Source organism: Eublepharis macularius, chromosome 9, assembly GCF_028583425.1.
Source record: "Eublepharis macularius isolate TG4126 chromosome 9, MPM_Emac_v1.0, whole genome shotgun sequence".
Lineage (NCBI taxonomy): Eukaryota > Metazoa > Chordata > Lepidosauria > Squamata > Eublepharidae > Eublepharis > Eublepharis macularius.
In genome coordinates this window covers 26036786-26280578 of record NC_072798.1, presented here as the reverse complement: position 1 = coordinate 26280578, position 243793 = coordinate 26036786, and the positions used below count along the sequence as shown (strand labels likewise).

The 243793-nt window shown below is 43.5% G+C and overlaps 2 protein-coding genes across 3 annotated transcripts; one reads left to right on the top strand and one right to left on the bottom strand.

Annotated features, from left to right (window-relative positions):
• Nucleotides 1-4692: 4692 nt before the first annotated feature.
• On the top strand, nucleotides 4693-132622 carry PTN (pleiotrophin). 2 transcript variants are annotated; one of them, XM_054988919.1, is made up of 5 exons: nucleotides 4693-5015; nucleotides 95159-95268; nucleotides 99753-99926; nucleotides 104964-105122; nucleotides 131980-132622. In XM_054988919.1, exons 2-5 carry the CDS (start codon nucleotides 95160-95162, stop codon nucleotides 132030-132032), a joined length of 495 nt encoding a protein of 164 aa, XP_054844894.1. In that variant the 5' UTR covers nucleotides 4693-5015; nucleotide 95159; the 3' UTR covers nucleotides 132033-132622. The 2 variants fall into 2 exon arrangements, with proteins under 2 accessions (XP_054844894.1, XP_054844893.1); XM_054988918.1 differs by having other exon boundaries at nucleotides 104961-105122.
• A 92920-nt stretch (nucleotides 132623-225542) lies between these two features.
• On the bottom strand, nucleotides 225543-226964 carry CHRM2 (cholinergic receptor muscarinic 2). The gene has a single exon (XM_054989031.1). It carries the CDS (start codon nucleotides 226947-226949, stop codon nucleotides 225543-225545), a length of 1407 nt encoding a protein of 468 aa, XP_054845006.1. The 5' UTR covers nucleotides 226950-226964.
• Between the last annotated feature and the right edge of the window lie 16829 nt (nucleotides 226965-243793).

Here is a 243793-nt window from a genome sequence, read left to right as displayed (position 1 = left end):
TGGATTGACGCCTCCAAACCCAAATAACAGCACAGAAATATAATTAGGTCTATTAGAAGAGTGCAAGAAATTACAAACAGAAGTTGTGCAAGAAAGGAAAGAAAATAACAGAAATACTCTGTTCCTCTGACACAGGACTAGAAGCACAAAAGTCCAAGTAGAACTCCAAAGTCCAAAACTCAAAGGCAAGAGTCCTAGACTGACACCTATCCTGGTAGTCCAGCTCACGAACACCCTTGCTTTATGCTAGGCCGTATATATCATGGCCTGATCCTGCTTGACCAATCAAGGTGTGTTACTAGGACATGAGGCCATGCAATTGGAGCATATTCACAATCAGAGTAACTTACTCAGGGTTCCTTGTGCTAATGCGAAGGAAGGAGAGTGTAAAACTCCCTACCGGGCCTTGAAGGTCTCTTATCCTATAATCTCATCCACACTTGTGCCTCAGTTCCATCCCATCCCTTTCTCTTTCTGGGAGCTACAAAGTCACAGTGACTGTACATTTCCAGAGATGGGCCTTCTGTAGCTTATTAGGCCTAGAAACCTGAACCAAAGATTTGGAAAGCCAAGAAACAGACTAGGAAAGGCCAGTTTCTTGACACTGCCAAGTGCAGTTTCTCTGGCTGTAGTAACTAAGGATGCATGAACACCCCCCGGCCATGAACAGGGAACGGATTTTTCACTGATGGTTCAGCTATTTGCAAGCAGTCTGATAACTGTCTGGGTTACTTTGTATATTCAAACTCCACAGTGCCGCTAGCACTCATACAAGTTCCCACACAGTCTGATCAGACATCTAGTTGCCCCATAGACCTGCTGTCACTGCACGCCACTTGGCAGTCAATCACAGAAATAAACAGTGAGCCAGTCTATTACCTAGCCCAACCATCCGTGACCCTGGAGGAGAATTAATTTCATCTACTGCACGGATGCAGAAGCAAGGCAAGTCCACCACCTAAGTTACTGCACAGCTGCGAAGCTGTCCCAAGGGAAAATACAGCACTGAGATGATTGGCACGAAATGACTTTAACTAATTTGACAAATCTACGATGGAGGGAGGAAGGGAAAGCAAGGCCTGGGTTTCTCTAGCAAGGGTCCCTTGATGACAGAAAATAGAAGCTCCCCATTGTGAAGCACATTCTTGTCAATGGAGACAACAGATTGAGAAAGAGACTAGGGGTGTGCATAATAGGAAAAAAAATAGCCAAACTACATAGAGAATGCACTGGTTTGGCTTGGTAAAGCAGCTTCTGGAATGCTGAACCAAATCCAGGAAATGAGGGTATAATGACTCCCCTCGCCCTTCTGAAAAGTTTGTGTGTTTCATTTCAGTACTTATCACGCAGTACTGCAGAGGCAGAGCGGGCAGGGCAGGCAACCAGAGGCCATCTGACAGCATCCTGTTTTCTTTAACAGCAAGTCTGCCGGCACATGCAACCAATTGGCTCCAAAGGGGAGAGACCAAGCCCTTAGCATTGACTCTGTTGGCAGGAAGGGGGTGTGCATGGTGCGCATGAGAGCATTTTTCTTCCTGGGCAATCAGTGCTTCCTGGGCAATGGGCTTATGGCGCTGGCATTGAGTGGCTCATTGGGATCAAAGGGAGGGGAACAGCAGGCGTCATGGTGCCGTCAGCGCCAGCATTGCCATCGCCAACCCTTTCTGTGCACTTTTATGCACAATACAAGGAAAGGCTGGCCTGGCTCATCCACACAGGCAGGCACACGTGGCTTTGAGGAGGGAGGGGCGTCTTGCAGCCTGCTCAGCTGGAAATATGAGAGTTCACAATTAGTGCTGAAGATCAGTATCCTTGTGCTGCTGCCAGGGCCCTGAAGGAGCCACTGCTGACTTTCCAAATGGTGGCAAAGATGGGGAGACTGGGCTCTGTTCTCTTTTCCACCCCTGCCAGGTAGCACATGGAGGCACAGTAGACTACATACCAAAGGGGGGGGAGCAATCACACTGTTGCTCCTATTACTTCCTTGAGGTAATGGATGGTAAGCACTGGTTGTAGCTGTTTCCAGCTGTGATTGCCACTCCCAGTGAAGGAACAAGCAGTGGGAATGGTTTGCAGGTGCCTTGCTTGCTTACTTGCCTATCTGCAGGCAGCATCCAGAGGAAGGGGCAGAGCAGGACTCTATGACCTTTTAAACCCTATTAATACTGACAGCACTAAAAGGAGCAAAAAAAAAATAAGCCAATGGAGGATCATCTGCAGGTCTTGATGACATCACGAAGGCCTGTGGAGAGATCTCCCATTTTCTGAATTAGGTACGTTGCGGAGGCTGTGGCTCAGGGGCAGAACATCTGCTTGGCATGTAGAAGGTCTCAGGTTCGATCCCTGGCATGTCCACCTATAAGAACCAGGTGATGTGAAAAAACTGTGACCTGAGATCCTGGAGGGCCATTGCCAGTGTGAATAGACAAAACTGACAGTGATGAACCAATGGTCTGATTCAATATAGGACAGCTTTGGGTGTCCAGGTGCACTTGAGAAAGCTGCAGAGTGTAGCTTCAGCTTATGTAGATAAAAAGGAGCAAATGTGTGCATTTGTGAGTGCATGCCTGCCTGCACATGTGAGCTGCCTCGGGAGGTCATTTTGCCCTGGACTCTCCAAAGCTGGAGCTGGGTAGACACCACTTTCCCATGTTAAAGGTGAAGCATCCTAAGAACCAATTTGCCTGAACACATGAAGAGCTTGCCAAGTGTTTATTTTTCCAAGGCTTACCTGTACAGATAAACCAGCACATGCAAGTGGTCAACTTGCACATGCAAGTGGTAGCATAATGCCAGAGAAGCTGCTTGTGTGAGATCACAGAGACTATTTTTTAAAAATCTGCTACGTGCAGTCATAGTGCATGTAGCACTATGACTACCACAACATATCAGCGGCCACCTTGGAATGGGAAAGCATTACATATGGCCATGTAATGCTGAAACTGTAAACTGATGTGAGATCACAATTTTGTTTTTTAAAGTTATTTTTCTTGCCAATAAAAAGAAGCCTGCCATCTCATGTGGATCAGGGATATAATGCCTGTTGTGTAAACATTTTTGCCAGTGCAGTATAGCTGCTGGCATATTATTAGAACCAAAGCTTTTATTAACAGAAGTAGCCACCAGCATCTCCTGAGAGTGGATCCTCTGAGGTTACATTGAATTTCCTTATAAAGACGTTTTGGAAACCTTGGTGTCTGGCTTCACCATGTGAGAAGAGATAGCAAATGGTCCCTACTTAATTTATTTTTATATTTTTGCCAGTGGGTTCATAGCTTTATTTTTACCTTTGTATCCTATTGGTTTGTATTGCATATGTGTGTGTGTTATGTGTTCTCAAGTCACCTCCGACTTACGGCGACCCTATGAATGAAAGACCTCCAAAACGTCCTATCGTTAACAGACTTGCTCAGATCCTGCAAACTGGAGGACGTGGCTTCTTTTATTGAATCAGGCCATCTCATTTTAGGTCTTCCTCTTTTCCTACTGCCTTCCACTTTTCCTAGCATTATTAACTTTTCCAGAGAATCATGTTTTCTCATGATGTGACCAAAGTACAATAGCCTCAGTTTTGTCACTTTAGCTTCTAAGGAGAATTCAGGCTTGATTTGATCGAGAACCCTCTTATTTGTCTTTCTGGCAGTTTGTGGTATCCACAAAACTCTTCTCCAGTACCACATTTCAAATGAATCAATTTTCTTCCTGTCAGCTTTCTTAACTGTCCAGCTTTAGAGTTTTCATATAATGGATGCATCTGACGAAGAGAACTGTGGTTCTCGAAAGCTTATGCTACAGTAAAGTTGGTTAGTCTCAGGGCTTTTTTTCTGGGAAAAGAGGTGGTGGAACTCAATGGGTTGCCCTCGGGGAAAAATGGTCACATGGCTGGTGGCCCCGCCCCCTGATCTCCAGACAGAGGGGAGTTGAGATTGCCCTCCACACCCTCTGTCTCCCCTCCAGACAGAGGGGAGTTTAGATTGCCCTCCACACCACAATCTAAACTCCCCTCTGTCTGGAGATCAGGGGGCGGGACCACCAGCCATGTGACCATTTTCAAGAGGTTCCGGAACTCTGTTCCACTGCGTTCCAGCTGAAAAAAAGTCCTGGTTAGTCTTAAAGATATTACTGGACTCTTTACTATTTTGCTACTACAGACTAACATGGCTAACTCCTCTGGATCATATAATAGTATTTATACATAGCAGGGCACGTACACACACACACTATTGATTTATTGAGGCAGAAATAAAGCAGAAAATGCATATATTTTACAGGGGAGATTCGGGGCAAGCAACCAGAAAACGATATGAAAAAAATGTCACAGGTCTAATAAAAAGTAAAATGGAAATAGGTATTCAGGTCAAAAAGAGCAAGGATGAGAACGTCACCACCATCCCTAAACGTGAGTTTCCCAAGTCGGGCTGATGCGCCCTACGAAGCAAAGCGGACTAGCTGGTGGGAAGGTTGCAGCCGGTGAAGTTTTCAGAAGTCCAAAGCTCTCCTTCAGTTACTTTGCCTGAGCACTGCCTGAACCCCCCTGAATGCTGCGTCCTCCCAGGGAGTTCTCCGTCCCCCCCTTCCGCCTGGGTGGGAGCGACTGCCCCTCCAGTGACCTCCTTTTAAGAAGCTTCCCCGCCAGATCACATGAGTGAACCGTGCGCTCCCGCTCCCCCGGCCCTCCCTCCCTCTCTTCTCTCCTTGCTCGCTCCCAGTCCGCTCTCTCTAGTCCAAGCGAGGCTCAGGTTGCCTGCGCGGGTATAAAATCTTCCGCGAGGAAATCCAAAGAGAAGGCAAACTGAGCGGACCAGGAGCAGAGGATCGGCGGGAAAGGCCAGGAAGGCGAAAGGCGCCCAAAGCCCTTCAGCGAAAGAAGAAAAGCAAGAAAGACGCCCCTGCCCCCCTCCGTAGAAACGGAACAGCCGAGCCAGGGGGAGACCGAAGGGGTGGGAAGCCCAGAGCGCATCGCCGAGAGCGCGTCGCGGAAACCACTTCGAAGGGAGACTGGAGCGCAAGTGCAAGTACGTCTGCTCGGGAGACTCGACTGCGACGGCCGGTCGTATCGGGACGGGCGAGGGGGGAGGGTTCGCTCGCCACGGGCTAGTTCTGGGGGCGCCCTCTTCTTCTCCGTGCCAAAGTTGGCGAGACGCGCAAAGTACGCTCTGCGCTCCCGAGCGCGCTGGGTGGGGCGGGAGGAGAAGGACCCCCCGAGTGGCTCCGGGCGGGTGCTTTGGACTTGGCATGGAGTAGCACGAACGCTCGGATCCTGCCTCGGGCGAGGAGCGCTCGGCGGGCCGGAGAGATTACCAAGGCGTCACGTAAGACTAAGAGGAGAGCATCGTGCCGCCAAGGGACGCAGGGCATGGGCGGGTAGCGCCTCCCCGGAGCGCCAGCTGGTGCCAGCTCGCCCGGAAGGGAGGAAGGAGGGGGGTGCGGGCTTCGCTTTGGCGCTCCCCTCGGGTCGTGTTTGCGTTTTTACGCTTCCAGAGAGGGCTCAAGGGCGGGCCATTTCCTCTCGGGTTCCCCCGTTGTTGGAGCGCCGGTGCTACTCGGGTGGAGTGACGCGCTGAATGACGGGTTGTTCCCCTCTCCTTTGACCAATGCTGGGCTTGTGCCCAGCCCCTCCGAGCAGAGGGTGGGGCCAGTCACCCCCCCCCCGCCCCAGTACCAGCCCGTGTTGGGCACTTTAGCTTCTGACCCACTAAGGGAACCACACTGAAGCACTGTCGAGCCGAGCCTGCAGTTGATTGGTCGCTCCCCGGCTTTGACCTGTCTAAGCCTTGTATTTGAATGGCGGGAAGCGCAGGATCCACTTTTGCCCGCTTCGGAACCATTTGCTTGACTTTCAGGAGTCACTTATTGAATCGAGATTGCGCGTTTGTGCAACATCATTGAACTGTGCAGGAAGCATGCATTTAGAGAGAGGGATTTGTGGTTACTTTTTTTAAAGTAAAGATTTACTTCTCATATTCGAATGCCTTCAGAGAACTTAGGACAGCCTAACTATAAAGCCGGTCAAGACGGTAGCGTGTTAGTCTGTCTGTGTGTAGCGGTAGAGTTAGCTGCGTCTCAAGGAAGTTCATGCCCTACAATAAATTTTGTTAGTCTTGTAGGTGCTACTGGTGTCTTGCTCTTTTCTATCGTATAAAGTTGGTAGCTTGCAACTTAGAGAAATTGGCTTTTGTTTTACTATTAACAAGAGGGTGTGGGGTTGTGGGACTCATCAGCCTTTTACATATTCCTTTGCTGTGTGGTTTAGCAAATGGGACTTGCATATTGACCTGCTTCAGGTGTGTGTATGTGTGGTGTCGGATTACCGACTGGAGGAACGGAGGTGCAGTAACACACAATCTCCTGCAGCCTTATTGATACTAAAGGTAAAGTCCAGTTCAAATGCGACAGCCCTCAATAAGAAGGATTGGGCTGAGAGAGACTTCAAAGGTGCATTAACCTATAACTGGATATTTCAGGGGTATTGTGCCTTAGCCAGCGTGGTGTAGTGGTTAAGGTACTGGAATAAGACTTTGGACACCCTGGTTCAAATCTCCGCTTTGCCACGAAGGTTGTTGTGTGACTTTGGGCCAGTCTCTCTCTTTCAATGTAACGTACCTCACAGGGATGTTGTGAGCATAAGGAGGAGGATGGGAGAATACTGTATTCTGCTGTACTGTAGAGCCAAGCACTCTACATTACTCAGGTTGTCGGTGATCCCAGGCTGCATGGGAATTATGTTACACAGGGTTAATGCCTGGTGAATTCAGAAAACTACAAGCAGATTGCAGTCAGTCAACTGGTTGTGCTGTTGGATTCACATGTTTCCGACTTACACCAAATAACATCTTTGAGGACTTTGGTTTCAGTGAGAAATGGAAACAGTTGAATGACTAGCTCTCTCTGTAGCGCTCATGGTAATTAAAATGAATTGGTTTCCAGAGGGTCAGATATCAGAAGTTTGAATAATGGATGAAGAAGCAACAACAGTCCAAGCAGGGCTGACAGCTAATCTAGCAGCCAAAAACCCAGCCTGGGCGCACGAGCTGTGGAGGGGGACTTAGGGCAAAGGCTTTATGGGAAAGGAAGGTTTCAAGCAGAGGCAAAAATGCCACCAAGAGGGAATTCAGCAAACTTATTCTCCTCCATTCATACATCTCACTTTAGTTTTCTTGCACTGCTTCCACATGCTGGACAACGCATTTTCAGTGCACATTCTGTGCACTTTCAGCGCACTTTAGCAATTGTTTGCAGTTGCAAATGATAGTTGAAGTGTATTGAAAGTGCACTGAAGTGCATTATCCAGTATAGGTGAAAGCCAGTGGATGACAGGCAGGTCAGATCTGTCACCTACAAAGACAGGAGGCTTCAGGCCTCCAGGATCCTCCTCTGGATGGCACAGCAGAAATGAGCCCCCGGAGGACTGTGGGGAGGGTCTGGAGGTGCACAGGGACAGCTGTGGCAATACTGGCTGTTCCCGAGAGATTTGAGCTGCAATCCCAATGCTTTCCTGAGAATAAGCTCAATTGAATAAAATGGGACTTGCCATTGAGTAGACCTGTTGAGGGTTACATTCTCCGCTTATGATGCTGAGGTCTGAACTTCAGATCTTATGTGTGAACAGAATGGGCTCTGCTGCTTAGCTTCCACCTCTCCCATCTTTGCTTTCTAAGTTTGTGTAGATGTATTAGCCCTTTTCAGACATTCTAAGGATGGAGAATAAATGTGAATTGAGGGCATTGTAATGGTCAGCTCCACCCCTCTCCCCGGAGCCTAAATTTGCTTACTGGAATGTGTGCCTTCACCCCTGGCACCCCCTCTGGCACCTCAGCTCTGGAGGTGGTTGTCAGACCTGCCTCAATGGAGTCGCCAGCCCTGACTTAGGGATTTCTGTCTGATTGGGAGACCTGGGGAAAGTACGATTCCTTCTGACCATGCTGACAAGGCTATAGACACATAGGATCTATTTACTCATTTCAGTAAATTTGTATAGGTTCTGGGTGGACCTTCTGCTGCAGCCTCCATACACGTTCATTTTCTGACTGTAGGCTTTCTGAAAAGGGCTTTATATCGGTGGTCAAACTGTGGGACTCTTGGGGCAAAGGGGGGGGGGTTGTCCTAAGGATAATATTTCCTCACTTGTCCATCTGTTTGTACGTGAAGGAAGATTCTACTCCTGGACACTACTCAATACTTTTAAGTGCCCCCTAATTCTTTGTAGCACTTCTGTGATTTTTTAAACATAAAATGGAAGGGATCTTTCCATGAATATTTTTACCACTGCTTTCACACCCTTGTTTGCACAGGGATAGGCGTTGAGGTAACAAGGAATCTCTGTTTCAAAGACTAATGGACCAGTCTTCTGCCCAATCGAGTCATCTTGAATTGACCTATTGGGGTAGAGGTAGAATGTGGACACAGTAAGTGAGCATCCAGATTGTACATCCCAATGAAAACAATGCAGTAGACATGGATAACATGCATTTGCTTGCACATCTGGCTGCCATTCATTTGCACTGCATTCTTTCCAGTGAGGTGTGTGCTGGAACATGCAACTGTACCCACATCCTGTCCCACCTACTCATGTGCAACTATGACTTGAAATCTTGCACTGCCAGGTAGCAAAAGTACCAGCACAACATGCAAGCATTGGCTTGGTTGCCTGGGTGTGTGTGTTCCCTTTCCTGGAAAAGAAGACTACAGGAATGATGGCTATGAGTGGTCGTGGAAAAATACATGGAAGAGTGTAAGTCACTTTTATTTTCCCTGAATATTTTCAAGTCCCCCCAAATGGTGACTTTTGTGGCAAAGGCTTTTTAAAATACATCACCCTAGGAGACTAGTTAGAGTGGGAAATACCAATATGGTGTTCTTCTGATGTGGTGATGTCACATAGCCAGAAGTGACATCACTGCACCACGGGGCAATCTAGGATTCATCTGAAACTCTGCATCAGAAGATTGCCATTTTGCACCCCATTTTTCTACCACCACCCTACTGAGTGTTCATGGGGGAGTACTGGTGGAGGTTCCTCCACTGGGGGCAGGCAAATGGCAACCCTAGACATCACACTTAAAACATCAGGTTTGTATCTAATACAAAAGTATCCTATACTTTCCCCAAACAGTTCAGAATGGTTTCACATCTAGTTCAATATGAACACATGAAGCTGCCTACTACTGAGTCAAACCATTGGTTTATCAAGCTCGGCATTTTTATTCTGCTTGACAGTGGCTCCCGAAGGTCTCTGGCAGAAGTCTTTCACATCACCGCCTACTGATTCTTCTAACAGGAGATGACGGGGATTAACTTGGGACTTTCTGCGCACAAAACAGACGCTCTGCCACTGAGCCCAACCAAAAAACGGAGAGCTAGCATATACAAAGGCTTGTTTTCCTCCTTTGCTTCAATAAAACTGGTTTCAGAGAAGCTCATCTTTACTTTGAGAGTGTATGGGGAAAATGCCCTCTGCACCTTCATTTGCTGGCTGCTGATTCTGCAGCCTAGTTTCTCCTCTGCTGTCAAGATTAGCATTGCAAGGCACAGTGAGATCATAGTGTTTCTAACCATTTCTAGAGCGGACTGATGTCACTTCCAGTTTTCCCTGGAAGTGCTTGTACACCATTGCTCAACATTTTTTTTTAGGTTCTTCCCCCCACCCCGCCCCCAGCCACGAGTGGGGGTGGGAAACGAGAGCCAGTGGGTGGGAGATTCCCCACCCCTAGCAGGAAACCAGCAACCCTAGTCAAGATACAGAAGGAGTGAAGAGGAGGTAGTGGGTCTCCAGGGGATTACTTCAGAAGGCTAATAGGATAATGGAGCAAGTTCCATGATCTCAGCTAAGTGTGGATTTGATGAAACAGCAGAGAGCCCCACTTAGTCATTTGGTAATAACATCCACGTTGAAATTATAGTAGATCAATATGGATAAATATTAAAAAGCCTTGCGGTTGCAGGGAAAATGGAGAGGAAAGTATTGAGTTTCTGTCTGGATTTTCCTGTGGGCAGAGAATGTGTTCAAGGAAGACACAAGGCCAGCACTTAGATTTCAGAATGGCACAGCTCAGACACAGCCATGGAGTTGGAAAACGTGCTGACCGCAGTCCTAAGTAATTAGGGTCAAACGCTGCTCTCTGATAAAGTTAACTCTCAGACTTCTTTCCTTCATATACTATAGGACCCCCCACACAAAAAGTATGCTATTCATACATTTTGTATTTGTTTAGTTATACATTTCTTAAAAAGAGTTTTAAGGAGACTTGGGTGATGTGAGGAAAAATTACATTCTTAGGGCACAAAGAGAAATGACAAAGATTATGGATTCCCATCAGTCTGTTAAAAGGAAATTTTATTTGGGTCCAGTGTGGGAAGGGAAGAGGGGAGTTAACCCTTCAAGCCCAATTCAGTTTTGCTCTGTTGTTAATGTTTGAAGACTGCTTGGGGGGAAAATCATAAATTGTATTCTGGGGTATATTCATACCTCAAGTGATAATGTGTCACCAAAACAAAAATACACCTTTTATTTGGTAGCACGACGCATAGTGTTTCGCAATACCTAAACTCACAACCTGAATTAAATGTTATCCAGGTTATCTGGAAGGTTCATCAAATTGTCAGGAGGAGCTGTATCTTTCCAGTGCACTGTAAAAGGCTTCCCTGGACTAGTGTTTTCTGGGGGAAAATTTCAGAGGTTATTGTTGTAACCTGGTGGATTTTCTGTGCACGCTCCCCTGCGGTGCTATGCGCTTCCATGTGCAGCAGCTGCCTGGATCAGGGCTAATGCGGAGCATGGGAGCACTCCTGCACTCCGCAGCAGCCCAAAATGGGACTGTTTCGGCCCAAATTGTGCTTGTTTCAGGCCCGATTTGGTGTGGATGGGGCCGGGTTTGGCCGCTGCGGCGTGCAGGAGCGCTCCCACACTCCGCAGTGGCCCCGATCCGCACAGTTTAAAGGGCCCTGCCACTTGCAAGCAGCAGGTCCCTTTAAACTATCAGCTGGCCAGCGGCGAGGGGGGGATTCCCCCTTCCTGCTTGCCAGCTGATAGTTTAAAGGGACCTGCCACTTGCAAGGCAGAAATGGGCCCTTTAAACTGTCAAATGTCCGTTTTCCTGCTGCTGCTAAGCGGCCGGAAATGGGCATTTAAACCCCACAAACCACGAACTGGTTCGTAACTGGCTCCAGTTCCGTGCCAGTTCGTAGTTCTTGGTTCGTGAAAAGCCACGAACCACGAACCTCATGTGTTGTTGTATTTTTGGTTTGTGTTCATGTCTAATTACGAACAAGGACCACCAACCCAATGTGGAGGTTATCAGGCAGGCATTTGCCAACGCGTGTTTGTAACTGGACTACAAGTACAGCTTCTGGCTTCTCATGCGGTGTGTCTGTGAATGGTCATTACTTGGAATCAAAATGGGAACAGTTGTTGATGTCATCCACTTCCAAGCATTCCACAACATTGTTTTTGTTTAAACAAAATTGTTTAAATATTTATATCCCACTTTCCACTTGACTCAAGGAAGTTTACAGACTTAAACTGAAAACCAAAAAAACAGCAGTAAAAGAAGCCTTTTACTGAAAGCCACCAAGGAAGAATATCTGCAACATTCCTAGGCAGTTTGGGAGCAAAAGAGCATGGCACCCGTACATAATTGTGCCTCTTTAGAATGCAGGTGAGTATTGCACAACTGTATAGTGTCTCTGAAAAGCTGTCAGGAAGAAGGGTAGGATTTCCATCCAGTGGCACTTCAGAGACCAGCAAGATTTTCAGGGTATAAGCTTTCGAGAAGACACGGGTGTCTGAAGAAGGGAGCTCTGATTTTTGAAAGCGTATGCTCTGAAAATCTTGTTGGTCTCTAAGGTGCAACTGGACAAAAATCCTGCTGTTCTACTGCTGACCAAAATGGCTACCTACCTAAACGATCCTTAAGGAAGAAGGATGTTATAGCCTTCTTATAGATATGCTGGGGCTTTTTTTTACATGTGGGATTTTTTAAAAGAGCATTCATAAATGTTACCTCCCATCATTTTGAAGTAATACAGCTCAAAGGACAAATGTGCTATATCATTTGTCCTAATTTTTAGATTAGCTCCATTGCTTAACTCTTGTTGCATTCATAGTGCTTTCTTGATTCTTGGCCTAAATCTGTTTTGTTACTTAATATAAAAAGGACTGTGAAACATGCCATTTTGGTGAAGCCGTGTCCCCTCTTTATATTGTGGTGCAGTGGTTAGAGTCATTGAAACTCAGCAGACCTGGATTCAAATGCCCATCACATAGGGTTGCTAGGACCTCCAGCGTCCAAACTAGAGGGGTAGGGTGGTGGTAGAACAGGGAACAGTGGGGTACTCAGGGAACAGTGGGGTACACAGGCACAAAGGGCACACATGCTTCCATGCTCCCCTGTGGCACTGGAAAATGACATCATTCATTAAAAATCACTCTCAAACATTAACTTTGGGGGCCTTTTTTAATGAATTGCCCCCCAGTGTGACCATAGCTTCCTTGTCGTGCCAGAAAATGATGTCATTTTCATATTCACTCAGCCCATGCGATTGTTTCGAAGACAAAATGGGGAAAGGGAGAACCATTGCCCTGAGCTCCTTGGTGGAACAGTGTATCCGTATATGCATTTTATAAGGGGATAATTATTTTTTATAGGAGAATATGATTAAACATCAGCCTGTGGCTGTATTACTTGTTGCTAATCAGCACAGAAATAAAATCAATGTTATAGATATGATTAATTTCTGAGCATAGTTTGCTTTTCAAGAAAAGATGGTAGCAGAGAACTTTTATTTTTAACATGGAGTGAGAGAAAATTTGAAAATACTAATATATGTTGTGGAAAAAATTGGAAGCTTCCTTTTAGTTTACATAGTTTTTCTTATATTTTCTCTTATTTTTGTTATTTTTGTTTGTTAGTCGTTGCGTAATTGTATCTTTATGCTTTTTTCTTTTTATTATATAAAACTTGTAAATACATTTTTTAAAAAGAAAGAAAATACAATAGTTTGCAACTGATCCAGCAAAAAATTGGGTCACTGTAACAAACACAACTCACAATGAGACTCCATTGTGTGTGCTTGCTACCTGGGTATGCTTGACCCATATCATTTGTGAAGCTGTCTTTGATTTATCTTCTTTGGACCAGATTGCTCACGGAGAACATTTGCTCTGAAAACATCTCTTGTGGCCATTTACCTTTCTGTGCATCTCCCAGACAGTTGCCAGCTTAAGTACCGGTATATTTTGCCTTTTTGAATGTTTAAGTCAACTGACCTTGCTGTTATGTAGCTGAAGTTCCACTGAGTTCTCAAGCCCTTTTGGAGAGCTTCTTTTTGGATAGCCCTGTATTAATGTACATTCAGAAAGCAGTCAGAGCTGTTGAGAGACTTCTTAGTAATTTTACAGTGCATTTCAAAGGGTTTAGAAGGATATATCTCTGCTTAGAATCGTCATCATCCTAATAGGCTAATAAAGTCCAATAATTAGTTAATGGTGAAAGTGAACATCATGCATAGTTCAATGAATTTAACTTTTGTGAGAGGGAAAAAAGTTGGGGGAGTTTTTAATGTTGCTTATAGAGTTTTGCTTATAAAGGGGAGATATGAGTGTGACAGATAGTTTGTTCGTCCAGTAAGGTTGCCAGTCTAAGCCTGAGGTTGGGGAGGCATGAGGGGTGTCATGGTACAACCCAGAAGTGAGAGGGGGTAACTCTAGGAACCACTGGAAACTTTGTGAGTTTTGTTATTATTTCTCTCTCTCTCTGCCATTTGGAGCAGCAGCAGGCAACAGCAGCCATCATTGGGAGGTCTTCTACCATAGCATGAGGCATGACAACTTTATTTAACAGGCAGGGATTGCATAAGTGTCATCAGGGAATGAAAGTACTGAGGTAAAATTTTGATGGTAGTACAGAATATACTTTAAGTAACAGGCAAAATAGTTTCCTTGAAACTTAAGTTTCTTATATTCTTGGTTCTTAGCAATGAGAGGTGTTTTACTTAATACTTTAGTTACAGCAACAGTGTTTCTTCACAGAGTTTTCTATAACAGCTCAGGTTTCCTGGAGTCAGTTTAAAACTATTTTTCCCTTCACAGCAGACCTGGGCCCTCCTCAGAGCCAAACCCCCTTTAGAAACTGGGCATAATTCTTCTTCTAAAAAGATACATCCGTTCTTCTTTTGGCTTGAAACGGAGTCTCCTCATACTGCCCAATCGTTATTCCAATTCTCTGGTGTCTGTATCAAGCAGGCTTCAGCTTATGCTGGCACTTATACTAAGAATTCTTAAATTCTTATACTAAGAATTCTTCAGGACAGTGACGTAAAATACTTCCCTCACTCCAGAGGGGAACCTGTCTGACGTTCCCTGTCAGACTTCTCTCACAAACTCTCTCTCTGAACAATCCTGACAGAAACCAACTGTTAGCTCTTTGGCTGGGTTCTAACTGTCCAGTCAAAGAGGAGGGAACAGCCTGCTACCCTAGCAATCCTACTGATGGTATCAGTAGGCAAATGGCTTGGTTGAAGATGATGGCAGAAGGTAGGTTGGGGCGAGGAGAGATAAAGAGGCTTTGGGCCTAATTGTTCTTTCCTCCTAGAAGTGCCCTGTATGCCTCGTACCTTTGGGGAAAGAGGACAATAGCTTGGTTATTTTTTCTGCAGGGGCAGCTCAAAGAGTGCATAGTTGTTGTTGTGCTCTATAAAGCCCCTAGTGGACTGGGACCAGCATACCTGCGGGACTGCCTCTTGCTGGAGAGTGCTTAGATCAGCTGACAAACATCTACTGGTGGTCCCTGGCTCCAGGGAGGCTTGACTGGCCTCGACCAGAGCCAGGGATTTTTCAGTCTTGGCTCCAACCTGGTGGAACTCTCTGTCTGCAGATGCCCGGATCCACCAAGATCTTTTATCCTTTCGGTGGGCCTGTAAGACAGAGATGTCCCACCAGGCATATGGTTGAGTCCAGTCTTAAATCCATCGAGTGAGCCCCTCCTGTCAGCGGGGCATGTGTGTGTCTATAGTCATCTTGGCCCCCCCACATGAATCATAGCCTGATCAAGACGGCTGTTCTTCCTTCTTTACTTCCCCCTTTGCATCATTGCAGGTTGATATGGGCTGCTCTCAAGAACTGTATTTTATTGTGATATATGATTGTGCTGATGATGTGGTTTTATTCTGGTTTTAAATGTAATTTATATCTTGTTGTAACCTGCCGCAGGCCCGCTTGTGTGGAGGGCAGGCTAGAAATTGAATAAATAAATAAATAAATAAATAAATAAATAAATAAATAAATAATATGCTATTCCCCCCCCTAAATTAGGCTTGCTAGTCCCCCCATGGGGGCGATGATTCCCCAATCCCAACTTGCATCCCCACTGCCTCTCACCTAGCCAGAGTGGGGGGGGGATGTGTGGAAAGGTGGTGGTGGTGGTGGGTGAACTGTGCTCCTACATGCTCCGGAGCACTCCCTCATTGTACCAAGAATGACATAATTACTGGCGCAACGCAGAAGTGATGGGCTGGGTGCCATGTGAGTGAAAATCAGCCCCCAATTTAGTGTTTGAGGTTGATTTTAACTCAGTTGGTCCTGGCATGACCCATTACTTCTGTGTAATGCCAGAAATGACAGAGGGCACTCCAGAGCATGCACGCGCTTTGCACACACATGAAGTAAGTAACCCCTGTGCACAGCTCCCCCTCTGTCCCCCATCCCCCTGTTTTGAGCCCCTCCCTGATGCTGGCAATCCTAACCTAGGCAGTTCTATGTACTTTGCAAGAATGGAGCTTGCACACTCCAACACACACGCACAGGCAGGGTGAGAGGAATTTGTAATGTAGGGATGGATATGGTTTGTAGTTTTTGCTTTAGAAAAATGGAACATGCAAGTGAAGGAAAATAATGTCCATGCCTTATCTAATTGAGGTAAAAGTTAATTTTCTGCAAGAAAGCCTGCCAACTCTTTGAAAGACGCTGGAATGAGTGCATCTAGTGCAGAGTATATGGGGGGCAGGGTTTAGCTCCTTTCCTGTTCTGCTATATGTGCTGGAAAATGGCAATGGTTCTTTTAGGATTTGGAATCAATAAGTGCACAAAATGGGGGGGGGTTGCAACCAAAAAGGAGTTTTATTAAGTATAAGCAAAAAGAAAACAACACTAGTACACCAGCAAATTAATATAAACAAAAGACCATGCTTACACTCATCAGCTCAGTAAACAAACACACAAGTATTTCAGTATAACAAAGGAATACAACCTGTCAAGAACCCAGTGATGGCAAGGAGCCTTTCCCTGGACCGGGTCAATGTGGCGCTCTCAAATCCTGCTTAACTTCTGGCTCTCCTTCTCCCCTTTTCTCTAGCTCTCCCAGACAGGAGGAGTTCTTAATCAGCCATTGCTATCCTGGGGTAGGGTAGAGATAACCTATCCTAGACCCTCTCAAAGTTGGCTGATTAGCTTTTGGTTGCCTGCTAAAGGCATATACTTCCAGTTTACAGTAAGAGAAAACAAAGTAGCTCCTCTCGGCACTTGGGTGGGAAGCAATGGAAAAGAATTGTGGCATACCACCTAACTCCTTGAAACAATCTTCTGCATTTCCATTACTCCCTTACAGTTCATGTTTAAAAAATAGGGCTTTGCCTACATTAGGATCTCAGCAGTGTGAAAAAATGTTTGGGGAAAAATCCTCATCTCTGTGCCTCCGTATGTAATTTGAATGGCCTGTTAAACAGGCAGTTTCACCTTCACTATTTGTGTCAGGGAGGATCCCTGAGAATTTCATTCCAATTGCGTGTGTGTGTGTGTCCTTTTAATTTTTTTTATTGTACTGATGTATGCATTATATCCACATACAATCTATACTTCATGTACATATACATATAGAATAAATTTAACTATCCATACATCTCATACAGACTTGTTTTCCCCATGAGTGTGTGTGTGTGTGTGTGTGAGTGAGATGCCTTTCATAGCCTCTGGAAATACAAAGATATCTCCTATATGGCTGGAATTTGGAAGGGAGGTCTAGGGGGTATGATTCATGAGATTTCATCCCCATTGAGATGGCAGGAGTTCCATGCAGGCATGCTTCCCATTTAAAACAATGGAAATGGCCACTGAATTGATACATTACCTTGAACACATAACACGATGGCATTACAGAATTAAAAAAGGCTTAGCAAACAAAATGAGCTGAACCTGGATATAATTTTGTACCTATTCCTGATTTCAAGTGTGATAAGTGTGTGCGCGCAGTAATAATATGCTATTCTTTGCAAGAATAAAAGAGTCTCCAGAATGACCGATTATACATGCAATGTACTTAGAGTCATTGCTTGTGAAATTTGATTCCATTTTATGAACATAAATCTTTGCAACTGCTTTTGCTTCTTGGTGTGATTTAAATTTTTATGTGCAATGTTTCTTCTGTGTGCTTGATTTGCCAATCAGCACATAGACTTGTTGCTGCTTCTTAGAGGCTTCCTTTTAGTTTGCTTTGTTCACCATTGTTCCTTTTTAAAGCCCCATTTTCTGTGATGAGATAGGTTCCCTTCAGATGTAGATACCAAAACAGCAAGAGACAGATGTGGGACATTCAGACGTCCTCCCACGCTTATCCACAGTTCATTCCACAACAAAATGAACTCTAGAAGTGTGGGAAATGGTACATAGGAAGTACCTTTTTTTACAAAAGCCCCAACTGTGTTTCTGTTCCATGAAGACATGCCAGTCCATGCTGCTACCCCCTGCAGAATGGGTGGGCATGGATTGGTGGAAGGTCAGTATGAAATGAAGTCCAGGTGTACACCTGTCCTTTCCTCTAACTCTAGCACGGGTGTGCCTTTGCCTAAAAAAGATTATCTTCAGCACATCATTGCCTATTAGGAATATGCAGTCGGAAATGTATTAACCAAGATCCAATTACACCTATTGCAACTGATCCTAAATCCAAACAGATTTTTACAATTGAGAAACATTTGGAAAACTTCCAACCCAGTGGTAATTTTGACACTTCTTGGCATTTCATGTTCTCAGAAAGCGGGATGATAGTTGTATGCCAGATGTATGCACTGAGTAGCAGCAAAAACAAAATGGGGGAGATTGCCATCAGAGCAGTACCATGGCATCGCTTCCAGTCATGTAACTGGAAGGGACAGCACAGGTTGCAGTGACAGTCTGGCAGTCCCCCAAATCGATGCATATAATCTTACCGCTGGAATACTTGAATGGTTTCTAGTACCTTCCGAATAAATGAATTGGCTCCAGGAACCATAGAGATTTGGGATATTGCTAGAGCATTGTGGTGGTACCTGATGTCACTTCCACTTATGCGGCCAGAAGGGATGCTGCATAATGCCTAGCCCCAGTCCCCAAAGCTCCCAGAGGTTGCTAGCCCTTGGCTGGCAACGGTAGTGCTTGCGAAGGGCAGAGTTTGGGAGGAAGCTCAGCAGGGATGTGATGCTGTGCACTCCTCCCTCCAAAACAGCCATTTCCTCTATAGGAACTAAATTTCCCAGTCCCCCAGTGGAGGCAGGGGATTCTCTGCTCCCAGCCTCTGCCCCCCACTGCCTCTTACCTGGCCGGTGGGGGGGGGACTGGGGAACAGGCCCAGGAGTTCTGGAGGGTACTCCTACGTGCTCCAGAGCCTTTGTTGTCATGCTGAGAATGACACACACACTTCTCACATGTGCAAAGTAAGTTCCCCTGCAACATACACCCCTCATGAACCCCCACCCCCCGGTTTGGACCAAGGGGACCTGGGAACTCTAAGAGGAACTGATCCCTGTAGTCTGGAAATCAGCTGTAATTCCATAAGGATTTCAGGTCCCTCCTGGACGTTGGTTAGGGTTACCAGGTTCCCTGACTTCCCTGGTGGGAGATTAGGAGCCTGGCACTTACCTTGCTCTGTTTGTGTGTATGTTTTTTGTGTGTGCTCCCAGCTTGCATGATGACGTCTCTTCTAGGAAGTGACATCATCACACGGGTCAAAAGGTGGCCTGGGAGCACTCCCGCGCTCACCAAGGGGCTGATTCTGCCCGCTGTAGGGCACGATTCAGCCTGAAACGGGTCTGCTGGGGCACAATTTGGCCTGAATCAGGCCACTGTGGGTGCAGGAGTGCACTGTGTTGCCCGGGGACATGCTACCTGGGGGAGGCACCCTGGGAAGCTCCCCGCCTGCTGGCCAAGTAAGTGGGGGGCAGGGGAGAGTGGAAGCAGGGGATCCCTCACCCCGGGCAGGGGAATGGCACCCCTAAGGTTGATATCCCTGTGTGTATGTGATCCCTAAAATGAGGTTGGGATTTCCAAACCTGAGGATTCCGTTCCCCACCTCCAAAATTTGTGGCATTACTTCATGCAAGTAGGAAAAGTAGGAAAAGATCCTTTTCTGACATTTAACTATAGTTTGAAGAGAAAAAGTCATGATAAATGAAGGTCTAACCTTCATGTCCAATACTGCATATCCGTACAATAGTAACGGTGATTGTTGGGTGGTAATAGTAGGGTGATTGTTGTGGGGTAATAATAACACTTTGTAAACCGCTCTGAGTGGGCATTAAGTTGTCCTGAAGGGCGGTATATAAATCGAATGTTATTATTATTATAACTCAGACGTAATTCCCTGAGTTCATGGGGTATTGTATGCAGCCATCCTCGTAGAGCCCCAGATTGGATGCAGATGTTTGCAAAAGTGACAAGTTTGCTGATTGGAATCTAGAAAGCACTGACAAACGCAACCCTTTCATCTTATCTCAGCTACACGGTATATATCTCAGCTGTAGAGTGGCTGTTTAGTGTGAGGCAGATTGAGCAAACAGTATCTCTTGGGGTCAGGATGGAGTCTGTGTCTACAGTAAATAGGGATTTTGGTGGAAATCAGGTCAATAGCTTTTTCAGATTGATTCTGAGAACATTTAGATCTTCCATTAAACTCGGGGAGGACCTCTAATCAGTTACAACAAAATATGCACATCACTGACCTCTCAATATCCTTATTTTGATGATTACTTAATAGGTTAAGAGCTGGCAATCTGTAAGGCACTCATCAACTGCTTACGACTTTGCTTGGTGTCACCTTCGTCTGTACCGTTCTTTCAGCCTTTTCAGATTGTGGTGGCTTCAAAAGCACTTTTCAGACTTCTATAGGCTGTGAACAGCCTTTTCATTTCTTTGGGAGGAAGGGCACGTTGCCTTGTTACAAAGCTGTGTTGAAGAGCCGTTACTTTGAAGTCCCAACGTAAAGATCATTTGCGGTATTGGAGTGTTAACGTTTGCTTACCTTTTGGCAATGAACATATCTGCCCTTGGAGATCTTCACTCAAGTGAGGACTGCGTTCACTAACTCTAAGGCATGCATTTGTATTTTGTGCATTTTGCAATCTGTGTCCTAGAAGCTGCAACCTGATGCCATTGCTTTTGTATTGTCAGGAGAGGGGGGAAAATTTCCCCGTCTTTAGTGCTAAGAGCCCTTGCTGTTACTGGGGGAAGGCCTGAGAGATGCCCTGATTGTCTCCCAGTGGCCCATGTCACCTGACTGAGCTGTTTGTTTGGATTGCTGTGTTCCCGGAGGTCACAATAGTGTTTTTGTTTGTGTGAGAGTCTCTCTGACTTCCATTAACAGCTTGCCTGGGTGCAGCTGAGCCTACAATGGGGACCAAGACAGGGTAAAAAAAAAATCCTGCTACTGTTTCCCTCCTAAAACAATGCATGTAAATGTTTAGCCAGTGTTCATGTGTTTTCTTCATTGCATTTCCCTCTGCCTCATTTGGAATTTCCCTTTCTGGAGAGTCAGTTCTTCAGAATACGTTATTGAAACCTTTGGAGGATTCCTGATGATTTGGTTATACAAGACCAGGTACTTCATCTGAGGAGAAATATGAAACATCCTTAGTGAGGGGAGAGCATTTTTTTTATTCTTTGTATTCTTTTGTCTGTTGTGTGACTTAAAAAATCGGGTTGTACCTACTTCTTGTGGACTGGATTCTGTCCTGCTTAGGATCATATTGCAGACACTGCCTACTTTTACATCATTGGCACATGCAACAGTGAGGTGGATCAGCCCAGGTGGCAACAAAAGATGTGTGATATTGGGTAAGAATAGTTATTACAACTTACAGGGTTATATCCAGACTAAATTTTCCAGTAGCGGAGTGGAACTTTCCTACCTCCCCTTTCTCACTGCATCCCATTGATCTCCGCGAAATGCTGCTCCTTTGGGATGGAGGACCCCAAGGAGTGACATGAAAGGGCTTTGCAGCAGGAAAGGGAATCAGCAGAAATTGTTAATTTGTTCTGGATCGAAGCCTAGGGATGTACTGCATGGATGAACTGCCATGGTCTGCAGCCTAGACTGGGCATTTATCAGCTAAACAGCTCTCTGGGGAGATAAAGATGTATATGAAAAATGCACAGAATTGGAGAAATATGTGGAAGCCACGAGTGTTAATCTGTGGAGTGTTGATGTTATCACTGGGGATTCAATCCCACTAGCGAAACTGATGCAACAATTCAAGTAACATCAGATATTTGATAAAATGTATTTATTTATTTATTTTATTCCATTTATATCCTGCCCTGCCCATTAGCAGGCTCAAGGTGGGTCACAACAAAAATAAATCATACACAGGAAAGAGAAAGACACTGAAATGTAAAACAACTGGGAACGTATGTGGAGACCTTGGTCCAGAAACTTAACAAACGACACACTCCCGAGGTGCATTAAGTGCTTGGTAGTGGAAGAGGGAATATCTGGGGGAGATAATATCACAAACCCTTATTCACGGCTGTGCTCCAGGGAATGGAGTTCCATGAGAATCACTGTATTTTTATTAGGCATTAAGTGGTATAAAGCTGAGCTGAAGAGGTGGGTGGTGAAGGGACCTGATAAGACTAAGTTACGTAATTCAGCCCAAACTGGTAGGAAATAGGTCAGCAATTGCTTTATGAGAAACATCATAGCTCACTATTGGGAGTGGGTGGGTTTAGAATTGCATATGTTGCTGTGAGAATGTGTCTGCGTGAAATGCTGATGTGCTGTACTACACTGTTAGGAAAGAACAGGGTAAAACAATCTGCCACATGGACTCAAGGATGAACAGACAGCCCCCAAATGGCTCCCTGTTCATAACTGGTGGGTAGGACGCAAGCTGAAGCAGCAGCAAGTATTCCAGCAACCCTTCTTGAAATTGGCACAGTCTACCTTACGCTTAGGGAAGGTGGCATGGTATAGCCTGATCTCATCAGATCTCAGAAGCTGAACAGGGTCAGCACTTGGATGAGCAACCACCAAGGAAGACTCTGCAGAGGAAGGCAATGGCAAACCAGCTCTGCTTCTTAATTGCCTTGAAAGCCCCTTGCTGAAGTCGCCATAAGTCAATTGTGCAGTTACGTATGTACATCCAGTTCGTTGCTTCCTGAAAAATGTTCCTATTTGAAAAGAAAAATTCTCTTTTCTCCTTGTAACAAGATCTCCATACTCAGTGAAAAAGTCCCCTAGTCAAAATATACAGAAATTTTGTTTTACTATGAATAACATTCACGGATGATGACTTCTTTCTTCTTTCTTACATGCAAAGCATATGAGGTAACACCTGGAAATATCTTAGAGGTCAAAGAGGTTCTGCTAAGATTTCTGGTGGCTCCAGGGACAGCTTTTTTTGCCTTACATTAACTTCTTACTCCTTGTTACCCACTACAACAATTACTGTGCCCCCCACCCCCTGTCCCGTACACTACATTGAATGTTTTAATGGAGAAAAATGGGATAAAAGGCTTTTAAAATAAATAGACCAGAATAAATTATGCAAAGCAAGTTACACACATTTACTCAATTTCCTTAAATTATTGAGGACAGAATTTCAGCTGCTCGGGCACTTATATTAGGTTTTTTTCATTTTGTTTTTAGCTCAGAAAAATATAAAGATTATTAGTCTGAAGAGGACTGGGAGCCAGTGTATCCGTGAAACACCACAGGCATTTGAGTCAAGTATAATGATCCCGTGATGGTTCCACTGGTTGATTAATTCCTGTAATTTAAGGTTGCTGTTTCTGCAAATGGGGAAAAAATAACTATGGAGTAGGTGTTTGCAGAACTAGCTCCACATGTTCAGCTGTTAGGTAAAACCAGTCTCAGTGGAGTAAATTCAAAAGCATTCAATATACAATGACTTTTTTTTTAAAAAAATGCCTGTTTCGGTTTCCTTTGCATGGCAATTGCCAGTGGTGGTACTTCATTGTTTATTCCCTTAATAATTCTGTACCCTGTTCTAGGCCAGTGGTTTCCAACCTTCCTGATACGGTGAAATTCCAGGAGATTTTAGGGTGCAGCCTAGAAAACGACGGATTTGGGGAGGGATGGACCTCAGCAGGGTTTATTGCCATAGAGCCCATCCTTCAAAGCAGCCATGTGCTCCAGGGGCACTGATCTTTGTAGTTTGAAGATCAGTTGTAATTCCAGGAGATCTCCAGGCCCCACCTGGAGGCTGGCAAAGGTACCCACATGTCCACATTCAGTTCAGCATGGGACCCAAAAACAGATCATTCACATATCAATACAACTGCAGAAGCCTACAAACCCTTTTCACAGACTGCGCAACCCACATTTGGGTTGGAACCTACAGGTTGGGAAATGCTGCTGCAGGCCACCTTAATCAGTTTGCATTTTCTCTACATGTTTTTTGCTGATAGTATATTTGATTGAAATTAGGCCTTGGTCATGTGGCAATTCAGTACCTAAGACATTTGCCTGTTTGGCCAAATGATCAACTTCTGCAGCAACTCCCAAGTGGGTACCCGTGGGCACCATGACACCTGCCAATGTCTTTTCTAGTGCTTGCTTGCTTCTTGGGGATAAAATCCAAAGGGTCATGAATGGAACCAAACACCAGGAGTTTCTGGACACTGCCTACCAGCAGACTGTCTGGCAAAGCACTGAGCTCCTCACAGGCAGGTGCATCACATTCATGTATTTTCAGTTTGGCTTTCTTATTTTGGGGGGGTTACTACGACCTTCTCAGTCACTGTGCAGGGAGCAACTACTGATCTTCGTTTGGAAATGGAAAATGAAGAGAGCCTCTTTCTCAAAGCAAAGAGTTGATCCTGCCCGCCACCCCCATGGCAGCCATGTTTTGTGGGGATGATGCCTGCGAGGTTTTCTGAAAATTCCACAAGAACCCCAGGATCAGGCTGAGCTCTAGGTACGCCAGCCCCTGGTGGAGGCAGAGTATCCCCAGCCCTGCCTATTGCCCTCTAGACCTGCTCACCTGGCTGAAGGCAGGGGGAAGGCAGCTGGGAACCAGTGGAGCATGCCATAAAATAGTGTACACATGCACTCCAGAGGCCCTGATGGTGCACTTCTGGTAGAAAACGGGGGTCTCAGTGGGCACAATTTGGCTCCAAATACAGTGAAAATCCTATGTTTGGGGCAGATTTTGGCCCCACAGAGACCCTGTAGCTTTTGGTTTACACCTGGAAGTTGTAGGGCCTCCATGGAGCATGCACACACGAGGAACCTGGATTGGGGTCTCCTGCCTGCCTTGCAACTCCTGTCACCCTTTGGAGCTAAGGGGGCTGGTAACCCTAGGGGCCCTGAGCTAATCCACTATATGGACATGTTTGCTTATTGGGATTGGTGATGGAGTTAATTGATTTTTCCTATAAAAAGCTGGCAACATAAGTCAGATGGCTTCTTGGCTGTTCTGCAAGTGGTAACTTGTGCTGACTTATTGCATGGCCAGAGATGTCAGTGGGCACAAGCCATCTTTTTAGTGGCTAGGCGGGCAGAATGTTTGCATGTGGCTCTATGTATGCAACCCCCTGCTCAGTGTGTATCAGGATCTGTTGAAAGGCAAATGAATCCAGCATCGGCATCAGATGAAAACTACAACCGGATGTCTTGGGCCCTCTTCTGGAATCAGCTAGAGGCAAGCAAGGGAGAAGCAGAATTGACCGTGTGTTCCTTGTTTCTCTGGTTTCAGGGTAAACACTGTAACTTTGGTAGGCAAATCCCAGCTTTTTAGAAGAAAGTGCCATGACAAAAAGCTATACCACTGGGGGAGATCAGGCTCCTTTAATTACAACTGACCACTTCTCCTCAGGTAAAATATATGGTAGCGTGTATAAAATAGACAATTTGCTGCTGTGAGGTAAGTTATTGTGTGATAGGTCTCTGAGGCAAAAGTTAAAAGAGCAACAAATATGGTTTATTTGTTTTGCAGAAGTTTAAAAGAACATAGCATAGTGGCTAAGTGGTTGGGTTGCAAATGGTTTGCTGGTTTGAATCCCGCTACTGTCATCATGAGCTCCACAGATAGCCTAGGGTAAACCCCTTCCTTCTCCCACAGCTGTAATGTTTTAGTAATCCCTACTCTTTTCACAGATTCCACTACAGTAAAGGGGGAAATGGTTTCCCTGGCAAGCATGCATTTCCAAACTTATATTTGCTGAGATAATACAACTGCCAAATGAAGGGGCTGGTTTCCAGGGAAAATTGGCAAGTGAGAGGGAGGGATGCTTGACTACCATTGTTCCCTACAAATGGCTCCTCTAGTTTCCACCCCCCCCTTCAGGGCTTGCTTCCAGTTTCAGAGTCTGGCTGCAGAAAAAAAAATTAATTAGGATGGAGGTTGGGATTTGAGAGGTAAATGGGCAGGAGAAAGTAACGTTAAGCAAATTTGCCACCCCTCTTGGAAGGAGTTCCCTTGCTTTGCCTTTGTGCTACAAGGGAAAAGAGTTGAGAATCCTGTGGCTTTCCTTGTGACCTCCAGATCCACTGAAACGGCTTCTTGATTTGCCATCTAGACTCTGTCTCAGGTTTTGTGATTATTGTGTAGCTACCGTCTCAAGAACTTTCATCAGGATAAAAAAAAAATTGGGAATGAAAATTTTTGGGTTGATTTACAATGAAAGCCCAAGTTACACTTTTCTAATCCCACTAACTTTAATAGATTTAGAAAGTTACAAGTGACTGTTTTTAGGATTGCATTGTTAATTACCTTCTGATTAAGCTTACACTTCAAGAAAACCTTTGGTATTTTTATTCCTTTACAGTAAATCATCACAACCAAGCCTGTTCTTCCCACAATTACCATTTGCATTTACAAATTAAAATTGGCTCTCACCAACTAAATAATTGAGGCTTTCACAGATGTGCTGATTGAACAGGTCATAAAAGTTGCCGCCCTTCCCCCCACCCATCTATTCCTCCCTATTTAATTTGTACGTATTTTGCATATTTTCTGCTCTGCTGCAATTCAATGTTTTCAGTTTTTTTCCCTGTAACCGTCCTTGTAATCACTCCCTGTCATGGCCTCTTGCACTTTCCTAACTGTGTATCATTGGAGGTCACGAGTTTCTTCTTCCTGTGCTACAGAGAAGGCCGGAGCAATAAAACCAGTTAGCTTCTGGACGATCTTTATCCTCTCTGATTGCCCCCCTTCAAAGCACAAGAGTCTAGCAGGCCCACCGATTCTCTTACAAGGCAACTTATTTCTGATGTACTTAAAGAAATCCTTATGACTTGTCATGCTGCATTTGTCTCCTCGTTCTTCAGATTTGCTCCAAGGCCTTTCTTAAATCTCCAATTTACATCTCACCTGCCAAAGTTGCTCCTTTCCATTAGCACCGCTTCGGCTGGATTTCCAATTTCTTTTTATAAGGAGAGATTCCCCCCCCCCCCCCGGACCTGCATAAGTTCTGTTACTTTGCTGTTTAATCATACTGGAAGTTAGTTCTCCAGCCCTTTCCTGCTTGTTAGGACATATGTGCAGGCTTCACAACTGAATTATTATATTTTTCGAAAACTGTCATGCTCAGTCTTTTTTAAAAAAAATATCTCGTAACATTTGCTCTACAACATTTGCTAAAAGGTTCATTGTTTCAGAGCTCTCTCTCCCAAACTACTGAGTGGTGAAGTTTTAGAATGAAGGGAATTAGTTATCCCACAAGCTTGGCATCCGCAAGAGTAGATTTCCCAAACACAGCCGGGTCATAGCTGGTAGAGCATCAGTTAGCATGCAGAAGTTCCTGGGTTCAATCCCCATCATCTCCAGTTGAAAGGATCAGGTGATAGACCTCTACCTGAGACCCTGCTGCCGATCAGAGTATACATAGACAATGATGTCTTGGAGAGACCAATAGCTTGACTCAGTGTAAGGCAACTTCATGTACATTCATAATTTGCCCACATGGTAGCAAATTGAAGAAAAATGCAGCTTTCAAATAGCTATGCAGTTATTGTGGGAAGTGCTCAAGGGAGCCAGATGGCCAAATAGCACTGGAATTACATCACCTTATTATCCTTGGGCCAAGTTTTTAAGCCTTCCTCTGCAAGCATTTAAACCCTGTGAACAGGTCATTTGCACTCTTTCAGCAACACGTCAGAAATAGAGCTGCTGTAGTGTAGTGGTTAAGTGGTTGGGCGCAGTTATTATTCACATATGACATTGTGCCAATGATGTAGGACAGATTGGTGGCATCTTGTCGAAGTTCTGATGGGTATCTCATTCAAACGATAATGGAATCAGGAGGCCGTCTCCTAACAATAAACTCCTGCTGAGGGAAATACCTTCAGTCTTAATAAGACATTAATATTTTTTTTCAAGAGTCATATCAGGTGTCATTTTGAGAAAACAGACCCATGTTCAGTTCATTAGCAACCAATAATATATTTTCCCTTTCATATTTTGAAGTGTAAATAAAAAAAATACAAACACATGAACAATCCAGATCTGAATTTCAGATAAGTGCTATGACAAAAGTATAACATGGCTATCAAACATAGTTTATGCTAATCGCATGCTAATTAAAACATGGAAGCTAATTGTGGTTCTCTGCTTCATATTATATTTGTGATATGGCCCTCCTCAGGAAAGAACTAATTGCAAAGGCCCCCCTGCCCCCCCCCCCAGTCTAGAAGATGCGTTGCTAGAGGAACTTGAGTTGTTGCTTCTACTTTGACAGTTTTCGTACAGAAAAAGCTTTATGGACTTCCTTTTTAAAAAATTGCATGATGATGATAGGCAGCACTAATCCAGTGTCCATTTGCAGCATTCTCCGTAAAAGCTGCTTAAGATAGTCTACCAGGTACATTGGGGAAAAAAGCCGCCTGTTAAATCTGTCACAATCCAATTATCTGGCTTATAAGGAAACTCTAAAAGGGGGACTTAAAAGAAGAACTTGTGAAATCAAACCAGGAGCAAAATCTTCATCAGGGGTAGAGGAAGAGGGAAGATTTTCAGATATATATATATATATATATATATATATATTCCCAGTTGGAGCTTAATCCATGTTTACAGTCAGTGGGAGGGAGGCACCAATCTGTGCAGCTAACAGTGCCTCCAGGGACCACAAAACTTGGAATGTGAGAAAGAACTTTTAGTAGAATCTAAGGGGGGGGGGCTGACTTCCTTGTGCATGCATGTTCATATATTTGTGCACATTGATTGTGTTATTGATAATTAACAGTTGATAGTGAATATCAGTAATAAATACAGAATGTATACTCTCCTACACAAAAGCCTAACAGTTGAAGTTTTCAGGTCCCCTAGTGAGGGCGAGGGATCCCCAACTCCCAGCGTCTGCCCCCCAGTTGCCACTCACAATGACATCACTTCAGAAAGTGACATCATCATGCCCGGCAGTGGGAGCACACCTGCTGTGTGCTGGCCTGGGATGTTTTTTGCCTCCTGGGCCTTCCCCCCTGCTGGCCAGGTGAGTGGTGGTGGGAAACAGAAGCTGGAGCGGGGGATCCCCCGCCCCCACCGGGGGACTGGCAGCCCTAGCAGGATCTGAAAGCTTCAGCTGTTAGGCCTATGTGTAGCACAGTATACAGTCCATACTTATTACTGGTATTCACAATCAACTGTTAATTAATCAATAGCACAATCAATGTGCACAAACATATGAAGATGTGCAGCTGGTATACAGAGTTAAACCATCTTGCTTAGTAATGTCTGCTGTGGCTGGTATGATCTCTCCTGGATTTCAGACAGAGAAGTGTTCCCCCACATGTGTTTGAGATCTTTTGATTGAAGATGCCAGAAGAGATCAAACCTGGCAATTCCTGCATGTAAGGCTTGTTCTCTGTCACTGAGTCACAGCTTTGTATGATGATATAGAGAGGACAAAGCCCCAGCAAGGAGCTTACAATTTGACATAAGAGGAACAAGAATGGGAGGGAAAGAAAGTACATTCATTCCAATGCCCTGTTTGGGGGCTTAATTTCAGTAGGGATGGGGTCTTTGAAGAAGAACTGTGAAAACACACCTTAAATCATTGCCAAGCTTTATTTTTAAACTAGTGGAATTCAGTTCACCCATGGAGTAGGTTCTAAGTCCTGATGCCATCAGAGAATGTACTGTGTTATCAAAGCCTTTTAATCCAACAAGTGATGGACGGATCAGCCATTCACTGTGTCAGTGGGACAAAATGAGGACAAGGTTAAGAGACTTCTATGGCCAAGTGTAATTGTAGGTATCAAGTAACAGTGTTTGGTTTTAATGATGGGGCTTGACCCAACCAGCTCTTCTGCTGGTGAAAAAGGGAAACCGTGTCTGGGATGATGGAAACTGCATTGTCTCCCTATGCTCTGTAAAGTGTCACGCATACAAGTGCCCTTTGTAAAGAATTGCACAAGTGATCTGTTTGAGGAAACTCTCAGTATACTTTCTCCCCATACATTCCATTGCAGTGGTGGAGTCTACTCCATGGATGCCCATGAATACTCCTGCAGAATGTCCATAGATGCACATGAATACTCCTGCAGAATTGCCATTCTGCATTAATCTGATTACTTACACCTGCAAAATATCATGGAACCAGAATGGTGTTAAAGTGAATTCAGAACTCAGTTTAAACCCCTAGAAGCATTATAGTAAAAAACATGAGGGCCCTGCTGTGATTCCCAAGCTGCATTCACGCATCTCAAGAGTAACTCAATGGAAAGTTCAAGGGAATGCGTTGGAATCAAAATAGACTAAAGGGGATGACTGGAATAGAAATTTCACACTCAGTCCTTTTGCAGCCTTGCTTGCATGTAGAGCAGATGAGCAGACTATAGAAATCAGAGACAAAGCTACACTTGAGAGAACTTTCTGGTGTTTGTGGGCTGGAAGGGAAGAGCTGGCCAGTAGCAGAAATATTTAGAGTATAGCTTTCTCATGTAATTTCTATACAAAATATCCATCTTCTCTAGTAATGGCTCCAAAGCTCATAAATCATCTCGTTTGTAATATCAATTTTGCGTGAGGCTACAAGGGGGCATATGGGGCAACCCCCCCTCAGAAATATGCCATACCGGCTCCCTGAATTTCCGTGTGTGTGTGTGTGTGTGTTGTGGAGATACAACAGCAACAACAACAGCATTCAATTTATACATCGCCCTTCGGGACAACTTAACACCCACTCAGAGTGGTTTAAAAGTATGTTATTATTATCTCCACAAAAATCACCCTGTGAGGCGGTGGGGCCGAGAAAGCTCTGGAAGAGCTGTGACTGATCCAAGGTCATGTAGCTGGCTTCAAGCAGAGGAGTGGGGAAGAAAATATGCAAACATTTTTTGTCCAGAGCACATGGGAATCTTTCTCTCTACCCCCTTGAATTCTTTCAACCAGGCTGCAGGTTGTGAATGGAAGAATAGTATTTGTTCATTCAGAGGCATGCTGCAGACTTTGATGTGAACACGATTGCCTGGCGAACATATGTTGCTTGACTGCTTCAGTCACATATAAAGCATGCAGTGTCCCCTCTGACCAGTAATGAATTCTACCTGGGGCTCTGCAATATGGCCTTAATGGGATTTAAGATGTCAAGGATGTGGTTGCATCCCTGCGGCTACACGTGAATAGGAGATAGCAAGTCTCTGTACTGCTGTAGGACTGTAGGCATTCCTGGGACAAGACAGAATCAGTGGCTGTTTCCAGATGGCTTACCTGAAGCCGCTCCATGGCGCAGTGTTGTGGATCGTGCCGGGGAAAACGTGAAATATCACGTTTTCTCGCGCGGGTTTTGCGCGATGTCGCGTTTTCCACAGCACGATCCACAACATTGTGGCATGGAGCGGCTTCAGGTAAGCCATCTGGAAACGGCCAGTGGTTGACAGTGAGGTACAATAACTTCTCTGTTCAAATTGTTAATTGTTTGCAGATTGTGAGCAGCACGTTAAAAATGATCAGCGAGTGTTCGAAATTGTTTTACATTGGATCTCTGTCTGTCTGTCTATCCTTTTTATCGTCTGCCTTTCTCACTATGATCCAAGCTGGATTACACAATTCAAGTGAAATACAATACAGTCAACATGTAAGACAATAATGAACAGCACGGACAATAATGAACAACAGTTAGAACATTCAGTGAAACAGATACAGTGGGGAATAGTAGCAGAAAATTTGAAAATAAGCATAAAGTTGAGTGTAGATGAAATCTTTCTTGTGCTGCAGCTTGTAAACTATGATTTGTCAGAGTTCCAGATGAAAACAAAGTTGCATGATGTCCATACTGCTCCTATGCAAGAATATTTCTGAATTGCATGAACGTACGATTTCAGTTTGAAACCCTAATTTCTGACATGGGTTCTTCCATTCACAATGAAATTCAGTTGTCTGTTTTGGACAATATTGATGAATGTAGTTATTAATGTAAATGAATGGCTTTTTTGGTGCCTGTTGCCAATAAATGGCATAAGACTGAGTGAAATGCAACGTACTATATTGCAAAATTGTAATTGTAATATTGAAGAAGGGGGGAAATGACATACAAGAAAGAAAGGAATGGGGAAGATCAACAATAAAAATTGTGTGATAAAAGGAAAACAAAATTAAACCAACACACACATGTTCTATTATTTTTGGGGGGCGGCTTACAACATCTTTGCTGAAACTCTCATTTTGGAAACTGGACTATGTCCCACCTTATCGTCTGTGTTTTTCTTTCCAAATCACACAACTTCCTGGATGAGGTAACCATTTATCTCTCCCCAGTTCTCTCCCCTCTGCCTCTTTCTGTCTTGCTCACTCACACTCTGTTGTGGCTTGCTTTTCCAACAGTATTTTTCTCTGGGTCTCTCACTCTGTGATGAATGAGTTTCATTCATCTTTCTCTCTAGGTTTTTGTGAAAAGCTTTAGACTTCACTTGCTCCCATTTTCTTAGCTCTGCTAATCATTTCCATGGTGATGGAGAAAGAAGGGGGTGGCAGAGTGGGTGGCAGAGTGGTCAGAGGTCAAGAGTGGCCACTTTCTGAATTAAAGCTTTGAATTCCATTAGGAGATGACACAATGCAACTGAGAGTAACTCTCCAAGAAATTGGCTGTCAATGGAATCAAAGCAAAGAGGATGGGAGGAGAAGAAGAGGGAAAAGATCAGGGAGAGGGAACGTAAGCCCTTTACCATCATTGTCGGGATTACACTTGGCGACTTAATAGAGCAGTGATTAATTTGTGTAACCGTGCGCTATGTTTTAGCAAAGTCTCAGTCTCAAGTCACCAAGTGAGCGAGGGAGAGTTCTTCCTCGATGTGTCCTCTAGGAATAATTCAGCAAAAATGTTAGGTGATAGTAGGCTCCAGAGCAAAGAATATCAATTCAAAGTAGAATATCCAGATCAAAATCTCCAAAATAAAGGATAGGATTTGGTTGCATGGCCTGCTCTGGAGCCACAGAAGTAATAGAAACAAATAGAATTGAACAGGCAGGAAGGGTGATCTCAGCTAGAGTTGCCAGGTCCACACTAGGAAACTCCTGGAGATTTTGTGGGTGGGGGGCAGAGAGGGTGGAGACTGGCAACCCTATCTCACCCCCACTTTGTTGCACAGGGCTGGTCTGACCACTTTTTAAACCTTGGTGATCGCCTAGGGAACCAGATTTTGAGAGGACCCTCCTCTGCTGGATAGAAGGGAAGCTGGTTATTAACTCATTTCTAGAATCTCCACATATGTTGACTTTAGTCTATGGTGGCCAACCTTCAGGTGGTGGCTGGAGATCTCCTGGAATTATAACTGATCTCCAGGCCGCAGAGATCTGTTCCCCTGGAGAAAATGGCAGCTTTTGATGGTAGACTGTATGGCATTATATGCCACTGGGGTTTCTCCCCAAACCCCACCCTTTCCAGGTTCCACCTCTATATCTCCAAGTCATCTATAGCTGCCATGATGGAACATGGAGGGTTGTTGATGAACTTATCTATTTTTGGTCTTATATCAGTCATTTCAAAAGCTCAGTGAATAAAACATTCATTTTATACTTCTTACTTTTCTTGCTATTGAATAGGGGGTGTGGTTACCAGCTTCTAGGCAGGGCCTGGAGATCTCCAGGAATTACAACTGATCTCCAGGCTATAGAGAGTGGTTTCCCTGGAGAAAATGGTGGCTTTGGTTGGTGGACCTTATGGCATTATATCCTAATGCGGTCCCTCCCCTCCCCAAACCCCACCCTCTCCAGGCTTCAACCCCCAAATCTCCAGGAATTTCCCAACCTGGATCTGGCAACCCTATAGACTCCGGTCAATATTTATTTGTTTGTTTGTTTGTTTGTTTGTTTGTTTGTTTGTTTATATCCCACCCTCCCAGCAAGCAGGCTCAGGGCAGGTCACAATAATAATAAGTGTGTGTGTGTGTGTGTGTGTTATCTGCCGTCAAGTCGCCTCTGATCTTTGGCAACCCTATGAATGAAAGACCTCCAAAATGTCCTATCATTAACAGACTTGATCAGATCCTGCAAACTGGAGGACGTGGCTTCTTTTATTGAGTCAAGCCATCTCATTTTAGGTCTTCCTCTTTTCCTACTGCCTTCCACTTTTCCTAGCATTATTGACTTTTCCAGAGAATCTTGTCTTCTCATAATACGACCAAAGTACGATAGCCTCAGTTTTGTCATTTTAGCTTCTAGAGAGAATTCAGGCTTGATTTGACCTAGTACCCAGTTATTTGTCTTTTTGGCTGTCCATGATATCCGCAAAACTCTCCTCCAGCACCACATTTCAAATGAATCCATTTTCTTCCTCTCAGCTTTCTTCATTGTCCAACTTTCACATCCATACATAGCAATGAGGAATATCAAGGAACATATTGCGAGAGGTGGTCCCGCAAGTATGTTGGTCCCAGTCCATTAAGGGCCTTAATTATCAAGACCAAAACCTTTAACTGGATCTGGAACTCAAATGGAAGCCAGTGCAGCTGACTCAGCATTGTATGGATATGTGCCCTCTATGGTGTCCCTGTGAGGACACAAGCCGCCACATTCTGGACCAGCTGCAATTTTCAGATCAGGCTCAATGACAGCCCTGTGTAGAGTGAGTTACAGCCTGGAGGTAACCGTTGCATGGATCACCAGAGCCAGGTCCTGGGAAAAGAGATAGGCTGCAAGCTGCCTGACCTGCTCAAGGTGAAAGAAGGCAGACCTGGCAACAGCCATGACCTGAGGTTCCGTTGAAAGTGTGGCATCCAGGATCACACCCAGGCTTGTCACCATCAGCAAAGGCATTAACTGCACTACATCAAGGGTTGGGAGCCGGATTCCTAAATCCATCGTCCCACAGGATCTCCGTCTTCAGAGGATTCACCTTCAAGTGACTCTACTCAACCATGTTGCCGCAGTGTCCAAACCCTTGGCCGAGGTATCCAATGCGATGTCTGGATGGCTGTCCAACAACAGATATAGCTGGGTATCATCAGCATATTGGTGACAACCCAGCCCAAAACTGCAGATCTCCTGGGCGAGGGGTGCATATAGATGTTAAACAGCACCAGGGAGAGAATTGCGACATCTGCTTCCTAAGCACCACCCTTTGTCCCCGACCATGGAGAAAGGAGCCCAGCCACTGTAAGGCTGTCCCACATACCCCCATGGTGGTGGTGAGGTGGTGGATTAAAAGATCATGGCTGACCATGTCAAATGCAGCTGTAAGATCTAGTAGCAATAGCAACACTGCCCCACCCTGATCCAGGTGCCAACAAAGAGCATTTGTGAGGGCAACCAGTGCTGTCTCCATCCCATGGCCAGGGGTGGAAACCAGACTGAAACGGGTCCAGAATAGAGGAATCATCCAAGAATACCTGGAGTTGCTCAGCCACTGCCCTCTCAATTACCTTACCCAGAAGCAGAAGATTCAAGACTGGATAGTAATTGGCTAGATCCAAAGATGTTTTCTTTAATAAGAGCTGTACCACTGCCTCTTTCAGTAATCCTGGAAAAATCCCAGAAATCAAGGACAAGTTAATGATGTCACCCAAGGAGGCTCATATCCTGGCACCGCTGGTCTTCACCATCCATGACAGGCATGGGACCAGTGGACACATGGTAGGCTTTACAACATGCAGGATCCTGTCCACCTCATCCTGGGAGAGTTGTCTGAATTGATCGAATATCAGCTCTGAAGTCAACCAAGGGGCCTCTAGTTCACATACTGTATCAACCGTGGTTGGCAAATCCTGGCAGTGACCAGATTTTATCTGCAAAATAGCTACCAAAATCCTCACAGCGAATCATCGAATTAATATTTTTCTTCGTCCCTTGCGAAAGGGGCATAAATGATCTCAGTATTCTAGACAGTTGAGCTGGGTGAGAGCTTGTGGTTGAGAGCCATATAATTTTCCCTCTTCGTAGTTTTCAATGCTACCTTTCATAAACGTCCTATGAGATGTTCTTGTCACTTTGTCTTGTCTCCAGCTAAAAAGTACGAGGAATCAGATGATGTGAAAAATCTCTACCTGATACCCTTGTGATCCACTGCCCGTCAGAGTAGACAATATTGACCTTGCTAGGCCAATGACCTGACTCCAGAGAGCTTTGATGTTTTTACATTTCTTTTAAAACCATGTTAATTTAAAAGGAGAAACTCTTTGCTGAAATGTTTAGAATCCAAATAAAATTCAACAGGATCTGATTTTTGTTAAAAATGTTTAAATATCACCAATTTTTATCTCCCTTGTGGTCAGGAGACATTGCTGGAAATTCCCTTCTTTAATATCCTCCTGCCTATTTGAGCTTTTATTTTCCCAAGTTATTTCTGGAACTGTAAATAGGGGGGGGGGTATAAGCCTTGAGCCTTGGAAAGTAGTTAGCTTAATCATCAGAGCTTGTTTTGGCAGAAAGCTGCTTACGAGCCCAGATTGTGATGGGGAGAAGAATCCATAAATAGTTGGGGGAGGGAAATGATAGGATGGTCTGCATCGCAGATCTGGAAGCAGGTGGCAGAAATCCCACTTCTTTGACGCAGAATGTGTACCCTTAAGATCTGCAGTGACCTTTAAATCAACAGGAATGTTCATTTGCCACAAAATTAAACTAAATCAAATTGTTGCTCTTTGCCCTCTCCCATCTCCTTGGCAAAATTTTTTTCTCTCCTTGAGACTACATCTAGGAAATAATGGACTTGCAAAGGAACATTGTTGAGAGTATTTATTTGAAAACATTGACACCTTGGCTTTCCTTAGTAGGTCAAGGCATCTCTCAGGATAAATGCAAAAGCAACTTATTCAAACTATAGCTTGGGCTATACAAATTTCACAACTCCTCAAATGAATTTACAGGGCAAAGCCTGGAAGAAAACCCGAACACAGCAAACTCCTTTGCACCCCCTTAAGAGAACCATGGAAAAATCAAAATCCTTTTGACTCTCCTTCTGCAAGCTGTGATGAGGAGATCATGCACACATCAACTGATAGCCCATTCCAGAATGCAGTGGCCTGGCCAAGAAAGCTCCGTGTGAAAAGCCGCCTGGTGTGCCACTCTTAACTAGGGCTGCCAGCTCCAGGTTGGGGAAATTCTTAGAGATTTGGAGAGTGGAGCCTGGGGACGGTGGGGTTTGGAGAGGGGAGGGACCTCAGCTGGGTATAATGCCTCGGAGCCCACCTTCCAAGGCAGCCATTTGCTTCAGGGGAACTGATCTCTGTTGCTCGGAGATCAGTTGTAATTCCAGGAGATCTCAAGCCAACTCCTAGAGGTTGGCATCCATACTCTTAACTGATGGCACAATAAGTAGGTTCTGATGGGTCAAGTTTAACAATATCAAAAGAGGAGTAATTTACATGTTCATGACTAGGGGTGTGCACGGGCGTAAAAATTCGGTTTTCCCACTTCGGTTTACCCAAAGCAGGGAAATGATCCATAAAACCCCAAAAGCTGAAGTGGCAAGCTGCTTCAGCTTTGGGAATTTAAATCACTTCAGTATGCTCTGTAAATATTCGGAGCATGCCGAAGTGGGGGGAAAGCTGTCTCCCAGGCCACCCCCACCGCCACTTAGCCCCCTCGTCCCCCCACCCCCACCTCCACCCCCACTTACCTGTCCAGAAGCAACACCAGCTGGACGGTGGGGAAGGCTGGAGCTGGCACCTCTGCTGCCCATGCTGCCACCTCCACCGCAGCAGTGCCACAGCAGAAGTGGGATGATAGGTGGGTGGGACGGAGCTAATTAAAGCTTAAAGGCCCCAAAGCTTCCCGAAGTGATACGAAGCTCTTTGGGAACCTTTGAATCTTTACGGATTGGGTCCAATTTGGGCATTTATCCCGAATCAGATACCCGAAGCGCACACGCCTATTCATGACCTTTTAGCATACAAAGTAACTCACACTGTAAAGTTTGTAGAAGGAGCTGCTGAACAGATGCAAAACTTCTTGACATAGCATTCAGTTGTTTTTATTTTTTTATTTATGTTCCTCCATGGGTCAGTAATGACTCGGTGCTTGCACGGGGGGACTACCTTTACCTTTACTTCATTTATATCCCGCCTTCCTCCTCAATGGGGACTTAAGGTGGCTTATAAAATTTTCATTTCTTTCATTTTAGCCGCACAACAACAACCTGTGAGGTAGGTCAGGCTGAGACAGAGTGACTGGCCCTAGGTCACCCAGCAAAGCTTCCATGGCAGAGCGGGAATTCAAACTTGGGTCTCCCAAATCCTAGCTGGACTTTCTAACCACTATACCATAGCAGCTTTCTTTTTAGGAATGTAATTTTTAAAAATTCTTTTTTATGTCAATCACCGTGGAAGTTTTCTTTTGAATTGAAAGGAAGAATATACACATTATAACTTTAAATAAAGATGAATAACAGTGCAATCCTCAACATAGTTACCTCTTTCTAAGCCCATTGCTTTTAAAGGGCTTAGAAGGGTGTGACTTTGCTTAGGCTTGTGGTGTAAATAAAATGAAATATATAAAGGAAATCATTTCTGGCCCTAGGTATCCTTGCTCCACGTTCAGGTTATTGTTGAAGTCAAAGCCATTACACATTTTTTTAAAACCCTGCAGACACGAAGGAAAGCATACCAGACTTCATGATTCTCCTTCGATTGTGCTGAGTTTGAATGGCAAGAAGGCTTTGCAGTTGCAGTTTGGAGTTCAAATCTTTGCTTTGACTTTTCGCACCCTTGAGCCTGTGGTAAGGAGATAGAATATGCCCTCCATTCATTCCAGAGATTAGATGTTGTCAGGCTGGATCTACAGCCAGCTTTTGAATTCCTGTGGGACCCCCGCGCTGATCTGCTTCCCTTGCTCTGATTCACAGATCAGAGACTCACAGTAACCAGCTCTGCTGCTGTGGGACTCCCGGGGAAAGCATCAGACTAACTGCTTGGCTGAAGTTTTAATTTGCTCATCATCTTTGGCTGATGTGATTAGCAGCCAGGGCTAATTACCTGCAGGAAGGCTCCCTCGCTCTTCTTCTAGCACACACTCCTGAGAAGCAGCTTTGTGCCTCTTGTGAAAGGGAAGCATCTCAAAATAACAGAGAGGGCTGAGGGCTGAGCTGAAAGAAAGAGTGCTTCTGCCCACACCACTTCGGATTTCTTGATTGCTGCTTGCTGAAACAAACTCTTGAAGTGCATTTTAAAATTTGCCAGGGCGGAATTTTGATGCTGAAAGATTGCTTGTTTGGATTCCCAACATCAAAAAAAAAAAAGCAGACCTCTTAAAAAGAGTTTGATTTGTTGCCATCACTGCTGCCAATACCCATCAGGGGATTATTGGCATGGCATAATTTCCATGCAGTCAATGGCAAACATGGGATTCCCAGTACTGAGTCTGTTTCCAGGGTGCAGCATGGTGGGGGAGATGACGCAGGCAGAATTACTCTTCCTTTCTTGTTACTTGCCCGTATCCCTGTAGCCATTTTCTGAAATGCATTTTTACTTAATTAGTAATTTGTAGACTGCCTTTTTAGTTAGTTAATTTTAGTTAGTTAATTTGTAGACCACCTTTCTGTTATTAAAAAGTTCCTGAGATAGTTTATAGCATGATAACATACAATGACAATACAATAAAAATCAAATGCCATAAAATCAGTGCATGGGCAGAAACAGGGTTGCATCATGGGAGACGGGTTGAAAATACCTCCCCTGAAAATATCTCTTCTCCGTATGTTTCCTGTTTGGCATGTAATTGGCAAAGATAGAGTACGGAATCGTATGTTAGCCCCTCAACATGAAGCTCTGCTCTTAGAAAAAATGCGATCATGGTGGCAGTCTATCATACTTTTATACTGCCATCCTTCCATGGAGTTCCGGATGGGTCTTGTTGGTAGATCTCAAGGACTGGGAGAACTCATGTTGGAAACTGGCCTTTCCTAAGGTCCAAAATCAATTAGAACTTTTCAGGGTAAAAACCAGCAGTGTGAATTGTGCCTTGAAAATACATAGGTACTGAAGCAGTTACTTTAATTGCTTTCTTCTGTTTAAACCCAGCAACAAATGGGCAGCAATATGTTGGCCCATTTTAGGGTTTTTCTGACAGGCTTATGCGGGAACCTCCAGTAGAATGCTCTGATATAGTCTACTCTAGAAGGCACTAAAGAATGAATGACGGCAATATATTTTTCTTTTAGTAGTGGCCACAGCTGATGAAAGAGACCTTTAGTGATGACCATTATCTGGGTCTCCTGAAACAAAGATGGATGAAGAACTCGTACACTGCAGAATTATTCCAGCCTAATAAAGCAATCCTAAACAGAGTTAGACCAGTCTAAGCCCATTGAAATCAATAGTCTTAGACTGGAGTAACTCTTCTTAGGATTGCACTGTACATCCATTGAAGACAATGGGCTTAGACTGGAGTAACAATAGGATCACACTACTAGTTGACAAACCAAAATGTAAAACTGATAGAAAATGTTCAATTTCCCAATAATAACTGAATTATTTAATTTTTGGTACCTGAGCGGTGGTCACTGTCTGGCAAAGATTTTTGTCAGCCCAGTTACCTAAGATCATAACTGGAAATGGGAGGGTATGAATAGGACAACTTATCTGAGCAGACAATATACCTTATTACTGATTTGGTCATTGCATGTGGTGGGGTGGTCTCATGAACAGAGAAGAGGGAGAATTCTGCGGGTTTTCCATGATACATTTGTGCTTATAGGGGAGAATTGGTTGCAGTGAGGGTAAAGGGTGGGGGAAGTATCAACATATTCAGGCATTTGCCACCTTGAGGGGGGGGGATTCCTATTCCCGTCTTTGATTTTCCAATCTCTCACATAGTAAAAAAGAAAAAAAAACCCTTTTTGTTCTTCTCTTCTGGAACAGCTTTCTCTGGAAGTGAGAGAGAAAGCCAACGTTTTTCTAATCTCCCGCTCTGGCTTTTTAGAGTTTTTACTCTTTTCCTTCTCTACATGGTCAACAGGATCTGCTGTGCATCTACATGGGACATTGGAACTCTGCAATAGGTTTATTTGGTGGGGAAGTAATTCTGCCTTTGGCTGTTCTTCATCTTCTGTCTCAATTTCCCTTCTTTTCACCTTTGTTACATCTTTCTTCCTAGTACAAGGAACATGTATGTACAAATTAGCTCTATTTGTTGTTGCTTTTTATTATTTGCAGTGAAGTGGCTCATGCAACATACTTCATGTATGACTCGAGGAGTTCCGAACAGAGAAATCAAATAGAATATTGTTTTAGGTTTGTGATTGTCGTGCATATTTCAGAGTTTTCCAGTCATACTCCAGATACGAGGATATTTGTAGCAGACCCCTGTAGATCGTCTCAAATTCAGCACCCTTCAAGTATTAGAATTTCACTTCTCACAGTTGGACTCTCTCCAGCCTTCCAGCTTGATCGAACTTTTTGAAGATAAATCGTCAGAAACTCCATCTGTCCAATAATATCTTCAGGGGTTTTAGGTGCATCTTCTAAAATTCTTCCATCTTTCCCCAACCAATTAAGACCAAAGAGTGGTGGTGGAAGGCAGTCACTGGAAGGGAAAATTATTGCAGACTTCCCTTATTCTTCTATCCTCCTTCTTATTCTTTCAGTACCTGAGATAGGCACCTTGACCTGAAAGAGACTAGAGAACATGATATTTAGAACAAAGGTTTCCCCATAAAGGAGAAATATTTTAGAAATGGAGTAAATAATAATTCCTTGGTTGGAACTTAGCTGTTCTTATGGTGACAGATGTGGGTGGGTGGGAGGGAGGAATGCATATATAGGAAAGCACAGCAGTCTAAAAACTAAAGTGATTAAAGTTTCATTTTGTAGCCTAGAGGCTTTAATGAAAACTAATGGGAATGGATAAGGGAGTGGACAGTGATGAAACCAAAAAGTCCTATCCCGGCAGAAAATTTAAAATTGAAATCTGAGTTTCCATCCCTGTTCAGTAATGAAAGTCAGTAAGTAGGGTTGCCAACCTACAGGTGGAGCTTGGAGATCTCCTGGAATTACTCAATAGTGGAGTATAACGTCATAGAGTCCACCCAGGTTGTAATGGGTCCAATGAATGAAACGGGCATATACTGAATCTTCTTTTCTGTAGTGAGTAGGCACCTGGTGATCTAATGGCTGGGGGCTGGGCATCTGGCCCTTGTCATGGTCAATTGAATCTTTGTTGAAGATTCAGTTGCGCTTGCTATTTTCCTTTCACAGATGAGGTAGATATTAGAATATTCTTTCTTTTGAGAGGAATGGATCCAAATAGATTCTAGAATGTGAAAGTCTTTGTGGTAGCGCTGTTGGATCCTGAGTGTCTGCCTTGAAGTGATAGACAATCTGGGGTGTTATGGCGGGTCACTCCTTGCTGTCTTCTTCCATCCTCAAATTAGGGTTCTCAAGACTGCCTCAGCAAATGCTGGGAGATTTGGGAGGGGTAGTGGCTGGGGAAGATGGGGTTTGAGGAGGATGTGATGTCACTTCAGGGTGATTACTCTGGGATCTTTACCACAGAAACTAGGGGAAATTCCTAGAGTGTCACTATGTGGAGGCCATTTTTTCACCCTAAAATTCCTGTGCCTGGGGGCTGGTAATTCCTTGCCTTGGGTAGGTAAATGAGTAATTGAAAAGAATGGAGAGTTGCTGGAATTGTCATTAGTGAAAACTCAGGGTGAATCAGATAGAAAGCACCATGCAGCGTATTTGCTGACCTATAAGGAAGTGATTGTAGCAGTGAACAAGGGTTTTTCCCCCTCCACTTCTGTTGCATTATCTAAATATTGCCCAGCTCTGTTTATTTATTTAAAAACCAGCTTGATGTCCATGCTTTGCTACAGTATTTAACTACTTTAAATCCAGTTATAATACTTATGGGTATGTAACATTTTTTGGTTTGTGTTTTTTTTTAGTTGGTTTTGTATGGTAGCATAATACCCAAGCTTCACAAAGGTGTTTGAATAAAGCGAAGCATGTTGATTCCAAAAACAGATAAAGTCAATTTCAAAATGTAACTTTCCCCCTTCATCATTAAACACTGCTTAACTCCTTTGAAGGGGCAGCAAAGGGTCAGATTTCTGGCACTTGGCCACTGCTGCTTGGTGCACCGCAAGAGTATGATATACATATTTCTTAGCTGCATCTATAAGTTGCTTCCTCCTTTTAGCATTGATGTATCTTGCATGACATCTGCCAGGAGGCTTCTTGGGAGTAGGAAGAGGTGATGGCTGCAAGAGGTGTGAGGTGGAGTTGGACTGAGGTGTGTGTGTGTGGTAGGGTTGCCAGCTCCAAGTTGGGAAATTCCTGGAGATTTGGGGGGTGAAACCTGGAGAAACCTGGAAAAAGTGGGGTTTGGGGAGGGAAAGGACCTTGGCATGGCATAATTCCAGAGAGTCCACCTCCCAAAGTAGCCATTTTTTCCAGGTGAACTGATCTCTGTGGCCTGGAGACAAGTTGCAATTCCGGGAGATCTCCAGCCACTACCTGGAGGCTGGCAACCCTCGTGTGTGGTGGGTACTTTGGCACGTTCATGTGAGAGGTTCACATTGAAATGGCCCCTAGAAAGGTCATGCACCATCTCCCCATAAACGCTGAAAAACTCAGTTGCCATACTGACTTTTATATAAAATCCCTATTCAGGAGTCTTGTACCATCTTTCTTCAACAGCCTGCAGTTTCCTTTACCTGATTTTTACCTCAAAACACAGAGTTCCACAGCTGATCAAGCAGAGAGAAGGGGGCCCAAGCAGGCAAGAGCCTGCCAGCCACACAGGAAAGCCAGGCCCCACAAGGAGATTGACATCCCTAGTAACCTTTGAGGGGAAGACTGGGAGGTGCATTTTACCTCAGGACACATTCAATGACTCCCAATAGCAACTGTGGATTGTTTAGAATGTGGGGGGTGAAGACCAATCAGGCCACATACGCAAATGACCTCTGTGTTCCAACTGTCTCAGTGGTGGGTTGGGATATGAGGTGTGGAATGTTGTGAACCCCAATCAGCCTGCATATGCAAATGACCTTGAAAGGCTGGCCCAATCAGGGTAAATTGGCCGAGTTGGCAGTGAGCGGGAAGGCAGGCAGGCAGCAGCCTGCCAGCCACACAGGGAAGCTGTATCCCTTTGGGAAAACACATTTGACCCCTTTTTACCCCCTTAGGGGGCAAATTTCTTAAAGTCCCTTCTTAGTGGTGTTTACATCATGAAAGGAATGTTCTTCCCAAATTTCATGTTTCTAGGTACAGGGGTTTGGGCTGGGTGTTGATGAATCAGTCTCAGGACACTTCTCTTGATAGATAGATAGATAGATAGATAGATAGATAGATAGATAGATAGATAGATAGATAGATAGATAGATAGATTATATCCTACCTTTCCCTTGTGGCTCAAGGCAGCTTACAATTTGTGAGTTGCCCGGAACACTTCAAATGGAGAGGTGGCCTATAAATGGCTTAAATAAATAAATGCCATAGAATATACATGGATGAACGCAGTGCATGCTGTATAAGAGCTGCTGATTTTTAAAGAAGCCTGATCTGCCTGTGATGAATAACCTGAACCAGGCAGCAAATAGGGAGTGTACAGCATCTGCAGGTATCTGCTATGCTTAATACTAACATCTGCTCAGATGCAAAACACTTTGCGAACAAATCATCAATGCAATTATATGGGGTGCTGGAATCAAAGCAAAATGGGCATTGTTAGCAAGAACATTTTTTAAGTGTGTGTGTGTGTGTGTGTGTGTGTGTGTGTAAAACTCAAGTCATAACTTGACTGCAGACTTCCTGGTAAGTTATTTAAGACAAACCCCTCTCCCCCTTCATGCTGTCATCCCCCCACCTCTAGGACATTCATACTCTAGTCTACATGAATTTGCTTTTGTATCTACTTCAGCATCACAGCTAATAACAAGATGATAAAATTCTTCTGGGTAGGAAGAGGAGGAGGGGGAAGAAGTGGTTAAGTCTGACCTTTCCAGGAAAGATAACAATAAGTTAATGCAAAAAATTAGAAAGGGTTCTTGTAGCAATTAAGGCTTGTGGTCTCTCTGGGTTTCTGTATCAGGGATGAATTACCAAATATTCTGATTCTTTTACTCTCATCCCGTTCTGCCCAAAGCCACAGTGTTTGAAACGCCTGGTTGTCTCTTATTCTGCCCAATTAGCAGTAGTAACATTAGCAGGGAACTCAGCCTGTGTTCTGATAATGGTTTGACTGTAGGTAGAAATCCTAAAGGTAAAGAAAAAAAAATTGGGATCTGGTGTCAGCGAAGCAGCAAAGGAGGATAAAAACATAGTAAAGCCATAAAGTCAAGCAATGGATTCAGGCTCAGCACACACCTGCGTTCTAGTTCAGCCAGCCTCCTTTAACTTGAAAGTGAGGGGGGGGTGGGGTGGCAGGTAGGGGTGGCCCTTTGTGCTTGCACATTCTAGAGGTAGGGATGCCATCTTCCAGGTGGTGGCTGGAGATCTCCCAAAATTATAACTGATCTCCAGACCATAGAGATCAGTTCACCTGGAGAAAAAGGCTGTTCTGGAAGGTGGACTGTATGGCATTATACCCTGCTGAGGTCCCTCCTCTCCCCAAACCACAACCTCCTTAGGCTCCCCCCTCCCAAATCTCCAGAATTTGGGGGTTGTAGTGCTGTTGGAAGTCAATAGAGGAAAGGAGGAGGGGAGGGGGGTGGGGAGCATACACTATATCTATAGGGGATAATTAGTAAATAAGATGTATTAACAGTATATATGTTATGTTAACCATCCAATAAAAATTTTAAAAAACCAAATATCCAGGAATTTCCCAACCTGGAGCTGGCAACCCTATCTGGAGGGCTTGCACATTCTGGAGGCCCACAGGTGATGACACTTCCAGTATAAAACCAAAGCTGACGGCATCTCTTTGGGGCCAAATTGTGTTTTTGCTATGTTTGGGGCCCATTTGGCCCCACTGGAACCCTGTAGCTTCCGGTTTTACTCCAGAATTAGTGTTACTGGGGCCTCTGGAGCACACACATGCCATTTTGCCACGTGCTCTGGGGCTCCTGGCTTGCCTCCCCCTCCTTTCCCCCTTGCTGTCCAGATGAACAGCACTAGGTGTGAAAGGTGGGGGACAGGGATCCCCAGGGGCTGGCATCCCTAATGTGTTTTCCTCCATTATGTTGGGAAGATTCCCCATGTTCTGTTATTGTTTGGGGGCTTTCTGTGCTCAATGTTATAACTTGTAACATTTTAAAAAGGCATTTTGGAATTGGTACATGTACAGATTGCTGCCATTTTCACTATTTGTCTTTGTTTCTTATGGGTTACGCTTGCATACTAACATATATGTTAGGGAGGCCCTCCTGCCCTAGGCCTCCATTCCCCACTGCCACTCAGCAGGCCAGCAAGGGAAATTTAGGAGACAATTCCGTGGTGTACCAATGTACAATATCACTTCTAGCATGAAACTAGAAGAAACATCATTGTGTCAAGACCATACGCTAAGATTCATACCAAATCCTCTGGTTTAAGTCTTGTTAACAACAACAGCACAAATGTGTCAATTCTTAGGTGCCCACCAGTGGTGGGCAAACTCCCAGGGATTTTCCCCTTTGTCCGCCGGTCGCCCAGTGATCGGCAGGAGGTGTCAAGCGTCTGGAGGTTGCCCACCACCAGCAGGCACCTCAGGAACTTGCACCACATGTGAGCTCACAACAGGCATGGCGATGTAACTTCTGGAACTGATGTTGTTGCACCAGCCATGGGAGCGTTCTCATGCTTCGTTTGGAGCCAATTTGGCATGTTTGGGGCCCAAGTCGGCCCCATGCAAAGTGTGGAAGTGCTTGCGTGGCCGGCACAGTGATGTCACTTCCAGAAGTGACATCATCGTGTCAGTCCCGGGTAGAGGTGGGCACGAATCCAATTACAACCCCCCAAAACGCATGAACCAGGCCAGTTCATGGTTCGTGAACCACGGATCGAGGAAGCTCCTTTCTATGAACTTCCACAATCTGGTTACTGGTTCGGGTTCGTTTGGGTTGTATTGGGAAAGGGACAGTTTAAATGGCCATTTTCCCGAGGAAATGGCCATTTAAACTTTTCCTGCAGCTTGCAAGCGGCAGGTCCCTTTAAACTATCAGCTGGCAGGTGGCAGGGGGGATCCCCCCTGTTCCCGCCTGCCAGCTGATAGTTTAAAGGGACCTGCTGCTTGCAAGCTGCAGGAAAGGTCCCTTTAAACTGTTAAATGCCCCTTTCCCTGCCGCTGCTAAGTGGCCGGAAAGGGGTATTTAAACCCCACGAAACACGAACTGGTTCATAACTTGCCCCAGTTCCGTGCCAGTTCATGGTTTTTGGTTTGTCAAAATCCACGAACCACAAATCTCGTGATTTGTTTTTTGGATTTGTGCCCATGTCTAGTCCCAGGGCACGTGTGTGCTTTGTGTGCATGCAAAGAAGGACCTCGTGCCCAGTACAAGGTAAGGAGGGTAGAGGACCTGGCAACCCCAGTTCCTGTGATATTGTGCATTAGCAGGATGCTTAAGAAGTTCTCTCTTCCCCCACAATTCTCCCACCAGGGTGCCAGCTAATTAACCTTAATTAAACCACAGTGTAAAGGGCACCTTAATGTGATTGTGCACCAAGATTGTGCACCATGACTTAATCAATGCAATATGTGCTTGTGCAGTGCACATGTGTGTACTGAATAATGTATGGCACAAAAAACAACCTTGATGAGATTGTGTGATCACATTAAGTTTTCTTTTGGGGGAGGGGCAGTCAGGTGGTTTAATCAGTGAGCAGGTGTTCACATGTGTTTGAGTGAGCAGTAAAGGAAAATATATGCAAATAGAACTGGCGAACCTGACATGCTCAGCAGTGTGAGCATTACGGGCAGTTCAAAAGCAGAAGAACAGTGAATGGTGAACACATTCTGCTCCAAAAATATGACCGGGTAATTCAGAACCCAGATATCTGGGGATAAATGTGAGTAGGGAGAATGTCATAATTGTATGAATGTTATACTCATCAGTAGTGACTAGGGGCATGCACAAAAAAAACTGGATTTCTGGATATTGGGGCCCCAAAACACCAATTCTAGTATTTGGATCCGGGTTTTATTTGGCGACCTGAATACATTCAAGTTCATTATTCCCTATGGGGAAACCTATCAGGGGGGTTGGAGTTGGGTTCAAGCAAACTCCACCAGGGAACCCAGCCCTTCCTAACCCAGTCCTCCCCCCACCCAAGTTTCAAGATTGGACCCAGGGTCCAATTCCATGTGCCCCTGTGCCCCTGAACATTGTTCCCTATTTTGTTATCCAGCAAAAAAAAAAAAAGTGACCAAACACACGGGGCAAGGGAACTGCTGGCCAAAGGCCTGGTTCCAATGCAAGGTGAATGATGAAAGCTCAACAGCACCAGTGCCAAACCAGAGAAGCCCAACAGAACCAGTGCCAAACCAGAGAAGCCCAACAGAACCAGTGTCAAACCAAAGAATCTCAGGAGGACAAAAGTGAAGCAAGGGACATTGGTGCAAACCCAACAGAACCAGTGTTACTCACAGAGAATACCCAGAGCCAATGTGGTAACACCACAGAACAGAACTACGTACCAACATCAACCATCCAGCAAAACCATCAATCTGGCAAGCACTGGCAATGGGAAGCAAGCACACACACAGTAGTAACTTAGTATAAGATCCCTCTTCCAAAGAAGGCCTCAGAAATCAGAATTCTTGATTGGCCAGACAAGTAGAGCTCCTTCACCCCTTGGTCGTACTCACTCACTCCCCCTCCCTCTTGCCTCCCTCCCCCTCCCTTCTGGTTGCCTGGAGAAAAAAGCCTGGGACAGAATAGAAGGGAAAAGCCAGCCAGCTTTAAAATGGCCGGTGTGGTGATTACTGGATAAACCCAAGTAATTTGGGTTTATTCAGGAATGCAGTATTCAGTATTCTCAAATATATCCTGTGAACTGCAAATATATCCTCTGAATTGCAAGTTGGGCTGCCTGCTTCCAGGTGGAACCTGGAGACTGCCCTACAGCTGATCTCCATTCTACAAAGATGAATCCTCCTGGAGAAAATGGCTGCTCTGGAGGGTGGACTCTATGGCATTATACCTTACAGAGGTCTATCCCCTCTCCAGGCTCAACCGCCCAAATCTCCAGGAATTTCCCAACCTGGAGTTGGCAACCCTTGCTGCAAACTAGAGGTGTTTGCCATTGAAGCTAAAAAAAAAAAAGTAGCCACCACCAGTCTTTGCTTTGTCATAGGAAGGATGCGGTAAGAAAAATGTACTCAGTTAAATGCCAGTTGTGCATGATTGTTCATAAGCTACCACTTTGGATTTCTCTGCTGTTCAAAGTAAAGTGTAGCAATGGGAAGAGTTTCATTTCAACATTTTCAGTCTTTAAGAAGTAGTTTTGTTTGTATTTCTGTATGATATATGGTATACCCAGTGCTACTTTTGGGAAGATTTTTAGAACTGTTTGTACTGCGTTTCATTTTCCAGCACAAGCTCTTTGCAAAGCTTTCTTTAGCTGTATGATTCTCAGGAGTATTTCACGCATGGGGTTGCCAACCTCCAGGTGGGGCCTGAAGATCTTCTGGAATTACAACTGACCTCCAGACTACAGAGATTAGTTCCTCTGCCCTGGAGAAAGTGTCTGCTTTGGAGAGTGGACTCTATTACATCATGTCCCCTCTAAGCTCCCTCCCCTCTCTAAACACCATCCCTCCCAAGCTCCACCCCAGATCTCCAAGAATTTTCCAACCTAGAATTGGCAACCCTACAACACACACACGACTGCTCCTATGAGAGTGTGGGAAATGGTGGGAGTGATGTCAGCATAGAACAGTGTCTACATACCATGTCCCTATACCCCTTGTTGCTGACCCTTCCCCTGTCCCCCTTTCCCTCCATTATGTCAGCACAGAAGCACAGGTGCAGTGTCAGCCCTCCTTTCCCTCTTCCCAGCTGAGCTACAGTGTAAAACTACTCTATGGCTCAATTGTGAAACTATAAAAGGCTGTTTCCCATCCAAAAAAGAGGGAGGCGATGTGGACCTTAGTTCTAGACCTTCTGGTAAGCCTGCACTTTGCCCACTGCCACCTAAAATCCAGGCCAGAGGAAATGGGAATGGGTGGGAATGCTGATGCATGCTGGAGCACTGATGTCACTTCCTGAAAAACTTGAAAGTGGCATTATGGACATTCTAGAATTAGGTTTTAGGATGATGGTTCAAGGATTATGGTTTTACCATACCGTTTTGAATAATCCTAGCATGGCAAGTGACATCACTTCTGGTTTTACTGGAAGTGACGTCAGCACACTATGCCAGTACACCAGATCCCATGCCTTTTTTGTTTTGGTAAGTTTTCAGATGTGACCTTGCAATCCTACTTAGCATGACCATTTTGAAGGTAGAGCTCAGCTCAGCCTCCTCTTGTACTGGCTGCAGGCACAGTATTCACATAAATATCCCACCTACAATCACCCTCACTTCCTCCAATGAAGTGTATGAAAGGAGGTTTTCCTGTGATCCAGCTGAAAGGCAGATGTCCCTGGAGACTCATGAGCTGTGCTCAGAACTGGCATGTCATTAATAGGACATGCCCGAAACAGCAGAAACATCCTGCTGTCCTCATGGGAGGGATCCCCGTTTGAAAGGAAGCGAAATATGTCAAAATAGACATTTGTGTGTTCATTTCAGTGTATACACGGGGTGCCTGCCATTTCCTCGACTGCAGTTAGTTAACAACCCAAGTAAAAAAGCTGAGAGTGAATTATTATTGTGCCTGACTGAGTAAATGAACATGTGAGACAATATCTGGGTGACAGAGCAAGATTTGAGTCCAGTATCATTGAGGACCAATAAGATTCCCAGGGTATAAGCTTATACCCTCAAAATCTTGTTGGTCTTTATGGTGCTACTGGACTCAAATTTTGTTCTGCAGAGCCAGAGATGGCTACTCACCTGAAAATATCTAGGTTTTTGACAGAGTTGTCAGGTCCCCCGGTAACTGATGGTGGACAGGAGGGGCATCGGGTCACAGAGGGACTCAGCTCGCCTCTAAGTGGGCATTAATCTGTCTAGAAGAGCACGCTTATGAGGCTTTGCCCTGCTCTGGCCCCTCCCTAGCGGGTTCAGCTGTAACCCTGTTGAGTGAGCAGGTACCGGCTGGGTGAACCAGGTCTCAGAAAGAGAGCGTGGGGAGGGCTAATGCTGCCCAGTGTCCTTCACTGCTCTCTTGGCTGTGCTTTGAACTTGCTCTGCAATCTCATCCAAGCACTCCTCCAAACTCCTTCCTCTCCACCCTTGCTTGTGAGTGGACTTCCCTTTTATCCCTTCACCATTCCCAGGCTCCACCTCCCCAACAACCTAGCTGCTGCCCCATCCCCAACAACCTAGGTCCCATCCCCAACAACCTAGCTGCTGCCCTGGCTGCCTGTGGCTGCTATGTTGCCAGCCTCCCCTTGCTATTTCCAACCCTCTCTAGCCTGCCTGCTGGTTTGCTGTGCTGCCACTCTTCCTCTGCCTGCCTCTGTGCTGGGGTGTGGCCTAGCCCTGCTTTCACCACCATTGAGCTGCTGCTTGCAGTGGTGCTGGCCGGTTGCACTGTCTCCCTCTGGCTGGGCTATTGAGCTTCCCACTGGCTGAGGAAAGGGGTTGCTCTGGAGCTGTGGCTGGGAAGCCAGCAGTAGCTAGGACTCAGGAGCTGCTGCCTACCCTGCCTCCTGTTGAAGAGGTGTTGCCTGCACCTGGGGCTTCGTTAGTGCCTTCATTGCCTGTTCCCTCCTTGCTGGGTGAGTGCTAAGGGTGGGAGGGCAGGATGGTGGGGCTGTAAGCCTTTGTTTTGGGGTGTGTGGTCTGGAAGGATTACCAAGTCCCGCATGCACACTCCGGCGGGTGTGTGTGTGTGATGTGATGACGTCACTTCTGTTAGTGACATCATTGTGCTGGCCACGTGAGTGCTCCCGCGCTCAGCATGGGGCCGATTTGGCCTGTTTGGGGCCCAAATCAGCCCCAAACAAAGTGTGGGAATGCTCCCCTGCTGTGCCGGTTGGGAGCGTCTGTGCAGAGCGCATGTTCTTGAGGTGCCTGCTGATGGCAGGCAACCTCTGGGAGCTTGCCCCTTCCCACTGATTGCTGGGCGATTGGTGGATGAGGGGGCAAATCCCCCAGAGTTTGCCTGCTACCGACGGGCACCTAGGAAACCTTCAAGTCCAGCCTGGGAGCCAGACAATGCTGTTGTTGTTATTATGTTATTATGCTCTAGCATATTGGGGGAAAATGTATGGCTTTGTCAGTGCCAGATGCACGTAAGTGATGTCGGTGCATCAGGACACTGATGATGTCCTCCTATTCCCACTATCCCACCCCGGCCAGCCAGCTATGTGGTGCAAAGGAAGCCCTTGCCCCGACTGGGTGAATGCAAAGCCTAGTTGGTTTCTGAGGCCTCAACAGTGTTGTTCTAAAAAATGTTCATGTAAAGGCTGCATATAATGCTGTTAGTTGTGTGTCCACAACCTCAAAGTGCTTTTGCGTTTCAAATGACAGGTGTCAGGGCCCTGATCCACATTAGGACTGTGGCAAGGCAGGAATGGTGTTTAGGTCTACCCCCACTTGCTCTTTTTATGATCTGAAATGGCCCAATGAAGTGTTGGGTCTTTTCTGCTTGGGTGATTTACTCCTCTCTTTCTGAGTATTCGCTCCTCAAGGATTGGATTCTTTTTGGCCACCTGGCTTTCTGCTTGCCACTTTTTAACCCTGGTGTGGGTGCTGTCTTTTTTTGTCTGCATTTCCAAGAAATAAAGAGGATTATGTGTTGAGGCATGGATGTGATTGTTAGCATCGTTGGGCCAGATTCAGTCCAAATTAGGCCCAAATCAGGCCACTACAGAGTGCGGATGCACTGCCGAGGTGGCGGGACACACCCTGGGGTGCTCCTGTGCTCTGCAGCAGCCCGAATTGGGCTGGTTTCGGGCCAAATTGGGCCAGATTCAGGCCAAAATCTATATCCTGCTGCTTGCGGGAGCGCACCGTGCTGCCCAGGAGTGTGGCCCAGGAGGCGCGTTCCCCCACCTTTTCCCCAACTGGCCAGGTAAGTGGGGGTGGGGGGGTGGAGGGTGGGAGTGGGGGATCCCCCGCCTCCAGTGGGGGACTGGCAACTCTAGGGGAGAGAAACAAAAGCAAAAGGAAACCCAACATGGTGCGTGTGCTGTGTTGATGTAGAATAACCCCAAAGACAGAACTTTTAAACCCATAAGCATAGATAGCTAATCTTTGAAAACCTCAAAGAGATCCATGTAACTACCCTAAGTAACCCTGTCATTATATTTGTATAATGTTATGACGCCATTATGCTCATTTTTTTAAATCCCCTGTACACAACAGCCATGTTCCAAGTAGTTATTTTTGTATATGATGTGTGACTTCCTTCCCCTTACGGTCCAAACTGGAGAGCTCTGCCCAGGTTGACCCAGGGCTAGGCCAGCTCTGGTGGGACAATGTAATAACATCATTAAGTTTCTGCAGTTTGTATCATGTCTGATATGGTTATTCAGATTTCTATAATCCTAGTCCTAATATATTGCTTATTAGATTTAATATTTATTTTATTTCTTAGCTTTATCCCACCTTACTGCCCTCACAGAGCCACCAAGGTAGCTAATGAATTACAGCACACAAATAAAAGACGTCTCATCATATTGATTGTATTGACTTAGTGTAATCTACTTTGAGTCTCACTGAGAAAGGTGGACTTTAAGTAAGTAAGTAAGTAAACTCATTATGACTCATGGTTCAGTTTGAAGCAGAGCACATGCGATTTTAGCCCTTTTGAGCAGTTGCATTGGTAAAATGCTCCCATGGACCACAGTAGATGATAGAGAACAAAGTATCTTTGAGAAAGTTCAAAGGTGGCTTTTTTTTTTTTAACCAATATACAACCACTATGTCAGCTGTACTTCTTGGGGAGCTAGAAGGACTAGGGATCACAGGTCCTCTGGTGGGGGCAGGGAATCCCTCACTCCCACCCTCCACCCCACGACTCTACTCACCTGGCTGGCAGGGGGGAAAGGCAAGGGAATAGGCCTTCTGGGTGCGCTCCCAAGGCAGCATGATTACATCTTCATTGTGCTGCCCTGGGAGTGCTTCCCAGCAGGCTGATTTGGGCTCAAATGGGCCCATTTGTGACCCAAATCAACCCTCTGTGAAGTACAGGAGCGCTCCTGGCCTGTGCATGATGAGGTCACTTCCTGGAAGTGATCTCATCACTCCATGCCAGGAGTGCACATGCACTTTGCTCACACACGAAGACACCCACAAAAATGAGTGCCAGCCCCCCCTTCTGCCAGGAGGGTAAGGGGGCCTGGCAACCCTAAGAAGGACTCACATGTTTTAACCTAAGAAGACTGTTGTGTCAACATTTGTTTGTTTGTTTGTTTGTTTGTTTATACATACCCCATCTCAGAGGGATTATTAATAATAGAGCCTTTGTGGAGACTAAGAGGAAATTAACAAACCCTCTGAGAGGCGATCTTTACTGGCTCTGTAGAGAGAGCTACAATTCAAACTACGCTTCTTGGCTAACATTGCGTCTCCCTTCACTTGAGCGTCCTCGTGTAATTCGTCTCGTGATTTAGCTCTAAAAGTTACTGCTATCCTCTTCATTGGTTTTTCTGGGTCTTATTTTCCTAGATGCCCTGTCCTCAGACATAGACATCCTGAATTTCAGGATGTGCTTCACAATAATATGCACCAAAAGAAGCTATGCTGACTTTTCTTGCATTACAGATGCTAATTTTTTGCACTTTGCACCAAGGCTCTGACAAGCTAACTGCAACATGTATTGTAGCTAGCTGCCAGACACTGTGATGGACAATACCCTTCCCACGCTCTGCGTGGATTGTAAGGACCCCTTCCTTTCCCCCGCTTGTATCTGATGAAGGGAGCCTTTTGACTCTGAAAAGTTCATACCCTGGAAATCTAGTTGGTCTTTAAGGTGCTACAGGTCCCAAATTTTGCTCTTCTACTGCAGACTAACATGGCTGCTCACCCGAAACTATGCTAACTTTGTTATCTCTCCTAACACTTTAAAAAACACTCCTGCATTTATAAGATCTATCATGTTCCAGTAGAGGGCTGTGATGCTTTGTGTTGGCATAGACAGATCACTTCCAGAACAAATCATGAGGACTCCCAAAAAGAAGCAGTGACTGCTAACACACAACAGCATACTTAATTTATGATGAAACACATTCACTTTTTTTGATTTGTAACCTGGGAGCTGGGATTGTTCTGTCAATGCTGTCTACGATACACAGCAAAAACAAACCCGTAGCGACTTTTTAACCTGATTTGTCAAGAAGGCAAAACATTTTCCATCTGCCTTCTTCAACAACACAGTTTTGCGAGATTCCTTTGGGGTATTGTGGGCCGCATATGCCGAACTGAAGCACACAAATTGGCGACAAACTCGTTCGGTGTTCTCTGGGCCTAGGAGACTTACAAGCAGTAATCGGCAGCCTTTGAGTAGCTTTGCCATAAAACCATTTCACGCCATTTGGACATGTCTAAGGTTTTGCCCCTCTGACAAAACACAGAGGAATCCCCTACTAAGACAGCCCATCTGCTCCCAGCAGGGGCTGCTAACACCACTCATTAAACCTGAGAACAAAAGATTTTTTAGAGATCATGGTACTAAGTGGCTCGAACACCTGTTGAATAGGTTTGGATCTTTTCAGATCTGTGCATGCATGAAAAGGCTACTGATCCAAACAGATGGGCAGCTATTTGGGGACACTTAGATGAACACTGAACTGTAAGATCTTTTAAAAATTTATTTATGAATTATTTATATGATTGCTGGATGGGTTTAACTGTCTGTTTAAACCATTCCCTGCCAAGCAGAACAGCCATGCAATTGTGTGTGTGTGTGTGGGGGGGGGGGGTAGAAATCTTGCACTGTGTGAGAATGTGCATGTGAAAAAAGCTGACTACATCGCGCAGCACTGTTAGGAAGGAATATAGGGAAACAATCTGCTGAACAGCTATGAGCAAGTTGATGAACAGTTTGCCACAAAAATGTTTCCCTGTTGGCAAATGGCAACTGTTGGGTGATCAAGCAGCCCAAATCATTATTGTACACTCAAATGATGCAGAGGAACAGTAGAGCAGGTCTCTGAACAGGTGGCATATAAATGGATGGTTAGGTCTCCATCTATACCTCTATATTCTAATGTCATGTTCTGGTGGAATTGGTGAGGAGGACAATGAAAGGCCAGTCTTACATGAGAATGATAAATGCTCTGTGCATAGGCATAGCATTGGTAGTGCAGTGTGCATCACCAGAGAGGACCCTACTTGCCATATGGTGCCACTCTTCCCTCCTTTTCACTGGGAGCACAACCAGCTCTGCCCAGCAGGAAGATCAAGAAGCAATCAATGAGTTTCCCAAATCAAACTGAAAACCAAGGGAGGTGTGCTACTGAAGACTTTCTCTATGCTCATTATCACAAGCTGCATCCAACCCCTCCCTCTCCCCAGGCCTCAAAGCTAGTTCATACTCATGGAAGCCAAGTCGCTATGGATGGACACTGGCATCTTCTTCAAAACTACACATCCATTTATTTGGTTTTGTTTATGAGCCACAATATAACGTTTTCTGGTGCATGGGCTTTTCAAGGCAAGAGATGAACAGAGGTGGTTTGCCATTCTCTTCTGCTGCATAGTGACCCTAGTCGTCTTTGATGGTTTCCCATACAAGTACTGACTATGGCTGACCCTGCTTAGCTTCCAAGTTTTGATGGGAGTGGGCTAGGCTGGGCTATTTGGGCTGCAACTGTCTATCCTTAGGCATATGTGGACTCTTTAACTTGGGTTTAACTTACTCGTCCAGACCCACACATTTGTGAAAATTTAAGCTATAATGTCAGAGGGAAAGCTTTTCCTGCTTCCACAGCCTGGCTAGTATGGAAAACTGACACACTTGCCAACAGGAGGAGTGGAATGTGTGGTTTAAGAAGCTTTGTCTGGGTAGTGGGCAAGCAATCTCAATATAACCAAAGAACAGTCAGATCTTTTCCAAAACACAGTTTAGATTTTATTTAGGGAAATATAGAGGTACAGTCAGGGCTTTTTTTCTGGGGAAAGAGGTGGTGGAACTCAGTGGGTTGCCCTCAGAGAAAATGGCCACATGGCTGGTGGCCCCACCCCCTGATCTCCAGACAGAGGGGAGTTTAGATTGCCCATCTAAACTCCCCTCTGTCTGGAGATCAGGGGGCGGGGCCACCAGCCATGTGACCATTTTCAAGAGGTTCCAGAACTCTGTTCCACCGTGTTCCAGCTGAAAAAAAGCCCTGGGTACAGTAACTGAAAGGTGCTTAGGCATAAAAATGAAATGGTTGTGTCCAAAAGGATGTGCATAGGAAGAGCTAAAGGAGAGAAGTGAAAGCTGAGCAGGCAGCTGTGCAAGGTTTCTGTGCTGAAAATGGCCACAAGGAGGAGGGAGAAAGTGGGAGAGTTTAAAGAAGGGGAGAGGAGAGAGAGTTTTAAGAGAAAAGAAATGAAAAGTCCAAACCAGCGAAAGAGAACAAGTTTACCTATTCTCAGTCTGCCGAGCTGGGTCCTTTTAACTGAAGGATAATGATCCAGAAATTGAGCCTGAATGAGCTCTAATCATAGCCAAGAAGGCTGTCATGGTAGTGAGCCACTAGAGGGCAGAGTTTACACTTGGGGGGAAATGGGAGGGGACTTAGGCAGAACTCCCAAAGGTCTACAGAAGGTAATGAAAGGTGAAGCAGTGGAGGGATGCTCCTTCATGGCAAGGAAACGCCTTGAATGTCCAAAAGAAAAATGGAGATGGCAGCCTCTGAGGTTCAAACCACATGAGATGAAATACACTTCAATTACACTCGAAATACACTCAAATTACAAAATACACTTGAATTACCAGTGTAATTCAAGTGTATTTTGTCTCATGTGGTGAGACTCTGAGAGAGTGGAGGGGTGTGTGTGTAGTGATAATTGTTATAGGAGCTAGAACAAAAAGGAATATCAAATATTGGGAAAATAAAGAAATTCAGAGTGAGCCAAGAGTGAACATCTATCTTTGACTGGACGGGGGCGGAGGGAGTCCCAGAAGTGATTGCACTCAGGTCAGGGAATATCCTGAGTGGACAGAAGGGCCTGGTGGGGTGGAGGCTTCACCCATGCCTCAGGCAGGCTTGTAGGAGATATTCAGGCAAGGTTAATAAGAGTTCTCAAGCCCACCCAGCAGCTTGACAGTAATCTCATTTTGCAACCAGGAGGACTTGCATTTGCTGTCGAAATCTCATTGATAGATGGAGGTGGGCCCCGGCTTTGCAAGCCCACACAGTGATGGGTAGCACGGGGCACCATCAGTGAGAAAGTCTCCCGCCCAAGGTGTTGAAATCAATGGACTTTGACTGGAATAACTCTTCGTAGAGTTAGTAGCAGAAAGGTGGGGATCAGCATATGGAGAGCCATGACTGCACCTTCTCAAATGTGAGGCATTACTAACTCCTAAAATGGTGGCCAAGATGCAATTTAAGCCAAGATGGAATTGAGGTCAACAGCACACATATAGGAAGGGGGTTCTTGGAAGCGAATGTTTGTGAGCAAGTGCAACACAGGGGTCAGGATAATTTCACCTCTGACATAGGTGGCCTTAGGATACCTCTTAGCCCCCAGTCTGTCACGCGGGGATAAAAATAATATGATAACATGATAATGTATATGAAGTATTGTGAACTCTGAAATTACTATATACATGCTAATATGAAAGCAAGATACTGTTGCGAAATCCAGATTGGGAAATTTCCTGGAGATTTCTGCAACCTAAAATGGTGCATGAAAACAGTGGTGACAATAAAAACTGTAAGGAGAAGGGGAATTGCAGAGGGGAGGAGAGCTGGAACTAGCTGCTGTTAAGGAGGAAGGAGCCAGGACATTTACATTACAAATGTAGAATGTCTGTGAATACAACATGGGGCATGAACAAACAAACCCACCCATATCAGTTACTTAGTAATGATTCTATTCTTGTATCTTTTATGGATGGCAAAAGGAGTTAAATATTAAACTGGCTTTCATTGCTATTAGCTCTGGGGAAAATCATCCACCTTTTCTTTGAGACTATTTGATTTTTGAGACTATTTGAAAGAGCACCACAGGCTACCGGTAGTCTGTGGGCCACTAAGAATCAGCAGGCTATATTTTTGTATTCTTATTGGAGCTCAAGATATTAATATTTCCCCCTTAAAGCATTTTCATTGAATTTATGAAAATTCTCAGGACATCTAACTGTTGGGAGCCTGTGCTCTTAATAATAGGAGGGGGCCTTTGGAAGGAAATCCCTGACAAATCTTGATCTGGAGTTGGCCTGAAAAGACTGACTGAAAGAATGGAAGGTCTGTGCAAGCTAGCAAATGATGGTTTGTTGACATGGCCCTATGGAGAGCCTCTGCCAACAGAATACTTCCTTTCCTTGCCAGCTATTTCTGATTGAAATAAAGTACGGAATTTTTGCACGTAATTATGTACTGGCAGCTGAGGGGCACGAGAGATGGCAGCTCTCATTGTATCACTGTTCTAGTAAAGAGGGAGAGAACTAAGATTTTAAAAGGATAGCCCAGCCCTAAAAAAGGGCTCCTGCAAAGCTAAATATTTCCCACAACACCAGTACTGGAATAACTGGTGAGATCAGATTCATCTTTAATTTGAATGGGGGAAAGTGTCCACTGATCTGACAGTCTGCCGCATTTTCATCCCACCGTGGAGCTCAGGGTAGCATATGTAGTCCCCCTCTCCCCCATTTTATCCTTTCAGTAATGCTGTGAGGTAGAATAGCAGGATTTGAGTCCAGTGGCACCTTGGAGATCAACAATTTTTCAGGATGTAAATTTCGGACTCTCGTAAGCTTACACCTTGAAAATCTTGTTGGTCTCTGAGGTGCCACTGGACTCAAATCCTGCTGTTCTACTGTGGAATAGCATGGCCACCCACCTAAAAATATCCCGTGAGGTAGATTTGGCTCAGAGAGAGAGAGAGAGAGGGACAGTGGGCCAGGATCACCCAATGAGCTGCCATGACAGTTCGGTGATTTGAATTAGGTTTCCCAGATCTTAGTCCCACACTCTAACTACTGTACCACACTGGCTTTGTAGCTAGTAGTATCAACATTATTTACTAAGTTCATAAAAAGCATTGAATATTTCATATAAAATCCCAGCATGCTTGTATGCATTAAAAATTCTCTACCATGGTCTTCAGCACCAGATGCCAAGTTGCCTAGACTCAGAACCACTCAAGGGGCTCACTGGGTGGTGGTTGTGAGGAAAAAATAGAGAGGAGATATGACTTCGTAAGCCACTTTGGGTTCCTACTGGGGAGAAAAGTGCAGTATAAATATATCAATAAATGAACAGATAAGTAAACACACCTAAAGGAGTGGGAAAAAACATACAAGATTGCATTTGGACTTCAAGTCACCAAGAATTCAAGGTGCCAAACGTATATTGCCTCAGTTCTGTTTATTACAATCAGACTTCACCTTGCATGATTCCAGAATTTCATATCTACTTAGATTGCTGAATATTTAATGCAAGTATTGGGAGACAACATTAACAAGCACCAGAACTTCCCCCCATCCGGAGAAGATAACATAAGCCTGTATCTCCTTTGAAGACACCTGGTTCCCTTAGGGCTATGATAGCTTCTTCATGTTCTTTGCCAAGCTCCAACTGTGTAGGTATATAAATAAATAAAGGTTGTTTAAGCATCAGGAGAGAACTCCTGGCCTGAAGCCGGCAAAAGATACTGATTGACTCATTAACAATTTCATCAAAAATAATGTCTATTTATACCAAGAGCCAGGTGAGGAAAGAGGGAGGGAAATCATCAGGGATTAGACAAGGTGACACTCAGAAGGATAATTGGAAGGGGAAGATGTTCACATCAAGCGGATGAAATTTAAAATATACATTACAGCCATGTGATTTATGTTGCCTTACGTTCCACATGAGTTTTTTAAAAAATATATATTATTTCCTGCATTAACTTCTCAGCAGTCTTAGGAGTTAGCTTTTCATCCTTCTTGATGGTAAGGATCTGCCAAGTAACTCTCAAAAGGACTTGTGAGCTATAAGAATATCTTTATGGATAAGCTGCTAGTATCGTGATCTTACTCCATCGTTGCCAGGAATAACTGTTCCATGTAAACATAGAGCAGATCTACGTTCCAAAAGTGCGGGTGACTTCTAAGCTCCCCCTGCAGTCTAATGTCATCTAGCATCAGTGAGAAAGAAGCTAAGTGGGAAAACAGCAGGCAGGACGGATGGGGGTGTTCAAGGTTGTGCCAGTGTCTCTTCCCAGACTAAGGAGAACAGCTTCTGGTGTAATTCAAAGGAGTTTACAGATAACAGTGAGACCAAACACTTCCCCTGCATAGATCCAGAGGAGTTAGCTGTGTTAGTCTTTAGTAGCAAAACAGAAAAGAGTCCAGAAGCACCTTTAAGGCTAACCAACTTTACTGTAGCATAAGCTACAGTAAAGCTACATTCCCCTGCAGTTTTCCATCATGAGTCCGAGAAGCAAGGCTAGCAACATCTGCAGTTCAAGCCAAGTACACCTTCGGCATTTAACCATAATATAAAGCATAAGCAGTATCAGACCACCATCACAACAGCAGTACTGAGTAGGAGCATGACAGGTGATTACAAGCACCTGACATTGACGGACACCTGAGGCTGTCCATGGTCACTAGGCCCTGCATTCATATATCAACTTAGACATGCAGCTCGGTGGATGACGTTGGGCCAGTCATTCTTCTCAGCCTAACCTCCCTCAGAAGACTTTGTGAGACTAAACTGTTTGCTGGCCTGAGCTTGGTGGTGGAAGAATGGTGTAAAAATGAAACAGGCCATCTGCTCCGTTCACAAGTTTGAATGTTCATCCATAAAAGGCAGAGTAAAATTGCATTTGTGAGTCAATTTGGTGTGCTGATTGGAGTTTGTTTGTTTGTATTTATTTAAAACATTTATTAGCTGCCTTTCTACCTCACAGGAACTCAAAGTGACTTACAATATAAATAAAATAATAAAATGAATAAAACTAAGTTGAAAAACACAGTTTAGGGCTTCCAATAAACATAGACACAAAGTTAATTAAAAACAGTCCTAAATATGTCCATGTTGAGCTGCCTAGTCAAGATCAGCAGTGAGGGGGGCCTGGTGGAGCTCCCTGGGGAGGTTGTTCCATAATCATGGGACAGCCATGGAAAAGACCCTCTCTTGTGTAACTTCCAGGTGGGCTTCTCTAGCTGATGGGACAGTCAGGAGGGCCTCTCCCTGTGATCTTAATTCCTGGGCAGGAACATATGGGAGAACACAATCCTTCAGATATCCAAGCCATGTAGGGCCTTAAATGCAAAAAAACACCTTGAATTGTGTTTGTGAGCAGATTGGTAGCCAGATAATTACTATCCTGTTGGTGTCACATGCTCCCAATAGCTGCCCCCAACCAGCAGCCTACCCATAGCATTTTGTGCTAACTGTGGCTTCTGAACACTCTTCAAGACTAGCTCCAAGTAGAGCACATTATAGTCGTCCAATCTAGATGTAACTAAGGCATGGATCACTGTGGCTAGATGTGACTGACAATGCTGGAAAAGCAATGGTCACACCAGTAGGCAGAAGAAGAAACAACCAGTGCAAGGTGGAAGAGTTTATTAAGGTTTTTTGATCCCTACATGTTTCATCTTGAGGTTCTTCAGGGGTTCTCCTATGCAGTACTTCACATTTCTACTTGAGCATGTGAAGTACTGCCTAGGAGATCCCCTGAAAAAGCTCATGACGAAACGTGCAGAGATTAAAAAAACCTTAATAAACACTTCCACCTGGTTGTTTCTTCTTCTATGACTGAGCCAGGAACAGGTGCAGCTGAGGCATCAACTGGAGCTAGGCAAAAGCCTTCCAATCCAACTTGGCTTTCAAAGATGTGAGCCTGGCTTTTCAAGGGAAGTGTAACCCAATCTAAGTCAGGTGAGATCTCAAGTTCCTCATCTGCCTTTCTACTAACCCAAAGAACCACCGTCTTAATAAGGATTCAGTTTCACCCTGAGATTCAGAACATCAGCAGCGTCCTTGGAATTATGTGGAAATTAAAGGTAGAACTGGATATCCTCTGCATTATTAGCCCACAGCCCAAACTTCCTGATGACCTCTCCCAGTGGCTTCATACCCAGTGGTTTTGGGAGTCAGGCAGAGGTCTTTCATTTCATCTACTCTCTTGTTATTGTGCAGATAAACTAAAGAGGGGGAAACTATGTATACTGCTTGGTAGAAGCTAGGGTTGCCAGCTCCAAGTTGGGAAATTCCTGGAGATTTGGTGAGTGAAACCTGGAGAAAGTAGAGGTTGGGGATGAAAAGGACCTCAGCATGGTATAATTCCATACAGTCCACCCTCCAAAGCAGCCATTTTCTCCAGGTGAACTGATCTCTGTGGCCTGGAGATCAGTTGTAATTTCAGGAGATCTCCAGATACCACCAGGAGGCTGGCAACCCTAGTAGAAGCTCAGGATAAAAAAGTTACAGGTAGATAGATGCATACATATATATGCACATTCATGCAGAGATAATATGGTCTAGAATCGTGGTGGTCAACATTTTCAGCAAGTCCAAAGAATGGCAGCCCCTGTCTGTCCTGAACCTGTCTTAACTCTGGGGAGCAGGCAGAAAGAGACAGTGTTGATGAGGCTTTCACAGCCACAGTCAGGTCCAAGTCCATAGGCTCCGAGTTTCACAAATGTCCTCTGCCTGTGCCATAGGTGGTACCCATGCTGTAGCTTAGTCACCAATGGTCAGGTACAGGGGAAGACAATCCTTAGCATGCATGTGTCTCAGTGGCTCAGCAGCCCTTTTTGACTGGTGCCCAAGTCTCCATCCAAACAACCAAATGACTGGCAGCACTGGGTAGCATTGCTAAGTCTGGATTAGGAAATTCCTGGAGGTTTGGGGCAGTGTAACCTGGGGAGAATAGGTTTGGGGGAGGGGAGAGACCTCAGCGGGGTGTAATGCCATAGAATCCCTCCTCCAAAGCATCTGTTTTCTCTAGGGGAATTGATCTCTGACATCTGGAGATTAGTTGTAATTCTGGGAGATCTCCAGGTCCTACGTGGAGGTTGGCCACTCTACCGCTGGGGCCAGTAATGCAGGGGAAGACAACATGGACCATTTTCATACATCTTATCTGCCGTGCAAAATTGCACAAAACTCACGGAACGATGGCATCTTCATGGCACAATTTCCCATCTTGACTCCATTTCCTGGTGCAGTGACATCAGAAATTACACCATGAAACAGAGTCATGATGGGAAATTGCGCCGTAGTTCTGTGAGTTTTGCACAGTTTTGCACGGTTGTTAAGACATGTGAAAACGGCCACAGAGGACTTGTCTGTCATCACCTCCCAGACTTGTGCAGTGACCAGCTGAGTCCAAGGTGGATTAAGAGATGCTGGCAGTGCAAGCTTGGTCCAAGGATATCTGGCCAAGTACAGCTGCCTCCTCCACAACTGCCTAGGGTTGCCAGCCTCCAGGTAGTGGTTGGAGATCTCCTGGAACTAGAACTGGTCTCCAGGCCACAGAGATCAGTTCACCTGGAGAAAATGGCTACTTTTGAAAGTTGACTCTATTGAATTATGCCATGCCAAGATCCTTTCCCTCTCCAAACCCCACTTTCTCCAGGTTTCTCCGGTTTTCACCCCCTAGATCTCCAGGAATTTCCCAACTTGGAGGTGGCAACCCTACAGTTTTCCAGCAATGTGTTCATAGATAGACTTTCTATTTTTTTCCAGCATTTGGACCAAAAAAGATTGCCTACTGCTGATCTACCATTTTCATGCCCAGCACTGGGAACTTGGAGAAGTTTTATATGGCCAGCATTACTGATGCACAGCATAGAACATATTTTTGCAATTGCTTCCGGCTTGTTACGTGCTGCAATAGAGGCTATTTTGCAGATGTCCAGTTCTTTGAAAAATAATTACTTACCCAGAAAGAGATCTAAAAGCCACTTCTGTGCCTCTGTTATTACAATCACATGGTGGATGAAAAAAACAAAAGTAATTTGCAACAACACGTTTGTTTGGGATGAATTAATTTTCTCTTTCATTTCTTTACAGTTCCCTTCTGGTGCTCTGCTCTTCTTTGTGCGTCCCCCCAGCTATTTTTCCTTCCCATTTGAGTCTGAAGGGGATGCAATTTCCAGGATAAATTGTGAGAGTTTGCATGCCTGTGGAAAGATTAATAGAGGGCGGGGTGAAAGGTTATAAGCTTTTAGTTTAAATAGCTTTCCAATAACATTGTGTTTTCAGGAGAGCCAAGACAGTGGGCCACAGGGGTAGGGAAGCATAATGAACAAATCAAATCAAGAATGGGGTTCAATTCCTCTTGGTGAACCAGAGAGGTCCCAGAGTTCATACAACAGAAAACAACCAAATAGACCATACTGACCATCAGTGCTGAGTTAGGGGTAAATTCTTCTTGCATGTGAACTCTGGCATCCTTACTGTGCACATCTGTCGGTTCCACTGGAACTGTGACAAAAGGGGCTTTTTTTTGAAGATAGAGCAAAAAAGTGGGAGAATTATTTTTAATTCACTCTGACATCCTTATGCATTTTACATATGGTTCATCAGGGTAGGCTCGATATGTCTTGATTGCTATTGTTGTCTTAGTTGTTAATGGTATCAAGCATTGGGTTGCCAACCTTCAGGTGGGGGCTGGAGATCTCCTGGAATTTCATCTCATCTCCAGGTAACAGAGATCAGTTCCCTGGAGAAAATGGCTGCTTTAGAAGTTGGACTCCAGGGTATTATATCCTGCTAGGGCATTATATCCCTTCTCTCCCCAAACCTAACCCTCTCCAGGCTCTGCATCCCAAATCTTCAGGAATTTCCCATCCTGGAGCTGGCAACCCTAGTCTGCAGAGGCAGTGTATCCATTTTTGAAATTAAAAAAATATATTCCCTTTTGAGTGTGTTGAACAGATGGGGAGTGGGCATAGGAAAGCAGTATGAAGAGTGGCATGGACAAAATAGTTGCAGTCAGGGCTTTTTTCCAGGGGAAACGCAGTGGAACGGACTTCCGGCACCTCTTGAAAATACTCAGCAATAGTGCTTGAAAATAATATTATTTCAAAGAATCCCATGTGTTTCTCATTTCCCTCTTGAGAATTCCACCATCTCTTTTCTCAGAAAAAAACCCCTGGTTGCAGTACAGTTTCGCTTTGAGAACTCAATAAAAATGAGCATTTTTAAAATGTGTTTGGGGATACTCCTGCAATCAAATAATGATTTCTGTAGCTGAGGCAAAGGGCATTTGTAGGGTTGCCAGGTCCCCTTACCTTCCTGTGCGGGGGGGGGGGGGGGAGGGAGGGACCGGCACTCACTTTCTGTTCACATGCATGCAAAATACGCACGTTCCCGGTCCAGCACGATGATGTCACTTCCCATTTGAAGCCCAAATTGACTCCCTATGAAGCACAGGGAGTGTTCCCAATACAGTGCGATGACATCACTCCCAGAAGTAATGTTGCCGCACCATCCTGGGAGTGCTCCCTGGTGTCCTGTTCCCCCACCTTTCTCCCCTGCCCTCCAGATGAGTAGGGAGGGGGAAGTGGGGGATCCCTGCCCCCACTGGGGGAATGGCAACTCTAGCAATATTGCTTACGGGATATTTTTGAAGTTGGAAAGGGGCCGAGAGGCGCACAGGTCCACTTGCCCCATGTGACCCTCCTCTTCCCACATTCTTTTTATTTTCCAATGCTATTCAAACAGTATGGGAATTAGATATGAGAAAGCAAATCCCACAGTGCTGCTGTGGAGTGGAACCCCCCCCCCCCCCAAGTTATTAGAGGCTAGGGGACTTTCAGTCCTATTCAAAAGTAAGAGGAGCAGCATTTTTCTTTACTTGCCTGGGGGCAATTTGTGGCTTGAACTCCTGGTAGATGCCTTTGCTCATTCCACAGTATCTGAATCAGGAGGCTGGGTCAGCATCTGGCCTGTGGTGCATTTCTGCAGGCAAATCGCCTCCCCCTTACAACTTTGCAACTCCCTTTTTCTAGTCCATTACCTGCAAACTAAGCAAAATGTGAAACCACGCTAAGACAGTGCCCAGCTGTATATATTGAAGACTTCATACCCATCAACGGGAGTTTCTCACCAACTTTGTATTGTTCATCTTGTATCTGCTGACCTGAATATAATTCATCTGTGTAGTTGATGCTGAATTCCCAGTGACTGGAATGGACTCAATGGCTTCATGAACTCTGTTCAGAGAAGTGGGAGGAGGGTTCCCCCCCCATTATGATGTAAATTGTGGATTCATCAGTTTGAAACTGTGAACTGAATGTTCATTGAGTACGTAATTGTAAAGACAATGCCTCAAATGATAGATTATGCAAACATAGATTTAACTAATAACAACAAAAAAGGAATACTCAGAACTGTGGCTTTGAAAATCCTGGTGGAGACTCAGATCTGAACTGATGAGAATGTTGTGGATTTGAGTCACAGAAACGAGATGTCAAATCATGATTAGGGTCAAATGGATTTCCTGTTGTGTGGGTTTGCTCTGCTCTATAGTCTGCTTCTGCTGAATTCTAGGGGTGTGTACAAAATTTGATGTGGTTTGGTCTTTAAAATGATTATTTGCTTGCTTGATTCCTTATCCATTTCCAATAATATTTGGGCTCTACCTATTTGTTTCCCACCATCAGGGATTCTACCACTCACTTTTGTTTGCCAAATTTTAGGTAAGTAGAAGAGAACAGTCTCAAAAGCCTAGGCAGTGAAAACCGCAGCATATTTCTATCCCCCCCCTCCCCAACTGGCATGAAATTCTCAGGAACTGTACCTATGAACCAAGGTATCCCCTTTTCCGAATTTCAGGCAGACAGTAGAATGCAATCCCATTTTATAAGTAGTCGGAACTCTCACTTGCACACGAAAGTGTGTAGCAACCCAAGAGAGCAAGCAGAAGACCAGAATATGCATGAAAGGATGTTTAGAAAACTTCTAAGGCAGGAAGAATGATAAAAGGAAGTATTCAGTGCCCCAAGGAAGAAAACACGAGTGTTTGGTGCCTTGAGTAAGGCAAGTGAAAGTAGCATAGCCAAGCATTTGCCACCCCAAGAAGGTAGCTTGTATAGCAAAGTAGTAGCAGTGGTACTAGCACTTGGGATGCATAAGACAGCCGCTCTCTTACACATAACTCGTTCACAAGAAGCAAGCAACTGCAAGTTACAGAAGAACCAATACAATCTCTCTCTCTCTCTCTCTCTCTCTCTCTCTCTCTCTCTCTCTCTCTCTCTCTGACAGTACTTGGCAGAGGCAGAGAAATAGCAGCAATGATCATGCAAAAAGTCCATTTCACTGAGATAGTGCAACAATCGGAGGAAAAGCTGTGCCAGAAACCTATCAGCCCAATCTGCTTTGGTGGCAAGATCAATATGCTCTGCTGGGTTGACAACATCCCTGCCACTTACTCTGTCTGCTGACACTCACCTACCTTTCCTCCTCCTTCCATTCTACCTGCCCTCATTGAACTGAAACAGTATCAAGAAGGCCCCAGAATATTGAGGGTTGCCTTTTTAAAACTGGCTTTATTATGACAAGCAAATGTTCTCTTCATCAGAACTGTGGTTCTTGAAAGCTTATGCTACAATAAAGTTGGTTAGTCTTAAAGGTGCTACTGGACTCTTTACTGTTTTGCGACTACAGACTAACATGGCTAACTCCTCTGGATCTATGAGCCTGTAGGTTGATGGCTGGCGGCGGCACACCTGCCGGGTTCTGAGGTGCCACTTTTGCCACTTTTTAACAGACTCTGCTGCTAGTGTGCATCTTGGCCAGTTCTGAAAGATCCACAGAGACAAAGGCACCACATCTTTGGCCTCTCTTTGTGTGCATGCAGACAGAAACAACAGGCCAATGAGGCAAGATCACTCAGCTGTGGAGAGGATTCCTCTTCAGCACAGGCATGGTGGCCAGAGACTCTGGCTCCTCCTCTTCCTTTCATGTGACTCAGAGCCATGTGCTTGTGGCTAAGTATGTCAAACACTGCCCCTTGTGGTTAAAGGTGAGTCTGAGGTCTGGAAAGGGTAAGACCACTGCCCGAATCTCTTTTGCTTTGTGCCTCATTGGTCTTTATCTTTTCTGGCTGAATCTGTGTGCTAGATTGTGGGGGATTTTCACTTTTCTTATATTTAAGCACATTAATTCAGTGCTGTTTTCTGGTTGTGCCAGTAGATCTAGTCACATTATCATATTATTGTGAGGCTGAAAGAGAAGGTGGTGGTCAGGGGTCAATTTTTTCGCTCAGAGGCAAACAGCAAGAATGTAAACCTGACATGTCATATATTTTGAGACAACTCCTGCTCTCCTGGCGTTCCACAAACTATGTAAAACCAAATTATTCAAGAAGTCTTTTTTACTAGGGTTGTCATGAGAAACTCTCTTTTCTTCTGTACCCACTTTCTCTCTAAAATCCAACAATCCTTTTCTTCTTTTTAGGGATTTGGATTCAGTTTCTAATGAATGCCTTTTTAATAAAACAGAAATTTGAAAAGGGACAGGAAGAGATGTTCTGCAAAATTTCATAACAAATAACGTAATAATAAATAAATAAAATAAACTTCCCATCATGTTTGCAGGCATGCTTAGTAGGTGGTACACATGGTGGTAGTGGCGGAAAGTGCCATCAAATCATAGCTCACTTATGGCAATCCCTGCTGGGGTTTTCAACCCAAGAGACTAACAAAGATGGCTTGCCATTTTCTGCCTCTGCAACTCTGGTCTTCCTTGGATGTCTTCCATCCTTGGATGTCTTCCATTCCTGGTTAGCTTCTGAGACCTGATGAGATCTGGCTTGCCTGGGCTAACCAGGTTAGGTCTACATGTAACAACAACAACAACAACATGTAACCTCTGCTTATTGTTGATTGTGTTTTGGATAATTTGAATAACAACAACAGCAACTGCCCTTATATACTGCTCATCTAGACAGATTAGTGTCCCACTCAGAGTGGTGAACAAGTTAGTGTTATTATTATCCCCAAAATATAGCTGGAGAGCTGGGGCTGAGAGGAGTGGCTTATCCAAGGCCACCTGCTAAGCTCACGGCAGTAGTGGGATTCGAACCAGTAGAGTGCTGATTCACAGCCAAACCACCTAGCCACTGTGCTACAGCAGCTCTCAGTGTAGACATGTAGACATACACATTGAATTACTGAAGCAGACAATCTTGGCTCATGCTGGGAATGCGGTCTGAAAAAAATGCTGCAAAAAGTATTGTTTAAGAAAACCACATACCCCCACTTGCCACTTGAGGATCACTGGGAGAGAGGACAACACTCACCCACGCAGATTCATGCCTCCTTGTGCCCAGTGTGCAAGTGATAAGGTTAATCTTTTACAGAAAAGCGACCCGTTCACATACCTGTGTGAAATTTGGGAGAAACCCCATTGGTTGAGAAGTACAGACCCTGAGAATTGTACCCCAACTGGGTGGAGGATGGAGTTTGAATAAATACATTTCCTATTGAAAACAATGGAAACAATTGGATCGAGTTTGGAGAGACTGAAGATCGTTAAGCAATTTGCCACTGTTAAAAGTTCTATTTAAATTACTAACAATAACAACAGTGTTTTTCATGGTAAATTTGTACTTCTGTGGGTGTTACTTTACTGCAGGTTATATTTGTATTTAATTTTTTAAGATGTGGTAACAGAAAATGTAATAGAACAATATTTATTATTTACTTGTTTACCATTGTTATTCCCAGAGGGGTTCCGGGAGCTGCGGGGAGGAGGAGATTAGTGAAAACAGTGTAGGAAGAGGTGACTCAAAACAGAAAATTAAACAAAGAACCCCGAGGCACATACGTCAGAATGGAAATGTCAGCCCAATTCTTTTATAGAGTGCTACAAACAGTGGCCGATTCTTTAAGGTGCTTGCAATTACCACCAGAGAGTCTCAGTGTGGTGCATTTTTTCTCAGGTGTATTGTTTCTGTGACTCCTGATGAAGGTTCTACGAAACAAGTCACTTTCTGGCTCCTTGTCGAGTCATGGGGTCCTTGCACCCCTATATTTACAGCACATGTAGAAAGGAAAAAGAAAAATAGACTATCATTGTTTGTTTGAAGTATTATATACTTACCTGGTATGATGAGACATTGTTGCTCTGTCTTCTTCCCCTGTTCTACTCAGCACCTCTACTAGTACTTAGACTATTAGTTACTAGAGAAATTGTGTGACAGCCGCTGACCTATTTTACTATGTACTTTTTGGACTAATGCTTTCACTATATCTACTCTTTTTATCGCTATGTAGTATATGCACTTTACTATTCTTGGAATATATTTTTAATATATATATATATATGTATTCATTGTTATTGCCCTCTGCGTTTTGCTTGTTGACGTGTTCTCTCTGAGGGCGACTCTTTTGTTTTGCATTCTCTGAACCATTAACAGTGCAATCCTATGCTGAGTGGCACCCTTCTGAATCAATGGGTTTAGAAGGGTGTCAAGGCACAGGATTGCCCTGCAAGGATGGCATACCACTAGGGATCCCAGGTCTACCAGTGGGGGTGAAGGATCCCCCCACTCCCACGCTCTGTCCTCCTGCCACCACTTACCTGGCCGGGGGGAGGGCAGGGGAACAAGCCTTCCGGGTGCACCCCCAAGGTAGCGCAATGATGACACTCCTGGGAGTGAAAGCATCGTGCCACCCCAAGAGCACTCCTGCACTTTGCAGCGGGCTGATTTTAGCCCCAAATCAGCCTGCTGAGAAGTGCACATGCAAGGAGTATGCAAGGAGCGAAGGGAAGGTGAGCGCCGAGTCCTCCCCTTCTGCTGGGACGGTATGGGGACCTGATACAACAATATATATATATACCACCCACAACTCCTCCTGGTAGACAGTAACAGATTCGTATCCAACCTGGCTGTGCAGGATTTTTTTCAGAGGGAAATAACTGAAGATCACTGGCCTTTTTACCACCAGAAAAAAGATCCTAAAAGCAAGTGACAGAAACTGTGGCTTTCACGTAGAGCCTTGGGTCTATACCAATAGCATTTTGTATATAATAGACACAGCAATGAGAAGTGACACTACTTTTAAATGCACAGCGCCACCTGGTATCTAAATCATTCATACTATGTTGGCAACTTTGGACATGTATTCTCAATTGTTAGGCAATCTGTCTGCGTTGTTACTGATGTGCATGTGACAGGCGGACAAGGAAAATTGACAGGTGATAACAAAAGTAGGCATGCTGAGAATTTCATACGAACAGCTTGTTTGACTGCCTAGGCCTACTCGTAAGGCAGGACTCCAACTGGTTTGTCTCCCTCTCACTGTTTGCCTCCTGATTTGAGCATTGAGCTGGGCACCATTAGAGCTGAACAGAAGCTATGGTAGATTTATTTATTTTTATTTATATTTTTTATTTATATTCCGCCCTCCCCATACAAGTAGGCTCAAGGTGGATTACAGTATGATAAAAATTATTTACAATATAAATTATATTAAAACAGTTTAAATAATATAAAAGTGTAGTATAAAATAGATAGCAGCACTCAGTAACAGGCTTTACCACCTAAACTACCATTTAAAAGTGTAAAAAGCTAGATGGTGGATGCATCTGAACGGGAAGGGATCTGATCTCCTCTATTTGGCCAGTGAAGGCCAAGCCCAGCCTCAACCATATGTCTGATGGAACATCTCTGTCTTATAGGCCCAGCAAAAGGATAACAAATCTTGCCAGGCCCTGGTCTCATCTGACAGAGAGTTCCACCAGGTTGGAGCCAGGACCAAAAAGGTCCTGGCTCTGGTTGAGGCTAGGCAGCCATCCCTGGGGTCAGGGACCACCAACAGTTGCTTATTTCCTGATTGTAATGCCCTCTGGGGCACTTACAAGGAGAGATGGTCCCACAGATAAGCTGGTCCCAGTCCACATAGGGCTTTATAGGTTAACACCAAAACCTTGAATCTGATTTGGTACTCCACTGGTAACCAATGCAGCTGGTGCAATACCGGTGTTATGTATGCACCATTTGGCACTCCAGTGATGACACATGCCACTGCATTTTGAACCAGTCATAATCGCAGGATCAGACCCAAAGGAAGCCCCATGTAAAGTGTGTTACAGTAATCCAGCCTAGAGGTGACCGTTGCTTGAATCACTGTAGTTAAATCACGGGTCAAGAGATACGGGGCAAGCTGCCTGGTCTGTGGCCGATGGAAAAAAGAGGACCTGGCAACCGCTGTGACCTGAGCCTCCATTTTCAGGGAGGCATCTAAGATCACCCCCAAGCTCCTGACCCTCAGAATGGGTGTGAGTAATGCCCCATCAAGGGCTGGAAGCTGGGGTACCGAATCCACACACCTGCGTCTCAAGTACAGGACCTCAGTCTTCATGGGGTTTAATTTCAGCTGACTGCTTCAACCATCTAGTCACAGTTTCAAAAGCATGCTCCAGAACATCTGGGGCTGAGTCAGGCCATCTGTCCATCAACAGATATAATTGGATGTCATAAGCATATGGATGACCCCCAAGTCTGAAACTTCGCACCAGCTGGGCAAGGGGGACACATATAGATATTAAACAATAATGGGGAGAGTATTGCCCCCTGAGGCACACCACACACCAGTGGGTGGCGAAATGACAACTTCTCCCCCAGCACCACACTCTGTCCCTGATTGTGGAGGAAAGAGACAAGCCATTGTAGGGCAGTCCCTCAAATCCCCACATTGGTGAGGCGGTGGGTCAAAGTTTCATACCTTTCTGTCTTGTAGTTGGTTTTGCTCCTGGGCTCCTCAGGCTCCACACTGGCTCCTGGTTGGGTCAGGCCATGACAGGGGCCTGCACAGATCATTCCCCACCCCATGTTATTTTTATAATGGGGTAAACTACAACTCCGATGAGGCTGTGCAAGAATGTGCATGCATGTATTGCTCTGGATCCAGACAATTTAGTAGTTATTTACATTTAAGCTGTTAGACGGACTCAGGCAAACTCCAGCAAGTAAGAAAACATCCCTTCCCCCCCGAAATAATTTATTTCTATGCAATCTTAATCTTTTCTTTAAACGGTTTGTGGTGTCTTGCTTTGGTGGATGATGGCACTCAGTGTGTGGGTGCACATGGCTATGGCAGCAATGAGATGGGGAGGTGAATGCAGTTAATGCTTTCTTTTTGTCCCTACACCCTGCATGCCCATTTATAAAACAATACATGAGAGCATCTTGATATAGTTGTACATATGATAAAACCAGCTATCCCAATTGTGGTGCTCACTTTTTCTTGGTGCCCACTTGCTTTTTAAATCTTGGAGGAGGGGAGGAATCCAAAGGATTTGAAATGGAAAAGAAAAGATGGGAGCTTAGAGTCATGCCTTACCAGCTGATTTGCTAGCAAGCACCGAATGTAAGAAAAGCCCTGCTGGATCAGACCAGTGATCCATCTAGTTCAGCATCCTCTTTCACACGGCAGGTGGCCAATTGCCAATGAAGATTCCCCCACTTTGGCCGCTACACTCGCCTTGGACAGCCATGCCACAGTTTCTGCTTGGCCATAAACTCTGACTATCTTATGTCTGTGTGCTTGGCTACCTTTTCCTGTGGCTGAGCAGGAAACAAATCCTTCGCTTTCTTTGGATACCTCAACTAAATAGAAAAGCAAAGAGCAGCCATTCTGTGATGGCTCTGTCCCCATAGCAGGCATTTTAAACTTTCCCTGCCCCAAAGCAGATATTTTGGGGTATCCCCATGACTCTTTTTCAAATATCCAGAGGAGTTAGCCGTGTTAGTCTGTAGTAGCAAAATCAAAAAGGTGCTACTGGACTCTTTTTGATTTCAAATATCCAGCAACACTCACAAGCCCAACCAGGCTGGGGATCCAGGATTACACCAAGGTGCTTTTTTTGTGCTCGTTGGTAGAACATTGAATTTAAAAAGTCTTGACACAATCATATTTACACACTGGTGTCAAAATAGCAGTTGTTTTATTGACAGAAACACAGCTAACATACCAGATAGAAGGAATCACAAAATGAAATAATAAAGGTATGGCAAACTGCACAAGTCCCAACTCCAGAAATAAATAAATATATATATATATATATATATATATATATATATATTATATATATATATATTATATATATATATATATATATATATATATATATATATATATATTAGTTAAGCTAAAAGAGAAGCAGAGATAATTGCAGAATGAGCTTCTGGAAGCAAAAAGGGGAAACCCCGCTCATCTCTCTATAGTATAGTAACCACCCCTCTCTCTGCATGTGCAATGCTGGCAAATGCAAGGAGATTTGGATGAGGCTCTTGGAAATGAGCATCCTGTGGACATCTCTAAGACGACACTGATTATGCTGTGTGCAGTCTTCTGCATTTAAGCAGCTCTATGTAGCCCCAATCAGTCTAATGTATTTTCAGTTAAAAGAAAATACTTCCAAATTAGAGTGCTCAATTTCCAGACTTGCATGAACCCCAGAGCCTCTTGCTTCATAAATATATTTGAATCACTGTGTATTTTGCAAGTGTTTCTCACAGCAATATAAATTAGTCTTCACCCATGAGTGATAAACACAAGACCTCACTTCCTTTAAAACATGTTCAGACAGAGTTTTCTGAAAATCTCATCTATTCTTGAGAGAGATGCAGAATTATGAGCTTTTCTCCCCCCCCCCCAAAAAAAGTTGGGTCTACATGCCTTCCCCCAAGTTTGTGGCTTAAGAGAGAAGGAACATAGTTTTTATTTGCATAATAAAGATGCAGAAGGAAAGGAACATAGAGATTTGGAAATTCCTCTGTAGGCGTCCCCATTTGTTCAGGACCACGGACAGTTCTGCACAAGTATTGTAGCACTGCCCAAAATTACAATGAGTACTATGTTCTTTGCTTCTTGATAGCTCCAAGAGAGCAATGGGAACATCCATGGAACTTTGGAGTATATTTTTAAAGTGGAAAATTGTCCTTCAAAATGCTGGTGTCTAAATGTGAGTGATGAAAGAGATTTTAACCTGTTAGGACTGCTTTCGTTTGCACTTGGGAAAAAGTTAATCAAAGTGCCAAAGGAAGAGATTTCTTTCACTAGGCATCAAAGGCTAAACAAATGTTAAAAAATGGGGAAAGATAACCTTAAACTGAAAACCAAATGATACAAGTGTGTAATGCTTTGCTTCATTAGCTTTATGATTCAGTAGGAGTTCTGATATGGGATAAATGTACCCAGTTAAAATGCTTATGGCAAGAGAATGGCAATTTCATGGGAGGTCAGTTCTAAGAGTTACAAATGGATGCAACAATGGTTGCAGAATCTCTTTCTTGTAGCCACATTTTTCACATGAGAGTCACAAATGGCCTATCATAGCCTGATCTTCCGGTTCTGCTTCCAAGATGATCTTTCAAGCAGTGGGCATGATCCGGCTGATCAGACCCATTCACATAAGCACGGTTGCACACAGGGAAAGGAATATACACACAGTTACCTGAGTTAAAGCCGTTTGTGCAGGCAGGCAGACCTATAGTGAAATGAATTGCCTCTCCGACCCAGTGACCTCTTTCTCAAAAGCTGCTGTAATGGATGGTGTGTTGGACTGGAGGAGGAGATCCAAATCCTTTCTCAGCCATAAAGCTCACTGGGTCACTTTAGGTCACTCACTATCTCTCATTCCAATCTAAAGTGGGGATTAAAACTGGATAACCTAGCATACCCTGACGGTTTTGGAGAAAGAGCTAGATGCAAGCACAAGGATAAAAGAAGAAGTGCTTCTCTGGTCGAAACTTTATAAAGTTTTTTTTAATCTCCAGTCAGCTTCTAAACTTGGCCAGCTCAAAAGGCTTCTGCTGATTACCTCATACTTATTTTCCCTTCATTTTATTTCCTTGTCCTCACCAGGGATCGATGGTGAAATGAAGCATTACCTCTCAGTAATGCTTGTCCCTCATGCTCCTCTGGAGAAGAAACTTGCTACAGCGTACTTCTCTGAGGCAGACTCTTTTTTTTTCTCATTATCTGTCTCACACTTTCATAGCTCCAACAGTTGAACCCTTATTAACTGGCGGTTCTTTCATTTTATTTCCACCTTCCTCTCCTTTAACAGTCCTGTGAGCTCCACTCACCCCTTTAAACTGTTCTGAATCCTTCCTCCTTTTATCTGGATCTTTTGTGTACATTCACTGAAGTCCTATTCCCCTTGTTCAAAGACAGCCCTGCTGCATATGCTATGAACATATGACTCTTCCTTAACAGGCCCAGCCAGATCAGATCTAGCACAATTTATTTTTCATTTTCAGTTCGTTTTATTCTTTTAAAAACTGTGTTCATTTTCATTATTTACACCACCCCCTTCTCTCCTCCTGCAGCCCCATTTATTATATGGGCTGAGTATTTGCCAGAGCTGGATCCTCAACTGCTGTCATAGGTTGTGAATCTCTGTTCTCCCCCTACCTATGCTCTTGGGTACTCTTTTTGATGCCTTCAGGATGCTGGAGAAAAGGGTGGAAATATTTTTGGCCTGTGTTCTTTCTCTGCTTGGACTGGTAGGCCACGCCAGTCCAGCAGCATCAACTCGTACAAGAAGGAGGGGACCTGCTGGATTGTAATGGCCTAGCTGATTTCCCCAGTAACAACAACAACAACAATAATAATAACATTCAATTTATACACTACTCTTCAGGACAACTTAATGCCCACTCAGAGCAGTGTACAAAGTATGTTATTATTATCCCCACAACAATCACCCTGTGAGGTGGGTGGAGTTAAGAGAGCTCTGAGAGAGCTGTGACTGACGCAGGGTCACCTAGCCAGTTTCAAGCGGAGGAATGAGGAATCAAGTCCAGATCTCCAGATTAGAGACCCGCCACTCTTAACCACTACACCAAACTGTACGTGTAGCAGCTTAGTGCTTATTATTTATTTGTTAGATTTTTATCCCACCCTTCCTCCAAGGAGATCAGGATGGTGTATGTGTTCCCCTTTCCCATTTTATCCGTATGGAAATAAACTTATAATGAAAATTGTTTCGCTTTTTTCATTTACTTTGTCATTTTTCTATCCCGCTCTTTTTCAAAAAGCTACGGGAGCATACATTGTTTCACAACGCTTCTGTGAGGTAGGTTTAGGCTGAGGGTGTCATTATCCCACAGTCACCCGGTGAGCTTCACGACAGTATAGGGGTTTGAATCTGGATCTCCCCTCTGCTAATCTGGCAGTCTAACCATTAAGCTGCACTGGCTGTGGTATCAGCCCTGCCTGACAGAATCGACACGGCAATCCTAAACAGAGTTATTCCTTTCTAAGTCAACTGACTTCAATGCACTTGAGAGGGTGCCATTCTGCTCAGCAGGGAGGAGGAATGCTTACATATTAGTTATATTATCACCCCTTCCACGTCCTCTACCCCTATGAATTCTGCAACAGACTGGCGCCAAAAAATGAGGAAAGCTGAATATTAACCAGTTCTACTGATGGCTTTTATTTGTATTTTCATTCAGGTCTGTTACCTTGACTTTCTTAATGAAAATTAATTTTTCAGTTAATATTTTGTTTAGATTATGTCTGGATGAATATCTTCAGTATTTTTTCATTGGACCAGCTCAGCTTTGTGATATGCTTTTATGAGATGCTAGGACTGCAACTCCTTCTCCTTCTCAGTTCTTCCTTTGATATTTAAAGATGCTATCAGTAGAAAAAATAATACTGAGTTTGGAGATCTGATTGAATTTTTGTCACTTGGGATATATATGTGTGTGGGGAGCATTTTCTTGCTTTTTAGCCCTTAGTATTTTCTCATCTCTGTTACTTAACCACTGATTATATATTTAAACGACAATTGATCAGTGACACTTAGAAAACGCTTTGGCTTTAGTCTCCAGCTGTACCATTCATTCAGTCTTGCATTACCACGGAATCCATCCACTGCAGAGCAGGCACAGAGAAAAATGGGAATTTAACAGGGGTCATGAAATGTTTGATTAGCTGTGCAAACTAATTAGGCTAAACGGGGATGAAGGAAGAGAGTGTGTCATTGTTGGGTTTATTTGTTCTACATAGATAAACCTTTCTGTTCTTGGTGAGTCATCCTTTCTCAGAGCTAAGAACAGATTTGCTTGATAGGGGGTAGGCATGGGAGATTCAGGTACCCACTACCATGGCTCAGGACAACGGCCAAGGTTTGGTTTCCCAACCTATGCTTTGAAATTAAGTGGCCAAAGGCATGAATCTTCTTGTCATTAAAGTGGTAGTAGAGAGTGCCATCAAGTCATGGCTGACTTATGGCGACCCCTGCTGGGGTTTTCAAGACAAGAGACTAACAGAGGTGGTTTGCCATTGCCTGCCTCTGCAACCCTGGTCTTTGTTGGAGGTCTCCCATCCAATTACTAACCAAGGCCAACTCTGCTTAGCTTTTGAGATCTGACAAGTAGTTAGATTGTAATATGAGAGTCACTTCCAAAGATTCTAGGACCATTTTTGCAAAACATGCATTATCATACCTGTGACTCTTTGCATGTGCCTTCAGAAAGAGGGGGTGTAATGTCTCTCCTCTCAAGAGGCTATAGTTTATTTGAAAAACATCTGTTTGCATGCAGAAGATTTCAGGTTCGGTCCCAAGCATCTCCAGTTAAAAGGATCAGGGAGTAGGTGAAATGAAAGACCTCTACCCGAGACCCTGGAGACCTGTTGCCAGTCAGAATAGACAATACTAACCTTGATAGAGCAGTGCTTTGACTCAGTAGAAAGCAGCTTCATGTTCCATGAGAAATTCCAACTGTTCTATCAAAACTCTTTTGTATGCCATTGCATGTCTTCCAATATTTTACATCGAGGAGCTGAGGAACAGCCTGTCTCTCTTTCCAATGTCCCTTATTTGCATTTATGACCAAGCCATGACATGCTAGAGGTGTGATCCACTTAAAGAAATCAAGAGAGCCAGCAGGTTGTGTAGTGGTTAGAGAGTCAAACCTATTTTTGAAGCCTCACTCTACCCTGGCATCTTGCTGGGTGACCTTGCGCTGATCACACCCTCTCAGACTATCCCACAGGGTTTACAGGGTTGTTGTGAGGATAAAAGGAGGGAGAGGAGAATGATGTAAGCAGCTTTGTGTCCCCATTGGGGAGAAAGGAAGGTTATAAATGAAGCAAGCAAGCAAACTAACAAAAACCAATGTATAATTTGGCATATTTTAAAAAACGAGTCAGGTTTCTCCGTATCAGAATTATTAGGAAATCAGTCTGATAGAATGTATTTGTTTCAGTACAAAGCATGTTCTGTGTGCATCTTCCCCCCACATCCTCCCTGGATGAAATGTGAAGGAATTGTACTCCTTAGTCAAGGGGCCCTTCCCTTAAAATTTCAGAAAAAGAGACGGGATTCCATGTTCTATAGGTGCTTTAAATTCTCACTAGCAAACACTCATGGAGAGGCGTGAGAGTGAGATTTTCTCTTCTTTTTGGAATCCTCAAGCATCAGGTAAGAGGATGTTAACCGCCCCCCCCCCTCCGTGCCTTACTGCACTCCATTTCTTTCTGTCTCTTGCTCTGCACCTTGCTGACTTCCTGTATCAAAACCTGCCTGGGAGATAATATGTCTCAAGCATCAGAATAAGATGTAGGATTAACGGAGCCCATGTCCCTTAACTCATGTCCTCTTGTTTCATTTAAAAACAGAACCCCATTGTTTTTTTAAAAAACATGTTAATGGTAGGGATTGCCCATCTTTTTCGCTATCTGGGCTAACAATGTCTGGGGAAGGGATCGTGTTGAGGGAAAGGTGTGCCCGCTTTTGCATGAAATTCAAACATTGAGTAACCTCAAATCCTGAGTCAGTGATTTTCTCTCATAGAGAGATGATCTGATTCTCTATCATCTTTGATTTCTCTCATTATGACTGCTTTTGTGTGTGCACATGCATTTCGTGTTGATGGAATATATATGAAATGGTCTTTGTCCTTGCAGAGTCCAAGATGTTTATAACATGCATTTTTCCCCTAGGGATTGATCCTTCTAACATAGTTACTGATGCAAAATCCATACCTGTCCAGTCCTTGCCTCCCATGGCACTGCATATTAGTTTATGCACCCAATGTGTAACATTCCCATGTTTCCTTTTCCCTGCATTTCCACATTGATCTCGCAGCACATGTAGAGAAAGAAGTTTCGTACCTGATGATCATTTTTAGATTTAAGTGGGTTCTTCAAATTATGCTTTCCTTTCTTCAATGGACTTCTGGTTCAATTATACTTGCTTTGGTTCAGTGGACTGAAAAGAGAACTTGGGATAATAAGAAATCTAGTTTCAGAGACCATTCACACATGTTTGACCCATTATAGAGCAATCCACCCATTATTCTTACCATATGCTGCATGAATGCACACATAGACTGGAACCAAGAAGTTAGGACAAAGGGACCAGTTCAATGACATGTAGTCAAATTAAGTGAGATTGTCCCTCTGCTAAATAGCAAATGCAGTTGTAGCTGTAATAGTAATTTCTTCCACTGGTTGTCAGGCTGGTCCTGGCAAATCTAGAGAAAGGTATGAATTAAAGAGATCCTGAAATTCTTTAGTAAAGAATTTACTAAAGACACTCAAATATTAGGACTCAGGACTGTAGTTTGGGAAGGGTAGCCAACCCCTTGCTGAAGGCAGGGGATCCTTATTATTAGCATAATAGTTAAATCCAACCCTGTAGCAGTAAGCAGTTGTGTTGTCTCTTCCTCTTCTTTCCCACTCAAGAGTCAATTCGTTACTTCCTGTTCTGCATAATCCATAGTTTGCCATTACATTTGAATGGTTTGCACTTGCCTCCTAAACCAGGATTAAAAGCTGCGGTTTGATGCTTGTATCCAACCCTGGTGTAGCACGTGAACACGGGTCATAGTTTGCTGCTTCAGATGCAAAACGGGACCCGTGAGCTGAGTGAAACGGGGAGAGAGATCTGTGCCAGGGGTGAGGGTATCTCTGCTTGAAAACTCTCTGCCTTGCTCGCAGTAACTGACTTCTCCTTGAGCTGTGGTCTTTTCAAAATAAGACTGACAGTGATGAATACAGATTTGTTGCGCTGTACTTAACAATTCTCCATCATGGATTAGTCGTGCGGCCTTGGGCCACTCAGCGCCCGTCCTCCACGCAGCTTATCAGCACAGTAAGACTGCCTCGCCTTGAATTTGACTCTGAAGCCTGATTTCATAGCTCCAGAACTCCTTGGCAGTGATGAAAGTGGAACCAATGTCTTGCAGGAACTGTTTTATTCAGTGTATTCAGTGTTTGTTTGGGTTTTTAAAAAAGCAATGCCCGTGATATTTGTGAGAGCCTTTATGTTAATGTGAAGGCTGGTGGAGAAAATGCCTATTTGAAAAAAAATAATGAAGCTGACTATTTACCAAACTTTAGACTGGGTACTATAAAATATCTAGGCTTGTTTGCATTAGGTTGGATGGACTTCGTGTTCACCATAATTGGACATAGTTGGAAGAATGACCAAAATTACTTTCGTAATGGGAGGGGGAGAGGGAGGAGATAGAGCATAAGTACACATTAAATTTTGACATGCTTTGTAACAGGGCTCATTTCGAGGGGGAACATGTCAGAACACAGTTCCGGCAGTTCCCCAAAGACGTCACATGTCAGGTGGCCCCGCCCACTTGACTCTCAGCCATTTTGGACCTGTTTCAGCCTGGATTGGGGTCAAAACAGCCCGGATCGGGCCTCTGACTGGTGGTGAATCACTCTCCCACTCAGCAGCGGCCCGATCCTGACCATTTTGGGCCCCTTTTTGCCATTTTGGGCTCAATTTCGGCCCTGAATGGCCAGGATTGGGTCCAAAACAGCCAGGATAGGTGATGTCAGGGGGTGTGGCATATGCAAATCAGTTATGCTAATGACAAACTTCTGGTGATTTCAAGGGGCGTGGCATATGCTAATGATTATGCTAATGAGTTATGCTAATGAGTTCTCCAGCTCTTTTTCTACAAAATGACCCCTGCTTTGTAATGACAACTGTGACTGATTTAGCAAAACAAAGTTCATTAAAGCAGCTTCATATATATGCTCACATTGAAATTCAAATTCAAATCCTTTCACAACCTAGAACCTACATATCTGGTATGAACCTGCATGCCCTCTTCAGATTAAAATTCGCCAACAAGGTTTCCTCGAGGGAATCTCATGGTCTTTCTATATTCCTTCAATGAGAATGCAAGAACAGTAGCCTAATGCTATGTGCCTGCTTGGTGTGGCCCTCTTGTTTTTCTCCCCCACTTAATGTGGCCTGCCTGGCATCCGCCATACCCAGTTCCTTTTCCATCATAGCTACCAGTTTGCGCAATGGACTCCCTGAGGAGGTGAGGTGAGAGCCATCATTAGAGATCTTCAGGAGGCTCTGGAAGGATATTTTCTTTTCCAGGGTTTTTAATGGGGTATAAGCTGCAGATCCCCTGGGTTTTTATTCTATTAGTTTTAGTTGTAATGATTCATTAACTGGAAGTCACCTTTTGTCTCTGCTCTGGAGTTCCTGCATTTTTGTTGTAAAATATTGGAAGGCGTAGCCACAAAAGACCTTGTGCAAAAAATGCCTCATTTATACAATTAACTGAGTTGCACACATGACCCAAAATACTCAGAATAGACTGGTCTAGTCCTTATAGATAATTTACAGACACAATACCAACACAAAGAGGTGTTTCCCTTCCAAAAGAAGTCTGTGCAGTTTGTCAAAACCAGTTTGTCTCATTCCCTCTACTGGGTCCTGCGCAGTCCCCTGTAACCGCTAGGCTCATTCAAGAAACCGGTTTCATTTCACAGGTTTCTGTTACAGGCTAACAGTTTGTTACCAGCACAAAAAGGACGGAATTGCACAATATGGACAGCCTCCATTTCTGAGTTTGTTCTTTGCTGCATATTGCAAGAGAAAGTAGAATAGGTCCTTAGAACAGGCTGTTGGGATACTGATGGCTCCGAGCCTTACATAAAAAGCTTTTGCCAATAGTCCTTTGAGCTACCGACTATTGATTTTGAGTGTTTTTTTTTCTTACCACATATAATTCTTCTAAATTAAACTTGGGGAATCTGTTCTTGCCTAAGGACTATCAATTAATATAACTATCCCTGGTGTCTCTGCATAACATAAACAACAGTGCAATCCTAAGTAGAGTAATACCCTTCTAAGGCCATGGAAGTCAATGGGCATAAAAGGGTGAACCTGTTCTTAGGACTTTATGGTGCTGCAAATCCTGTTCTTCAACTGGAGAGCAATACTTTTTATCCGATATATTAAATCTTTGTCATATCTCTTGCTCTTTTTAACACCTCTTTTTTTAAAAAAAAGTCTACTGCTTTTTGAGCCTGAGGGCACATTTGGAATTCTGACCCAGTGTGATGGGCACTGCAAAAAAATGGATGCCAGCAAATGGCTGATGTAGGAGCTGGAGCCAGCCACAAAATGGCTGCTACAGCTTACCTTCAGTCCCACAGTGAAGATCCTTTTTAGTTTTGAAAAATTTATTGATTGATTGACACAGCCAATCAATACTCCAATGGCTAGTCAGAAGCTATGCTTTGCAAAAGCCCCACCCAGCCCCATCCATTTTTGTGTCCATGGGCACCACGTTGGGGACCCCTGACTTACAGCACAGGCCTCAGCAGTGTGTGTGTGGGGGGGGGGGAATCCTGCTAACCTTCCAAAGTAGTCATTTTCTCCAGTGGAACTGGTTTCTGTTGCCTGGAGATCAGTTGTAGTTCTGGGAGATCTCTAGCCACCACCTTGAGGCTGGCAACTCTAGCAGATCCCTAGCAGATGGCTACCATGAGGGAGCACCCCCCCAAGATAATTGGTTCCATTGCCAAGCCACCATTACTATTAAGAAGCATCTCCTATCCACCCTTCTATAAATTAAGCCCATTAAATCTAGTTTTGCCTTCTAGGGTGGCAGGGTGCAAGTCTTTGCCCACTTCCATGTGACAGACCTTCAGGTTTTTGAAGAGTGCAGTCATAGCTTCCTCTCCTTTTCTCCAGGCCAAACGTATCCAGTTTGTTCATACTTTCCTTGCAGGACTTATTTCCCAGACCCCTGACCATCCTCCTCTGAACCCATTCCAATCTCTCTACATCATTCCTTGTTGAAGTGTAACATCCAGAACTGGACACAAAACTCCTGATGAAGTCTGCAGGACCAAGAGCTGTCCAGGTTTTAGGGTCGGGCCTTAGTTGTTAACTGTATTGCAATAAAACAGAAGGATATGAATCCAACACGATTTTCAGAGTGTAAGCATTCAAGAGTCAGAGCTCCTTTCATCAGACATGTATTGCAACAAAGGTCTTAGTTGTTAAGCGTTAATCCCCCCCCCCCCGCCCAATAGTGAAAGTACCATTCCAGTCAGCAATTTATTCTCTCCAGTACATGGCTTCCTTTCCCAGTTGGGCACATCAGTAGCAATTACGCGGTTTTTCAGTAGGACAGTTGCCAGCAGGAGATACTTAAAAGTGCCAAATGACAATTTCAAACACATTTCACTCCTTTCATGGTGAGAATTGCTTCTTCCCTTGATGTGTTATGGACACAGTCCTCCTGCTTTCTTCTCAATCTGCACGTGCCATCGGATGACCGATGGATTGTCCTATATGGAAATGAGTGCCATGTAGGAAACTTTGTGAAAGCCATGTGCAGAGCATTATGTGCTGTGCGAGATGTGATAGGATACATACTAGGAAAACAGCTTTGGAGACATTTTTTTCTTTCTTATTCTATTTACTTCATTTATATCCCATCCTTCTCTCCAGGGGGGACCCAAAATGGCTTAATTTTAACATATATGCAAGCAGCTATAGACACGTGTAACTATTATGTTCTTCTGCCTCCCCCCCCCCACATTTCCCCCTACAAATAAGCATTTTCATTGGAGGTAAAACAAGAAAAGTCCCTCTCTGAGGCCTGCTTCTCCACAGGCTTCTCCACAGTGCCTAGCCCCGGTATTGGGGATACGGTCATTCCTCTCTTCCCAAGCGACATCCCACCCGGTAGCTTCCCTAGGGCAGCAGTATCCCATGCTGCTGTGTCGGCTGTGTATGTATCATTGGGTGTCTACAGAATCCAGCCTAGCAGGGCATGAGGAGGAGTGGCCACAATGCTTAGGAAGGACAACTAATTGCTACGGTATGAATTTCTTGAATAATAGACAATAGCAATCTCTTTCTTAGAGCAATAATTTTTGTGTGGACTGTATCCTACAGCAGCCTCCCCCCTTCCCCTGGCACGCAGCCTACTCTTGGTAACACCTAGTGGCATTGTGGGCTCTTGCTAACTGTGAGAAGAGTCATAAGTCCCTCTGGCAGCCTGGTGTGAGCATCAATTTACATGCTAGCCTCTTCAACGATTGCTTCTAGCTTCCCCTTTCCTCGCTCATTCCACTGACGATTGACTTTTAGAGTCATAATCGTGAGGTTCCCCCAAAATAAAGGGTTAGAGGCAGTGGTTCCATTGTGATGCTGGTAAGGCATTCTCTGGTACACGGTGCCTTGTTCCAGCAGAAGAGAGATGCTCTGCTGCTAGAAGGCTCCTTGCTCAAGGAGAATGTTCAGAAGATGGCTCTACCGTTAGTACAACAGAAGCTTTGGATTCAGCACACAAGGCAGAGACAGAACATTGCTTGTGCTGGCATCTGCATTGGACAGTACTTTTGCAAGACCTCTTTACTCCAGGAAGAATCAGAATGGGGGTCCCCAGTGATGGAGTCTCGATGGCTTGAATGCTGTGACAAAAGTGCAGAGTTAGTGGGAAAGTTCATGGCGATCTGAGCAAGAAGAAAAAAAATGTGTAAGGGAGACTTCAGTGTCCGGGAAACGTTGGGTTTTGAGATGGTGATTTAATCTATCAGAGAGCCAAATTACAAGTGACGCCTTACACAGGTTGGACACTTGTCAGCTTCCCTCAAGTTTTGATGGGAAATGTAGGCGTCCTGGTTTTACAGCTTGGCTCTCCATTACAGCTGCAAGACCAGGACGCCTACATTTCCCATCAAAACTTGAGGGAAGCCGACTAGTGTCCAACCTGTGTAAGACGTCACTTGTAGTTTGGCTCAGAGACTCCCAATTTAAGAACAGGACTCAGAAATCAGGTCTCTTGTAAGCTTGTCTCTCACATTCCCCCAAGTTTCAGGTGACCTTTCCATCTCTAAACAAGACACTACTTACAACAGCAACAACATTCAATTTATATACTGCCCTTCAGGACAACTTAATGGCCACTCAGAGTGGTTTACAAAGTATGTCATTATTATCCCCACATCAAAACACCCTGTGAGGTGGGTGGGGCTGAGAGCTCCAGAGAACTGGCTTCAAGTGGAGGAGTGGGGAATCAAACCCGGCTCTTCAGATTAGAGTCCCACGCTCTTAACCACTACACCAAACTTGCATAAATATCTCTATGTGCCAGTAGCAGTAGTAATTTCTGAGAGCTGCTGCAGGCATCCACAATTGAGGAGGCTCCTTGCAGTTCTCCTTGCTCTGTAGAAAAACTAAGAAGAACTTCTACTATTGCTGACTCATCCTTCTGGCAGAGCCTCACTTTCCTCCTTCCTATCTGCTTAGATTCTGTAATAATGGTGCCTAATAGCATCAGCAGGGGTTTATTCCCCTGCTCATCTTCCATCATGATATATGTCACCACCTGCTCACAATGTGCTTCTGCTGTCTGAACAGCTCATATAGGTCACTTGCTATGGAAATGAATACATGGACACAAAGCTGAAACAGCAACATTTAGAAACCTGTGGGAGAACCTTTCAACCACCAGGGCAGTTGTGAGCATCACCATCCGTCAATAAAAAGTCTCCGAAAGCATGTTGGTATAAATTGCTGAACTAGAATTTATCAGCAAATTTTGTTCCCATTTATTTAGATCTCATTCAGGAGGACCCTGCTTCTTTCCCGCTCAATAGTGGTAAATTAGCTTAGCATAGCTCTCTAGCTATCACACTTCTATCCTTTCTCCATTGAGCTCAGGGCAGGATACATGGATTTCCTCCTTTTCCCATTTTAGTTCCCAAGTACCCTTCTAAGCTAAGAGAAGGGTAACTGACCCAAGATCACTGAGTGAGCTTCATGGCTGAGTGGGGATTTGAATCCGTTTTACCCATTAAGAGTCTGACACACTGAACACTAACTAAGTTGTTTTTGCAGATAGAAGCAACAAGTATTGCTGCTGTGAATGGGTCATTTCTAGTATAGATTTGAGCTTTGAGAGTATATCACAGACATATCCGAGCCCTTAAATTTTTTGACCTTTTGGCCCTTTTTTTCTCCTCTGTAGCACTGTATATAGGTGTAGCACAGTGGCTCAGAGGATGTTATGACTCTCACCTCTGTCACGAACTCACTGGATGGCCTTAAGCCTTGAATATCACTTGCAGGGTATTTCCACATCCCAGCTGTTCTTTATGGACAGAATGCAGACAAAAGTGGCCTTTGGGGACACTGTCACCTGTACAGTGGTGAGCAGTGCCTCCGAAGTACAGCCAATTAGGACTTAAGGCTTTCTTTCTGGAAACCAAAAAAGCACCCAGGGAAAAAACAACCACAGAAATCTATGCATTTTGCCATTGGGGTGATTACATAAAATGGCCTTACACTGAATGGGACTAGCAGCCCATCAAGATTGGTTTCGTTTACTCAGGCTGGCAGCAGTTCTCCCGGGTCTCAGGCAGAGGTTTTTGACATCACCTACTGCCCGTTTTTTTTTTTTAACTAGAGGTGCTGAAAATTGAAGCTAGGCGCTTCTGCGTGCAAAGCAGATACTCTGGCACTGAGATATGACCCCCGTCCCCAGTCCATGGAATATATAGCGGTATGAAAGCTCCCCAGGAGAAGACTGATCCAGGGCATCATTTTAAGTGCTCTGGAGCAATAGAGCCCTTCCGGACAACCTTAAGACCTTTCCCGACAAACTTGGAGAATATTTACCTCACCAGAGAGCAATATGTTTGTTGGTTAGGAAAAATACCTCGTATCAAAAACATAAATAATCATCCATTTTAGATGCTTTTTTCTCTCAGTGTTTTCTTTTAAAATTCATGAAGGTTTATGTTAGTCGCACCGTGTCTTGGATTCACACCCTAGCTTTTGAGATTCCAAATGGGAAAAAAAATCCCTTTGTCAAGGAACCGTACTGATATGAGCTATTCAACGTGCAAATGGGGGAAAGGTGACTGCATGTAAAAGGAATATTCTTCCTTGCTTCAAAGTGTGTTCTCAAGCTCTGGATGTTTTAGTACTGTGAGCCACAATGATTTATATATCCACAAGTTCACATTTGTGGGACTTTGGATATCCCAGGATACATTGGAATTTGGCTTGGGATAGCAATTATATCCCAAATGCCGTTTAGTAGTGGGGAGTGCCATCAAATCATACCTGACTTACGGTGACCCCTGCTGAAGTTTTTAAGGCAAGAGACTAACAATAGGTGGTTTACCATTGCCTGCCTCTGTGTAGTAACGCTGGTCATCCTTGGAGAGTTCCCATCCAATTACTAACCAAGGCCCATCCTGCTTAGCTTCTGAGATCTAATAAGATCAGACTTGCCTGGGTTATAGGGTTGCCAGCCTCCAGGTAGTGGCTGGAGATCTCCCGGAATTACAACTGGTCTCCAGGCCACAGAGATCAGTTCACCTGGAGAAAATGGCTACTTTGGGGGGGTGGACTCTATGGAATTATGCCATGCCAAGGTCCTTTCCCTCCTCAAACCCCACTCTCTCCAGGTTTCACCCCCCCCCCCCGCCCCAGATCTCCAGGAATTTCCCAACTTGGAGCTGGCAACCCTACTGGGTTATCCAGGTGAGACCTCCAAATGCAATGTGTGCATATGTGCTGTCAAGTTACAAGCAACTTCTGGTGACCCCAGCAAGGAGCTTTCAGGGCAAGTAAGAAGAAGAGGTGGTTTGCCGTTGCCTTCTTCTGCAGTCTTTCTTGGTGGATCCCCATCCAAGTACCAGCCCTGGTTAGCTTCTAAGATCTGAGAAGATAGAGCTATACCATGCCACCTTCCCTCCCCCTAAATACAATAGGTGTAAGTTATTTTACAATGTTGTTTGAGGGTTAAACAAACCTCTTATTTACGATCTGATGAGTAAAATACTGGGATTCCTTACTGGCTGCTTATATGATCAAAACAAATTAATATCTACAAAAGCAGTGCTGAAATGCTAAGAAGATAACAATGATTGTCTAATAATGTTTGTGGGCTGAGGGTTGAACTTCATGCAGCTGACAAGTGGGCTGTCATACATGAAGTCTTATATGACAATAACAATGCTGTCCTAAACAGAGCTACACCCCTCAAAGCCCATTGACTTCAATACACTCTACTGTCATTACTTCTTCTGGGCAGCCCAAGAGGATGACAGAATTTGATACTACCAGTTTGTTTAGGTGGCAAACCTCCACTCCCATAGTGGTACCTGGACTAAATACTTGGGGGGGGAGGGAGACACCCACTACGGTGATCAAACCATGCCTTTCCTTTTTCTCTTTGGCTGCACTGTTGGTTAGAGATGGGCACGAACAGAAAAAAAATGAACATGATGTTCATTGTTCGTTGCCATTCACAAACAGGGACTCACGAACAACCACTAACATGGCCATGTTCACGAACATGTTCGTGGGGGCCAGCAGGCTCTCCTCCAGCCATCATCCAAGTCAAGGTCCCCACTGCACCACTCGCAGAAACCTGACCTGAGCAGGCACCAGGAAATGTACCAATAATAAATAATAGCTTGGCCCCAGAGCCTGGCAGCAGCCCTGGAACCTGAAGGGGTAGATCCCTACCGCACCACTCCCAGAAACCTTATCTGAGCAGGCAGCAGGAAAAGTACCAATAATAAATAATAGCTTAGCCCAGAGCCTGGCAGCAGCCCTGGAACTTGAAGGGGTAGATCCCTATCCCACCCCACACAAAGAAAATGCAAAATCAAAAAGAGTCCAGTAGCACCTTTAAGACTAACCAACTTTATTGTAGCATAAGCTTTCGAGAATCACAGTTCTCTTCGTCAGATGCAAATGCAAGCTCCAATGCACTCTATCAAAATGCCAACAGTAACTGTCTCTCCCTCTCCACTGTCTGCAAAGTCAGAGCTGAGAGCCCTCCTCCCCCCTGTTTGTTGCTCCCTCGTTGTAACAAATTTGGAGCTCCACACTTGAAGACCTGCCTATCAAGCTAAATTGGGCTTTGGGGTTTCCAGGGCAACAGCAGGAGTTCAAACAGAGTTCAGACAATCCCTGCCTCTGGTTGCCAAGGGAATTGATTGTAGGTGTCAGGCTGTCTGGCTTGACGAACAGCAACGAACAAGGCTTGCAACAACCACCTGTTCATTTAGAATGGGGCCTCATGAACAGCTTGTTCGCGAACAGCAGATTGGGCTGTTTATGGCTTTTTTTTTGTTCGTATTGCTGTTCGTGCCCATCTCTACTGTTGATACCATGCTGCAGTTGCAATATAGCAATCCAATTGCAAATGCTCACTGTTATGCCACACAGAATGCAATATCCAAAAACTTGTAGATGTAACTCTTGATTCAGTTGCTTTTTTTGTTAGCTGAGCGTTCCCTTGCTAATGTCCTTTGCCAGTGTTGCTCGTTTACAAAAGTTGCAAAGTGAAACGGCAACATAAGCATATGGCCAGCAGGAATCAATGCCTTCAGAATTATTAACTGAGTCCCTAGCTGCTTTTACTCCCAGTGCTACACAGTGTCTTTAATCCAGAGCTGCAGAGAACCACCATGGTGTCTCAGAAGAACATTCCTTCAGCTCCCTCTCACACCACTCAAAGAAGGGCTACCATTCCCCAGTCAGGGTGGGGAATCCCCTTTCTCAAGCTCCTGTTGTCTGCTGCTGCTTGAGCTTGAGATCCAGGTTCAAATCCCCGCTGTGCCACGGAAGCTCATTTGAGACCTTAGGCCAGTCACTGTCTCGGTCCAGCCTAGCTCACGAGATTGTTGAGAGGATAAAATGGAGGGAAGGATAAACAAAGTACCCTGCCTTGAGCTCCTTGGAGGAAAGACGGGACAAAACTGTACTAAATAAAGATATTGCCACACACCCCTATTTTATCTTCACAACAACCCTTTGATGTAGCTCAGATGGGTAGACAATGACGGGCCCAAGTTCCCATGTCCCCTTCTCTTCTCATTTATAAATGGGCTGCCAAATGAATAGCAGTAAACCAGGGGTACCTTGCCAGCCCCCCCGGGCTCTTAGAGTGGCCAGGACCCCAGAATGTTCCCTCTGGGCACTCCTTTCGGCGGCCCTACATTGAGCCTCTCTTGCTGTCTTTGAACTCCTATCTGCCTGTTAATGCAAAGCAAAATATGAAAGAACCATATTTAAATGGAAGTTACATTTATAACCAATTTAGGTTTAACATTTAAATTACAGAGGTGCTTTTGATACTATTTGTGATCATCTACAGTCATTTTTTTATGTTGTTGTTAGGTTATTATTACTAGTTTCGTAAGCTGCTCTGTATTACTGGAAGCCTTTCCCCATAATGTTTGCTTTCTGACATTTTTGCTTAGAACTCAGCTAAAGAAACAACAAAATAGCTATTGTGAATATGTTCAATGTGGGTTTGATCGAGTTATAACTATAATAAAATGTTATACCGACACTATGGCTGTGCTGAATGTGTGCCAATGAAGAAATCAGCACATTTTATGCAACAGAACTGATTGCCAAAAAAGAGAAGACACCTTACTGAATATTCCGATTGCATTAATGCTGTTTGAGTCCCAAGTCTCCCCTTGGTAGTTTTTGCTTCTTGACAATTGTGATGATCCAAAGGGTTTGTGTGCATGTGGTGTGTGCACACATGTACAACCTGAGCTGAGTTTAGCTATGGCCAGGGCTTTTTTCAGCTGGAATGCAGTGGAATGGAGTTCCGGCACCTCTTGCAAATGGTCACATGGCCGGTGCCCCAGCCCCCTGATCTCCAGACAGAGAGGAGTTTAGATTGCCCTCCACGCCTCGTGGGGCAATCTAAACTCCCTTCTGTCTGGAGATCAGGGGGCGGGGCCACCAGCCATGTGACCATTTTCATCGCAGGTGATTTAAACTTAAAAAACTCCCCCCTTGTTCCAGCTGACCCTAAGTGATGTCATTGTGTGGTCCTGAGTTCCACCACCTCTTTCCCCAGAAAAAAAGCCTTGGCTATGGCAATAAAATCATCTGGATCACAGAAGCTCATGCTGGAAGAAATGCTATTAGTCGTTAAGGTGCTCCTGGACTTCTGCTTTCAATCAAACCATAGGGCAGGGGTGGGCAAACTGCGGCCCACGGGCCACATGCGGCCCGCTACAGAGTTTTTTGTGGCCCACCAAGACAGTCAGAAAAATCCGCCTTGAACCGAGATTTCCTTCTAAAATTAAATGTGCTTGCAGCTATAGATGATATGAAATTAGCACAATAAATAAATTGAATAAAACGACCACTATTTAATTTAATTTATATTTATTGATTTTTATGATACAGTTTATACCTTTTCTGAAATGCAAAGTTAACTAATGAATGCAATCATTTTAAAAGGTGCGGCCCTCTGCTAACCTCCGCTCCCACAAAGTGGCCCCCGAGCCAAAACAATTGCCCACCCCTGCCATAGGGAGATGTGACCTGGGAGCTCATCAAGGTGTTAGAAATTAGCCAGAGCCTTAGAATAGATATCATGATAAATTTGATTAGTTCATCAAGGAATAGTTTATAATGCCCCGTCCCTTACAGCTGAGGGATTCTGTTAGAATTTTCAATGCTGCTGTAACAAATTCTGGGAGATTTGGGGGGCAGTGCCTGGGGAGGGTAGAGTTTGGTGAAAATGTGATGTCCCTTCTGGGTGATTCAGTAGGCTGTGTCCCCAAGTCTCTATGGTCTTTACCGTAGGGACTAGGAGAATTTCTTAGAGCATCACTTTGTGGAAGCCATATTTAATCTTGCTCCCTAGTTCCTCAGGGGTGGGAAATTGGGGCTTGGGCTAGGTAAATGGGAGGCATAGAGTCAGGTGGTAACATTACCTGCTTGAAACCAATAGGAACTTAAATCATGGAAAAGAAAACCTAACATAAGTTATAGTACATGACATATTGATGTAAGTCCTATGCTGTACTAAGCAGAATTGCACCCTTAGTCTGCTGAAGACAATGGACAGCGCTGTTAGTCTTAAAATTTAAAAACATTTAAAATAAAAAGTCCAAGGTTATCCTTCATTTTGCTAAAGGGCAGCCCAGCCCAACCATGTTCTGAGCCTTAGATCCTGCTGGAATGAAAAAGAGTGGAACAACAGAGATGGGGTTAAAGTTATGAACACACCTAGTTGTGGTAGTGAGACTTGGGTGAAACCCAGCATTCAGTTCTCTGGGTTTGGGAGACCAAATTCTGGGTTTGGGGCAGTGTTACTCTTTCCCCTTCCCTAGGGTTGCCAGGTGCCCAGTGGTGGTGGGCAAACTCCTGGCAGCTTGCCCCTCTTCCCACCAATTGCTGGCTATTGGCAGGAGACGGCAGGCCACCTGGTGATTGCCCACCAGCAGCAGGCAGCCTGGGCAAATAGGCATGCATGTACCCCCAGTCCCACACATGATGATTTCTCTTCCGGAAGTGACATCATCACGTGGGGGCGTTCTGGAAGCAACGGGTCCAAAAGTGTGAGGCGTGGGGCTGAAAGTGATACCGTTGCTTGCAGGTCTGGGAGTACCATGCTCCTCTGTCCTCCTGCTGATCACCAGGGAGATCTGGAAACCCTGCTTTTACCCCATGACTTGGGAGGGGGACAGTGTTTACCCCTGATCACCACAATACCACTTTTCTTCTTATTCCCATCCTGCCTTTTATTGATGGCAGATAATTTGTTGATGACATCAGAGTACTAAGTCTGGCAAGATGACAAAAGGGGTACCCATCTGGATAAGCATAGCCATCCAGAGGACAAAAGGCCAAGGACAGTGGGGGCAAAGTGGGGGCAAAGTTGTGGTGAAATTAAGAGGCAACCAGAAGAACAAAGGGATTCCAAATAGCATTGAAACATTATGAATATTCAATGAGATGTACCTTTTGTTGGCAGTTAGTTTTGCTGCATTGCTGCAAATGTCAGATATTATTTGCTGCACCTTTGGATTCTGATGATATTTCTTAGTGGACCATCTTGAAACTTTATGCAAAATGGAAAAAAATGGTATATACAAAAATGTTAAAAGTATGGCTATACCACCTTTCCACAGTATATAAGCTGTCCAGGGTGGGGTAGATAAAATTTCCGATGCCTTTTTGTGGTATATCAATAATCTCAATTTCTTGATGACATGCCTGTTCCCTTTGTTCATTCATATCCTTAAACATAGGTCTATCTGCAGTGCAATAGGGATACTGCTTGGGAGTTTTGCCTGTGCATTGATGTCTGATTGTGCCTCCTTTTCCTTTATTAATCCACAGAATGCAAAAACAGCAAGGACAGTGTCAGATATTTACAGTCGTTCTCTTCACATTTATTGTCCTGCTAGCAGCCGTGAGCACTACTGAGGCTGGCAAAAAAGAAAAAACAGGTAAGGTGTATTGATTACATTACATGTATATATAAATTTCAATTCAGTTATTTCAATTCTCCCTCCATACCAGTTATCTAAAGCACCTTAAGGTGACTCAGAGGGTCACAAAGATGGAAATATTAAAAAGGTCATCAAGTTTAATGTCCTTTCATAAGGAAAAACTGTGGCCAGTAGCCTAGAGATAAACCTACACAACTTACAGTACATTTTGTCAGAAAAAAGAGTATTCCAAAATATCTGCCAGCAAAGTTCTAAGGTTGCAATTCTATGCATGTTGGTATGGGAGAGCTTCCTATTGAATTCACTTCCAGCTAGACACGCATAGGATCAGAATGTAAAACATATCTTCTAGCCATTGCACTGTACTGGAGACGTCATTGTCAGATCTCAGTATCAGGAAAGACCCAGCATTAAGGAGATTCTAGGGAGAACATGTGTATTGATGATGATGCCCAAATATTCCACACGTCCCGGCATAGTGCTAAGCTTACGGAACGAGAGCGTCTTCCTGGCGCGATTTCTGATGTCATTGCGCCATGATTCCGTTCTCGTGGCGCGATGATAACAGAAATCATGACAGGAAGACGCCCTCATTCCATGAGTTTAGCACTATGCTGGGATGTGTGGAAACGGCCTAGGTGGATTTTGGAAATGAACTCCTCTGGTTTGGAAATCTTGAGCCCCTTATGAAATGGGCCTAGTGTTGCTAGGTTCCTACTTTGGATGGGGTATCTCCCATCCCTGGCAGGAAAAAAAAGACTGTTTTGGTACTTGAGAAAGGTTGGGAGATGAAGCAAGATTGCATGGTTCCCCCCCCCCCTCCCCATGCTGTGGACCTAATCAGGATTGGCCCTTGCAGCATTTTTTTAAATGGCCAAATTCTTCTGTAAAATGGCATTGGCTGCCTTCGGCACCATTTTACCCAACTCAGAAATGGCCTCAGGGAGCCATTATTTGCCCAATGGCAAAACTTACATGTTCTGACACACAAGTTTTTTCGTTGCAGCTCCACAAGACTGTCTCAGATGAAGAAAATGAGGTGGGGTGAGCCTAGGGTTGCCCGGTCCCCTCACCCTCCAGACAGGAGGTGAAAGACCTGGCTCTTACCACAGTTCTCACCTCACACACACGAAGTGTGCAAGCATGCTCCCATCCTGCGCGATGATGTCGCTTTGTGCAGGCCATGTGCCGACTCTGGGAGTGCTCCTGCATTCCACAATGGTCTGGATCGGGTTGCTGCAAAGCACGAGAGCACTGCTGGGGAAGCATGATGGGCCCTGGAGTGCTTCTGTGCTCTACAGTGGCCTGATTTGGACTGAATCTGGGCTGATTCATGATGAATTGGGCTGCTGCAGTGTGCAGGAGTGCACCACGCTGCTGGGGAACACGCCCTGGGAGGCACATTCCCCTGGCTTTTCCCCTGCCAGCCAGGTAAGCGGGGGTGGGGGGTGGAGGGTGGGAATGGAGGATCCCCTATCCACAGCAGGGGACTGGCAACCCTAGGTGAGCCTTATGCACCTTGTCCATGTGCACCATGCTCCCAATCTGGGTGGACTCTTGTGCGCCTGGGGGGCCCAGAACCCCAGAATATGTCCTTGTACCATGTGACTTAGTCAACATTCTAAGGATGGTAAAACCACGGGAGGTATATTGAAGTATTTTAGTATGGGGCAATTTGCTTTGCGCCTTGATCAAAGCGTTTCTGATGGCCGAGTTGAACTTCATTCACAATCTCTTCTCCTGGGGCATATTTGACACATGTAAGATTGTCAGATGCTTTGTGTTTTGTAAGGAAATACAGAGAAAACATTAACTTTTTTTGACAAAGTGACTGGGGACTTGCTGAACTGACAAGATGCTGAAGCTACGTTTCATTGCGAATGGCAAGACAGAAATTAAGTGTAGTGGAAGCTGACAGTCTTGGAGTATACAGGTTATAGCAAGAAAGAAATACAACCTTGAACCTACTAAATTACCTGACTCAGTAAGGTTTGGGTAGGGCCACATCCTCAAATTGGGTCATAAGAGAGAGTATCAGGTAGATAACCAAGTTAGTTTGTAGCACAAAACTGGTTTCTAGTAGCACCTCCAAGACCAACACAGTTTTTCAGGCAGATATACAACCACAAACCAAAATCTTTCACAATATACAGGAAATATTCTTCCCACAATCTCAGTCTTCCATAGTTCTGTTAATGAACACACGACCTACACACATCCGGTTGTAGCATGCGTTTCAATGCCTTCCTAAGAGTCGAGTTTCACAAGTTGCCTGTGCACAGCAAACATACAATTTATAAGCCTCCTTGTGAATTGAGTTAAAGCATTCAATCTCTCCTTTAATGCGTTACTGACTGAGCCGCTGGCAGACCATGCCCACTGTAAAGTGGCCTGGGAGGTTTTTTCCTCCCAGGCCCACTCCCTGGACCTTTTCCTCCTGCCATCCAGGTGAGTGTTGTCTGGGGCATCGGCTGGGAGCGAGGATCCCCCACCCCCACTGGGGTACCTAGCAGCCCTACCCATTTACTTCATGGGGCTTACTCACAAGAAAATGTTTTTAGAATTGCAGCCCTGGGGTTAAACACTTAAATTATCTCCCATCAAAAGAAGTGTTGGAGGCGGGCATGAACTGAAATATGAACCAAAGTTCGTCATGAACCAAGCCGGTTCGTGGTTTGCAAACTGGCAGTTCATGGGAGCTCATTTCTCACAAACTGTGACAAATTTTAGTCTGGTTCATTTGGTTCTTATTTTGTTTTGTCACTGCAGACAGCCTGGCACTGATCAATCAGTTTCCTAGGCAACCAAGGGGGGAGTTGGGCTCTCTGCAGACCTTCTGCTGACCCAGAAGTGACATTTTCATGAACTGAACTGGGACAAGTTCATGAAAGTTTATGGTTCGTGAAATGTGACGAACCATGAACTGCATGGGTTCGGAATTTTCCCGGGTTTGTGCCCATCTCTAGTTGGGATACTTTTCAGTTTATTCATTCTGAGGATGTGGACAGAATCCTTGGAGGTTTGAGGCCTACCAGCTACTTGTTTGACCCCCTGCCCTTCCTGACTAATTAAATCTGCAGGGATGGGGGTGGCTGACTGTATTCAAGAGGTAATTCTCCCTCCTTGAGGGAGGGGGTGGTTGCTCCAGCCTTGAGAGTGCTGTGTCTTACTATTATATTTAAAAAGTAATTTAGTATTAACAGTAAAGATGATTTAAAATTCTTCTTGTTGCTGATTTGACCACAGTAGTTACATTTGCTGGTTTGTTGTGTGAATTGAATCCCTGGTTGTTTATTTTTGCATCATTCTATTTCATTAAATGAATTTTCTTCTAAAGAGTTTTTCAATGTTATCTGTACATCACTAAATCAGAACAATACATTGTAAGTATAGTACAGTGTTTTTTGAAAGTGGGTGTCATCAAGTGGGGCTTTTGCCAAGCAGGGCTTCTCATTGGCTGTGCAGATTTTTTAAAAGATGCCTTAGCAGCCCTGCTACCACAGCACAAGGGCTTTCACTGCATGACTAGAAGTCAACTGTGAGTATGCAAGATAATAGTTTAAAGCAGTATGTTCCTTTTAAAAGACATTGTGTTAAACAGAACTGCTGCCTGAAATGCTGGAGTTACTACTAGAGTTAGACATGACTTCACTCCCTGACATTTTGTGGTTGGCACCACTTCCTGTGGCAACCATTTTGTGCTTGTCTCTGCCTCTTATGGGAAACATTTTGTGGTTGCGCCCACCACCCTGTGTCAGAATCCCAAAGGTACCCACAGGCTCAAAAATGTTGGGGGTCCTTGATATAGTATGTTTATATATGATGTACATTGTATATGTAAATACTATATAAACTGTACATGAATATTCTACAACACATGTACTCAATACAAAAACAACCACAAAAAACAGAGAACTAAAACAGTTGAGGTATCAAGAAATACAAAAAAGAAAGAAATGAAATAGGGGAATATTTATTCCTCCCTCACTATGGGTTGGATCCAGTCTATGGGCCAAGATAGAAGTGGCGAATTACACTTGAATGGCAAGTGAACAGACTCACGCCGTGATCGAGTGGAGTGCAAGTGAACAGGGAGGAATACACGTGAGTCTGTTCACTTGCCATTCAAGTATAATTCGTCACTTCTAGCTTGGCTCTGTGTTTTTCACTAATGGAAATAGAACTGAAATTTCTGCCAATTGCCCCTTCCTACTTCAGATCCCCAATTCCATTTCATGCCTTTCTTGAGGGTTCACCATCTCCCAGGAGTAGCATTTTGAGGAGATCAGTGGACTGCTGTGGGAGGCAGGAGGGTTCTGTTCTGCTGGCAGTAACACCTTCCATTTGCAAAAACTTAATGGTCTGGAGTGGACCCAACTCTATGTATCTTCGTATTCGAAACACTGGTCAAGATGATCTTCTTATTGTAAGTATGCCCTGACCTTTCTTTCCTTGTTTGGTCCTTGTGTGGGTCTTTCCAGAGAAGAAGGTGAAGAAGTCTGACTGTGGGGAATGGCAGTGGAGTGTGTGCGTTCCTACTAGCGGAGATTGTGGGCTAGGGACCCGCGAGGGAACTCGCAGTGGAACAGACTGCAAACAAACTATGAAGACCCAAAGGTGTAAGATCCCCTGCAACTGGAAGAAGCAGTTTGGAGGTAATGTGCATTGGGACTGGAATAACCACTATGTTAAGGATTATATGAAATCGAGCCCCATTTCTTTGGGTCTTGGCTGTGGCAAAGTTAAGTTTGGCTTGGCCAAAGACTTTATCTGTACTTTTTGGGGGGGGGGGGGGGGAGAAGAAGACTCCCCTTCCATGTTTCCTTTTGACACTGACAGTGCAACCCTAAACACAGTTACATCCTTGTGTGTGTGGTGCCGTCAAGTCAGAGTTGACTTATGGCAACCCCTGGTGGGGTTTTCATGGCAAGAAACTTACCAGAAATGGTTTGCCATTGCCTGCCTCTGCAACCCTGGCCTTCATTGGAGGTCTCCCATCCAATTACTAACCAAGGCTGACCCTGCTTAGCTTCTGCAATCTGACCAGATCAGGTTCACCTGGGTTATCCAGGTTAGGGCAGTTATTCCTTATATACCCATTAATGCCAATGGGCTTAGAAAGGTGTAACTGCTGAGAATTGCACTGTTGAAGTATCATTGGTTGCATTCAGACATCATGATAAACCATAGTTTGTTTAAACTGGTTTGTGAAAGAAATTCCAATTAGTCTACTTGTCAGGAATCTATTGAAGGAATTACAGTTTAGAGGCACTCTCTTATATTTTACAGTGTGAAGGAACCGGCAGTTTTGGGGTTTGCTTTATGATTAGAACAGGGCTTAGGGACTCCTGTACACAAGGGTGGCATGTCTTCTGGACCCTAGATGGTTATCTGGGGCACCAGTGATGGAGGGTCGACATCCAGCCCTGTTGCCTGCACGCAGCTGCCTCCACTGGGCTTCCCCCCCTTGCTGCAGCATTGTGGTCTGCCCTGGAGGCACCTGTGGTCTAGTGGGCAGTTGATGGGGAGCCTATTCCCTCCTTCTCTCCCTCTAATGGCAGAGCAGAATGGACCCGGCTCTCTCACTCCTTCCTGCCTCACCCGACCATGGGGGCAGGACAATGAGGTGGCTGGTGACTTCCTGCAGTGATGGGTAGAGAGAAGAGGGTGGACACCATCTTGCCATGCCTTGGCTTCTTGCTGTGGTGTAGAGGGAGGGCGGGTGCTACCCTGACCCATCTTGCTGCTAGAGTATGAGGAGGGCAGGCAGTAGATTCTTGTTGTGGTGTCAGGAGGGAGGAGGGCTGGTCCAATCTTCCCACTTCCCTATATGGGGGGAGGACAAAAAAGGCAGTCACTATCCTCCCACCTCCCTGCAGTACAGGGAGTATGGGACTTGGGCACCTTAGCCTAGGGCACCCAAAATGCTTGGGCTGGCCCTGGCTGTACAAAGTATGTTAGTTGCTCTTCTCATTAACACTGTGGCAAACCTTTCCTCATTTGTCTGAGGACCCAAAAATATTATGAATAACACATTCTATTTTCTGAGTAAAGCTTCATGCTTGTCCTCTGACTCCTGGCAAGGGGACATCTTCCTGTACTACAGTCTCTGTGGCCAAACAACTTTGAGGGATAGTGCTACTCAATGACTGCGAGTTTTAAATTCAGCTGTCACATTACCTACAATTAATGCAAACTAACTGTTTGAAATCCCAGTCTGGTGCAAATGAACAAACTGGTTTGTGAGCCCACCTGTATTTACATGTCACGACTAACCAGAGTTTGGTCAACCTATGGTTTCTAAACCATAGTTTATCACGATGTTTGAATGTAGCCATACTAGCAAAGAGATAGTAAATACATTTTGGAGTCATATTTGTGGTAGCATTGGAAAAAACAAATGCACGTTTAAACTCCATTAATCTCTCCAGAAGTTGAAAAATGATCAGAGCAAATACATTTTTAAAGGTGGCCATATTAGACTGACTGGGTTAATTAGCTCATCAAAGTCATAAGGACAAAGGGGAATCTCAAGCAACAGTGAGTGAATCTGATGAGATAGTTAAAAGATAAAATAAGTTTGAAACATAAATGAGAAGCAGCAGTCTGTTGCCTGCATTTGCAGCAATTTAGACAGCACAGTCTTATTAAATTAGACCTTTTATCCTTATGGAACTTCATGAAGCTGATGCATTTTCTTTTTTACAGGAAACACAGTGGAGGGGGGGAGCTTGGTGAAAACAGTATTAACAATATATAGTTCTCTAGCAAAATACAGGTATATGCAGAGAGGTGGGTAGGCTGATAATTCAGTTTCATGTTCAGAATTAATCATTAACATTCCGTTTTTCAGCACAGTGTTTTTTAAGGTCCTCACAGCTGATTCAAATATTGAGAAAAATAATACAGTATACTTGGTAGGGCAGGAGAAAGATGTCTAGCAAAGTTCTACTCTCCGTTACATTCTGAGGTTAAATTGCAGAACAGCAGTGTGTTCCATGAGCATTTACTAGATTTATTTCGCATATATTATAATTAACAATGATACATTTCCATATGAGGAAGAGTCAAATCTGGGACTCCTAACCGGAGACAATTGGCCTCTGTCTCTCCAAATATCCCCTTGATTATGGGGAGATAAACTGACGCGGTTGTGCGAGCTAAGAAAAACTGGGAAACTTAGATGTGCCATTTGTTGTTTGGCTGTGGGACATCACAATGGCCGCTATTGCCTAGAGTTCCCGTTGAATTTCACCTAAAATGAAATTCAACTTGAATTGGAAAGATCTTGTTCAGGAACAAATCTATAGAATTTAGGGAGGAATTTAAGAGAATGTCATGACATTTGAGGAATCTCTTGGGGAAGGGAGGGGGGAACGTGCATCTCAGTATGATCTTGGGATCAAGTGATTTTTCTAGTCTCCAGTATTCTTCTCTCTGTGTTTTTTATCTCTTCTAATTCAATTAAATGATGTGACATCATTGTAGGGGAGAGTTGCCAGGTCTTAGGACCCTGGGAGTTATGGGAAGGAGCCTGGAAGATAAGCGCTGGGGTGATAGTTTCTTTACTTGGCGTAGTAATGATAGGACCTAAAGATTCCTAGTGAAGGAAAGAGATAGCAGATGGCAAGTTGGGGATGGCTGTGCACTGTGACCTAGGACTGTAACTTGATGGGCATGGGAGAAAAGCTAATAACAGAGTTCTCATAAAGCTAAGCAGAAAATGTTCTGCATTTTGGTTCCAGCTCCTCGTCCTTAGATTTCCTTCTTTTTCTGACAAATCAAAAGGAGGCAAACAGTACCACTGTAAACAGAGTTACGCCATTCTAAGTCCATTTAAGCCAATTGGCACGGAAAGGAGTAACTCAGCTTAGGATGGCTGTCTCTGCAAAACACTGAAACTTCAGATTAGAGCCCAAGAATTGTCAGTCCTATTCTGGAAACTGTGAATTCTGCAATTTGCTCTGGTTTCCTTAGCAATTCTGAGATACAAGCATCTATTCAGCAAAAGCTGTTTGTATAAGCTTGTGGTGCTCCTCGAATAGGTGCTGATGCAACCCCATCTAGAGAACTGTACATGGCTGAGTGCTGTATTTCAAGAAAGACACTGAGGATAGAAGGTTCAAAAGAGGCCATAAAGATATATTGCGTAAGTGAAGGTTGAAGGAATTGGGCATATTTAAGACCAGGGGAAAGAAGATTTGCACAGCAATCCAATTGACTCAGACTGGAGTAGCTCTGCTTAGGATTGCACTAAGTGAACTAATCGAATATTGAAAAGGCTGCCTTGAAGAGGAAAAACACCAGCTGCTTACTCCTGTTCCTGCGAGAATGGCAGAGATAATGAGTTCAACTTATGGTAGCACAAGCTTATGCTAAGCAACCACATAACAGAGCACTGGGATGACTTGCCATGGGAAGTGGAGGAAATGCAACACAACTTGGAAAGTTTTATTTTAAAAGAAGTGAGAGAAGACCTGTAAGGTATGGGCTGGATCCAAACTAACGTTTCTATGGGTGGAAGGATTTCCACCCATGGAATATGATTTTCCTGTTTCCTTCCTCCTGCGGAAGCCCAAAATGCCTCTGAAATTCTGTTCCTGGAGGTGCCTTCTCTCCAAAGGACAGAATTTGGGACTGTCACAGAAGGAAATAGGTGGGAAAATTGCCGGATATGGGTGGAAATCCTTGCACCTGCAGAAATGCTTTAAGAAAAGGTCTGCCTACTGCTATATGACTCCTGCTCTGTATTGTCATGTTAATGGAGGAAGAGGAAATGAAAAGTTTCTGCAATCTCACTGCCAAGTGGGATGCCTTCTTCCATGTGGACCTACCCAAAGTTTGAGCTCCTCAGAGACTCTGTTGTTAGTTCTTGTGCCATTTCTAGTACAGTAAGTGACTACAGGTAACCTGGCCTGTGGAACTCCCTCTTCAGGAAATCTGTTTGTCTCTTAGGGGAGGGGCCATGTGGCTCAGTGATAAGACGTTGGTTTGGCATGCAGAAGGTCTCAGGTTTAATCCCCGGCATCTCCAGTTAAAAGTATCCGATAGTAGATAATGTGAAAAGAGGACAGGGAACACTACTGAGTTTTGTGGCAAGACTGGTTGTGTGCACCAAAAAGTATCTTGTATGATTTCTCCACATTCTCGATAAAATTGCAGTTCTCCATTTCCCCAACAATATTAATGAAATTTGATAGAAATGCTGCTGTTAAAACTGGTGCCTGTTTTTGTGGCAGTTATATATAAGTCTGTTAAAGATGGCATCTAACATTAAAATGGCATAAAATTGGCATTAAAATGGGATAAACAAACAAAAATGAGGAATTTGCCCAGGGTTGAGGCTGGATGTATATGGTCTTTGCAAACATGCGCAAAACTTTAAAGTATTGTAAACTTGCATACTCAGAAGTCCCTCAAGAGGCTGCATCTCACTTAAACACCTCTGCCATCAGAGTTTTTTCATTTCAACTTCCTTTGCTTTCCTTTGCCTATTTGCAGTTAGCATCTTAATTAAACTGTTATGTTAAATCATGTTAGCATTGTAATTATCTGCCCGAGAAAGCGAGATGAACAATGTGTCCTTTTCAGGTTTGTGAGATCCTATGTGAAAGTCATTTAAGGAACTACGTTGCTTTTGCCTTGCTCACATGTTGACAAAATTTCGTATGTTCCTTTGTGTATTGCAGCAGAGTGTAAATACCAGTTCCAGGCATGGGGAGAGTGTGACCTAAACACTGCCTTGAAGACTCGAACTGGGAACCTAAAGCGAGCTTTACATAATGCAGACTGCCAGAAAACTGTCACCATCTCCAAGCCCTGTGGGAAACTTACCAAACCCAAACCTCAAGGTAACATTTATTTGGAAACTAGCATCATGGGACCTCTTCAGCAATTAGTTTTAGCTATAGTGGGGTTATCCAACTATCCATGGACTTTAAAGAGTGTGGCTTTCCTGCTTCCCCTTTCTTCTGAAGTCCACTGAGCACCCCAGTTTTGTTCCTGGGAATTACCTAAGAGCCAAGCTACAAGTGACGCCTGACACAGGTTGGACACTTGTCAGCTTCCCTCAAGTTTTGATGGGAAATGTAGGCATCCTGGTCTTGCAGCTGTAATGGAGAGCCAAGCTGTAAAACCAGGACGCCTACATTTCCCATCAAAACTTGAGGGAAGCTGACAAGTATCCAACCTGTGTACGGCGTCACTTGTAGCTTGGCTCTAAGTCTTTGGACTTCCATGGTTGGATACGTGCTGGTATTTTCAAACCTATGCTATGCCTGCCTATGGAGAAAGACTTAGTCTTAGGGCTATCAACTGATTGCCTTAACAGTTTGACTTTTAAACAGTTAATTAATAAATTGAGCAAATTTAAATTTTCTTGTGTATCTCAGGGTATGCTTTGAAGGTACATGATGCAGCAACTTTACTGTAGCTAAAGCAAGTTTGGACCAAGTAAGCATAGGGGAAAAACCAATACAATAAATGCAATACAATAAACAAAAAGGACCATAGGGGAAAAACCAATACAATAAATACAATAAAAACTGAGAACTTGTACTTTGTATGCACATATATATATGACTATACAACAACGCAACAGTATACATAGAATCTTATTTATGACAATGAATGAGATGAAGGGAGATAATGTTCAGAATTCCACAGAGGACTTTAGCTGCAATCTGATTGGAAATATTGGGCTTCGACTTCAACTTTGAAAGGTTCAGCTTCCATTCAGACTCTCCCCGCAAGATGAATCTCAGCTGGAATCATATTGAAAAAGTTGAGTAATGTCTTCAGACTACAACTTCAACAGGGCACCATTCTATTTACATTTCAGCATAAGCCTTAATCATGAAGTAAAGGAGAAATGGCTACAGAAAAACACAATACAGTCATGTCTGATCAATTATTTTCCACAATGTTCAGCAATAAACTCATTATTAATACATGAAAAAGGAATTTCATGCTTTAACAAATTCATATGTAGGGAGTATACATAGACAAAGAGTGAATATTGATGTTGCAATTATTTGTATCCTGCCTTTTTTCCACCATGGAACTCAAGGTGGAGTAGATAAGTTTCTGTGTGATCTCCCATCCTGGCACTTAAGAACAACAACACAGATTCTAGACAGATTAGTGCTCCATTCAGAGCAGTGAACAATGTCAGTATTATTATTATCCCCACAATACAGCCGGGGAGCTGGGCTGAGAGGAGTCGCTTACCCAAGGCCTCCTGCAGAGCTCATGGCAGTAGTTGGATTTGAACCTGTAGAGAGCTGATTCACATCCCAACCACTTAACTACTAAGCTATGCTTAGATTCAACAAGGTAGCTGCATGATGTGTCTTCAATTCAGACCATTCCTTGAGTCATTGTCTCCTTTTCTCATGGTCTAATGCAAGGTATAAAACATTCCTCCAGTGAGGGTGCGGATGGCCTTGGATCCAACCTATAAGAGTGCCTAGCATTTGCAGTTGCTTTGTTAATCGTCGGATGATAGTAATGGTGGTAACATGTCTAGAAATTCTTTGAAACAGCAGTTTGGGAAAATGTGAACTAATTCAAAGCACAGCATCACCTTTGAAAAGATGAGCAAAGGACCCAACAGCGAAAACAGCCTGAACTCTTAGGCTCTTTTCATACATTACTCAGTTGAAAAACTGGCTTTGCCAGTAAAAGCGCATCCAACAGAGCCACAGCAGCCTTGGCTACCTAATGATTAGATGTGTATAGCCCATGTTATTCAGTGTGGGTAGAGTGAATATGCCTGGTAGGGGAATTTGGGGTTGCAGTGGCATGTTCTACCCTGACCTCTGTACATTATTTGAATGTACATATAGCAAAGTGTGTGCTGCTAGGGATTGCTTTATAGCCTTCTCCAGACATTCAAAGGGATTAGAATGATCATGCAAAGTCATGATCCTGCCCTCCTACGTGCATTCGCTCTGCCCCCTTTGAACATCGGAAGAGGGCACGTGCGGGTAGGATCATGGTTAACAGCAGGATTCCTGACTCTATGGAGACAGCTGTATGAGCTTGGGGTTAGATCCAGCAATCTGTCAACAGAAGGCAAAGCTTAATATAGATGTTTGCTGCACTCTCCTCCTCTAACAGACCTTTCAGACCCCATAAAGTGCATTCAGAGCCTCAAGGGACCCATGTAATGGTCATGCAACCTAGGTGAGTGCAGTGAGGAGGAGGAAGCATCCATATCATTCCTTTTCTCTTTTCTGTCAGCATTGCTGGGAAGAAGGACCTACACGGCATGTCCTACAACTCTAGAAGTCACCTTTCCAGAGATCAGTATGGACTGCTGGGGAGAGGGGAAACCAGCACAGATCCATGCTGATGGATCTCTGCAATCTCTATCCAGATCCATGCTGATGGATCCACAGTCTCTATCCAATGAAAAGCACATTGCTCAAGGCAGAGCTTGCAGCTTAAATCCTTTACACATGTTCATTTGACCCACAGGGAATGTCTGAAACGAGCTGGGGATGCTCATATTTGTAAAAGTAACTTGGTCTCTAGGCCTGTGGTTTACCTGTTTTCCCATTGAACTTACCTTTTAAAAAGACATTTGCACTTGAATTAACTTTTATTCTTCCTAACATGAAGTGTATCCCAAATTAAAGTAAGCCATAAGTGAGTGCTCATCAAATGATCCAGCATGATTCTGTAAGTGGCAAGAGAACAGAAAATAAGACGATGTGCAGTCAGCACATGTATGTGTTTCTTTTAGCGGAATGATTTGCGATGTAAGTGCCATACACAGAGCCGCATGCTCCATCATAGGCATACCTGTGCCATTCCCAGATAAATTTGTTTTCCTTGTAACTAATTGAGTCTTTTAATGAACTCTACAGCTGCAGCAGGTGCTGTGTGTGCTGGAAAATTGATAGTGGGAGCTGAGGCTGTGTGGGGTGCCAGTGTGCCTAAGACAAGGGATCGGCCTCTCTCATAAAAGGTGCACTGCATGACTGGTTGTTTACCGGTTCAAATTTGCTGCTGTTAACTCAAAGAGCAGCAGAGTCTAATCAAAATACTAGGGTCTCTTGTTGTGGATAATGAAAAGAGCACTAGATGGCAATAAAAGGGGCAGAAACTCTTTAAATCAGTATTTTTTAACAATATCTACCTTCAGGGAAACCATTTCTTGTCCACTTTTTTACTAAGGAAACCCAGTTTCTACTACCTTGTAGCAGAAACTCCCCTTGGGTTCTAATGCTGCCAACAGGCCCAGGTAGAGCCTGGAGTTCTCCTAGAGTTACCACCAAAAGGTTGGGAGATTGCTGGAGATCTGGAGGGTAGAGCCTGGGGAGGGTCAGATTTGGGAGGGGAGGGATCTCAGCAGTGTATAATGCCATAGACTCCAGCTTTGACAGCAGCCATTTTCTCCAGGGGAACTGATTTCTATGGACTGGAGATGGGTTGTAATTCTCGGAGATCTCCAGCCACCATCTGGAATTTGGCAACTCTACTTGGCGGGCACTAGGATAATTTCTGGCAAGTGCCATGGCTAGGGTTGCCAACCTTCAGATGGTGCTAGAGATCCCCCAGGGTTGCAACTAATCTCCAGACTACAGAGATTAGTTCCCCTGGAGAAAACAGCAGCTCCGAAGGGTGGACTCTATGGCATTATACTCCACTGAGGTCACTCTCCTCCCCAAACGCCATCCTCCTCGGGCTCCACCCTCAAATCTCCAGAAATTTCCCAACCTGCAATGGTGCCCTTCGGTGTCACATTGGGGACTCATGGACTCTATGGTATCGCATCTTTGCTGCATTCCCTTTCTTCCCTAAACTCTGTCCTCCCCAGGCACTGCCCCCAAAGAGTTTCCCAAGACAGAGATGACAAAACTAATTTTCTCACTAGGGTTGCCAGGTCCTTTAACCTCCCAGCGGAAGGGGGAGACCTGACACTTACCCAGGTGATCTTCTTGTATGTGTACAAAATGCACACATGCTCCCTCTGGGCATGACAACAACACTTCTGGAAGTGACATCATCACAACCGGTGGGACTGTGCCCACTGTGTGCTAGGCCAGAAGATTTTTTGGCCCCTGAGCCTCCCCCCCCCCCCGGGCTAGGTGAGTGGTAGCAGGAGGCAGAAGCTTGGGGGCTTTCCAGTGTATTGCACTGAGTGTCACATGTATGACTATCTGCCTTCTGGTCAGAAGTCCTGGATGTGTGCTCGCTGCAAGGAGCTCCTGGTTCTCAGGGAACGAGTACGTACCCTTGAGGCCAAGGTGGCTGACCTGGAGAAGCGGAGACAGTTAGATAGGCACGAGGACAAGATTCTCAGGGACAGGATAGATGTGTCCCACTCTAAAAATGGCAGCGTTCTTGTTGTCAAGGAGAATGAGGATCTTGTGGAATCAGGGCACTGTACTGAGGATAAGGGGAACATGCCCTCAGAAGGGACCTCTTCTTCAGTTGGTGAGCAGGTTTCCTTTCGCATCAAGGAACCATCCCTGGGTGGGGCGGGAGGGAGGCTCTTGGTAGTTGGTGATTCGATCCTTAGACAAGTAGATAGCTGGGTGGCACAACCGCGTTCTGACCGTATGGTGACTTGCCTGCCTGGTGCGAAGGTAGCGGACATTACGCGTGTTATAGATAGGCTGGTAGATAGTGCTGGGGAAGAGTCAGCGGTCGTGGTCCATGTTGGAACCAACGATGTTGGGAAATGCAGTCGTGAGGTCTTGGAACAAAAATTTAGGCTGTTAGGCAGGAGACTCAAGGCCAGGACCTCCAAGGTAGCCTTCTCAGAAGTGCTACCTGTTCCACGCGCAGGGCCAGAGAGACAAACGCAGATCAGGAGTCTCAATGCGTGGATGAGACGATGGTGTAGGGAGGAAGGGTTCAAGTTTGTTAGGCACTGGGATTCTTTTTGGGACAAGCGGGAGCTGTACAAGAGAGACGGTCTCCACTTGTCCCGAGAAGGAACCCGGCTGCTGGCACTTAAAATCAAAAAGGTGGCAGAGCAGTTTTTAAACTAAATGCTAGGGGAAAGCCGACAAGAGATAAAGTGTCTCTGGTTCAGGATGGTTCATCTCAGAGAGATGAAGGGCTAGGTATAACACTTCTACAGGGAGATAGATTAGAGTTGTCAACTGAGATGGAGACAAACAGTGCAGATGACCTAACTACGTCTCGAGGCAAAGTGTGCCGGGGAAGTTACAGGTGTTTATATACAAATGCTAGAAGTGTCCGAGGTAAAATTGGGGAGCTGGAATGTTTAGTGTTGGGCGAATCCATAGACATTGTGGGCATATCAGAAACTTGGTGGGATGAGGAAAATCAGTGGGACACGGTGATTCCTGGATATAAATTATATCGGAAGGATAGGGAGGGAAGGGTTGGTGGTGGGGTGGCTCTATATGTCAGAGAAGGTATACATTCCAGTAAGATTGAGAAGGTAACTGAATTAGATTCGCTTCTGGAAATGCTATGGGTTGAAATTACGGGCCCAAATGGAAACTTAACTGTGGGAGTTTGTTATCGCCCTCCAGATCAGAAAATAGAGGAGGATTATAAAATGATGACAGGATTAAAGATGACTGCTAAACAAAAAAACTGTGTTGTAATGGGTGATTTTAACTACCCACACATTGACTGGGCCAATGGGTGTTCGAATCGGGGGAGAGAAAGTGAGTTTCTAGACTGTCTCAATGACTGTGCTATGGAACAGATGGTTACAGAACCTACTAGGGGAGAGGTGATCCTGGATTTGGTCCTCGGTAATGCTGAAGACCTGGTGAGAGATGTAAATGTGATTGCACCACTTGGGAACAGTGACCATAATGTTATTGAGTACAACATATGTATAAATAGGAAATTGCCAAATAAGACCAACACAGCCATGTTTAACTTCAAAAGGGGTAACTTTTCTGAGATGAGGGGGTACGTGAAGAAGAAACTGAAAGGGAAAGTAAAAAAGGTCAAAACACTTGGGGAATCTTGGAGACTATTTAAAACTACAATCCTGGAAGCTCAAATTAAATATATACCGCTGGTTAGGAAAGGCACAAATAGGTTTAGGAAAAGGCCAGCATGGTTAACAAGCAATGTAATAGAAGCTGTAAAAGGTAAAAAGGATTCTTTTAGGCAGTGGAAAACTAGTCGGAGTGAGGTTGATGAAAAGGAGCATAAGCTGTGGCAAAAAAAGTGCAAGTCTGTGATCAGACAGGCAAAAAGGGAATATGAGGAGCATATTGCAAAGAACATAAAGAAAAACAATAAACAATTCTTTAAATATATTAGAAGTAGGAAACCAGCTAGGGAGGCAGTGGGGCCCTTGGATGACCAAGGCGTAAAAGGATTACTAAAGGGTGATAGGGAAATGGCCGAGAAGCTGAATGCGTTCTTTGCTTCTGTCTTCACTGTGGAAGATAAGAAGTGCATGCCCACTCCGGAAGCACTGACTTTGGGAGGGGTTTTGAAAGACCTGAGTCACATTGAGGTGACGAGAGAGGAGGTTATGCGACTGCTAGATAATTTAAAAACTGATAAATCACCGGGCCCAGATGGCATACATCCAAGAGTTCTGAAAGAACTCAAGTGTGAACTTGTAGATCTCCTCACAAAAATATGTAATCTGTCATTAAACTCTGCATCTGTTCCTGAGGACTGGAAGGTAGCTAATGTTGTCCCCATCTTTAAAAAAGGTTCCAGGGGAGATCCGGGAAATTACAGGCCAGTCAGCCTGACGTCAATACCGGGTAAGTTGGTGGAAACTATTATCAAAAATAAAATTAGTGGGCACATTGATGACCAAAAGCTGATGAGGAAAACTCAGCATGGGTTCTGTAAGGGAAGATCTTGTCTCACCAATCTGTTAGAGTTCTTTGAGGGAGTGAACAAACAAGTGGACAAGGGAGACCCGATAGATATTGTTTATCTTGACTTCCAGAAAGCTTTTGACAAAGTTCCTCATCAAAGGCTCCTAAGTAAGCTCAGTAGCTATGGGATAAAGGGCCAAGTCCTCTTGTGGATCGAAAACTGGCTAATTAATAGGAAACAGAGAGTGAGTATAAACGGGCACTTCTCACAGTGGAGGGTGGTGAGCAGTGGGGTGCCACAGGGGTCGGTATTGGGTCCAATGCTTTTTAACTTGTTTATTAATGATTTGGAATTGGGATTAAGCAGTGAAGTGGCTAAATTTGCAGATGACACGAAATTGTTCAGGGTGGTGAAAGCCAGAGAGGATTGTGAGGCACTCCAAAGGGATCTGTCGAGGCTAGAAGAGTGGGCATCCATGTGGCAAATGAGGTTCAATGTAGCCAAGTGCAAAGTAATGCACATTGGAACCAAAAATCCAAAATATAAATACAAGTTGATGGGGTCTGAACTGGCGGAGACTGACCAAGAGAGAGATCTTGGAGTCATGATAGATAACTCACTAAAAACGTCAGCACAGTGTGCGACTGCCATAAAAAAAGCTAATGCTATGCTAGGGGTTATTAGGAAAGGGATTGAAAACAAATCAGCCGGTATCATAATGCCTCTGTATAAATCGATGGTGAGGCCTCATTTGGAGTACTGTGTACAGTTCTGGTCGCCACACCTTAAAAAAGATATCATAGCACTGGAAAAAGTACAGAGAAGGGCAACTAAAATGATTAAAGGGTTGGAACACTTTCCCTATGAGGAAAGATTGAGGCGCTTGGGGCTCTTTAGCCTGGAGAAAAGACGACTGAGGGGAGACATGATAGAGGTTTACAAGATAATGCACGGGTTAGAGAAGGTAGAGAAAGATGTGTTTTTCTCCCTTTCTCACAATACAAGAACTCGTGGGCACTCTATGAAATTATTGAGCAGTCGGGTTAGAACAGATAGAAGAAAATACTACTTTACACAAAGGGTGATAAACACATGGAATTCGTTGCCACAGGAGGTGGTGGCAGCTACAAGCATTGCCAGCTTCAAGAGGGGACTGGACAAATATATGGAGCAGAGGTCCATCAGTGGCTATTAGCCACAGGAGATAGATGGTATTCTCTTTGTGGGGAGGTGGTGCTCTGTTGTCTTGGTGCTGGAAGGAAGGCAGTGGGAGGGCTTCTGGTGTCCTGGCCTCACTGACAGTCCTTTAGATGGCACTGGATTTCTAGCCACTGTGTGTGACAGAATGTTGGACTGGATGGGCCACTGGCCTGATCCAACATGGCTTTGCTTATGTTCTTATGTTCTTAAGCTGGGAATGGGGTGTCTCCTGCCTCCACCAAGGGACTGCCAGCTTTATGGCTCACCTCTTTCTTAAAGGTAAATTTGTTTGGAAGGCGGAGAGTACTAGCAAGTATGTTTAGCCGGTGCTGACAAACCATATCTAGGCCCAAATTTGGAAAGTTTGGACCAAGCTTATACTGAGGAATGGATTTCTGAACTAGTGTAGCTTATATACTAAATTTCCAAGTTCTAGAATTCCCTATTCTCTGGTTCCAGTGGCAATTGCCATGGCCCCATGTGATCTAAGAGTGCACCTACCACTGTGTGTTGCAGGAAAGGATCAATAATGATGCCGAATGTGTCTTTTAAGGAAACTTCTCTAACATTACTGATTTCTGTATTGATGGAGCCTTGATAAGCTCCTGAATAATTCCAGGTTTCTTTGGGAGCAGTTTTGGAAACTACTGTTCCTGATCAGTGCACCGCAGTTATGTCAGTACTAATGAAATGAATGAGGAATGACTTGGAAGTATATTAACAAAGAGTGTAATAAGGACAACTTGACATGGGCAATTAGTGTCACTATGATGTCCAGTGTCAGTGAGGAGGAGTCAATGGAGGATGTCCTTTGTGTAAGCTTTTCTGGCAGCTCCTTGAGGTTAACAACCCCTCTGATCTGTAACTGGATGCATAATCACGGAATCTGTTCTCCAGTACCGAATATGACATTACGAACAGTATGAAAAACAACAGGTGCATAGCCGTGTCTGGTGTTGTCCTCCAACAAAGGGAAAAGTTGTATAGAAGTGGCAGCACTGGTATAGAAAGCAAAACAGGTTTAGAGTATGGATGAAAGATAATATGAATGTTTCAGGCCTGTTTGTGTAAGAGACTGCATTCCAGAAAATCAGCAAGGGGAGGAGGGATGTGCTTAATCTCTGATTAGGTTCCTCGAATCTTCTCGAGGAACTGGTGTTGGGAAAGATCTTTCTTGACCTGAGAACTTGGAGAGTTGCTGCCAGTTGAACTGGACTGATGATTGGACTATTCTGTGCTTGCTCTATCTGCATGGTCCCCTGGGATGGAAGTGCAGGATTTGAATCCAGTGGCGCCTCAGAGACCCACAAGATTTTCAGAGGGTAAGCTTTTGACGGTTAGAGCTCGCTTCTTCAGACACCTGGAGCTCTGACTCTTGAAGGCTTGCTCTCTGAAAATCTGGTTCATCTCTAAGGTGCCTCTGGACCCAAACTCTGCTGTTCTACTGCAGACCAACATGGCTACGCACCTAAACTATGGGATGGATGTGGCTTTTATGTAAATCGTTGGGGAGAAGGCAGGTGTCTTATGAACCTCTATTTATTTTCTATCACCTTGTATCTTAGAATGACTAACAGTGCAATCCAAAGCAGAGTTACTCCAGTCTAAGCCCACTGAAATCAGTGGGCTTCAACTGCAGTAACTGCTTAGGATTGCACTATAAGTCAATCACTAGGCATCCCTTTTTGTAGTTTCCTGCTCTCTTGATATAGCAAAATGGATAGTATGGTTGACAGTGCTGTGTTCTGTCACCAGGTGTCACTGTTTTCTATCAGATGCGAGGGGTGGGGCTGCGGCTTAGTGGCACAACATCTGCTTGTATGCAAAAGGTCGTAGGTTTTATCTCTGGCAATGTTCTTTTACTTATAAGGTATGATGCAATGTTCTGTAATGTAAGATCCCAACCAAAACTGGCAGTAAAAAACCAAATGTGCATTTAGTCACAGATGCAAGTTTTAAAATAGAACTAAAAATATAAATGTTCCAAAAAAATCTAGGTAATCACAGAGAAATAAGTATCTTGATCACTCCCAGAGTCTGTTGGGATTTAACAGGGGCTGGCAACCTGCCAACACTTGAAGCGCCTTTGGTGCATGGTAATTGTATTCTAAAAGGAAGATAGTAGAGTCCAGTAGCACCTTTAAGACTAACCAACTTTATTGTAGCATAAGCTTTCGAGAACTACAGCTCTCTTCATCAGATGCAACATGCATCTGATGAAGAGAGCTGTGGTTCTCGAAAGCTTATGCTACAATAAAGTTGGTTAGTCTTAAAGGTGCTACTGGACTCTTTACTCTTTTGCAACTACAGACTAACATGGATAACCCTGCTGCATTCTAAAAGGAAGAGTGTTTCTATTCCTTTTGTGCATAGCAGCTGAATAATCAAATATGTGAGAAAAGCTATCTAATGAGCTTAAACATTCTGAACAGGTGCAAATGGGCCTTTCTACGAATGCACAGCAACCTTTTGCAGCCAGATAAAGATGAACAAAGGAACCTCGTTCTGCTCTGAAAATCTTTGCTGGAAGTGGGGGTGCTTTCAGATTTCTCATCCTTCCCGTGTCGACTCAGAAATCCCCATTTGAATTTTGTTTCTGTTTTGTGCAGTCTTTATTTTCATACTTTTCATATTTTTTCTCAAAATATGTATGCTTTCTTCCCAACATAATTTGCATATATCAAACGAGTATTACACGTTGTGTACTTTGTGCATATATACATTGTTCATATAGACGCGACATAAATTGCTTCTAAATGCCCACATAACATGCAAAGTCATACAAATGAATCCATACCCGCAACAGCAAAATGCAGAGAACCAAAAATACTGTCACATATCTAAATGAAATATAAACATCTGCTCAGGAGGAGACCGGGAACCTAACCTGGCTCTGGAACAGGCCAAGCAGAGCGGGCCCTGCAGTGCTTCAAGCCAGCCTTGCGGGGGCTATTCTGTTAGCCCTCAATGCCCATTAGCTCATCCAGCAATTCAGGAGGAGACAACTGGAGAGTTGACAGTGCTTCCCACTGCTGAGGAAGTGTCTGAACCACGTGGTCCTGAGTCATTGGCAGAGTTGCTGGGAGTTGACTCTGCTTGAACCCGGCCGACAGTGTTCCTCTAGGGCAGTGGCCAACCAGGAAATTCCCCTGTAAGTTAAATGCCCTGTTCATCGTGCATTTGTTCAGCCCTAGATGAAGATTTGCCAGTATTCCAGAGTGGAATCACTATCAGGGATAATTGTGCAGTGCATCCTCAGCGTGTACAAAAAGGCAAATCAGCATCTTGACACATGCCTGGGTTGAAGTGTGTGAGTCTGCTTCCCTGAGTGGCCTGAGGGCCCCCCAAAGCTTTTCAAGGTGGCCATCTTACGTGCTTGAAGGTTTCATGTGGGCAGCAGGTGGTTTCGATCATCTGCTGTCCAACTTGGATACTATTGGGACTTTTATAGATATATTTCAAACATAGTTCTCCCTTTGTTGCACCTAGGAGTGGCATCCATTGTTACCCTTTCCCCATTTCATCCTCACAGCAGCCCTGCAAGGTAGCTGAGGTGGAGTGTGTGTGACTAGCCAAAGGTCAGCCAGCAAGCTTCGTGGCCAGGATCTCCCATCCCCCAGTCTGACACTCTAACCACTACACCATACTGGTTCTCAGGGATATCCCTAGATGCTTCCAGGAGGCCAGCTCACATGTCCCAAGCCTCTGGCACATCCAGTCAGTCATTCTCAAAATGGACCTTTCCCAATCAAAATTGAGCATTTTAAATGGATCACAGTTCGGTATAACGCAGCAGAGGCCAGTCCGTTTCTGAAAACTCTTCTCCCAGCTAGCACCCAAGATACCACCCAGCTTCTGTGAGGGTGGAATGTGGAAGAATCCATACAACCACGCCTGTGCATGCTAGTTGTCTTCAAGGGTCTGTTCCTAGCAAATGTGAAGGAATCGGGCACTTCCGGGAAGCAGTGGCTCAGATGGCCAACTTGTTCCATTGACAGGTGGTTCTTTTTCCCCTTCGGGCTGCAGGCAGCTTGCTACTGCAAACAGGAATGTCGCTTTGTCAAGGTTCATGCCCCCTCCCACTTTACAGCAGTACATGAATGCCGGAGGGTGAAATAAGCAGAAAAATAATTCCAGGGGATGGGCAGCACTGCACTGATATGAGAAGTAAGCTAGTTGGCCGCCAGGCTCATGTAATTCTTTTCTGCAGACATTATTGGAGTGAGATGGTAATGAATGGCTCCCATCCCATTTGTCCCCATCTCCAGCTTAAAACACGTTTTGGGTGTGTGACAGAGCAGCTGCATCAGGAAGAGCCAGACTTTCTAGTGCTGACCTGGGTGATTTCCAGAAGCCATTGCCTGTCTCATTTGTGTGCTGCTGGACAAAGCTCCTACTAGAAAGAGATTCCAGTTTCCAAAATGCATCTGTAGCTAATCTGTTATAACCACTTGGCTTGCCCACCTGCAAGAAGAATGCTCTAAGGAGGTGTTGCCAGAACAGACCGGCTCCTATTGGCAGTCAAATCCATGACTCTGTCTGAATGATTCAGTTGCCTGGCTTACAGCTAGCAATTGTGCCAACAGTGTAGCAGCCATGTGACAGAAACAGCTGATTCTGGGGTGGGTTAGGCTGGCTTCCATTTTGTGTACATAGAGTGTTGGTTCTGTAGCATTCTTCCTACTTTTCTTTCCTATAAAGAATGACTAAATCCTTAAATTTTAGAATGGGAAATTAAACTTTTTATTTAAAAGAATTAAAACCATAGGCTAATTGATTTGATTGGTTGATTCATCTGAGGACAATTTTTAACCGATGATTAATTAACAGGTCTCAAAGAGATGCTTCACTGAAGAGATAGGGACTAGAGATGGGCACAAACCGGGAAAATTCCGAACTGTGCGGTTCATAGTTCGTTGCATTTCATGAACCACGAACTACAAACGTTCACAAACTTGCCCCAGTTCGTGAACTGGTTCATTCAGTTCGTGAAAACGTCATTTCCAGGTCAGCAGAAGGTCTGCAGAGAGCCCGTTCTCCCCCCCCCCCCAGTTGCCTAAGAAACTGATTGATCAGCTCCAGGCTGTCTGCAGTGACGAACCGATATACGAACCAAATGAACTGGGCTAAAATTCATCACGGTTCGTGAGAAATGAGCTCCCACGAACTGCTGGTTCATGAACCACGAACCGACCCAGTTCGTAACGAGCTTCAGTTTGTGTTTCGGTTCATGCCCGCCTCTAAGAGAGACCATAGGCCTCACTAGTATGTGCTACTATGTAGTATCTGTTACCTTATGTCCTGTCTGTTACTTTAGGTATGATCCTACTGGGTAGTTCTCTGTTTAACGTTAGAGTTGCTTATGCTCTGTTTCAGTATTTTTTCTACTCCATATTGGATTTTTGCTGACATTATGTCTTGCAAATTTGCATTTATATACCCTATAACATTGTTTATTGAAATGTCCTTCTGTTCTCATCTCACTCTATGTAATCCACCTTGAGTCTCAGTAAGAAAGACGGACTATAAATAACATATGTAAAATAAATAAATAAGATAAATAAATTATTTGACACAAGGAAATGGAAAAAGAGACTGTGGTAGAGTTAAGGGTGGCCTCTGAGGCAATATCTAGGCAGTGATTAAGGACCTGGACTTGAGAGTCTCAGAAAATTTACTTCACCACTGGCCTTGTAAAGCAGAGGAAGGATGTAGAGGGCAACCCAATCTTTAGTTAATTAATCCCTGACTTGAAGAAGTGTGGGGAACTGCCATCCAATGTCTCTATAAGACTATGGGTATGAGCTTTCATGAGTCACAGCTCACTTCTAGCTGTATCTGAAGAAGTGAGCTGTGACGCGTGAAACCTCGTACCCTACCACTAATTTGTTAATCTTATAGGCACTACTGGACTTTTACTCTTCTGAATTGTTGGGTGATGATCTTCCCTACTGTTGTTGCTTCCTGGTTCCAGGAAAAAGATGGAGGAAAAGGAAGGAGAGCAAGCGTAAATCTGCTGTGAGTGAGCTGATACACTCCTTTCCCTCACACCAGCCATTTCTGTGATCTTTTAAAGAGACTCAGTAAAGGGACAGAGCTTGCTTACGGGTGTGAAAAATAAAAGAGGATGAGTGTCTGCTTTGAATGCAGAGAGTCCCTAGTTCAGTTCTTATTGTCTCCAGTTAAAAACTAGCTGATAATATGAAAGTCCTCTACCTGAGACCGTGGAACTGCTGCCAGTTAAAGTAGATAATATTGACCTTGACAGGCCAATGGTCTGACCCAGAATAAGGCAGCTCCATGTGTTCATGGATTCAAAGACGAATGAGTTTAATTTACATACTCATCTCAGGGAGTTTAAGTTCGTTTCAGATCACTGTTGAGTATAGATTCAGTAGTACAGATGCTTCGGAATTCTTACTGGACAGGAATTTCCCCTGGTCTATGCCTTGCCAAACTGGATTACCCAACTGATGAAACAGAACTGCATTCATATTATTTTCACCCATGTTCTATTAATCTGTTCTAGAGTTTTGGAGAGAGGGGGAATGTATAGAATACACATTTGGACATGTATAGATATGGAAGTGCAGATTGTAACATGTGTTGGATTATACATCCAGGACAAAATACAGGCTCGGTGCCAGGTTTTCTGGTTCCTGAGGCTGGGGGCAGCTTCAGCGCTGTTGCTGCCCCCACCTTCGCGCACACCTGGACTGCATGATGACATCACGCAGCAGGCAGCTGGGACAGCGTGCGTGCGTCCTCCCAGTTGTCCCGCTCAGTTGCTCTGCACGCCATCCCGGCTGCCTGCTGTGCCTGGTCTGCAGCTGCTGCGCCCGGCCGGGCGTGCATGCTGGTGGTAGCAATGGTGGCAGCACAGGGCAGCTGAACAGGAGGGCTGGGGGGCTGCAGCAGCTGCGGGCCAGGCATGGCAGGTGGCCGGGGCGGTGCACGGGTGGCTTCCCAGCCCTCCAGCGCTGCAACCGCCAGCTCCGCGGCATGCACCCCTGCCCCTGATGCTCCCTCTGGCGCCTCAGCGCTTGAGGCAGCTGCCGGACCTGCCTCTATGGATGCGCCAGCCCTGACAACATATATATCCAAATGTATGTAGATTACAGAAACTTGCAGTGGATACTGGAAGATGTTGAATGGAACAGGTACAAATACAGAACAAGTATACAATGGAATGAGGAACTTTTGTCCAGCTTTGTTAAATAGCAAACCTGGTTCTTCCTCTGTAGAGTAAACTAAAGAACTTATTTTTATTACAGCTGATTGGGCAGGTTGTTTTTAATGGATTAGAGTCTTGGCTGTTCACTTGGTGATTGGTCACGCATCTATTTTTTTATTTAAAATATTTATATACTCGCATTTTCCTCAGGATCCAAAGAGAGAAACAGCAATGCAAAAACAATATAAAACAATGTTATAAAACACATGTTAAAAAAAAAAACTTTTAAAAAAAAACTTAGGTCCCAAGTAGGGGTATTCCTCCTTTGGTCAGGCTGCCAAAACCCACACCCAAACAGCTGTTTTGCAGCTTTGCTGGAAAGCCAGGAGACTAGGAGCCCCTTTGGGAGGTTGTTCTAGGGGTATGAAGCAGCCACTGAAAAAGCCTGAGCCCATACTGTGGCAGAACATGCCTTAGAAAACAGGGGCGCTGACAATAGACCTTGCTGGGGAAAACAAAGCTGCCACATGGGAACATTCAGGAAGAGTTACTCCTTCAATATATGGGCTCTGGGTCATGTAGGGCTTTAAACATGAACACTAATACATTGAATTGGACATGGAAACTAGTAGTATGCCAGTGCAGAATCCTCAGAATAGGAGTTGCACACGTATTCCAATCAGCTAGCCTCAGGTAACAGAAGAATTACTGCATTTTGTACCAGCTACATCTTCCAAATTGTTTTCAAAGGCAGCCTCAAGTACAGCATTTTACAGTAATCTAGCCTACAGGCTACTGAAGCATCTCAGCATGGTCAGGTCAAGCATTGTGCAAATAGGGAGGCAGATTCCCAACTAGATGACAGCATTTTTGCTGTCATGAATACCTGTTTCTTCAACAGGAGATCAGAATCCAGCAAGACCCCCAAGCTCTTAACAAAGACTTTCACTGAAAGCTGCACACCATCGATCGTAGGAAGCACAATCCCATTTGAAGCCATGGCCCTTCTAGCCAGCATATATTATCTAGATGCAGTTTCAGGTTCTCCCTCAGCCATTTGACCACCACATTCAGGCACCAAGTTAGAACAAAAATAGCTGGTGGCTTATTTAGATACAGTTCATAGATGCCCACCAATTGTGGACAATCTCTTGGAGAATCCTGCCTGCTGATCGGAAGTGATCAACAGGAGGAGGCAGGCTGCTAGAGATTGCCGGCCATCAGCAAGTAGCCTGGGATAATGGGCATGAACATGTCAGCATCCTGGCTGATGATGTCACTTCCAGTATGACTTGAAAGTGACAGCATCGCCCTGACAATGATTCTTTAGGAATTGACCTGGGCTCAATGTGGTCACTTCTAGGTCATGATGGAAATGATGCTCTGCTCAGAGAACTGTGGGCAATATCTTTCTTTTTGCACCTTGATCTTCCATAGCACTGCTGTATTCTCTTTGGAAGCCCTTATGACTCTGGACTGAAAATCCAGTCAGGAATATTCTGTATTTCAGATGATCACAATGAAGAAAATATTAAAGATAGCATATCATTCTATCAATGAGGACTTTAAAAAAATTTATTCAATTGTAAGTTATCTCACACTGAAGGGGAAATGACTCCCCCTTTTCAATATCCTTAGAAAGCACCCAAATGGATGCTCTGGTAATATGCCAATGTTTTGAGAAGTAATAAACAATTTCTTGAAAACCAGCTGACCAATTAAATTGCTTTCATCAATCCTATTAGCAACACCACCATAAACAAAAAAATGTGCAAACATTTTTAAGGTGTTAAATTTCTCTCCATTTGGGCATACCCCTGGTTTCCTCTCCTCTGTGACCTGTGAGCCCTTCAGTCTTTGATGTAATTCATTATATGGATTCCCAGGCAGGTAGCATACTAATTATCATTACAGAAAGCAAAAGTGTGCAATGGAGCTCAGAGTAATTAGACAGGAGAAACAATGAAGGATTCTCTCACATTAGGTAGGCAAACAGCTGCAAAAAAAGAGTTAGCAAAAGTGACGGGGGCGGCGGAATGCAAATTCTTAGGGTTGCCAACTCTGGGTTGCAGAATTCCTGATTAGGTCTCAGTGAGAAAGGTGAACTATAAATAATCATAAATAAAATAAAAACTAAAATTTGGAGGTGGAACCTGGGGAGGGTGGGATATAGGGAAGCGAGGCACTTCAACAGGGCATAATAATACCACACAGTCCATTTTCAAAGCAGCCATTTTCTCTGGAGGGACTGATCTCTGTAGCCTGGAGATAGTTGTAATTCCAGGAGTTCTCCAGGCTCCACCTGGAGATTGGCAAGCCTACAATGCTCTCTCAAGGGCAGCTATAATTGTTTGGGCTTCACTCTGCTGATTGGAAAGTTTGTGTGTTTGGATAAGACAGCTGTTTTTTCTCACATCAGTAAGAATCAGGGACATAGTCCCCACCGCCCCCACCGCCCCCATGGCAGTCTGAAGTGGTACAATCCAAAAAACTGTTGGCTTACCTTCTCTGAGGTAATGTCTGATGGCTCTTCAAAGCAGTTGGTTGGCCACTGTGGGAAAACAGGATGCTAGAATAGCCGAGCCACAGTCTGATCCCACAGGGCTCTTCTTATTTACTGTTTGTGTGAACTAGGCCTTCCACAATGCAGACAAATAGCTTAATGTTTTTATACGTGTATTGTTTCAGTGGCCTGTTTTGGCATTCAGCAGCGACTGTCAGCTGTGAAACCGCCTGAAGCGATTATGCTCATTGTGGTAAAAGATACAGCATAAGCTAATGTTTGTTCTCATTAAATTCCAAGTGGGTAAATTTTTCCCTCTCTCACTGGCCCCTTTCTTTCCCCTTTTCTTTCTTTGCTTTCCCCTCTCTTTCTATATTTCATTTCCTCCCTATTGTCTCCTTCACTCCATCCACAGCATGTCAACATTAACTTTAAGAGGCAACGCTTTCACCTGTGCAATGATGAAAGTGGAGCTGCATCAGTAGTTGAAAAACACAGATATGATCTGGGCAGATGCAAGAAGCGTGACAGAAAAACGCATTCTGCTCTTTCATAAGAGAGAGCGAGAGAGATTTCAGTAAATCACTAACAATTCATTTCAAAGAAGCCCTTCGCTAACCTTGGAAAACAGATACTTATACCCTATCTTTTGCATTGCCGGTTCAGCTTCCTGTAATGAATCTTTGCAACATTATTTTTTTTACTGTTCTTGTACATAAGGAATACATACAACTATGACTGTAGTAAGTGAACAAAAATAATTATATTCTCAAATAATCAGGCCTATAAATTAAGCACATTAATAAATGTATATATATATATATATATATATATATATATATATATATATATATATATATATATATATATATATATATATATATTAGTAACAAAGCCTGTTGTGGGGAAAAATACAACAGGCTCTAGAAAGGGGAGGGCGGGGAGGCAGGCATTGTCTCCTCTGTGACTGATCCTGGCCGGGTGAAGGTGGGGGGCAGACAATGCCACCTGCTCCGCACCTGATTGTGGCTAGGTGAAAGGGGGGCAGGCATTGCAACCTGCTCCAGGCCTGATTTCAGCAGGGTGAAGGGGGGCGGGCATTGCCAGCTTGCTCTGCTCCTGATCCTAGGCAAGTGAAGGGAGGGTGAGCATTGCTGCCTGCTCCACACCTGATCTTGACCAGGTGAAGGAGGGACGGGCATTGCCTCCTGCTCTGCACCACATCCCGGCCAGGTGAAGGCAGGAGTGTGAGCATTTCCATCTGCTCCGGTCCTGATCCCAGCCAGGTGAAGAGGGGTTGGACATGGCCTCCTGCTCTGTGCCTAATCCCAGCTGGGTGAAAGGGGAGCAGGCATTGCCACCTGATCTGCTCCTTATCCCAGCCAGGTGAAGGGGGATGGTCATTGTCTCCTACTCTGTGCCTTCACCGTCTGGGTGAAGGGAGGGGTGGGCATTGCTGCCTGCTCCACACCTGATTCCAGCGAGCTGAAGGGGGAGTGGGCATTGCCACTTGCTCCACTCCTGTTCCTGGATGGGTTAAGGAGGGAGCAGGCATTGCCTCCTGCTCCATGCCTGATCCTGGCTGGGGCAGGCATTGCCCCCTGCTCTGCTCCTAATCCCAGCTGGGCGAAGGCTGGGGGCAGGCACTGCCACCTGCTCCTCTTCTGATCCCAGCTGGGTGAACTGGTGGTGGGCATTGCCACCTGCTGCATTCTTGATCCCAGCTGGGTGAAGGTGAGGGGTGGGCATTGCCAACTGCTTTGCTCCTGATCCAAGCTGGGTGAAGAGAGGCAGGCATTAACACCTGCTCCGCTCCTGATCCCACCTGGGTGAAGGCAAGGGCTGGGCATAGCCACCTGCTCCATGCCTGATCCCAGTTGGGTGAAAGCAGGGGGTGGGCATTGACACCTGCTCCTCTCCTGATCCCAGCTGGGTGAAGGTGGGAGGTGGGCATTGCCACCTGCTCCATGCCTGATCTCAGTTGGGTGAAGGGTGAGCATTGCCACCTGCTCCTCTCTTGATTTCAGCTGGGTGATGGTGGGGGGGGGGGCGGGCATTGCCACTTGCTCTGGTGCTGATCCCAGCTGGGTGAAGGAGGACAGGCATTGCCACCTGCTCTGTGTCTCATTCCAGCTGGGTTGTTGGGGATGGGTGGGCATTGCCACCTGCTCTGCTTCTAATCCCAGCTGGGTGAAGGCGGGGGTGGGCCTTGCCACCTGTTCTGCTCCTGATTAGAGATGGGCACGAACCACAAAAAAAACCGAACCATGAGGCTCGTGGTTTGTGGGTTTTCACAAACCAGGAACCATGAACTGGCACAAACTGGGTCCACTTAGCAGAGGCAGGGAAAGGAGCATTTGACAATTTAAAGGGCCCTTTCCTGCCTTGCAAGCAGCAGGTCCCTTTAAACTATCAGCTGGCAGGCAGTAGGGGGGATCCCCCCCTCACTGCCTGCCAACTGATAGTTTAAAGGGACCTGCCACTTGCAAGCCACAGGAAAAGTTTATATGGCCATTTCCCTGGGGTCCTCTAGAGGGAGGAGTAACAGATGGCAAGCAATGTCTGAGTGACTGATAGGCAGTGTTGGCTATAAAGCTATGCCTGGCAACCAGTGGAAATTTTAGAGTTAGGGACAGGGAGGCATGAAGTCCTGTGTGCCACTTCATTACTTCCAGGGACTGATGTAAGGTAGCTCTAGGAATCACCAGAAACTCAATGATAACCATAGATTTTCCTGCAATTCCTAGAGCTATACTGCATCACTTTTAGATTTCTCCAGAAGTGACGTAGTGGCTCACAGATACTGACTTCTAATATTTTTTCAGCTGCCACTTGGAGAGGCAGATGGATGCTGGTGGGAGGCCTTCCTCCATAGTGGGAGGTCTGGCATCCCTTCTTAGCCAAGAGTAGTTGTCAGTTTATTGCTTAACTGTAGCTTTCTCCTCTGATTGCTGATGGTGCTTGGAGGAGGAGCAGAACAATTGCACTCCTTCATGCTCTGTCAAACCCTACTAGCAGTGCTAAAACAAGAATCACACTTGGCACTCCCAAGTACCCCTCCTAGCAAGAAATAGGAGGTTGCTCCAGTGACTGCAGGGGCCTCTGGAACAATCTCCCATTTCCTGTGTGAAGGAAGACTGGATGCAGTAGCATGTGGCTTTTTCACACTCCTTTTAGATCCACTTGGCACAAAGGAGTCACGCTCTAATCTTCCCTCTGCAGGGAGGAGTGCACATACAAGCAAGCTGAGGCACTGGAAATCATTTTGCCCAGACACCCTCAAAACCCTGTTCTACGTTTTCTGTGTGCAGGGAGTTTTTCGTTTTTATAGAGGAGAAAGGAGAATCCAATAATGTGAAGCCGATTTAAAATCTAAAGTGGTGCAACTCAATAATTCAGTTCCAAGAGACCTTGGCCCATACTAAGAATGATAATGGGGCACACTGCATTGCCACTTTCCTTGAGTGCCTGATTTTTCTTGATCCGTGTGTGGGACAATCTAATTGTCATTCACTTAACTTTTGGAATGATGTTGTTCAGGCATAGGCAATGCTGTTCAGATTAGAACTGCAAGGGCTGCTTCATTTATATAAGAACGTATGCAGCTCTAACTTCTGAATAGGAGGTTAAAAAAACCCCCACATATGTCCAAGAATCAAATGTTATGTGGAGCCTTCATTCTGAATTCTTTTATGGGTGCTCTCAATTTTACATACATACCATTGGATCAGCATATTTAGAGCTGTGAGTCAACATGGATTTCTACAATTCGCATTGCTTTATGGGATGCAATTTACAATGGTTAGAATTAAAACTGTGCCAGCCCTTCCTTGCAGTGTAGAAAAATAAATAGCCACGTAGTTTGGTTTTGACTTCCATTTAAAAGGTAATTATTCTATTCGATTTCCCTTTTGTGGCTTTAAATTGCTTCAGTCCTCAGGCACCAGCTCTTCAGATAATTGCTTTCCCCCTGCTGCTTCCATAGTAAAGGGTTGTGTACAAAAAAGTAAAGGTGAATATTTAAGAAAAGGCAGCCTGCAGCTACTCACTACTGGATTGCATTGCTACCAAATTACTAAACTACGGTGCTAAGCAGTCATACCTGAGTGCAAGCTCAGTCTAAATCAGCGGGATATATTTCTCAGTAACTGTTTTGTTTCATCAGACAGCAGTTCCTCTAGACTCGAGATTTCTGGTTTACCTGGTTCGTGAATTGATCATAGTATTAAAGTTTGAATTCTTGCCAACCATAACTGATTGTCCCGTGGACTGGGGCACTTAACAGCTCTTAATAACTTCCATATTTACTTTCAGAAATGTTTTTGCACTGGAAATGACACCAGCTTAGATAAGCCAAGTTAGGGCTTTTGGCTTGCCTGAAGGAATATTGGGAACTGTAGTTTTATGGATGTGATGAAGATTCCCTAAAGGAGCTTCCTTTGCAAACAACAATATCTGGGTAGGCAAAGAAACCTGTCTAGTTCCATGGAATCAAAAAATGAGATTTTCCCATCGGGCTTCTGAGCCTTTAACAGCGACATGACAAGGAGAAGTTTAGCAGGTGGCGCTTCTCCCCACATGCTCACATAAGGATGGCAAAGGTACAGGAGCCCTACTAGGGAAAGGGTGGTGATCCTCCATTGCATGAACACAGTACACAGAGATACTCAGGGGGGTAAAATACTTTTCATAACCATGTTACACCTCCAAACTTGCTCCTGTGTGCACAACATTGGGATGCACCTTTACATTTACATTAGCGCATACCCTCACCCTGCAAGTTACGTAATACATTTCACATTGTGGTGATGACAGATGGCAGTAATTGCCACCTTGTTGAACTGAAGTAATCAGTCCGTCAATACGCTGCAATATGTATTGCTGCAGCAAAGGTGAGGGATAGTTCTTGCCAGGCAATAGAGGTGCCGGCCTCTATCGGTGTCTGCTCCCTTATTGCCCAGCAAGCACTGCCCCTCACCTCAATTGCTGTCGGGCATCCTGTCTCTCTCTCTCTCTCACACACACAATACCATTTCCAAACCTCAGATGAGCAAAGACTGCCTAGGTCTCTACCCAGCTGGGGCAATGTCAAGTAGGCTTGCAGGATTGGACTCTGCAGTACCTTTTAAATAAGAAAATCCCTGGCATACAATGGTGGTGTTGCCTTTGTGTCCACCACAGGAACACTATCCTGTTTAGCTGAGCGTAGAGTGCTGTCTCAAAACAAGCTAAACTTGCCTTTATGAATCCATAATGCTGTTATCATGCTGTTGTTCCATCTAGCTGTATATTGTCCACTCTGACTGTCAGTGACTCTCCAGAATATGGTTGCCAACCTCTGGGGATGGGGGGGGTTGGAGTTTTCCTGAAATCACAACTCATCTCCAGACCACAGAGATCAGTTCCCCTGAAGGAAATGGCCGCTCCAGAGGGTGGACTATATGACATCTCTCCTGATCCAGCCCATGGGAATGCCCCCAGACGCCCTTTGACCCTGCACAATGACATCACTTCCTGGAAGTGATATCATCACGGAAGCCAGGAGCACATGCGTACTGCATGCACGCACGAAGCCGGGACCTGGGGGCGCAGCAAGGTTAGTGCCAGGCTTCCAGTCTCCCACTGGGGGAGTCACGGGACCTGACAACCTTACTCTCAGCCCCCTTGTCGCTTACTGAGCACCAGTGGGGATTGGGAGGCTGTGGGCAAAAGGTGGCAACCTTATTTAGTACACTCAGACACCATTCACAACAGTACTGATGTTAACATGAAGGGAAACACTGGAAGAATCTTAGGAGTGGAGGAAGAGGAGAGAAAGCTTTCTCTCTCTCCCCCAATCACTTTTCTCTCTGAAAAAAAAAATCAAAGATTCCAGAATGAATAAAAAAGGAAAGGTTGGAAGGGTCTCTGAGTGTTTATCGATGTCTGTATGAAATCTTTTTCCAGCTTGCCACTGAGCCATGACCTTGTTTCTTCTGGAGCTGCCTGCTATTTTCATGTTTTCAAACCAAGCCTCTGAGACAATAGCTTGCATGCCAAATAGGGCTGGTTGGCAGAGCTAGGAAAAGCTCTGCCTGAACTCCAGTTCAGGTCCCCCCCACCCTTCCCAGCTTTCAAGACACGTTCATTTTATTATAAAAGTATCACCCACAAACCAATTGCCTGTGAATGGGGTTACATGTTTGGGAGCAGAGGGAGAGAATTTGTCCTTTCTTGCTTTAGTTAACTTATTCTCAATTTAGGTGCTGTGAGTTTTTATCTTTACAGCCCTAAATGTCTTGGATCCAGGGTACATGAAGGACTGTGTCCAGTCATACTATCCATTTTGCCAGTTAAGATAAGTCTCTCTTTCTCTGCCTCTGCCTTCAGAGGTGAGGCATATGGTTAATAGAGACGGGGACATTTTCTGTGGTAGCACTAGAGTTGCCAAGCTTGGTGGGAGGATTGGGGGGTGGAGATGTGAGGGGGTATATGACATCAGTGGTACAATCTGAAAGTGACAACGGGTAGCTCCAGAATCACCATAGTTCGATGGTACCATACCACAGAGTTTCCAACGATTCCTAGAGCTACCCATTGTCACATTTATTTAAAACATTTATTAGCCACTTTTGTACCATGCAGAAATTCAAGGCAACTTACAAGATAAGTAAATTAACAATAATAAAAATTCCCTCCCCCTCAAATTTAAAAACACAGTTTAAGACTGCCAGTTACCAAAGAAAAGTAATTTAAAAGCAGTACCCAATTGTACCCTGAAGGATTTTTAAAAATTATTTTTCTCCCACCTCCGAGTGGTGTCAGACAATGGAACAGATCACTGGGAGATTGCTCATCATAAGCCTAAACCTAAAGAACACCTTGCCTCTGGAACACCTCCCTCCCTCCCTGAGGCTCACCCGGTGCCTACTTTACTTGATTTTATTTTGAATCATTCAGTTTTGCATTGTTTGAGGAAGGCCAGGTGAGTGGGGGCTCTCCTAACTTCCTGAGGCAGGCAGTTCCATAGCGTTTGCATGTGTACAGGCAGCTGTTGATTTCACCCACGTGCAACTGGAGTCTCCTAGTTAACTTAGAGCCTTGCTACAAGTGACATTTTACACGTGAAGGATAAAGGATCATTTTCGCAAGTCTTTCTGGGAACTGAAGTTCCTCTCCCCCACTGCTTTTCCTTCTGTTCCTTCCCCTCGCTGCCTGAAGAGACAGAGAGAGCCTACGGCAACATCAGCTTTTGCAAATCGTCTTGCTGGGGGTGGGGGTGGGGAATGCTCCGGAGAAAGCTGAGAAAGTTGCAGCTGCCTGCCCCAAAGATCACTGAGAGCAGGCTTGTGACTGGAGGAACAATTTGCAAAAGTTGCTGTTGCCGCAGGCTTTCTCTGTCTCTTCAGGCAGCGAGGGGAAGGAACAAAAGGAAAAGGGGTGGGGGAGAGGAACTTCAGTTCCCAGAAAGACTTGCGAAAATGATCCTTTATCCTTCACGTGTAAAATGTCACTTGTAGCAAGGCTCTCAGACAGAGGACCTGTGTATAGGGCATTACAATAAGTCTTGATGTTACTATGGCAGGGATCCAGGTGGCCAGATTGGCCACGTTGAGATAGGAATACATTTCTTTACCCCAGGTTTGAATTAGAGTTTTTATCTTACCAGCTTTTTGAATGGTCTGCTTCTGTTTCATGGACAGTTTGTACCCTGTGTTAAGTCCAATGGCTTGTTTTTATAATGTTGTGTTGTTTAATTGTACTCTACCTCAAGCAGGCTTCTGAAAATTCTAAAAACAAACAAACAAACAAACAAACAAACAAACAAACGAGGACTGCCTCCCCCCATACTGACAAGCCTGCCAGCTAAAATCTTCCTCATAAGCTTTATTCTCTGTAACCCCATTTTCAACAGTAAGGCAGGTGGTGAACAGAGACAGGGCCTTTTCAACAGTGACACCTTGTTTATGAAACTCCTCCCCCCTTGAAGTTTGCCTGGCATCCATTATACTCTCTTTTAAGTGACTGGCCAAAATGTTTCTTTTTATCGAGGCTTTCAATTAACGGATCAATCTTTATGCTTTGTTTTTTAATCTGCTTCTAGCCAGATAACTATCGAATGAGACTCAGTGTTTTAACTTTTTTGGTATGTGTGCTGGCTCCGTTTTTCACTTTTTACGGTGTTTTATTTTTTTATTGTGCTTTACTTTGTAAGCCTCCTTGAGCAAGTTCTCTGGAGATCATCACAGACATTTACTAATTAAATAACTGACTTTTAACCCAGGGCCTCCATCCACGGCAAAGGCTGCCTGCTGCATCTGGGCACTGCTCTGCCCTGTGCATCAAACTGCACCCACACACAGGCTTTCCCTCTTTCTCATCAGCCTCTGCAGAAGAAATGGCCTGTGCACAACAGGGACTTTCCACTCTTTTTTCCAGTATTTTTCTTGGGGAAGGCTTCTTTGCAGTTACCTCTGATATCAAGGCACCACCAAGTTCCTCCCTGCTTGGTTGCCTGTTGCATCTCTGAAAGAGTCCCTATTGTACACATGCTTTCTTCCAATCAGGAGACATGCCTCCAACATGAAGAAAAGAGACAGGTTTCTCCTCTGGAGACAGGTCATCCTTATCCTTTCAGATGCTGGAAGTTTTTGGTGGTATAGGAGTGAACTAATGTGACCAATTTTTATTTTAATCCTGCCTCCCAGGTTTGCCATCCTCTAGGTGGGGCCTGGAGTTCAGCTGGAATTACCTGATCTCCAGACTACAGAGATGAGTTCCCCTGGAGGAAATGGCAGCTTTAGCTGTTGGACTCTATGGTACACCATAAAGTCTAGGAAAAATGTAATTCCTAGAGTGACATCACATCCTGCTGAGCTCCCACCCCAAACTTCACCTTTCCCAGGCTCCTTCCCCTAATCTCAAGAAATTTCCAAGTCTTTAGTTGGCAACCTTATCCCACAAAAAGCATGCCTTGCCTACCAGATAAAGCACCATTTCACTCATTCTCCTGAAATTTATTTTAGAGGCAGTTTTTAAATTGTTATTGTTATTGTCTCCTCAGAGCCCAAGAAAAAGAAAAAAGAAGGCAAGAAACAAGAGAAGACACTGGACTAGGGAAGCTGTACCATGCTGCATGGGAAACGGACTTCCTCGAATGTAATCGGTTAACAAGTTTCATTGACACCTAGGCAATTTATGCAGACATTATTTATAGCTTAATTGTACAATAGGAAGAAATAAACATGCAAATGTATCCTCTTTTTTATTTTGACACTAGTATTTTAAAGGTATCATCTTCTTAACTGCATTTGTAGAAATCTACAATAAAGGGCAGTAATGTCATTTAGTAAATGATGATGACTGTTGTATATTGAAAAGCGTAGATTCATTGTGAATTTCCCCTTTCCCTCTCTATGAGTTCAAGCTGAAAGTCTGTCTCCTCACATTAAGGGCAGGATTTATGACCCTCGAGGGCCTCCCCAGACCTGCACTATAAAGGTTCTATGATGTCATAATGGGCTGTCAAAGTGATGTGGGACTAGCCACTTTGTGTAAAACCAATTCTTTTTTTTTCACTGTAGGGGAGGGGAACTGTTTAAGTTTTATAATAGCAAGAGTGGGTCTCTATCCCCAGATTGTTCCTGCACTGAAATAACTAACTTGGTTGTAATTTACACCTTTTAATAAAACAATTTAAGGATTTACTTTGCAAAGCTTTTTATGTATATCCAGATAATGTTAACCCTTGCTATTGTGGCTTATCAGTGTTCTCGCTGTAAGTGTATTTGCATTCAAAGTTTCTCATTCTATTCCTGTGAATTGTAGAATCAAGCCTATGATACAAAAACTGACAACTTCCGTAAGGATGTGACATCAAACACAGAGTGGACCATCCTGATATCATCATGGATCAGCGCCCCTCCTTGAAAGTTGGCTGCGAGGTCTGATGTACATGGCCAGGGCTGGCTATTCTTATAGAGGATTCCATGAAGACCTGACAGGGGTTTCAACCAGTGCAGACATAGAGAGAAACTACATGAGACACCCAGGCACGTGTTGGGTCCCGTACAGTTCCCTGAGTAGTGTAATCTTACAAAAAACTACTCAATGTGATTCTCCACTGGGGGAATAACAATGGGAGGGATTCTCCTTTTCAAAAAGACTTGGCTCAGGTTTTTCTCTGGGAGCTGGGGGCGGGGAGGGGGAGAGGGAAATGGGATGTAACAGGAGGCAGGAAATCCAGGATGGCCTTTTGCAAGAGATGGAATCTGCAATGCAATTCTCTCTTTCTTGCAAAAAGCTGCCCTGGATTTCCTGCCATCGAGTGGCTCTTCTTTGTAAGACTACACTACCCAGGGAACCTTGCAGGACCCGACACATGTAGAACATATGTCTGGCATCTCGTGTAATTTGGCTCATAGCCTAAGAACTAAAAATGTCTTTCCTATGTGGAAATCAGTCTCTGTAGGACATTTATAACAAATGTAGACGTGGATCCTGACATTCACTTAAGTCACTATTTTTATTATTAGTAGTATTCTAATATAAAAACTATAATGCCAAATATTGGAGGCATAAGGTTAGATCTTACCAGCTTTTCCATTGGTGATAAAAGAAAGAAGGAATTCACATTTGACCACTAAAAGGGCTATACTGGGGATCATAGGACCTGCATGGCCCAAACCTGTGCAATACTGGGCCTACAGTATGATGGGGAATTCAGCAAGATTGAGCAAAAAAACCCTGGTAGACTCCAACCCATAAAAATATATTTGAAGACTGATGTTCTAAATCCCAGCATTAAACCCAATGTCTCAAAATTTAAGATTTCTGCACCAAAGAGGAAAAAAATGACAATATACAACCCTTCAATGCAAGAAATGAAGAGAACAGTACACTGAATTTGGGATGCATTTATCTGATCAGTGCAAAAAAGGCAGTAAGTATGCAAATGGTATCTTTGTGCATTCAGTAATCAGTATATTTATTACGGTCAGAGACCAAAAGTAATAACAGACAACCTACAATCAAGGTAAGTCATATTATTTACAGAGCTGTCCAATAAAATCTCAGAGTTCAGATTCTTAAATATTTAAAACCTTAAGACCTGAGTTCCCTAAAACCAAATAGCTAAATACTTAAATCCCTGAAGTTATAAAATAATTAAATATTTCCCCCTATAAAATACTTCCTGATCTGTATGGCCTACACAGCGAATTTTGCCATCTTTAGAATAATTTCTTGATCCTTGTCGGCTAAAAGATTTTCTAGATAAAATCTATCATTTCTTCCCGGGAACTGATTGCAGATTGGAGTTATGAAGATTGCTCTAATATTTTGATAAAGTTCACACTCAAAAAGTACGTATCCCCTTATTTCTATCTTCCTGGCCCCACATACGCATACTCTTTTCTCGAGTGGTTTTTTTTGTATTTACCGTCTGTGACCGCTGACGGTAACATATCCATTCTAAGGAGGGTAACTGCTCTCCTATAGTCAGCTTTATCCAAATTTTGTAAGTAAGGCATCATTATCACTTGGTTTAAATTTCCTATTCCCGGGAGATAACCTTTAATTTGACTCAAGTCATACTGCCTTTCAATATCCAGAATTCTTTGTTTCGTGAAGGGTTTGACCGAGCCATATTCATCAGGAACTGTAGAGAAACCATAATAACCCAGTTTGCGCTCCATTTCTTTAGTCCAGTGTGGTATGCAAATGATATAGTATCACAGGCCAGAGACAAATCTTCTGTAGCCATTTGGCAGTTTTCATGTCAACAAATATGGGTTGAGTTGGTTGCAGATGAATATCAATTGAACATACAAATGCTGACTTCTTAAAAAGAAACATGGCCAAAAAAGTTGTCATTTCAAATTGACATTTTGAAGTGACAATGTCATTTTTCTGCTTGGTGTAAAATGTCACTGTGATTTCCTGATTCATTATCTGATTGGAACAACTCAAATAAGCAAATCCTTGGCAGATGCAAATGAAGCCCCGGTAGATACAAACCATGGACATTTCCCTTTGTGTTCCCAGAAGATGAAGACAACATGAACACACATGATAGTGAATCAGTATACTGAATCAGATCATCAGTCCATTAAGGTTAGTATTATCTACTCAGACTGGCTGCTGTTTTCCAAGATCTTGGGCTTTCAGGGTCTTTAACATCACCTGTTACCTGGTCCCTTTTAAAAGGAGATGCTGGGGTCTGAACCTGGGACCTTCTGTATGCAAAGCAGATAGTCTTACCACTGTGCCACAACTCCTCCCCCAATTACTGCTCAATTAGTTAGTGATAGAGAGTGCCTTCAAGTCATAGCTGACTTATGGTGCCCCCTGGTTGGGTTTTCATGGCAAGAGAGAGAGGTGGTTTGCCGTTGCCTATCTCTGCAACCCAGGTCTTCATTGGAGGTCTCCCATCCAATTACTAACCAATGCTGACTCTGCTTATCTTCTGAGATCTGACAAGATCATGCTCACCTGGGCTATCCTGGACAGGGTGTTCACTTAGTTACACATGTATTTTTTTTTCTGAAGATAATCTTATAAGCAGGATAAAAGATCTCTTAGGTCACATGGATTTGTTTCCAGAAATGTTACCTACATGTTCAATACTGAGGCAGCTTTTCCAGATGTACATATGCTACTGCTGCAAATGTTCTCAATGTTCTGCTATTTATTATCTTGTACAACACTTTTAGTCTGTAATATGCTTATTTTATAAGTACTTTCACATCAACCCTGTGAAGTTCATCAGTATTATTTCTAGTTTACTCAGAGGGCTGAAATATGGAGAGAGGGAATTGCCAAAGTCCATTGAGTTAAGCCTAATATAAATGTAACATGGTCAAGGCGAAGGAACTCACGTATACAGCTTAATACTTAACACTTGTTTAAACATGGCTGCTAACCATGCAAAGCAGATACACTTCAAATGCACTACACCTGTCCAAGTGTTGATGTTCTGGCATAATATGAAGACAGTTTTGTAGCTTCTTTGCACAGGTAGGAGCTCTGTTTAAACAAGATACGGTATGAGTGTAAAGCCCCACAGGTGAGTGCTTTGGCCTCACCTGTGTCAAGCCCAAGCCTAAGTATGTGGCAGATACGGATCTTGAATTCAAACCTTCCAGCTTTCAATCCATCAGATGAATCAAATTCTCTGTTTATTCCCTTAACCACCATGGCAACAGTCAGCCTGTTGTATATACCTCTCTCTATGCCAAACTGACTCAAGAACCTACGGAGATCGAGACAGTCTTAGGGGTGAAACTCCATCTAGCCAAGCATATTGTCTCCAACAGTGATCAGCTAAATATGCCTGGGAACCACAAAAGGACGGCACAATGCAGGTGCCCCCTTGTTACTTCCTTTCTATTGACATCACATGGTTGCTATCTCCTAAAATACAACATTGACAGAACTGTGTTGCGCTGTATTGACTTGCGTATACCCGTCAGATTTCTTCTTTTGAAATATTGATGAGAGCTGGTATTTCAAAATGAAACAGAGTTCCGTATATGGCAGAGCTATCTCACATGAAAGAAGGCAGAAGGGCTGTTCAGCTCTGCTACAGGATTCTTCAGTTAATGTTTCTGTAAATATGTTGGTGTGTTCCAAGGTGGCCTATCAAAGGATGTTCTCCCATCCAGTGTTCTTGGAAAACATCCCTTGGATCTTGAAAAGCATGCCAAAGATACCCTGTTAGAAATGTTAGGAATTTGGGTCAAATTAATGACCCTTCTCAGTTAAAATGAAGAGCAATGTAATACTATTTATTAGGACCAACCTAAGTGACACAAAAGTGTGTGCAAGGCTTTGAGTTTGGCTGAACTCTTCATCAGACCGGATGTTAAGGAGGAGCACATTTTTCAAGCCATGGTATTAAGGTCTCAGATAGGGGTGTGCAAAGGCACAGTGGTTTGGCTTTCCCGATTCGGGTATACCCAAATCGAGAAGCCGATTTGGGAATCGCTGTCCCCGAATTGGCAAGCCGATTCGGGAATGGCGATTCGGGGCGATTCGGGAAAGCTTTTTCAATGGGAAAAAGCCTCCCCAGGCTTCTCTGAAGCCTGGGGGAGGCATTTTCCCACCAAATCAAGCCAAAATTGGTGGGGGCCTTCCTATAACTCCCCTCTAACAACCCCCCAAGTTTCAGACCGATTGGACTTTGGGGGGCCATGTTATGGCCCCCCAAACCAGGTCCCCCTATCCTCGCCTATAAAAGGGCATAGCTTTAGGTTGCTGCTGCTAATCTCCTATTTTGTGCTTGCTGCTGCTGATCTCCATTATTTCCTATGGGGAAAAAATGAAGAGGCAGGCTTCCTTTGCCAGGGGTGGCATTTTGCATGCAAAATGCCCCCCAACCCTCAGGGGCCCTTCTCCCACCTTTCCTCTCACCCCCACCAAGGCTCAGTCTGCTCCCACTTGGGGGGCATTTCATTGCCTCCCCAAGTAGGTGACCTTTTCTCTACAACCTACAGCTGGGGGAGTAACATCATGTGTTACTACTACTTATTCAGTAATATGGAATATTTTAATGCTGTGCAATTCTCCCAACAACTAATTTCCTCCCTAGGGAATGATGTACTTTTAAGCGCAAATCACAGTTTACACTCTGGGTACCTGTGCTGTCAAGATGCACTGTTTCTGTTAACCAACAGTGGGTGATGCAGCAACAATAGTACAAGAGTACAGAGGTAATACAAGCCATACAACAACTTTTTAGTTAGTCCGCCTTTTTAGTGGATGGGGTACGTGTGCAAAAAAAGGCCTCTAAGTCCAGTGATGCAATATGAGAATGCATATGTGCAATCTGGACAGTTTGCTTGCCATTGCTATGAATGAACATGAACTCTGGGAGACATCACACATCTGTAAGTCACTAACTGTGAGATGTTAAAATTATCTGGACTTGATCTCGGATGGGGAGGCAGTATTTGCAGGGGGAGGAAGCAGTGGGAAAGGGTTGTGTATTGGGCTGAGTTAGGCCAGACAAGGCCTCCACTGTATCGTATTAAATGTTATGCACTGCGTTGAGTTTTATGACATGTCAAGGTTCCTAATACACTTCATTCTCATTGGTTACATTTGCCTGCACTTCATTCTCATTGGTTACATTCATCTGCATATCCATCGGTTACTTTCAGGGGGCAGCAGCCAATCGGTCCTCTCAAATAAAGACCAATCAGTGGCCTGCCTGTATAATACATTATATATAGTTCATGCTGATGATGACATTCTAAAGTACATGTTCCTATTGGTCACTGGCTATTCTTGGGGCGGGGTTTATGTGTATATATTGAGGGCTTCTGTTCTGTAGTGGGTCTGTGTAGTGTCATCTAGTGAGTAGTGTCTGCTGTCGTCTGTCTGTTCTGGTTGGCAATAAAGAACCTTGTTTTGGCTGAAATCACTCTGGGCTGCAATCATTCTGAGCTCCAGGCTCAGTACACAAAAGAAAGCAACATGAGAATGCATGCATTTTCAACAGAGCTCAGGCAAACCATTTGTTGAACATCCAACCACACTCTTCAGAACATTTGGACAGATTATGAACTGACCTGGTAAGCAATTGAGCATCTTTGATTTAGAATACTGGGTTAACAGTGTGATACCATTTGGAATAAATTTAAGTTTGGGGGGGAAAGGGGGAGAGCAGGGACATCTGTGGGAAAGCAACGTGAGAATGTACATGTACAAAACATTGCAATACACTTAGCGAACTTTGAGGTGTTCAGTAAAAGGGGAAACGACTTTTTGACTTCTTGCACTGGGTTTTTTGCAATTTGCGATGAAAATATAGTTCAAAAAGAGCAGCGGTTTCTCCATCACTAGATCCCTGCATAGGAAGTAAACTGAGGCTGGCTAAAGTTATTTGAATTGCAAAGGTTCTAGAGAGACTAGCCAGACTTTTGCACCTGTGCCTTTTTGAAACTATATGGAATGTAGTCAGCAAAAAGGCAATGGAATTATGCCTTAGAAGTCCCTCTTTCCCACCACAGGCTAACTATGCTATTTCCCAACCTCATCTCTGATTTTCTGGTAGTTCGTTTTGCTCTTCCCCTGCTATTTTCAGCAGGGTTTCCTGCTGCCAGTGCTGATGTATCGCAGCCTTTGGGCCTGGAGAGGTGCAGAGAAAGCACACCGGTTCCTTTTTCACAGTAGACAGTTTAGTGTGTGCCTTAGGCATCACCAATTCTATTCTCAAGCTTATCATTGCAGCATACTAAATAAGCAAGTGCTTTGGCTTATTGGCAATGGAATAAAAAGGCCAGCCAATTTTGTTCCGGACTAGATTGTTGTGTGGCCATTAAAATATATTGTTCTGCAATGTGGGAGCGAGATCAAAGTTGTTACAGGACAATTAGGGTGCACTAGTAACCAGAGATCCCAGGACATGTTGCATTGCATGCTTTTCATTCATTCATTTCTGGCTTTTCTATGCTTACAATATACAATTACACAGTGTGTCAGTCCTAGGGTTGCCATCCCTCACTGGGAGCAAGGGATCTCCCACCCCATCTCTTGCCCCCTGCCTCCACTCATCTGGCCAGTAAGGGTGAAAGGCAATAGGGGGGAGGCATGTGGGCAAAGCGCATATGTGCTTCCAACTTCCTCATTGCACTGAGAAATGACATCATTTTCTGGTGTAATGCAGAAGCTAACTTAGAGTTTAGAGGCAATTTTTAGTGAATCACTCCCCCCTACCAGCACTACCTGATGTCATTTTCCAGCATGACAGGTGGGCACGGGAACACATGTGCACTTTATGTGCATGCAAGGGGTAAGTTCCTGCTGCCCCTCCACCTATCCTGTTTGTCCCCTGAGGGACCTGGCACTCCTAGTCAGACCCAGCTAACATTTTCATTCAATATCACTCAATTCCCGTATGTACTACAGCCTCCATCTCACATGGCTTTTGTTCATCCAGGCCCCATAATCTCCAGCATGGCCTTTGGGGGTAATCAAAAGGGCCCCCTACTTCCTTTTTCACTAGCTGTAAAGCTGGTTGGAGCTAACTCCGTATTTGCCAAAACAATAAACAGAGATATAAAATAAACCCATAAAAACAGAATAAAAGAATTACAAGAAACAAGTCATGACTCACTGAAATCTTGAGGGATCAAAAAGACTTTCACTGATGTGTCAATGGCAAAACTTCACTGATTACAGAAATGACATTATCTACATTTTTGTTGACTAGAAACCATTTACAGACTTTTTAAATTATATAGATAACAATGATTTGATGATATATGGATTTATGGATTAAGAATCATGATGATCAACAGAAAAAAGAGGGCTCTTATTTTTAAGATGGAATAAGTGAGACTTTGAAAACAATATATATTTGTTGTGGAGAAAATCAGATAAACTACCCAACTAGTAGTTTATTTTTTTCCCCTCTTTCTATTTTGAATCTTCTTATTAGCTGCTTTCCCTGTTTGTGTGTTCATGTTTATATGTACTGTTCGTTTGGCTCTTAGATTGTTGTGTCTTTTCTCATCTTTTATGTTTACTGTTTATTGTTTAAATAAATAAATTTACAAAAAAAGACTTTTGCTGAAATCTAAAAGAGAATGGGGCAACGGGGCCGGTGACACTCCCTAGGAAGGAAATTACAAGGACTGAGAAGCACTGAGAAGATCCTAGAAAATGTCTCACTCATGCACCTTTCATATTGGAGAGGCATGGAACTGGGTGTCCCTGAATGAGGAGACTGTAAGTGCAAGAGTTTATGAAAGACAATGGTGGAAGGTCCTCCTGGGGGTGGAGAAGGTACATGGAAGACATCTCAGGAAGGGACGTATGAATGTTTCCATCCTTCGTTCATTTTATATTTATTCATATTTTTACCAACGGTTTTGATTCTCCACTTTTCACTGTAGGTTTGGTAAACACATTTGTATTGTTTAAATTTATGAGGTATTTATACATATATATCATCATAAGGTTTAACACTCTCTGCATAAGGAAAACGTATCTAGTGCCTGTTGTATCCCCGTTCTTCCACCTTTTTACTTTACCTCAGAGCCCCTATAGATTCCAGGGTCTTATGATGCCACAGGACACGGGAAAGCAAGAAAGGACACTCCCGCTCCCCCACTCCTGCCACGCCTGACCCAGATCCCAAGCAGTCAATAATACCAGAGGGAGAATCCATCTTAAATAAAACCAAAATTCACACAAGGGGATAAAATGCCTTTGCCATGCAAGGCAATTAGGTGCCTCTGTAGGACTACACGAATGGCTCCCTGAATCCTTACAAGACCCCTGTAAAGGCAGGAAATAGGGGTAAAAGATCTAAGATCAAGCCACAAATCAGCTGAGGTTTCGCCTGCAGACCTCTTCTCCACTGCTGAGATGGCCCACTACACACAGACCAGGATAGGCAAAGAATGCCCTAAAGTCTCTCCTCACCCTCAACCCTGTTCTTCTCTCAGCCTCCTGGAGGTCTACTTCCAAGAATCTCTGATCTCTTTCCTGGATATCTAGAGGTCTCAGCCTCAAACTGTCTCTCCAATCATACCCTGCTGAACCTCTGCCTATTATCATCAGCTGCCCTGGCTAGAGCTAAACTTTTAGATCTCCCTTAAGTCCTCCCATCCTACCTCCTTGAAACAAAATGTACCGGGCTTCACTCAGGTGTCTCTTTCTCTCCCTTTCCCTTTCAGCTTCCCCTTCATATTTTGTCCCTGCTAGGGACTTTCTCCTTCCTCAGATGGGATCCTAAGGAGACTAGATGAGGGTGGAACACTCTAGCTAACTTAAAGAATCAAAGGATTGGTTGTACAATGAACTGTTTTATTGATTACATATGGATTAAACACACACCTCTATGTTTCTACCTTTCTCTACCCATTTCTTAGCCAATAAAGTTACTTTTTGGTCATTAGAGATGTCTAGATCTTTCTCCTTCCAATGGGGAAATGGAATATCACTGCTAAACAATGTATACACAGATGCATAGTCCCTAAGACCCAAGCCAGGGTGTGCGTGTGCAAGGATACCTACATGTCTCTAACCCAGTTCTTGGGTGATATTACCCTTACAACGACCATGTGAGGTATGTTAAACTAAGAAGGCATAATTTGCCTAAGGTCACCTGGTGAATTCTACATTCACTGTGTAATACCTGATTACTTGGGATCATTCCAGAAAAGACAAATCCTGATCGGGAACACAATGGAACTGAAGCTTCAAAAGAAAGAAGAAACAAGGGCAGCAAACCACTTTGTGGGGAGGTTAGGTGAACTTTTAAGATTTTTTTTAACCTGGAATAATTCTCCCTCTCTGAAAGCAGTACTTTTGACTGGAAAATCAAAATGAACTAACATTGGTTTGGTGGTGGAGTGTGCTGTCAATTCAGAGTTGACTTATGGCGACCCCGTGGTGGGGTTTTCATGGCAAGAGACTAAAAGAAGTGGTTTGTTATTGCTTAGCTCTGCAACCTTGGCCATCATTGGAAGTCTCCCATCCAATTACTAACCAAGACAAACCCTGCTTAGCTTCTGAGATCTGACATGATCATGTTCACCTGGACTATTCAGTTCAGGAAAGGCTCATTACGTCAGGGTCAGGTATTGGTCTAGCTGTACTGAAAAACTCACTTTTATTGATAGAACAGTTCTTTGAATGTTCAAAGGACTTCAAATATATTATCAAACTAATTTTTACTATAGCCCTGAGATATAGTCCAGTATTATTATTCACACAATCATTTCTGGGGATGAAAAATAAACTGTTCCATTAAATAATTATATTTTTTCATAATATTATTAAATATGGAATTTGAGGAGGAAGGAAAAGGTTAAGACTGAGACAAGACCCAGTGTGGCTTTGCAATCCCTAATGCCTGTTTCTGGTTTGTATATTCACCTCTGTACTGTTGATACTAACAAAGCAGCAGAGAGAAAAAACAAAGCATTAAAAAAGAAGCAATCACAGACATTTATTAAAGAAACAGAAGTTATTTCTAATGTGTTAATGGCACCTTCTTGCTGCAATACAAATTGTTTTGACAAATTTAGTCTTTTTAAATTGCTGGTTGTTGTGGGAAGGAAGACGGTATGACATTCTTGATTTAGACAATTTTTGAATCTTATAGAAATAGTATTATATATCAAGCTTTCTTTATCATTAAAAAAACCCTACAAAAACTGCCTGTTTAATTCACATTGTAGAAGTTCATAAAAGATGCATTATCTGACGCATGCAGACAAACTGACCTAAGAAAGGTCAAGGGTTGAATCCAGTGATCCATGAATGCTAGACATGCAGATTTTCCACACATTCCCTGCCCACTAGAAGGCCTTTCCAAACCTTGGAAAGTTTGTTCTCAGAGTCTCAGGGCTTGTGTGTAGAGGTGGGCATAGACTAAGAAAAACCCATGGGCCATGGGTCCGTGGTCCATGGCATTTCACGGACCATGGACCACGAATTTTTCACAGTCCAGACCTGATTCATGAACTGACCAGTTCGTCAGTCGGGGCCGCCGGGAGTGCCCCTTGTTCCAGCTGACTGGTGGCACACCAGTCAGCTGGACAAGGGGGGAATTTAAATGTTAAAGCACTTCTGGACCCACGGACCCACAGACTGGCGAAAAGTTTGTGAGTTTGTGGAAAACGGGCCTCCCATGATCTGGTTCATTAATGCTGAACTGGCCCAGTCTGTGCCAAAATTTTGGTCCATTTTCCAGTCTGTGCCCACCTTTACTTGTGTGGACTAATACTCACACAACTCAAGATGCTGCAGTGGATGGAGAAAAGGGGGCAAAAATGATCTCTCCTTGCATGAGCAGAGCTCCATTGACAGAAGAAACATAAAAAGTGATGTTCCCCCTTCCCTGTTTCCCTCCCTCTCTCTCTTGGAATACATTTTCCCGAGGTTGGAAAGGAATACTGGTGGGAGGGAAATGCAGGAACAATCTTGGGATTCTGGCCAAGGAAGTAACCTGTTCATTCCGCTAACTATTTTTCTATATGTTTTTAAAAATCCCAACATCCCCATCCCATTTTTATCCCACCCTTATCTCAATGACCTCACAGTAGTATATTTGGTTTTCTACTCCTCCATTTTATCCTCACAACACCTCTGTAAGGTATTATAAGCTGCTTCATAACAGAGATGGTCTTAGCTAGACATGATGGCATCTCCGAGTCCACCACATGGATGCTGCTGCCATTTTAGGCATAATATTCACTTTGTTTACAAATGTGGTGGGGGTCTAATCTTGCTTGGGATCATGGTGCAGAGGGAAGAGGGGCTCTTGTTCCTCCATGCCATTTTTAAGAGCCTCCACCCAGGATCTGGGCTCTTCAAAAAAGGCCCATGGCTAGAGGGAACAGGTACCTCTCCTCATCCTTGCAGCACAGTTATGATTAGGATTAGGCTCCCACAGCATTTGTAAACAGAGAGAATGTCATCTTTAAAATGGTGGTGATATCCCTGTTATGGACTTGGGGACACTGTCAAAGCTAGTAGAGTCCATAGCAGGGCTTTTTTTCAGCAGGAACGCAGTGGAACAGAGTTCTGGTACCTCTTGTCTCCAGTGGCCCCGCCCCCTTATCTCCAGACAGAGATCAGCTCTCATGGAAGAAATGGCTGTTTTGTAAGGGGGGGCCTGTGTGTTTGTCCCTCATTTCCCTCTTGAGAGGTCCACCACCTCTTTTCCCAGGAAAAATGTCCTGGTCCATAGAATTCTTTAGCTGTGGAACATTATAGAACTATACTTCTCTGGAGAACTTGCTTTATGTAAAAGACACTTTGAGGAGAGATCTTGCATTTGAAGGTATATTTGAATTGTGAGGAAATGACAATGCTTGTTTCATAATGCCATAGCTAGCGACTTAGCTTTCAATGGTCCTGATCCTTAGAACTAGGCTTGCCAACTCCAAGTTGGGAAATTTCTGAATTTTTGGAAGAGAAGTCTGGGAAGGGTGGAGTTGGAGTAGGGGAAACTCAGCAAGGGTTTGATGCCAGAGAGTCCACGCTCCAAAGCTGCCATTTTCTCCAGGGGAACTGATCCTTGTTGTCTGGAGACCAGTTGTAATTTTGGGGAAACTCCAGGCCCCACTTGGAGGCTGGAAGCCCTAATTAGAATACCCAGAGTTATATAAGATCATGTTGGGGGCACATAAGAGAGAAAGCTTAGAAGTATGAAGTTGGTTGGGGCTTGTGTAGTTGACACTCTGGGCTCCAAAGAATGAATCCAGCGGGGCTTCAAAGAAAGGAACATTGCGTGCTTTGGGCTGCTATGCTTATACTGTTCTTTAGATTGAACTCTACAGCCCAAGAATCAGGAGGAAAGGAATACTTTCCCACCAAGAGTAGGGTGCTAGAATTCTTGCCTTGCTAGCTGGCCTCATGAACTAGAAGCCATAAAATTATGGATGGTCTTTTTTGCTGCCAAGCTAAAAAGAACTATAAAATTCTGAAAAGATTGATAGAATAAAAGAACCTGGGAATGTACAGCCTGTTCTAGGAAATAAACTCTGCTTTTTCAATTATTCTCTTGTACAAACATGCCATGACAGGAAAGCTAGCCAGGCAGTCTTATCAAAGAGAATGTGGAATTTGACTTTGCCATTCCTTGGTGAGATACCATCTTGAGAAGCCCCCCAGAATGTCGTCAGCAATCAAGAAAATAAACATACACTTTAAATAAAATGCTTCAACTCTGTTCTCAGTACATTGCTTTAGGAAACTGTTTTTCACAGCTTCTCAAGGCTTTTGATGACTTTTCCAGCCTACCTGAACAATGCAGGGAAAGTTGCCAAAAAATGAGAATCTTCCATCCATTCACCCAGTGCTGTTTCTTTAAAACTGGGATACTGGGAATTTGACAAAGGGAGCTCAGACTCTTGAAAGCTCATATCCTGTAAATCTAGATGGTCTTTTAGGTGCTACTGGACTTGAATCTTGCTCTTCTACTGCAGACCAACCTGAAACTGGGAATCAAATATATATGCAAACCACTGCTTTTGATCAGGAACCCCCCCCCTCCCGCCCATTCTAGTGTTGTGGAAGCCAATGTGGTATAGTCAGTAGAGCACAAGGTCAGAAATGAGCAACCTCTGGACCAAATCTGATGTGTTGGGCCATGTCATCTGAGTGTATAGCTGCCAGTCTCAGAGGCAGTATGGGTAAGCAGCAACTGTGGCAATAAGTCAGGATCAGCTTGGAGTGGTTCAGGCAAAACCAGCCAATCAGCAAGGCCAGAGGCAAAAGCTGTGGCACGGTCATGTCAGGGGTCAAGCTGAACACAGCAGATAATAGGGCTGGGGCAAGGAGTCAAAGCCACCAGCAGCAACAATAAAATGAGACCCATCCCCCTACATAGGAATGACTAGGACTGAAGAGTCAAGTCAGAGCTCTGCTCCGATTGGCTGCACAACTGACGTGCCTCTGAGGGGCTGGTCCTGGCTGCAGCTCCTTGAGTGGCCATTTGCAAGATGTCAGTGTGACTTACTTCAAGCCTAGCTTTGTTGGATTCTTCATGGCTGGTTGGTTCCCAGGGTTCAGGCTCGGCAGCAGCTTAGTTAAAAAAAATGACCTCCATCCCAGCTCTGGTGTCAGAGGGGGGAAAAGGCTAAAACATGGGCTGTTGACCAATGAGATAGACTATGTGGCTTGTACTGGGGAGACCTGGGTTCAAATCGTATGTAGAGACATGAAGCTTACTGGGTAACACTTGGCCCTGCCTACCTTGCAAAGTTGTTGTGAGCATAAACAGGAATAATCTCCATGTGTTCTGCCCAGAGTGCCTTGGAGAAAGGGCAGGATAGCAACACAATTACATAAGCCTAGATGTGTGACATCTGGCTGTTATGATAGCTGAAGTGAAAGACTGTTCTTTATTACTTTTTGCTCTGTTCATGGATAAAATCTGGCATCAGAAATCTAGCCCCTGAGGATGAGTCCCGGGAGGCACTAGCTCATACTGCCATGCAGTCATTTGCTGAACACTCAACCTCTGCAATTTTTTAGCTTTTTTAAGGAGGAATCAAACAATGTTTTCTTATTGTCTCCTTGTCTGGATAATTAAGCTGCAATTAATTTCCTTGCCCTGACATGCACACACAGTAACGATCATAACTTGGAAATATTCTCTCTGTTCTTTGATTCTCCTCCATCTCTGAATCTCCATTCACATCAATATTTCTGAATTAAGTCTGATGACTGATTAATAGGTTACAACAAAAGCCCTTTGATATCGTTAATTAAGACCAAGCCAAAAAACAAAACACAAAACAGTGTTAAAATCTGAGCATTTTACAGAACTCTTCATCAGACTGGATGTTAACTCCTGGATTTTTATATTTTCAGTTGTAGGGTACCATAATCCTTTTTTTGGCAAACAAAATTTTAAGCAGCACTAAAGTGTATTTGCAAAAAGGTTTCCTAATTCATTTTAATTGTCCTTAATTGCTTCATTCTCACTTGTCTTCGTTGACATGACTGCATAGCCAAATTAGTTTGGGTATGCAGCATTATGATAATATTCCATTCCTTCACTGATGCATATTTGGAAAGGAATACAGATGTTACAATCCAGGGCAGAGACAGAAGAAATAATCTTGGGAAAATGGCTCCAAAGCTATAGCCTGTCAGAGGAGAAATTACAGTGTTGATCATAAGGGAAACTGCACAATCCAAACTGGTAAAAAATGTCCCCCCACCCTGTCAAAATCAATACATAGAATCATAGGAGGCGGCTAAATAATGAACAAAACTATTGGTCTGTCTCATTCAATATTCTATACTCTGATTGACAGTGGCTTTCAAGCAGAGAAAGGACTTTCCCAATACTTGCACCCATTAATTGGAGAATATTAGAAGCTGAACCCGGGGTGTTTTGTATGCAAAGCATGCGTTCTGTCCTGCAGCCACAGCCCTGAAAATTGAAATTGGCAAATATTTAGCAGAGCCCTGTTTAATAGGTTTGCCTGTAGCTACTACTTTCTCACACTTCTCCTAAGAAAATACTGGATATCAAATATTATTACACAGCAAATACCACGAACTGTCAAATACCTTTGTCAAACATCAACATTTGGCAGATATTGAACATCAACATTCTTAGAGGCAAATTAGTTAGTTCAATAAGTTCTAAAAAACTTTGCCATTCTTTTTGAACCACTGAAATTTTTGTATTAGTTGAAATTTTGGTTCTAACTCGGCTTTCAAAATGTGCAAGTGTGCTTGAAAATTAAGGACAAGATTAGAGGCGGGCATGAACTGAAATACGAACCAAAGTTCATCATGAACCAGGCTGGTTCGTGGGAGCTCATTTCTCATGAACTGTGACAAATTTTAGGCCGGTTCATTTGGTTTGTATTTTGGTTCGTCACTGCAGACAGCCTGGTACCAATCAATCAGTCTCCTAGGCAATGGCAAGGATGGGCTCTCTGTAGATCTTCTGCACCTGGAAGTGACATTTTCATGAACCAAACAAACTGGTTCCCAAAACAGGGCAAGTTCGTGAAAGTTCACGGTTCGTGAAATGTGACAAACCATGAACTGCACAGTTCAGAATATTCCTGGTTTGTGCCCATCTCTAGTCAAGATCTGAAGAACTGCTTAGGCTGACACAGCGAGCTTGCACTCTGGGAAATGTCCAACCTTTCCCTTTGAATGCTTGACTTCTCTGCTGTCTTTAAAATGATGCCTTTTAAAAAGCATGTCTTCGTATTAAAAAGCATTTTGCCATATGGCATAAGGCTGATGTTGAACAATAACAACTCTATGTTCCCTTTTGACTCATGGAACAAGTTGACATATCTTTGGATCCAACTCTAGGACTGAGTCCTACCTTTTCTATGCAATGTGTAGCAGGGTAGTTCAGAAAACAAACAGATTTTTACAACTGTGTGAGCCCAACAATAAAATTTTACTATAGTGCTCCTGTTTTATTGCAGAGGAGATTATGAAGTCTAGAAGAAAAAGAATTGAGGGAGGGAGGGGAGATTGTTCCTGGGCATTACTAATGAGATGTAGCCTGTCTCACTAGCTATTTCTGAAAAACGAAAGACAGCTTAGATCAGCAATAAGAAGTTGGATTCCTAGGCCTGGATCAGAAAGCCAGTCAAGTTAATCAAGAGAAATAATTCAAAAGGCAGTGGATGCTGTTTGTTGCTGAACACAAATCTTGTGACTAAAGACAGAAACCTCATGGAAACATACCAGTGAGCTGAAGGAGTGTCCACAAATAGAGACCCTGTAGACAGCCTCTTGTTCTCTTGGCCAGCATGACCAGTCCATTGCTCATCATGATACAATGTGATGCTGTGAAACTTCAGGGCACATTGATTTTGAATGGGGTAATTTCTCGCTGGACCATCTGCCACTTACTTGCCTTTAGTTAATTGTTAAAATATTTGGAAAAAAACCTTGCATTGCTGCTCAGGATCAGTCCCACAGTCCATCTGTTCCTGCTTTCCAACTCCAACACTACCTCATCATATCCAGGGTGCATATGCAGTCACAAATACTAATGAAGACCTGACCAGATAAAACATCCATTCAAAAATGTTAGGAAAGCTCAAATAAACAGAATTACTGCAGACATTGGGGACGGAGCAGAGACAGGAGAGGAGAGAGTGACTCAGCAGATACTTCTCCATAGCATCAATCCATCAGAACAGTTAGCCATGAGAAGAAATCAGGCTTGATTTGATCTAGAACCCACTTTTTTTTTCTTTTTGGCCATTCATGGTATTTGTAAAACTCTCTTCCTGCACTACATTTTAAACAAATCAACTTTCTTCTTGTCAGCTTTCTTCATTGGCCAACTTTCACATCCATGCATAATAACAGGGAATCTAATCCAGCCTGCTTTATGATATGTTCTGCATACATCCTTGCCAACTGGAAACCATTCTGTTTCCCCATATTCTGTCCTAACAGTAGCTTCCTGTCCAGAATACAGGCTGTGCATCAACACAATGAGATGTTGTAGCACACCCATTTCTTTTACCACTGCCCATAGATTTTCATTAGGCACACAGTCAAAAACTTTGCTGTAATCTAGAAAGCACAGGCTGATTTTCTTCTCAAATTCTCTGGTGCATAAATTTGCAATATGATCTCTAATGGCCTCTTTCTTTTCTGAATCCAGCTTGAATATCTGGCATTTATCATTCCATATATGGTCTTTGTTGTAGAATCTTGAGCATTATTTTGCTTGCATAGGAAATTAATGTGATGTTCCAATAGTTGCTGCAATCTTTGGCATCCCCATTTTTGGAACTGGGATGCAAATTGAGCATTTCCAGTCTGTGGACCATTGCTTTGTTTTCCATATTTGTTGACATAGTCTTAAGATTTTGATGGACCCCATTTCTGTAGCTTGAAATAGTTCTATTGATATCCCATCTACTCCAGATGTTTTGTTTCACTCAAATTGCTTTGAGTGTAGCTGTAACTTCACTTTATAGGCTCTTCATCAAACAATTCTTCTTTGAAAGAACCTGTCATCCTTCCATTTCTACCATATATTTCTTAAGTGTACTGTTTCCAACTATATTTTGTCATGATTTGAAATTGCGTTTCCATGTTGATCTTTTAGTATTCCTATCTGATAGTTAATAAAGTGTTTAATCTTTTTTGTACTTCTTTCTTCTCTTCTAGATCCAATGTTTTCAGAGAGTCCCTTTGCACAGACAAAGACTGTGAACAAAATCCTCTGCCTCCACCAGTCAGTATTCCCCCATCAACTCTGACCTGGCTTTGTTTACATCCAGCTGGAGTAGGACAATGTGATGCCATGCACAGCAGTTAAAACTCAGTCTGATACAACAGAGAGCAGACACTGGAGCACCAACATAATAGGCGCTCAGCAAACCACACCTGCTATGAACAGAGGTTTCCGAATAGTCATCAGTGGCGAATACTATGCTAATTTCTAGCCATTTACACTGACATGGGGATTTCATAATGAGGTCTCTTCTTTCCTTTCTGTTGTGTGTCACCACACAACAATCACACATTGGCATGCAGGGAGTTCTGTAAAATGTTTTATCAGATGGCAAATAAATTATTTGTGCATACCCATTTTCATTATTCAGTTAGTGCCTTTACAAGAACCGTCAATATCATTTGAGCAACTGCCACAAATGGCTGCAGTTTGACTGGGCACTGAATTGGAGCAGGTGGAACCAAAGACTGGACTGGGCATTGTAACAGAGCCTTATCCTTCCAGCTAATCCACCTGGAATAGATGTCAAAGCCACTGTCAGCAAGATGATGGAGGGATGCTTTGCATCGTTGCTACCAGCTGTGAGCATAATTAGAAAGCTTAACTTTCCAGGCATCTTGGCATGCATCACTAGTACTAAATTTGTTTTAGGAGCCCTTTTCCAGTGTGGAAGCTGCTTTACATGAGCCTGTAAAAATGGATGCTGCCTGCCCTGTTCTGATTAAATTTTTTACACTCATTTCAAAAGTTCGTAGCTGTTGCTTCAGCAATCTCTACATCCCTCAGTCATTCAGATCTTGCAGTGTATTTGTGGCAAGGGATCTAATATGATGTTCTCCAGAGCCCAATTTACATTGCAATTTGAAACCTTCAATCCAACAACAAATAGAACCTTGGAATCTGTAAGACTAGGGTGGGAATTAAACCCAGCATAGCTGAGCATGGAGGGAGAGCCACCATTGTGTTGCTTTATGTCATTGCCAGTTTCTTTGTGGATCTTTGTAGAAGAGCTCTTCTTAGGGTTACCAGCCCTTGGAGGGGTGGAGAATCCAGAAACTGGCATAACACAACACTGTGATGTCACTTCTAGTAGCATTCCCAGAAGTGATCTCACAGTATTAAGTGACCCTCTTGGAAATTTCCAAATTTCTTTGACACCAATGTTACTCAAATTGCTGTTCATGTAAAGGCCCTGTAACCAGCAAAGGTGTCCCTTCCTTGACATGGAAGAAAAACACATATTGAGGGGTATTTCCAAATGATATTTTACAATCTTCAACCAGTATGTGCTGAGGACCAGCAGCATCCAGCAGAACGAGAGGGGCTAATCCACTTTTAAGCACTATTAAATAAAACCGTTTTTGTTGAGTTAACACAGAGAAACCAAAATAAATAGCTGTCATGACAATGGGAGAGAAGGGAATTTTAAAGCACAACCCCCCAAACCCTTTCCTAATAGCTACCTGTCTATAAGGGAAATGAAAAAGGGAACACCAAAGACATGCAAGCCAGATCTTGGTGAGGAAGAGGGAGAGGTTCCCTCTTCCTCACCAAGGATCAGTAAGGCAACATTGGAGCTTGGAAGTTTAGCAGCCATGGGAGGAGAGTGCAGCAAAGCAGGTCTGAAGTTAGGAATTCCAAAGTGGCTACAAAAATTGGGGCTGAGGGATAACTCTTTATACCTTTCTGCCAAAAATGAGGAGGGGAAGAAATGGGAGAGTGATAAAAATTCAATCTTCTCAGTGATGGGCAAATTTGAAAAGTGAGTTTTGTCAATATTGAGAAAGGGGAGTTTGCCTGGTCAAAAAAGCTCCCTTGAGGAGATTTGAAACTGTAGAACTATGGAAGGGCAGAAATCTTCCTGTATAATTGTCAGGGCTCATTTTGAGGGGGAACGTGCAGGAACACAGTTCCGGCAGTTCCCCAAAGAGGTCACATGTCAGGTGGCCCTGCCCACTTGAGTCTCGGCCATTTGGGCCTGTTTCGGCCTGGATTGGGGCAAAAATGGCTTGTATCGGGCCTCTGATGGGTGGTGGATCACTCTCCCACTCAGCAGTGGCCCGATCCTGACCATTTGGGCCCCCTTTTCGGCCATTTTCAGCCCCCTTTTGCTGTTTTGGGCCCAATTTCAGCCCTGAATGGCCAGGATTGGGTCCAAAACAGCCAGGATAGGTGATGTCAGGGGGTGTGGCACATGCAAATCAGCTATGCTAAGGACACACTTCCGGTGATGGCAAGGGGCATGGCATATGCTAATGAGTTATGCTGCTAATGAGTTCCTCCAGCTCTTTTCCTACGAAATGACCCCTGATAATTGTTAAGATATTGGGGTGGGTGTGGGTTAATTTCTGGAATCAATCCTTGGGGATATGGCCCTCCAGTTTTATCTCTATTGAGATGGACTTTGTATGATTGATGGATGAACTGCTCTACATTCTATTATGCCCTTGGTGTGACTCATTTGTTTGATGCAGACTCCATTTTTTTTTAGGTCCATGCTGAGACAAGATGGGGATCAAAATGGGGGGTCCCCTGAGGTGGAGATCCTGGGAGCATCACCACACCACTTCCTCTCATTTTGTGCCACCAAGCAGCAGCAAGAGCCTGGAAGCAGGAGTTTGCTTCCCTAGCATTACTGGTTTGTGGCTAAAAGTTCATTGCAAGATTTCCTGTATGTTTTGGTCAGGTTTTGTTTAAAAAGACAGGCTCCAAACTGATCTTTGCCCCATCTTGCTTATTTGTCATGGTACTCCCAATGCAACATCATTTTATTTTTATTTCAAACCTACATTCACCAACAATAGCATTCAAAATGGGACACAATTAGAATAACTAGCCACATATATTATTGTCCATAAAACACTGTTGCCCCAAGTCTTGGGAAAAGAGAGGTGATAAAAAAGCAATCCAAAGGAGGAATATAATCTCAGCTGCAGAGATAAGGATGGGTGAAAGTTGAAACAGACCCATGGAGGTCACCAGAGAGAGTTACTTTTTTTGAGCACCAAGTTGATAGAGTGTGCTAGGAAGTGGGTTGTGGTGGTTGGGCAGAAGTAATCAAATAGCAGAGAGGATTGGGAGGGAAATGGCTGGTTTGTTGGCATGAACAAGAGGCCTGTAAGCAAGTCAGCAGACAAGCAAGACCTGGAGTCTCCACAACATCAAAGGACCACCAGACCAAACCAGGGGGGAGGGAGAAGGCATTCATGATTGAGTGGAAGAAACAGCACAGACTGCTACACCTGGGAGGGGAGGTCTCTCAAGGCCTAATCCTGGAGCAAGGGTACAGTGGCCTGGCATGTCAACAGAAAGAATCTGGAAGAGACCCTTCCCCAGAAACAGTGCTGGAGACTGGGCCTGGGACAAACTAGAAAGAGGACCAATAGCATTTGTGAAAGTAAGCATCCATGCCTAGTTTGTTAAAGGATCTTCTTTCTGGTAAAAGAGAGGTCCATCTGCCTCACCTGCGGTTTGTATTTGTGACCAGAGGAGGATAGGATACTCCCGAGGGGAAGAAGTCCCTGACTCAGGGACCTTCACTAGCATGAAGAGAGTGATCCTAAGCCAGTCTAGTCAGAGTCTTACTCAGATCTATTAAATGGGACTTAGTGTCAGGAATGTAATCTTAGGATAGCACTGTTAGACACCACATTATTTCCTATGTATCTCCTCCCTCTTTCCATCATGAGACTCAGTGTGCCTCACATAGGAACATGTGCCTCACATAGGAATGATCTTGATTTCACAAGATCCAAGACTATTTATTTATTTCTCATTTATAGTCCACCTTTCTCACTGAGGGCCAAGCTACAAGTGACGAATGACACTTGAACGGCAAGTGGATTGAGTGGAGTGCAAGTGAACAGGGAGAAATACACTTGCCGTTCAAGTGTCGTTCGTCACTTGTAGCTTGGCCCTAAGACTCAAGGCGGATTACATAGGGTGAGATTAGTACAATCAGTATCAAGGACATTTCCATATAGTGTCAAGGACATTTCCATAAACAATGTCATAGGATTTTACAAAGATGCAGCATTAGCAAGGATCCAATACAGAGTTGAAGAATTGCTAAAACAGAACATAATCAATTCTAAGACTGACATTAGATAACATGAAGCACAGGTAGTATACAGGACACAGGAGTACATATCCAAAGCAACAGATAATATGCAAGGCAACATAGTGGTGAAGTCTATGGTCCCTAACTCATTAGCCAAGCATCTGAGACCTCCTACCTACAATACTTCCCTCCTATCTGAGTAAAAAGATATCCAGGGGACACCTCCCAAACGATCATCAGTTGACACCTGACTACTTTTTATATGGTGAATGTCAGGGGCCTGCTGAGAAATTAAAATGTCCCAGGAGCAAGCTGTGCTCAGTGGTTCCCTGTAGCATGACAAGCCATCATGGCAGGGGCCACTTAGCCAAGTTAGCCAGCAGTGCCAATGATGAGTGTCAGCTCACTTCTTGCCTTCTCCTACAATATTGTTGGCACTGTTGGCCAGGGGAGAACAGAGTGGCCCCTGCCACACTGGAAGACCTGCTGACCATAGCTCTGCTTGGTCCTGGCTGCCAATGGCCATGCAGGGCAGTGGCTCACAGGGGCATTTCTCTGTAGGATAAGTGGCCAGTCCACCCTTGGGGTACCAGGTGCTCAGGTGACCTTCTTTTTCAACCCCCCTACCCTGTTCTATTTCTTTCCTCACCCTCTCCAATTCATCCCCTTTCAGTGACATCCTCCTGTCCAGTCAGAACATTTCACACCCAACTCTCTCTGTCAATCTGTCACTCAGAAGCTCTGTTTACAAGTTATAGTGAATGCACATCTAATTAGTGTGCATTCAGTACAGAGAACCCCTGGAATATTCACGAGTTTCGTGTTTACAAAATGATCACATACAAACCACTACAGCAGCCCCCCCACCCAAACCCTTTTCAGTACTCTGCCTGTTGAAGCCAGTCCTGATTTAATTTCAAAATTGATTAACTAATGCGGTGGAAGAATCAATTACAATCCTGGAGAGAGGCACTAAAAGTTTTCCAGCAAATGTTTTTTGAGTACAGCCAGGCTTCCTACATTCTTTATGCATGCCAATTCCAGGGCCAGTCTAGAGGGGAGAAACTGCCTAAGGTTCCCATTACGGGAAGAAAAAAATCTTGCTTTTTGAAAGTTGTTTGCCAATGAATCAAAATGTGGGACCAAGTTCAGAACTTGCTGTGAGAAATAAACTCGTTGGGAAACATGGGTGTCCCTTCAATCCCCAGTAAACTCGATAAACCTAAGGGTAGGTACTTTAAAATATGATCCAGTTACTATTTATTCTGGGAGCTGTCTCAAGAAAAACTTGAACAGGACGTATGCCACCTTTTAAATGTCACCTTTTCCTTGCACGTGTTTTGTGGCCTTCTCTAGCTTCCCTGCCCCTCCTCCCTCCATAGCAATGGTTATTTACAGAGCACACAAATTCAGTTCTGGTTGACACTTGTCGCAGTCTTCTTGTGACAACGTCATCCCTAATCTCTGTTGCTTCCAAGGTTTGTTTTCTCTGATCAGGGGTTGTAGATTTTTGATCATTTTCAGCCTGATGGATAATACACTTGCTTAAATCAATGTGATGTGCTTCTCAGAACGTCCCAGAAACTGCAGTTCTTTCCCCACGTGATCTGTCATAGTCTCACTGTATCTCAATCAGACTTCAGTCTGAAAAACAGAAGACAAAACCAGTTGGGGAGTACAGTTCCAAACATAACAATTCCCTATAAACTATTAAACTATAAAACTGCAGTTATTAAATAACAGGAACTACTGATTAAAACAATGCTCAGTAAATAATGGAACGCACATTCCCTTTTAAAGCCATCTGTGCACCCACTCGCAGTGAATCACACAATTTAATTCCATGCTAAGTTAAGAAATGCTTTCTTTAGAACACATGAACATCAGAAGATGCCTTATACTTATCATTGGACTACCAAGGTCGGTCCTGTCTACTCTGACTGGCAGCAGCTCTTCAAGGTCTCATCTTTCACATCGCCTATTACTTGATCCTTTTTAAATGGGAGATGCCCGGAATTGGACCTGGGGCCTTCTGTTTGCCAAGCAGAAGCTCTGCCACTAAGCCATGGGCCCTCCCTCCGTTTGTACTGTACCTATTTGTCCATCAACTGAAAAAAGCTGCTGGGTTTGAAAGCAGCTTTTTTCAGCTGATGGGAGGGGCAATCCACCTCCTGTCAGCTGAAAAAAAGCTGCTGTTTGAAAGCAGCAACACTTTTCTCACACCTCCTGTTTTGATAGAGAAGGAATGACTCTCCTCAGGTGATGTTTGCTACTTGTGTTTGTGGTGAGCATTTGTCTTAATCATGATTTTTTTAAAAAAACCTATATGATTAATTGAGGGCACTATCATGCACCACGGAGAGAGGTGGGTCAGGGAAGACAATGAAGCAAAGGCCCCCCATGGGGGTATCTTCATTAAAATCGGCAAAGGGACTGGGAACCCTAAGTCCATTACCATGGGTGATATCCTAACAACAACAACAACAACAACTTTTGATTTATATACCGCCCTTCAGGATGACTTAACACCTACTCAAGAGTGGTTTATAAAGTATGTTATTATTATCCCCAAAACAAATACCCTGTGAGGTGGGTGGGGCTGAGAGAGCTCCTAAAAGCTGTGACTGACCCAAGGTCACCCAGCTGGCTTCAAGCGGGGGAATTGGGAATCAAACCCTGTTCTCCAGATTAGAGTCCCACACTCTTAACCATTATACCAAACTGGCTCTCTTTTTCCTACCTTTGGGTGGAAGAAGTTCCTCTGGTTTAAATAGCCTTCTTCCAACATAAATGGCTCTTCCATTGATGGAAGACTTCGAACTTTGCTTTGTGGAGTGGTAGGCCCTTATTTATATTTTGTCTTATGCCTGAGAGTGAATAGATGGGACGTATAATCAGAAACACTGCAAACTTCACAAAAATGTGATCGATACTTGACCCTGGGGAGAGCCCTTTGCCTGGTTCTTGACTTGAGTTGCTGGTACAACAGTACTTGGTCAGCTAAAAATGGAGGCTCTGTTTGGGGTGAGAGTCCAGTTGATACCCTTGGGGAGTTGCCAAGTCCCCAGTGCCTTGAGAGAGTTCACTGCTTATCCCTGCCCTGCTGCTCCTCACTGCCACTGTTCTCTCTTAGCTTGATGGGGAGTAAGACTTACTCAAATGGTGATCTACCAATGCTGTAACATCACTTCCAGCTAAGTAACCAAAAGTGATATCACTGCATCATGAGATGCTCTAGAACATACACAAAACTCTATTGTAAGAATCATAGAATTTGGGGTGAGTCCTAGAGCAATTCATTACATGGTGATGTAAATTCCAGTTACATAGCTGCAAGTGACACGATGGTGTCATCAGATCTCTGTTTCACACCCACATCTCCCCCTTCTTCTGCCTGCCCCCCCCCCCCGAGTGCTGCCTGGGGTGGTCAGGGGAGCACTGATGGAGGTTCCCTGGTTGGTGGTGGACAAATGGCAATCCTACTCTCACTTGACCATCTTGCTGGGTGAAAAGCAGCAGCTGCCTCCTGATCTCCCTGTTCCCTTCCTTGCCTTCTGTGTGGCAGTGATAACTGGGCATGTGAGCAGATGGTGATAACTAGAAGTGTGCACTTGAAAAATATTTGAGTTTACCCGAAGTGGGAAAACAATTCAGGATAACCTGAATCCCAAAGCGGCAAGATGCTTCAGGATTTGGGTGTTTAAATGCTTCAGTATGCTCTGTAAAGATTCCTGAAGCTCAAAGCAGCACTCTGTAAAGATTCCTGAAGCTCAAAGCAGCACTTTTGTTGCCATTTGTAAGAAAAGTGTTACTGCTTTCAAACTCTCACCACTTTTTTCTGCTCCGTATTTTAAATATGTTTCATTTAATATACCCTTTCCTCCTCAGGTATAAAATCCTCAGGTACATACTCTTTTTTTCTCTTCAGGTTTTGGCTCCACTCTTCCCATAAGGAGCTTCTTTCAATTTATCCTCTCAACAACCCTGTGAGGTAAATTAGACTGCCAGCTAGCTATTTGCCCAAGGCCCACCAACAAGCATCATGGCCAAGTTTGATCTTGAGTTCCTCATAGCAAAACCAGGCTCTGCTCTATATTACCTCATGAAACACAGTGTACACTTCCAGAAGGTCAATGACTGTATTCATTCCTCACTGAGCATTACCAGTCTAACAGAGAGAGACATGAATGAGCTATGGAGAAGAAGGTGTAGTTTCCTGTCCCTGCACAATGCCAGTCAAAGTGGCAAAACAGGCTGACTGACACTTTCCTTAATGGAAAGAGATAGGTGAACAATACTGAGCAGGCCAGCTCTGTCAAGCTGCCATGTTTAGCCTGCCTATTGCTGCTGGTTTTCTGAAAGGCTGATTCAAAAGGGGCCCAGAGGGCAGTTTGGTACAGAGATAAGGGGAGCAGCTGTGTCAAAGTTCCTTGTAATCTAAGATGCTGGATTCTCCATCTTTCAGAAGTCAATCGGCTCTCTTTTGTAGCAGACAATAAAGGAATGATGATGGGAAGAACTGGAAAAGAAGTTCTTTCGTTCTTCCTTTTGTGAAGTGAGTTACCTTGGTGCTTGCTTGCTATTGTGTAGGTGTGAAGAATACAGTTAGGTAATGTTTAACTTGTATATATTTGCTAGTCTTCTCCCATTGAGGCATATCAGTATCATTTTCAAGTGTGTCCGGGGGACTGATGGTTAAAGATTCTACAAAACAGTCTCTAGCTGAAAGATAAGTACAGAGACCTGAAAAATAAGCAATCAAAGCTTCAAAGGAATAGTTTTGGAGGAATACAGTGGAGCTAGTTAGGCATCATTGCTATTGCTATGACATATACACATAATCTCCTGATGGCAGCATCCTGGTGAAAACAGATGGTAGACACCTACTACTCTTGTTGCCTTGAGGGTTACCCTCAGCAGAGATGAAGGCTAAAAGTGTTCAAAGCAAAGGACTGAAATAGGGTCCAATTCAGTGGCTGGTGGACAGTCCACATATATTGGGGAACAAAATAGTGCAATGACCAACACAAATAGACCAAGGTACAGTAAAAACCGACCAGATGCGTTTTGGCCCTAAGGCCTTCCGCAGTGGTCAGTTGTAAACAATTTATGATCAAACACACCCACACATATAGAAACCAATCATGCAATGCTCACGGTGTTTTATCTAGAGCTGTAACAAAAGAAGAAGGGGGGAGGAAATTTTTTAATATAATATAGTCCATTATTAAGTGCTAGAATGATTCTAGGTAAAATACTGGATCAGAATTTACTTCTAGTATTGTGTGATAAACTACAAATATTGCGGTAGATCCAGGACTGCATTCACACACTGCTCCTCATTTATTGTTTCACTCTAAAGAAAAAATGTACCAAATTAGAAAATTATTCCCTATCATGCTCTTAATTGACCCCCCCCCCCAGGTTCTTCAAACCCAATCACAAACCAACCTGAGGCTCAGTTTCCAATGTATAGGAGTGTGTTACATCAATCTGCAGTAAAGATAAAATGGCACTTTAACCTAAGAAAGTTCAGCTATATGAAAAGGTAGAAGGGTAGACTTTTGTAACTAAACCCAACGGTAACCCTCTGTCCTTTCCTACATTATTAGCAGAAACAGTATAAATACCAAAATGGATGACTGCCAGCAAGATTTTCTCCCATGCAGCAAGTGACAAATCTCACGCTCAGTATGAAAAGTGTTTAGCTAATATGTAGTAATGAGCAAACACTACTATTTCAATTGCAGTTTGATTGCAGATAATAAAATCAGAAAATGTTCAGTTTTTATCTAACTCTCAGAATGGTTCTAAATACTATTGAAAAGGTTTTCTGCATAAGACTCCCTACACTGCTTTTCTGCAGTGATCTTTGTCCTCCTTCCCTTCTGTTGCTCACCCAACTCACTTGACAGGAAGAATATGTATATATATTGCTATGGGGAGTGGAATTTCTTCAGGAAGTTTCCTATGACAGTTCACGTTTTCTGGACTTAGCCACTTTTTTGTGCACCTAACTCACTCCTTTCCTGAAACTATAAGGTATTTCTATCTCCTGAGTACTTTAAACACTTTCCCCTTCACAAAAGACTTGAGGTCCTCCTCAGAGCCAGACCTTCTTTGAAACTGAGCAGGAATTAATCTTTTTTTTCCTCAGAAAATATAATTCCTCTTCTTTTTGGCTTGAAAGGGAGTCCCAACCCACTACCCAATCACTCTCACCCAAAACACACTCCCAGGTCTCTGATGTCTGTGTAAAGCTTACACTGACACTTAGACTTTGATTTCTTAAATAGAATTCTTCCTTAGGACAGTAATACTACAGTTAAGACAAAAAAGTTTTTTCTCCTCACTCTAAAGGTGTGCCTGTCTGACTTCTCTTGTCAGACTCCCTCACGCCAAAATCCTGTCAGAAACCAACTGTCTGCCTTCAGACTGGTTCTAATTGACCAATCAGAGAAGAGGAAACAGCCTGTCGCTCAAGCTGTCCATTCTAGGGGTTAGTTAACCCTTCCCTTCCCAGTGCTCTGATTTTGATACGCTGTGGGAACCTGCTGTTAAGAGCAGTCCATCACAGAGGGCACCTACTTTCCCTCTCCCTCTGGTCAGCACAGAGAAGGCTCGGTGAACTTGATCCCTCTTGATGCCTTGGAGAGAGAAGAAGTATGAGGTGTTGGTTCTCAAAGATGCTCTATCACTCCTGTTTTTCACAGAAGTCTGAATTTGGAGCCAAAATGTTTTGCATATGCATACCTCCATCCCCATCCTTTGTCCACAAATTTCTCCTGTATTTTAAAATCATTGTAAAACAATTCTAAAAAGATGCTTCTGTTTTATTTGGGGATAGGGAAGCAACATGGATTGTCTCTCTGTTCTACCATTTTGCCTAGTGGACTCAATGTTCACTAGGCCCCAAATTGCAAAGAATTTGCCATAGCTGTCCCTCTGTTCCATTGCACCTTGCCAAAAAAGAGAGACAAATTATAAAATAAGCGGTTTCTTTGGTTTTTTTCAATCCTGCTGGGCCGAGAAGTGAGGGAAGCTGCATAGTTCTTTCTCTGGTGTTCCAGCAGTGCCTATTTTGTCTCCCTGTCTACTCCCAAAGCTAAATATGGTCATGTTCATTTTTGTATTAATTTGATTTATGCAGCCTTGCAGTGCTCGCTGGGAACTAAGCCTGATTCTGTCCATTCTAAGCATGCACCAGCATGATGAATTCTGCTTGCAGATTACTGCTACTGAACAGGTGGGTGCAAAAATACGAATATTGTCAATTTTAAATAGTGTGCAGTCTGCCTATAGTGATCCCAAGGCATACACAGTCCAAGCAAGTAAGTGAATTATGGACATGTGTCATGGGTGGCTAGCCAGCCAACCATTTTACTGAAAGCTGCCACTTTACAGATGTGAAAGGTGCTTAAAATGCCTTTTGTTTTAAATTGTAAGCAAATAGTCAAGGCAGTTGGCATGTGATATTACATTTGACACAAAATGGGCATTGCGAGCAAGGAGAGTTTGAATGCCAATCACATTTTTCCAAAGAATGTAAGATCTCTGATGAATGCTGTTCTTTGCTGCTACTGCCTAATACTCACCTGACACTTGGCTATGCCAAGGGGGAATATGAAGAATCCCCAAACATGGAACCCACCTTCCATATTAAAAAGGAGGCCTAATCTAAATGTTACACTTAGAACATTCCTGGCTGGTGCATAAGATAGTACTAGTAGTGCCATGAGCATTGCTCATTGCAAACCATAATATTGATTGCATGATGTAAAGAATTTCCAGAGGTTTCCTGACCCATAAGAAATTGCTAACTATCTAACAGAAGCTGTAGAAGTTGCATCCAAAGCTAGGACGTTCAAGAACAACCACAGACACACGGAAGGGTAGACAGGCTCTGTTCTTTCAAATGCTTTGGAATCAGTACATGATGCCCAGGTGGATACATGAGGTCACTAAAAGTCTAATCACCCATGGGTCATAACAGAAAAGTTCAAAATGCCCTGGGTCAAACGGTCACCCCAAATCATCATGGAAGTTTGGAGGTGGATGTCTATGGAGGCAAGCTAGCAACTCACTATGCAAAATAGACATGATCAGCTTTACAAATAAACAAATCCCTCAGGTGAAAATCAGAGAACTGCATGCTGTAATGTTTAAACTGGACCTTAGTTGCTGGCAGGGCATTAAACAATCAAAGAGAAGGACTGATTATTGATAGGAGTTTAGACACACGCATAGCAACACATTTCCAGTTTTGTTGACAAGAATCTCTGTTGCCCAGATTCCGGCTGACCTTCTGTCTCCCCTCCTGCCATTGTCTTATAGTTTTCCATATAAAATTCTAAGTCTGACAAAACAGATGAGGAGGAGTTTCAAAAGAATTCCTTTTGGTTTAACAAGGCCTGGTTCATTTCAAACAAAGCTATGCAAGACTCCATAAGAATCTGACAGGTCATAACAACTGAGATTCGACAGATACATCAAGAAGGATGGAGGAGTGGTATATAAATATCCCACCATCTCAGCATTCTATCAGCCTTGTACACCTTGAAAGTATCCAACAAAAACTCATGGACTTCCCAATGAATGCAATGTAAAAGGGCAAATTGAGACAAATTGGAAGTTTCTGCTTAGGTAAAATAACAGGAATTGTAAAGGATGCTAAGAGAATTTCAAAAGGACTAATGTTATTTTATTAGGATTAATTTTAAAAGAAAAACTTTGCCATCTTGATGTGGTATGGGGGCTCCAGTGTCAAATTAGGATCTGGGAGTCTCAGGTGCGAATCACCATTCTGCCCTAGAAGCTCACTGGGTGACCTGGGTGACCTGGGACACAGTGACCTGGGACCCATTTTCTCTCAGCCTTCCCTACCTTAGAGAGGGGTTTATTGTAGGGAGAAAACAGAGGGGGGTGTTGTAAGCCACATTAGGTGCCTATTGAGAAAAGTGGGATGTGAATAAATAAATAATATGTTTCAGGAGGAGAACAGTTCTTGTATGCTCAGTAAAGTTCTTGTATGCTCAGTAAAGAAGCAACAATGGAAGAGTTGGGAAAGGCATATCTGGCTGGATGTGTGGTTGTCTGCTAGGTTTACAGGCAATGCAATAATTTTGTTTTAGATGTAGAAAATTAGAAAAATACATGTGTAGAGCCTGTCTTTTCAGATTGTTTGTTTCAGCGTTCTGTTTTGCCTTGGCACTCAGAAGCAGAGCATGAAGGCAATGGGCTTTCCCTTTTGGTTGTCTTCACCATCTAGTGTACTGCTTCTGCATATGGAGGCTCCATTAAGCTCTCACAGATGTTCTAACTATTCTGGAATATGTGGTATTATAAGAAATATATTTTAAAATTATATTAAATAAAAAGGGATGAGTAGGCAAATATGCATTTTCAAACCATTCATAATTAACATATGTAACTCACTGGCATAAGGTATAGTGATGGTCACTTGGTTCAATGGCTTGAAGAGCAGTTAAGAAAACAATATGAAGGATAGACCTATCAAGGTCTAATAGCTCCAATGACTCAAAGAAAACTCCATGTTTACAGCAGTTTCCCTTGGAAAAGCAGATGCTGGGATGGCTTTAACGTCCAGCCTCACTTTAAGGGACTTGAGTATTCAGCATTGTAACAGAATCTGTAGTCTGCTTGAAGAATCTGCTTGAAGTTATTGCCTGTGTCTCCTGCACAAGATTCACAATAGGCAAGTAGAGCAAAATAGAGCCCTAGCCGAAGAACACTCATTAAAATTCCACAGAAGCTCCGGAGATAAAACAAGTTAAAAACAAAGCATTAAAACCCTCCTGGCTTCCAGACACTGTCTCTTGCTGCTCCGGGAGGAAACTTGTTGCTCAAGCAGATGAAAACAGTGAATTAAGACAAATTAGAAGAAGTGAGATCACACAGCATCCACAGCAGTTGCCATCTTGTTCAGGAGAATCTACAGATATGTCTTGGATGAATTGCCTGAATTGAATGGCTATTGCCTTCACGCTTCACTTATGGGCTTCCTGGAGGCATTTGGTTGACTCCTGTAGGGAGTAGGATGCAGGACGAGACAGATCTTTGTTTTTCATCCAGAAGACTTTCCTTTTGACGCCATAGAATTGGCCAACTGCATTCTACTCCTTTCAAAGGGCCAGAAGTTTGACTCTGAAATCAGCAGTGTGATCCTAAAGAGTTTAGGATTACAATTCAAGAAACCTAGCTAGTAAATAGACTTTAAATTCAGAAAGTTTGTTTAGTGCTTGGAAAGTTCTGAAGAAACGTTTTATATTAAACAGCTTCCATTTAAAGTGTTGTCCTACCCAGTACAAAAATTGCTTCTCTCGCCCAGCCTCATGCAGTGAACTGGTTGGATGCTTAGATAATTAAATGGCAGGCAAAGTAAGAATGCTTCATTCTGTACCTAATAGAAACAAGAAAAACAGTACTTCTGTTTTCTATTTACACCCCCACCTATGAATTCATAAACAAGGATGTCAAATCATGTGCATAAAGTGTAAAATATATTCTCTGTTCTGATTCATGTCTTTTATTTTGTAAGGTGCTCAAAACAGATTTGGGGAAGATTTGCAAGAAAATGTTGGAGAGAACTAGTTTTAATTAATGTTGTTTCTAAATTTCAGATTTAGGGGGATAAAACCAGCCAATATGTTTTAATTTTTGGTTATATGAACAGCTTTATCTAAAATTATTATTATAGCACCTCCTAAGCATTACTTTGCTTGGCTTCCCTAGACAGGTAGTTGCATCCACACACCATTGGATTTTGCTCTACCATCATGCTTGTGCTAAAACAAATATTCACAACTGGATTTTCCAGCATAGACCTGATAATCTGGTTGTGAATGATTGCTGCAGCGTATCCAGTGATATGACGATGCAGCCATGTAATTGAGTTGCAATAAGGCCATGATGATTCTGAAAAAGCGGGGAACAGGAACACAAAGCTGCTCTTGTCACACCATTGATCTATCAAGGCCACCATTGTCTACTCTGATTGGCAGCAGCACCCCAGGGTATCAGAGAGAGGTTTTTTTCACACCACCAGCTACCTGATCCTTTTAAATTGAGGTGTTGGGGATTGAACCTGGCATTGAAATTTTTGCATGCAAAGCCTATGCTCTACCATTGAGCCACAGACTTTCCTAAGTTCTTCATATCTGTACTGTTTCTCGAGTAGTTTCCACAATAGTAACCTGCTCCTCTGGACTGCCTTAATCCCTAGGAAGCGGGGGGAAAGTTATTCATATTGTGCCTGCCTTCTTCCATTTCTGGATCATAAAAGAGCACAGGGGACAATCCTGGGTGATCATAACGTTGATCTTCTAACCTCTCTTTCTGAATGGATGGGAATGTCTTTCTTGCCCTCCCAAATTCAGAGTAAGAGTAAATCAGACACAAACTAGTACCATGTTGCCTTTCTGATTGGTCAGAGCTTCATACCATTCTACAAGTGCCAAATGGCTCATTTATCTTAATTAGCACTCTGTAGTCACTGATTCTGTGGAAGTGGCCTTTGACAGTTTATGATGATGTTAATAAAATGGGTCCTGACTGCTGTGGGAATGACAAGTTGTAATCAGAAGTGTGTGTCGTGGTTGCATATGTCTGGGGCTTCTTGATGAATTATTGTTCTAGTCCCAGCCAATATATTCTAGCCAAATATCATCATCATGAGAGTAAAACTTAGCACTTCAAATGCTAAAATAACCATCCCCATAGTCATTGCCATTTTCCCAGACATTGCAGCATACCTAAGACAGGTTCTGCTAGTGCTGGCATTTTACATTGGATGACAGTGGAGAAAAGGAAATGGGCAGACCAAAGGAAATACTCCTTTACTCAGTTAGACATTGTGATGGCTGTGAGCATAGATGGCAGGGAGATTCATGGAGGGCAGGTGCATCCATGGCTACTAGCCAAGAGGACTAAAGAGAACCACTAAAGAGAACCACATGCAGAGGTAGGAAACCTCTGAATAACAGTGCTAAGAGGCCTTCGACTCCATGCATGGTCTATTGGCCCTCCGGGGCCACAGGTTGGTCACAGTGACATTGGACTAGATGGACAACAGTTGAATCCAGAAAGGCATCTCTTAGGTTCTTCATTCAGAGGCAGGGTCATTTTCCTTATTCTTGTGTGAAAGAACATATTTTGGGCATGAGTATGTCCATTTGTTGATGATCTGTAATTTCACAAAGAAGCTGCATTGCACTGATTCATAGCCAGAGAATTGGAGATCTTGGCCTTCTTCGTTAACATTTCTGTTTGTTCTCTTTGCTGACACCATCTGATAACAAACTTTGTTAAAAGTAGCCTCTGCTAAGTGCACACCTGAAGGGCAATAAACCATTTTATAGGAGTTCATAATTCTCAATAAACTACATGGAACAGCATGGACTTTTTCCTATATTAAAAAGGCAAGGGTTGAACAAATTGCTCCCATGAAAACTAAATTAGGAGATAAAAACCAGAAACAGATGTTGTGCCAATGCATTTCAGTCCTGTTTTATAAGAGACTTCTGCAGACTATGTACTGAGAGTATCTATATACTGAAGTTTAAAAGGTGCATACTGACATTCTGAACTCAAGAACAAGTACACTTATTTTGTTTATTTACTTATATTTACTTATTTTCCAGAATGTCAGATTAAAATTTCTTTATTATTTTACAATATTTATACCCCGCCATTCTGCCCTCATAAGGGTCACCAAGATGGCTACCAAATGAAAAACATTCATAATAAACCTCGTCTTAGAAATCATTAAAACAAAAAAAAACCATTAAAACAATTTAATGCAGATCTAAAATACATTAAAAATATAATTAAAACATATAATTAAAACATTGGGCAGATAGGAAGGATCACTGATGGAATGCCAAATGAAACAAAAAAGACTTTACCCGATGGCAGAAAATGGCAACAAAAGGAGACAGACCCATTTCCCTAGGGAGAGAGTTCCAAACTTCTGGTGTCACAGCTGAGGAGGTCCTCTCAAGGGTTGCTATCCACCTAATATCAGAAGGCAGGAGCACACAAAGCACAGACTTTGAATATGACAGTAGTAGTTGTGTGGGTTCATAAGGAAGTATGCAGCCCTTCAGGTATGTTGGTCCCAAACCATATAGGGCTTTAAAGGTCAACACTAGCATATTGAATTGTGCCTGGAAACAGATTGGAAGCCAGTGCAGATGAGCCAAGACTAGAGTGATATGTTCCCTGTGACCCACTCCATTCAACATACTGGCCGCAGCATTCTGCACCAAGTGAAATTTCTGAACACTTTTCAAGGGCCACTACTCACAGAGTGTCTTGCAGTAATCTCATCTAGATGTAACCAGGGCTTGTACCACAGTGGCCAGATGGTTTCTGCCCAGGAAAGCCTACAACTGGCTAACCACACAAAGCTGGTAAAAGGTACTCCTGGCCATAGCTGCCAGCTGCTTATCTAGCAGTGTCCAAGAACACCACCAGATTACAGACTTGGACCTTCAAGGGCAATGCAACCCCATCCAGAATGAGACACACCTGAAATCATACCAGATTTTCTGCTCACCAGTAGCATTCTGTCTTGACAGGGTTAAGCTTCAGTTTATTAGCCCACATCCTCTCCAAAACTGCCTCCAAGAACTGGTTCAGAATTTCTACTGCTTCCCTGGGATCAGCTGGAAGAGCGAGATAGAGCCGAGTATCATCTGCATATTGGTAACAGCGCAGCCCAGATCTCTTGATGACATCACCCAGCAGTTTTATGTAGATGTTAAAGAGCATAAGGGCAAGATGGAACTTCGTGGGACCCCTCAGGCCAAAGACCTGAGGGGACCCCTCAGGCCAAAGGCTAAGCCACAGTCCTCCAGCACCACCTTTTGAAACCTGCCCTTCAGGTAGGACTAGAATCATGGCAGATGCATCTCAATCTCAGCCCAGAAAGGTGGTTCAGAAAGATACCATGGTTGATGGTATCAAAAGCCACTGAGAGGTCCAGGAGAATCATTGCACTTCCTCTGTCTGTCTTCCAGCGTAGGTCATCCACCAGGGTGACCAAGGCTATTTCATTTCCTTAACCGGGCCTAAAATTAGATTGGAAAGGATCTAAACAATTTTCTTTGGCCAGGACAGCTGGGAATTGTCCAGCCACCACTTGTTCAATCTCCTTGTTCAAGAATGGACCATTTGAGACTGGTTGATAGTTGATCTCCTGGGTCTGGGCTTCTTTAGAAGTGGAAGCACCAAACCTGTCAACAGGTCAAAGCTAAATCCTAAATCCTCTCTCAGGGAGGCTTCTCAGTAAGCCAGGATCTCCTTAAAAACAATGAAATGGAGGCCTAATACTCATGAGTTCTGCCCCCTTTTCCGAACCATGTGAAGATTGCTTCTAGATGATCAATTATTCATCGAAATCTTGGGTCACAGAGGATTATCCACAGAGAGAAGGGATTCCTCATACTTTATTTCACTGTCAGTTTCAGTGAATTGTAAACTGTGGCAGGTAGGAAAGTCAATTGATCTTGCCAGGAGTTCTTTCATAATTTATTTATTCATTTATTCAACTATGTAAACACATCAGCAAACCATCACTAATATGAACAGGTGATTTAATTAAGTCCTAGGTAAGGTTACTGATCTCAAGATGGGACCTGGAGTTTTTTTTGGAATCACAACTGATATCCAGACAACAGAGACAACTTACCCTGGAGAATTGACTGCTTTGGAGAGTGGATTGTATGGCATCAGGTTCCCTCTTAACTCACTCCCCAAAGTCTGTCCTCCTGCCCCAAACCTCCAGGAATTTCCCAAGCCAGTGCTGACAACCCTAGTTCTAGGACAGGATCTTTCTGCAATCCTTGCATCTGTATAAATAACTCCAGTAGAGATAGCAACCTAGGTTATGTTTATATCTTGACAAGCAATTGCTAAATCGTCCTAGGACATTCCACACAATTATAAATTCTGTTTCTCTCTTTATTAATGTTTTGCTAATATTTTTTTTGCTAGTTTGCTGCTGAGGTATCTTTTTTTTTTGTAGGTTCTTTCCAGGCTCATTTTCTTGCAAGGCTTCTCAGCAGTCATCAGCATAACAACCAAATCAATATTCATTCTTTTTGCAATTATTAATATTAATTACCCAATTTGGAGGTTAATGGGGGGGATGCAGAAAGCTATTTCAAAAGAGTCTTGCTGCATTTTAGCTTTAATTTAACAACCCGTTGACTCAACATGGTGCAGGAAATACAGAAGAGTTTTCTGATTACTGAAAGGAAGTAGAGCCAAAGGAAACATTTGCAGCTACCCAAATTCTCGAAAGTTGTCCAATTTTTGCAAAGAGAAATTTTGAATTAAAATTTTGACATCATACTTTGTGAACGGTTTAACCTAGGGATTCCTATTCAAATGTTTCAGATCATGTGTGGCTTCTCTCAACGGGTTTTGAAGCTTTAAATATGAGAACTTAAGCTGTCCGTCTATAATTGTGAGCAAGGAGATGTGCGTGCTTTCCTTTCCCTTTTCATTTTAATTACATTATTCATTTTTCTTTGGGCTCTTTTTGCTGTTTGGTTTTCATTTCCCATCAATGGAAAATCCAGCCAATCTTCTGCCTGTAAATAGGGATACAAGAAGCTACAGGTATTGGGTTCTATTAGGGTTTATGTTCAGAGTTCTCCTTCTTCTTCCAATCTAAAATCCTAAAATATCTGGTCCTAATTCTGATAATCTCTGTAGAACCCCACTCCTTAATTCTCTTCCGTTGTAGAATTTCCTGTTTAATAATAGTATAAAATTGGGGGCGGGGGGAAGATAGAGACCATTAACCAAGATTCTAGATGGTACCAAATTATTCAGTATGATGAAACTTAAGTAAGGATTTTTTTCCAAAGTAGATGAATGGACAACAATGTGGCAGATTAATTTAGGTTAGTGTAAGGTGCTCCACTTTGGAGCAAAAAATCCTAACTTTACATTTATGTGAATGGGGCCTGAACCAGGGGTTGAAGGGGAAAGAGATCCTGATGTTATGGTGGACAGCTCAATAAAAAGTTGGATCACTGTGTGGTAGTGGTGGAAAAGGTAAACTCCATGTTTAGTATTATTAGGGCAAGGATTTAAAATAATGTGTCCTATATTGGAATTCACCTGTGTTTGTTTGTTTATTCATATTATTTATTATTTTCTCATTGAGATTCAAGACAGGTTGCACAGTGTGTATAGCTCTATGGTGTGGCCTCATTTGGAATGCTGCATACAATTCTGGTGGCTGCATCACCAAAACCAAGATTCCAGAGGGAAAAGTTCAGAAGAGGGCAACCAAAGTGATTAAGAGGTTGGAAGACTTTACTTCCAGGGAAGGTAGGGACTTGTTGGTTTAGAAAAAAAATACAATTAAGGTGGGGATATGATTATAGCTGTATCAAATTATGCATACGGTAGAGGAAGTAGATAAAGAGAGCCTTTTCTCCCTCTCCTGTAATGCTAGAGATCAATGAAGTTGATGAGCGACAAGTTCAGGATGGACAAAAGGAAGCACTTCTCACTCAATATTTGAAGTGAAATTTCAGTCCATTATGTCAGCAAAGCAAGCATTTTCGGAGCGTTTAGGCTGGGAGAATTGTTCTCTGTTTCATGAAAACTACCACACCTTTCACTACACCTGCAGCTGTTGATATTGTTAAGTCTTCTATTCTAGCTAGTACAGATGCTTGAAGTTTTAAAAAAAAATCACATTTCTAAAGTGGAGTTATTTCTGTTATAGATTCCAAGCCTATGCTCAAGTAGTTGTGCTTGCTTCTATTTTAATGTTTCTTCTACCTAGCAACATCTTCCCTGGAGCCTCCTGAACGTGTATAGCTTCCTTTTCTCTTTAGAAACGTAAAGCCGAATCTGTATCATACCAAACTATGTTTTTTAAAGTGCAGAGTTCTTCTGGAGCACTCCTGAGGAAATCGATGGGTTTAGTTTGCAGTAACGTTGCATAAACTAGCACTGTTAATCTAGTATGCGTTTATTCAATCTTTTTTCCCAAGAGTCCAGGGAGGTTCTCCCTTCTTTCATTTGTTTTTTCATCACAACAAGCCGGTGATGTTAAGTTAGGCTAAGAAAGAGTGAGCGTCTGGCCCAAGAGCCCCCTGGCTGAATGTAGATTTAAACACCAGTCCCCCCAATCTTTGATACTGTAACCAGTATACTATACTGAATCTCTAATGTACCCACCAGTTCAGGGCCCATAAGATGAATCTGCAGGCAATGGGAAATTTATGGTGGGTATCTCTAGTAAAGAAGAAAACAACACACTCGCATTTCCCCCGTTTCAAGTTGTTACTGTTCTTCTCTTTCTAGAATTCTGATGTTTTTGCTAGGCCTGCTTGCTTGGCATGCAGAAGGTCGTAGGCTCAGTCCCCAGAATCTCTGGTTAAAAGGATCAGGTAGGAAGGTGATGTAAAAGACCTGAGCCTGGGATCCTGAGCATCAAAGTAGACAGTAGTGGCCTTGATAGAGTAATGGTCTGACTCAGTATAAGGCAGCTTGTTGGTTTCATGTGTATATAGCATACAAATAATTAATGGACAGCTACTGGGTCTAAAGCATCTTGAATGATCTTTCACTTGGAAAGGACCAATGTGAAAGTGATTTCTACTGTATGAGCCTCCTTCAGGATTCTGGAAGGACAGAAAGACACCAAGCATATCAGACTTTGCTTTCACCCCAGTCCCGCCTCTCTTGGCTCATCCAGGCCACAGCAACTCTGATTAGGAGCTTTTCAGCTCCCTCTACCCCGTCTTGTGAATATGTGACACTTCCATATGACAGAAAATCCAGTCTGTTGTCTACAGGAACCAATTGTATTCTAAATGTCTGGAATTATTCCATATATCCAGAATTATAAAAATCACATTTGGTAATATAAAGACTATGGCATTATTTGATGAATCCAAATTTTCTGTATCAGAATTATACAATGTCACTTCTCACATGACTTTGAGCTTCTCAAAGTTGGCACAGCACAAGGGCTAAAATAATGAATGAGGACCCCAGAGGTATTTATTTCAAATCTCATCTGGATTGCAAAGACCCTAGGTGGCCTTAGGCAAGCTGTGGTCCCAGTCAGAGCCCACTATGAGAAAATAGCATTGTTCTGTCTTAAAAGGGTGCTGTTAAGTATTACAAGATGAAATTGTGTTAACTACTTTGAATATTGAAAGTTCTATTCAATACAGTGGGGAATGGAGCTGTTGCTGTTTTGACCATTGACTGGTTTTATGGTATCACTGAGTTTATGCCTCTGCAGATTTACTATTTCTGATTTTAGAAAGAATAACTTTTATAGACATTGTTGACCAAATTGCAAGTGACACTTGGTCAGAGCTCCCAACCAGTTTTTTCCTTTTCTAAACAGTAACCATGCACAGCTCTGAATGATACAAACTAGGACTACAGTGTGGAGGAATGGAAGGTTTAGCCCTTGTACCTCCCGGCTGTCTCCCTGACCTGAAATGGCCCTGCATAACTGTTGTTTGCTCCATTTGGGGAGAAGTACAAGTTTGCCTTTGCTTGCTGAAATGTGCCAGCCAATGAGGCTTGAGAAAGCAATAATTCCCGATAAAACTCCCCTTCTATGCAATCTCTTCCTGGTTTGGGCATATCACTGAGCAAACTGCTCTCTGTTGATCTAAGCTGATGTCACTGTTTATGGACTTCACTTCAGCCATCGCTCACGGTCATGCCAAATGACATGGAGATTGACTGGAGAAATTGGGAATAATCAGCCTGAACTGAAAGGACTGTGAATCTAGCTTGTAATTCCTTCTGGTATATGCCTCACAATATCTCAAACATGCTTGCCTTCAAGGGTGCATAATTTACCCATTACCATTGTGAATTTCCCCACTACTCCTTGAAGTAGGAAAAACCGCAATGTGATACCGCTAGTGATTCCCCCTCTACAGAAAATTACTTCTTACTTCATTGAGACATGGGGGAGATCCTTCTTTTATATTGAGGGAATGGGGTTGGTGGACCAAGCTACTCTGCTTATAGTAGAAAGCATTAATATTTTGATTCTGGACTGGCCTTATCTTGTTTCCCAAGCCCATTTCTTTGCTCAACTAATCTGCCGCTATCATTGAATGTAAGTCTTTTTCTTCTTCCCTCAGACCAGTAATAGATACCTGGGAAGTTTACTTGTGCATCCATGCATTCAAGGCTGGCAGTTTCCATGGTAACCCATCAAACTGTCACACCAGTTTTCAACATGTCATTATATCACAAACACAGGGCAGTCTGCTGTGCACAAAATTTATCTTCTAATGTTCCTTTTATTTTGATTCCTTCCAAAATTCTCAAAGGCACACTGTTTGCTGAACAAAGGTTATTTACTGACTTCTCTGAAATTTTGTTTCCATATATAGAAAAAGAAAATCCAAGGTTTTGAGTCCAGTGGCACCAGCGGCACCATAGAGACCCACAAGATTTTCAGGGTGTAAGCTTTCAAGAGTCAGAGTTCCCTTCCTCAGACACCAAGTTGTTATTCTACAGTCATCCACAGATTGTAAGCAATTTAGCAAGAATATGCAATAGGAAACATGGAAATTCCCTGTTCCATTCCAGACGATGTAGAATTGCATCAACAGTGTGTCAAGCTACACAGTACTGAGAAAATGGCATCTCCTTATGGAGAAATGAGAGTTTTTGAGGAAAATAGATCATTGTGAACTAGTAGCCTATTACCTCAGTTAATGGCAATTAATACTTGTGTTCTCAGTCTAAGGGACTCTTCACATCCTCAGGAAAGATATGGATTCCATGATCAGGATACAGGAGCCTACTTAGAGAAGGCAATGAGTTTTACCTACAGGACAACTTGATGTGAAAAGTTTTTTACAGCAGAGTATCTAAAACATTTTGAGGGGTTAAAGAAAGAATTTGGAGAAAGTCAGTTTTGCATATTTCAAAAGCCTAGTTTTCACAGACGGCAGATGATGTGATAAAGTTCTTGTCTAGTCTATTTCTTTAGATGGCAAGAGAGGTTCACAAGATGGAATTTTTTTTCCATACAAAAATAAATAAGTAAATGAAACCAGTGTGCATAGAAAACTGGAAATCAGGGCACAAGTATCTAGCTTATGTTTCTCTCCAACATGTTTATTTTCTAGATGTGCAAATAGGCTTACCAACCTTCAGGTGGGGCCTGGGAATCTCCTAGAATTAAAACTGACGTCCCGATGACAGAAATCAGTTCCCCTGGAGAAATGGCTGCTTTGGAGGGTGGTCTATCCTCCCCAAGCCCCACCCTTGAAATATCCCGGAAGTTCCCAACCTAGAACTGTCAGCCCTACATACAAAATGGCTGTTCATAAGCATGAGTGCACCTGCAGTCCGAAATGGTGCAATTGAAAAAAAGAAACAGGGGAGGATGATTGATAGGTCCCCCCGCTCACACACACACTTGTGGCTAGCCTGAAATGGCAGTTGGTGATGGGATGCTGAGGAGTTGACAGTTGGAGTGTAAACTGAAGAGTGAGGGGAGTTGGAGTCTGGCTTCTTCTGACCAGAGAGGGTCAGCCAAAGAGTCCTCTATGTAAGGAAAAAAGGGAAGGTGTACCCTTTAAGGAAAAAAAATCAGTACAATCATGAAGCACTTTTAGTCCTTGGACTAAAGTGGGAAAGACAGCACTAACTCCCTGACTAGGATTCTCCTCACTAGCCACTTCTGGTGCCTGCATATCTCCCTGTGCCTCTTTATTTTTCCATCTAGTGGCCATTACTGACAGGAATTTTTCTGATTTTTTTCACAAAATACTACTGTAGCATAAGCGATTGTTATTGTTTTGTGGTGGGAACAACTTGTGCGTGTGCTATTTGGATCATGCAGCTGCCACCAATTTATATGTCACAACAAACCCTCGTCTAACTCAGGCTTGGGCTGACCTTCCCCTACCCTGAGGTAAAACTTCTCCTCTCTAAGCCTATGAAGCTGAATAGGCTTCTTAGGTCAGGGAAGCCTTTAGTAGCATGGTGGAGATTCAGCTTCAACTTTCTTTCTTGTCCCACCCTTCAGGTATGTATGACTGGTATGGTTACCCAGCCAAGTAGGGGAAAGATCAGGGGGTTGCGCTTCCCTTAAACAGAAACTGGCACACAAGGCTTGTGGATATTCAAAAAGAAACAGAAGGTTTATTTACAAGTAAGTAACGTAAGAAGGCATGTAGGTAGGTGTCTAAACTGAAATAATGGAGAGGTTTTTGTACAGAATACTTTACTTGTGTGAGGCACAAAACACTTGGTAGGATTCTTAAGTTGATGGCTTGTATTAGAGATGTTGGTGTAATCAGACTTAAAGGGGTTAAAGTGAGTTCTTTCAGAGGTTGGCACTTAGGTGCTCCACTTTTAACACACACACACACAGCACAACTTCCTCTCTTCTCCAGACCTTAGGGTACTATACTGAGTCAAATACTTTTTAGATATTGGGCAGGCGTTATAGTTATGCCCAAGCTATAACCCTGTTCCTTTGGCAGAAGAGGAGACTCATTTCTACCCACTTCATTGGCCCACTATAATTCCCAGTCTTGAGTCTATGCAGGAGTTAGTGCTGTTTTTCCCCACTTTAGTCCAAGAACTAAAAGTGCTTCATGAATGTACTGATTTTTTCCTTAAATAACAATAACAATAACAATAACAATAACAATAACAATAACAATAACAATAACAATAACAATAACAATAACAATAACAATAACAATAACAATAACAATAACAATAACAATAACAACAATAACAATAACAATAACAATAACAATTGATTTATATACTTCCCTTCAGGATGACTTAACACCCACTCAGAGCAGTTTACAAAGTATGTCTTTATTATCCCCACAACAAAACACCCTGTGAGTAGGTGGGGCTGAGAGAGCGGGAAGCTGTGACTGACCCAAGGTCACCCAGCTGACTTCAAGTGGAGGAGTGAGGAATCATACCGGTACTCCAGATTAGGAATGAAACCCAGTTCTCCAGATTAGAGTCCCGTGCTCTTAACCACTACACCAAACACCTTCCCTTCTTTCCTCACATAGAGGACTCTCTGGCTGACCCTCTCTGGTCAGAAGCCAGACTCCCAACTCCCCTCACTCTTCAGTTTACACTCCAACTGTCAACCCCTCAGCATCCCATCACCAACTGCCATTTCAGGCTAGCCACAAGTGTGTGTGTGTGGGGAAACCTGTCAATCATCCTCCCCTCTTTACTGCCTGGCAATCCCAGCTTTTGAAACTGAGTCCATCACACACATCATCTATTTATTAGAACCAGGTCTGTTGCCAGCAAATTTTGCCTCATTTGTCAAATGTCCAATTCCTCCCCCCCCCCCCGGCACCCTCTGCCTAGTAACAAATTTAATAAAATTTCAGCACCAGGCAGAAGCTTTTATTATTTACCCAGACATTCACACACTGCTGATTTAAAATAAGCAGGCGTCTCATGGCATCTTAAAGACTAACAAGATTTTAATCAAGAAGCTTCCATGGACTAGAGCCCACATTAATGAGATGCACATTATAGGTTCTTACTAGATAGATTTGTAAGAGCTTCCAAGGTATCTCTTTTAAACAACAGGTTGCTTTTCAAACATTTTAAATGTGTAGAATGAAGATCCAATGAGCAGGTGCATAAAATTATGATGGCAAACTAGTTCTCTCTCTCTCTCTCTCTTATAATAATTGATATGTGGTGTTAGGGTGTAGGCCTGATATCTGGCTGCCTGTGGTCAAATATCTCTGCCTTCCCTCAGCCCCAATTCTCTGCTCTTGAGAAACTGAGGAGGGGTAGAAGGAATTTCCTCATGTCTCTATGGTCTTTACTATAGTGATTAAAGGAAATTCCCAGAAGTGATGTCATATCCTCCCTAAACTCAACCCTTCCCCCCAGGCACTACCTTGAAAATGTCTTGGCCTTTGCCAAGGGAGTGATGGCAACCTTATTATGGTATTGTTGGACAAGGACTGGGAAGATACATGTCTATATCCTCACTCATCCTTGAAAGTCAGGGCCAATCACTCTTCCTCAGAGAATTGTTGTTGAAATAAAATGAAGAAGGTGAGCTCTCTGGAGAAAGGGTATGATAAAAATAGGATACCTAGAAAAATACATTTGTGTAGGTTGGAGACAGAGCCACTTCCCCCCCAGGGAATGTTTAGAATGACTGAAAATGCTTATCATCTGACTGGATCATGAAAAAGATGGAAAAGGCTACTGCAACTTTATCAAGCTAGTCTCTCTATATAAAAACAAGTGTCCTGACTGACTCATCAATGCCCAGACCAAACCCCTGGATCTAGAAACATGAAATTTGGGGAGAACATTCCTTTCATGATGTAAACACCCACTAAGAATGGATTTTAAGAAATTCTCCCCTAAGGGGGTAAAAAGGGGTCAAATTAGTTTTCCCAAAGGGATTTAGCTTCCCTCTATGGCTGGCAGGCTGCTGCCTGCTTGCACCCCTGCCCACTACCAGCTCGGCCACTCTTCCCTGATTGGGCCAGCCTTTCAAGGTCATTTGCATTTGCGGTCTGATTGGGGCTCACAACATTCCACACCTCATCCCCCCCAGAGACAGTTGGAACACAGACGTCATTTGTATATGTGGCCTGATTGGTCCTCAACCCCCCACATTATAAACGGTCTGCAGTTGCTGTTGGGAGTCTGAAAGTATAAAATTTAGTTTATCAAAATCAGACAGAAGATGGAGACCAGATAAAATATTTGCGAAAAATTTCCCCCTTGGTTCCTGGTATAAGGGACAGCTTAAAACATAGTGTGGTAAGTCCTCAGTTGAGGTTCCACAGATGCATATATGCTGTTGGGAGTCATTGAATGTGTCCTGAGGTCAAATGCACCTCCCAGTCTTCCCCTCAAAGGTCACTTGGGTTGCAAATCTCCCAGTGGGGCTTGGCTTTCCTGTGTGGCTGGCAGGCTCCTGCCTGCTTTCACCACACCCTTTGATTAGTCAGCTGTGGAACTCTGTGTTCTGAACTAAAAATCAGGTAAAGGAAACTACAGACAGTTGAAGAAAGATGGAACAAGACTCCTGAATAGGGATTTTATATAAAAGTAAGTATGGCAACTGAGTTTTTAAATATTCGTGGGGAGATGGTGCATCAAACCAAAAAATGTTACATACCCATAAGTATAACTGGATTTAAAGTAGTTAAATGCTGTAGTGAAGCACGGATATCAAGCTAGTATTGTGTATAAGTTTGTAGGCTCAGCATGTCACGCAGAGGCAAAAATGGTACAACTATTAAAGGTACAGAAGCCTACCTTTCTTTGCATCTGATTATCTGAGGGCCATGCCATTCTTTTAAATTTAGTACTAATGTGCTTATTAAATAACAAATGATATGAAAGCATATTCCACTTAATAGTAATTGAAAATCACTGGTTTCCAGATAGCACTTGATGGCTGTAAATTTCACATGGAGGAAATAATAGCTGTAAATACTTCTTGTCACCCCCAAAGTACAAAGCAAGTATAAGAAAAAAAGAACTTGTCTCCCTTTGTTGAACTGAACAGCCTAAGTTTAATTTTATTATTTTTCTAAATAGGCATCAGGGCTATTCAAAGTGTGATTAACAGCCAGACAGTTTTCAAATAATTTTTGCACCTCAGTGATGAAAAGAGCTCCTTGCCACAACACAGTATACATTACAGTGATAATATAATTTTAGGTGACTTCTGTCTCCGTTCTTATCTAGTCAGGTATTCAGGTACTGTTGGGTGTTAGTGACCACCTATGCTCCCTATAGTTCGTCTAAGTTGAGTATGTGGGGGGGAGGCATTGCACAATATCTTTAAAGCAGTAAAATCTAATAATATACCAGGAGACCTGTGTTTCTTTTTATTCTCCTGATTCTGTTTCTAAAATCACTCCATTTCAAGCACACTTCCACGAGTGTAAGGGCAAGCTATTTATATTTTCCTGAAAATGGAAATTCCTGGATAAAGTGAAAACTGTAATGTCACTTGTGCTGGAAAAAGTAACTCCTCATGTTTTTATCCCCTGAGCTGCACAACCCATGCAAGCCTGATCTGGTCAGATTTCAGAAGCTAAGCAGGGTAGGTCTTGGCTAATAATTCGATGGGAGATCTCCAAAGAAGACCAGGATTGCAGAGGCAGGCAAGGGCGAACCACCTCTGTTAGTCTCTTGCCTTGAAAACCCCAGCAGGGGTTGCCATAAGTCAGCTATGATGGTACTTTCCACCACCCCTATGCTCTTATACACTGTAGCTTCCACAGTTTGCCTTCCAGAAGTAGCAGTGAGATACTATTCTGAGTACAACTTGATTGTTGATCAATGTCATTTAACACAGAAGTGGAGATAGAATGGAATCCTGCAGGAACCCATGAAGAAAGGCCTGAGATATTATGGCTCTTAGCTATTTTGATGGTGAATAGGAAGGAGCAATCACCTTTAATGACCAGAAATGGCTATGCTAGAGATGATGGGGCCTGCATGTACCAAAATCAGTGTTGGGTTGAGATATAGAAGGAAGGGGAACTGGGTAAGATTCAGCAGAAAAACTATTTGGATCCAGTCCATTGTTGTGTGTGTTTTTTTCTTTGGGCCAACCTAGTTAATTTCCCAGTGTACAATTCATCAGTTATGGCTCTGCTTGCCTTCTATACAGAGCCAAACAGCCTTAATTGCTTTCCATCCATCGATTTTGAGTGTAAGTAATTTTTAAATCATTTTATTTTGCAAGTAGAATGGCATTCTTTTGGGAATTGTTCTGCCTTGCTATGGGACACCTTGTGTGTTTCACTCAATAATAATTAACAGCAATGATGGCAGCTTCTATGATTCCTAACCTCCTAATAAAAGAAGAACAAATTTGGCATAGTTGGAAATAAAACGATGGCACTTTCTGTACCCAAAGGGGGAGACAGAGGTTTTCTCAACAATTTGCAGTTGTTCATCTCTGCAAGTAAAGTTTGTACTAGAATGTGGAAGGGAGATCAAACAGCAGAACCTTTGAGACAGGAAGATTGAAAGAAGCTGAGTCCAAGGGTTATATTAATGGGAACGGGTCCATTTTAGGGCAATAACTGGTAATGGTAAGGGTCTTCAAAGCAAAAAATATATAGTTTGGGTAATATGTGAATTCAAAAACTTGAATGTTTCTTTAATATTAGAATTAAAGCTGTTGCATAAGAACATCAATCCAAGAGCAGTAGCTCTAGCAAGAGCAGTAGCAGTAGCAGTAGCTCATATGCACCATTGCTCCATTGTTGCCTATGCGGAAAACATTTCCAAGGCTTTCCAAGCAAAGAGAAACCTTAAGAAAGAGCAACCATGGCCAAAAGCCAGTCCAATGCAAATCCCACTCCAATACAAGTTAAACCAACGAAGCCCAAGAGACCCAAGCTATAGCAAGGGCAGCAATTCAAACCAGAGAATCCCAATGTCAAACCAGAGAATCCCAAACTGAAGCAAGCCTGGTGGGATGAAGATTGCCAGAGGCAGACAAGTTTAAAAGGTGGTTGGCAGCTTGAAGGGCTCTTTTGAAGCTCATGCCTTGGGGGTGGAGACAGGATGGGAATCTCTCAAGGAGAAAAGCAGGCATGGCACTACAGGTGGAGCAGCAGTAAGAGGGCTGTGGCATGAGTTGCAAAAAAGTAGGTGCAATGGCAGCAGAAGAGTGACATGAGGCTCCGGCCAGCAGGGGACAGGAGGAAGCAGGCAGAGAGGCAGGGAGAGGAGCCAGCCAAGAGCATGAGGAACTATGAGGGCAATGAACCAAGGGGCATGGTCTCTCCCCCCCCCCCCCCAACCTCACTGCCTGGAAAGCCCATGAAAAGTGGATTAAACCAAATAACCTCGGTTTCATCTGACCCATAAGAATCCAGCTTCCCTGATATGATCCGGGATTCTCTAAAGTGATCTGGTGTAGCCAGATTATGCCGGATTGGAATAAATCCAGCTATATGCCCAGATCCCACACCCCTGTCTCAAATGAATTGGTTTATGAATGAGTTTTCCTTCTTCCCTCCCTCCCCTTTTTTGAATCCTCAAGCAGGGACTCTCAAATTCAAGCAAGGGATAAAGGGTAAGAGATGTCATAACCAGCCCTCTTGGTCATTGGCTGTTCTATGCTGATGTTTGGCAAAATGAAGGGGATCTGGTGTTTTCCTTCCAAGGGAGAGTTATGAAGGTAACCTTGAGGCCTTTGAGCCTTCTATTTTATCTTCCCTCCCTCTGTGTATCTAATCAGTTCAATTCCTTCAACATTAGATGTGACCTGATAAACAAAAACAGAGTAGCCTTAAAACATGAGAAGGATTTCTACAAAGCCAGTTCACACCCAAAGATGTGAACAAATCTTTAATAACAAAACATAAATACTAGAATGAACAACAGACACGTACCTTGAGGCAAAATACTGAAAGGAAATTTGAAAAGATGTCTTGCCGGCTAATCTTATACTTATAAAAAACCTCAACATTTCTGTGCCTGGAAATGGGCAAAAGATTGAGCATCTTGGCACAGCCTGACAGGACCTGTCCATGATGTCAGAGTCTTGACACAAGTCTGGATTGGAAACTGTATGGGAGGTGGGCCAGGAAAAAGATGTTTAAAATGGGGAGCACAGAGAGGTAACAGGATGGGAGTGACAGCATATATCAACGAGTTAGCTCATGCATATCTGATTGCCTCAGTGCTTTTAAATACAATACAGACATCCAAGAGATCTGATATTCCAGATTAGTGGTTTTCTCTTGCATCTTCTCCATCATAATCTCTCCTACATCTCCTGTGTGTTTGTCTTTGCTGTTGCAGAGAGGAAGTCTTAACATTCTTCTCTGTATACATCCTTATGCTGGACATGTGAGTTGTCTATTTATGAAGCCTGTGCCTCATACAGGGGTGACCTGCCCTCTAGATGGAGCCAGGTGACTGCCTTGGGCTCCAGAGGGTTGCCTTGTGTGGTGCTCCTTGCCAGCCCCTCCTTACATTGACCCTGCAAAGGAGGGATCTTCCCTGAGGTTGGTCCGGCAGCTCAGAGTAAGCCCAGGCTGGTTGGCATGCCTGGGCCAGCTGGCAGGGAGGTGGGGGATTGGCTGGCCTTGTGCTTCAAAAGCCTTTGGGTTGGCCCTGGTTTCATGCAGCCCTATTTGCTTGCTGGCATATATAAGCACAGTTTTTTGCCAGCTGTACCAGCCATCCTATCATGGGAAGTGGGGAGGTGAATATGTAACCTGAAGCTAAACCTCTATGCCCTCCTTCTGCGCTGCCTTCCCAGAGCCCTCTACACACAAAGCTGCTTTCCAAACATTGCCAATCATTGGGAGGGAGCCTATGCATGGATACTGCCTCCACGCGTGGGTGCTGTTCTCAGGATCGGGTGAAAGTGAGGAGGAGGGAGGGCAGCTCGCTCATGCCCAGTTTCCATCTCATCCATTGTGCATTCAGTCAGTGCGTGGAGGGGCCATATGTAGAGGGCTCTTATATGCAAGTAATGCCCATCTCCAGCTTGGCAGGCTATCGGCACAGCCTGATCAAGTCAGACCACAAGACCTCCAACTACTCCTGAATGATGAAAATACTTATTCTGATACAGATCATTGATAATATTTACAAATGAGTGCTTGGGGACATATCTTGATCAGAAAATTCCGTCATGAATAACTGGATCCGGATGAAACCTAAAGTGCTACTGATGGACCACATTAACTCTGAGTCATCATAATTTTATCCCTTCCCCCACTTATGCTTATAATTATTAATATTTCTCTGTCAGAACAGGGATCTTACCTGTAAAGAAGCAGTAGTAACTACGCAAGGCTAACCCTCCTCCAGGGTCTCTCATTGATAATTCATCCTTGTCTCTGAGCGTCTGACAAGCGTGACATTTGGAGAAGGCCAGATATTGAGTCCTGCAATGTTCCATCTCACCTCTATTTTTCAAGACTTAGCCTTGGAAAAGAATGGCTGTATATGTTTTGCAAAGCTAACCTAACCTGGGACATTGGTGCTGCTTTTATTATTTCATTTCCTTTGAAAATCATTGAAAGACACTGCCCAACCAATGGATTTGGAAGTAGGAGGGGTGTATAGCTGTGCAGCAAAATAGATGCCTTGCATGATGAAAGTCCCAGGTTCAATCATTGGCATCTCTAACCTGAAAGAAAGACCTCAAGTAGCAGAATTGCAAAAGACCCTTCTTTTCTTGAGAGGCAAGAATCAGAGTAGACAATGCTGAGTACATTTATCTTCATACATTTATCCTGTCCCTTGATATTCACTTTATAGCTTTACACATCTCACAAGTAGAGTTGCTCAAACACTCACTGGTTTGGCTCATGTTCTGGTCACTCATTGTGCAGGGAGCTGATTTGTCATCAATCAGTTTGTCTGCTTATGAGCAGCCCAAGTCTGTTCATCGGGTTACTTTTCACAAACTCAAACAAAATCAACAGCTGCCCGTTCATGTGCATTCCCTGTGGTGGTCCCCACCTTATAGAATAGCCTTCCTGAAGAGGCCAGGAAAGCTCCCACTCTCCTGACTTTCCATAAACAATGCAAAGCTGAAGCCGTGGAAAAGAGCAAGAGTCCAGTAGCACCAATTAGACTAACAAAATTTGTGGCAGGGTATAAGCTTTCATGAGCCACAGCTCACTTCTGAAGAGATTGTGCACCGCTGAATTACCTGCAACAGGAGAGGCTGTATTGTCCGCCAAGAACAGTGGAATACCTAAAAGTTTCAAAACTCTGTTTGGACTAGACATGTGCACTTTCTTTGATTTTCATTCCCCTGATTTTCCTACATTTTCATTCAATTCATTGTTAAATCTATTTGTTTTACCTGGGTTTTCATTTCCATTGGGTTCACTGAGAAATTCATTTCTGCTTTTAACAACCCACCCATCTCACCCCCAGTATAATGAGGATGACCAGGACTTTTTTTCTGGGAAAAGAGGTGGTGGAACTCAGTGGGTTGCCCTTGGAGAAAATGGTCACATGGCTGGTGGCCCCGCCCCCTGATCTCCAGACAGAGGGGAGTTTAGATTGCCCTCCGCGCCGCTCAGCGGCGCGGAAGGCAATCTAAACTCCCCTCTGTCTGGAGATCAGGGGGCGGGGCCACCAGCCATGTGACCAGTTTCAAGAGGTTCTGGAACTCTGTTCCTCTGCATTCCTCCTGAAAAAAAGCCCTGAGGATGACTGTCTTAGGGATTTTTCCCTTCATTGAAGAAATCCTGCTTGACAACATCCATCTAGGAGAGAGTGCCCTAGTTTTAGAAGCAATTAAAGACAAGGCACATTGCAGGCAGCAACATCTTTGTTTTCTATCCAATTTGGATGGAGCATCCCTCTCCCAAGGGATCCTCCCTGCCGAATTGCAGGCAGATAGGAGAAATGGTCTTACTTTTAGAAGCAATTAAAAGGAAAGCTGTTGACAATTAAAAGTTAAATGCAGAGAGATGAAACAAGCAAATGCCATTCATCCGTCCCCATTCATTTTTGTTTCCCTAACAAATGTATGAATGGGACATTTGGGGGCATTTTTTAAATTGGCTTGAAAATGAATATACATCCCTGTCTTTTACCAGGACCTTCTTTAGCTTTGAAGATTTGTGTTCTTTAAAAATTGGTTCTGATTGTTTGCTGCTCTCATTAATAAATGACAGCATTTTGGACTGTTGTTATTTAAGACTTTCCCCAAGCGGTCTTTGATTTGAACCATCTTTTCTATAGGGACCCGGGGTAGATGAGCCATTCTGGTTGATGGGCCCTCTCCACCTGCATCAGGCCAGTGTCAGAAGTAGGCAAGCTGCCTCTCCCTTCCTCTTTTTGGGAGGCAGGCTGGAAGAGGAATATAGGGCCCTTTTCCAGGGCCTCTTGCCCTCTACTGAAACGGAAGTCTCCACTCCAGTTTGTGTTACAGAAAAAACTGGGAAACCCTTTGGGCTTCCTCCTGATGATCAGCTCCTGGCTGCAAGTATGTAGGCAAAGAAGATTTGAGACTTAGCCATTATATCAAAAGAAACAGCCAGTCTGCTGGAAACCTTGACAGCTTTTACTTCAGGAGAATGAAAGTTAACCAACCCACAGCAGTAGAAGCTAGCTCAAGTTTTTGACACATAGAAGAGCAACTGTGGTTGCTTTAGGTTTCTTTTTGGTCGCTCGTAAGAAGAGCTCTGCTGGATGAGAATAAGGGGGAGGGGGTTCAACATCCTCTCGTTAGCAACTTGCAAGCAGGAATTGAAGGCTGGGGTCCTTCTCCGTTTGATATTCAGAATATGTTCCCTATGAGAAAAGAACCTCCATTTAAGGATGCTGTGAACTTCTGTGAAGAGGCAAGAGTACCATTCGACAGCTGTAATGACTCAGGAACTATGCGTTGTATCTGTTTGCCGCATAGCCATTTGACTCAAGCAGCTGCCATCGAGTTTTAGCAGCTGTGCAATAACTGTGATGAAGATTCATTCACATCTGCCTTATGGCTGATTTTGCATCTCCACAGTATTTTTTTAAACTTTATTTATACCCCACTTTCCCCCCAATGGAGATCCAAAGTGACTTACAACCTTCTCCCCTTCTCCATAATGCTATGAAGTAGCTTAGGCTGAGAGTGTGTGATTGGCCCAAGGTCACCTGGCAAGCTTCCATGGCAGGGAGGGAATTCAAACCTGGATCTCACTGATTCTAGTCCATCACTGTAGCCACTACACTGCACTATCACACAGTAGGTGACATCAGTTCTCCTCCAGGGTCACAGAAGGTTGAGTCAGGTAATGTAGTTATGCAGAAGGGGGAACTGCAGCTCCCCTAAAGCTAGGTAAAATCCACACATGCATGGAATAAAATCAACAACACAATACCAAACAGCTTCTTTAAAACCACAGTGGTTGTTTATACTTAAGTGACTGGTATGCTCATTGTGTAAACAATTTAGCCACAAAGGGGGTCACAGTGACAACAGTTCTGTTTGGAGGAAACAAGGACTCCCATGGCATTGTGAGAGACTGCGCAGGCATGAAATGCTGCTAATTGCACCATATGGGACTGTTTTGAATACAAAGATAGTAACCCACTAAACAGGCTCAATCTGCCCACAAGCAGACAAACTGCATGAGCAAAGTCAGTTCCCTGCTTGCAACTGGTGAACAGAATATGAGACAAGCATCGCAAATTCCATTTCGTCATTATGCTAGCCAGGGCTTTTTTTCTGGGAAAAGAGGTGTTGGGTCTTTCAATTATCACGTGTGTGCACAAAGTGTGTGCATGCCGCCAGAAACACACGATGGCATCAGTTCTGGGAAGTGACCTCGCATCGTGGATGTGATCTTGCTTCCCAGAAGCAATGTCATCGTGCAGGGCACAGCCAGCCTGGAGCACTCCCTCGATTAAGGCCTACTCGCCTCTTCACCCCTTACCTGGCAGCAATGTTCCTTCTAAGCGGTACAGTGTTGTGAGCCAGAAATCTACTTTGTGAGCAGCAAATTGCAAGTTTGGTAATGCCTTTTCCAAAACCAGAATTAGATTGTCTGAGGCATTCGTATTGGGGACCGTCAATATTTTGATGACACCCACTTATGCATCTGATTCTCAACAGCTTGTGCCTCAATACAGTTGGTTAGTCTTAAAGGTGCTACTGGACCCTTTACTATTTTGCAACTACAGACTAACACGGCTAACTCCACTGGATATTAAAGAGTGCATCTGTAATATATGGAGTTCCCTGCCACATGAAGTGGCAACTGTTAGAGGGTATTAGGGACTTTAAAAATTAGGGAAATGTGTGGATGAAAGATCTATTACAGTTATTTTAGCATAAGAGTTAACCGGCACAGTATAGCCAGGCTAGCCTGATCTTAGATCTCGGAAGCTAAGTAGGTTTTGCTTATGATTGCTTTTCCAGTGCAGCAGTTTTCCTGGTACATAAACGAGAGTGATAATTAAAGTATTGCAAACTACCCTGCCTTTGGGATGCGGTGAGATGCCTTTGGGATGGGGTGAGATGGAAGTCCAGTAAGGGAATAAATAAAAACAACCGCAGAAGGAGGGGTTTCAAAAAGGCAATTATAAAAGAGAGGGAAACACCCTGAGAGACCCAAATACACTACTAGGTGTATGCTAACAAACTTTGTAACTAAAGTGCAAGTGCTCCAACATACATAAAACAATATATACTGTAATTTACAAAATTCACTTTTAAAGTCGCTCCCAAAGACTGGGGCAGGGAGGGGGAGGGAAGTAGCTGCCTGCCCCGTTAACCCCAACAAGGCTCACCTTCACTCGCCTCACTCCACGTGGCCGCTTTTGGGTTGCCGCCACCAGGTGCTGCCGCCTCACCTGCTGTGGCTCCTGCTGCTGGGCTCTTCACCTAGCTCTGCCGAAGTTGGCAGCAGCGGTTGTCCTCCAGGGAGCTTCTCCTTCTCCCCCTCAGTAGGCGCCTCCACCAGCACCACCATGAAGTTGGTGGGCAGGACGGGAGTGGCTGAGGGGGGAGTGCTCCACCAAGCTGCTCCTTTGCTGCCACCTCCAGCCAGCCGTGCACCTCCTTCCTTCTCTCGCTCTTTGCTTGGAGTGGCGGTGGTGGCGGGAAGAGCAACAGGAGGGTGGCTTTCTCTTCCTTTCTTATCCCTCCTGGCCTGCCTCTCAGCCAGCCAGGTGGTGGTGGCACCTCAGGAAGGAAGGTAAAGAAAGAGACATGGAAAGAGAAAGGGAGGGAGGGAAAGAAAGAAGGAAGCAAGGGGAAAAGGAAAGAAAGAGAAAGGGAGGGAGGGAAAGGCCAGGGAAGCAGGCAGCCTGGGAGACACTCCACCTGGGGAGATGGCCCATGGGTCTTTAGGCACCGAGGGTGGGGCCACCAGTCATGTGATCTTTTTTCAGAGGTGTCAGATCTCAGATCCGGGGAGATCCTGCTGAAAAAAAAGCCCTGAAGTTAGCAACCATTGACAACCCCTAATCTCTTCTTAAAGCTATTTAATAAGTGGTCTTCAGCCTGAATAGCCTGGACTAGATGGTTGTTGGGGGTTTGGACTAGCTTGGTCTCATTAGAGCTTGGAAGCAAAGCAGGGTGGGTCACAGTTAGTACTTGGATGGGAGATACCTAAAGAAGATCAAGGTCAATCATGGCTAGTATTTGGATGAGAATCCACCATGAAAGACCAGGACTGCTGTTGAGAGGAAGACAATGGCATACCAAATCCTATTAGGGGACTCCATCAACTTGTGACTTGATGACAATCAATTATTGTTAAAGAAGTGATCATCACTATATCCTATGGCTGTGAATGACATCATTGGGGAGGCTGTGAAGCAAGGATGTGCATGAGACTGGAGAGAAATGCCGCCCTCTCAAACTTGGGAACTGCTCCTATTATCTCTGAGCCAAGGGCAGGTATTAGCAGGTATGATAAAATATTCCAGTCTTAGTACATGCCTCCCCTGTTTCACTAAATCATTTTATTCATGGACTGTATGATCATAGTGTCTTTCTCAAAACAAACTTATTTTTTTGTGGGTAATTCTTCCACTGATGCTCAGCATGTACTCAGTTCACTCAATATTTGGCTGACATGAACTTTTCTCCACTTTGATGGGAGTCCAGCCCCTAGCCAACAGTTTCAGGAGATGGCACACCTTTAGTCTGGCTTCATAAATAGATGAATTCTGCAACTTCTTCTTCTTGACAGCAATCTCAGCAGAGCTGCTCAAGAGCTATTCACTGAGCAGGAATATATTTCTGTCCATCACAGGTGAGCTGGTTTTAAGGCAACTTTCAGGTATTTTTCAGGGGAAGCTTTCAGGACTTCTTCAGGGGAACAAAACAACGTTCTTTGTGGTTCAACAAGAGAAAATGAACAGGTACCCACACACACACACACACACAGCACATATAGGGAAGTGGCTGATAATGTGATAAACTCCTACCTCGTATACCTTAAGTGTTGGAAGCTTTAAGATTTCCAGTTTGGGGATGTGGTTGTACTCTTTGGATGGACCCTAATGAATGGTAGTCTGAAAAATTCTGTTAAAGTTTGTTTCATATTTGCACCAGAGGTCTGGTTTCCTTCATGGCCAGCTTTGTGTCACAAGTAATCACACAGTCAGAACTTCTCCCAGACAGGAGATGTATGAATATTTCAGATGAGATGCAGATGAGAGGCAGGAATGCAAGTCACTGGTGAGTCTTGGGACCTAATTACATGATACTTTTTCCACCGGGATGTCCTCAGATCAGATCGGCAGACCTCCTCACAACAACCATGTTACCCTCACAAGAAAACTCTGTAAAAATAGATTAAGCTGATAATGTGTGACTGGCCCAAGGTCACCCAGCAACCTTCCATGCGAGAGTAGGAGTTCAGAGTCTCATTGTGAAATCTCCAGACTCATGTCTGAAGAAGGGAGCTCTGACTCACAAAAGCTTACACTCTAAAAATCTTGTTGGTCTTTAAGGTGCTACTGGACTTAAAGCCTGCTGTGAAATCCCAGTCACTGAGGCATCTCAGGGTTGGGGATAGGACAGGTTTGGTCTCATTGAAAATATCCCACAATGCAGTGCTTTATTTCACAGCCTAGGAATGACAGCCACTTATACAGAAATAAGAGAATAAATGAGCAAGCAGATAAGCAAGAAATTAAGCAAGAAAACAAGCAAACAAACAAATAAATAAAGGTAGTGTGCTCAGATATCACAGTAGACTAAGGAATAAGCCTCTCAGTTGCTCTTGTGACTTCAGCCATTCAGAAATAAGTGTGCTCCTGTGTGCGTATAAATATGTTTTCCTGGGTTCATTTTCTGGTGTGCAAGCAGTGGGCTGGGCTGGACATCACTTGGCTCTGCATGTAGTGGACAGACACAGAAAGTGTCTGTAACATCGTGCTGTAGTCTGCTGTAGCACAGTGGTTAAGTGGTTGGGTTGCAAATCAGCATTCTGCTAGTTTGACTCCCACTACTGCCATGAGCTCAGTAGGTGACCTTGGATAATCCACTCCTCTCAGCCCCAGCTCCCCAGCTGTATTGTGGGGATAATAATATGCTGACTTTGTTCTCTGCCCTGAGTGGGGCACTAATCTGTCCAGAATGGCAGTATATAAGCACACTGTTGTTGTTGCTTTTACTTTCCCTACCTGCTTGCTGGCCCAGCTGCTTGCAATTAGGGGTGTGCGATTTGGGTTTCTGATTTGGGATAAATACACAATTTGGGATTTCTGTATCCGGCCCAGCATGCTGGCCTTGATTTGGAAATGCTGAATCAAAGCATCCCAAAGCAATTTGGGTCACTTCAGGAAGCTTCAGGGCCTTTCAAACTCTGGCTGGCTCCAGCTGACCATGGGACAGCTGAAGTTTAAAGGGCCCTTTCCTTGCTGCTTGCAAGTGGCAGGGAAAGGGCCCTTTCGGCACTTCAATTGGCTCGCAGGAGGGGATCCAACCATGGGCCTGCTGAAAGGGCCCTTTTGGTGCTTCAGCAGGCCTGTGGGAGGGGGATCCCCCTGTGGGCCAGCTGAAGTTTAAATGGCCCTTTTCCTGACACTCGCAAGTGGCATGGAAAAGGCTCTTACCATGCTTCAGCTGGTCCATGGGGGGGATCTTGTGTGGCATGGAGGACGCTTTACATTTGCCCATTGCTCCAGCTGATTTGTGGGCACCACCAGTCAGCTGGAGCAAGAGGTGGGGGCTGGGCTGGGACAGTTTTCCCTGGCTTTTTCAGGTAAACCTGAAGTGGGAAACCCTACTTGCAATGCCTCTGTCCACTTTAGCACTTAAATTGGGCCAAATCCTGCAGATGTCAGTTTGTGTTGCCTGTTTGATCTCCCAGACAAAATTTGAATGCGTGCACATAATATTAGCCCCCTTCAGATGTTCCATTGGATGGCCAGGGAAAGTGGAGGCAGGGCCCATGTGCCAGGCAGGTGGTGAGGAAAGCCTAGCTCTCGCTTTCTCCCTTGCCTGCCACTGCACATAGAGTTTAGTATCATCCAAAGAACTTGCTTCTATCTACAATTTTCTATTCATACCAGCAGTCACTCTGGATCCCCATCTCAGCCGTTGCAACTCGTATTAGCATATAAACACATTTTCCTCCTCTTTAAATGCCTAGCATTCCGTAACTTCCCAAAGAGTGGTCTTCATTACACTTCAGTTTCCAATTTCCCCATTGAGGATCTTATTTCACTTTTTTCATTGCAGAGCTTTATTTCATTAAGCATAAGCAGACTGGCTGTAATTACTGGTGTATGTCACAAGATATCATACAATGCCACAACAGCTCCAGGATCTAATACAGTTATTAAGGGATGTGTCACAACATCATTCGTCTTTGTCTTTGGAAGCTTCCCTCCTCCAGCAGCTTTACTGTAGCTTGAAATTGCATAAGTCCAAGCAATGTATATGATATATGATATGCATAGCAGGAATATGGCAAGTAGAATACAGGAACTATATAATCTTTGCAAGATGGTAGATGTGTTACCATTACCGCACATTTGCTCTGGAATTACTCTTCGTCAAATAGATAATCAGTATAATTCAAAGTAGATCTGAATACATTTTTCTATATTTTTGGCCTATCCAAATGATTCAAAGTGGGCAGCAACCCATTCAAACAAAAAGATAACATTGATTATTTTTTTAAAAATGCATAAATATGCATTTGAAGTTATACTCTGCCTAGTCCTGTAGGCTTAATGTGATTTTACAACCTTCTAATACTTACAACAAACCATAAGTGAAGCCTAAAGGAATAGATGCCTCCTCCTTACTTTCATGTCTCACCCAGAAGGCTCCCAACTTCTGGGTGAAGTTTCATCTCTCCTTCCAGCCGATGCCATTGCCTCACACTGAGTGGTCATATCTATTTATCTAGGAGCTCAGGGTATGGCATGCATGGCTCTCCCTTCCCTATTTTTCTTCATAACAACCCTGTGAAGTATGTGAGGCTTACAGACAGTGACCAGTCCAAGGTCACCCAGAAGTTTCACAACAAAGAAGGGATTTCAATCATGGAATCATAAGAGTTGGATGGGATCTCCAGGGTCATCTAGTCCAACCCCATGCAAAATGCAGGCAATTGACAACTACCTCCCCCACTCCTCACACCCCAGTAAACCCTGCTCCATGCCCAGAAGATAACAACCCAGCAATAGATTGTGACAGACTAACTAAAAATAATAAATAATTCAACAACTCTAGTGTCTATTGCTTATTATTAAGTCTTTCTTGTATATACAGATTGCCTTCAGTATACTCTATTACACGCAATCTTCCCTCCTCAAGACCTGTACATAAAGTGCTAGTGCAACCATTAACAAGTTCCTATGAACAATCATTAAACATCATTCAAAGTGCTATATAAGGCAAGATATATGCCCAGAAGATGGCAAAAATCCTCCAGGATCCCTGGCCAAACTGGCCTGGGGAAAATTGCTTCCTGACCCCAAAGTGGTGATTGGCATTACCTTGGCCATGTAAGAAGGGACCACAAGAACTAAGCACTGATGCCATCCCTCTCATGACCTGCCTAGGTTCACAGAATCAGCACTGAAAAGGGTCTCCCATATGCTAGTCTGTACCGCACCGGTTCCCTGCTCCTCCTCTTTCCTAGCACATCTGGCAATGAAAGCATGCTCTCCTTCCAACAACACTTCCCTATCCACAGTAACACAATCCCTTCATTCCCCTCCTCCAGTCCTGTGGCAATATTAGAGAGTTCCCTGGTGCCTGTATGTGGTGCCTTCCATGAGTGTCCAGCGCCTTAAAACACATGCTCAGTGGAAAAGCATTGTCTACGTATGCAGAAGAGTTCATATATGTTCCCTGATATCTCTTTTTGAAGAAGCTCAGGGAGCAGGGCTGAAAAAGACCTCTGTGGGACACCCTGCACAGCTTCTGCCAGTCAGAGGAGACAGCACTGGAAGAGGGATGGTTTGGTTTAACTATTAAGGTAATCTTAGATGAGACCGTTTATTATAATTTCTATCCCAGCTATATCAGCAGCAGGAGTGGTCATAGCTGATGGGGCAGCTGCCTCAGGCCCCATGCTGTGGCAGGCAACTGCCCATGGTCCTGCCACTCCAAAGGGAAGTGGGGTGGGGGGAGAAGAGCAACAGCTCATGCAACAGCTCATGCCTGCCTCATCAGGGCCCCATCTGGGCTGGGGCAGCTGTCTCCCAGAAGTGGCTATCACATTGCACAGGGCAAGGTCTACCCTTTGCTTGGCCCTGGTGGTGGGGCTGGTGGCAGGGTTGCAGTGATTTGGGGGCTCCATCTTGGACTTTTGCCAAGGCCCCAGAATCAACAAAGAACACCCCAGGTCAGCAGCTTCAATCCAGCCGCTAAAGTTCTTATCAATTGTGTTAAGGTGCTGGTGTCTGGGGTTCCTCCCCTCCAGGTTTCTGTGCTCCTTTTCCTCAAGTAGACTGCAGCAGCTGCTGCTCCCATCTTCCATTCCCTGGCCAGTACTGAGTCCTAACTGCATCCTCTCTTAATTGGTTTGTTGTGTGGGCCTGGAGAGGAACACAGCAAATAACACATCTCTAGTGAGGGTTGCCAGGTCCCGGTTGGGAAATTCCTAGAGATTTGGGGAGGAGGGAGCCTGGAGAGGGTGGGGTATGGGAAAGGTCCTCAGTGGAGTATAATGGCATAGAGTCCACCCTCAAAAGCCACCCTTTTTTCCTGAGGAACTAATCTCTGTCATCTGGATTTGAGATGTAATTCCACTAGATATGGAGCCACCACTTGGAGGCTGGCAACCCTATCTTTATTCTGCTCCCTTTCAGGGACCTACCTCAGAATATTCTTATCATTGGATCCTGGTTGATAAACAGAAGACTGTTCGCCAAAAGCCAGTATTTCCTGTCAATATTGTGACTAGAGATGGGCACGAACAGAAAAAAAAAACGAGCCTGAATGTTCATTGTCCATTGCCATCCACGAACAGGGACTCACGAACAACCACGAACATGGTCCTGTTCATGAACATGTTCGTGGTTGGCTATCTGTGGGGGCCAGCAGGCTGCTCAGGTCTGGGAGTGAATAATTGTCACAGCGTTTAAGGGTCTACCACACAGGTTTGTTGTTGATATCTGCTGACAATTGTATACTATGATGAATTTGTATAAATTGAATGTTATGTAAAATTGCATGTGGTATGGTATGTAAGATGTTTGTTTTGCAGTGTTTGGCCACGCCCCTGAGGAAGATTCTGTCCCAGAGCCTGGCAGCAGCCCTGGAATTTGAAGTAGATCCCTATCCCACCACACACAAAGAAAATTCAAGCTCCAATGCACTCTCTCTATCAAAATGCCAACAGCAACTGTCTCTCTCCCTCTCCACTGTCTGCAAAGCCAGAGCTTGGAGCCCCCCTCCCCCCTGGTCTTTGCTCCCTTGTTGTAACAAATTTGGAGCTCCACACTTGAAAGGAAGACCTGCCTATCAAGCTAAATCAGGCTTAGATTGGGGTTTCCAGGGCACAGCAGGAGTTCAGAGAGAGTTCAGACAATCCCTGCCTAAGTTGTCAAGAGAATTGATTGCAGGTACCAGACTGTCTGGCTTGACGAACAGCAATGAACAGCACTGAATGAGGCTTGCAACGACCACCTGTTCGTTTAGAATGGGGCCTAGTCATGAACAGCTTGTTCGCGAACAGCAGATTGGGCTGTTCGTGGCTTTTTTTGTTCGTATTGCTGTTTGTGCCCATCTCTAATTGTGACTCACATTCTGCTCTTCAGGTTTGCTTTAAGGGAGCATGTTTTGAAACTTGTCTATGTTCTTTTTGTTAATCAGCAACTAGAATTCTTGCTGCAGCAGCTACTAGGCATTTTTTTTTACATCAAAGCAGATCAGCTAATGGATAGGAAGGCCTCAGACTGAACAAGTTACATTTACTTCTGTTCTGGGTGGGTGGGGTAGTCGTATCTTTCTTGGCTAATTTGGAAACAGGTTTGGGTTTTTGTGGCAAATCTACCTCTTCTTTAATTTACTACATCATTTTTATATTTTACTTATCATTTTTAGCTAACCCTTGCAAGCAGCATAGAAAAGTATCCGTAAAGAATCAGTTTGTAGATCCAGGAACAGGACATAAAATGGACTCCAGTGAACAATATCATGCTTCCCTTGTTGAGTTCTTCTTTTTTTTAAACAATCTTACTTCGTACATGAATTTTTTGGGTATGAAATCCCATCCTTCCTCTAAGGAGTTCTTAGAGACGTACGTAGTTCTCCCTTTTCTCTGTTTTGCCCTCATAACACCAACATTGTGAAGTAGGTTAGGGCGAGCAAGGACAAGTGGCCCAAGAGCACTTCGTGCTCTTTGATTTGGGTCTCTCAGATCCTCTCCAGCGCTCTAAGTACTGTACCTCCCACACTGGCTTTCTGAAATGAAAACAAACAGTTTTTGTTAACATTACTTTTCAAACATTTATTAGTCTAGATAATCTTTATTTGTCTTCTCTTTTCCAACAACAACATGTACTTGTGAACTGTATTGCTAATCAAGGTCTGTCATACATATTGTGTATTTATCAGAGTAACAAGATAACTGTCTTTCCTTTACATTGTTCTCGCATTCATGTTCTTTTTATGCAATGATGATATTCTCCATCAAATTTAATGACATTCTGACATTTGAGCTTCAAATTAGGGTTAATCCTTTCTCTAACATATTTTCCTATGGAAAATTGAAACCCTCCCCGCTAGAATGATTTATCCTTCCCAAGAAAAAAAAGGGGGGAAATGCTCATGTCATTTCATCTCAGTTAACTCCAGTAGGATATGTTTCCCTTCATTAACGTTGAACTGGTGGACAGGTGGGATGGCTGTTATCTTCTATAACTAAACCAACACATTTAAACAGACTGCCAGCCAGAGGTTATTTTTCAGTCTAAACCAAAAGAGTCCAAACAGAGTTCCAAGGCTTCATAATTCAGAGACACAAATCCTGGGCTGGCACCAATCCAGGTGAGCAGGTCCAGAGCACAAAAGCAGGAAGCCAAAATCCTTTAGCAATCATACAGAGTCCAAAAGCAATAAGGGTCCGGGGGGGGAGGGGTAAGCTAGAACGAGGATCCTTGTTTTATCTCAAACTGTAGCAACTGGCCTGATCCCTATTAACTAATTAAGGACAGTGAATGAACTCTCACCCAAGGTCCTTTATAGGTGCAAGACCTTGAAGCTATGACCTCATTGCACCTGCACTGTTCAATCCCAGCTCTGAAACTGCAGAGTCATTATGACATGGCAGGGTTCCATCAGACCCAAAGCCTGAACTGAACCACGAAATAATTCTATAGTCTCCCCTCCAAAGCAGCCATCTAGGGGAACTGATCTCTGCAGTGAGGAGATCAATTGTGATTTCAGAAGATCTCCAGGCCCGACTTGGCGGATGACAACACTACCCTAGCTGAGTTGGAGAAGATGTCCTCTGGTGTTGAAGACCCCCGAACATTGCTTTGGGGTACCTTAATCTCCATGTCAAAGCTGCTTTGTTAGGCCAAGCTCAGTAGTTCATGGAAAGCATGCAACTGACCTTGGTTTCTTTGAGCTCAATATTTAACAAAGGTTATACACTGGATCTTCTTTTTATATGGAGCAGATTTCTGGTTGTCTAGTGGGGGTGGGGGGTTGCAAATGAAAGCTGTTGCTATGGTCTATGCTTAAGGTCTTGACTCTAAAGACTAATTGATCATTGGCTTCCAGAATGCTAGATAGTTTTGAGAACCCACATGGCAACTTGTAGGCCCTACGGATCCTGGTTTAACAGTGTTGGGTACAGTGCTGCTGTCACAAGACATGCCAGATCAGGTGAAACATGTCATAGAATTTGTTTGAAAGCCTATGAGGGTGTAGTGAGAGCACAGTAAACATTTTTCTTGCATCTGCCCAATATTTTCCAGCCAAATTGTTTAGGGTCCTATAGAGCCTTTTTGATTCCTTTGGAAGTAAGGAATTTGGCTACCAGCTGTGACATTTTTGCAAAATGCTTTGTGAATAACATCTTTCCAAGCTGATCCAACTTGCACTTCTGTATGAATGTAGATCAGGCATTGCAGGCAATGAGAACCACCATCTGGTCAGGTTGTTGTGGCAGATTTAAGCTGATCCTTCTGAGGGATTCTGACAGAGTTCTTGGAGTTGGAAAGGACTGTATGTTAAATTCTTGATTCTCTTGGCTGGTAAAATGTTGCTGAGAGAAACCTCTTACTTGGTTTGCAAAGTCTTCTCTAGCAGAGGAGAGTTTTCCTGGCCTCTTGAAGGAAGGTAAACCAAAGACAAAGAAGCCATCTTTATTAATAGAAGATTCAGGTAATTACAGGCTGTTTTCTGAGCCACGTCGGGCTTTCCTGGATGGCACATCTGACTTTGAACCATTTCAATGTGGCTTCAGTACCAAATCTGGCATGGAGACAGAATTAGTTGCCCTGGAAGATAAACTCCATTTGCAGATGAATAAGAACAATGCTAATTGGACTTTTAACACTGTGCCTCTCTATCGTAATAAATCATTTGGAGTGGGATAAATCTGCCCAGTTAAACACAAAGAGTTGTCACTGGAGAGATGAAATCGTTCCTTAGGAGCTCAGATGTGGAGTGCCTCAGGTTTCTGTCCTCTCCTGTGTGTTTTTTACTATCTTTTGACAATCCACTGAGTTGGATTTGCCAGCTCTGTGCTGGGAAATTCTTGGAGATTTGGATGTGCAGCCTGAGGAGGGTGGGTTTGGGGGAGGATAGGGGCTTCAGCGAGATATAATGCCATGGAATCTACTTTCAAAGCTGCCATTTTCTCCAGGGGAAATGCTCTCTGTAATCTGGAGATCAGTTGTAATTCTGGGAGATTTCCAGGCCACACATGAAAGTTGGTAGAGTTTTGAAGATTGGTCTCATCTGTATGCTAATGTAGAGTTGCCAGCCTCCAGGTGGGGTCTGGAGATCTCTTGGAATCACAGCTGATCTCCAGGCAACAGAGATCAGTTCTGTTGGAGAAAATGGCAGCTTTGGAGGGTGGATGTTATGGCATTACACTCCACTGAGCAAGTTCCACTCCCCAAACCCCACACTGTCCAGGCTCCACCACCCAAATCTCCAGGAATTTCCCAACTTGGGGTTGGGAGCCCTATGCTAATGACACCCAGCTCTGTCTCTATTGTGTTAACTAAACTGGGTAATGCAGCTGTCTCCACCAGGATTCCATGGTGAAATGGCAAAGATGCAACATGCTAAGACAAAATCCGGACGTGATAGAGGTAATGCAGCTTGGACACGCTGATAGATTGGAAGAAATTACTCTGCCAGCATTGGATGGAATTATTCTCTTTGATAAAAGCTTGAGGAGACTTTTGGACCAGGCACTACTAGCTCTACTGATGGATAAGCAAGTTGGCAGTGTCATTCAGAGTGACAATAGCATCTAGCTTGGGGGTGAGCAGTTAAAATTTGAAAAATGGCACATATGGGTTGTATTAATTACCTTTGAAACATGGACATAGCCTGACATGAATCGGGGTCCACTGTGATTTATTTTGTGTGTGTGTGCTGCGTGTCATCAAGTTGCTTCCCACTGATGGTAACCCTATGAATGAATGCCCTCTTTAATCTCCTATCACTGACAGTCTTGCTCAGGTCTTGAAGACTGAAGGCCATGCCTTCTTTTATTGAGTCAAGCCACTGCATGTTGGGTCTTCCGCTTTTCCTACTGCTTCAACTTTTCCTGACATTATTGTCTTTTCCAGTGAATCTGCTCTTCTCATAATGTGACCAAAGTATGATAGCCTTTATTTTGTCATTATACCTTCTAAGGAGGATTTTGGCTTGATTTGATCTAGAACCCCCTTATGTGAGCTAATTTGGTGTAGTGGTTAAGAGTGGCAGGACTCTAATCTGGAGAACTGGTTTTGATTCTCCACTCTTCAGCTTGAAGCCAGCTGGGTGACCTTGGGTCAGTCACAGCTCTTTCAGAGTCCTTCTCTGCCTGCCCACCTTACAGGGTGATTGTTGTGGGGATAATAATAACATACTTTGTAAACCGCTCTGAGTGTGGCATTAAGTTGTCCTGAAGGGCGATATATAAATTGAATGTTGTTTATTGTTGTTGTTGTTGTCTTTTTGGTATCTGTAAAACTCCTCCAGCACCACATTTCAAATGAATCACTTTTCTTCCTGTCAGGTTTTTTCACTGTCCAACTTCCATATCCATACATAGTAATGTGGATGGAATACCATAGTGTGGATTATCTTGATCTTGATTCCTGCAACACAGCCTTTTAGCCTTCTTTTTAAAAGTTTGAGATCCTAATGACAGATCTCCTAGCCATGTTGAGTCTGGCACATTTCACACATATCTGCACACTGCACACACATCTTTGCACTTTCCCTTGAACATATATTATAAAAAATCTGTTATATGCCACCATTTGTGCTTAAAACAATACACAGGTTAAGACCTATAGTCCCATGTCTATATCACCTAAACCGTCAATGTCTTTAATGGTTCCACCTATAATGCCAAGGACCTCAGCTCTATAAGTACATGCCACATTCTGAGAATCCTTTCATTCGTATAATAAATATCTCAATCACCCACATACTTCCTGGTTCAAATCTCAGCTCAGTCAAGACTAGAGATGGGCACGAACCGGAAAAAAAACTGAACCATGTGGTTCGTGGTTTGTCAAATTTCATGAACCAGGAACCAGGAACTTTCATGAACTTGCCCCTGGTTTGCGAATGGGTTCGTTTGGTTCATGAAAACGTCACATCCAGGTCAGAAAATCATCACTTCCAGGTCAGCAGAAGGTCACTTCCGTGTCAGAAGAAGGTCTGCAGGAAGTCCACCCCCTGTTGCCTAGGAAACTGATTGATTGGCACCAGGCTGTCTGCAGTGACAAACCAAAAAAATGAACCAAATGAACCAGCCTAAAGTTCATGGCGGTTCGTCACAAATGGGATCTGACAAACTGTGGTTCGTGAACCATGAACTGGCCTGGTTTGTGCTTAATTTTGGTTCATATTTCAGTTTGTGCCCATCTCTAGTCAAGACCTCACTTGGTGTAGTGGTAGGAAACCCAGGTTCAAATCCTCACACTGCCATGATGCTTGCTGGGTGACCTTGGGCTGGTTTTGGCCCAACAGGGTTGTTGTGAGAGTAAAAATGGAAGAGGGGAGGCTGACATATGCCACCCTGAGTTCCTTAGTGGGATAAAATGTAGTAAATAAATAAATTAAACTAAGTAAACTTTAGACAATTTAGTCTCTTATACTGCAATATGGATAAATTACATAAGAAGAACCAAACTGGTTCTGACCAATGGTCCATTTCATCCAGCATCTTTTATTTTGTTCCGAATCTACTGCCTAATTTCATTAGGTTCCTCCAAATTCTAGTATTTTGGGACAGGGAATCAAAACCCTTTTCTATCCTCTTTCCCCCTCCCTGCTTAGTTTTATAAAGCTCTATCATGCCCCCGCAATAGTTTTTTCTACTGCCTGACTTCCCTTACAGGTTTGTTGTAAGGTTCAAAAGATAAGAGTGTTGCATAAATGCTAATTATTGTTATAATAACATACCCTGATAGCTGAAGCGGATGGGAAAAATCTACTAAAACATTCTGCCAGTCAATTAATAAAAGGCTCATTATAGAGAACTAAGCTTTTAAAGGTTTAATGACTGCTTAATGGAAAGGACCCAAGCAAAGCTAGTCAAAGCCTATCAGTTAGCTCTGATCTGAATATGCATAAATCTTCATCCGTATTAAATTAATTCAGCCGCATTTGCTTGTAGAATCTTTGCAGCCTGTCTTCACGTTAACAGTTTTTCTACATGGTTTGATGGCAACTGTTTGTTCTCACATTGTCTGCTTAAAGACAACCCAAGTCCCACAGGATTCTTAAGGGGACATGTCTTTGGTCCATTGTGATATCTATGACAACTCAAAATAAAATGACATGGAGCATGCAGAACATTTCTCAGGGGGCAACATGTCAGTAAACATTAATTAAAGTACTTGTGACACATTGGCATTAAATAATTACTCCTGCTTCCAGTTCTTTTTTCTTAAAGAGAGCAAAGCTTCATTTAGACTGAAAACTTATCTGTATTAATTTTTTTACAGAAAACTTCACCACAATTCAAAGTATTGTTTTCTGGAGATATTAATATTAATACATTTTATTTATTTATTAGCATACTATTAGACCATCCTTTTATCAAAAACGGTCCTTGGGAGAATTGAAAATGTATTAAAACATTGTATAGATCGACCACTAATACCGTTTTTACGCCAGATCTGTGGAATACCGAAGTTTGTTGCAGGTTCCACCCTCCAACTAGAATTGGGCCAGCATTGGATTCTGGCTCTGAACATGAAACTTAAAATAATGTTCTCAGAGAACAATAGCTTATTGTTTTACTTAAAGCATGATAACTAAAAGAATGATAACTTAAAACATGATATACTAAAACCACATAAAATAATATAAAGTCACTTTTTAAAGAACAGGGGAGCAAACCATTCTATAAATACCAACTTCAGTACCATTCTGCATCAGCTAGGTTGCCAACTCTGTGCTGGGAAATTCCAGGAGATGTGGGAGTGGAGCCTGGGGATGGTGTGGGGAGGGGAGGGACCTCAGCCGGCATAATGCCATACAGTCCACCTTACAAAGAAGCCATTTTCTCCAGGGGAGTTCATCTCTGTAGCCTGAAGATCAGTTGTAATTGTGGGAGATTTTCAAGTCCCATCTGGAGGTTGGCAACCCTTGGCACCTCCTCACATCACCCTTATTCAAAGATAAAACTACATTAAAAAGATATTCAACTTAATTTTAAAAGCCTCTAGGGATGTGTCAGGTGCTCAGGAGGAGCATCTGTCATATTTCTGCAGCTAAAACGGATGCTGTTGGGGGCTGGGAAATTAAGAACGGGAAGTAGTTGCTGATTCCTGCTGTAATCTCTCCCTAGCCTGGGAACCTGACCTTGAGACGTTTATGAATCACCCAGCCTGCTTGTTGAGTCGGAAGACTAGTAGAAGGAGTGGGGGGAGTAGCCATGGGGAAGCTTTATCTGCTTTGAGCTTTTCTGTAACTGTCAGTCCTAGCAAGGATGGCGTGAGAGCATGAATCTAAAGAACTTTAACTCCTGACCTGAAGTCTTTTGAGAGTTGCCTGGCATTCTCACAGGATGATTCCACTCTTACCTACAGAAGGGGGGAGTTTATAATGAGAGGATGGCTGAAAAGCCACCCTCCCTGTACCAGTTAACTAGCCAGAGCTTAGGCTGGTTCCTAATGGAAGGTATCATGGCTGGATCACAGGTTGGGGCTGGCTGTTTAAAATTGGAACTGTCACCAAGGATCATTCACTGCTTGGTTTGGAATATGAAATTGTCCATTATGAAATGCTAAGATTTATAAATCAAGCGTAACTTCCTCCAGAAGTTCTGCTCTGACTCAGAACATAAAATGAAATTGTGCAAATGTGCAATCGGCAATCAAAGTGACCTGGTTACTTTGAAGGTGCATGTAAAAAAAGTCCTGCAATTTTCCTGTGAACATCTGCTATGCCACCAGGGTTAGGCAGAGCTGACAGATACTCCTTAGCCTCCTTGTGGGGACTTCAACAGGCCTCGGCCTAGAGAAGGAAAGGCATTAACAGCACTCTAGGTCTAGGGTTGCCAACTTCAGGTTGGATAATTCCTGGAGATTTGGGAATGGAGCCAGAGGAGGGAGAAGTTTGGGGAGAAGAGGAACTTCGGTAGAGTACAATGCCATAGAGTCCACCCTCCAAAGCAGGCATTTTCTCCAGTGGAACTAGTTGGAGATCAGTTGTAGTTCCAGGAGATTTCCAGGCCCCATCTGGAGGTTAGCAACCTTAATCTTCCTTCTCTCCTACTGCCCTTCCCCATAGCTGGTTATCTGGCAAGAGAGATAACATGTCCTACATTTCCTGAGTCCCTTATGCAGGAGACTCCCTGGGTATGCCCACCATTTTCTCTTCCAATTGCCTTCTACTTTTCCTAACATTATTGTCTTTTCCAGTGAGGGAAGATCCATGTACATTACCCTGAGCAACTTGGGGAAGAGGTGGGAGAAAAATGCGTGAAATAAAAAAAATGTTGGAAACTCAATATGGATAAACCTATGAAGCCACCACTGATCCCTCTAGTTCAATGTTGTCTAACTGGTAGCAAGTCTTAAAGTCTCAGGCAGAAGAGGGGCATCTCTGTCATGTCTGAGCCCCATCCATGCCAATTTTAATGATCCTTTTGTGCTGAACCAATGTATCCTGTTGTAACTCAATGACATTTTACCAAAGTCATCATAACTATTTCTTTCACAGGCTTTCACAGGTGTTTATCTGATGGACTGTAACAGCTTCCAGTGTTTCTGAACTTGTACTCGCTCTCAGACTTTGCTGTGTCTTGCTTCCTAGTGACTCAACTTGATATTGCAAATATGTGAAATGTTCTCACACAAGACAAGTGCCAAAACCTTGTTTATGATTCGGAGGGGGGGAAAGAGCAGACTTGAATGTTAAAAGAGAAGTCTCTCTCACATGATGTCATTCCTATCAACTTTTACTCTTGCTGCTCAGATGCTTACCTTGCTTCTGAGTAGTCCTATGGACATATATATGGAAATGATTTGATTTCTGAATAAAAACCATTTTACCAAGAACCTGTGTCTTGCTGCAATGGTCCAGGGATCTGTCTACCATACCCTGTCATCCATAGTTTGACAATCTCCCTATGCCTGCTGCCATTTTAATGGGAGATACCAGGGACTGAAGACCACCTTCATACAGAGTATCTTACCCAACACTGATCTCTGGCCCCTCCAACTCCAAAATTGAAGGAATGTATAAGCCCCAGCTAAATAGCTGTAGGAGTGTTGATGGGAAATAAACAGGAGAAGAATGAATGGAGTCTTCTTTCTAAATGACTCTTATTGGCTCTTGTCCTTGAAATGAACATGGAATCCTGCCTTGAAGTCATAGCTGACTTATGGCAACCCCTGGCAGGGTTTTTATGGCAAAAGGCTAACAGAAGTGGTTTGCCATTGCCTGCCTCTGCAACTCTGGTCTTCCTTGGAGGTCTCCCATCCAATTGGCTCTTGCATGTGTCCCTTTGACTATGTCTCCATCCCTTTGCCTCACCTGCCTGGAAAGAGAATTATGATCAGAGCCTTTCAGTTTTGACGTATCACTATTTTCAAATTTCAATCTTCAGCACAGCTCTGAATTGCCCCCCCCTCACTCACACATACTATATCGAGCAGCATCTCCTTTGAAGATTAAGTTCCATTTGAGAGAAATAGTCTTTACTGCTTACCTTGAAATGAAGTCCTGGGATAAAGCTATTTACCCTTGAGCAACTGCTCCTGGTTAAAATTAGTTGTCCTCCCACATCCTTGGTAATGGCTTCTGGTGATGATGAGCAAGTTGAGGGCAGCTGCGATGTGGAGGGGCGGGAAGAGAGCTGGAAATGTCAGAAATGTGCTCAGTCTTCTGATATTTTAATGAGGCTAAGGCTTATGGTAATCAAGCAATTCCTTGCTCTGGAAACCGAAAGGGGGTTTATGTTAATCTGTTGTGACACCAATTGTTTTTCCAGTGTGAAATGATGGATCCTCTGCATAACTGTGTGACAGTCTCTACAGAGTGGGGCAGATCACCCTCAAGACCCAGAGGCTCCCGCGTGGATTCTTGAAAAGGGGAATAATAAAAGAGCAAATATTGCTTTTATTAACTCTTTGGAGGGTGTAATTTTCCAAAGGCCTTCTTTTTGCTCTAGCATTTCTGTTCTGTGTTATTATTGTTTTATGGCTACCCATTTCTCCAAACTTTAGGGGCTTCAGGAGGAATGTCTTTTATGGATTCTTTTTGAGAGAACTAGCAAAAGGTACTCTTGACGGCAAGGGTGAGGGGGTGAGTATTATGGGATATCAGGGACAATAATCACATGGCTGCTGCCAATGGCTTCTATGTTCACAGTTGAAATGAGCATATAATGGAGAATTAATGGAGGGAGATAGAGCTGAAGAATTGGGTACATTGTGATTTAGGCAAAATTTGACTGTGGCAGGACATTTTAGAAATTTATAAATTATGGACCGTGTAGGAAAAGTGATGAAAGAAAGAAAGAGATTTTTCTTTCTGCCTACTGGTCTGCATTTCCTTTCCATTAACAACAAATATAAGGTAAGTTATGACAACCAGTCTCCTTTGTGTATCTTCTCTTCCAAGCTTCCTGCAAGGTGTTCAGGGTAATGTGCTAAGTTCTCCCATCTTCACATTTCCTCACAATAGCCATGTGAGATGTGTTAGTATGTATTTCAAGTACAACAATACAGAATATACAAAAGAAAGGTCTCACAGAATGTAGATTATTTACATTCTGGAACTCATATGGGCCATTTTCACACGTCTTTCTTGCCTGCAGAACATTGTGTGAAAGACCCTGAAGACAGCGTTTTCTCACTCAAAATTGCACCAGGAAGACACTGTTATCCGGGGGTTTTGCGCGAACTTGCAGAAAACTCCCATATAACAGCATCTTCCTGGCGCGATTTCACATGAGAAGACACTGTCTTCCAGGTCTTTCACGTGATGTTCCGCAAGCAGGTAAGATGTGTGGAAACGGCCATGGTTTAATTACCTGGGACACCATGGGACAGATCAAGGGAAGCTGTGAATTTGTGTTGCCTTTAGGCACCCCATATTCCATTTCTCTTTGCCTCAGGCAAAGAAGTTGCAGTTGTATTTCAGGGAAGTGCACGGCTGTAGTTAATCTTCTGGACAGATTCTTGTTGATCCCTGTGGCAGAGACCGTGATGCTGGCCCTGCCTGTTTTCAAAATTGGCTCTAGATGCAAGTACATGAGCTAGACTGGCCTCTTTGAGTATGAATGGAGGATCTCCATCTTCACAGCAGGTGAATGGAAATCAGGTAGTGAAGCCATTCCCCATTGCTGTGCCTTTTTGCTAAGGTTTCATTGGTGGATTTCTTCCAGTTACACAGCAGCTGACAGCCATTAAGCCCATTCAGAACACCAGACTGATCTTCCTGCTTCTCTCATCCTGAGAGTAGCTTGGTCATTTTCTCACCTAGTAAAGCATTAAGAACAATAAATCCTTACCTTATATCAGATATAAACATGGGGGAGGGGGCAGTGGCCCTTACCAGTAGTCAGTGAAGGATCCTTGCTTCCACTGATTTTAAAAGAAGCCCAGAAGAGAGCACCCCCCCCCCCCGAGTTTCCCCAGTGGACACAGAAGCCTCTGCAGGTTTCAGAAGAGACAACCTCACAGAGGGAGTGGAAGTGGAGACTGGCCCTTGGCTGGAAGACAACCCTGCGTGGCAGACTGGCCTTTGAGTGCCTACAGGCCCAGTGGTAGGCTTGCCAGGTTTCCACTGCTGGTGGAGGATTTCCTGCTGCCAGCAGGTGCTTCCCACCACTGCTCAGCTGGATGGAGAGAGAAAGATGGCAGGAAGATGCCGGGGCATGGGAAGCACCTTGATGCATTGACAGCACTCCATGCACCTGGAAGTGACATTAATGCATCGCCAGAGATGCTCTAGCATTTGCTCAAATGCTAGAGAGAGTCCCTGGTGACATAGTGACATCACTTCTGGAAACACAGGGAGTGATGTGTGTCTCCGATGACACCATTATGTCACTGGCAAGGCCCCCACCCCTCAACCTGGGTCTCTTGCCAGTTGCCAGCCTAGTGGTGACAACCCTATTTGACTACCACCCCCATAACCCCTCAAGTTCAAGCTAGAGTTTATTCTTATTAGTGTAAGCTACTTAGGAATCTGTGCATTGGATGAAAGTCAGGTAAAAATACAATGAATAAAAAATACAACGGCCATCTGTATTAGCTTATTATCAACTAAAAGAAGGACAATTCTATGAATACTCTTTTGTAGGTATCTTGTTTCAACCTCTCTGTCCTGGAGATATTTGTCACTTTGGATACTAACATAGGTCCAAAACAAAATCTGGTATATTTTGATGTGGGACTTAGAGGCAATTTTGAACTGTGTATAGTCACTAACCAAAAAATGATATAGCAATCTTATCAAAATGATTGATGACAGCAGATGATCTATCTAGTTTGGGGGGATGACAGAGGCACCTCTTTCCTTGAAGTAGAGTGTTTTTTGCATAGTTATCTTACCAATCCTCCCTCCAATTAGGTTCACTTGAGTTGCAAATACTGGAAGATAAATTATATGTGACTTTCAGAATTGCTTGTTGTAAGCTTTTATACTAAACTAATCAGTAGCAAAGAAAGATAGAGCTTCCAGTCTGTAATACCTAGCCTATACCTACCTGTGTTACATGTAGGTTTCATTGTGGTCTGTTTTAAAAATCATTGCAACCTCTCCCTCGGTATTTAAGGAGGAAGGTGGGCTAAAATGTCTTATATAAATAAATATTGTTGATGTTTGGTTATTGCTTCAAAATTTTTAGAATTTTTGAACATTGAATCTAGGGAATCTTGTATGAGCACTGTTCTCTGGGGCATTTTTCTTCAACCAGGGTTGTTTTCACATATATTGGATAATGCACTTTCAATGCACTTTAGCCATCATTTGCAAGTTGATTTTCCTGTGTTGTGGTGGTAGGCAAATGACAAGCCTAGGACAGAGGAGAGAGTGCTGGGCTGTACTAGGTGGGGAAAACGCAAGAAAGAGGCCTCCACTGAGTGATTCAATTAATCACCCCACTGCTCTTCTGTGTACAAGGCAAAGTAAGAGGTGTAACACTCATGCTCTCTTTGCATGCATACTTGCAGTGGATCCTTTTAAAAAGCAGACTCATGATGACCCATGGCCTCTTCACTGGGAAGCTTCACTGTCGCTCTCTACAAGTTAGCCCAATCTGTGCAAAAAAAAATTATATAGCATAAGACAAGGCAAGTAGAGCTGCTGTAGCATAGTGGTTAAGTGGTTGGGCTGCAAATCAGTACTCTGTTAGTTGGGATCCCGCTACTGCCATGAGCTCAGCAGGTGGCCTTGGGTAAGCCACTCCTCAGCCCCAGCTCCCCAGCTGTATAATGGGTATAATAATAACACAGACTTTGTTCCGGGGCACTAATTTGTCTAGAAGATTAGTGGGGTACTATAATCTGCCTAGAAGAGCTGTATATCAGTGCACTGTTATTATTATAAGACAGGATAAGTTTGGAACTGATTCAACAAAATAAAGGGATTTCTGACCATGTTCAGAGGCATTCTCTTCTTAGTATCACTCTACAAATCCTAGGAAAGCAGGTCTAGAGCTAAGCCCTGATGAATCCTGATGTGCCCCAGGGTTTCTGCTCTTTATCCAGGAATTGAAAGTTGATCAGTTTGCATGCTACAGCCTGTATGTCTTGAACGGAAGGGAAGGTCTTATGTGAAATGTCTTTTTCCATATTCCATGCAAAAGGATGGAGGGATGGGGGTACCCCGGATTGAAACCCCAGGTTGCCAGTGATTCCTCCTGAAGGGCTCTGTCATATTACACAATCCCAATCAGACTAGCAGTCTCCATTGTATGGCTTACATTATATCAGTTTAGTGTTCATGAGCAGTAATATGATTGGAAAGTGACTTTCAGAGCATATTAGCAAACATGAATACTCATGGGGACTGATGGAGGAGAGCTAATGTGATGGTCCTGTCAAGTTGCATTAGCAGTTCTAACGCCATTCCAGCTCAGGTTAGTCTAGCCAGAAGTGGTGAAGAGCATGCCAGGTTTCTACCTCTTGTTCAGGTGAAATGTCAAGATGGTAATGAAGAAGGGGGTCCTGACTTGGATAGCCCAGGCAAGCCTGATCTCATCAGATTGTGAAAGCTAAGCAGGGTCAGTCTTGGTTAGTAATTGGATGGGAGACCTCCAAGGAAGACCAGAGTGGCTATATAGAGGCAGGCAATGGCAAACCACCTCTGTTAATCTCTTGCTATGAAAACTCCAGCAGGGGTCACCATAAATCAACTATGACTTGACGGCAGTTTACCATCACAATGGAAAAGGGTGAAATTGTTGTTCCTGCTGGTCTGTTGTGGAGTTTATCCATTGTTAAAGGTGAGTTTTCCCAGAATACTAGAAGGAGGTTTGTCACTTTATCACTTCAAGAGCCAATGTTGAGTAGCGATTAGAGTGTCAGATCAGGGTCAACCTAGGTTCAAATGCTTAGCCCTGAAACTCACTGGGTGGCCTTGGCAGTCCCACTGTCCCAGACTAATCTCCCCCATGGGGTCCTCGTGGGAATAAAATGGAAGCAAGGGAAACTCTAATGTTGTAAGGGGTTCCGGCCCGGGGCAGGCTCTAAAGCATTCCCCCTCCTGTACTAAGAATGTTCCCACCCATGCTCCTGGGCCTACATACTGTAGAGAGAAGAGGAATAGTGGTGGGCAAACTGCATTGCAAGAAAAGTTCTCTGCAGTTACAGCTTTTGTCTTCAAGGCATACTTCATAAGCTTTGCTGGCTTCTCTAGAACACAGTTTGCAAGCTGATGTCTAGTAGATCATAAGGATTGCTGCTTATATACTGCATCAGTGGCAGCAGCAACACATTTCTGTAAACAGAAATCTACTTTTCTAAATGATTATAAATGCTGTCAGAAGTTTCTGGAAAAGCACAATCCAGAACTGTACTTTCTATGAGCTGTAAATTATTCCATTTTCCAGTCCTTTCTGTCTGTCTATTGCATTGTTATGCAATAGCAAGGAGCTCAGGAGGACAGCATACACGAGTTTCCTTTCCTCTTCTGTATCTCACAACAACCCTGTGAGAGACTCCGAGAGAGAGAGAGAGAGAGAGAGACAGCCAGCCAGCCAGACAGACAGACAGACGGACAGACACTGGCCCAATGTCACCAGTGAGTTTCAAAGAACAGTATGGATTTGAACCTAGGTCTACCTGGTCCGTCACTCTAACTCTGCCATTCTGAACCAGTCTGTCTTAGAAATCATTCTTCAAGGGTACAGACTCAGAGTGCAGCTTAAATGAATATCCCAAGACAGTAGTGTCTGAAGACCAATTTGTAAAGGCAGAAAATATTAAGCAACATTAGAACTGGCACTAAATTTCAAAGGAAACCCAAGACAAATTTGGGGGGTTGTTTTCACAAGAAATATCTGTAGACATTTCGAATGGAGCTAAAATTATTTCAGTGTGGAGACATTTCTCAGAATGTGGGATTGGTTTCTCTTCACTTAAGCCAATTTTCACCTCAAGTGAGCTAATTTGTGGGTCCTTCTTGCTGAACCATCTGTGAAACTCTGAAACAAGTAGTTTGTGGAGTGGGCTGTTAATCCAATTGGAATTAATATATCCTTTAGAGTCTTTTGAACAGAGCTTTAAAGGCCAATTACTGACTTTATTTTTACTCTTTGGACAAAGATCCAGCTTTCCCCAATTTATTCTGTGACCTTTAACTTTTTGTAAATGGACATGGAAAATACTGTTGAAATAATTGTGAAATAAAATAAACTAGAAACATAGCTTTTTCTGTGGCAACGTCCAAGTCTGTTACCTTTCAGAACTATGAAAGTGAAAGTTAGCAGAGCCTACAGAGAAGAAAAATAATGGCAGAGGCTATTTCCTGTAGCAGCCAAGTGAATTCTCATGTATATAAAAAACTGAACATGGAGACATACATGAATGCATCCAAAATCTGCATTAATAGAAATGGACTTTTCCCCCTCCACTAAATTGACAGTGGAGGCAGTAGAAAAATGCTTAACTGCTTAAGTTAATGTGGCTTGAAAGGAGAGGTACAAACACACTAAAACAATGATCTAAATACCTGTTGAATGTTCTTTCCTACTCCACAAACCTTCCTTCTCCACAAAGCTTCCCATTGTCACTCATTGGCATCCAAATCAAATTAACAAGGATGCACCTCAGGACAGAACACACATGAAGCTGCCTTAGACTGGGCCGGATGACTGGTCTATCACGGCCAGTGTTGTTTACTGTGACTGGCAGTGGCTCTTTGAGGTCTTGTGTAGAGGTCTTTCACATCACCTATTACTTGCTTCCTTTAAATGGAGATACCAGGGATTGAACCTGGGGCCTTCTGCATGCAACGCAAAGGCTCACCACTAAGCCATGTCCCCTGCTCTGCAGGGGCCCACCTCTCTCTCACCTTTCCAATGATTTCCCAGATCATACCTTTTCTGTGAAACCATTGGCTCAAACTATTCACGTTTAACCCACAATGAAATTAAGCCTAAGTATGTATAGCTGCACTTTCCCTTTTCTTCTTTTGTTACCCTCATCTCTTGTTCCTTCCCTCCGTAGGTTCCGTTTCCCCTGATGTTTAAATTGAGTTGGCAGTCCCTATGCCAGAGATTCTTGTTTAAAACTTTTATATTACTAAATAAAGTGCTATGAATATCAGTGGTGCTATATAAATATTTGTGTTCAGCAATTACACCCCCCTCCTCAGTTTAGGAAGATCTTTTGAGCATCTTTTTTTGTCTTCTTTGAAGTATGTAAGGTTAGTTGCTCTGCAGGCATTCCCTTGTGGTGTGGAACAGGGTAAAACGAAGAGCTGTGGCTAAGACTTTTAAGTTGGACTAATAATAATAACAACAATGCTATGCTTATATACCACTCTTCTGAACAGGCTAGTGTCACACTCAGAGTGGTTAACAAAATCAGTATTATTATCTCCATAATACAGCCAGGGTGAGAGGAGTGGCTTACCCAAGGCCACCTGCAGAGTTCATGGCAGTAGTGGGAGTCAAACCAGCAGAGTGCTGGCTCGGAGCCTAGCCACTTAACCACTATGCTAAAGCAGATGGCCTCATGGCAGTGATCCCCAATGTGGTGCCTAAGAGCGCCATCAGGTCCCCACCATTATGTTTTCTGGTGTCCACTTTCTTCTTCCCCAAAGCAACGGTCCAGTCCCAGCATTTCTCCGCCTCACTGGAGTGAGTGGTGTTTAAGAATAAGTGCAGGAGCCCCCATACAGGAACAGCAGCCTTCAATACAAGATAACACTTGGCTTTGAACCTCCCAACATTTTGTGCTCTCATGGCAGCCATTTTGTGGTAATACTCACTAACTGTTTTCAAAATTCCAAAAGTGTCCAGAGAGTCAACTAGTCTGGTGGAGACTCCTCACTTGGGGTCTCTCATCCATCTCTGTGATTTTCACATTTCTGTTTCTACAAGAAGCTGCCAAGTGTCCTGTTACACTTACTGTAAATACTGAAGAAAAAAACAAAGTGACATGGGATGTCTTTTCTCTAAAATTATGTCTCTTCGTGGTGGAATTAATTCAGCTGTGGACTTGTTGAGCATTCTTCTGGAAAATAATTGGTATTCTCACAAACTCTGAGATTGTGGATTAGGGGAAATTTAAATAGTTTTTCCTAGGACAGCTTGGGAGTCAGCGCTACCTGTGCTCAGTTCAATGGATTGCAACTAGTTCACCATCATTGCTTTCTCAGAATATGGCAGACAAACCAGCAGAGGTACCACATACAAAAACATTTTTATTAGTTGTAGTATATTTTGCTTCAAATGCAATGCTCAAACTAGGAATACAGCTCAGCAGAATTACATATATGTATATTGCATGTTGTTTTTAACTGTGTCTCCAAGATATTCCAGTTCTCTTACTTTCAGTCCTACATGAGGTCTCTAACGGGGGAGCCTTGGCCCATTATGGGTTACAGGCCCCCTTTTCCTTTTGTATATATATTGTAATGCTGTGGCTGAATGCCATGATCTTTATCCACCCTGGATGAATAGCAACATGATGTTCAATTTCTCAGAGGTGTCTCTCTCCATCATGCTTCACTTTCTCTCCACGAATACTGTGTAAATAATATGTATATCTATACAGGTTATATAAATATATATCTATAATATATATATGTATATATGTATATTACTGTGGTTTGGCTTTAAGAAGTCAACCATAAAATTTGTGCTTTTCTTATTTTTATGAGATCCGATGTACAGCATTATCAAGAACGCAGCCAGTTGCTGGAAGCCTTACTGAGTATGATCGTTGTTCATTTCATGATCTTGCCATGTGTGCTCCCCCCGCTCACATTTACAAGGAATGTACTCTCTTATCTTTGCAGTGATTTTTAAGACAAGAATTCTGGTCTTTGCAAATGAACAACAGGATTAAAAGAAACTCAAAAGATGTGAGGAAGGATTGCACCCTTCCCTATACATACAATTTGAAGAATAACCAGACATTCATTGTAGCTTTATTTACATTGTAAGTTCAACAGTATTACATGTATTGTATTATATCTGTACATAGCCAAGTTATGGTTTGGTCATGTTGAAACATACTTCCAGTAGATATTTACAGATGGAGTAATCAACCCCGGGCTCAATCCTAGTTTCTTCAATATGGCACCAGTAGTTAAAAGTAGAAATTGTTGATGGTATGTTTATTAGTACCCCTTGTCCACTGCCCTGACCACTGGAGTATTACTGATATGTGATTCAGTACTGGACAACCATATTTGGGGTGCACCTATAAAGCTGACATGGACATTCAGCCACTTTATATCTTCCCAGAATGTGTGATTGGAGAACAAAAAGCAAACAGATTTGCCATCACTCTGTGGTCTGTCCCTTTGTTTGAACTGGGACAAAAAGGGCCATTTAGAATCACAAAATCATAGAGCTGGAAGGGAACTCCAGGGCCATCTAGCCCAACCCCCTGCACAATGCAGGAAATTCACAACTACCTCTCCCCCACCTCCAGTGACCTCTCCTGCTCCATTTAACCCTTTTGTAAAAGAACGAGTTTCCTGAGGTGAAGTTAGGAGATTGCAGCCAATGAGAGAATGATTCATATCCTGCTACAGTGATTAATGGAAAATGGTGACTATCCAGATGACCACCCACATAAAAATCCTATTCCCACATGCTGTCTTGGTTTTGACCCACTGATCATTTAGGATTCACACAACAAATACATCCAAACGGATGGAAAAATAACCTCTCTTTGTGAAGAATATTGGAACCTGAACCTCCATGTATAAGGTTTCATAAAAGAAGGTTGCCTGTAATTAGACAGCTATTTTCCTAAAGTGCCAAACCTAAACAAATCACCTATCTGGGAATATTCTCATTGAATAAAATGGAGCTTATTTCTGACTAAATGGGCATAAGATTGCACTGTAAGTATCCTTCCGATAACTTGTTTCCACAGCCTTGAAGATGGTGAGCGCAATGTAAAAAAAAAAAAAGTAAGATGGGCATGTGCTATCTTTCGATGTGTTTATTTCCATAGACAACAATGGGAAATGGATGTGCTTGCTCTCTTCAAACGCATGAACAACAGCAAGTTTACATTTCAGTAAAGTTAGGCCCAATTCATGTCATTCCAGTGTTGTATTTGTTGCTGGGAAATCGAATAGTGTAAGTGCAGAGTCACGTTGTTTGTTCAAAAGAGGGTCTATAGGGTGGTTTGGAATGGATGGTCATTTGCCATGATTGAAGTCATGCATGCTACAATACCCATCATGATCTTGATAAAGTTATACACAGTCTGAATCATTCTAGTGGTCCTTCATACAAACAGTTAATCAAGCAACAGGCTACCCAACAAAATGATGCAGGAACTTAGCCTTAATGTAGCTATATGCTCATTGGCTAATTATGCCTGTTTCTCTAGTTCTTATAGCTTTTGCACGTCAGGTGGATGCAATGCCTTAGGAATACCCAACAGGGATTTTCTTTTGCTTTTCCTTCTAAAAGTTGTTTCAAGATTCCTCACTCTACCCGTTCATCACATGCATTGTCTGTTCACAGCAGTTCTCCGAGAGAAAGAGATGTTTCTCCATATGATTTTTCTATTTTAGATATGCCTCTGTTAAAATGCAACTTGGAGTGAGTTAAACATCCTGCTGCTTAAATACATTGACACAGTGCTCACTCAGGGACCCTATAAATATGTTAGTAGCTTCTCTTCTGCAGGTTCATCCCACGGCATTGCAGCAGCATATAAAAACTACAACTATGTAGGTGCAGCCCAGGCCCAGTTCCAGGTTTTGGAGGACTCCGGGCAACATGTTCTGCAATAGCTGCACACATACTCTATGCAACTTCCTAGGTTCAGAGTGCTACTTTTTTGCAACAGTAAGGCTAAAAGGAATAATTCCATACAGCTCTTTCAGCATCAAAAGAGTGACCAGCCCAGAGGCCCCCAGTGACATTACATAGGCTTCTGCAGCAGTCACTTATTCCAGGTGAGAATGTATGAGCCAAACTTCTCTGCTTGGCATTGGGTCCTATTGCAAACCCATGATGCCATTCCTAGAGCAGGCTCATCCACAGCCCTTGCTACAAAAACACTTGACTAGGATTAGGTGTGATGATTAAACGGCAAGGACCTTGAAACATAGGGTTAGTCATTAAGTGTCATGGGATAAACCTGTTGAAAAGCTGCTCTACTAAAATATTTAAAGAGTTCCTTGCATGGGGTTGGATCCAGTAAACTTTTTCACGTGATCTCACCCTTCTCTACTACAGCACCCGTTTATCTTGGTGATTTCCATGCAGATCTCATAATCATCAGCACAGCCTTTTGTTGATCCAAGGAGATCCCTGCCTCCCTTTTTCATCAGTGGAAAGGCTGGTTAGATCCAACCCATGATTCAGAAAGCTGATTGAAACGTTAATTGGAGAGCGTATGGGCAAAGTCTGACCATGTAGTAAAGCAGCTGTGTAGCTGCTTCCATTCACACTAATATCTCATCTTTAAATGCAAGCAGTCATTTCCCGGTGTTGCACAAGTAGACGTCAGTTAGTGAGAGCTGCTGCATCTGCTTTGGATATCAAAGTGGCCCTGCCATTTCATTACAGAGTCAAGGTTTGCGTGCGCAATGATGAACCGAAAGAGAGCTGTTTCAACATGGAACTAGATTCTGCCTACAAACCTCTACTTGCATTTCAGGAATGTAGGAAGAAACATGTTCCTAAGCAAGGTTATAGATCAGCCACAGGCTGTTGTATTTTTCAGGTAGAAAAGACAGTGATGGAGGAAGAGAGAGTGGTGTGAAATCAGGAAATTTTCTCTGCCATTACATATTTTGTCTTTAAGGACAAGCATCACAGAGTTCGTTGGAACACAGTTTGCAAACTGCTGTCTTGTAGACCAGCCTATAAGGATCAGACCATCACAGTAAGTATTGTCTACTCTGACTGTCTGCAGGTCTTCAGGTTCGCAGGTAGAGGTCTTTTTCATCGACTGCTGCCTGATAACTTTTAAGTAGAGATGCTGGAGATTGAATTTGGGACTTCTTGCATACAAAGCAGATGCTCTACCACTGAGCTGTAGCCTCACCCCAATTCTTGCTAAACTCTGAAGCCACAGCAGCAAGGAATGGTACAGTTCTGTATCTGACATCTAGTTTTCTAAATAATTATAATGACTGAGATTGATCAGAATTTTCTGGAAGACCAGTTCCAGAATAGTTCTTTCTATGAGCTATAAAGAATTCCATCTTCCATCCTGACCACTGGGCATCAGTTACAGTGGTTCATAGGGCATACTGTTATTACTAGGGCATCTCAAGCAATATGAAGGGGGGGGGAATGATCAAAGAACAACAATCTTCGAGTGGTGCACGTTACTGATTCTCGAAAAAAAATCTAATTGTAATATAATGTTTTGTAATTGTAATGTTTTGCATCTAAATAGTTTGATTTTTATTTCTACTTGCTAATTTGGTTTTTTTTTAAAAAAATGGTTGCTGTGGGTTTAAATGCAGGCCTCTGAGGAAAAAAGGAGGGGAGATGGATGGGAGAATGGAGAGTGCAGTGATTGAATGGTAGCTGTACCCTAAGGGGCAGAGTGAACTGCAGTTTTTAGTCAGAGCGCTGAGGGAAGTCTATCTTTGGGTGTTTCAAAGACAGAATTCTAGCTAAATCAGGCAAACTGTGTGTACGCATGGGTCAGTTTGTGTATATCTAAGAGAGAGATTATTCTATCTAGGTGTGTGTCAGGTCTGCTGCCCACAGTCCTTCCATATTGCTTTCTTGCTGTTTTGTGTGTGTGTGTATTAGCAGGAGCAGCCTGGTTCCCGAGACAGCCTTATCTGAGATGGCTCACCACAGCGGCCTTGGGACAGCTCCTTTCACTTTCCCACCTTCTGTACCAGCTGGGTAGACACCGAGGGTGGGGGATGGTTTAGAGGGTTTGATATACTGTAGCAAACCCTTAATATGTCATTCTCAACAAGGGATCTATGTACAGCCAGAAGCCTGCAAAAGCCTTTGGATAGCCTATGGACACTTGTACTTTCGGAATATATAATTTCTCAATAAAGAACCTTTGACTCAAGAGACCTTGGATTTCTTGCTGCAAGGGGTGGGAGACGAAATCAGAGTATGCTGCCTTCCATAGACTGACACTGTGTGGAAAGACCTGAGTGAATCTGTCTGTTTGTATGAGAACTGAGTTTATTCTGTTAGTGAAGACCTGTCTGGAAAATTACTGTGTGACAAAACAGTGCAATCCTAAGAAGAGTTACTTCAGTCTAAGACCACTGAAATCAACGTGCTTAGACTGGAGAAACTCTCCTTGAGATTGCACTGTAGGTATGTGAATATACCTTTAAGAAGATATAATTATTTTTGAAACCACCAAGCTTAAGAACTATTCAGAAACCAATACGATCAAAACTTTGAAACCATCATTCTTACATACTTATAATAAATTCTACTTTTGTTTTAGCAAGAAAGATCCTTTCTTTTTTCCTCACAGCCATCCTCAGGGCTTTTTTTCTGGGAAAAGAGGTGGTGGAACTCCATGGGTTGCCAGTGGCGGGAGGTGGTGCCCCTGGTACCACATGTGCGTGTGCAAAGTGCATGCATGCCCCCAGGGCCAATGACATCACTTTGGGTAAACTGGAACAAAGGGGGAGTTTTTAAAAGTTTAAATCACCCTCCGTGAAAATGGTCACATGGCTGGCAGCCCCACCCCTGATCTCCAGACAGAGGGGAGTTTAGATTGCCCTCCGTGCTGCTCCAGTGCTCCAGTGGAGCAGAAGGGCAATCTAAACTCCCCTCTGTCTGGAAATCAGGGGGCGTGGCCACTAGCCATGTGACCATTTTCAAGAGGTTCCGGAACTCCGTTCCACTGCATTCCAGCTGAAAAAAACCCCTGGCCATCCTCATGTGCTGACTGTTCTATCAAATTACCATCTATAACACACCTTCCTATATTGCCAGTTAAACTGAGAAGGTCCAAGGCAAAAGCCCTTGGTGGCAGTGAAAACCTTTTGAGACAGTCAGAGAAGCAGCAATCTGTAGGTCACACAAACAAAAAAAGGAATGGTGTTCTCAAGATAAAAGCTTGAGTAAAGCAGAGAACACCTGAAGCTCTGTGTGAATGGAAATAGAGTTTTGGATGTGACCAGAGCCCTCCTGAGGTATAAGTTTGTGTATATGTAAGGAGGTAATGTAAGGAGATTCACTTTTGCTTTTTGTACTTCCTGTACCACATCTGAAGTTAAAACTTGCATACATCTAATGAAGGAAACTTTGACTCTTGAAAGCTCATACTTGGGAAATCTAGTTGGTCTTTAAGGTGTTATTGGCCTTGGATCTTGCTCTTCAACTGTGGACCAACATGGCTACCCACCTGAAACTATGCATACACCCTGTGCATGATGTACCCACATCTTCAAAGGGGGGAGATGTATAAATTCTGGTTAAGAAAAATTACGAGTAAAGAAAAGAGGAAGAGTAACCCTAGGATGGCTGCCATAAGAATGATCCCTCTCTAAGCGTACCTTGAACAGCAATTTGATCTGCAGATGTTCGCAGGTGATCATGGCTATCTCCATGCTGTGAAAACCTTTAGCTGCTGATTTTGGCAACTCAAGCAGTTGTTAACATAAAGTGAAGGACAGACAAAATGTTCCCCCCCCCATAACATTTGGGCTTCCTTTCCCCTGCTTATGTGCAATATCTGCAGCAGCTGTTTATCTTACATTTTATGTGGCCAGTGTGCCTCAAGGTAGCCTTAGCACTATGACTTTGTCCAAAAACCTCTTAGGATCTCTGAAAAGAAAAAAAAGCAATCAAAAGAACAAATAGGATTTTCCTATGATGGGAAGCAGTACTTATTCAGTGCTCACACATTGTTACTGAGAAGAAGATAATGTCTTGGGATGAATGGTCCCTGTTCAGAGAAGGAGCTATTGAGACTAGGAATCAATGGCATATCCTCAACAGTGAACATTTTCTAAGAATGACCCACCTCTCTATTCTTGCTTGGGAGAAATTTGGGCCCATTCGTTCTGGGAGTTCTACCACACAAAGTACGATAAGGTAATTGCTGGCTTAACCATCTTTCTTTTTTCACGCTTGCATGTAATGAAAAGAACTAGGAGTCTACTCAAAATCTGAAAACCAAGCCCAGCTCTTTTTGGTGACTCCGGAAACTGAAGTAAGGCTTGTTATTGCTTTGAATGCTGCAATCCTCCTCTTTCACTACAAAGCTAAGCTAGAAGCATTGGCAAGTTCGAACAAGTCATCAGGTCTGTTATCCTATAATGCAGGCAGGAATCATGCGTCGAACGAGAAGCTTAAAAGCACCATTTTAAAAAAAATCATATTGACATCCAGTGGAAGTCTACTTCAAAAGGGAAGGTGACCTGACGTGAATGCAAAATGTCATGGAGGTCTGAGACAACAAGGGAAACCATGAGAAATTGAGCAATCCCCTGGAGATTCTCAATGACTTAATCTTTCCTTGGAAGATGAAATAATTAAGTAGCCAGGAGGGATTTATTTCTATGGTTCTGCTCTAATCCATTCCCCCCCACCACACACACTGAATTAAAAGCTTTCTGAATCCAAACATGATGAGAGAGGAGCTGGAATCCTTAGTTGTCATAAAGGGGTAAATAAAAGTCAATGTTCTGAAGCCCAGATTAATTGTCAAACAAGAGAGCAGAGCTATCATCCCTTGACATCCTTTGCACAGTACTGTACAATTATATAATGCATGCATTCATTGAGCACACACGCGGTCAGAATATCTGTATGTACGGTAAAATGAATGTGCCTTTCTATTTGTGGAGGTGAAGCTACTCACCAGGTCTGTCTGATGAGACAGAGTTGTTAAATTGATGGTGTGCTGGAAAACTTTCTGTAGTAGTAGCTCAACCCCCACCACCCAAGATATGTTAAACTCTAAAATTCATCAATCTCTGTCTCATCTGCCTGCTGGGTGAGGCCTAGCAGAAAATAAACATGGTAGCTTGATATGTCAGGGGCTGGGCATGATTGACAATGCACCCTGAAACAGTGCAAGGCCACTGCCGAGTGCTATAGATGGATAGAGTGATGCATTTGGAAGACCTTGATCTGAAGCCCTCTTCAACCACATTCTCAGTAGGAGTCCTTGAGCATTGTCAGAACTGAAGCTCATGGGAGGTCATGAATCTGAGGGCTTGGGAATGGGAGGCAAAGATTTAGCCCACATTCGAGGCTAAGGGAAGGTGAACAATCTGAAAGGAGATCATCCAGGTTTAGAAAGCCATGCAGAACACTTGACTACCCCAGAGCAAGGCCCCATGGCCTCTCTGCTTCATAGACTGCTGTCCCCGTCAGGGACAAGATTCACTGGCTACTGTTAATGATTCGACTAATATTGTCAAGACTTTGCCATGCTCTCACTTGTTCTTGCCCAGCTTTACCTTCGCTTGTTCCTCAGACCCTTATCATCTTGCTGAATTGTCAAGACCAGGGTATGACTATGACTTCCTTGAGTTCAACTTTCCATGTGTGAAAGTGAGTCTCAGTACAATCCTATGCAGAATTACTCCAGTTGAAACCCATTGAAATCAAGTCTGACACAAGGAGCCAGTTTGATGTAGTGGTTCAGAGTGATGGGACTCTAATCTGGAGAACTGGGTTTGATTCCCCACTCCTCCACTTGAAGCCGTCTGGGTGACCTTGGGTCAGTCACAGCTTCTTGGAGCTCTCTCAGCCCCACCCACCTCACAGGGTGATTGTTGTGGGGATAATAATGACATGCTTTGTAAACCACTCTGAGTGGGTGTTAAGTTGTCCTGAAGGGTGGTATATAAATCAAATGTTGTTGTTGTTACTGTTATCTCCTCACAGGACTGTCCTGAAGCAGGTGAACATTTGACATATGGGTAGATTGATTGTAAAACTTGCTGGTGTCAGACTCTGGCATCACTGGGGAGCTATCCTGGCCCCATCGCCAAACCCTGACCACCCTCTGTTACTGCTTCTTGCTGTGTGGCCTCTCAGTTGCTCATCCACCTGCTTAACTGGGTAAGCTGTACGGTGGTACACCAGTAGTTGTTGTGGTGGATGATAAGGAAGCTATAGGGGAGGGGAAGAGATTGATATTGACTGAAAGTGTGTCCATGAGTTTTTCCTCATAGCTTGTTTTCTTTGGCCAGAGGACGCAGGAAGAACAAGTAACTATGCTTTCGAAGGAAGCTTTAGAGCCCATTAAGCTTTCTCAGATTGAAGCTCCACTGAGTTCAATGGGACTTCCTTCCCACTAAGTGTATCTAAAATTATGCCCTGAATTAGATACTGAGAACTTGAATTAACAAACATAAAACCAAATAAGCCTGACATGTAATACTACTGAAGCCAATAGGATTGCTGGAATACAACAGGAAAAAGGGGAGTTAACTGAATACCAATTAAGACTGAGATTTGAAGAGCTGAATTTAAATCTTGAAACTATTTGTGAAATGCATAAACCTGCAAGATGTTTCAGGATTGTGGCTGAGCAAAAATCCCTGGCATGCAATCTGGACAAAATTAAGTTTACTTCAATTTTTATTTAAATCAATGACCCCGAATCTTACAGTTAAGTGCTTAAGTGCTATTAATTCCAAAGGGAGTAGCAGCAGAGAATTTGCTTGAAGTATCTATTGGTAGGCTGTGCCAATTTAGACTGGAGGTGGGGGGGTAGCATGTTAAATGTCCCCCCCCTTTTTTTAAAATCACACAATATATCAAGGAATGATGTTCTATGCAGACTTTTCCCCAATAAGCAGCTAAACACTAAAATGATATAGTACAGCAGTGCTTATGTTCTGAGTGGGTCTAGTAGTCTATGTTCGTATTGCATCATCCCTAAGCATGTTTACTCAGAAGTAAGGTCCATTGCATTTAATGGGATTAACAGTCTGCAGTCCCTAACATCCTTCCCCAAGAAAGGTTTGGATGAGATCAGTAGCAATTCTAAGGACATTACGGGATGCTAGACAATAATCCAAATGAGCAATGATTTAAGCCTAGAACTGGGAAGGGACACCCAGATACCATGGACCCAGTTTTGTTTCAGACCGAATGACATCAATGCTACTTTCTCCATGAACCCCATCTATTTTATAAGATATTTATAGTGCAATCCCAAACAGAATTACAAATTTCTAAGCTCACTGAAACCAATGGATTTAGAAGGATGCAACTCTGCTAGGGAGAGACTGCACCATTGATGACTCAGGGTTATATTTTGGGTAAGAAATCTGGGCACTGCCGAGTGTCTGCAGAATGAATCTACTCTAGTTTAATACATGTGATCACTGAATACATCCAACATATATGGAATTCTGTGCTTCATTTTCTCTGGCCTGCTAAGCATGAATCAAATCTCACTTCAGTGCAACTTAATCCTTTTCTCACTAAAGTGGCAAACTTATGTCTCAGCAGAGTACACATGGGGGCTCACCATCACTGGGATGAATGTTCCTCGATATTTGAAAACGTCTCTGCACTAAGAAAGTGGCATGTTAGGCTAGGCTCTAGTGAGAAGGTTCTAGCCCTTCCTGCCTGATTCTCTGAGGGGGGAGACTGGCGTTTGAAGCATTCAGCTATGGGAGTCCCCCTCCTGCAGTCTCAAATGGTACTGCTCAGACATGGGTTTACTGTCTCAGTGAAGATTAGGCTTCACAAGCTTATTTGATTTTGCTTCCCTAAGTCTTGCTCTGGAAGTCCAAAATACACTTGCGTGTTGATATACTGAAGGGCTCAGCCACACGTGATGCTTGAAATTCCATGAATGGCGCTTCCAGCTTTTTAAAAAAACTTGAAAAATCTGTCATGGAGAGGCCTGATTTAGACTGGGACTGCAGTTTTGTGTGTGTGTGTGTGTGTGTACACATAGGGAGGAGGACGCGTGCTCAGTTAGTGCTATTTTCCCACTTGAAACAGCCCCAGGAAGCTAATTTGTCAGAAAAAGATACAGGTACTGATACCTGGATGTTTGTCTCATTTTGACAAATAGTAGGTTTTGAGGAGCACTTCAGGTCAGAAAAAATAATGTGTGTTTGTGTGTATGTGGCTTAATTCTCCTCACACTGTGGTCCCTGCACCTCCCAGATGCCTGATTTGTCAAGAAAACTTCTGAGAGCTTCATTTACAGGATTTCTAGCACTATGGGTAGCTGAGGCCTGAGACAGTCAATAGAGTTATTTGTCACATGCAGCTGATCTTCTGGATCATCCATGAGAAAATTGGAGAGGAAGATTCTACTCAAATGTATTCTTTAGAAAGCTAAATCCACTGAGAATTCTTTCTTCATGTAAAAAAATCTATACAAGGAGAGTTACTAACACAGATAAAACTCAACAGAGACTGTTTGTTAGCCTGACACACTGTGGATATACTTATTGCTCATAGCAAAGACACAGGGAGTGGGAGAGGTGACAGATTCTGAAATGAGTGTGTGATCTGATATTCCCCAAGGCCATGTGGATTGCACCTCAGATTTCTGGTTACCAAACTGACCAGCAGGCTACCAAGAATACACAGGGAATTTCTAGGATGTAACCTGGAAGACCAATGACAGGTTTTGATATAGGAAAATAAGGGATATATAACCATCTTAATTGTAAGTGTTTGCATAATCAAATTGGTCTATAACATACATGCAATGCCAGAATGTTGACTGCTACAGTAAATAAGATTTCCACACATTGTTTACTAAGAGTTAGAACTGAGTTTTAACTCTTCCAAAACTCCAGATTTAAAGGACTTTAGATAACCCTTGTGGTGAACCAATAATATCTTAATTTGACTGAGATGGACACCAGTGGTATACAGAGCTTGACCTCGATAGAAAGGAAGAACAGGTGACCCTGGAGCAAGGCTTATGAGCAGGTGCCTCCAGTCAAATTCCAGCATATTAAAGTCCAAATGATTTCAAAGGGAGAGAGTGTTCACCTTGATAAGTTTGCTTACAAGTTTGGCTGGTTCAGCCCAGTAAGAGGTACAGTACTACTTTTTAATGCAGATCTGAGCAATGTGAGCGAGGTAAAGATTAACAATAGGCTCCTCAGCATCGAATTACGGAAACAATCAAACCCATTTGGATAGCTCCATGCTTTCTCTTCCTATCATTTACACTTTCTATGTAGGTTATTCAAATGAACATACACACAGACAAAGTGGCCACAGTTATATCAAAAAAGTGACAAAGGCCACAGTTCCCACAGAGTTCTCCTGTGCAAGCCACATTGATAATGATCTTGTGCTGCTCTCATTTCCTGCTTACATAGGAGAACATCCCAGGGATTGTGCCCCAAGAAGAATGGAGTCAAAAGCCCTTCTGCATGATAATATTTGGAGAGCAGGGAGTGTTGCCTCAAGGTCCTATCTTCAGGTGGCCTATCAACACTTTCTAGCCTTCTGATGACTCATTGACAAAAAAGTTGTGAACTTTTAAGTGCACGTGTTGGAGATGGAGTACATACTCTCAATCAGCATCTCCTTTACGCTTCTTGAAGTCATACTAGAGCATAAAGTGCTATGGCATTGTTTTATCCTACTTGGAACCTCCTTCCCCCTTATTATGGTTTTTACCTTGTGGCTCCAATGTTCTTGTAATGACACATAAGGAGGTGCTTAAAGGTTTTCTTGAAAGTAGCATTACAGAGCGCATAGCAGGCAGGATTAATGGTGCTGTTGATATAGCACAGCCAGTAACCAATCGTCCATACTGTGTTAGGGATACACGATGCACAGAAGCTGTTGATGAGCACCATGACATTATATGGTGTCCAGGTAATGATGAAGGCCAGGAGAATAGCTAAGATAGTCCTGGTCACTTTTTTCTCTCTGGAAGGCGGTGTTTTCTTTTTGGCTGGTTGCTTAGTCATCTTGACAATCTTTCGGGCAACAATGTTCTGCTTCTCATCTCCATTCTGGCCATCACTGCCTATAATTTCCACGGTGGTGTTAGCCGAGCTATCGCAGTCACCTTTGGGGGATTTTGTGAGTATCCTGATGCATGTCAGTTTGGAGTTCTCCACTTTGGCATTGACTTGGGAGACGGAAGCCCTGGAGTCCTCTTTGATGGCTTCATCCTCTTTCATGTTGGAAGCTACAGCACTGACAGAGGTGGAGTCATTTGAGCTCTCCTTCTCCTCTGCAGGGACACAATTTCCTACCAATGATTCCCCAGTGGCTTTTCCGTTCTGAATTTTGCTATGTTCTATCCCATCTTCGGTGGTTGGGATGTTGTTATTGTTTGGTTTCACTATTTTGCCTTGGACCAAACTGGGAGAAACTGGTTCCTGGTTTTGCCCACCCCCCTTTTTGTCTTTTTTAATCCTGCTCTTACTGGCCCGAGATATTTGCCAGTAGAGAACAGTCATAATGATAACCGGCAGATAGAAAGCTGCAATGGCCGTGCCAAAGGTGACGGCCGCATTGGACAGGAACTGGATGTAGCATTCCCCATCAGGAACAGTCCTTTCCCCTACAATGAATTGCCAAAAGAGAATTGCAGGTGCCCACAAGATGAAAGAGAGTACCCATGCCACTGCAATCATTATTCCTGCCATCTTAGTGGTCCTCTTGACAGGGTACGACAGAGGCTTGGTGACACAAAAATATCTGTCAAAGCTGATAATGAGAAGGTTCATAACAGAGGCATTGCTGACCACATAATCAAGAGCCAGCCACAAGTCACAAACTACAGGTCCCAATGGCCAGTAGCCAATCACAGTGTAAAGAGTGTACAGATTCATGGAAAAGACGCCAATGATCAAATCAGCGCATGCCAAACTGAAAAGAAAATAATTGTTGACTGTCTGCAGGTGCCTGTTGACTTTAATAGACACCATAACCAGGATGTTCCCAATGATGGTCACCAAGCTGAGGGATCCAGCCACTATGACAATGAAGACTACCTCAACAGTTTTATAAGGACTCCCAAGGGCCATCACATCCTCCAAAGAGCTTACGTTCGTCGAGTTATTCATGTTTGTGTCCCGTGAGCTGGTGAATCAATATCACTTAAACCTGTAAAGGAGAGAGAAAACAGACTGTGAGGCATTGACTTCAATCCCTCCAGCAAATGGAGCCCAAGAAAAGGTGCTGCATCCAAAGTGAGTTGTGCCCATCCCATCCATAAATTCTTAAGTTAAACCCTTAACTTCCTTTTTATTGTTAGGACTTTGGTGCCCTTAATTTTGTCTAAAACAACAGCACCTGAACAAATAAGTTTATTATCTGGTAATGTGCTGAGTCAAAGACCATATTAGAGCTGGCTGCAATTCTCTGGTTAGGTTAGGCTGAATTTTCGGGGAAGAAATTCCTCTTATAAACTAACCACCTGCAAAGCTTCTGGAGATCAGGGGGCGGGGCCACCAGCCATGTGACCATTTTCAAGAGGTTTCGGAACTCCGTTCCACCGCGTTCCTGCTGAAAAAAAGCACTGGTCTGAACCAAACTCAATTAGGCTTCTGAATTGGTTTGGGAACTGAAATGGCCTTGATCAGCTTGCTGGGTGACCTTTATTGGGAGAGAGACATGGGAAATGCAACTGTGTTGATACCTCCCAGGTCTCTTATCAGCTTTCAGTACCATTGACCATGATATCTTTCTGGAATGCCTCACTTGAGATGAGAATCAGGGGCACCACGATCTAGTGATTCTAGTCCTATTTGGCCAGCCAGCATTATAAGATGGTGCGTGGGGATAGCTATTTGATTCCTGTTGCTTGTGCTATGAAATCTCACAGAATTCTGCCTTGTCCTCTGTGTTTTTGACATCTTCACAAAACTACTCTGAGGGTTTTTCTTGATATATGTCATGAAATATCATCTATATACTGATGGCATCACCCCCCCCCCCCCGCTCTTTTTGGTGGATTTAAATGAGATAGCAGATGTTCTGAACCTGTGTCTGGAGGTAATAATGAGATGGATGAAAAGCAGTAAACAGAAGCTCAGTCCAGATACCGACTGAAGTTCTAATGGTTGGCAGTATTGCCAGCTGGAGTTTGAAAAATCTGTGCTGGATAGGGCTGAACTATTCCTGAAAGAACAGGTGTACTACTTAGGGATATTATTAGATCCATGCTTACAGATGGAGGCTCAAGTGTTCTCTATGGCACATAGTTCATTTGCCAATATTGGGTAATGTACTACCAACAGTCTTTCCTAGAGAGGTAGGATCTGGCTAGGATTATTACTGCATTGTGCAATAGATAGGGAAGAACATTCAGGAAATGGTGCAAAGTGCTATAGCCAGAATACTGATGGGTAGTTAAGTAACCACTAGAAAGATATTAGTGAAGTTTTGATAGAATGTCCCTGGGTACAATTCAAAGTGCTGGTTGTTACTCTAAAAGCCCTATACAATTGGGGACTAAAATGTGACAAAAATATTTTAAAAACATTTTATGCTATTTTATATGATTTTTTGTTGTTGGTAAACAGAAACACAGTTGGAGGCATCGCTGCTTAGGAGCTAGAGGGAATTAAGACTGGGGCTCAGGATTCCTATTGGCTAAGGAGGTTATGGAAATACTCTAGGATTCCTGGCTTTAGATACAAAATTTCATTGGTTCATATAATAGGTGAAATCCATTTTGTGAGTGGTTCTGTCTCCCACAATAGTTATTATGTGATGAGTCCTACTGGCCATTCTCAAAATTCCACATTGTGCCCTTAGGTTCAACAAAGCTGATTACCCTCGCAGATCTATATGGTGTGACTATAAGTGGTTCTCCTGGACTTAGCCCAAGCTGCTCTGTTGTCTTCCTATAATTACAAGTTCTCTTGAATTCTGTTGACACCTCATGTGTCCATCTATGACATGGCATACAAACAAACACCACAACTGAACAGGCAATTTGCAGCCATTGGGACAAACCACACGAGACAAAATACGTGAGACCCATTGTGCAGCATCAGTAATAAATGTCCACATACGAAAACATGAACATCCATTCTGAGATCAGAACATATTAATCTATGAATTTGCCTTATGTTGTGTCAGTCCATTGGTCCATCTAGTCCTGCAGTGGCTCTCCAAGGACTTTGCAGCACGGCTACTCAAGGTCCTTGTAATCGGAGAAATCTGAAATTGGACACAGGACCATCTGCATGCAGATCATGTGCTTTACCTCTGAGTTATGGCTATCCTTATTACATCAATTTCTTTTGAATTGAGATTGTTGACTTTGGAGCATTGTGTATTCTGTCATTATTTGCTTCTCTATTCATTTTTCAAAGCACAGTTTCCTGTGTTGACCAATGAGCCATCCATCGATTATTCAAAGAAAAATTAAACCTACGATCTGCATTTGATATGCTGGTGACAAGTGAGCATATACTTCTTGCTCTGTGGTTATAGATTATGCTTTCCTTCATTCCTTTGAATCAATACAATGCAATGGAATTATGGAGGCTTTGCATATATATTACTTATGAGCTGTGCTCAGTAGGGTTGCTCCTCTCCCCCGCTTTTTTACCTGCATACAGAATCTTTGTGTCTTTGAACAGATGAATAAGAGGAAGAAAGGAACACATAAGCTTGTTCCCAGTAGGGAAATAGTATACTGGAAAGAACGTTACCAGTTACATAGAACAGAAATATTCAGGAGGGCATTTTAACAAAGTTCCTGAATGGTTCAGGAAGGCCCTTTTGTAAAAGGAACTGTACTGTAGTCTATGCCACAGTGTAAGCCATTTTAGATACTAATAGCCAAGTGGTAAAGATTTGAGGATACTTAAATCTGAAGGTTAGCGCCATGAATGGACAGGACAAATCTTCTGATAAACCTGAAAGATGCCCCAGATTTGCAGAAAAATCTGATGTATCAAATGTTGTATGGTCACTTGATACAATATGACTTGCATGATTCACTCAGGCACAGATGCTTGCTAATGTTCAACAGCAACTCCCCCCAAAAGGCCCATCTAATGTAGTGGTTAGAGAGTTGGACCATAATCTAGAAGACGCAGGTTCGAATAACCACTCTTCGGTGGAAGCTCACTGGGTGACTTTGACCCAGTCGCACACACTTAGCCTAACCTACCTCTTATGTTTGTTGTGAGGATAATGTGGAGGCAAGGAGAGTAAGCTGTTTTGGGTCCCCATTGTGGAGAAAGGCAGTACATGAATGAAGTAAATTACTACATATAGATGAAGATGGGAGACAGATAAAAAGTAAATTGTTTAGTGGATTTGAAGGAGAGAAGGACATAGGAAAAGGTGAGCGTATGGAGACTGTCTGGAGGAGGAAATACTATGGGAAAGGGGATATAGAGAAAAGTGAAGTACCTCCTGCAACTCCTTGCAGGTTTCCCACCATGCAACTGAGCCTGGAACAGCTGGCACCATGCAACTGGGCCATTGGGGAGAGGCTGTCAGGGAGGAAGGGGGAAAGGTGAAAAGAGGAGGGCCGAAAAATATGTAAGGGAAGGAAAGAAGGAAGCAGGAACAAGGGGAGATGCTATCACACACACACACACACACACACACACACACACACACACACACACACACACACAGAGAGAGAGAGAGAGAGAGAGAGAGAGAGAGAGAGAGAGAGTGAGTGAGTGAGTGAGTGAGTGAGTGAGTGAGTGAGTGAGTGAGTGAGTGAGTGAGTGAGTGCTTGGTACTGTTAAAGGAAGAGAGCCTCTTTTATACAGCTCTGCTACATGAGGGACAATTAGGCAGTAAAATTTTTTTTTAATGAAGTTGTTTTCCAAAATTTATTTAAAACATTTCCCTCCCTCTATTCCTGCTATGTGATACAATAAAAGAAAAGAAAAACTCACACCAGTCTGGATACAAGCTTAGCAAAGTGACTTCGCTTTATATACCAAGAGTGAGACATTTCCTTGTAAACCTGATGACACACACATTCCATGTTTCAAAATATGAACCCTCCATTTTTCAAGTATTCCATTCTTTTGAAATTAGGAGAAAACATAAAAATTACTCTGCTAGTTTGGGCCAGTGATCTATCAACATCCTGTTTCTCACAGAGTTCACCAGATGCCCCAGAAGACATACAAACAGGACGTGGGAGTCAAGTCCTCCCCCCTTTTTTTGCCTCCAACAACATGTGGACTCTGAATATGACGGTTCCATTGAGCCATCATGGCATTTGTATAACCCACTTTGAAAGCCATATAAAAGAGGGCCGTCACTGCATGCTGGTTAAGTATTAATTAGTTAATTATGCATCGTTGTAGAATTATTTTGAGAGGTGGAAAAAATCCACCGATTCTGTCCAAACCATGCCTAATTTTATAGGGTTCTATGTTTCCTCTTGATTTCATTCTAATTATTGCACTGCTTACTGGAGGAAAGGAGTAAGAAGGGGAAGAGACGAGACAAATATTTGTAATCCAAGGGAAAATGCTATAACAGATTTCTGAAAGTATGAAAAGAATTGCAGTGAGGTAACTGAAAATGGAACTGCATTTTTAAATGAACTGTTTCATCTTTTAATAGAAACAAGATAATAAGTCCCAGCTTTTACTGTTCATTTTTTAAAAAAGATGAGCAAAATATTAGAAAGGTTAAATGTTTATTATGCAGAACAACTACATAAATATCTTGTTTTCCCCTCACTTGTGTTTAATTCAAGCTCATTTTTAAGTAAAGTGCCTAAGTCTTTGCAGGCAAATCAAATGGTCTATATATACTCGTCCCATGCCACGGCATCTATGCTTGCCTTCTAACAAATGTTGCATACTCAAGCTTTGGGTTGCCAGCCTCCAAGTGGGGGCTGGAGATCTCCTGGAATTACAACTGATCTCCAGGCAACAGAGTTCAGCTTCCCTGAAGAAAATGTCTGTTTTAGATGGTGGGCACTCTGGCATTATATCCTGCTGAGGTCCCTCCCCTCTCCAAACTTCACCATCTCCAGGGTCTGCCTCCCAAATCTCCAGGATTTTCCCAGCCTAGAGCTGGGCAACCCTACTGAGGCTAGTTTTGTTCTGGAAATACTTTATTTGATCTGAAGTTACCAAAAAGTCAGCAGTTCCCTAATATGGCTAGTGAAATTGTGTTGGGTATATGCAAATCCCATAATCTCAAATTGATATCCAACTTCACCAAGGACTCAGGTTCTGGGATGAGTTCTACCTTGAGTCTACCACATTCTTCCATATTCCACCCATAATCCAACACATTCTGCCTTGATTCCATCTAGAGCCCACTAGATTTTGCCAGGCTCTACCCATAATCCAATAAATTCTTTCTTGGCTCTTGATTCATTCTTTCCTTTATATCTGAGGAAGAGAGCTCTGACTCACAAAAACTTGGATTGGAATAAATGTTGGTCTTTAAGGTGCCACTGGACTCCTGTTTTGTTTTGCCACAAAAACTAGCATGGTTACCCCCATTGGAATCCACTGGATTCTGCTAGACTTCATCCGTAATTCTATAGATTCAGCCTTGACGCTCTCTCTGATCATCACATCCTGCTCTGGTGCAGCCTGTGTTGGATCCATTCTCTGCTCTAGCCTAAGGGATCAATTCTGATGAAATCATTGGGCCCTAGAGAGTATCCATGTCCAAATAAATAAGTTGACAGGCACTTACCAAAAGAGAACGTATATGTTAATTTGAGAGAAGAAGGAGAGGCAAGAATCAGCTTAAATCAAAGATAACTACTATAGCCAATGACTGATAGCCATCCAGTCTACCTAATAGCTAGAGAATCTTCAATTTCTCACTTCCTGCTCCTCAGGGAGGAAGCAAGTGTGTCCTTTTTTGTTTATATCGTCTAGCATTTTGGCAATTATAATTTCAATGAAATGCCAAAATCAGTCTCAAACTACTTTTTAGATGAGACTCTGTGCTGTCATTTGCACTTAGAATCTGTAAAGTTACATTTAAATGCGGGATTTTAATTATACGGGTCTATTTCTTATTTATTCTGTAACGTATTACTATTTATCATTCATTTTTTATTCTATAGATCTTGTATTTTTAATGTATTGCTGTTTGGTGATTATATATTTGTATCTGATTTTAATTATGTTAAATTATGCTTAAGGCATATGTTCATATAAGCAGAATACATTAATGATGATGAATTGATAATGATGTATCGTCTAGCAAAGGGATTTTACAGTGGATGAACAATAGAAACAGAAACATAGAGCTGGAAGGGACTGTAAGGGTCATCTAATCCACCCCCCTGCACAATTCACAATTCACAGCTACTCCCCCTACCTTCCCCTCAGCTCCCCCGGTGTCCCTGCTCTGTGGCAGAAGGCAGCAAACCCCTTCCAGTATCCCTAACCAATCTGGCCTGGAGGAAAATTCCTTCCTGACTCAAAAGTTGCTATGAGCATTGCCCTGGGCATGTAAGAAAGGTAGTGTGTGCATAGCTGTTGCTCCCCTCTAACCCATGGGATGGATCCTACCCCTACCCCAGCCCTCCTACATCACTGAGCAAAGCTGGAAGCCTTCTTCCAGCCTCAGGAGCCTTCCTCCAACTTAAGTGGCTCTTGCTTCAATGGAAGCCACTTGGCTGGATCTACCTCCAAGACACTGATGCTGTGATCCCGCACAAAATGTAGTCTAGTGGGCAGGGCTTTTTTTCAGGGGGAACACGGGGGAACGAGTTCCGGAACCTCTTGAAAATGGTCACATGGCTGGTGGCCCCGCCCCCTGATCTCCAGACAGAGGGGAGTTGAGATTGCCCTCTGAGGGCAATGTGACCATTTTCTCTGAGGGCAACCCACTGAGTTCCACCACCTCTTTTCCCAGAAAAAAAGCCATGCTAGTGCGTATTTTGAAGAAGCCACTGTCTGCCCCCTGGTGCTGCCAGCAGCTTTTAAAAACAAAAAATATTACTCCTGTGATAGACTATATTAGAAGCTTTTCCTACAGGTTGCCATTATTAAATTTCTAGTACTCGCTGGCAAAACTATTTGTGGATTTGCCTTCAGAAGTCTATTTGCGATGGGCTGATTTCCAAAAAAGATTCAGCAAAGGATTAGAAACTATGATGGCATTGATCAGTAACGTTTTAAAATCAATGGTTTGAGCATTTTTGAGATGGAAAAATCTTGCCTTTACATAATTTTATAATTTCTCTTGAGCTTTCCTGAGATCACTGTTGACAAATATTCTCCCATCTCAGCAGGTTCTTCAGGATAAGTTCACTAGATAAATGCCACTGGAATTTCAAGTAAAGCAAAATTTGAAGAGACTTTGAGGTTCCTCCGTCAGTGATTTGTCTGAAGAATTTTAATGGAATTCAAAAGAAAAGTAGCAGTTCCTCCCTTTCACTGTATTCACATTTTTTTTGTATCCTGAGTATCAGATTTTTTCTATGGCCATTTCTACATGTCCTTAAAGGGACAGCCCACTCACCGAATGCTGCCAACTTTTCTCCTTCACTCCATACGTCTCCAGTTTCAAAATGGTAGCAGGCTGTTTGGCTTCCATTTTGTTGACACCTTTTTGGGGACGGGGCAAAGAGCATTCTCAGAAAAAGTGCCAAAAAATGGAAGTCAAACAGCCTGCTACCATTTTGAAATTGGAAACACGTGGAGTGAAGAGAAAAGCTGGCAGCATTCGGTGTGTGGGCTGTCCCTTTAAGGACATGTAGAAATGGCCTGTATATCTGGCTATTTGGCAGCCTGAAACTAGCCTATTTTATTCGGAAAGGAAACACTGGGGTGATTTTCTCATCCCTGCTGTTTCAGCCTGGAGAAAACCCAATTTTGATCTGCTTCTCCCTTGTGACGATCCAACCTCTGATACTTTTCCATTCAATTGATACTGTTTCTATTCAATTTTTCTCTCTCCTCACACCAAAGTTTCCTGTAAAATATATGTTTTATTGGTGTATGAATAAATCCGAATTTTACAGATACAGGATTGAATCCAACCAGCTTCTCTACTGTTGAAAAAAGGGAGTAGAGGGTCCCTTTGGGCACCTTAAAGGCTATGCTGGGAATCACGGCACTTACATAGACAAAATGCATGTGCAACGGGGGCTGGAGAAAGGAGGGAAATTAGGTGAGACTGAGTGAAAAAATGGGATCAAACCCAATATATGTATAAATTAGGAGAACAATGTAAGTCACCTTGGTTACCCAATGGGGATAAAGGTGGGTTATAAATGAATTAAATAAATATAGCTGCATATGAAAATGTACAACATACACATCTAATAGAAACATATCTACAAAAAATCGACAGTGGAAAGAAACATCCATAAAAAGCCCTGCTGTTCTCGGCGGGAGTTCCATCTGAGTGAAGTTTAATAGGTCTAAGTTTCTAAAAGAACAGACTGTGCATTCCTGCTGCAGACAGAAAAGATTATGCAGACCCAGAGACCAACTTGGAGCTATTTCAGAATCTTTCCCTCATACCCCTCCCTCCCACTTCCAGAGTTCCTGTCACCACAACTGCAGCATTCCCTGCAGGATTCCTGATGCAGTGGAAGTCTTTTGTGACCCTTGCATATTTTGACTAGCGCTGTCGTCTATTAATGGAAGGGTTCCTTGAGAGCACAGCAGCAGATACACTTTTGCGCATGGTTCGAAGCAGCAAATGATGATTCACAGTTGTATAACATTAGCTGAACAAATGTATATAATGCTTCTGGTGAGAACAGAAATAATGCAAAATAAAAATATTCCCCTAAGAGCCGCAGGAGCCAATATCTGAATGGATAGCTGTCGCCTGCCCGTGTCAGCAGTGCCCGCCTATATTCCAGCTAGGGAGCCTGGGGAATTGCATACCACTTAATTACAGCATGCTCACTGCTGTTCTAATTGTCTGTAACTGGTTAACATAATGACTTTAGCATAAATGACTGTAGATCAAATCTGCCACTAAGGGTAATTTCAGCGTAACCAGTCTGACAATACGTTATTTATTCTTACAGTAATGGGCTGCCCAACAAAGGGTGGGAATGTGTATTGAATATGGGTTGGTATTTGCATAATAGGCAGGGGCCATTTGGACAAGCCTGGAGAATTAACTGTACCATCTCCTGATATAAACTGCCACTCTGTTTTCCGTGCAGGCAGTAGCTGTGCTTATTAGGCAGCATGGTCCAGCTTGCCATTTAAAACTCTCATATTGGTTGGGGTTAGGGTTACCACACTCCAGGTGAGGCCTGAAATCCTTCTGGAATTCTAGCTGATCTCCAGGCTGCAGAGATCAGGTCCCATGGAGGAAATGGCAGCTCTAGAGGGTGAACCCTTCAGTACATCATAAGTCTAGGAGAAACAGAAGTCTTAGAGAGACATCACATCCCTACTGAGTCCCCTTTTTTCCACAGCTCTGCCCTCCTCCAAATCTCCAGGAATATCCCAAGCCTGAATTGGCAAACCTAGCTGGGATGCCTGGCCTGAACCCAGGTTCTCTTTTTCTATCTATACCAGTGATCCTCAGCTTGATGCCTTTGGGTGCCATGGAATCCACTTAGGGTTGTCATGCATACCCTGGCAACCACTGGGAAACATGGACAGGGGGTGGCCATCGGCAACATTATGATGCTGCTTCAGAGAAAACCAGGACGTGATTTCATGCCTCTCTAGGAATCACTGGGAACTCTGTGATAAAGTCATAGAGTTCTCAGCAACTCCTAGAGCAGACTGATGGCAGTCCCCAGTTTCCCCTGGAAGTGACATCACGCTGTCAGCCGAACAGCCATTAAAAAAATAAATAAAAATCTGGCAAGCTTCCAGGGAGCTGACAAGCCTACACCCACTTGTATCTGGCTCTCTTTCATGTCATTGGAGAACAGGAGTAAGAAAAATTTCAAATAGTAAAGTAAGACTATATGTTTTTCACACCTGCTTGGGGGTTTGTATATCATTGTTGCAATCCCTATTGCTCTGCCTATTTTTATTGTTCCTATTATGCCATTTGTTGGTCCTTTATATATTATATACCATTTATATGCAACTGATGGACAAAAAAAAGATTGGAAAAACGGAACATCTTGTGGGAATTATTTGTTGCAAGAAAACAAATAATGGCACACAAAAACAACTTGGTTTTGATTCACACAAGGGAGAATCACAATCGAACTTGGGATTTTCTCGTTGAACCAGTGGAGATGAAAAAATTGATTGCATCTTTAATATTTCAGGTATCTGGGAAGCTTCAAGGGTTAGGTTGTGAAAGCTGGAAAGGCAAAAGCAAATCAGAAATGCTGACTCAAGCAGTCATATATTTCTTCTTTCAATATATGAGATTGGCACACAATAGCAGACTCTTTTAACAGCTGAATGAGCTAACATTTTAAGCTGAAACAACTCTTTAAAAGAATAAGGCTAAATATAGAAATAGTTTCTTGGCTTGCCCAAAGAAACACTCAGGTGAACTGTAACTGATACTGGAAGGTGAGCTTGTCGTTATCTGGGCTGCTTTCACACCAGGGTGATTTTCCTTGTTAGACTCTTTGCTGATGCAACTGATGTGCTCTTCCTGGAGACAACCCATCTGGCCACAAGTTAGATTATGGTAACATGGGCCTGATGTCCAGAAATGTTGGGTGGTTCAGAACATGGAAGTGAGCATTGTAATGGGGACCCACTATGGAGAAACCACATGTAACATCAGCTTTGCTGGCTAACAAGTTTTTCTGGTCCCCCATCTCATTTATTTATTTAAAACATTTATTAGCTGCTGTGATGCTACAGAGACCTATTCCATCTAAGGGTTAATGTGGAAACTAAACGCTCAGTTCTCTTAATGAAAAGCACCTAGTCCGAGACACTTTTGTTCCCTATTATCTCCTCAGAGCTGTCCAGCTGGGAGAATAGCATTAATTGATTTTAGAGTTGGGAGGAGGTAGAAAAGAGTGGTGATGTGACAATTCTGGAAGATTCCCTAAAGCAAGGTGTTCCAGTGGTTAACACTGATCTGATCGTATGGTAGAGCAGCTAGAAACCTATAACTTAGCAGGTGTCAGTTTGTATTAGGCCATTTCCCCACAGATTAAAAATAGTGCCCCACTCACTGAACACTGGCAGCTTTACTGCATGATTCCTGATGTCACCGTTTCCAAAAGAGATGCAAGCAAAAGAGATCATTCCATTTTCGTGGCACCATGTGGAAAAGCTGCCAGCATTCAGTGAGTGGGGCGCTATTTTTAAGATGTGGGGAAACGGCCTTAAGAGTCCAGCCTATGGATTTTTGTATGAGGCAGCCCCTGAATCTCAAAGTTTATGTATCATTGGCCTGAATGCCTTGCTACTGCCCAACCTATTGCTGTAGGAATGAATTATTTTGTTGCTTAACAATCTGCTGAGACTGTACTGGCTTTTAATTGTTTTGCTTAATCGTTAATTAATAAAGATTTTCTATATTTGTAAGCAGTAGTCTTTATTTCTGATTAATTGGGACCCAGCAAGAATTCTAACCACCCTGGGGCCCAGCAAAAGTTTTTCTGGCAGCTTTGCCAGGTTTTTAGAAAGGGCTCCTCTGGGTTCCATGCTTTGGAACCAAACAAAGACAACCTCCTTATCCCTCTGAAGACAAGAGAGGCAAGGGAACATCACATTTCAAAGCTGTCCTAAAGAAAACCAGTCTTCAGCTGCCTCCTGAAGCTAAAGAGTGAGGGGACCAGGTGCACATCTCTGGGGAGATTGTTCCACAATTATAGGACTGCCACAGAAAAGTCTCTCTCCCATGTACCCATCATCAGAGCTTCTTTGGTGGATGGGACAGTCAGGAGGGTCTCTTCCTGTGATCTTAACTCCCAGACAGGAATGTATGGGAGAAGATAGCCCTTTGTCACATATCTCTTTCCCCATGTTGTCCTATCACTTGATGACTCTCGGGAGTCATCATGACTCTCTTGATGACTCTTGATGACTCTTGGAGCCAGTTTGGTGTAGTGGTTAAGAGCACGGGACTCTAATCTGGAGAGCCGGGTTTGATCCCCCTCTCCTCCACTTGATGTCAGCTGGGTGATCTTGGGTCAGTCACAGCTTATCAAAGCTCTCTCAGCCCCACCCACCTCACAGGGTGTTTGTTGTTGTGAGGATAATAATAACATACTTTGTAAACTGCTCTGTGTGGGCATTAAGTTATCCTGAAGGGTGATATATAAATCAAATGTTATTATTATTATTATTAAATATGCAAACTCATTTGAAAAGCATGGCATGTTTTCCCAGGAGCCATACAGTCTGTAAAATTAGGGTCTCTTTGGGATGCATCAGTATTACTATAGTCACATATGTGCATATGTAGATCCCCCCCCCCAATATCTACATTATTAATAAGACCTGGAATTCTCTGGAAATCTCATGTCTGAGACTCTCTCTATACGAGATGCCTCGGCGCATGTTCATCAAGGGTAGGGAGATGCAATGTTCACTGGGAAGCATAGTTTAAAAGGACAGAGCCAGCAGAGATCATTCCTCAGAGGGTTTGTTAATTTCACCTTTGATTCCCAGGAGGCTCTGTCAATTTCACCTCTCCAGTCTAAAACTGTAGGATCACAACCTGAGGACAGTGAGGAATGGAAATGGGCTGGAGTTGCCTTCCAGAGCCAGGCTTGGACCTGGAGAGATTATAATGGGCTGAAGTTTCCCTTCTGGCATTTCACAGCCCCTTCACACAGCTCCAGTGTATAGCAAAGTCTTCACCCTGCCACCAGCTCTGTCTTTTAAAACTACCCTTCCTGGCTCCCATTGCATCTCCTGACACGTGTTCTTCACATGTGAGATGTCTCATGTTGAGAGAATCTCAGTAAGCTTCTGGTACCTGCTTTAAATCATAGAGGCTATGGATGCAATCAAACTAAAATTTAACTGCATAACAGATTTAAAACATCCTAGCTGGACTAATACTGAGAGTGGCACAATCTTTGGACCATTAGTCTGTCATTTGTGGCTAGCAAGTCTAACAATATGAGAGGTTTTATGTGGCTGCCTTCACCAAATATTTTTACTGAAGCGTTGTACTGCATGTGAAACAGACATAAGGTTATACATCTATAAATTTCTTTTTATTTTAGGCTGTTGTCATTTTTTCATTTCCCCCATTCTTTGTTGCCAGAATAACCAAATCATTTGCTTCTCTTATGGCATATCATGTCATTCATAGACAAATGATGCAAAAGGCATCAATATTAATGGTACTATTTCTACCCAGTTTTGTTGGGAATCAAGAAGACCACTGTTTCTTTATCAAGTGGGGAGAAACCACAACAAAAAATTAACATTCACATTGAAACAAAATGTTTAGAAAATTCGATAACACCCCTAAGCAGACATTCCTACTACTTAAAAGAATAACAGAGTAGCATGAAAACTGACGGATGTTTCTGATCTCCTGCACAGCTTCATTAAAAAAGAAATCTGGACATTTTCCCCTATAAGCAACCAGCCTCAGGCACTTCCTTAGTTGTATTTATTTACGGGAGATGTTGTAAAGGTTAGTAAAATCAATAATTGGCTGTCCTTGTTTTGTATTGTGTTGTCTAGAGTAATAACTTGTATGGGTGTACTAACATCCCAGAACAGCCTCACAATTGTTCACTCATGAGAGCAGAAAGCAAATTGCTGCCAACAAATAAGATGTTTCAATGGGGTTGTTGCAAACACCACACAGAAGGCAGAACGGTCATTCATCCTCCTTTTGGCAGTTTTGTCCAGTGTATGTGAACATATGGTGTTACTGGCTACTCTGACTGGATGAAGCTCTCCGGGGTTCCGGCTGAGAAAGAGCTTTCCAATACCTTCTCCTTTGGATCCTTAAGTCAGTGGTGTTCAACCCTTGGAGGCCTGGTACCCAATTAGGTGCAAGAATGTATCAGGAAATCATACACCAGAATCATGTAATAGCAAGAGTGACAGCCATAGTTACCACCTCATTGATATCAAGTCCAGGAACATGAGCAGCAAGCAGACCAAGAAAGCTGGAACAAGGGAGTGCACGTTGTATACCGGAAGGTGTACATTAGTGAAGAACAAATCAAGGGTCACTTGAATATTTGGTTGCTCCTCTCAGTGTGCATGAGAGGCAACAACCTTGCTCTTTTAGCATGTGTACTAGCAGCAAACCCTTCCAAAAAGCTGCCAAACAGTTCCATTTATAGGGACTTGTGAGCCACCTGAGGGTCAACACATAGGCTGAAGACCTATGATTTAGAGATTTCACAGGCAGACCTGGAATTTTTGCACATAAGGTATGTACCTGACCAGAGTCACAAACCCTAGACATTTAGGGCATGAATGGATAGGTAGTGCTGGGGAAGACTCTTTTGTTTGTTTGTTTTGTTTAATTGACAGGTTTCAGATGTGCTGATTCAGCATTTCCAGATCTGACAAGCTGCAGGGTACCTACATCTATTTTGGACTGATCTTCATCTCAGGTCATAGGAACAGAGTTTCAGCCCACTTGCCTGATTGCAGCACAGGAGCCATGCAATTAAGGCCATTCGCCATAAAAGCATGGGATGACAGTCTGTGTTTGGGTTAAGAATGTAAGAAGAGCCCTGCTGGATTGGACCAGCAGCCCATCTAGTCCAGCATCCTGTTTCACACAACAGCCAAACAGTTGCTGCCTCTGCATATGGAGGCTCACTTAAATGACCAGTGATGGGTTAGTAACAACAACAACAACAACAACAACAACAACATTCAATTCATATACCACCCTGCAGGACAACTTAACACCCACTCAGAGTCGTTTACAAAGTATGTTGTTATTATCCCCACAGCAATCACTCTGTGAGGTGGGTGGGGCTAAGAGAGCTCTAGAGCGCTGTAACTGACCCAAGGTCACCCAGCTGGCTTCAAGGTGAGGAGTGGGGAATCAAACCCAGTTCTCCAGATTATAGTCCTATGCTCCTAACCACTACACCAAACTGGTGTGGTGGTGATGATGATAGCAACTCTTTGAGACAGATTAGTGCCTCATTCAGAACGGTGAACAAGTTAGTGTTATTATTTTTCCCACAATACAGCTGGGGAGCTGGGGCTGAGAGGAGTGGCTTACCCAAGGCCACCTGCAGAGTTCATGGCAGTAGTGGGAGTCGAACCAGCAGAGTGTTGATTCACAGCTGAACCACTTAACCACTGTGCTACAGCAGCTAGTAGATTATATGTTGAACAGACATGCCACTGGGATTGAAGGATCAATACAGGTGATAGTGTAAATACAACAGAAAGACGCTCACTGTGGAAAGTCTTGTTCAGTTTGCTGTCTTTTTTTTACCTCCTGGTGCCAGTTTTGTACAAAGACAATGCTTTTGGGACTGCTAGAAGCCCCCACGTGGGCATGTCCTTAAATGGTCCTGTGAACTACTTTTACTTTTTTCAAGTAGGAAACCAATCATTATATGAAACCATAGCCCTGCTGTGATAAAACCCTCCATAGTCACTTCTTGTTAAAAAACTCTAGCATGAAAGGACAACTATGTTCTTCGTTCATATTTAACTACTGGATTCTCCTTTCAAAATGTGCTGAAAAGTTAACCTAGTTGTATGCTTCCTGAAACTGAAATAATGAAAGGAAAAGTAGTCATTATTTTGAGAAGGGTGTTACAAGTGCAAAGGAAGCAGAAATGTGCTTGGGATGCACATAAGTTATAGAGCAAGTTATGTATGTACATGGATGACCATTTGGTGATCTGTTGTGTCAAGAGAGGCTGCAGAGCTGGGTTCTAATGCGTGGCTCACTCCTTGGATATGGTTTAACCTCCCAGTCTGAGTCTCTTTGTCCAATGCTATGCGGCAAAAAAGATCAGTGCTAGCTCACATCTACAGAGGGAGATCATTGGAAAGACATATCTGCACTGCATCTCTTTTCAGACAGATGAACTAGCCCTGACTAGAACTGATTGACCTAGACCAGTAATGGCTTGTTTGCTTTAGAGATGGGCCCGAACCAGAAAAAAATGAACCGTGCTGTTTGTGGTTCGTCACATTTCACGAACCATGAACCACGAACTTTCACAAACCTGTTCCAGTTCATGAACGAGTTTGTTTGGTTCATGAAAGCGTCAAGTTTGTGATGGCTCGTCAGAAATAGGCTCTGACGAATCACCAGTTTGTGAACCACGAACAGGCCTGGTTTGTCATGAACTTTGGTTCGTATTTCAGTTTGTGCCCATCTCTAGTTTGCTCCTGGGGTGGAAGATGGGAGAGAGTGAATGAAACTTGATTTCAATAACATCCCTCTATGCTAGTTAGTAAATGTGGGCAATTTTCACACGGCACTGATGCCCAGCCAAAGGGACCCAGCCTGAGAACCCCCCCAAACCCTCTAGCTACAGGCACAACACAGACTTTATGAATCCCCTGAAATCAGCAGCAACTGCGTGCAGTAAAAGTAAAGGGCAAGGTTCCAGTAACAGCCCCTGGACACTTTCAAGCAGATGATGGAGGGAACAGCCCAGTTTAATTGGTCTATTTAGAGGCTGTCATATCAGCTTCCTTCCTGCTTGAAATTTGGACAATTCTCCAGAATTAGGATGTCTGACAGCCTCAACAGCCTTAACACAGGGCAAGATTTTGCAGGTAATCAGTCTTATTATAAACCCATCATCTCTCCGGAGACAGCCACCTGTCACTCCTGGTCTTTTGCCTCACCATGGTCAGCACATTCTTGATCATGAACATCTGTACTAGATGACAGGACTATCCTGAAAATTCCCCCACCCAACAGTTCACTATAAATTACCCAATAGGATTCAAACTTTTTAGCTCCAACTCACCAGCAGCATTTTTAGAGTAAAATACAGCCCCCAATTCCCCAATACTTTGCAGCAGTTTTTCCTGATTGTCCAGCTACCGCTCCTGTGTAACTTGGGACAAGCCCCTCGGAGACACCAGCTGGTCTCTGTCTCTGCACTCCACTCTTC

What these genes read in the sequence shown, in the direction of transcription:
- CHRM2 (XM_054989031.1), bottom strand. Translation starts at nt 226,949, where the DNA reads ATGAATAACTCGACGAACGTAAGCTCTTTGGAGGATGTGATGGCCCTT.
- PTN (XM_054988918.1), top strand. Translation starts at nt 95,160, where the DNA reads ATGCAAAAACAGCAAGGACAGTGTCAGATATTTACAGTCGTTCTCTTC. An exon ending in CTGGAAGAAGCAGTTTGGAG is followed by an intron (nt 99,927 to 104,960) that starts GTAATGTGCATT and finishes TGTGTATTGCAG; the next exon opens with CAGAGTGTAAATACCAGTTC. An exon ending in TACCAAACCCAAACCTCAAG is followed by an intron (nt 105,123 to 131,979) that starts GTAACATTTATT and finishes TTGTCTCCTCAG; the next exon opens with AGCCCAAGAAAAAGAAAAAA.